Source organism: Cetorhinus maximus, chromosome 11, assembly GCF_964194155.1.
Source record: "Cetorhinus maximus chromosome 11, sCetMax3.hap1.1, whole genome shotgun sequence".
Taxonomy (NCBI): Eukaryota; Metazoa; Chordata; class Chondrichthyes; order Lamniformes; family Cetorhinidae; genus Cetorhinus; species Cetorhinus maximus.
The window spans coordinates 44,019,653-44,254,421 of record NC_135889.1 but is presented as its reverse complement, the minus strand read 5'-3'; the positions used below and the strand labels follow the sequence as shown (position 1 = coordinate 44,254,421).

General features: G+C 41.6%; 2 protein-coding genes and 1 long non-coding RNA gene across 5 annotated transcripts; 1 reads left to right on the top strand and 2 right to left on the bottom strand.

The window, feature by feature from the left end:
* Window positions 1-30,607: 30,607 nt before the first annotated feature.
* Window positions 30,608-72,128, bottom strand: LOC144686542 (uncharacterized). The gene is made up of 3 exons (XR_013577946.1): window positions 72,050-72,128; window positions 41,446-41,493; window positions 30,608-30,705 (listed from the first exon to the last, which is right to left on the bottom strand). It is a non-coding gene; the product is annotated as an uncharacterized LOC144686542 (long non-coding RNA).
* Window positions 71,888-178,055, top strand: LOC144686541 (glutaminase kidney isoform, mitochondrial-like). 2 transcript variants are annotated; one of them, XM_078551863.1, is made up of 18 exons: window positions 71,888-72,592; window positions 87,600-87,699; window positions 93,686-93,807; window positions 100,690-100,819; window positions 101,155-101,234; window positions 119,195-119,358; window positions 120,338-120,396; window positions 123,140-123,172; window positions 123,295-123,353; window positions 126,345-126,411; window positions 126,758-126,808; window positions 130,667-130,843; window positions 133,698-133,829; window positions 147,017-147,109; window positions 171,490-171,551; window positions 174,307-174,383; window positions 174,481-174,544; window positions 175,416-178,055. In XM_078551863.1, exons 1-18 carry the CDS (start codon window positions 72,318-72,320, stop codon window positions 175,567-175,569), a joined length of 1,899 nt encoding a protein of 632 aa, XP_078407989.1. In that variant the 5' UTR covers window positions 71,888-72,317; the 3' UTR covers window positions 175,570-178,055. The 2 variants fall into 2 exon arrangements, with proteins under 2 accessions (XP_078407989.1, XP_078407991.1); XM_078551865.1 differs by lacking the exons at window positions 171,490-171,551; window positions 174,307-174,383; window positions 174,481-174,544; window positions 175,416-178,055 and adding an exon at window positions 150,566-155,316.
* Window positions 178,056-181,328: 3,273 nt separating this feature from the next.
* Window positions 181,329-231,540, bottom strand: LOC144686539 (signal transducer and activator of transcription 1-alpha/beta-like). 2 transcript variants are annotated; one of them, XM_078551860.1, is made up of 24 exons: window positions 231,413-231,540; window positions 220,636-220,764; window positions 220,193-220,337; window positions 219,249-219,347; window positions 215,724-215,813; window positions 211,753-211,831; window positions 211,504-211,595; window positions 210,471-210,622; window positions 209,029-209,187; window positions 208,246-208,338; window positions 203,364-203,423; window positions 203,036-203,065; window positions 202,846-202,939; window positions 202,679-202,720; window positions 202,339-202,422; window positions 200,387-200,485; window positions 198,440-198,575; window positions 197,399-197,451; window positions 197,215-197,309; window positions 196,928-197,067; window positions 194,705-194,893; window positions 192,226-192,301; window positions 187,296-187,398; window positions 181,329-183,426 (listed from the first exon to the last, which is right to left on the bottom strand). In XM_078551860.1, exons 2-24 carry the CDS (start codon window positions 220,761-220,763, stop codon window positions 183,403-183,405), a joined length of 2,262 nt encoding a protein of 753 aa, XP_078407986.1. In that variant the 5' UTR covers window position 220,764; window positions 231,413-231,540; the 3' UTR covers window positions 181,329-183,402. The 2 variants fall into 2 exon arrangements, with proteins under 2 accessions (XP_078407986.1, XP_078407987.1); XM_078551861.1 differs by having other exon boundaries at window positions 202,339-202,425; window positions 231,413-231,502.
* Window positions 231,541-234,769: the final 3,229 nt, after the last annotated feature.

The window sequence follows — 234,769 nt, the reverse complement described above, 5'->3', positions numbered from 1 at the left end:
CGTAAGTTATTTCTCCTTCTTTCTCCTCAACCAGGGGCTGCTGGAATATGCCTCCTTCAGAAGTCCAATGGCTATTGCACATCAATGACTCTTTGACACTGAGTGTTGGCTAGCTATTCCACAGTGCAGGGTATCGTGGCCTAACCTTATCTGTATTTCTAGCAAGGGTTACTGGATACTGATCATGAATGGGAACCCTGAACAATTTTCAGCTCATTAACCATAGATTATCAAGATAAATTTCAATGCCCAACTTGAAATCAGCCAACTTGGTGAAGCCTGTTTGCTCCTTTTTGTTCAACTAACAAGAAACACTAGGCAACTTAAAGGACCATCCTGCTATTTCTCTCTACCTCTGATAAAGCTCTTAGGAGTGGGACAAGTCACCCCTTTTGGATTACAGGGGCAGCACACAATTAATTTAAATTGTTTTTGGATTTCTCTTGGCAGGCTTTGCATTTGTTTCTTTAACTGCTATTGAAGCAGATCCACCAACTGTTTTCACACACAAGCAATTCAAAAAGAAGCCCATTTGACAGGGGAGCAGCATTTTGAAATATTTTTACCTTCAATTTGAAGTAATTTCCTGACTGTTCAGGAATCTTGTCACGAAACATTTGTTTTTATTTTGTCATGAGATGTGGACATTGCTGACAAAGCCAGCATTAAAAAAAAATTCTTTCATGGGATGTGAGCCTCGCTGGCTTGGCCAGCATTTGTTGCTCATCTCTAATTGCCCTTGAGAAGGTGCTGGTGAGCTGCCTTCATAAACCCCTACAGTCCATCTGGTGTAAGTACACCTACAGTGCGGTTCGTGAGTGAGTTCCAGGATTTTGACCCAGCGACAGTGAACAAATGGTGATATAAATCCCAGTCAGCCTAGTGTGTTGCTTGGAGGGGAACTTGCAGGTGGTCATGTTCCCATGCGTTTGTTGCCCTTGTCCTTCCAGATGGTAGTGGTTGTGGATTGGGAAAATGTTGTTGAAGGAGCATTGATGAGTTGCTGCAGTGCATCTTGTAGATGGTACACACTGCTGCCACTGCGCATTGGTGTGGAGGGAGTGAATGTTGAAGGTGGTAGATTGGGTGCCAGTCAGGTGGGCTTTATTCTGACTGTAGTTGTTGTCACACTCATCCAGGCAAGTGGAGGGTGTTCCAATACACAAGAACACAAGAAGTAGGAGCAGGTGTAGACCATGTGGCCAGTTGAGCCTGCTCCGCCATTCAATATGAGCATGACTGATCTTGGGCTTCAACTCCACTTTCCTGCCCATTCCTGATATCCCTTGATTCCCGAAGAGACCAAAAATCTGTCTATTCCAGCTTTAAATATATTCAATGATGGAGCATCCACAACATTCTGGGACAGAGAATTCCAAAGATTCAAAACCTTCTGAGTGAAGTAATTTCTTCTCATCTCAGTCCTAAATGATGGGCTCTTATTTTGAGACTGTGCCCTCTTATGCTCCTTGATTGTGCCTTGTAGATGATGGACATGCTTGGAAAGTCAAGAGGTGAGTTACATGCCACAGAATTCCCAGACTCTGGCCTGCTCTTGAAGCCATAGTATTTATATGGCTGGTCCAGTTCAGTTTCTAGTCAATGGTAACCACCAGGTTGTTGATGGTGGAATGATAATGCTGTTGAATGCCAAGGGGAGATGGTTAGATTCTCTACTGTTAGTGATGGTCATTGCCTGCCACTTGTGTGGTGTGAATATTGCTTGCCACTTATCAGCCCAAGCCTGAATATTGCCCAGGTCTTGCTGCATGCGGGCACGGATTGCATCAGTATCTGAGGTGTTGCGAATGGTACTGAACACCATGCTAATTTGTCAGTTACATTCTGAGCATGTTCTCATTAACTGTTTAACAGAGTTATGTGACAAGCAAGTGAGAAGGAAATGTAAAAATCATACTGTGCCAAGGAAGATATTTGGATGTAGCAAATATCTAAGGAGTCAGATCTCAGAGTCTTTATATGTATTACACACATACAGACATTGAATTAGGAGCAAGAGTAGGCCATTCAGCCCCTTGAGCCTTCTCCACCATTCTATAAGAACATGGCTGATCTGATTGTGGCTTCAAATCCACATTCCTGCCTACCCCCGATAACATTTGACTCTCTTGCTCGTCAAGAATCTACCTACCTCTCCCTTAAAAATATTCAATGACCCTGTCTCTACTGCTCTCTGGGGAAGAGAGTTTCAAACACTCACGACCCTCTGACAGAAAAAATTTCTTCTCATCTCCGTCTTAATTGGGAGACGCCTTATTTTTAAACTGTGGCCCCTAGCTCTAGTCTCTCCCACAAGGAGAAACATCCTTTCAGCATCCACCCTTCAAGTCCCCTCAGGATCTTATGTTTCAATAAGATCACCTCTCATTCTTCTAAACTCCAAAGGATGCAGGCCCAGCCTGTCCAACATTTCAACTGCTTTCAACCATTCAACTGTTAGAACTAAAACAGGGAGGACCTGAATTTGTACATTGCCATCTCACAAAGCTTGAATAGCACATTTCTGTGAATTTTTGATTTAAATTGTTAATTTTGGATGTTGGTGGTTAGATCTACTGGTTAGAATAGTAGTCAAAAGGTTTGGGCAAATATTCTATTTTCATGCATTTAAAAATAAAGAACACCTCAATATAAAATGTTGATAAATATCATTATGTCTCTTATGAGGCACTGGCATAGTGGTCTTGTCACTGGACTAGTATTCCAGAGACCCAGGGTAATGCTCTGGGGATCTGGCTTTGAATCCCACCATGGCAGATGGTGAAATTTGAATTCAATAAAAGCCTGGAATTAAAAGTCTGATGATGACCACAAAACCATTGCCGATTGTCATAAAAACTCATCTGGTTCACGAATGTCCTTAAGGGAAGGAAATCTGCCGTCCTTACCTAGACTGGCCTACATGTGACTCCAGAATCACAGCAACATGGTTGACTCTTAAATGCCCACTGAATGAGGGCAATTAGGGATGGGCAATAAATGCTGGCCTAACCAATAATGCCCACACCCCATGAATGAATTTTTTTTAAATGATGACAAGAATGATGCACAACTTTTCAAAAAGCCAACAACTGATTTTCCACGAAACTAATGGCTCTTTAAGTTGTTTTAATAGTTGGGTTCTAAAATGATATTTTATTTATTTTCATTATACTTTACAAAAAATAATCTGGCATGGTTGTTTGATTATGGAGACGACCAAATATTTTTGAAAACATTTTGAATTTTTCTAATTTAAAAGAAATAACTTCCATGACCATACGACTCAGGATACATATAGACAAAGAAAGTCACTGTCAACATTTCTCTGTGTTCCAATAAATTAGGAACATATTTGGGTAATTCTGATTATGAGATTACACAGGAACTTTAAATTGTGAGGGAAATGTTTCCTAGGTTACTACCCCAGGCAGTGGATGGCGGTGGGGTGATTATTGGGAAATTTACAGATCAGTGTGTACAACTGCAAAGGAACTTGCTTAATTATCTATAATTAATTTAAATAGAAGAAATTTAGGCAAGTTATCTTATAGACTTGTGCTCCAGCCCACCTTTTTTTTTGGTATTCACTGCACCCAGGACACCTGTACACACTCAGGAAAATCTCCACTGTGATCTCCAAGCTCATCCACAGACACACCAAAATAGGTTAATACACTCAGACACTAATGAAGTCTTGCAAATGTCATTATTTTCCAAAATGATTCATGCTTTCCTCCCTTCAGGCTAACAGCTGTTGCTCTTGTCTTCTGCAGATATATACTAGTTTTAATTTTTAGGAAATACTTTCCCTGTTCCTCCTTTCTCTGAACACAACGCATTTCAGGCTGGGCAGTGCCTGCCACAATATGAATAGAATTGAGCTGAGCTACAGCAGGACTCTCTTTCGGTGGAATTTAAAATGGAGACACCCTGCAGCAATTTTTGATGAAAATGTTTAAAGGAAATGAACAATGAGTGAGGTTAAGTAGTGGTGGGGTTTCACCTACCCAAATAAATAAAACATTTGCCTACTCTGTCGCTCACTTATGAACTGAAATCCAAGTAAAAAAGTTACATTGCCATCGCTTGAAAACAATTTCACTTTTATTGATCAAGTGCCTTTCTTTTTTCAGATGTGCCTGTTAAAAGATGAAACAAGGTAAATATTAACATAAATGTTGACAGAAGATTGTTTCTGTTTTATTTTGTAATTTTGTGTTTCCTCAACATTCACTTTCAGAGCAGAATGATCACTTTCGGAACCAGCAATTTCTGTAGTGAACAAATGCCACTTTGCTCTAATGTATCCTCCTCAGGACCTCAAGTAGCTGCTTACTGCCTTTCCTGAATTGAAGAAGAGATTCTTGATAAGCAAGGGGCTGAAAGGTTATTGGGAGTTGGCAGAAATGTGGAGTTGAGGTTAGAATCAGATCAGCCATGATCTTATTGAATGGCAGTGCAGGCTCAAGGGAATCACAATCCAGAAATTTAGCTCCTACCAGTCATTATTTTGGATTACCCAAATAAATTAGCAGGCCTACCCATTCGTAAGCCTACTGAGTGATTTCCATCTTGACAATTTGGTTTGCAAAGCTAGTCCCATCAATTTTCTCTATCCCTGTCCTCCATTGACTCCACTCTTAAGAAACTGTCCGCAAGCTCACTCACAATCTAACTTGCCCAATTTCCTTACATATTTCTTTACATATTTTTGAAAACATTTTGAATTTTCAAAAATATGTAAAGAAATTGGGCAAGTTAGATTGTGAGTGAGCTTGTGTACGGCGACCTTATCAAAAACCTTAAGTTTTTGCTAAAGCAGAGTAAGTGAGGTTTAAATGTGGAAAAAAAGTACTCAGATGATCCAATAATTAATTAATGAATGGCTGTTCTTTTTAAATTCTGCCAACTTATTCTTGCCTACAGCAAATCAGAGTAAAGCATTAGAATTCAGTGTTTAAAATGTAACATCAAAATTGCATCAAATTTCAGTCGTCAACACCTCAAATACGGTTTTCCCTTTAACTATTTTGTTCAACATGTCGAATAGACTGCCCAAGCAGTGGTGCCCATCTCCTTCCCCAGCTCCAGATCTTGGACACATTCCCTTGAACTAATTCCCCACAAGCTCGCCCCTGTCTATAGAACTAAATTATGAACATGTAACCATATATTTAAGACAATTATTGTGCAGAACTTTACACTGCTACAAGTAAAAGTAACAGATTAAAAAGAAAATACATACCGATTAATCAATTTTCATTACACCTGTCGGTACAAATAGTGAAATAATTTCATCACTTGTACATGTGAACATATTAATTAGGAGCAGGAATAGGCCACTTGACCCCTTGAGCCTGCTCTGCCATTCAATAAGATCATGGCTGATCTGATTTTAACCTCAACTCCACATTTCTGCCGACCTCCGATAACCTTTCATCCTTTTGCTTATCAAGAATCTATCTACCTCTCTCTTAAAGATATTCAAAGACTCTGCTTCCACCGCCTTTTGAGGAAGAGAGTTCCAAAGACTCATGACCGTCTGAGAGAAAAAACATTTCCTCATCTCTGTCCTAAATGGCCGACTCCTCATTTTACAAACCCTAGTTCTAGATTTTCCCACAAGAGGAAACATCCTTTCCGAAAGTACCCTCTCAAGATCCCTCAGGATCTTATTTGTTTCAGTTAAGTAGTCTCTTTCTCTTCTAAAACTCCAGCGGATACAAGCCTGTCCAGCCTTTCTTCATAGGACAACCCGCTGATTCCAGGTATTAGTTTAGTAAACCTTCTCTGAACTGCTTCAAATGCATTTACATCCTTTCTTAAATAAGGAGAGCAATACTGAACACTGTACTCCAGATGGTCTGAACGATGCTCTGTATAGCTAAAGCATAACCTCTCTACTTTTGTATTCAATTAACCGAGCAATAAATGATAACATTCTATTAGCTTTCCTAATTATTTGTTGTACCTACATACTAACCTTTTGCGATTCATGCACTAGAACATCCAGATGACTCTCCATCTCAGCGCTTTGCAATCTGTCACCATTTAGATAATATGCTTCTTTTTTATTCTTCCTGCCAAAATGGATAATTTTACATTTTCCCACATTACACTCCATTTGCCAGATCTTTGCCCACTCACTGAACCTATCTGTATCCCATTGTAGCCTCCTTATGTCCTCTTCACAACTTATAAATTCTAAAAAGTTGAGGCCCCAGCATTGATCCCTGTGGCATACCATTTAGTACATCTTTCCAACTAGAAAAAGACCCATTTATGCCCACTTTCCATTTCCTGTTAGCTAGCCTATCTTCTATCCATGCTAATATTTTACCTCTACACCATGATCTTTTATTTTTCACAATAACCTTTGATGTGGCGCCTTATCAAATGCCTTCTAGAAATCTAAGTACAGTACATCCACTTTATCCACAGCATATGTTACTTCTTCAAAGAACTCCAATAAATTGGTTAATCATGATTTCCCTTTCACAAAACCATGTTGACTCTACCTGATAACCTTGAATTTATCTAAGTGCCCTGTTCTAACCTCTTTAATAATAGCTTCTAAAGTTTTCCCTATGACAGACGTTAAGCTAACTGGCCTGTAGTTTCCTGCTTTCTGTCTCCTTCCCTTTTTGAATAATGGAGTTACATTTACTATTTTCCAATCTAATGGAACTTTTCCTGAATCTGGTGAATTTTGGAAAATTAAAACCAACGCATCAACTAGCTTACTAGACACTTCTTCTAAGGCCCTAGGATGAAGTCCATCAGGGCCCGGGGACCTGTCAGCCCGCTGTTCCAATAATTTGCTCAGTACCACTTCCCTGGTGATTGTAATTTTCCTGAGTTCCTTCCTTCCATTTCCTGATATACAACTATTTCGGGGATATTACTTCAATCCTCTATAGTGAAGACCAATGCAAAATACCTGTTCAATTCATCTGCCATCTCCTTATTTTCCATTATCAATTCCCCAGACTCACTTTCTATAGGACCAACGCTTACTTTATTAACTTTTCTTTTTTAATTACCTATAGACGCTCTTACTATATGAATTTATGGGCAGAATATTGCCGTTGACATGCGGGGGTGGGCTCGACACGCCGACGCGTAAAATAACGTGCGACGACGTCGGGTGTGTGTCCCGACATCATCGCGCGTCATTCTGATATTTCGTTCAGCGGGCATGCGCAGGAGGCGGTTGCGTGCCCGCCGAACTGTCAGCGGCCTATTAAGGCCATTAAAAAAGTAATTAAATTTGTTAACAATGCTGCCCGTCCAACCTTAAGGTTGGTGGGCAGGCGAAAAGCCCAAGCGGCCTTCGCGTTTTTCAGGAAACCTCATCCACAGGCAGAATGAGATTTCCTGAAGGTTTTATAAAATAATTAAATAAAATTTGTGAAATGCACAAACATGTCCCAGCTCATGTGACACTGCCACGTGTTTAATTAATTTTTTACTTCATTTATTGAAAAGTTTTACTATCAACTTAATATCCCTGAGGCACGGAGCTGCGCTTTTTCATGCGCATGTGCGATAGAGCGCAGGCCCTGGCCCTATCTCCTCCTCCCACCTGCACAGGTAGCGCTGAGCGCTACTGGCCACATGTTATGGTGAGTGGGCCTTAATTGGCCTGCCTGTGTAAAATGGCGGCACATAGCCAATCACGGGCGGCAATCGGTTCCGCGCCTGCCCCCGCCCATTCCTGCCCAGCCCGCCCGCCATAGGCAAGATTCTACCCTATGGGCGGAATTTTGCCGTTGGCGAGCAGGGGGCGGGGCCCGCTCGCCGACGCGTGAAATGACACGGGATGACGTTGGGCGAAACCCCCAACGTCACCGCGCCCCATTTAAATTTTCAGGAAGGCGGGGGCTCAGCAGAATCAGCTGCAGGCCCACTGACCTGTCAATGGCCAATTGAGGCCATTGACAGGATCAATTAAGCAATTAAAGGACCTGCCCGTCCAACCTTAAGGTTGGCGGGTCAGCCAGGAGCCCTGGCGGCAAATAGAGAAAACATGAAACCTCATCCACCGGCGGGATGAGGTTTCATGCAGGGTTTTAAAAAATGTAATAAAGTTATAGTGTATTTTATGAACATGTCCCATCTCATGTGACATTGTCACATGAGGGGGACATGGTAGGGATTTTTTTCTTTTCTATTTTTAATCTTTTTCAAAGTGCAAGCAATCTCCCTGAGGCTGCACTTAGCCTCAGGGAGATGTGTGCTCATTCGTGCACATGCGTGAAAGAGCGCACTCTTCGCTTTTGGGGAATCCCCCCCCACCCGCACAGGAAGCGCATAGCGCTTCCCGGCGGACGTCACGCTGGGCTGGCCTTAATTGGCCCGCCCATGTAAAATGGCGGTGCGGCCCGCTTCTCTGGTGGGGATTGGCTCCCGCGCGCTGGAGATTGGGTCGGACCCGCTCACCCAACAGGCAGAAAATTCTATCCTACATTTCTAGCTGGCTTTCTCTCGTACTCTAATTTTTCTCTCCTTATTAATCGTTTACATTCTTTGCTGTTTTTCATATTCTGTCCAATCTTCTGACCTGCCACTCATCTTTGCGTAATTATATGCTTTTTCTTTAAGTCTGATATTATTTTTTAACTTTTTTAGCCAACCATGGATGGTGGGTCCTCCCCTTGGAATTTTTCTTTCTTGTTGGAATGTATCTATTCTGTGTTTTCTGAAATATTCCTTCAGATTGTGATTGATTCTAAAATGTCACTTTCACAGGGCAGAACCAATAGCTTTGGTAGCCATAAATAGACATGGTCAACCTGAAACTGTTTTTCAGAATATGGTTGATTGTGTGTTGTGCAACACTTGTTACCTCAATCAACTTCAAAATCAAATTCAGCACTATAGATTTAAACTCTGAAACTTTAGAGATAAATTTCAGTGATTTGCTAAGCTATAAACAATCCATCTTAAGAATGAAATATCAACTTTTGTTTCTTCTGCACCATCCTTATGGCCCCTTTTTGATGTTTTGGTGGTAAGATAGTCAATATATATATACTTTTATGAAGAACAACATATACTTCTTTGAAGGTGCTTAGCACTGGAGCAATCAAAGGGCTGAGGGTACAATAGTCACAACTGGCGGACATCAGACTCATGTGCGGCACCTTTACTGCATAGCAGAATGCTTGAGGTTAAGAAACCTATTCCTCTAAAGTTAAACAGCAAATGATCAGAGAAGCAATCATTCTGTTGCATCACAAGCATTCAACTGATTAAAAATACACTTCAATTTTAGTGGTCAAAATGTATCTGTCATTGGTATATCAACAACAAACCCATTGCGAAATTTATTTTGATTTCTGCTTCTATATGAAGTCTGGGTCTTTGATAACAAAATCATGAATTCCAAATTTTATGACTCCCTAGCACTTGTTATTACAAAGATTTTGAAGGCTATTGTTGGTATTAATGATGAGACCGGAAACAACCCCGAAATCATTACTGTTCCTTGTAAGGAAATTGTGACAGCAGCTAACAGTTTTTGCAGATTATTATTTTCATCTCTGAGAGATGAACTTGCAAGATCTTCATACCTTCCACCATTTCAAGATCTGTTCCATTCTCTTTGTGTCGTAATGGAAAAGGTTGATGAAGGAAACTCTGGGTGGAATTGTCCCAGATTTGATCTAAATGCGATAGCGAGGGGGAAAAATGATGCAATGGCAGCTTCTCATGCCGTATTGTCCCAAACCTGCTGCATTAATTATGCATTCCTAGAAAATATGCTGTTTTGATGTTGGACAGGCACTCATTTGCCCGCCTGCCATCACCTTACTGCTATATAATGCCGGGCGTCATATTTAAAATGCAGACGCGTGCACACCCCTCAATCCTTCCAGCCCACGACTGCTGCATGGAAGACATGGGCCTGAAAAGACTGCAGCCCCCAGGTTCAAAGACACATCTTTTGAGTGTTTTTTGGACACAGTGGAGGCTCGCCGTGATGTCCTCTACCCCAGCTCTGGCCGCTGGATGGGCAACAACATCACTAATCCATCTTGGTGGCAGTGGCAACAGCAGCACCAATGCCCTGCAAAAGTGGACAGCCACCCAATGCCACAAGAAGGTGAATGACCTCCTTCGTTCCGCCAGGGTAAGTCACTCTTCTCATCACTGTCAACTCACACACTCAAAAACCCATCACACATCCACAGGGCCCTCACTCACCGCCAGTTTCACAGGACATCACCATTTACTCTCTCACACACGCCTTCATTGTCCTCATCCCAGGCCAGGCATACTTGTCATCTGGCCTGGCAGGCATCCTGATACACTCTCCCCATCTCTATTCATGCAGGACAAGCTGGCACAATACAAGAGGGAGAGGTTGCAGACTGGTAGAGGAATGCCCAAAATGAAGGTCCTCATGGACTTTGAAAACAGAGCCATCCAGCTGGCCAGCGAGGATCTGGACCGTTCCTGCACTGACGGTGAGGTCAGCGCTGCTCTACCAAGTGAGGATCCAGTAGTGCAACATCCATCAGACAACCATGCTGTGACTGATGTTTCCTGTTTCACAGGCCACTGCCATGCATTAATTATCTCCCCTTGCTTTCTCAGGCACATCTGGGAAACATCTGACAGAGTCCATGACCCAGGGCCTCCAATCAAGCACCGAAGAAACATCTGAAGAGGAATCTAAAGCCCTGAAGTCCCGCCACAACGCTCACCCATACCCTTCACCAGCGCAGAGACACATACCTCGGTGGGACCTAGCTTTAGAGTAGCCTTGGGATCACAATCTGGTGAGCACATTGCACATTCTGATCCACAGCAGGCGGCGGGCGGTAGGGACTTCACAGAATCAGAGAATCACACAGTGCAGAAGAGGCCCTTCGACCCATCGAGTCTGCACCGACACGTGAGAAACACCTGACCTACCTACCTAATCCCATTTACCAGCACTTGGCCCATAGCCTTGAATGTTATGACTTCCCAGGTATCCGGCACTTGGAGGGCTGCAGGAGGCCAGGAATTTGCTGAGTCTGAGTTAGATGATGAGCCCCTGGACTCGGTCATGTCACAGTTGCTACAGTTGCAAAGGCAAGCTCGGGAACATCAGGAAGGGATGTCCGCTGCAATCCTCAGATTGCAAGGCACGATGGAGGAATCCGTCCACCTTCAGGCTGAGGTGATTGTGCCGACATGCCAAAGCACTGAGGTCAAGACAAGTAGGATGTCCAGGACATCCACTGCTGCACTGCTGTGTGGGCTGAATTCTATCACTGACGCAATAGTTGACCTCCAACAGTGTGTACGTGAGAGCAGTGTGGGGCAGCTCGATCTCACTCCAGATTCCCCTTCTCCTCAAAGAGTCAGCCAGGGGCCCTCGGGCACTCAAAGGGAGGAGGATCAGCAGGCGCACACCCCGAGGCCCATCCACCCAGGTGACTCTGGGAGTGTCTGGCCCATCAGAATTCCTTCTTCCTGTGACCCCAGCAGCTCCAGCCCCATAGGTGAAGGAGGGTACCACTGCCACACAGCAGGCCCCTGAAAGCAGGCCGGGACCCTCCAGGTCTCGGCCCTCCACAGGATGCCTGTCAAGGTCATCACAGTTGCAGTCAGCAGCCTGCCTCCACCTCTGCTATGAATGTCCAGGGAGCACCAAGATGTAGCAGCAGGGTTAGGAAGGTTAAGAAGATGTAGCTGCACAGTCTGGGCACGGGTGTTAATCACTTGTACATAATGTTCTCTATTGTAAATAAACTCCCAAAAATGTCTCACTGCCTATGGCTCCTTGTTCTGATCAGCAGTGTTCGTGTCACTCAAATGTGAAACCTTTCTGCACAAGATAAAGGCAGGTGACTCAGTCCAGGGCCTCTTTCCTGTGCTCTGTGCAGACTTCAGACCAAAGTGATGGTCCAGCTTCAAACTCCCTGGACACATTACTGATGCCAACACCTCGATGGTGCTTGTCATTGCTGCCAGAATATTGTGGGCTGGCGTCACAGAGTTCCGTCATTCTCTCTGTGTGCTCTCAGCACCTTTAATGTGGGGCTGACCCCCATCTCTTCAGCATCTGTGACCACTGACACTGTGCTGCTGAAGGGCTCACGTGCTGAAGGCTGACAAAGGATCAGGTGCATTTGAAGTTTCATGGCTGTGTCTCTATGATATAACCCTGCTCACACAGTGCAAGTGACCTGCCCTTGCCAGACAGGAGCCAGAAATTCTCAGAGGCTATGTGAAGATCTATGGAGTGTCCTCATTGCATGTCATCATCATTCATCTGGAATTGAGTGACTATTAGGGCCTCCACTGCGTCTCCATGACAGGAGCATTATCACAGAGGGTTTGCATGCTGCCAAAAGCCAAACTGGAGTCAAACGTTTACAGATGCAATGTGAGGATCTATGGTGTCTCCTCACCGAATATCGTCATCATCCTCCAAAAATCTAGCAGCTATGAGGGACTCCTAAGCACGCCTACCTTCTGGCCAGTGTGAAGGCCTCATCTCTGTCATCATCGCCTTCGAGGACCTCCTCACCCTCATCCCCGTTGACGTCCTCCTCATCGGAGGAGACCTCCAGCTCCTCCTCAACCAGTTCTTCTCCCTGTTGCAACGCCGGGTTGTAAAGGACACAGCAGGTGACGACGATGTATGACACCCTCTGTGGACTGTATTGCAGGGCTCCACCAGACTGATCCAGGCACTGGAACTTGATTTTCAGCATCCCGATGGTCTGCTCCATCAAGTTGCAGCATAAATTTCATTAGAACTATGCTCTGCTGCAGCCTGAGGCCATGCTGCATGGGTGTCATCAGCCACGGCCTCTGCAGGTAGCCCTTGTCCCCGAGGAGCCACCCCTGTAGCCTCTATAGACCTGGGAAGATGTCAGGGATCTGTGGCTAACTGAGAATGTAGGAGTTGTGAACACTTCCTGGGAACTATGCGCACACCTGCAGGATATGTTTGTGGTGGTTACACACCAGTTGCACATTCAGTGAGTGGAAGCCGTTGTGGTTGACATAGTTGACCACTTGCTGTGACGGAGACCTGAGCGCCATGTGAGTGCAGTCGATGACACCCTGCACCTGTGGGAAACCTGATATCTGGGCAAATCCAATCGCTTTTGCATCCTGGCTCTCCTGGTCTCAGGTGAAATGCACAAAGTTGTGTGCCCTCGCAAAGGTGGCATCCGTGACCTCATGGATGCATTTGTGGGTGGAGGCTTGAGAGATCCCACAGAGGTCACCTGTGGAGCCCTGAAAAGAGCCACTGGTGGAGAAATTGAGCACCGTGGTCACTTTTACAGCCACTGGCAGTGGATGCCCTGCATGTCCCCGTGGCGCCAAATCCTGCAGTAGCTGGCAGATGTGACCGACCAGTTCCCTAGACATATGCAGTCTTCAGCGACACTGGTTCTCAGTTATCTGCAGGAATGACAGGCGGCGTTTATAGTTCCCTGGGTCTAGCTAGGCGCTGATCAGTGACAGCTCACTGTGGCTTTTCAGCAGCTTGTGCGGGAGCCCCAGCCGCCCTTCTTCCTGAGGGTGCTGTTCCTCCCTCTGCGCATCCAGGCACCTCAGTCATTCTCTTCTCCATCATCTTTGCTCTCTGTATGCCATGAGGCACAGAGCTAGGTCACCAAGCTCCATGATCCTGCAGGGTGAAAAAGAGAGATGTGTGGGCTAGCTTGGGTGATCTAAGAACCTCTCTTGCTTAAGTCTGAAGGCCCCTTAATGCATCCCGGAGAGTGCTGGCCACCACTTGGATGGCCAGAGTTTAGTGCGCTGCATGGCTGCCCGAAACCCCACCCACCTCTGCCCCACTCCACCTGACCGATTGCCGGCAGCTTTGCCCATTGGACTGCATGTTGTGCACTCAGCTCAGGCACAGGCATTCTCCTAACCCGCACTGCAAGGCTGCGCTGTTAGCTTGAACCATGGGGGGAGACTGATCCAAACCAGGATGCTGACATTGCAAGAGGCTGTGAGTGCCTCCACCAGTGACTGCTCCATGGCCAGCTTTAGCAAGGATGTGCAGCCGTCCAACTGTTCTGCCGTCCACTAAAATGCTCATTAGTTTGCAGTCTATGCCTAAGGGGTGAAGAGCTCTGGAGGGTTTGGTGGCACTTTCATGCCTCTGCATTGCTTGAATTGACAGATAAGCTAGAGGCCCGACTCCACGCATGTCAATGTGGCTGCCTCTGAACTGTCTCAGCTGCAGAGGAAGGTCACTTTATACAAGGTTTCCGTAATGCATGGCCGCTTCCCTCCCCTGCACTCCGAACGTGCTTGTGCACTACCTTCAACCACAGGGCAGCCTTGCACCTGCCCCCCACCACACCCCCACTTCAACTTAACCTTGAAGTCCAACAGGACACCCTGGCGAGTGCTGTGCAACGTTACTGCGCACTCACCTCTGAGTTCCCCTCAAAGTGCAGCCCACCACCTGCACGTCATATATATGCTGTTGTGAAACATGTCAGCGTGCAATCACACCAACATAGAAGGATGATACAGCAGGCGGCGGGGAAGATTCCGGCAGGCTGGCCTTATAGTGATATGTAGATGTATTATAATGAGGTTCCCGATGTCTGATGAAGGGAAAGGCGGCCCACCATTGACGGCTGGGCGGACGATCGCAAGCTGGTTTCATGAGGTTGTAAAACTGATTTTTGGCCTTCTCGCCATATTGTTCGCTCACACCATCGAGCATGACCGATGCCAGCGGGCACGGAAAATTCCACCCTCTCTGTTAAACATTGCCTGGTGTGGCTCAGGAGCTCCACTCTAGCATGGCAGTCTCTGCCGCATTCATTGCAGCCGAAGACAGCGGGTTGAGAAGCTGAAGGATTCGCTGGTCTCTGTTTTCTCTGGGTCTTCCTCTTGGCCAGCTAAGCTTTCCATTCTTCTCACCTCTTTCAATTCCCCTCCAAACAGTCAACATCCACAGGGCACAACTGTTGGTGAGTGTCTCCCAGTTGTCTGTGTTGATGCCCACCACCTTCATATCTTGCATGCAAGTGTCCTTGTAGTGGAAGTATGGACATCTAGCAGGCCATGACCCAGAGGCCTGTTCACCATACAGAAGGTCTTTGGATACACATCTGTTATCACAGAGTTGACCACCAAGGTGTAAACATCATCTCATAAGATGGAAGGCTGCCAAAGGGAAATGACAATGAAGGCAGTATGATAGATGTTGTATATATGGGGCAGAATTTTACAGCTTCGTCATGGTGGGGACGAGGTTGTAAAATGTGGCGAGCCGCCCAAAAGTCCATTGACTTCAGCAGGACTGGAAACCCCGCCGGCAGAAGCGGCTGTAAAATTCCGCCCATAGACTTTCAAAAAGCACTTGTTAAAGTACAACATAACAGACTTATTCGGAAAATAGAAGCATGTAGGATTAAAGGGATGATGATAACTTTGGTATGTAATTTTCCAAGGGATGGGAGGTAGAGAGTAGTGGTGAATGGATGTTTTTCTTTGACTGGAGGGAAATAGATAGTATGGTTCCCCAGGGGTTGGTTTTTGAATCGTTGCTTTTCATGTTACATATAAATGACCTACACTTGGATATGGAGAGTACAATTTTGAAGTTTGTGGATGGTATAAAACTTGACAGTGTAGTAAATAGTGAGGAGAGTAAAAGTAGACCTCAGGAGGGCATAGACAAACTGGTGAAATGGGTAGGCACATGGAAGATGCAATTTAATGTGGATAAGTGTGAAATTTTGCACTTTTGGGGAACAACAACGAGTGACAATAAAATCTAAATGCTCACAATGTGGTCCCTTCTACTTTGGGGAGACCAAGTGCAGATTAGGTTATGGCTTTCTGGAATGTCTCCATTTACTCTACAAGCATGGCCCAGTGCTTCCGGTCGCCAGCCATTTTAATTCTTCCTCCCACTCCCACTCCCGCTCTGTTCCTGGCCTCCTACACTGTCCTAATGAAGCTCAACAGAAGCTCAAGGAACAGCAACTCAACATTTGATTAAGGACCTTATAGCTTTCCAGACCCAACATTTGAGTTGAACAATTTCAGATCATAACCACTGCTCCCACTTTTTCGGATGGCAGCTATTGATAATATAACAGATAATATTCTGCCAATGCCATTTACATCTCCTCCAGCCCATCTTTTGTGCCCTTACTTGTCCCATTACCATACTCTTTCAGCTTGCACCATCATCCATTTTGTCAGTTAATCTGCCATGCCTTCCACCCTATCAGAGACCTTCCTTTTTGTTCTTCACCCCACCACCTCCCCTCTTTCCTTGCCTCTGTCCTTGTTTAAAACCTGCTACATCTCTAACCTTTTCTAGTTTTGCTGAATGATCATCAACTTGAATCATTAACTTTATTTCTTTCTCCGTACATGCTGCTGGACAAGCTGATTTTTTCTAGCATTTTCTGTCTATCATCTAAATTGGACTATTTTGAGGGGGATACAAGAGTAAAGGGACCTGTGGATACGTTTTCAAAAATCTTCGAAGGAGGCAGTTAAGGAAGCATGTAGGATAATAGGCTTTGTAAATAGAATTGTAAATTGAGTACAAGAACAAGGAAGTCAAGACATGCCTCTACTATTCACTGGTCAGACCTCGGTCGGAGTATTGTGTATTAAAACTGTTAAGTAGTCTCGCTCATGGCAGAATTGCTCTTCCTTCTTTCCCTTTGAGGCACCAGTGTTCCCTAGGAGGCAGTGAGAGACAATGTGGAACAATTTAAGTGAGAATTGGACAGATATTAGTGGTGATTCAGGAGCATTTGTTTTTTAACTTTTCTGTGTTCCAATTTTCCCCTATTGTATGAGGGAAGATCACAACTCCACACAAATTTAACTATAAGACAAAACACAGAAGTTTATTAAAATCAATACAATGGAATCTTGTTATATGCAACAGGACGGAAGGGAGTAAGAAATTGTAAAGGAGTATCTGTAAGGAGCAAAACTGGAATGGTAATTAACAGTGTCAGGATATTTTGAGAACTTTGTTTAAATTAGGATTTATTTATGCAGATTTTGGCTTATTTCTATCCATACCATCCAGGATAAAAAGCCCACATTAAATTCTGGAGCAAAAACCATTTTACATTCAGGGTGTAATTGACACACCTAAGGAAATGATGTGTGCTCAGTGTGATGAAGTGCTCTGAAGTCAGGCCAGCATTTAAAACTCTGTTAATGCTTGAACATGTTTCTGGCATCTTCAAGTGAGTAATTAACAGTATGAGACATTGTTCATGGAATGTAGAATTATATTACAAGCAGTTTACTGAGTGCTAGAATACAGTCAAAAATAACCCAGGGGTGTAATCTTCCCCTCCCACCTTAAGTTCCATGGTGGGATGAAAAATTCAGTGATTCCCACAGCAGAGCCGGGAAGGCTTTTATGCAAAATCACGCACTCCCCACCTCATTAATTATGCATGCACATGTTCCATGTTGAGTCCTGTGGTGGGGAGGGGGGGGCAGGAAGTTGGACGGCCCACCATATTTAAAAGGCACCCGGACAGCCCTTCACCAATGGGAAGAAGGAAAGGATGAGTAGGAGAAGGCAGGAAGGTGTGGCTCTCCACTTCACTGACACATCCCTGGACCATCTCCCGGAGGCAGTTCAGCTAAGGCGAGGTCAGGGTCCCCCAACCATCTAGGAGGGAAGTGTGCACAATGCAGACAACCTCAGAAAATCAAGGTGATTGATAAGTGCCAAGTTTGAGCCAGCCTATGCAGTCATTTATTCTCTCCTCTCTCCATTCTAGGTGTCAACAGGAAGTGGGTGAGGCCAGCCCCCACACCTGAAGTCAGCCCCAGTGAGCAGGAGACCTTGGAAGAGGACGAGGATGACTTCACACCTGTACAGCCGTCAGAGCCTTCACCTGCACTCTCCACCAGCCCACAGACACATACCCCGGTTGGCCATAGATCAAATTTAGTCTCAGACTCACACTCTGGTGGTCACCGCACAGGAACCTTGACCTTCCTCTAGGTGCCCCTTCTCCTCAATGAGTCAGGGAGGGACTCTTGGTCAGCCAAAGGAAGGAGGACGGTCAAGCGGACAGCCTGGGGACATCCACCCAGGAATCTCCAAGGGTGTCCAGGCATTCCAAATCCCCTCTGCCTGTCACCCCATCAGTCTCAGCTGCTCAGACTAAGGAGGGTGCACCTGCCCCTGAGCATGAGACCTAAAGCAGTCTGGAGCCCTCCAAATCTTGGTTACGCAGAGGACGCCCTGCCGAAGTCATCACAGACAACAGGGCATGGTAGGCAGCAGGTTGTCTCCACCTCTGCTGCGGATGTGGGGCAAGCACCTAGACGTAACGGTAGAGTAAGGAAAATTAAAAGGTATTAAATGGACACAGGACAATCAATGATTGTAAATAGTTTTTGCACTCCCAAATGTATGTTATGTTACACTGTTTGGAAGTCTCCTCGATTCATTCTTGCTCCTTGTTGTTTTAATGGTCGTGTGCACTCCAACCCTTCCAGGGGTGGACCAAGCATGGGTCTTTGGCCCCCTAATACATGGCTACACATGGAGACATCACTCTTTGACAAGGGTGATGATTGCCATGTGCGAGAGGCCTCCCACCCACACAATTACACTTGCCTCCACTGCCTTCAAGACACTATGGAGTGACCTTGTCACAATGCAAAGACTAACCACAGGAGCCCTTGTCAGACTGGTCCATTCCCCCAGGAAGATAGAGGTTTGCAGTTGTGACTTGGCTGCCAGTCACTTGCATGCCCCTTGTAGGAACCCCCCTCTCTCCCTCCCTCCTTTCTTCCCTAACTCTTCCTGGTGCCGATGGCCAAGGGCTCAGAGTGAATGGCACCCCTATACCTTGCTGGGATCTCATTGACGTGAGAATACACTGAGCCAGGCCTGCTGCCATGTGGCCTTCACCAAATAGTGAGGAATAGCAAATGAGAAAGCTCTCATACATTCTCCATATGTTTATTTGGGTTTCCCTTTAGTCGTCCAGTTGTGCTGACCTTCAGCTCCACCCACCTGAGCAGACCCTGACCCTCTCACCCTACCACATGCCACTTTCCCCTCTCACAGTCACCATCCCCTCCTATCACCATTACCCCCAGCTCTCCCCTCAGGATCCCAACATTGACTTGACTAACCCCTCCCTCTGAAGCGCTCTGGCCCCATCCTATCTCCCTTCCCTCCCCCTTCCTCTGCATGCTTTCCTTCCCCCCTCACTCCATCCAGATTCCCCCCACTTGTTCTCAACCACCACCTTCCACCCTTACCACCACCTTTTCAAGGGCAATTAGGGATGGGCAATAAATGCAGGCCTTGCCAGTGACACTCACATCCCATGAATGAATAAAAATAATGACCATAAGATCATAAGACCATAAGACATATGGAGCAGAAATTAGGCCAATTGGCCCATCGAGTCTGCTCCGCCATTCAATCATGGCTGATAAGTTTCTCAACCCCATTCTCCCGCCTTCTCCCCGTAACCTTTGATCCTCTTACCAATCAAGAACCTATCTATCTCGGTCTTAAATACACTCAATGACCTGGCCTCCACAGCCTTCTGTGACATTGAATTCCATAGATTCACCACTCTCTGGCTAAAGAAGTTACTCCTCATCTCTGTTCTAAAAGGTCTTCCCTTTACTCTGAGGCTGTGCCCTCGGATCCTAGTCTCTCCTACTAATGGAAACATCTTCCCCACGTCCACTCTATCCAGGCCTTTCAGTATTTTGTAAGTTTCAATCAGATCCCCCCTCATCCTTCTAAACTCCATCGAGTATAGACCCAGAGTCCTCAAACGTTCCTCATATGTTAAGCCTTTCATTCCTGGGATCGTTCTCGTGAACCTCCTCTGGACCCTCTCCAGGGCCAGCACATCCTCCCTGAGATACGGGGCCCAAAATTGCTCACAATATTCTAAATGTGGTCTGACCAGAGCCTTATAAAGCCTCAGCAGCACATCCATGCTTTTATATTCTAGTCCTCTCGAAATAAATGCCAACATTGCATTTGCCTTCCTAACTACTGACTCAACCTGCAAGTTAACCTTAAGAGAATCCTGGACTAGGACTCCCAAGTCCCTTTGCACTCCAGATTTCTGAATTCTCTCCCCATTTAGAAAATAGTCTATGCCTCTATTCTTCCTACCAAAGTGCATGACCTCACACTTCCCCACGTTGTATTCCATCTGCCACTTGTTTGCCCATTCTCCTAACCTGTCCAAATCCTTCTGCAGCCTCCCCACCTCCTCAATACTACCTGTCCCTCCACCTATCTACTAGTCTTAAAGATAAATGCAGTTTTGTTTCTTTACATGGTTTTGCAAACTATTTCACTCTGGTAGATCAAAACCGCATCCCCACCCCCCCGCCCCCCCCCCACCACCCCCAGCTCCATCCCCCACCGTTTTCTCCAAACTTTCCTCTCCTCTATACCTCCCCTTTTCCTTGGGACCCCCACCTTTGTGCCTTGCACCCACCAGCATCCCCCCTTCATGTTTTCCACGAGCACCAAACCTGTGGCCAGTTCCAGCGATGCAGTCAGCTTCGACTCCAGGGAAGTGTTTTAGAATTCTCCCTTGCGGGATGCACACCACGAATGTCCGGTCAGGTTACAGAATGGCGTGAATTCCCGCTGACAGGGTGGGCGTTTTGACGGGGGCGCACAATTCCGGTCCGTTGCGCTTTTAATAAGCACACATGAGATGCAAAGCGGGTTCCCACCGAGCTTCAGTGGGAGATCCGACCCGCCAGGAACAGCAGGAGGGGACGACCTCAATTTGGTTTCTCAATTTTTCACTCCTGCCCTATCTTTCGCCCCCATCTGCCATGAATCCTGCTGATGGCGATCTCGGGGGAGGATTCCACCACAATTTATTGTTATATTCTGGGAACTTTATGACTCAACAGCTAAGCTGTCAGCATTTAGGAAATATTAAGAGTTACAACTGTGGTCTACCAGAGTGAAATAGTTTGCAAAACCATGTAAAGAAACAAAACTGCATTTATCTTTAAGACTAGTAGATTTCCTGTGGCATTGTTCACAAGTGCAGCTTTTGTAACAATGGGGAAGAAGAAGCGTTTTTACAATAATGTAAACAAGTAAATAAAACAATTGCACTTTAAACATAAAAAAAAAATAAGATGAGCCCCAAATGTCTCAAAATAAGGAAACAGCCGTTTTGAATTGAGATGAGGAGAAATTTCTTCACTCAAGACAGTCGTAAATCTTTGGAATTCTCTCCCGCAGGGGCCTGTGGATGCTCAGTCTTTGAGTATTCTCAAGGCTGAGGTTGATAGATTTTTGAGCCACAAGCGAATCAAGGGATGTGGGGATCAGGCAGAGGTCAAGTGGAGTTGAGGTTGCGAATCAGCCATGGTCTTTATAAATGGTGGAACAGGCTCAACGGCCTACTCTTTCTCCTATGTCTTATGTTTTCATGTGCTTAAATGATTGATAGTTGGCAGCTTTTCTACCCTATTTCATTCCTGCAACACCTACTTGTCTTGAAATTCTACCCAGGGCATAAAAATTAGTTAGGTATAAATTGTCATTTAGGATACATTACAGAATCTGGCAAGTGGAAATATGCAAAATTTATTGAATTTTGTATCTTAGTTTTTTAAACTCATTTAAATTTGAACCATCACCTCAAGTTTCCCCAGGCCATACATCCAGAATAATGAATGGGTAACCAGTTTTCAGAAAGTACATAGCAACAATCTGAAGTCATTGGCCATCTGACTATTTTTGTACCTTCATGGGGGAAACTACCTGAAGTTATAACTTTGTTCTTGTAAAGTTACATTTAGTTCCTATCCCTACTTGCCCCAAGGTGTGATGAGTCTTCGCCTTGATCTGCTGCAACCTTTATGCCGGTGGTACTCCCACAATGTTGTGAGGTGGAATTTTCAGGATTTTGACCTAGCAACTTTGAAGGAATGTTAGTACATGTCCCAGGATGTAGCTTGTAGGGAAACTAAGTTGATGGTGATCTCATTGATCTTGCTGCTCTGTTCATCTTGGTGGTAGAGGATGGAGCCTGGAAGGTGCCTTAGAGATAAGTTTGATGAGCTGCTTCAGCGCATCCTATAGATAACACATACTGCAGCCACTATATGTCAGTGAGAGAAAGGAAAAATATTGAGTTGAGTACCAGGCGCGCTGATCAAATGGATTATTTTCCAGATATTGTCAACCTGATGAGCCTTTCAGATGATGAAGTGGATTTGAGGAATCAGGAGGTGAACCTCTCATCACAGAATATCAGATCTCTACCTTACTCTTGTAGCCACATTGCTGATATACCCAATTCAGTTAAGTTTCTCGTCAATAGTAACCTTCCAGGATATTGTCAGTGGGGGACTCCATGATAGTGTTGTAATTGACAGCCAGGGGAAGCGGTAGAGCTTTTTTCATGTTCCCACCAAGCACATCTTCCCCTCACTCTCCTGTCAGCATTCCAAAGGGACCGTTCCTTCCATGACACCCTGGTCCACTCCTTTTGTTCTTCCCCTCTTCCCCTTTTGACAGCATAAAACCCATCAGATATCTACCTCCCTTCAGTTCTGAAGAAAGGTCACATTGGACTCGAAACATAAACTCTATTTCTCTTTTCACAGATGCTGCCAGACCTGCTGAGTTCTTCCAGCCCATTCTGTCTTTTTTCACTTTGGATATGGTCATTGTCTGAAAATTATATGATGTGAATATTACCTGCCACTTCTCAGCTCAAGACTGGAGATTGTCCAGGTCCTGATAGCAACTGGCATGGGCCACTTTATCATTGGAGGAGTTGAAAATGAAGATTAACACTGTAAATGAAGATCAACACTGTCATATGCAGAATTAAGTAGAATTGTCTGTGCACAGCTCCAACTTATGATGGAAGGATGGTCATTAGTTAATCACTAGGACTGAAGATGTTGGCCAGAGGAATTCCTGCAGGAATGTCCTAACGTTATAGTTACTGGGTTCCAACACTCACAGCCCACTTCCTTTGCATCATGCATGAAACCACTCACTGTGGGATATTTCCCTTGATTTTCATTAACCTCAGTTTTGCCATATGACGTACATATGAATATATGAATTAGGAGCAGGAGTAGGCCATTTGATCTCCCGAGCCTACTCCGCCATTCAGTAAGATCATGGCTGATTTGATTATGGCCTCAGCTTCACACTCCCGCCCCTACCCCAGTAACCTTTGACTCCCTTGTTAGTCAAGAATCTATCTACTTCTGCCTTAAAAATATTTAACTTTCCAAGGCTCCTTGTTGTCATACTTGGGCAAAAGCTGCCTTGACACCGAGGGAAGTTACTCTCACTTCTTCTCAGATTTCTGTACCCATACCTGTATTGAAACTGTGATGTGGGTTGGAGCTGAATAGTTCTGGCAGAACCCAAACTAAGGACAGAACCTTCCAGTCCCACCAGCAGCAGGAAGCTTGACGGCGAGAGGCCAAAAATTAGTTTCCCGATGGCGGTATGAACTTTAGCAATGAAGTTCTCGGGACTTTAAAGGCGGGTTAAAGTCAGGTTGAGCTTCCCAATGAATAATGTGGGGAAGCCATTTTGCATGCATTTAGCATCTCATGCGTGCTCATTAAAAGGCCAGCTCACCGGAATTAAGCTACCCTCCAAATTAAGTTTCCCACCAGCGAGAAATTAAAATGCTCACATTTGAGACTGCACATAAGTGGCGTGCACCTGGCAAGATAGACTTCTTCCATGGTTGGCGATGAGTTGCTACTGCGTTGTCCTCTTTGGGGAGTGTCTGTAAATGCCAGCCTATGCTTGAGACTGGGTGGTGGGACTGCAAGTTGTGTGGAGGATGACTAAGGATGGGAGGAAGGGCTAGTGGGGAAGGTTGAGCAGAGTCAGGGCAAAGGTGGAAAGGATAGTGCAGGCTGTCCGGGTGCCCTTTAAATATGGTGCCTGACCTTTTGACCCCACGAGTTAACGGCAGGGACGGTGACTTCTTGCCTATCCCTGCGGTGAGATTCAGTGAGCTCCTTGTAGATGCATATGTAATGAGCTGAACAGCGCAAGATCACACGTGATCAGCTGTCTTAAACCACAGCAGGAATTATTCCCACTTCTGCACCCGCCACTGAACTTAGACTCCAGAACGGAAGATTCAGGTCTAAGTATTATCAGGAACGATATTGTTGCTTGATGGCATTACTGATTACCGTACTCATGTTTTTTTTTAACTAATGATTGGATGGAGGTTAGGAAGACAGCAATCAGCCATGTTTGTTTCTCTTACTATTTGTGAGTAGGACATATCTGGGTAATTTCTCACATACCAATGTGATAACTCCACTGGAATAGCTAGCAGTAGCAGAGAGCTAGCAGTGGTCTTCAAGCACTACAGCCAAGATGGCTATCTTGTGGAGTCAGACATCTTTTAATATTACATGGATTGAACCAAATTGGTTGGGCATTGGTATTAATGTTGCTGTAACACGAAAGGGGGCAAAGTTGCATTACCACTTTTGGCTGCAGATGCTTGCAACACTTCAGCCTCATCTCTTGCAGTTATGCTATGTTCCACCAGAGCTCAGGGTGAGGATATTCATGGATCTTCCTTCTCCTATCAGCTGTCGCTGAGATCAAGAACCTGTCAGTTGGCATACAGTAGGAAAGTCTCATGATTTTTAGTAGAGTCAGGAAATTGTGGTCTTGTAAGTAATCCTTATTTGACTGATTTATTTGATAGTAATCAAGACATGGTTATGGTTAAAAAACCTTTTCTTGTGTGTGTGCTCACTAGAAAGAAAAGATTCCTGGACATTAATGCTTTTTGACTTACATTAAAATTTTCTAATAATACAAAAAGTTAACCTAAGTTTCTGTGTAAATACCAAAAGGTTCATAATGTTTAAATAGGTGTGTAAGATTCTGGGCTCAAGGAAAGAATCTAGGCTAGCTGTCAGGGTTTTTGCAATTTAATAAAAGCAAAACTGTTGTTTGTTATTTAACCAAGATTAATTGTTCAGACCATCATTCTCAGCTATGACTGCTTGCTGACATGGGCAAGGAAGCTGTTAATGGATCACATTAAGATTTGAATCACACTTACACAAACTGAAACTGAGGAATGACTCATCCATACACCAGTAAATTTTTTGCAGTTTACGATTTTTGTTTAACAGATAGAAAAGCACTATATGTACGCCTACATAAAAACCTAAACCAGAGCCTTTATGAGAAGCCTATTTTCAAGTGTGATAGATAGGTCAAATAACCACTGCTATGAAGATCTGCTTCAGAGTGGGCGTGTGGGATGTAACTCCTTGTGTGCAGATTCAGTTACATGTCCTGAGCTGAACAGAGCTGCCTGGACAGTGTGGCCAATATGGTCATGTGTTCATATTTTATTGATAATGCAGAATCACTTAAATTTACTGCACACTAGAGGGATATACTTAGATGTTTTGTTCTGCACATAAAATTTTATCTGTTACTTTGTTTGTTTTCATTTTATTTTGCAAACTGTTCATTACCACAGGTTCTTCTATACCCAGGATGGCAGAAGGTTTGGGTAGTAATTTCTCACCCTGTCATTGGCTGTCATTATGCCTAATTATGCAAATCGCAAGATCACAGTTTCTTCCTCATGGAGTTGGATGTACCACATTTTTCTGGGCTAAATGCAAGGAATGAATACTCGGCTTCCATGACAAAGAACCCAGTGGTGATATCCTGTGCTGTGCCATGGAAAGGTAGCAAGTTTATGATTCCAGCCTCTTTATTAAGAGTGCTGCACAGAGTGTTTGGAGCTACTTCAGAGAGAGGGTGAGAAAATCACAAAATAAAGCAACCTGGGCCACTTAGTGATTGATAATTCAGCTGAATTAGCGGCCATGTTGACAGGTGCCCTCCACATCTTCTCACTGTGAAAATACCTGAAGGAAAGAAAAGGAAAAAGTTGAGCATTAAATTCTGTTTAAGAAACTCTTTTATTGTTTTGGTACTCATCCGGCTTTTCTTGCATTTTTTCTTTAGTTTCCTTTATCACCCAACTCAAATTTTTGTCCTTGTTCTCCTTGTCTGAGAAAAATTGCTCCACAAGCTAGGATATTCTTTTACAATAGCCATTTTCTAAATGTCAATTATTTGTGTAAACATTTAGAATGGCTGTCAACAGGCTGATTATGGGACTATTACAATTGAGTCCAATGCTTTCTGCACTTCCAGGCAGTTGCACTAAGGGTTAAATTAGGAAGGTAGGTTGTGTGATCTAGGCTTGTATTACCTTGAATATAGAAGATTAAGAAGTGATCTAAATGAGGTGTTTGGGATATTAAAAGGACTTGATAAGGTGGATAGAAAGAAACCCTTCCCATGGGGCAGTCCAGAGCAAGGAACAGAACCTTAAAATGAGCTAGACCTTTCAGAACTGAAGTCAGAGAGCACTTCTTTCTTCAAAGTGTAGTGGAAATTTAACACTCACTCTCCTAAAAGCTGTTGAAACTAGGCCAATTGAAAATGCCAAAACTGAGATCAATATATTTTTGTTAGACAAGGTTATGAGGGTTACAAACTCAAGGCAGGTAGGTTAATTTAAAATACAGATTAACATGATCTATTTGAATAGTGGAACATATTCAAAAGGATAAATGAGCATCTCCTATTTTTCCTTTAGGTAATTCCTTAACAAACATCCCTGTTTGATCAAACTTTTGATCATCTGTACCAGTGGGGCTCAATGTCAAATTTTGTTTGATAAGGCTCTTGTTAAGCACCTTGAAATGTTTTACAGCATTAAATGTGCTATATAAATATAAGCTGTTTTTGATCTGGAGACCTGGATTATATATGAAATATCTAATTTCATGGAGGCATGATAATTGCATAGTTGGTGAAATGGCTTATATTTACATTGTGCACCATCTAGTGGCACATTTGAAAGATAAATGAATACACTCAAATAGGAAAGGCAAAAACTTGCAGCTATTATTGGAGAAAATTAACCTTTTTGTCTTATTAGTGGCTTTAATAGTCACTTGAATACAAATGGCTTTGTATGAGAGATGAATATTTGTGAATTATACATAGAAGAACAAAACAAAAGAGAAAGCAAATAGAGATATTCTAATTTTACAGATAAAATATGAATCCTAACTGCAAATTATTATTCAGATGAATAGGTGCTTTTTAAAATCTGGAAATGTATCTTAAAATATCAAGAAAATCAGAAAATTAAGAATTTGGAGGTGTGGTTAGTCAAACATCATGTGCTTTCAACAAATCTGAAGTGACTAATTTATTAACCCATATTTTTTCCAAATGACCACTAATTTTGACTCTGATTATTGCCTCAAAGTTTTCTCACCACTGATGTTAGGCTGACTGGGCTCTGATTACTGGGCTTATCACTCTCCCTTTTTTGAACAGGGGTGTACAATCCTCCAATCCTCTGGTACCTCTCCTATATCCAAAGAGGATTGGAAGAATATGCCTAGTGTCTCTGCTATCTCCACCCTTATTTCCCTTAGCAACTTGGGATGCATTCCATCCAGATTGGGTGATTTTTCTACTTTGAATGCTGCCAATGTTTTAAGTACCTCCTCGTTTTATCCTATTCAATTTTTCTAATACCTCCTCCTTTACTTTGACTTTGGTAACATCTTCTTTAGAGGAGACAGATGTGAATTTCTCATTTTGTGCCTCTGTCATCCCCTCTTCCTCAAGAAGATCTCCTTTTGGTCACTAATCAATCCTACCCTTCCTTTGAATAGTATGCTTGTGAGAGGGCATCTGCATTCCCGTTGTCAGGAGTTACTTGACTATGCACTTGTTTCTTTGTTTCTGTGACAGTACCACCACCCCAGGATGGCCAAGACTACAATTGATGTGGGAAATTGTCTCTAGACCATTATGTTGCCCATTTTCCTACTTCTTCAGCCAGGTGATACTTAATCTCCTTATGTAATTCGTTTGTAGCTGGTGGATATCTGTGCAACATTATGATCATTCCAAGAGCTTCCTAAGATTGCTCTTTCTTCCTGTTAGAATCTTGTTTTCTTCTTGTCAGAATCTTTACTGAAGAACTGAATAATTGGTCTTACTCTTCTTCTCTAGCTGATTGTTCGCATCTTCAGTCTTCATTGTGTCGTCGTCAATTACCATTTCCAGCATTATCTCTAATTTTATCATTGTCCAGTTGGGTGACTTTCGAAAGTCTATTAGGTTCTTTCTGTGCTCTGTTTTTCAGTGTGCCACTGTCAGTCCCTTATACAACAAACCAATTATAATGTTCAGATCATTTGACTTTTGTTTTTCACTTTTTAGTTTCATCTTCAGTTCATCCCTCCCACTGAGAAGAGTGGATCCCTTTTCTTCCATCTTCAGTACCAACATACGTAGGTTTTCCAGCTCAGTCTGGAGGTGGAATTCAGGCTGGAGTTGCCACACTACCCATGACTTCCATTATCCCACCGTTCCTGACATTCTTCTTCTTGGTACTTGGTAATCATCCATAGTCTTCTACGAGGGAATTTTCACCAGAGGTACACAATAAGTACAGTTGATAGTCACATTAATGAAAAGAAATTCAACAGATTTTCCTTAAATGTGTCCTTAGAGAGCATGGAGATTAAGGTTTGTGGGAGGTTGTTCCAGTCCTTAATTGTTCTTGGTAAAAAGGAGTTAACAAAGGAAGTGCATTGAGGTGTGCACACTTGGAGCTGTTGGTTGTGAACTCTTCTTGCTCGGTCACTTTTGGACTTGATGTACTGCACAGAAATACTTAATTGTCTATTCAAAGTTTTATAGAGGCATGTCAATCTGTGGGCCTTCCTTCAGTCCTAGAGACTGTGCCAGCCTAGCCATGTGACCAACTGGGATACATTGCTATCTTGTGAGTAATTGTTTGTAACAAAGTGAACTGCTAGCATTGAGCTTTCTCAAGGAGGGTAACATTTTCAGCAGTATATGGGCCCCGAGGGGCTACCCCATACTCAAGGTGTGGTCTGATTAGTGTTTGGTACAGCATTCCCCTCACTGTAATTATAGAGTGATAGAAGTTCTGTTTCATGAAATCAAGCACTTTAGATGCCTTGGACGATGCTTGTTGACTTTTTACTTCACTTTAAATTACTTTGGATGTGGATTCCTAAGTAACAGCATTTTTTACTAACTTCAAGGGGGCGAATTGTACATTGTGTAGTTGAGTATTGCTGATTCGCATGATGTTGCATTTCTCTACGTTGAATTTCATTCCCCATATATTGGTCCATTTGACAGGGTTATTTAGATCTTCCTGGGGGCTAACCTCATCTGCTGATTCAGTAATGTTTCTGTAGACTAGGCAGTCATCCACTAAGAATCTGATCTGGCTTGATATCCTAACCTGGATGTCATTTACAAAGAGAAGAAACAAATGTGGACCCAGGATGGCACCTTAGAGCAAGCTGCTTAAGGCTGGTTTCCAGCTTGAGGCTTCCCCATTCACTATGATTCTTTGTTGCTGTTTCGTAAGACATGTTCTTATCCTTTGCTTAGTATTTCCTTGGACTCAGTAATGATCTAGTTTGTTCAGTAGCTTTGCATGTGATACACAGTTGAAAGCCTTGGAAAAATCTAAATTCTGTGGTGATGCGATTGTCAAGGTTATAGGTCAGACCATTGATGATAAGAATAAATCGTGATTCTGTTGATCTGGCTTTACAAAAGGTAAACTGTTTGTCACTAAAGATATTCTGCCCTTTAAGATGTCTCATTAGCTAATTATAAATGATATGTTCTAGTAATTTACAGCAAATAGTATTAAGCAAAATGGGTTGGTGATTTGCTAAGGGGTCCCTTCCTATAAATTGGAGAGATGATGGCTTGTAGCCAGTCTGACAGGTATGTTCTCTTATGTTTATGTTTTGTTGAAAAATGTACTGTAACATTGGTGCAAACTCACTTGCTGCAGTTTTAAGTGCATGGTTTGGGATATCATCAGGACCACAAGCTTTAGATGGATCAAGTGTTATGGAGGAGTTTCTCAACACCTTTTGTTTTAATTATAACAAGCATATTTTTGTAAGGCTGCCCTCATACTACAGGTTCGTATTCAGGTGCTCTGATTCCTTCCTTGAAGATGCTCTGAAACTGCAAGCTTAGAACTTCAGCTTTTTCCTAGTAATCCAGCAGTAACTTATCCCCTTCATGCAGAATTGGTATCCAGTGGGTTTTTTTAAAATTTAATACACCTCCAAAATTTCCTGGGGTTTTCTGAGCTGGCCAATTCCGTTTTGTATTTACACTTGGCGTGTCGAATCTCCCCATTGACCACAGTTTGGTACTGTTCAAACTTAATCCACGCTTCCCCTTTCTTCAAAGGATTGTCATCCGCCAAGAATCTTTAGCATGGTTATATAGTTTCTCCATCTTTTTGAGATAGCCTGTAAACCATGGAGTACTCCTCTTCCCAGAGTAGATTTTGTGAGGAACATGAAGATTTTTAAGATGATTTACACGTTTGGCAAACACCTTCCAGTTCTTGTCCACTGAGTTGGTCTCAGGAGAGTTGTTGGAAACTGTTTTGTGATCTCTGCAGCTTGGCTCTTAAAGTCATCAATTTTGATATCCTGCCACTGTGGCATTTTCCTTGGGGCTAACTTATCCTGAAATGGAGCCTGACAGATCTTATCAAAGCAGGATGTGTAACAGGAAGAAGATCCAATGTATTCTCAGTTCCACTGGTGTGCCTCCTAGTAGCAAAGTTGACCATCTGTGTTAACAAATGAGCATTTACTATATTTATTACTTTAAATTAATTAAATTCATTGGGTACATTCGTTGCACATTGGGGAACATCTTGATTCCAAGGATGATCGGGGGCATTAAAATCCCCACTTAATGTGATGGAGGGTGATAATGTTGTATTATAAAGTGTTGTTTAGTGAATCCTTGGGCCTATTGGGTTTCTGATAGTAAACTCCAACAAAAACATCTTCCCGTGGAGGATCAATTGGTACCATATTAACTGTCTGGCCCAGATTTGCACCATGACAGAGCAGAAGTGGCTGAAAATCATAAGCCCCGACTCTGAAGATGGCAATTCCGATTTCTGGGGTGGGAATGGGGGCGTTTCATGTATGTGCATTTTATGGAGGCAATTTGTCATTTAAATCATCAGCTGCTTCCTCTCAAATGGGATTTTGGTAGCCTTGGAGTGTGAAATCCTAAGTGTGTAGATTAGACATGGTAAGAGCAAGTCTGAACTTTGTGAATCCATTTGGATAGCCAGGAGAGGCAAGATATCCCTTACATTTGTCTGCAATGCCTGAAGTGGCAGCCAAAGGCATGGCTCACAAAAAGAGGCCAAAGAAAGCAGCCACCAAGAAACATGCCAAAGGTGAGAAGAAGCGCAAGATAAGTGGAAAGAAGTGCTACAGCATCTACATCTACAAGGTGCCGAAGCAGGTCCACTTGGACACTGGCATCTCCTCTTCCACCACAAATGTCATCAGCTTGTTCGTCAACAGCGTCTTTGAGCACATTGCCTGCGAGGCTTCCCGCCTGATCCACTATAGCAAATGATAGACCATCTCCTCCAGGGAGATCTAGACCATGTCCATCTCCTGCTGCCAGGGGAACTGGCCAAACATGCCATCTCTGAGGGGACCAAGGCGGTCACTAAATATACCAGCTGCAAATAGAGCATCTCCATAGACCATGTTAAAATTCAACCCCTTTGGGTCTGGTCCCGGGACCATTTTGGGAGAGGTAAGGTGCCCTTTGGTGGCGGTCAGGTGTCCTTTGGGAGAAATAAGGTGCCCTTTGGAATTGTTAGAAGTAGGCATAAATGTGAGTAAAAAGTGCAGAAACTCATTATTGTCAAGCTCATTGGAACTGTCAAAATCAACATGTCAAAATCAACTATCAAAACTGACAGAAGCATCTGTCAAAGTGACTTGTCAAAACTGACAGGTCCTCTTGACAGGTCCTTTTGACAAAAGGTACTATCAAACATGTCAAAAGGACCTGTTAAGAGGAGCTGTCAAGAGGACCTGTCAAAAGCACCTGTCAAAAGGAACTGTCAAGCTGTCAAGGCATTTAAAAGTTGTGCCCTTTCAATCTTTGAAAAAAAATGTCGGGTATGTTAAAGATAATCATTGCTTGCTATTTCACTCTTTTGACATAGGCCTGAGAGTTTCCATGGCTGGATTAGTGCTGTATGACTGATTTCACAACCATCATTATCACAGTAGGGTGCCTGTCAGTTCACAGTTTGATTGACAGCTACAAGTGGTTAAGTTTGAAGTGGAACTATGAATTCCAATGCTTTTTGTTATAAGGCAGTGATCTTCACTATTTTTCAAGCAAGGGTCACTTTAGCAAAAAACTGCAATATGAGAGCCACATCAACTACTATAATGGAGGCCATTGCCTGATTCACTCCTGCTTCTGATAATACAAAGGAAGAAAGGACATTAATCGAAAAGCAGAATACCTTACTCTTTCTGGGGGAATGCAGGCTTGAAGTGGGCTGACTTGGCCATGCCTCAGTGCTAGGGTGAGGGATTTACCTGCAGAGTGTGCTTCTGTCTCCGATAAGCTGGTGGTGCACTCCTGTACGCCACATTCTACTACAATGGTGACTGCCCCTTGAACATTTCCAGTAGCCAACTGCATCAAAATGCCAGGTAGCACCTCCCCAGGTGGAGGCCGCTGTCAGGATTGGCTTACTCCTGAAGGAGCGGGCCCATTTCTTGGATAGAAATGGATCTCCCACACACATACACACACACATATACTCACTCAATCTCCTCACTCCCACACAAACACGCACTCATTCTCTCACTCCCACACACACACTCATTCTCATTCTCTCTCCCACACACATGCACTCACTCTCTCACTCCCACACACACTCACTCACTCCCACACACTCACGCACTCCCACGCACACACGCTCTCTCACTCCCACACACACTCACTCTCACTCCCACACACATGCACTCACTCTCTCAGTCCCACACACACTCACTCACTCCCACACACTCATTCTCACTCCCACACACACACACTCTCATGCACACACGCTCTCTCAGTCCCACACACCCACACTCTCTCACTTCTGTCATGAAAATATAATAACTTTCATAATGTTATTGGGATTTATTGTAAAGTAGGAATAGGGGGTTCTGGATAGTCTGTTTGTGTGTCTCAGGGCAGAATTTTACCCTTGGCGTGCAGGCATGTACCCAACATGCCCGTGCATGAAATAAAGCGCATTGACGTTGGACGAGCATCCCAACATCAACGCGTGCTCACTAGGCGGGCGCGCAATGAAGACGGCAGCACGCCCGCCATTCATTAAGTGGCCAGTTAAGGCCCTTGTGAGACCAATTGTCTCTGAGTTTACGTAGCCTGTACAATTTTCAGGCTGTCGCATGGTCAAAACGGGCAGGCCACAATTTGCAAAACCTCATCCACGGGTGGGATAAGAGGGGTCAGTGGGCTTGACAAAGCGAATAGTTAGTCGTTTTGGATATCACACACACACTGTTCTGTGAACAGGACAGCTTCGTTACATTTCAGTGCTGCATTCAGAGCATTTAGAGGCTTCAGTTCAGGTCTCAGTGTTGTCTGCCAGGAGGATTCACACCGCATGGGGCCTTCCAGGTATCAGACAGCCTTCCCTTACCTTGATAATGGGGATTGTGGTCTCTGCTGGAAGTACCTCCTCTGAGGAGGAAGAGAGGGCCAGAAGGGGGAGGAGGCCTGGTGCCCCTATTCAGCTTCCAGGGGAGCAACCTGTGGGAGGAGCGGCGCAGGCACAAGGGGCGTAGGGCCAGCAGGAAGGCCAAGGCGGAAGGGGCTGCAGAAGATGCCACTATCCTGCTGCCAGGGTTTACAGGCGGTGATGCAGCTCCCTCAGTATGTCTGGGGTGCAATGCCGAAGGAGGCTCCATCTCTCCAGGAAGACAGTGACCTCCATCTGTCAGATGATCGGCCCTGAGATCAGCTCTGGCTGTGTGGGTGGACACCCCATGCCAGTGTCTCTGAAGGTCACAGTGGCCCTCAACTTCTATGCCTCCGGCTCTTTCCGGGGTCAGTGGGTAATCTTTGTGGAGTCTCCCAATCAGCTGTCCACAGTTGTGTCAAGCTGGTGACAGACGCTCTGTTCAGGCGTGTATTGACTTTCATTCATTACTGTATGGACGAGGCCAGCCAGGCAGAGCGAGCCAGAGGCTTTGCAGCAATTGCGAGGTTCCCCCGTATCCAGGGTGCCATCGACTGCAAATATGTGGCCATACAGGCGCCAGCGGGTGAGCCGGGAGACTCCGTCAACAGGAAGGGAGTCCACTTCATGAACGTGCAGATAGTGTGTGAACACAGGATGCAGATTCTGCAGGTCTGTGCAAGGTACCCTGGCAGCTCCCATGACACTTACATTCTGAGACACTCCCAGGTGCCGAGGCTCTTCAGTGCTCTAGCCCAGCTGGATGGATGGCTGTTGGGTGACAAGGGCTATCCGCTCAAAAGGTGGCTCATGATGCCTCTCTGCCACCCAAGAACAGAATCTGAGCAGCGCTACAATAGGAGCCACATCTCCACAAGGGCTGTGATAGAGAGAACCATTGGTCTTCTCAAGATGCGCTTCCATGCCTGGACCGTTCATGGGGTGCACTCCAATACCCCCCCAGATCGTGTCTCACTGATAGTGGTTGTATGCTGTGCTCTCCACAATCTGGCGCTGGAAAGGGGAACACAGTGGAGGATGAAGATCTTGATGCAGCTGCACAGGCAACAGGCGATAAGTCCACAAGTGAGTCCAAGGACAAGCACGCTCAGGAGGCTGAGGGCATTGGTGCAGACCTGGGTAACCTCCAGGGAGGCAGGGACAGCTGGGAAGTTTTGATTTAATGATCCTTAAGCTAGCCTATGAAATAAGAACCACCACCACATGGCAGGGATGTAGGCTCCATACTTGATCCCTTATAGGACCAGCTCCTTGGTCAACAACATACACTATGTGCCAGTGCAATAAAGTTTAAGGAGTCATACGTCCATCATAACATCATGGCTTACCTTGCACCTACAGGGCAATTGAAGCATCCAGAGGCCAGTTGCAAAAAATACATCTCATTTACTGCTGAGTGACAAACATTGCAGAAATTTACATTGACCGGTGTTTTACATCACACCATTAAAAAAACAGCAGAAAAATGAGGGAAAAAATATTGCCTGTGATCAGGCCGTATTATGTTTAAGGTGCTTTAAGTTTTCGCTTGTGAGTGCTACACCCAGGTGCTCCCCCTTCGCTGGCACTGGCATTGGAGATAGCCTGCTCACTCTGCTGTCTTGTTGGCCTTGATGACCTTAGCAGGCATCCTCTGGCGCGTGGAGCCTGTGCTGGACCCACCTGGGGGGAGTGGCCAGTGCCACGGCTGGCATCTCTCTCATTGCCGCAGCCTCATCAGGTGCCATGGTCACTGACAGAGGGGCGGAGGAGCTGCTGCCGTCATCCAGAGTGTACTGAGCGGAGCCTGCAGAGGTGGCAAGCAGTTCGTGCGCCAATGTCAGGTCACTCTGGTCCTCCCTGCTCACCACTGATGGACAGGTGACTAGCTGGGATACTGGGTGCCCAATCTATCTCCCACACTGACACTGACCAGCTGAGGTAATTGCCAGTGTGAGGGCTTGTAGGCCCGAGTGCATCCCCAGGGACCCCTGATTGAGTCCCTGAAGGAGTCTCTCCATGAGAGTCACCATTCTCTCCATGGAGGAGGCATTGTGCTCGGCCATGAAGGTCAACGCAGTGCTTATGCTCCACATGGACTCCTCCACATCGGACACCATGGCGCGCATTCCCTCATGTATCTCCACCAGGTCCTCCTGCACAACCCGCTGGACATCCAGCAGCTGCTGCCTCTTGGACGACTCCAGAGGCCCATCATCAACCATCGACTGAGCATTGTCCTGGTCCCCGGCAGTCCTCCAACTACCAGAACCCTGGGCACTCTCTGCCTCTGCCTGCACCTCAGGCGAGTGTGAAGTGTCTCACCAATGTGTACTGAGATGCTAGACGTTGATCTTATGCCCACCGAGGTGCTGGTATCTGCCCTGATGCCTGCTTGACAGAGAGGGTGTGACGCTGGTGTGTGCTCAGCATGCTGGTCCTCAGGGGTCAGGGGTGGGTCTTCAGGCTCCTCACAACGAATGGCTGCTGGTGATCATAAAAGAGAGAAGAATGTCATGTCATTAATTTAAGTCATTAGACTGTCAGTGTGCATGCCTGGCACCCTGATGAGACAGAGATGTGCATCATGATTCCCTCGGCTTTCCATTATCAATGGGGACTCCAGGTTTGAGGCTCACATCAATATACAGACTACACTGGAATGGTTCCAAAAAGTCACATTCTCACCTCAGTGCACTGTGCTCTTACCTCCCTCTGGCACCCCAACCTCACCGTGGCCGCTTGACCAAGGTGCATGCTGCCTCTCCAGCTCCAGGGCCTCCTGCTCATATCTACTGAGGATGAGGAGGTGTGGGGTTTCCCTGCCAGTCCACGACCTCTCAGCAGTGTTATGGGATATTTTCTCCTGGAAGGATAGAGGAGCATTGATTAGTGTACCCTCTAGCTGCAGCGCCATTGCAGCCTGACCAATCCCACTTGAGGGACACCTTGCAGGGCTCAGCCCATTCTTGACCCTGGAGCCGCAAGGCACTCAGTCCAAGCAGCCAGGGCTCACGCTTTTTGCCAGATCCTGCCTCATTGACATTTGCCGCTCACACTGAAACACCTTTGAGGTCCACGGGGGGGGATTGGCAGCTCTTACCTGTTCTGCAAAGTGACCCATGCCAACACGGTACTCACCCTTTCCAATCGCAGGAGATTGTTAAAACGCTTCCAGCATTTGACCCGTGTGCACCTCACCACGCCGTGACTGCTGACCCTGGATGTCACCTCCTCCCTGGCCTTTTTGGTGAGGTGGGGGAGCCTCCTCCTCCCGTCCCTGGGGACAAGTGTTTCTCTCCTGGCTGTCACTTCCTCCAGGAGGGCAGTGAGGCACTCACCTGAGAAACGAAGGGCCGACTGTCCTGCCGACCTGTCCTCCCGTCTGCTGTATCCACCCGCTATGGTATCCATGCACAGGACTTCCACGTCCTTCGATGGCAGCCTTCCAGGGGCTGCCAAGGCCGCAGTTGAATCGTCCACCGTGTCGCCATTGGACCCAGTGGACATTAAGCCCCCACCCCAGCCTGCCCCTTCACGCTCATTCAAAGGCCGCATCTCATGCTGGGCAGGCCTTAATTGACCCACTCGCATAAAATCGCAGTGCACTGCCAATGGTGGGTGGCAGTCAGCTTCCCAACTGCCTCCACCGAGCACCCCTTGCCAAGGGTAAAATTATGCCCTGTGTGTGTGTGGGTGTGTGTGTTTGTGGGTGGAGGGGGGGGACTTAATTGAATTAAAGACAGCTGGTCTGAAGGCATTGATGTATCAGAAGATAAGCTAGGTGTGAAATGCTAAATAAGTAAACTTAGCTGAAGTTTTAGAATGTGAGGTGTAAAATGAAAATTTGCATTTTTAGAAAAACCAGAGTAGTTTGAATTTCAAAAGAGGTGAAATGTTACACTTAGCTGAAAGAAGCCAAACAGTGTATTTATTTATTAATTTTACTGATGAAATTGGTACTATGAAAGAATTTTATTATTAGGAAGGTAAAGCCCAAAGACATATTGGAACAATGGAGATGAGGTTATGTGTAAGGAGAAGGCATTCTAAGATCCAATAAGTGTGAAAAGCCTTCAGCCTCCTTGTACCAAGCTGCTGCCTATAGGATCCTAAACTAAGAGAATTCACTGTGAATATCCCTGTCCAGGGTATCGTGTGCTTTGCCTGGGTCCGTTTAAATCTATTTTGTTTTTACTGTTGCCTTAATGGGGGTGTAACTGGGAGTCAGATTAATTAGGGGAGCTAGGAGTTATCATAGTAGTAATTTGTAGACCTATGTATTTGCTTGAAATTATTTCTTTTATTAATAAATTTTAATTTAGTTTTGGAAAAAACGTCTAAGACTTAGTGGACTTATTACTACTGAATTCAAGGCACGCATCTTGAAATCAAAATACAATTTGCAAAACAGTTGTGGCAGTTGTTTCAAGTTTTCCTCAGGGATTTGAACAGCTGAGCATTTACCATCCGCTGTGCCATAACACTCCCATACACAAACTCAGCGGTCAGTTCCCGCCCCTATGACCTGGAGCTCCGCAGCAGCTCACTGTTGGACCTTGCAGTCAGCCTCTCCTTCCCAGGGCCCCGGACCTCACAGCCAGCCTCTCCTTTCTGAGGCCCTGGACCTTGCAGCCAGCCTCTTCTTCCTAGGGCCCTGGAACTTGCAGCAGTCTCTCATTCCCGAGGCTCTGGAACTTGCAGCCTGCCTCTCCTCCCCTGCACCCCGGCACTCCGCTCCGCCGCACTCTGCTCGCCAGGCCCTGGTTGGAGGTGCCAGAGCTCTGCTCCGGCAGCACTACACCATCAGTCGGGAAGCTGCACTTAACGTCGATGGGAACTGCCACTGGCTCGCGGGCCTTGCAATGAAGAATGTTATAAGGGATTGAGCGCTTGAATTAAAAGTTTGTTGTTATAAGGTTTTATTTAGTTGAGGAATGTAAATGTAGTAAATGATTTTTATGAATTAATGTTTTTTTTAATATAGTGATGTTATACTCATATATAACATGAGTTATATGACACAAGGCTGGATTTTACGGCCCTGTGTCCAGTATATTTTCCATGGGGAGGCACATAAAATATGATGGGTGGGTAGCCCACTACCTTCCCGCCCACCCCGAAGCTATCCTAACATGGTCAGTGGGCGGGCGCCAAAATCGGCAGCCTTCCTACCATTTTCACAGAGATAATTAATGGGCGATTGAGCTTGTTCACAAGCCAATTGATCCATATATTACGCTGCCCATGCCATAAAATGGTTGGTGTGGTCAGGCTGGTGGGAGTGGATGGGCTGTTTGTTTAACCCTACTGGTTAAAAGGTGGGAAGGAAGAGGGGCTACATCCTTTGGTGGGTGCCCTCACGGTGACCAACCATCTCAGATTTTACAGGACCATCCTTTAATATGCATATGCATATGTCCTGCATCATGGGACCTTTGCTGCCCTGGGATCTTTGATTTTTGTGCATGCGCAATATGCACCTACAGTCTTGTTCTCACCAGCAGTCTCCACCCCACTCCCATGCTGAAGTGTTAAACTGTCCCTTGTCTTTTCCCCAAGAGTTGGCCACCCTGGATGCCTTGTGCACATTGGGGGCACCCTCCCAACATGTTACCTCCCTCTTTGTTCCTTCCCACCTGGCCTCCAACACCGCACCCCTCCCCCACATCGCCCTCATCCCAATCACTAAGTTGCCTTATTCTTTCTTGCCCCAAAAGCCTAGGACCTACCATATTCTGGATGCCATCGCTCTCCCTTGTGGGCCTGCTTGCAGTCCCAGCAGCACACATTACTAAGCTCTAAGCTCTGGCACTGTTGGGACTGCTAGAGCTGATTGGCCAGCTGCTCTCGAGGGCAGGACTTCCTCCCACTGAGGGGTGGAAGTCCGACCCTCATCTGCTTAAGGCCGCAGGCAACATGTTACTGCTGTGAGGCAGGCTTGTTGACTATCGGTCAGTGTGGCACCGACTTCCCTTTCGGGGGTGGGGGGTTGGGGCGGGGGGGGGGGGGGGGAGGTGGGGTGGGGTGGAAAGCGATACACCCCCACCCATGTAAAATTCAGCTCATGGTTAAATTATACCTCCACTTCAACTGTGCTTAGTAAAATCCTGTACCATTTGTCTCAACATTGGAAGATAAAATCAATACGTTTGATTATATATTGCAGGTGGCAATGATACAGAGGAAAGTTTAACAGTTGAAATGTAAATCCCTATTTAATGTACATCTGCATGTAACTACATGGCCATTTATAGGTCCATCTAGAAGATGGGAGCATTGAGCATACTTTATTTTATCTGAGTCCCAGTTTGAAGTATTATTAACAATTGTCTCAATTTTTATTTCAAGTCCACGCCATCTGCAGTCAGGCAAGCTTATCAGCAAACATTTGTATAGGCCCTCATGTCCTTCCCAGAAAAATGAAAAGCCCAAAGTTTCTACACGCCATTGTTTCTTACCTGTTATATATCAGCATACACTTGTTCCAATATCTCTGCCTTGCCAATGTTCTGCCAACCAGAACTCTGTGTTGACTTACTCTTTAGTCTCCTCTGGAAGATGTAGGAATCAAATCCCCTCCAACTGGGAAATTTATGGAATATAATTTCAAACCCACGGACATGTTTTGACCTCATGATTAGAATTATAAATTTCAAAAAGATAAGCTGTAATCAGCAGTAAAGGGCTGGACAGCAAGGGGTTAATTTGGACATTTAGTGAAAACACAGTGACTCATTAAAAGGGTTTGGACATTGGCTAATACAATCAAGAAGTCAGGTTACGCAATACAATGGCACAAAGGACATATCATCAATACAATACACTCAAGGAATTAGTCAACCTCCACAGACAATAGTACTGGAACAGGGTCTTTCAAACCCTCATTAACTTTGGAGCCAGGTGCTGTTACTGTGCCACCTCAAACAGCAGGAGAATTGTTCATACAATGAGAACTGAGAATATTCGTCTGGATACATCTTCCATGGAAAACCCCACATTGTTTCAACCAGCAGGAGTTGATGACATTTGTCTGGACTTTGTGTGGAATTAACTAAATGAACATTGGAACAACAGGAAATATGTTTTGACATGTCTGACTTGAATTATTATAAAAGAAGAGCAGATCTGAGGTTTTGGGCTGCAGTTGGAAGAAGGGTCGGGTTTGGTTACCTTGGCTTAGGCCTACAATCAACACAGGACAGAACAGCCACGTTGGGGATTGTAAGTTTCATCCAATTTGTAGTGATATTGGTCTGAGGGTTTTGTGAAGGTTTGGGTCGAAAATCCTGTACCTTGTAACTTGTTTCAGTCATATCTTGGTGATATTGGTCTGAGGGTTTTGTTTGCTTAAGGTTTCAGGACAGGATGTGGTGTTTTGCCTGTGTTTTTGTAAGTTTTAACCAAGTCGTGGTGACTTTGTATCAGGTACTGGGAATAGGTTGTTCTAAATTTTGAGTTTTGTACTGTGGGGTTGTGGGTGATTCAGGAAAGCAATTGTGAATTATCAGAAGAAACTTGTCTCGTTAGTCACTCTGTTCAAGCCATACACTTGTGAATCTGGTGTCACGAACTTGCGTGTGGGGAGGGTCTCTGAGGGAAAAGGGGAACCCCTACAAGAAGTACAATTCCAAGTCCATCCGCATGTTATGCCTGGCAATGTTACATTCAGAGATTACTACGCTACCACTTGTCACATTATACCCTATTCTCCATCTCTGGCCTCTGAATCTGAGTGTTGGATGCCCCCCTACCTCACCCCATGGCTTATAGATGCCAACAGGCTTAACAGCATTTCCATGGATACCTGCAAAGACAAAATGAAAGAAAACAATTGGCAGTTCCAGGAGTCTCTGATGAATTTAGTTTAAGTTGCCTTTACATGCTTTCAACTGTTTATTGTGCCTGATTTGCCACTGTTTAATAACACTAACCAGAATTTTATGGCCTCCCAGGGATGGCAGGGGAAGCATCTGTAAAGTTGGGTGCCATCATGTGATGACTGCTTCCTGCCTACCTGACCTTACCCACTGCAATTTTATAGCAGTGGGGGAGGTGTTGGGCTACCTGTTTGCCCATGTGCGAAATGACGCTCTTTAAGTGGCTAATTAATGGCCACTTTGGGCCTCCTCCTGCCACTGCTGGGATTTTACCTGCAGCAGGGGAAGCCAGCAGCAAGTGCTCAGATTGCTAGGTGAAAGTGATATGGTGGCCAGACTAGATTCGGGTGCCTCTTTTTTGGGCCCCCTATGTCTATCGGAGGCTCTCCACAACCTCGGTATTCCCCCGGCCCCCACCCACTTCACCATGGCCTGGCAGCCTGTCCCTGGTGAGACTTCAGAATTTCTTTTGTCTAGGCTCTGTGATTCCTCTTCTTCAGGGGGTTGCCTGTAGTCCCAGCTCTGACCATCACTTCTGGTGGCACTGCTGGGACAAGGGAGCTGCCTGCCAGTTGATTAGCTGGCAGCTCACGGAGGCAGGTTCCTCTCCAATGGGGGCAGGGCCCACTTCAAGTCAATTAAAGGCCGGATGACTGTTGAATGGTTGAGGAGCAAGCTAGCCAATTGGAGGTGGGTTCATGCCCCTAATTTTTGTGCCCGGGGTGGGAACATTGGCCCCAGCATAAAATTCATCCACCTAGATTTTTAAAAAATTCCATCTGTACAACAAACAGAGCCTTCCCATGTGCAATCTGGAGAAGGTTTATTTTCACAAACCTTTTGCACTATCACCTGATCTCCACTTGATACTCAAGAAGTATTCCAACTCTGTTAAAGCACAATTGAATTTATTTCTGATTGTGAACACTTGGTGCCCCTACCTGTTTACATATTTCCTCCATGTGTTCAGCCAACTGTTATGCCCACTGTTCTGTGGCTACTGAATGTTTTTACAAACCTGTCATGGATTTACAGGAAATGTGTTCTGGTAGCCGCATTTAATGGCCAGTCATTGCCTCAAAGTGTGGTATTTCTGTAATTGAAGGGACATTTCCACAAATAGAATTTAATCCCCATCTTTTCCTGATTCTTCAACCATTTTTTTCAATATCTTTTTGATGGTATAAATTGATCTTTCTACCTGGCCTGATGCCTGAGGGTGATATGGAATAAGAAATTTTTGGTTTACTCCAAACTGTGAATTTTTTTACATTACCTGACATACAATTGTTGCACTGTTCTCATTGTTTATTACCAATGGCACACCTCCTCGAAAGACCTTTTCAAGAAGTTTTTCCACAGTTGCTAAAGCAGTACAGTGAAAAGTAGGAATAGCATCAGTCTTCAGTAATGTGCACACTGCTCAATATAGAATTTTGGATAATCCTACGTTTCACCATTCATACAGTCCAAAAAAATGATCATTTAAAATAAGAAACAGAAATCCACTGTGGCTTGAGAGCCTAGAAGTGGTTAATCTGTATAGCATACGTTAGTCAAATTTCTGATTTCTTTCTGTCACCATGGAGATTGCAATTAGTAAATATTCATTCAAATTTAATGCTGACTCTAAAAAAAGACTGCAAGGCAGCATGATGTCTTCACCTAGCATTGCAACTTAGTAAACAGAAGTAAGAGGTTAATTACTACTTGGGAATACCTTGGGAGTCAACTGTAACACAGATTCATTTCTAACAATGTTTTTAAAACTCTGATTATTTAACAATGGTATAACATCACTATTAATTTTCATATGTCAGTGAAACATAATTCTGATGTGGAAAGCACAATGTGGAATGCATCTCATTTAAAAATAAGGGCCTGAATTTCATGCACCCCTGCTAGCAGGTTTGTAGGTGGAGGGTGAGCATAAAATTCTTCGGACGGGTCTCCCGCTGGGTTCCTGCCCACCCCGACCTCTCTGCAATTTTACGCTGGGGTGAGTGAGGCTTCAGACAGTCCGGCTGCCCTTGTCCCAATTGAGGCCCTTAAATGGCCAATTATTGACCACTTAAGGGCCGTTTCCCGCCCAGCCTCAATTTTAGGCTGACTTAAGGAGTTCCCAGGTATGGGGGAAGCCCAGAAATAGTTGGGTTCAGGCCTCGGACGGGAAGGGGGTGGGCACCTCCATCAGCAGCCCTTTTTAGCTTTGGAAGCCCTCCCTTCCACTTAAGATCCAGTAACTGCAGGACCTCCCTCCTGTCATTAAAATATACTGTTTTTTATAAGGTTATTGGGATTTATTGTAATGTAGGAATAGTGGGGTTTGGGTAGTGTGTGTCTGTGTTTGTGTGTGTGTGTGAGTGTTTGTGGGTGGGGGGGGGGACTTAACTGAATTAAAGACAGCTGATCTGAAGGCTAAATAAATAAACATGGCTGAAGTTTTAGAATGTGAGGTGTAAAAAGGAAAATTTGCATTTTGAGATAAACCAGAGTAGTCCTGAATTTCAAAGAGAGGGTGAAATGTTACACTTAGCCAGGTGATGCCAAACAGTGTGTTTATTTTTCCCAAAGCTTACTGATAAAATTGGTGCTATGAAAGATTTTTATTATTAGAAAGATAAAGCCCAAAGACATATTGAAAAAATGGGATCTACATTAAAAAGGGAGAAACATGTATAATGGAGATGGGGTTATGTGTAAGGAAAGAAGGAATTCTAAGATCTAACAAGTGTGAAAAGCCTCCAACCTCTATGTACCAAGCTGCTGACTGTAGGAACCGAAGCTAAGCGAACTCACATGAATATCCCTATCCAGGGTATCGTGTGCTTTGCTTGGGTCTGTTAAAATCTATTTTGCTTTTACTGTTGCCTTAATGGAGGTATAACTGGGAGTTAGATTAATTAGGAGAGCTAGGAGTTACAAGCAGTAATTTGTAGATCAATGTATGTGCTTAAAGCTTTTTCTTTCATTGATAAATGTTTAATTTAGTTTTATAAAACCCTCTAATTCTTGGTCGACTCATTACTACTGAATTCAAGGCATACATCTCGAAATAAAAATACAAATTCCAGAACAGTGTGGCAGTTGTTTCAAGCTTCTGTCTGGGATTTGAGCAGCTCAGCATTTACCATGTGCTGTGCCATAACACTCCACACTGGCATCTCCCCCAACACCCCAATCCTCCACCCCAGGCCTCCCTGACCCACCCCTCCCTGAGACCCTCAAAACTTACCTCTTCCTGGAATCCCGGGACTTTGGCTCTGGGGACTGCCTGCAGTCCCAGTCCTGTCCACTGCAGCTCCTGGTGCTGCAGGAACTAGAGAGCTGCCAGACAATCAGGCTGGCTGGCGGCTCTCTAAGATGGTAATTCTTCCTGAGTGAGGGGCGGAAGTCCCGCCTGCAGCCAATTAATGCTAATTGGAGTGTGAAACTGCTGCGGGGCGGACAGTGTTGGCAGGGAACACTCTTCAGTTGGCAGAAAGGGAAACCCCGCCATCCTAAAAATCCTGGTCAAGGTATTTTTCCTCTGCCCATGTCATGTGCTCACATGGATATATACCTAAAAACATTTCAGATTAAACCCCAATTTTTGTTAAATCCTTGGTTTGTAGTTGAGAAGGTGTTCAGTATTCCCTACGTTATTAATTGTTTGCTAGTTGGTACTTGTCCTCAAATTGTTTTCATAGTTTTGGCAGAAGATCCACCAAAACGTTCTTGGACTCAAGTCCTTTTGTACCATAATAAATCATAGACATTCCAAAAACATTAACAAACTTAATCCACTACATCGAAACTGACGTAACAATTGTAATTTATTTAACAATAAATAAATGAGGACAAAACAAATGAGATAAATCCACAATATCTTAAATCTAACTTTCTTAATGTTAACTCAGCTAAGACTTACTTATAAAAGGAAGAACATTCAACAAGCTGGAAATGGGGTGGAGCCAGTGAAGGGCACTCACATTGGCTTTTAAAGAGTCAGCACACTGAAAATAAATCCTGTAACTTGTAACAGTAGAAAGGGGACTCAAATCTTTCCCTTTCCCCTTCTTTATTCCATCATAGACTAATCAATTCTTCTCTCAAAGCAATTTACAATTTCTGATGTTTGCCACTTATCCCCAGTTAGCACTGTTTCAATACCTCAAGCTTGTGTCTACACTAAAGTCTGGTTTAGCCTATAAATCATCTAATGTACCTTTTCCTTGGCATGCTTTGTCAGATCTCTTAAGTCAGTTTGCATCCTTAGTACCAGACTGATGTATTGAATAGAGTTCTATTCAGGCACTGAGTGATACTTAGCCCAAATGAACTGCTAAACCTCTGGGGCTTCATTCATCTTTTGCACTATTGCTCCCAATGTTGCAGGCTGGTCAGTGACTCCTAGTTCTATTTTTTTTTTCTTCTTTTTCGTTCACAGGATGTTGGCATTGCTGAAAAGACCAGCATTTATTGCTGATCTCTAATTGCCTTTGAGAATATGGTAGTGAGCTACCTTCTTTAACCACTGCAATCCCTATTGTATAGGTACACTAACAGTGCTGTTAGGGAGGAAGTTATAGGATTTTGATCCAGTGACAATGAAGGAATAGTGATGGATTTCAAGATCAGGATGGTGTATGAGTTGGAGGGGAATTTGCAAGCAGTGGTCCCAATGCTTGCTGCCCTTGTCCTCTGGGTAGAGGTAGAGGTCAAGGATTTGGAAAGTGCTATCAAAGGAGCCTTGGCAAGTGTTGCAGTGCATCTTTCTGATGGTACACATTGCTATTATCATGTGCTGGTAGTGGAGGGAGTGAATGTTTAAGGTGGTGAATAGGGTGCCAATCAAGGAGGCTACTTTGTCTTAGATGGTATTAAGCTTCTTGAGTGTAGTTGGAGTTCCATTCATCCAGGCAAGTGGAGAGTATTCCATCACACTCCTGACTTGTGCCTTTCAGATGGTGGAGTGGCTTTGGGTAGTCAGAAGGTGAGTTACTTGATGCAGAATTCCCAGACTCTGATATGGTCTTGTCATCACAGTGTTTAGGTAATTGGCCCTGTTATGTTTCTAGGCACTGGTAACCCCCCCAGGATGTTGATGGTGGGGGATCGGCATTGGTAAAGCCATTGAATGTCAAGAGATCGTTGGATTCTCTCTTGTTGGATAACATTCAAGCTTGGGCTGATAAGTAGTAAGTAGCACTTTTACCACACAAATGCCAGGCCATGACCATCTCCTGAGAGAGTCTAACCACTTCCCATTGACATTCAATGGTATTACCAATGCAAATCGCCCACCATCAACATGTTGGGATCACCATTTGCCAGAAACTTAACTGGATCATCTACTTTAATACTGTGACTATAAGAACAGATCAGAGGTTGGGAATTCTGCTGTGATTGTCTCACCTCTTGGCTCCCCAAAGCCTTTCCACCGTGAAGGCACAAGTCAGGAGTGTGATGGAATACTCTCCACTTTCCTGGATGAGTGCAGCTCAAACAACATGGAAGAAGCTCAACACCATCCAGGACAAAGCAGTTCTGTCGAAGAAGTCTTGGCGAGTTGCTGCAGTGCACCTTGTTGATGGCACACACTGCAGTCACGGTGTACTGATTGTGAAAGGAGAAAATGCTTTTAAGGTGGTTGATGGGGTGCCAATCAAGTGGGCTTTTTACAATCTCTCCCAGATCCCTGAACTCTGCCTACAGGACCTCATCCCTCCTTCTGCCCACGTCATTGATGCCAACATGGACAAGGACTTCTGGCTATTTACCTTTCCCGCTCAGAATGTCCTTCAATACTTAGTGGCATCCTTGACCATGCCACCATGCAGATAACATAGCATCTTGGAGCTACACCTGCGGTTGCAGAAGCACCTGTTTCGCTCACTATCAAATCCCCTGCCACGACTGCTTTGCTTCCCACCTTGTGAGCTGAGCTACCCATAATGCTGTGGAATTGACTGCACTTCCACACCCCACAGAAACTATCACTCTCACCAGTATTCAGAACTGAATATTGGCTGGAGAGTGAAATGCACTCATATGATCCCTGCCCTGACTGCTCCTCCCCGTCCTTCTGCTGGCAACGCATTCCCTCTCTGCCTGCACCTTTTTAAGTTGAGGGTGACCACCTCCAGAAATGTGCTATCCACAAAACTCTCAGCCTCACGGATGCCCATAGCGACTCCAAAACTCAGAGCTGGAGCTGCTCCAGCTGGTGACACTTGCTGCACATGTAGTTGTCCAGGACATGAGAAGTGTCAAGGATTTCCCACATGGCACAGGATGTATATTCTACAGGACTGAGTTTCCCTGCCATGTCTTTACTTTGTAGACTATTAGCTTGCAATTGCTTACCAGGTCTTGCTGTCTCCTGCTCCTTCACTTGGATTGCTCCTTGTTTTGTAAAAGGCTGGAACATCATGTCTTCCCTCACTGCACCAAATTTCCTCACTCAACAAGTACTCTGTTGAAGCAATACTCCATTGAGCTGGGGTTCATGCTACTTACTTGGCTGTTCACAGGTTCTCGTCTTACTTTGAACATCGCATCTTAGAACCTGCTTATATTGCACATTCTTAGTTTTACATGTGTAAATGTCCTCAATATTGATAATAAAGCTTTTCGAATTATTAGCATCTTCTCACCTGGCTTACCCATCTACATAACAACAGCTTGCATTTATATACAACTTCCACCTCTTATAGCAGCTGCGTTCTGCTGTAAAAGTTTTGTCAATCTCTCCTGTATGAATTCAGCATATACCTCTTGTACTATTATTTTAAATTGCATGGCATCAAAAATGAGAAAAAAATCTTATTTCCTAACTGATGCAGTTGCAATTCTATTTAAGTAAAATGGCATTACCTTTTCTTCCTCCTTCTTATGGTCCTTTCTGAAGGCGACAAGTCATGCAGGAGCACAAGTTGCAACTACCCTTTGGCACTTTACTCAAGTAGCCATTCATGTGTCATCCTTAGTAGTGAATTTCTGTAGGTTGTTCAACTCATGCTATGTTTAAATTATGAATGCTCCTGACTTGCCAATGAGACCAAGGAGAGTAGCTAGATTTACTCATCATTATTATTTCAACAGTGACAGTAATCTGAGTAATTTGAAATAGTTTACCACCAGCATTAAAATAGTGACAATTGGAAAACCTAGGCCAATATCTCTCACACAAAATAGTGGATCTCCCCTGACATTGTTCACAATAAATAGAATGATTCGCTGTTCTACAATGACTAGAGTACTATATTATGTAATAAAAAATGTATTATTTTGTAGCCATGGCAGAGCTGTGTTTCAGGCAGTCAGACCCTTTCAGGCCAAAAATGTAATTTCTAAAAGTAAGCAAAGCTTGAAGGCTGTTTAATTTTTATTTATTAGGGAACTTTGAGATTGGAATGCATTTGTCAGTTTTAGGCTCCAGCTCAGAAACATGTAACATTTTCAAACTGTTTTGTACTGGTAACACGGTGTAACATCTGTGAGTGTGGATTAACTGTTTATAGCATATTATTAACAGATCTCCTGTGGCATAGCTTATGTTGCATAAGAACACTTCCCCTTTATTATAGGAGCATTATGACGTAATGCAAAATGGCAGCATCAATATCACATTTAGTCTTTGTTATGAAACCCAATTTACCTTAAACTTGAGCGTGGAGATTGGGAACTCCAAGTTCCAACAATCCTCGGACCTCCTACGTGTGTGCAGGCCAGGAGTGGGCTGCACATGCGCAGATCAGCACTTTTACGTTCTTTGGACTGAGGACCTGCCCAGTGCGCTTGGGCAGAAGAAAAATGGTGCAAAACCCAGGTCAGGTGACCGGGTGCAGGCCGCCATGGCTAGTAAGTAGCCCAGACAAGGGAGGGGGACAGGGAGAGGCCCCAAGAAGTGTCCCAGACAGGGGACAAGGGAGGGGGACAGGGAAAGGTCCCATAGGGAGGTCCCAGGTAAGGGGCAAAGACAAGGGACAGAAACAGGTTCCAGTTAAGTTCAGCTGAAAGAGATGAGCAAAGAAATAGGCTCCAAATTACAGAAAGGACTGCGGGGAGCAGACTTTAAGTGAAATGGGCTCAGGAGAAGCCCTGGTAATTGAAGAGGGCCTTTCAGGCAAAGGTACCCCTTGGGAACAGTAGGGTTCTGCTCGGCATGGTCGAAAATCTGAAGTTGCCCCTGTAATTTGTTGCTTGAGTGTATACTCAGAAATCCAAGGGAATGGAATCTCAGAAGGCAAGATTGAAACCCTGCGGGGTGGGTCATGTTAACGCTGTCCGAGCTGGAGCGACTTTTGGCAAGGTCTTTGAAGGTGAAGATTGAGAGAGACAGAGTTTCAGTGAGATTGGTTGACTTATAGCATTATCAACGTCTGCGTGGGTTGTTGAGAAATCTATCGACTCTGTCTTGGTTGCATTTATTCTTGCTGTCATTTATTGTGCAGTTTGGTGCCTTCGACCACTGTTTGCTCGTTAATTCACATATACCTCATATTAACCCTGAATGTTAGAGTATAAGATAGATATTGTAAATTGTTTTACCTTTCTGACCTTGTATAGTAAAGTTTATTTTCGTTTGTTCAAAATCCATGGAATCTTGTGGCTTTCTTCATTGAACAAGTGTCTTAAATCTCAAACTTTGTCTACTTTAAACAAAATGTTATTGGTCCCTAACCGGATTCTACCAACAACTTGTGTTCTGACTGAGGATCATGAGATCTTCAAATGAGCAACTGCAACTAGAAATCAGACAAATTCTGGCTATTTGGAATCAATATCATATAAGATCTAACTTTTTTGCTTATTAATATAAATATTAACATTACTGAATTATTTTCCACATTTTTCTCTAAATGTTTCTAGTGAAGTATTTTCACATTTTCAATTCATCTCAAAATGATCTGAATTGTAGTACCATAAAACAACCCACTGATGGCACTACTAAGCTAATGTACATTCATAAAACTTTGTAAGTTATGCCCTGATATTATTAAATGTGAAATATAACCATCATTTGAATAACAGTTGCTACTGTCTTAAACACAAATGATCATTGTCAACACAAAGAGACAATTGGCATTATATAATTTCCATCTTTCCCTTCGTTAGATGAAAATATTAAAAATATCTCAACATCACAGGAAAAGGAATGTTTGGGTTTTTTCTGAAAACAAATAAGTTCATGGCATTTTTTCAAGGTGCTTATTTCTTCACTTATGATCCTTTATTGATCACTCAATATTCTTAATAAAAATAAAATAGATTTCTGATGATGTCATATTTTTCACACATTACCGGATGAATCAGACAGTCCTATCAGCCATCAAACTATGCCTGGTTATTAGCAAAAGCAAATACTTTTCACAAAAGTTTGATACAACCAAGGTTTTTTGCTTGGCACTTTCAGAAGGTAGCTAAGAGTCAATGAAATTGCTTTGGGTCTGAAGTCTCACATAGGCCAGACCGGGTAAGGACAGCAGATTTCCTAAAGGACATTAGTGACTCAGATCAGTTCTCACAACAATTGAATAGTTACATGGTCACCACTACTGATAACTAGAGCTGGTATTTTTCGGCCCCGGCGCGGCGGATTCAGCGAGCTATTAAAAAGTCCACTGACTTCGGTGAGGCTGGAAGATCCCGCCAGCAGGAGAGGCCTGAAAATTCAGGCCTGACTTTTGAATCCAGATTTAATTAATTAATCGAATATAAATTCTCCAGCTGTGGTGAGATTTGAACTCAGGTCTCCAGATTATTAGTCGACTAATATAACCACAATGCTATCATACACATCCTAGGCTCAACTAATTTCAGTTACTTTTCAGTTACCTTTCCTCCATCATAAGGTTAGAAGTGGGGTTGTTCACTGATGATTGCACAGTGTCAGTTTCATTTGCAATTTCTCAGATAATGAAGCAGTCTGTGACCACATGCAGCAGGACTTGGGCTGATAAGTGGCAGGTTACATTTGCACCACACAAATGCCAGGCAATGACCATCTCTGGAAAGAGTATAACCAACTCTCATTGATATTCAATGGCATTAACATCGCTTAACCAGGCTGTAAATAAAGCTTTAAGCTAAAAGAGGTGTAGAGGTCAGGTGAAGAGAAATTTAGAAATCTAAACAGAAAGTCAAGGCAATTGAGCACTGTGGTGATTTGGATAAAGACAAGCAGATTGATGGGAAGGGACAAAGAGCTTAATGGTAATAGTGCATCCGTGAAAAAGGATTTATACAAAGAATAGTGGTAACAAATTTTCATCCATTCTTTTGTGTTGAACCGCACTTGGTCAGTTCAGCTGTTGCGCTGGTCGGTGGCTGCTATCCTAACTCATTTCTTGTGGGGTAGATGAACATTGTGCTCATTTCCTTGTCGCTTTTTCCGCTTCTTCCGTCATCATGCGGGTCGTGGAGATGTCCTCTGTAGCAGAGGATAAGCATTCCTGAAACTAGGAATTCCTGTGACCTGTGTATGTTCTGCTTTAAGAGCTTTTTGAATTTCAAGATGGCGTTGCTGTTCACTCGGAGACAAAGGGATTTACTGTGCTTGCTGATTTTGGTGGGCTCCGCAGCAATGGCGATAACATTCAACTTGAAAAAAAAATTTTAACAATGGATGCCTGGATTGGCTGCCTGCAGGCTTCTTTTGTTCAACGTTTGACTTTTTTGATTTGCGAAACTGTCAACTTCTACCTACTGCTTGTCTTTTACAGAGTTGAACAGTCGCGATATTCCCAAAACATTTATTAACTCTTTTTCTTTTCTTTCATTTCTGACGAGCTCAGACACCATGGACAGAATTTTCCGTTTGATGTGTGGGGGGCGGGCCCCGCATATCCGCGCATAAAATGACGTCGGGCGAGTGTCCTGATGTCACCGCGCGCCATCGCGATCTTTCGTTGGGCGGGCACACGATGAAGCCCATCACGCGCCCACCATTAATTAACGGGCCACTTAAGGCCCTTTAGTGTTCAATCGACACCGAGTTTTCGGCGCCTGTGCAATCTTTGGGTCGGCACCAACAGCCATAGTAGTGCTGAATGTTAATTAATTTAATTTTGCAATATGGCTTGACCATTGCTAATGGAAGGCTGAGCGCATAATGATCCTGGGGACAGGGATGCACTTTGACATTGTCTCCACGTTAACTGATGCACTGTCCTTGTTCTTCCTTTCAGCATCATCAGAGCAGGGCCGGGAGGAGGAGCAGTGTCACGCCATTTCTCGGTGAGCATCCATGCTGACTCCTTCACCACGGAGAGCAAGCCAAGCATAGCCTCATGTATCACTCCCAGATGCTCCTGCACACCTGGTCACATTTCCTGCACCTGCTGCATCACGGACGACTCCAGAGGCACATCATCAGGCACCGACAGAGCATGTGCCTGGTCCCCTGCAGTCCTCTGACTGCTGGCGCCATGGGCACTCTCTGACTCTGTCAGCTCCTCCAGTGACTGTGAAGTTCCAACACCACTGTGTCCTGGGACACTAGCCGTTGTTCTAATTCCCACCGAGGTGCTAGTATCTGCGCTGGTGCCTGCCTCACCGAAATGGTGTGACACTGGTGAGACTTCAGACCCCTCAGGTGTGAGAGGGGGCCTCTGCTGCTCCTCCTCCCGGCCCTGCTCCGATGATGCGGAAAGGAAGAACAAAGACAGTAGATCAGTTAACGTGGAGACAATGACAAAGTGCATCTCTGTCCCCCGGATCATTATGCGCTCATCCTTCCATAAGCAATGGTCAAGCCATGTTGCAAAATTAAATCAATTAACATTCAGCACTGCTATGGCTGTTGGGAGAATAATGCTGACCTCACTGTTGGGCATAAATGCCTGGCCGACACCAGTAGACCTGGGTGCATGGCCCCTCTCCAGTTCAAGGGCCTCCTGCTCGAAGTGGCTTAGTATGGAGAGCTGTGCCTGGCCGCCTCCAGTCCTCACACGCTCAGCCGCGTTCTGCGCATTCCTCTCCTGAAAAAGAGAGAAGAGCATTGATTAGGGCAAATTGCACATGGACTCTGTTCGCGCATGGCCCACCCCAACCAGACTGGGACATATCAGGCCTCTGGTGCCTCCTCACCCTGCTGCAGCCGATCACTCAGACAAAGATGCTAGGCCTGCTCCCCACCCCCGCACCGCCCCCTTGGACACATGTTGCCTACATCACGTTAGGAACCACATGGTATTTCTTCCCATAGCAAGGAGGCGCAAGGAGGAGCTTAGAGGGCAGCAGATGGTTCGTTGCCACGTTACCTTGAAGCTCCCCTCCCAGCATGTCATCACCCTGACTAGGACATGTCCTGGAGTTCTGAGTCTGCACTTAGGTGCAGCTCCTCCAGGTTGCCCCTAAACCAGTCATATGGGACTCAGATCAACACATGCTGCGGGGGAAAACTCATCTCCCCATGACCCACTCAGGCTGACCTCAGCATGGGTAGTATCTGCTTGCCCACCCAGCAAAGGAAAAATGCCATCAATGATTCAATGCAGTCACGACACAGAGACTTGGCAGGGGCGGGGAGGGCGGGGGGAGGCTACCTGCTGGATTAAATGCCCAATACTAAAATGGTACTCACCCTGCCAGCGCGCAACAAATCGTTGAAGTGCTTGCGACACTGGATCCAGGTGCGCCACAGCACGTCGTGGGAGCTCACCACCTCCGCCACCTCCTCCCAGGCATGTTTGGTCATGTGGGGGGGCCTCCTCTTCCCATCCTGGGGAACCAACACCTCCCGCCGTGCTGCCACCTCCTCGAGGAGGGCAGCAAGGCAGACATTAGAAAAATGAGGGACGCACGACCTACCCTCCAGCCTGGCCTGCTCGCCTGAACCCCTCTGCTGCAGCCTGGCACTGGCCATTGTGAGCAGCCTACAAAAGGCTGCCAGTCCTTCTTTTAAACAGACCGCTGGGTCACCATTGGACCCGGCGGTCTGTGCACGCCTGCCACCGTCCGCACACTCCCGCTATCCTCAGGAGTTGGAAAAAACACTGGACGGGCCTTAATTGGCACATGTAAAATGGTGGCACAAACCCGATCGCGGGCAGCGATTGGGTCTGCCCCCGCTCCCGCTCTGCACCCGCTCCCCCTCCACCAAACAGAAAATTCTGCTCCATTTGTTCAGGTGTTGATCTGGGGATCAGGTTTTAGGAAGGGGTTTCTCTCAAACTGCACTTCTGACTCTGAATTACTTTAAAGATTTCTCAGGACTTGCTGCAGCCTGGAATTGTAAAAGATTTTGATTGCCCTTGCAAGTTCTGCTGACTCTGCACTCTGAAGCTAGACTTCCAAAGGAGATTCAATGGAGTCTTCTGCTGCAGTAAAGAGTTTTAAATTTCTGTCTTCAGCTTCCAAGCCTGTCTTTGGATCCTTTTCCTGGTGATTTTTCCTCTGTGCCTATGCTTTTGGAGCTTCTTTTCAGGTCAGAATGCTTTTTTGAATTTTTATTCAGTCTACCAGCCTTTCGGTTTGTCGCTGCATTTTAGAGGGGTTTTGGTTTTTTTCCACACGCTGCCACCATGTTGCAGGGTGTTGGTTACAGTTTGGTCAGTATGAAGAAATCTTCATAGTCATAGCTGTACATCTTTACTGACTCTAAGAAATATTTACAAATATACAGTAAAGGGTACAAACTAGGAGCCGTCTCCATGCTTGCTGGTACACACAGCTCTGTCCAATACTCAACTGATCCTGGGTGTGGGTTATGTGCTCTCTTACATCACTATGTGGGCGGTACTGTACTCAGTCTCACATTAATCCTTTATGTGCCTGACCCTTATAATTTACTAATCACCATTACAGAGACATGGGCTAAATTTTACGAGTGGGTATTGTTCACCCCCTCCGTAGAGGTTAGGTAATATGCAGCGAATAGTTAACCTCCTTGCTCTCCCAGCCTTTTCCCCATCTAAAAGGCACAAGTAAGGAGTGTGAATAAATACTCTCCACTTGCCTGTATGAGTGCAGCTCCAACAATACTCAAAATGTTTAACACCATCGAGAACCAAGGAGCTCACTTAATTGGCACCCTACTCACCACCTTAAACATTCACTCCCTCCCCCAAAAACTCACCAGGGTTCACTACCTACAAGATGCACTGCAGCAGCTCACCAATGTTTCTTTGACAGTGCCTCCCAAGCATGTGACGTCTACCAGCTAGAAGAAGGGCAGCAGGCACATGGGAATACCAGCACCTGAAAGTTCCTCTCAAAATTATACACCATAGTGACATGGAAATACATTGTTTTTCTGTCCTGGTCACTGGGGAGAAGTTCTGGAACACCCTCCCTAACAGCACTGGGTGTATCTTCACCGCAAGACTGCAGCAGTTAAAGAAGGTGTCTCACCATCACCTTCTCAAAGGCAATTGGGCATGAGTAATAGATGCTGGTCTTACCAGGGGCGCCCACATTCCATGAATGTTAAGAGGAACTGTGATAAATAACAAATAACTTTTCTTTAAGGCAGATGGAATATACAAAACAGCATAGCAAGTTTTGGGACATGTTAAAGACTTACTGCAAGCAAATGGTAAATCTATGATCCTTAGGTAAACTTTCCAATGTTATATTCTAAAATTAGTATAGTAATATGTGTCTTTTCCCATACTGAACAAAAGATAAAAATACAGTCATATAAGTCTCATTGGCCACCAAGTGGCAGTATGGTAAATAAAATCAAATAAATGGCCTTAAATTTCCATGGAGTAAATGCACAGAGCCAATGTTACACAACACTTCATTGTATAAAACATCCTGGCCCTCTACTCTGTGGTACAGTAAAGTAAACTCAAAGAGCTCAATGGCATGTAGGACATGCTGAAGATTTTCTATAAGAAAACAGTAAATTCGTGTTGAACGTGCAAAGTAAGATAGTTATTACAGGGTGTCTATTTCTTAAACTACAACTGAATTTCTCCTTTGCTGATCAATCGTAAAAAGTCACTTGCTTCGAAAATATGAATTAATTTGATCTAGTGTATTAATACACATTTATTTTCCTTTTGGGTGCTGAGAACACCCAGTTAGCTGATGACACTCTGGTCCTCATATTCAATGATGACCCACATATGAGGTAGAAAAGAATATTTTGCCAAGTACAGGATTGTACTATGGATTCATGTTCCTCGAGTACATTTTTTCAATATTACTTGTGAAATAAAAGGCTCCACTACTTGCAAGAGAGATTCACAAATTTTTATTTTAAATTTTGTGCTAATTAATGAAAATAAATTATGTCTACTGATATCCTCTGATACTCAGCTCGAAACCCATCTCATTTGTTTACTGAATTGACAAATAAATTCACTTTCATTTCTTTTGATTATCAAAATTATTTTTAACAATGTCAGTTTACCCATATTGCACAGATTTCGAGGCAGCTTTTTTACGTTGAACTGAATAATATTATTATTTCAGTTAGCAGAGATGATACCAAGATAGCAGTAGAAGCAATAGTTAAGTATATGAAATGATTCAAGGATTATAGAATTTATATACCTCAGAAAACCTAGTCCAGTTAAGTCACGTCTATTCTAAGTGTGAAATGTGCTATGTTAAATATGTTCAAGTAAATTATGTTACTTGAAAAAGTTAAGATTTAGTTTTAAGATGTTTGTTAATAGATCAACAGTGAAATATCTTAGCCTGTATTTTTGCTTCCTAGGCGGATGTGTAGTGATGTTAAATTTCCCAGTTTGCCACACCCACTTTGGGAAAAACTGCTGAAACGGCTCAATTTTCACTCTGGTGGGGTGTGGAGGTGGGATGGAGTTGGGGCTGTAGCCCCGGAAGTATAGAAATGCGGAGGTGGGCCCTGGGTGGGGAACACTTCTCAGGAACAGTATAAAAGGCCAACATATAGAGAGTTCCTACTGTGCTCCAGGAACTTGATGCAGCAGCTGCCGGTCCTGGGAGGAGATGTATATCCGGAGTCAGGTGAGCACTAACTGTAATGGTTGTCCAACTGATTGCTGACACTGGAAGAGATGGCACAACATGGGCCTTCCATAGGAAAATGTAGAGACTACTGCTGCCTGTTCACCTTGCAATGAAGGAGCACAGTCTAGAAAGCTAAGACTGGCAAAACTTCACAAGACATGTACAGCCATGGAGATGGCAGCAATTTGGCATCCTCAGCTGCTCACAACACTGCATTGGCTCAGATTAGCATAATGACTCAGAGGATGACTATTCGACCTACGTGCAGAACCTTTGCCTTTCCAACTACCCTAATTTCATCCATCTCTCAGAGTATGACCATGCAATTGAGACTTGACCCTCACAGCAGTACACTGTCATGGCAGACAAGCGTGACTCAGAGGGAGCTGGATAGCTTGTGTTCAGGAGGTCAACATGCCAACTGCATGTGACAGGAACAGATACCAGGCCACCCTTCATTCATGCAGTCCATTTCCCCCACTCTGCTATGAGGTGTAGGATCCCAGGGAGAAAGGCTGGCTGCGAGGCCCAGGAGTGAGACGCTATGGAGCAGAGCTCCAAGTCAGGAGGAGGGGTGTGGGAGGAAAAGACTGACTGCCGTGTGTGTGTGTGTGTGTGTGTGAGTGAGTGTGTGTAGGAATGAGAGGGTGAGTGAGTGTGTGTGGGAGTGAGTGTGCATGGAAGTGAGAGTGAGTGTGTGTGGGAGTGAGTTTTTGTCTGTGGGAGTGAGACAGTAAGTATGTGTGTGTGTGGGAGTGAGAAGTGAGTGTGTGGGTGTATGGGGGTGAGAGAGTGAGTATGAGTGGGAGTGAGGGAGTGAGTGTGAGTGAGAGAGTGAGTGAGTGTGTATGGGAGTGAGGGAGTGTGGGAGTGAGACAGTGAATGTGTGTGTGTGGGAGAGAGTGCGTGTATGTGTGGGAGTGAGAAAATGAAAGAATGTGTGGGAGTGAGAGAGTGAGTGTATGTGTGTGGGAGTGAGTGTGTGTGTAAGAGAGTGAATGTGTGTCTGTGAGTAGGGGTGACAGAGTGAGTGTGGGTGTGTGGGAATGACAGTGTGTGTGTGACAGTGTGTGTATGTGTGTGTGTGTGTGTGTGTGAGAGTGAGTTTGTGTGTGTGAGAGAGAGAGACCTGTTTGTATTCAGGAAATGACCCTGCTCCCTCAGGAGTGAGCCGATTCTGACAGTGGCCTCCAACTGGGGAGGAGCCACCTTGCATTGCGATGCAATTGGCTACAGGAAGTGTTCAAGGTGCAGCTGCCATCGCAGTAGGGTGTGGCGCACTGCAGCTCACTGGGCGAGAGAAACACATTCTGCAGGTAAGTCCCTCACTCTAGCACTGAGGCGAGGCCAAGTCAGTCCACTTCAAGTCCGCATCCCTCAGAAAGAACAATGTATTTTGCTTTTTGATTGACATCCTTTCTTCTTTGTGCTATAAGCAGGGGGAGGTGGTGGTGTAGTGGTAATGGACTAGTAATCCAGAGGCCCCAGGCTCATGTTTTGGGAACATGGGTTCAAATCCCACCTCAGCAGCTAGTGGAATATAAATCCCATTAATGAATCTGGAATACAAAAGCTAGTCTCAGTAATGGTGACCATGAAACTATCATTGATTGTTGTAAAAACCCATCTGGTTCACTAATGTCCTTTAGGGAAGGAATCCCTAAAATCCTTACCTGGTCTGGCCTACATGTGACTCCGCACCCACAGCAATGTGGTTGACTCTTAACTGCAAGCCACTCAGTTCAAGGGCAATTAGGGATGGGCAACAAATGCTGGCTTTGCCAATGACATCCATATCCCATGAAAGAATAAAGAGTGAATCAGGCAATGGCTTCTATAATAAAATCTCAGCACCAGGGCTGCAAACTCTTTAAGTATCCCAACCTGATAAATATTTTATAAGGATCAAGACTTGGGTCATGTAAAGCCAAATTCTCTAGGAATACAGAGGTTTCATTAGACTCCAGAAGTTTTGTCAATCACTTCATTTATCCTATTATTTGAAGCACAACCACAATATCGAAAACGAAAAGGCTGTTTTACGAAACAATGATAATTGGTCAGAAATTAAGTGTGTTACCTTATTCGATAGATAAGGTGGCAAAGAAAAGGTAGTTGTGGGTGCTGGCAAGAATTTCTTCCTTACTCAACATCTTTGGGAGTTATGGATTTAATCAGTAGCAGTACTCCTGAGATGATATCTGATTTATGTGGGAACCGTAGAATTTCACAGCACAGAAGGAAGTCATCATTGTAACTGCACAGCTCTCAGAAAGAACTGTCCACATTGTCCTATTCCCCATACTCCTCTATTTTTAAATTTCAGACAGGAAATGCATGAATTCCTGCCACTGTTTCCGGTGGGAACATTCCATGTCCTAGCAACCCCTCAATTCATATCAATAGTCATCGTATCACCAGATTTCATTTGGTTGTGAAAATTACTGCCTGAGATAACTTGGTACTGCTGTAAGAATGGATTCAATTTTCAGGTATAAAGAGAAGTTTCAGAAAGGAGGAAGAAAAATAAAGTTAGTTAAATATATATTCAGAAAATCTTGTTATGTCCTTTTCATAAATAGAGGCGTATACGCTAGGTTGAAATCTAAATGTCTCAATGAAGGTACATTGGGAAAGTAGACTCAAAAAACAAAATTTCACGAAGTATAAAACAATGGCAACATTGCATGAATGGACATCAGATACCGCTGAAGTTAACTAAAGCCACAATTGAATGCCAAAATGCCTTGGGAGAAAACAACTGATCAGGTGGCATTTCCATGGTAAAGCTTTACAAGTTCTGTTCGAGGCTGGAAAAGCCACATAGGTCCTTTCTGAAAGATTTAGCACAGTGCTAAGGATTGAGGAATAGGATATGGCTGAAATGCTAAATATATATTTTGCATTCATTTTCACTGTTGAAGATGATACAGTAGTAGGTACAAATGCTTTAGATGTCGACTCCTTAAATGTAAATGCATACATGGCCTTAGCTTGGTCTGAGGCACTGAGGATTGATCAGGTTAATGGACCTGATGATATTTAACTTTGAACGATGTAGAAAATTGGAGAGGTACTATGTGAGCCATTAATTTGGCTGACTAATAGTTTTTTGAGATCTGGACTAGTTTGAATTGACTAGAGAAAGAATTTGATGCATGAATGCTCGCACACATGTGCCAAGCCCCATTCACTGACATCTAGATAGGAACATAGGAACAAGGGTAGGCCATTCAGCCCCTTGAGCTTGTTCTGCCATTCAGTTAAATTAAGGTTGATCTGCATCTTAACTCTATTTACCCAGTTTTGTTCCATATCCTGTAAGTAAAGTTTTCTGTAATTCATGTGTTTAATAGCCTTGAATTAAATAATTAAACTGGAATTCTCTCTCTCTTTTTCCCTTTCCTGCCCTTCTGCCTGTACTCTTTGAAATGCCCTTTCTCTTTCCTTTTCTGCTGCCTCCAGCTCCATTTTTTTTCATTTACAACTGGATTTGAGCCCATTCCAATGACACGCCCCTTGGAGAACTTGGTCTCTCAGGTATTCCTTCCAATTTCAAATGCTGTGCTATATCTTCAATTATGTCTGATTTCCTGGCATTTGCAGGTAATCTTAATTGTAACTTATCTGCCAATTCCATTAACTTAGCTTTATTTACCTTTTGTAAACGAACCAAAGTTATAACCAACTCCCAGACAAGACTTAGCAATTGCCAAAGTCATTTTGCAGTGTCACCACTACAAAAAAACCTCACACAAACTCCTGAATTCAAACTACTTCTCGTACTCGTAACCTTAAGATTCACCAACTCCAAACCAATCAAGGAATGCCAAATATATCCCGCAAAGAGCCCCCAAATTTTGTTATGACACAGCAGATGGTAAATGCTGAGCCATTCAAATCCCAGAAGAAAACTTGAAACCACTGTCACAACTAATTTTCAATGTTTCGAGATGCAGACTTTGAGTTCAGTTATAATAAGACTGCTGAGTCTTAAGATGTTTTATAAAACTAAATTAAACATTTATTAATAAAAGAAAATATTGTAAGCACATACATATGTCTACAAATTACTGCTACAATAACTTTTAGATCCCCTAGTTCATCTGATTCCCAGCTACACCTCCGTTAAGGCAACAGTAAAACTCACAGATTTTAAAAGACCCAAGCAAAGTAAACAATACCCTGAGCAGTCGAATTCAAAGTGAGTTCTCTTAACTTCAGTTCCTGGAGGTAGCAGTTAGGTACATACAGGCTGAAGGCATTTCACACTTGTTGAATCTTAGACTGCCTTCCATTAAACACAGCCTTCTCTCCTTTATACAGGTTTTCCCTTTGAATGCAAATCCCCATTGTTTCATTATGTCTTTGGGCTTTACATCTCTAATCATAAAAAATTATCATAGTACCAATTTTACCAATAATCTTTGGGAAAAATAAACACACTGTTTCATAACTTTTGTTGGTTAGGTGTAATATTTCACTCCTGCTTTTGAATTCAAGCTAGTGTAGTTTATTTACAAATGCAAATGTCCCTTTACACCTTACATTCTAACCCTCCACTCATGTTTACCTATTTAGCATTTCAAACCTAACTTCTCTTCTGTTACATCAAAGCCTTCAGACCAGCTGTCTTTAACACACACACACACAATTTTATAATTAATTCCAATAACATTATGGAAATTATCGTCCTGACAGGATGAATATTCTAAGTGCATCTCAGCACTTCCATCTTCTAATTCCCCAGCCCCTCTGCCAGAGCCCACGTCGATAGTACATTTCCCAGTGACAACAGCTGAGCCTGCAGAAATGCAGAGGCCACAATCTGAGGTAGGACACAACAGGTCATACATGATAAGGCCAGCCTCCACCTCCTTCAAGGCAACATGGTGGGGGAGTTTGGTGGTGCCGGGTGGCATGACAAAGGACCATTTAAAGCACAGGGCACCACTGTGACATGATGGGTTCATCGTGGTTTTATTTAATAACACTTTGTCAAGATAACAATTGAAGACAGTCATCTGCACATGATTGTTACATAATGATTAAAATGGATGCACCACATTTTAAGATGCCATGTATGCTCCAGGGAAGCATGCTTGTGTGATATCTCCCTTACAACGGAAGCCTTTGCCTTCTAGGTGGTAAAGGTCGTGGGTTCACAGGCAGCCCAGGTGTTTGGCAGCACTGCATGTTGCAGATGTCACACACTGCTGACATAGGATGCTGGTGGCGAATGGATAATGTGGAAGGTAGTTGAAAATGTGGCAAACACACGTATGGCATCACTCTGCACAATGTGTAGTCGCTGCAGTACTACTGGCCCATACAATCATATCTGCAGGTCATGCATCTTAAATCATACTTCCTACTGGCACTCTTGGCATAGTGGGCATAGTTTGACTAGGCAACAAGGTGACTCTTTCGCCAAGTCTTTGACAGCCTCTAACATAAATGTGCATGGTCCAGGTTGTGAAGGACTTCTCAAGGTGTATCTGTAGATTAAGTTGAAGCCAAGGGTTATGATGGTCATAGTTCTAGCCACACTGATGGCACTAACTTTCACTATTTCTTGTTGTTTTTTTCTTTTTGGGAATGGGCATTTCCCTGAAGGTGTGTGGCTTCCATGTTAAAGTTTAATTATGTAGAAGCTGTCACCGAAGACTGGCTGATGGACTTGGTTACATATCACATTGCAAACCCGGGAGAGTCTGCTCTGTATTAAGAGGTTTCTTCAATTACTCCCTCCTGTAAGGAAAGGGCTTGCTCCTCTGGTAGCCTCTCACTGTTGCCCTCCTCCTCTTCCACCATGTCATCATAATGGACATTCACATTTCAACCCCTAGCTGCATGCACCTACAGGCGAAGCTTGGACAAACAAGCGTCCATGCTTTAGGAGAGGTGTGTGCCAAATCTACCACCATAGGTACAGCATTCAGCTGTCAATCATCACAGGGATCACTGTGTGCTTCTACTGAACAACTCACCTTGCCGGAACACATTAAGTCATGGAACCTCTTCCAGCACTGTACCCAAGATCTGGCATGGTCCCCTGCTGCATTCTGGAGGCTATCTCCTGCCATGCCGGCTTGGTCACTGTGGGTGTGTGCTGCCGGACACTCAGGTTAATTATTTGCTAGCGGCTTTGACCTCCCCAACCAGGATCTAGAGGTCCTGGTCATTGAAGCGCGGCACTGCCCCTCCTGCTACTTCGCCAATTGGCCTCCTCTATGACATTCTGGCATGACAGTTAAAAAAAAATTGGCACGTAAGGCTTCCTGCTTCATCAGCAATGCCTGATTTGGGGTGAGAAGGGAGACAGGGACTACATGAATGCTGGGTGGCCTGGCATCTGTTCCTGACATGCACAGGTGGATACGTTATGCTCCCGAACACAAACTACCCTACTGTCCTGCTCCCTCTGAATCACACTGGTTTACCATGACATTATGCAGCTGTAAGGGTCCTGGAAAAGGCTCAATTGTGTGACCAGATCCTAAGATGGGCAGAAAGAGGGTAGGTGGAACGGTAAACGTTCTGCATGTGGGCCTAGCAGTCATCCCCTAAGGCATTATGCAAAGCTGAGTTGATGCAGAGTGTCATGAGCAGCTGACGTGCTAAGATTCTGCCAGCTCCATAGCTGTGGCTTGTGAAACTGTGTCTGCCTTAGCTTTCTAGAATGTGCTCCTTCATTGCAAGGTGAATAGGCAGCAGCAGTCTCTACATTTTTCTATGGAAGGCCCATATAGGGCTACCTCTTCCAGTGTTAGCAACTATTTGGACAACTATTACAGTTAGTGCTCGCCTGACTCCTAATAGACATCTCCTCCCAGGACCAGCAGCTCTTCCATCAACTTCCTGGATCACAGCAGGAACTCTCTATAAATTGGCCTTTTACGCTGCGCCTGGAAGTTCCCCACCCTGGGGCAGCCGCTTCATCTCTACTGCTTCCGGGGTTGGTGGGCCCAACTCCACACTGCACCCGCCCGCTTGGGGCGAAAATCGAGCCATTCAGTTGTAGCTTTCCCAAGGCGGGTGTGGGAAGGTGGGAGATTTCACTTCCCTGTGCACCCACCTCAGGAGTGAAAATCCAGCCCTAGAGATCTGATCGTCATAAAGATACAATGATATTTGCAGCCTTTTGTAAACTATTTACCATACTGCCCACCTCCAACTCCAGTGCCATTCAAACCCTCAACCACATACCTCTCAATTCCAGACTAGAACTTCCCAGTTCTCTTTGCTGGTTTCTTAAGCTTCCTCCATATAAGCTCATTCATTCTGCAAGGTCACATTCTATTGTAAATTAAATTATAATTATTTATAACCAATTGTAGGAATCACTGTGTGCTTCTACTGAACAACTCACCTTGCTGGAACACATTAAGTCATGGAACCTCGTCCAGCACTGTACCCAAGATCTGGCATGGTCCCCTGCTGCATTCTGGAGGCTATCTCCTGCCATGCCGGCTTGGTCACTGTGGGTGTGTGCTACCGGACACTCAGGTTAATTATTTGCTGGCGGCTTTGACCTCCTCAACCGGGATCTAGAGGTCCTGGTCATTGAAGCGCGGCACTGCCCCTCCTGCTACTTAGCCAATTGGCCGCCTCTATGACATTCTGGCATGACATTTAAAAAAAAATTGGCACGTAAGGCTTCCTGCTTCATCAGCAATGCCTGATTTGGGGTGAGAAGGGGGACAGGGACTACATGATGCTGGGTGGCCTGGCATCTGTTCCTGTCATGCACAGGTGGATACGTTATGCTCCCGAACATAAACTACCCTACTGTCCTGCTCCCTCTGAATCACACTGGTTTACCATGACATTATGCAGCTGTAAGGGTCCTGGAAAAGGCTCAATTGTGTGACTAGATCCTAAGATGGGCAGAAAGAGGTTAACAACCTATCCCATAATGACACCTAAAACCTTCTCTGCCATTATAAATCCTTGGTGACTTTGCTCTGCCCTTCCTTTGTAAACTCTTGCAGTCCTATGTTCTAGTTTGCAGTTTTTAACTATTTAACTATTCATTTATTTTTACTGTACCTCCCTTCACTCCACCTTCAGTATCACAGTATTCAATCATTTTGGTCTGACACAGGAATTCAATCACTAAACACCTAGCTATATCCACTTTCAAAAACATCCTCAAAGCAGTCTCATTGACTAAGTTCTCAGTCATCACCTCTTAACTATTTTCCCAATTTCTCTTGCAAGGTGGATTGCCTTTCATTAGTAACCTTGCTTCAGTCTCATCAAATTGATAATCCAATTGAATTTATATGTAATGACCACATTACTTTGAAATCTAATTCCAAAGGTGAGGTTTTATAAGATGATTATGTTTTCGACTGTCCCCTTTAATTTAAAGTGAAACAGAATATCCTGGAAAAGAGGTGCGGTGTGAAGTTGTATTGGAGACTGCCTGGCAACAGGCCAGGTGTCATGTCAATAAGACATGAAAAGAAATCAAAACTGTGTACATCAAAACTTTAATTTTTTTTGCTTTTTTAAAATGGATTTTTGTTGAACCAAAAGATGGCTGCTACAGGTCACATGACTCACAAGATTGGCCATCTGTTCTGGAAGCTTCCAACAGAGATTATAAGAACAAAAGTGTTCCACTCTTCATCCTTGTGGAATCTCACACCCCATTGTAAGGCTACATTATAATCACAAAACTAGAAGGCTAACAGGTGAACTGGGGTTCCCCAGTTGGGGCAATAACAAAGACAGAGACATTGAAACTCGTTATACCTGAAAAATTATTAACAGCCACCATTTCACTCCTAAGGGAAAGTACGGATTTTGGCCAGAGGCACATAAACCACTTGTGAAGCTGAAATTAGCTCATTAATGGGCCACATCACATGACCCCATGCTTTTAGCCTCTTTGACAGTTTAAATATAAATTTCTAGCCTCACAAATCAGCCTGCTGATTACTTCCACCTAAAAAGAATAACAGCAGGGCTTCCAGCTGACCGAGCAGCTAGCCACCATCTCTCAATTGCTCGAAGCCTGTTTTATTTCAAAAGCATCCAACCATCGCCTGCCAAGCAGTCTAGATACGGAAACCATATGTGCAGCATCCTCATTTGTTTTCAGGACTTCCATGCTGCTGTCTCCAACTAGAGCTCATCTGAACTGAACTCCGCCACAAAGAAAACACCTTCTGGCCTTTAACTTTCTGGACTCTGGTCACTTAAACTAATATTAATTTCTGAAGTTTTTACTGTTGCTAGCCGTAGTTGTAGAAACTCCCTCTTTTCTATCCCCCTTACTGTACATTTGTGTGTGTGAGGTTGCGAACACCAGCCCCCCACCCCCACTGACAGTACACTGCCACTGTCCCGCCCAGGTTTGAATATGAAATATACTAGTCTTCTGAATTAATCATAGAGTTTGCTATACGTTACTTACAAATTGAAGCACACAAACCGAGGGTTTGAGGAAACATGCCTCACCCTACTTTAAAAACAATTAAAACACCTCTGCTTACTGACAGACGGTGAGAGGATAAGGAGTTTAGTTTGCCTCTCTCTCCTGTTTGTAACACTAGATGATTGTTACCATGGCGACAAGGGGCCCAGATCAAGACTTACTCAAACCCAGATGCCATATTTCTCACCTGAATGCAATGGGAGAGGCAACTATCCTTGTTTTGCAGTCTTACAGACTCCCAGGCAGTCACTTAAAAAAAATCTTGGAGAGAGAGAGAGAGAGACGGAGAGAGAGAGTTGGTGCTAGAGATAGAAATAGAGAGAGAGAGAGGGATAGGGACAGCAGGTGCTGCAGTCAGCAGGGGGAAAAAGGCTGTTTTTCTCTGTTAAGCCACCAGACAGAATGTAGGTATGAAAATGTTCTCTGGTCGAAGAGATGGAACTCATGGGAAATTAAAGACACTGGAAGATTTGTCCTGGTACGGACAGCGCAAGGAATCCCTGAGTGAGACTGGAGGTCGGCTTGGGATTTTTAGGAAGACTGAGAGAAAGGACCTTTGATGATCATGGGATGTTACAAATCAGCGAAACTGGGCAAAGTGATCCCATTGGAAGCTGGCAGTAACTTTGGACTGTTTCCTGCAAAGACTACAATTCTGCAGAGAGTGTGCTGTAAAGTATAAATGCGACACAGTGCTTTTGAAAGTGTTAAACGTGAATAAAGGATGTCTTTTCTATAGTTTAGAGTAATGGTTGCCGACTAAGTAATGTTTAATCGATATTGATTTGAGCTTGTTTGTTACAGTAAAAGTCTTCAAACTTGAAATCTTGTCGTGCGGTTCTCTTAAGTTGGGTCACTGGAAATTCAAATCTTTTTAAAAATGTTTTCAGTCCACATGGGGATTGTAACAATTTTAATGAAATATTGTATCTCAATTAAGTTAATAAAAGAAATAAAAAGTACACTAAAATACATTATATCAGATTAATCCAACTGCCCTCTGAAAAATTGATATTGTAAACATAGTGACAGATAATTGAACAGCCTTCAACTACTACAATATAGTAACATTATTTATCAAGCACACCGGTACCACATTTTAAAAACTGATGAGACCTACTTTTGAGCACAAAATAGGGGCACTAAAGGCCATCCAAAGCATCAGGCATAACAACTTGCATTTGTGTTATGGCGAGAGGGAGAAGTGACAAGACTTTCTAAAGCAGAAGGAAAGCAAGATGACCCAGCACTAGTAATAGGCTGATCTGTCAGAACCAGGCACAAGAATATATTTTCATACTTTCAGAACATCCAGCAGTCAATGAAAAACTGCTCCCAAACCCCTGCCCCCCCAACCCCCACCCTACACACACACAGAAAAAAATTGCTGGAAATACTCAGCAGGCGAGGCAGCATCTGTGGAGAGAGATGAACAGAGTTCATCTTTCAGGTCAATGAAGAAATTAATCTTTGGAGATGTTAAAAAAACAAAAATTGTTAGTTTACGAACCAAGTGACCAAGAGGCTGCATGTCCCTGTCCTGCTATCTTATCCATGCCTGGATGGCTCTGGAGAAGGAGCAGGTGATGTCAGCTTGAAGTCTTCCGTAACTGGTGGGTACTGCAGGGATAGGAGTGCATTGTAGACACGGGCAGAAACATTCTTATTTAATTTGATAAGTTCCAGTTGTTTTTTTAGAATTAAGTTTTCTATTAGTTGCGCCCTTTTAAAGGGGGAAGGTTTTGTTAGGGTATTTTTTATCTGGATTAACGATACTAGGGCACCTTATTGGTTCAATCAAACAAGGAGACAGCACTGGGAAGCGCATAGTGTGTGAGCCTCCAGTAAAAAAAAGATAAGCTCCAATGCAAAAGAACTCTGCTCGCTTACTGTACATCCCATTCTAAGGATTGAAAATACCTTTATAGCTATTTCTGATCATTAATAACCACAATGCCATTAAAAAGCTGGTAAGGAACAACCTATAGCATGTGTACAGGCCAACCATGCCCAACTTCATAATGAGCAGGCAGTGAATAAGTTGGCCTATTTCAATAAGAATAAAGAAATAACATTGCCCTCCTCTAGCGCAACATAAACATGACATTGCCAATAAAGAAGAAAACAATGGCACGTTCAGCACGTCTGGAGGGAGACAGAAGTAATGTTTTAGGTGAATGAACTTTCATCGGCATGAATTAATACCAAACTTTTCTTCCCTCCCTTTTTTGCTTAATTGCTCTACTTCCCTTTTCCACTTGACATCACAAGGTGAGTGAATGGACATTGATCTGAAACATTAAGTCTAACTGCCTTCTACCAGAGGTGCAGCTTAACCTGCTCAGCGTTTCTAGCACTTTCGGTTTATAAGGCACCAGGACCAGATGAGATGCATCCAAGAGTACTGAGGGAAATGAAAGTGGAAATTGCAGAGGCACTCGCCATCATTTTTCAGTTTTCCTTAGACTCAGGGGTGGTGCCAGAGGACTGGAGAATGGCAAATGTTGTAACCTTGTTCAAAAACGGGTGTGAAGATAAGCCCTGTAACTATAGACCAATCAGTTTAATATCGACGGTGAGGAAACTTCTAGAAACAGTAACTTGGTACAAAATTAGTAGTCACATGGACAAATATAGGTTAATTAAGGAAAACCAGCATGAACTTCTTAATGGAAAATTGTATTTAACTAACTTGCTGGAGTATTTTGGAGAGGTGGCAGAGAGGGTTGATGAGGGTACTGCTGTTGATGCGGTGTACAAGGACTTCAGAAGACATTTGATACAGTGCTGCACAACAGACTTTTGAGCTATAGATCACAAGTCATGGCCATGGAATAAAAGGGATAGTACTGTAGCAAGGTGGATACAAAATTGGCTGAGTGACAGGAAGCAGAGAGTAGTGGTTAATGGATGTTTTTCAGGCTGGAGGAAGGTTTGTAGTGGAGTTCCACTGTCGAGACCCTTGCTTTTCCTGATATAAATTAATGACCTAGACCTTGATGTACAGGGCACATTTTAAATATTTGCAGATGATACGAAACTTGGAAGCATTGTGAACTGTGAGAAGGATAATGTAGAACTTCAAATGGACATAGACAAGTTGGTGGAATGGGTGGACAGGTGGCAGATGAAGTTCAATGCTGAGAAATGTGAAATGATTCATTTTGGCAATATAAAAGAAAGAGTACAACTCTAAAGGGGTGCAGGAGCAGAGGGACCTGGGAATATGTGTGCATAAGTCTTTGAAGGTGGCAGGACAGGTTGACAAAGCATATGGTATCCTAGGCTTTATTAATAAGGGCACAGAGCACAAGAGCAAAGAGGTTATGTTGAACTTGTATAAGACACTAATTTGGCACCAGCTGGAATATTGAGTCCAGGTCTGGGTGCTGCACTTTAGGAAGGATGTGAAGGCATTAGAGAGAGTGCAGAAAAGATTGAGAATGGTTCCAGAGATGAGGAACTTCAGTTATGAAGATAGATTGGAGAAGTTAGGGCTGTTTTCCTTGGAGTAAAGAAGGCTGAGTAGATTTGATAGAGGTATTCAAAATTATGATGGATCTGCCTGGATAGATAGGGGGAAACTGTTCCCACTCGAAAATGAGAGGATGCAGATTTAAAGTAACACTGTGTCTCCTGCCAATGCAAGATGGCCACCGATACCTGCCTGCGCATGCACAGAAATCCAATGACGTCACTGCTGGAGCCTGCAGCCTGGAGCTCAGTGGCAGAAGGGGGAAGAATGAGGAGGGGCAATATAGACTCACACTCACAGCACCCAACAATCCATTTACATTACTGGGATAGTCAGACAGAGTTTGGAAACACTGGCCAACATGACTGCAGTAAAATATCCCACAAGGAAAAGATTTTACTTTCCCGTCTGCAAATCCTTATAACCCCCTGTAAAAGGAGTTTCCAAAATCCATCGCTGTCAGTCCAGAATAGGAATTCACAACATTGTCCCTTTTGCTGCCAGGGACAGTGACGGCCGAGAATGAGCCCTGCTGCCTATTGCCTCCAAAACGATGGAGGCAGCACTTGCGCCCTGTGGAACATTGCCCCCTTTAAAGAGGGCAGCTGCTAACCTGAGCCTATCATCGGCATACAACTGTGTATGCATGGCACTGGCAGCAAACATGGCCTTAAAGTAACTTGCAAAAGAAGCAAAAACGATATGAGAAAAACTTTTCATACAGCCGGTGGGTAAGATCTGGAATGCACTGTCTGAGAGTGTGGCTGAGGTGGGTTCATTTGAAGCATTCAAAAGGGATTTAGACTGTTATCTGAAAGGAAGAACGTGCAGGGTTATGGGGAGAAGGCAGGAGAATGGCACTAAGTGAATTGCTCATTAAGAGAGAGGTGCAGACACGATGGGCCGAATGGCCTCCTTCTGTGTTATAACAATTCTATGATTTTTTTTCAGTTTCAGTTTCACTACAGGTGGTTTATTTAAATGCAAACCAGCAGCTTGGACATGGTGGTATATGAGAACATATTGGCCATGTAGCTTTAAGAGGGTTTTCAGTTTGCTATGAATATTCAGATAACCTTTTCTCCCCCTCGCTCTGTTTCTAACTGATGCCCAGAATGTATTTTGGGCAAAGGACCAATCCTCCTACATGTCCCCTTGTGCCAATGTGTCCACGTGGCAATAGGTAAGGGATAGCTCATCATTTACGGCTGAAATTGTACCAAGATATAACATACCTATATACATAGTATATACATACACACCCTTTTTGAAATCAAACTAGGGACCTGTTCCCACAACACAAAACCCGCTGTGCAACATTTTCTTTCTCTTCAGCAAGCAGGAATCCAGCTATGACTCACCAGCTGGCACAGCAGGCAGGGGATATTTGATTGGTTACAGCGCCATGTCAATCACACAGCGATTGGAGGGATTGCAGAACTTCCGCTTTTGAGTTGAAGATCAAGGGTCTTAGTCCCGCCTCGCGCATTTCGCAGCGACCGCGTGCGAGGAACGATAGGCTGTGTCCGCGCGCCCATCGACCAGCGGCGTCAGTCCCCTCCCCCCCCCCCCCCCCCCAACTGACCAACCGGCATCACTTCCCCCACCACCTCGCGCGACCACTGACCTGCCAACGTCAGTCCCCCTCCCCGAAACCACCGACCAGGCAGCGTCAGTTCTCCCCTCGCGCCAACCGATCAGCCAGCGTCAGTTCTCCTCTCGCGCCAATCGATCAGCCAGCGTCAGTTCTCTCCCCTCTCTCGCGACCACCGACCAGCCGGTGTCAGTTCCCCCCTCTCTCGCGACCACCCAGCGTCAGTTCCCATCGCGGTCACCGATCGGCATCTCTCTCTCTCTCTCATTTGCCGTTTATTTTAACCTGCGTTAAAGCTGCCATGATGTTACGGGCGGTGACTCCTGCTCTCATCCTGCGGGAGCTGCTGGAGACCAGCTTGAAACCCCCGGGCAGGCTCTACCGCAACTCCTTTACTAGCGGCATTGCCGGGAGGTGGGAACCACGGCTACCCTTTTCTTTCCAGCAGCTGCTGCTCCACCGCCGCCAGCACCAAGGTCACCGGCAGCAGCTTCGAGCCACCTACTGCAGTAGTAGCAAATCCGAGGGAAATGCAGCCAAACCGCCAGCCTCCACTAATAACTTGGCTCCGGACAAGTAAGTATAACGGAAATAAGTAAGAAACGTAAATGGGAAATGAGGAATATCAGGGGGCGGTGGAAAAAAATGGATTTATTGCAGTATAAAAGTAGAGCAGTCGTACACTTCAGTAATCTCTTATGGTTTAAATTCCTGTAATCCTGATATATTTAATCCAGTGATTACATATAAAGTGCTTATAAAACTGCCTCATTTTTGCATGTATGTCACGAAATGTTAATTTAAATGTAGCAAACAGGCATGGCTGATGTGTACTTTCTATAATATTGCACACAGCTAATTGCCTTGTGCGTAGACTTTTTCTACAATATTAGCATAAGTACATTTTCATAAAGCTTCAACATCGTAACTCATGTTTTATCTCTGAATGATGCATGTTTATTGATAATTCTGCTCCCTTCAGTATATTTTTGGGAGCCTCTGATTTACAGTTTATATGCTGTCATCTCTCCTCACCCTTGCCTAACGGTCAGATTGAGGAACTTCAGTTACGTGGAGAGATTAGAGAAACTGGAATTGTTGTTAGAGCAGAGAATTTTAATAAATAATAATAAGGGGTTTGATTGAGTTGTTCAAATTCCATGAACAATTTTGATAAAGTAGCTAAGGAGAAACTATTTCCAGTGACAGAGGATGCAGATTTAAGATAAACAAAAGAACCAGAGGTGATTGGAGGCCATTCTTTTATGCGGTGAGTTGTGATCTGGAATGCACTGCCTGAATGGGTGGTGGAAACAGATCCAGTAGTAACTTTCAAAAGGGAATTGTATAAATACCTGAAAGGAAAAAAATGACAGGGCTTTGGGACAAGAGCAGGAGAGTGGCACTAATGAATAATTCTTTCAACGAGTTGGCAGAAATGCAATGGATAAATGGTCTCCAGTGCTGTATCATTCTATTATTGAATGCCTCAGAACTCTTTCTGTCACAACAGCAACTTGTATTTATGTAGTGCCATTTATGTAGTGCCTTTGATGTTTTAAAAAAAATGTTCCAAGGTGCTTCAGAGGCATTATAAAACAAAATATGCCACTGAGGCAGATAAGGAAGAATTGGGCAGACAATCGGAAGCTTGGTCAAAGAGGTAGTTTTTTAGGTGTGTCTTAAATGCGGAAAGTGAGGTGGAGTGGTTCAGGGAGGGAATTCCAGAGGTTGAAGCTGAAGGCATAGCCACTAATTATAGTGATAAGATTGGGGATGCTTAAGAGGCTGCAATTAGAGGGGTACAGACATCTGAGGGTTATGGGGGTGGAGGAGATTGCAGGAATAGGGTGGGGTCAAGCCATGATGGGATTTAAAAACAATGATGAGAATTTTAAAATTGAGGCATTGTTTAGCTGGAGTCCGTATTGGTGGGTGAGCACAGAGGTGGAAGGTATTTGGGCATGGGAATCAGAGTATTTTAGAAGACCTCCAGTTTATTGGGGTGGGTAGAAAGTAGGAGACTGGCTGGAAGTGTGTTAGACTAGTCAAGCCTGGAGGTAACAAAGACATGGATGGGGGTTTCAGCAGCAGATGAGCTGGAAAACGGCAATGTTATGGAAGTGGAAATAGACGCCTTAGTGATGTAGGGAGATGTTGTTGAAAGCTCATTCTGGAGTCAAATATGACAGGAGATTGCAAACGATCTTTAACCTCAAACAGTTGCTAGGGAGAGAGATGAAATCAGTGGCGAAGGAGCAGTGTTTGTGGTGAGGACCGAAGGCAATGACTTCAGTCTTCCCAGTATTTAGTGGAAATTTCTGAATGTCAGATAAGTAGTCTGGCAATTTAGAGACAGTGGAGGGATTGAGAGTGGCGTTAGTGAGGTCATTGTACATGGGGGAAAAGTGTTTTTGGATGATGTCGATATAGAAACATGTAGGTGAGAAAAGGAGGCGACCCAGGGTAGATCCAAAGGGGGCAGAAGGTAACGATGTGGGGATGGGAAGTGAAATCATTGTTGGCGACTCTCTTCACTACATTTAGATGAATAATAATGGAATCTGGCGAACACAGTCCCACCCAGCTCGATGATGTTGGAGAGGCATTGGAGTAGGGTGGCGTGGTCAACTGTGTCAAAGGCTGTAGATAGGTTGCGAAGAACAAAGAGGAACAGTTTGCCCTTCTCACAATCACCCTAGGATGTTATTTTTGATTTTGATAAGAGCTGTTTCAGTACAGAGGCAGAAACTGATTGGAGGGAGTTCCAGGAAAGACAGGCATGAACTTGGGAGAGGACAACGCTCATAGACTTTGAAGAGGAAAGGGAGATTGGAGATGGGCTGGTCGTTTGCAAGGACAGAGGGGTCAAGGATTGAGGAAAGGAGTGATGGCAGATTTGAAAGAGAGAGGGACAGCACCTGTTGGAGAGAACTATTAATAATGTCAGTTGACATGGGAGTCAAGAATGGAGATTGAGTGATGAGCAGTTTCGTGGGTATAGGGGCAATAGTACAGGTCTTATGCACAACATGAGCTTGAAGAGGCCATGAGGGATGATGGGAGAAAAACTGGAGAAGAAAACAAATTCAGGGCTAGGGCACGGGGAGCCTTAGAGGAGGTCTGGCCCAGTGGTCTCGGGTAAGGGAGGGAAATGACAGACTGCTGATCGGATAGCCTCAGTCATTGTGATAAAGAACACTTTACACAGATCAGATCTAAGCTTTGCAATCCTGCCACATCCAGTCGTGAATGGTGGTGGACAATTATACAACTGATTGGAGGAGGAGGCTTCACAAATATCCCCATCCTCCAATGGTGGGGGAACCCAGCACATCAGTGCAAAAGGTAAGGCTGAAGCATTTGCTACAATCTTCAGCCAGAAGTGCCATTTCGGCCTCTTGCTGAGGTTCCCAGCGTCACAGAAGTCAGTCTTCAGCCAATTCGATTCACCCCATGTGATATCCAGAAACGGTTGAAGGCATTGCATATTGCAAAGGCTATGGGCCCTGACAATATTCCGGCAATAGTACTGAAGACTTGTGTTCCAGAACTTGCCGCACCCCTAGCCAAGCTATTCCAGTACAGTTACAACACTGGCACCTACCCGGCAATGTGGAAAATTTCCCAGGTATGCCCTGTATACCCAAAACAAGGCAAATCCAACCCAGACAATTACCGCCCCATCAGTCTACTCTCGGTTATCAGTAAAGTGATGGAAGGGGCAATCAACAGTGCTATTTAGCGGCACTTGCTTAGCAATAACCTGCTCACTGACTCTCAGTTTGGGTTCTGCTAGGGCCACTCGGTTCCTGACCTTGATTCAAACATGGACAAAAGAGCTGAACTTCTGAGGTGAGGTGAGGGTGACAGCTCTTGACATCAAGGCAGCATTTGACCTAGTGTGGCATCAAGGAGCCCTAGCAAAACTGGAACCAATTGGGGAAAACTCTCCACTGGTTGGAGTCATACCTAGCACAAAGGAAAATGGTTGTGATTGTTAGAGGTCAATTGTCTCAGTTCCACAGCATCACTGCAGGAGTTCCTCAGGGTAGTGTCCTAGGCCCAACCATCTTCAGCTGCTTCATCAATGACCTTCCTTCCATCATAAGGTCAGAAGTGGGGATGTTCGCTGATGATTGTACCATTCATAACTCCTCAGATACTGAAGCAGTCCATGTCCAAATGCAGCAAGACCTGGACAGTATCCAGGCTTGGGCTGACAAGTGGCAAGTACATGATTAATGGATGACCTGATTGAGGTCTCCTAGATTGTGATGGGTTATAATACAAATAGTGGATGGTAGCACAAGAGCATATTTTGTGTTTAAGACAATCATTTAAAGGAGAGGTACAAAAAATGTTATTTTCATAGAGAATGGTTAGAATGTGGAATCCTCTACCACAACTTGTTAGATCATTAATTCTTAAAGGAAATTGGGTAGTTTTTTGAACAATTATTGAAGGATATGAGGAGCTGGAGAATGTGATTAGAAGCAGATAGTTGTGTGCAGAAAAATGTTGGTGGTAAGTTGAGTGAGTGGCCTATTTTCATGCTGCACCATTCTAAACCTATGGTGCATGAGTAGTGAATTACTAAGAATAAAACCTCTCAGGAAATCTCTAGGGCAATGAAAGTAGTGACTTTTATCCTGTATAAAAACAAAAAAAGATCAAGCACAAACTAATAAAAAGTGTTTTAATATTGATTCTTAAAAAATATTCATGCCAAGTACTCAAAAGATTGTTCATTTAAACATGCAGGAGGTTCTGAATAAAAGTCTTCAATTTAAATGTTTTCTATTGGAGCTCTGCTGTATGCTCAATGAAGCACAGTTGCAGAGATATTAAAGGAACAAATTTATTTATTTTTGGTCGCTGCTGTAAAAAGCCATGCACTGCACAGATTAGCAAATATAATCAGGTACTCTCCTGTGTTACATGTAGAGATGATATATCAAGTGTGACATATGTGTAAAAGAATGTTCTCTGCACTGCCAAATACGTTCTCTCTCTGATATCCAGGTCGAGCATTGTCTAATTTATTTTTACAGCTCTAGTTGAATGAAAACCTTCCTTTTTTTTAGGATGGTTATTCAAATCCAGCTCAAACCTACAATTAAAAGACCTGATATTCTCTTTTTGTTGTATGAGGGTATGACTCAGACTACTGAGTGAATGCTTTTTCCAGTGGACTGGCTTCTTTCATCTGAATCCTGCTGGTGCAGCACACCAGTACAAATATATTTGATGAAATGGAAATATATTGTTTTCACCACACTAAACCATAACCAAAGTCTGGTTGATCACACATGAGTAATGTAATTATAAAGGATAATCTCAGATGACTGCACCAGTGGCAGCACAAAAGTACAGCATTTTTACTTGATGTCATTTAAGGTAGTGGAAAAATCCCCTCCCACGAATGAAGCATGATGGGTGCTCGTGGTGTGATCTTAAAAGGGGAGGATTCTAGCTTAATTATTCATAGGTGTAGTAAGCAGTTGAATTATTGGTGTCGTTTCATGTTGCAGACTGAATGCACTCCTTGCTTCATTTCAGTATTATGACATTGTAGTGCTAGGTACCAGAATAAATTGGTTGTGATTCCTCTGACTAATAAGCTTTGAGATATCTTTGCAATCCTGACTCTGGTTTAGATATTAATCTTCAAAATAATTGTGCTCTGAGTGAACACATTTTTGGGATCTGTATTTTTTTCTCATTATCTTCAACGGTTGGTAGGGTGCAGCAAAGGGAGGTGGCCAGTTCTACAGTGGTTATCAAGCTGCATTAGGAGGAGATGAGCCACCTTGTAGAAAGTTTAATTGAATATTGAAATATTATGTAAATGGCTTCCATTTCAATTTTGCATAAAAGTGAAAATTAAACAGGACAATTTCTTACACATTACTAGGAATTGTAATTTATCATTTACTCAAGTGCGTGAAATATTTATAAGTTACTTGATATGCTGGACACTGGGGACAGGACTGTTTGGGGTTGGGTTGGATGTGAGCATGGTGTACATGGGAGGGTAAAATGGTTTGAAAAAAGTAGTGCAGATGTGTGCATGATTCATATTTTATTGACTTCATAAAATAGGACTTAACATTTTGTGAATACAGGCTTGTGTTTTTATTGTTGCAATCATCTTCATTATTAAAGTAACAACATTTGGGAAAAGGGACTTCTGAAATATGATTTTTTTTTTCTATTACAGCTATAGGGTTGAAAAGAAGAACTTTCAAGAGAGCAAAGCCATTTGTACAAAAGCTGATTCAAACAAATTATGACTTATTTATAGTATGTGTTGGAGCAGAGATGAGCAGGATTTATGCATTGATATTGAACTTTGTCAAGTGGACAAATATGCATGAGCTAAAGTTGATAACTAACTCAATGTGGACATTCTGAATGTATTGGTCATCCATATGGAAGTGGAGGGGTAGTACAGCACAGATTCAGCAGACTAAATAGGGCTGTGAAGAGTTACAATTTAAGCATAAATTGCATAAATTTGGTTTATGTTCCCTTGAGTTTAGAGGATTAAGGGGTGATCTAATTTGTGTCTTTAAACTGAGGAAGGAATTTGATTGGTTAAATACAGAAACAATTTCCACTGTGAGGGGAGGGGTGGAATCCAGAATAAAAGGGCATAATCTTAAAATGAGAGTCAGAACATTTAGATGCGAAATGAGGAAGCATATGTTCACAAGTAAGGCAGTAGAAATCTGGAACTCAGTCCTCCAAAAGGCTGTGGATGCTAAATTTTCAAGGCTGATTGAAATATATTTTTGTTGGGTCAGGCTATCAATGAATATAGAGCCAAGGTGGGTAAGTAGAATTAAGGTACATAACAGTCATGATATAACTGAATAACAACTGGCTGGTGGAGCAGAATGGCTAACTCATGTTCCTGTCTTCCTGTCTCTGGAGTGAATCTTGAGTGCACAACCCTCTTACCCAGTGAGCATTACTTGGTTACTATGTAAGGATTGTTTTGGCAGCTAAAGTTGTAAATACGTGAACGCATTGCTACTTGAGCCACTCTAAAATAACATAAACAGTTGCAAAGTGTTACATCATACCAGATGTACAAGTGCAAAATATCACTGCTTCGGGGTCTGAACACATTTATAGCACAGAGCATTTCTGAGTGTATCCTTTAAATTGACACTAGCCTGGTGAAGTATTTTTGTGCTTCCAGATCACAAGGGAAGATTCCCATAATGAACCTCCAGTACTTTAAATTCTCTCGACCTGAGCTGTAACTTTGCGTTGATCTAGTTGGCATTGTTCAGATGAATTCAAAACCAAGTATAGTGGGGGAGACAGTGGGGGACAATTGGCAAACAGTGGGCAAGCTTAATTCAATTTCCATTTTAGTCTCTCAGAAGTAGGAGCTGGATTCGATTGTTTGGCCCCTTGAGCCTGCTCTGCCATTCAATAAAATCATGGCTGATCTGATTGTGGCCTCAACTGCACTTTCCTTCCTACTCCCTATACCCTTTGACTCCCTTGTCAATGAAGAATCTATCTAACTCAGCCTTAAAAATATTCATTGACCCTGCTTCCACCATTCTCTGGGAAAGAGAGTTCCACAGACTCAAGACCCTCAGAAAATAATTCACCTCGTCTCCGCCTGAAATTGGAGACCCCTTATTTTTAAATTGTGGCCCCTAGTTCTACTACAAAGGGGAAACATCCTTTCAGTATCCACCCTGTCAATTCCCCTCAGGATCTTATGTTTCAATAAGATGGCCCCTCATTCTTCTAAAATCCATATGAATAAGGAGCAGGAGTAGGCCATTCAGCCCCTCGAGCCTGCTCTGCCATTTAATAAGATCATGGCTGATCTGATAGTAAGCTGAAGTCTATATCCCACTTACCACTGATAACCTATTACCCCCTTGCTTACCAAGAAGCTATCAACCTCTGCCTCAAAAATATTCAAAGACTCTGCTTCCACCACCTTTTCAGGAACAGAGTTCCAAAGACTCATGACTCACTGAGTGAAAAAATTTCACCTCATCTCTGTTTTAAATGGGCTACCCCTTATTTTTAAAGTGACCCCTAGTTCTAGATTCTCCCACAAGGGGAAACATCCTCTCCACATCCACCCTGTTAGGACCCCTCAGGATCTTATATGTTTCAATCAAGTCATCTCTTACTTTTCTAAACTCCAGCAGGTACAAGCCTAGTCTGTCCAACCTTTCCTCATAAGACAACCTACCCATTCCAAGTATTAGTCTGGTAAACCTTGTCTGAACTGCTTCCAACACACTTACATCCTTCCTTTAAATAAGGAGACCAATACTGTGCACAGTACCCCAAATGTGGCCTCACCAATGCTCTGTACAACTGAAGCATAACCTCTCTACTTTCGTATTCAATTCCCCTCGCAATAAATGATAGCATTCTATTAGCTTTCCTAATTACTTGCAGCATTTGCATACTAGCCTTTTGTGATTCATGCACTAGGACACCCAGATCCCTCTGCACCTCGGAGCTCTGCAATCTCTTACCATTTAGATAATATGCTTCTCTTTTATTCGTCCTGCCAAAATGGACAATTTCACATTTTCCCACATTATACTCCATCTGCCAGATCTTTGCCCACTCACTTAACCTATTTATATCTGTTTGTAACCTCCTTATGTCCTCGTCATGAATTACTTTCCTACCTATTTTTAATGTTAGCAGCAAATTTGGCAACCATTCCTTCAACCCCTTCATCCACGTCATTTATATAAATTGTAAACAGTTGAGGTCCCAGTACTGATCACTGAGTGGCATGCCACTTGTTACATCTTGCCAACCTGAAAAAGACCCATTTATGACTACTGTCTGCTCCCTGTTAGACAGCCAATCTTTATCCATGCCAGTATGTTACCCCCAATATCCATGAGCTTTTATTTTCCACAATAACCTTTGATGTGGCACTTTATCAGATGCCTTCTGGAAATCTAAGTACAGTACATCCACTGGTTTCTCTTTATCCAAGGCGCATGTTTCTTCCTCAAGGAACTCCAGTAAATTCGTTAAACTCGATTTCCCTTTCACAGAACCATGTTGAGTCTGCCTGAAGACCCCGAGCTTATTCAAGTGCTCTGCTATAACTTCTTTAATAACATCTTCTAACATTTTCCCTAAGACAGATGTTAAGCTAACTGACCTGTGGTTTCCCACTTTCTGTCTCCCTCCCTTTTTGAATAATGGAGTTATGTTTGCTACCTTCCAATCTATTGAGATCTTGCCCTAATCTAGGGAATTTTGGAAAATTAAAACCCAATTCATCAACCATCTCACGAGGCACTTTTAAGACCCAGGGATGAAATCCATCAGGACCCGGGCTCTTGTCAGCCCACAGCTCCAACAATTTATTCACTCCACTTCTCTGGTGAATGTAATTTTCCAGACTTCCTCCTCCACTCCCATTTCCTGGTTTATAGATGCTTCTGGGATGTTACTTGTATCCTCTATAGTGAAAACTAATGCAAAATACCTGTTCCAATTTATCTGCCATTTCCTTGGTTTCCAGACTCGCTCATTTTGTTATCTCTTTTCTTTTTGAAATATTAATAAAAACTCTTGCTATCTGTTTTTATATTTCTAGCTAACTTTCTCTCATGCTCTAATTTTTCCCTCCTTGTTAGTCTTTTAGTCATTCTTTGCTGTTCCTTATATTCTGTCCAATCTTCTGGCCTTCCACCTGTCTTTGCACAATTATGTGCTTTTTCTTTAAGTTTCATACTATCTTTAACCTTTCTAGTTAACCATGGATGGTGTGTCTGCCCCTTGGACTTTTTCTTACTCGTTGGAATATATCTATTCTGTGCATTCTGAAATATCCCCATAAATATTAGCCACTGCATTTCTGTTGACTTATGCCTTAACCTAATTTGCCAATCCACTTTCGCCAGCTCAGCTTTCATGCCCCCATAATTGTCCTTATTTAAGGTTAAAAACTTAGTCTCAGACCCACTCCTCTCTCCTTCAAACTGAATGTAAAATTCAATCATATTATGATTGCTGCTACCTAGGGGCACCTTTACTATGAGATCATTAATTACTTCGATCTCATTGCATAATACCAGGTCTAGTATAGCCTGCTCTCTGGTTGGCCCTAGAACATGCTGTTCCAAGGAACTATCCCAAAAACATTCAATGTACTCCTCATCAAGGCTACCTTTGCCCACCTGACTTTTCAGGCCTATATATAAATTAAAATCTCCCATGATTATTGCTGTGCCTTTTTGACAAGCTCCAATTATTTCTTCCTTTATGCTCAACCCTACCATGTGGTTACTGTTAGGGGGCCTGTTCACACTTCCACAAATGATTTCTTGCCTTTATCATTTCTCATCTCTACCCAAATCGTTTCCACATCCTGGTTTCCTGAACTTAGGTCATTGCTCTCTATTGTGCTAATACCATCATTAACTAACAGAGCCACCCCTCCACCTTTTCCTTGCTTCCTGTCCTTCTAATAAATATCCTGTACCCTTTAATATTCAGGTCCCAACCATGTCCTTCTGCTGCCATGTTTCCGTAATGGCTATCAAATCGTTATTATTTATTTCTATGTGCGGTTTCAGTTCATCTGTTTTGTTTCAAATTCTACATGCATGCAGATACAAAGCTTTCGTTTTATTTTTATAACCTCTAGTTTCATCTGTTGATTTACTGTTAGATTTGTACCCTCTGTCCCTTACTGTCACGGCCTGTTTTCCATTTCTTGTAATAACACCTTTCTCTTTTGCCTTGTCTCTACTCTTTGTTTTACCACATCTTCCCAAATTTGATCCCTTGCCCCCACTATTTAGTTTAAAACCCTCTCTACTTCCCTAGTTATGTGGCTCACAAGACCACCAGTCCCAGCATGATTTGGTGTAGATAGTCCCAAGGGTACAGATCCCACTTTCCCCAGTACTGGTGTCAGTACCCTATGAACTGGAACCCACTTCTCCCATACCAGTCTTTGAGCCACACATTTATCTCCCTAATCTGATTTGTCCTATGCCAATTTGCACATGGCTCAGGTAATAATCCAGAGATTATGACCTTTGAGGCTCTGCTTAATTTGGTGTCTAGGTCCTCAGACTAACTATGCAGAACCACCTCCTTTTGTCTTGCCTATGTCGTTGGTACTGACATGGACTACGATGATTGGGTCCTCCCCCTTCCACTGCAAGTACCCCTCCAGCCCCGAGCACTGGCACCTGGCAGGCAACACAGCTGTCTGGACTCACGCTCTTTGCTGCAGAGAACAGTGTCAATCCATCTGACTATACTACCCACTACTACCACTATATTCCTTTTTGCTGTCCCCTCTTGAATGGCTTCCGTGACCACGGTGCCATGGCCTGTTAGCTCATCCACCCTGCAGCCCCCACTCTCATCCAAACAAGCTGAAAATTCCTCAAACCTGTTGGACAATTGTAAAGGCTGAGGCTCACACTCCTGACCTCTGAGTCCCCTTACCTGCTTCACTTGCAGTCACACTCTCCTGTCCCTGACCACTGACCAAATCAGAAGACCCTGCCCTAAGAGATGTGATTGCCTCCTGGTACAAAGAATCTAGGTAACTTTCCCCCCCTCCCTGATGCGTCTCAGTGTCTGTAGTTCAGCCACTAGCTCATAAACTCTGAGCTGAAGCTGCTCAAACTTCAAACACTTACTGCAGACGTGTTTGTCCTGGATCAAACAGGCTTCCAGGAGCTCCCACATGCTGCAACCTGTCCTGATGCCATTAATGTGTTCTAATTAACTATTTAATTATTTTATTCAAATTTATTTTTGTTTTTACATATTTTAATAATCTTACCACCTATTTTGACTATTGAACCTTAGGAATAGAATAAACCTTAGTCACTTACCAGATACTCACCAAATAACTAGCTTCTTTTCCTGTAGCAGAGTGTGACCACTTCCTGAAGCCTGAGAAGGTTAAGCAAGAGCGCACCTCTTTCCCTTCCTTCCTTAACTCCGTTAATTACCCAACTCCCAGCACTCTATTCTAAGTCGCACTTCTTGCAGTAAACCTTACCTAAAGCACCTATTTCCCCGTAAATTCCCACTTGAACCAAATTCCCAAATATACTCACTCGGTTTCTGTCTCACTCGGGCCAAAGGGCAGGATTTTTCAGTCGGCGTGCAGGGCGAGCCCGACACGCCGACGTGTAAAATGACATGTGGTGACGTCGGGCGCGTATCCCGATGTCATCGCACTGCCTTGTGATGTTTTATTCGGTGGGTGCGCGCTGGAGTCAGTTGCACACCCGCTGATATTTAAACAGCCTATTAAGGAAGTGATTAATGTAATTGTTAATGCTGGCCGTCCAACCTTAAGGTTGGCAGGCAGGCAAAAAGGCCAAGCAGCCTTCACGTTTTTTAGGAAACCTCATCCACGAACAGGATGAGGTTTCCTAAAGCTCTTATTAGTTAAAGAAAAAATTTTCCCTAAATATAAAAACATGTCTCATCTCATGTGACACAGTCACATGAGGGGACATGTTTAATTAAATTTTAAATCCACTTATTTAATAATTTCAAAAGCCCTTCAATCTCCCTGATGTACAGAGCTGCCTCGGAAATTGAAGCACTCTTTCGCGTGCATGTGCGAAAGAGCGCTGGCCCTGACTCTTTCTCCTCTCCCTGCCCGCGCAGGTAGAGCTTGCGTCTTACGCTGGGTGGGCCTTAATTGGCTTGCCCTGGTAAAATGGCAGCGCGGAGCCGATCGCGGGCGGCAATTGGTTCCGTGACTGCCCGACGCTGCCTGAAAAAATAGGCCAAAGTCTCCACTCACTGACAGCACGCCTCTTACTGGATACAATGGATACAGGCCCAACTTGCCTAACATTTCCTCATAGGATCGCTCACTCATTCTAGGAATCAGTCGCGTGAACCTTCTCTGAACTGTTTCTGACGCAATCAAGTCCTTTCTTAAATAAAGAGACCAAAATTGCACATCATACACTAGATGTGGTCTCAACAATACCCTATACAACTGTAGGAAAACATCCTTACTTTTATATTCCATTCCCCTTGCAATAAACAGCACCATTCCATTTGCCTTGCTAATCATTGCTGTACCTGGATACTAACTTTCAGTGATTCATGTACCAGGGCACCCAGATATGTCTGTACCTTGAGTTCTGCCATCTCTCCCATTTAAATCATATGCTGCTTTTTTTTATTCTTCCTGGAAAAGTGGAGAAGTTTGTATTTTCCCACATTATACTCCATCTGCCACATATTTTGTCCTTATTTTTATAATGACCTCGTTTTTTGTGATCAGTTATGAAGAAAGGGTGCATGCTGGTTGCCTTGCTGACAGCTGCCCACTATGACTTGACCAGCATCAGAACAGAAACTTTCTGGTTATTACGCAAAATCGGATGCCTATGAGCAGAAAAAAAAACAGCAAGGTTTTTTAACTAACCAGATTAAAAAATCCTGACTGAACACAAAATATAAGGCAGGAAATTTAAATTAAATTTTGTGTAGAAAGCGAAATGCAGATTGGGAAATAGAGATGGAATTAAGGGAGAAGAAAAAATATTCTTGGAAAATGAGACTCCATTTTTGTTTTTAAAAGAAATTTTGGGACTGAAGTGGTTTTTAACAATTAATATTGCTAATAACATAGCTTTGAAAGTCCACTTGATCCTGAATGCACCAACCATAACTTTTTCAAGTGTTTTTGGTGCAGAACTCGTGGGTAGATTCAACAGGTTCACATTGTTCAGTCAATTCATTGCTAGGTCTATTGGCTAGGACTGCAACAGTGCACCGTATGGAGCAGCAGAGTATCTCTGACAGTGGTATCTGGCTTAAAGCATCTAACTGTACATTTGTGAACACCAGAAGTTCATGTTGAATTTACTCCATAATTTATTACTGAAAATCAGGGCCATAATTGCTTTTGAATTAAATAGCATGGCTTGTGCAATTTGGGAAGCAGAGAATTTGAGTTGGTTGGAGCTTGAGAATTTCTGTACAGTACAGGGAGATGCAAGTTGCCATTACTGATCAAATATTGTAATTCCAGACTGACCAAGTTTATATGAGTAATTTCCGTATGACCATGGGCATAAAAATTTATTAGGTACAATTGACACTGTTTTATATCTGTTAAGATTTGTCAAATTACTGATAATTTAAAATATATATAAATTGTAGAATTTACTGCATAAATGAAGCCATTTTGCAACTCGTGTTTATTCTAGCTATTTGCTTGAGCAATCCAAAACTAAACCTCATTGCCCCATTGTTTTTTCATTACCTGCCTATGTTCCTCTCCTTCAAATGTTTATCTGCTCTTCCCTTAAAAGATGCAATGATCTCTGCTTGCAGCAAATTTTTTTATTAACAGCTGTCTTGATGAGCTTTGTCCTACTCTTCTCACTCTATTGGTGACCCTTCACAACTGTTTCTCCAGGCATGATGGCCTTTCCCAATTTATCCTATCAAATTTCTTTCTAACTTTAAAAACCTTAAAATCTTTCTACTCGTGTGAAAATATCATGTCTTGTCATAACGTTTGTTCCTGATATATATTCCTGGTAAATCTAAAGATGTTTGGCTTACAAAGTAAAGCATTTTTGTACTTCAACATATGTTGGAAGAGTGCAATGTAGGCATAGATTTTGCACTGGTAATGATAGTGAACCTGTTAGTGTTCAGCACTGTTACTCTGAAACTGACACCAACTTTGCACATGCATGGTTAAACTGGAAATTCAGAAGTTGTGGTCAGTGATTCCCTGCTCCTCCACATGATGCACCGTTTAAGTCCTAGCAGCTGGAAACCTTAGTAATCACTTGATTTGATGTGAATTTTCTCTTCATTAGTTTTGCTGTATAAACCCTTGAAAAAGTTGCACCTTGTGAATGGTTGCAACTGGTTTTATAGCCTAGTACTTCATTACAGCTGAACAACTTTTCTGAGCCTGAAAAATCAACTTTATAATTGTGGAATGCCAGTTCCTCCATTATGATTATTAAGTTTTTGATATTCCAGCTTCCACCTCTTATCCAATTTGTATATCCCAATCTCTATTTTGCCACCTAATATGATTAAATAGTGAAGGATATTCAGTGCTTTTTATTTACTGGTTTGTTGTCTGAGAGAAATCTTCAACATGACTATCTGCTTAACTTGCTTGATGACATCACTGCTAGATAGTGGAGGTCCCCTATAGCTGACATCAGAATGAAATCAACATCGTGAAGGGTCAAATCCACACACCAGAGATTGCTAGATTTTTGTGGACAGCTTCCTTTGCAGTCAGTGGTGAGCACTGTCATTTTACTGCTGACTGCAAAATCCAGGCCATTCATATGTTGTAGTTTCATGGCTGAAATGTTTAGGTTTCTGCTAAAGTAAAACTCATTATGCTGGGAAATGTGCTGGTCAGGGTGTTGCATTTGGGTTGTGACATTCCAACTTTGTAACCAAGTATCAAAGCTAAGTTGATAGGTCGTTCTTAAAAGTGGATAATTGTTAACGGTTTAATTTTTTACCTAAACTTTTTTTGCAGTGTCTCAAAGTATTGTGCACTTTTTGTTTTCTTTAGGAAAAGACAAAAAGCAGGTCTTCTGCCCAGTCTGGAAGATCTACTTTTTTATACAATTGCTGAAGGGCAGGAGAGGATTCCAATACACAAGTTCATCACTGTAAGTTATGCTGGTGATTGAAATAACGTTTGGCCCATCAGATGGTTAAATATGTGACATAAAATCATCGGTGTAAAATTGTGATCTTGCTGTGACAAGCTAATTAAAAGTGAAGCTTATTAACCAATCACATGTCACCTTCTAAAAGCAGTGTTTGGGGATGTGAAAAATAGAACTTTTTTTTCCCTCCACTCTCTAAATGGGGAATCTAAGATGTTCTGTTTTCAGTGAAAGTTCAACCTGTTGCAGTCCTGCCCATTGGAATTTCAAGACCCCAGGAGACCTGCTGAGACAACGAATTAAGATACTGGCTATTGCCTAGCTTCTTTTAGCACTTTATTCAAGCTCAAGCTGAGTTTCAGATCCTGTATCTGTTTCATTACTGAAATCCACTACCTCCATGTTTTGGATTGGGGGAGAGTGGATTTTCGTAAAATAAGGCGGGATCTGGCCAAGGTAGACTGGGAACAGCTACTTGTGGGGAAATCTACAGAAGAGCAGTGAGGGGTGTTGGAAAAGGAAATGGGGTGGGTACAGGCTCAACATGTTCCTTGTTGGGCGATAGGAAGGAATAACAAGCCCAGAGAACCATAGATGACCAGAAATATTCAGGATACGACGAGAAGGAAAAGAGAGGCTTTTAGCAGGTACAAGGGGAGCAAATCGGTGGAGGCATTAGTGGAGTACAGAAAGTGCAGGGTGGAGCTTAAGAAAGCAATTCGGAGAGCAAAGAGGGGATATGAGAAAGCCCTGGCTGGTAAAAGTAGGGAAAAACCCAAGATATTCTATAAGTATATCAATGGGAAGAGGATAACCAGGGAAAGAGTAGGGACCAAGGGGGCAATCTATGGGTGGAGCCAGAGGACATCGGTAGAGTTTTGAACGAATACTTCACATCCGTCTTCACCCAAGCGAATGAGGATGAAGGTATGGAACTTGGGGAGAGAGACTGTGAGGTTCTTGAGCAAATTGATATAGGGAGTGACAAGGTATTGGAGGTGTTGGCAGGCTTAAAAGTGGACAAATCTCCAGGTCCGGATGATTTGTGTCCCAGACTGCTGAACGAGGCAAGGGAGGAGATCACAGGGGCTCTGACCCAAATTTTTAATTCCTCTCTGGCCACGGGGGAGGTGCCAGAGGACTGGAGAACAGCTAATGTGGTTCAGCTATTTAAGAAGGGTTGTAGAGATAAACCAGTGAACTACAGACCTGTGAGTCTCAGGTCAGTAGTAGGGAAACTATTGGAGAAAGTTCTGAAGGAGAGTCTGTCTCCACTTGGAGAGGCAAGGTTTGATCAGAGATAGTCAGCATGGCTTTGTCAGAGGGAGGTCATGCCTAACAAATTTGATTGAATTTTTTGAGGAGGTGGCCAGGTGTGTAGATGAGGGTAGTGCAGTTGATGTAGTTTATGTGAATTTCAGCAAAGCCTTTGACAAGGTTCTACATGGGAGACTTATAAAGAAGGCAAATGCACATGGGATACAGGGTAATTTGATAAGGTGGATTCAAAATTGGCTTACTTGTAGGAGACAGAGGGTGATGACAGAAGGCTGCTTTAGTGACTGGAAGCCCATGTGCAGTGGTGTACCACAGGGACCTGTGCTGGGTCCACTATTATTCGTCATTTATATAAACGACATAGATGACTATGTTGGGGTAGGATTAGTAAGTTTGTGGATGACACAAAGATTGGCCGGGTGGTTAACAGTGAGGTTGAGTGTCTTGGGCTACAAGAAGATATAGACGGGATGGTCAAATGGGCAGATATGTGGCAGATGGAATTTAACCCTGAAAAGTGTGAGGTGATATACTTTGGAAGGAGTAATTTGGCAAGGAAGTATTTAATGAACGGCATGACACTAGGAAGTTCTGAGGAACAAAGGGACCTTGGCGCGTGTGTCATAGATCTCTGAAGGCAGAGGGGCATGTTAGTGGAGTGGTGAAAAAGGCATATGGGACACATGCATTTATTAATAGAGGCATAGATTACAAAAGTTGGGAGGTCATGTTGGAGTTGCATAGAACCTTGGTGAGGCTACAGCTGGAGTACTGTGTGCAGTTCTGGTCGCCACATTATAGGAAGGATGTGATTGCACTGGAGTGGGTGCAGAGGAGATTCACCAGGATGTTGCCTGGGATGAAACATTTAAGTTATGAAGAGAGGTTGGATAGACTTGGGTTATTTTCATTGGAGCAGAGAAGACTGAGGGGTGACCTGTTCGAGGTGTACAAGATTGAGGGGCATGGACAGGGTTGATAGGGAGCAGCTGTTCCCCTTAGTTGAAGGGTCAGTCATGAGGGAACACAAATTCAAAGTGAGGGGCAGGAGGTTTGGGGGATGTGAGGAAAAACTTTTTTACCCAGAGGATGGTGACGGTCTAGAATGCGCTGCCTGGGAGGGTGGTGGAGGTGGGTTGTCTCACATCCTTTAAAAAGTGCCTGGATGAGCACTTGGCACATCATAATATTCAAGGCTATGGGCCAAGTGCTGGTAAGTGGGATTAGGTAGGTAGGTCAGGTGTTTCTCACATGTCGGTGCAGACTTGATGGGCCAAAGGGCCTCTTCTGCACTGTGATTTTGAATTTCCATTTCTAACATGACTATCTTCATTCCTACATCAGCCCTTCACTGCTAAAATCTTCATTTATTCCTTTGAAATTTAAGTTTGAAATTGACAATGATCTCCTGGTAGCCTCTCTGATTCTCCATTGTGTAAACTTCACAAAGCTTTGCTGTATCCTATTTTACATCAAGTTCCAGTCACCCATTACTCTTGTCCTAGTTGACCCACATTGGCTCAAATTTAAAATTCCCCTCTGTGTTTAAATTTCTTCATGGCTTTTGTCCCTGGATATCCCTATAACCAGCTCAAGTCTTACAAACCCTTCCACCATGTCCAAACTCTCCATTTCTGGAGTGTGGACTCTTCCCTGCCCCCTTCAACTCAGCATCAATGCTATACTGTTCCCACACTCTGGAATTCCCAGCCCTAGCCACTGCCTTGCCATCTGCCTCTTGTCAACAGTATTCACATGTATCCTTTCACCATGGTGTGATGAATAGTATTCAGGAGTAGGGATTTTGGTTTCCCACAGATCATTTTCCTGACTTCACCCCCATCACCGGACCTTCGAAAAGCTTGCTGTGCTTATAACAGTATCATTTCCACCACCAGTCTTTGCTAACTCAGTACATGCTGAGGAAACTTCCTGGACTATATGGCCTAGCTACCTACTCTGTCAATTGGAGGAGATGCTTGCCTTTAAGGGGAAAAACAGAATTAAGGATGATTTAAAATATTTACAGCACATGTATTCAGTGTCAGACTAGATTTCGTGCTCAGTCTCTGGAATGGAACTTGAACCCACATCTCCTGGCTTGGGGGTAAGAGTGCTACCCCTGAGCCATAGTTGGCACCTTTAAGAGTGCCCCTTGCTACACAAGTTTAATTTCATTTTTCTTCACCTTGCCTGGACCCCTTCATTTTCAAATTGACTAAGATCATAAAAAATAGGAGCAGGTCATTCAGTCCCTCAAGCCTACTCTGCCATTCCATAAGATCGTGGCTGATCTGATTGCAGCCTTAACTCCACTTTGTCTGCCCCCTATAACATTTGACTTCATTGTAGATCAAAAATCTGTCTAATTCAGCCTTGAATAAATTCAGTGACCAAGCCTCCACTTCTCTTTGGGGAAGAAAATTCCAAAGCCTAACGACCCTCTGAGAGAAGAAATTCCATCTGTCTTAAATGGGAGACCCCTTATGCCCCAAACCATGCCCCCTAGTTGTAGATTCCCCACAAGGCAAACATCCTCTCAGCATCTACCCTGTCAAGCTCCTCAGAATCTATGTTTCAATAAGATCACTTATAATTCTTCTAAACACCAATGAGTATAGACCCAACCCACTAAATCTTTCCTCGTTTTAAAAAAAACCCTTCGTCCCAGTAATCAGCCTAGTGAATCTTTTCTGAACTGCTTCCATTTAAGTATATATTTCTTTTAAATAAGGGGACCAAAACTGTATATAGTATTCTAGGAGTGGACTGACCAATGCCCTGTACAGTTGTAGCAAGACTTCCCCACTTTTATACTCCATCCCCCTTGCAATAAAGGCCAACATGGCATTTGCCTTCCTAATTTCTTGCTGTACCTGCATGCTAACTTTTTGTGATTCATGTGCAGGGACACCCAGATCTGCCTGTACTGCAGAATTCCTCATTCTTTCTCTATTTAAATAGCATTCTGCTTTTCATTCTTTTTGCTGAAGCGGATAACCTCATTTTCCCACATTATACTTCATCTTCCAAATTTTTGCCCACTCGTAACTAATCTTTATCCCTTTACAGACTCCTATCCTCCTCACAACCTGATTTCCTATTCATCTTTATATTGTCAGCAAATTTGACTACAGTACGATCAGTCCCTTCATCCCCAAGTCTTTAATGTAGATTGTAAATAGTTGAGGCTCCAGCCTGATCCCTGTGGCACTCCAGTAGTTACAGCTTGCCAAGTTATAAATGACCCATTTATCCCGATTTCATTTCCTATTAGTTGGCCAATCTTCTATCCGTGCTAATATATAACCCCCGTTCCCCATACCATGAGCTCTTGTGCAGTTAGTTTTTATGTGGCATTTTATCGAATGCTTTTTGGAAATCCAAATGCACTACATTTATTGATTCCGCTTTATTCGCTACTTGTTACATCCTCAAAGAACTCGAATAAATTTGTCAAATGTGATTTTTCCTTTCACAAAACCATGCTAACTCTACTTGACTGTATTATGATTTTCTAAATGTCCTCCTACTGCCTCCTTAATAATAGATTCCAGCATTTTCCCATTGACAGATTTTAGACAAACTGGTCCGTAGTTTCTTGCTTTCTGTCTCCCTTTCTTGAATAGAGGCATTATGTTTATGGTTTTTCAATCCACTGGGTCCTTTCCAGAATCTAGGGAATTCTGGAAGACTACAACCAATGCATCTACTTTCCCTGCAACCACTGCTTTTAAGAACCTCTGATTTAGGTCTTCAGGTCCAGGAGGCTTGTCAGCCATTAGTATTCCTATTACTTTTTCTCTAGTGATCATTGTTTTGAGTTCCTCCTTCCCTTTTGCCCCTTGATTTTCTCCTATTCTTAGGATGCTTTTGTGTCTTCTAGTGTGAAGACAGATACAATGTACTTGTTCAAAGTCTCTGCCATTTTTTTGTTTCCCATTATTAATTCCTGTATCCTGTAAGGGACCAAAGCTTACTTTAACTCCTCTCTCCTTTTTATATACCTGTAGAAGCTTTTACTGTCTGTTTTTATACTTTTTGCTAGTTTTCTCTCATACTCTGATTTCTCCCTCTTTGTTTTTTCAGTCATCCTTTGCTGGTTTCTGAAATTTTCCCAATCTTCTTGCCTACCACTAATTTTTACAGCATTGTATGCCTTTTCTTTCAATTTGATGCCATCTTTAACTTCCTTAGTCAACCACAAATGCTGAACCCATCTCAGAGTCTTTCTTCTTTCGCAATTGAATGTATTGCTGAAAAAAGAAACATGGTGTCAAAGCAAGACAAAAAGCATGTCTTTTTCTCAGCAATACTTGAGTTCTGTACTGCCAAACAACTAATTAATTGAATATATCTGAGAGTTATGAAATATTTCCTAAAGGTCTGTCACTGCTTCTCTACCATCTTACCTTTTAATATATTAGCCTGAGAGTAATATTGTCAATGTGCTAAAATATGCATTGTTTTATGTTGTAAATCATGCCCACTGGAAACAGAATTGCAACTGTCCGAATGGATTTCATGTAGGGCAGAGAGAATTAGATTTCTTGCTAGTCCAGTCAGGTTTTGAACTCTAATTATCAAATGATAAGACAGCTTGGTAACGTGATGTGCCATCTAAGCTTCCCATATCTCATCTCATTTTTATTCTGTACACAAGTTTTTCTAAAATGTATTTCAATTATACCTTTTTGTTTTCAAATAGGTTCTGAAATCCACAGGACTACGCACATCTGATCCTCGACTGAAGGAATGCATGGATATGCTTAGAACAAATGTGCAAGCAGCGTCTGACGGTGTTCTGCTGGACAAAGAACTTTTTAAAAAGTAAGTGTTTGTAAAACCTCTATTTTCCCAATCCAAAAAGCCAGGAGGCACTTCATTTTTGCTATATTTTGTTTTCTTTGGGCCACACTTTATTTTTAATTTAGTAGACTTAAATATTTTGTTCTAAGGGAAAGGGTGTGAAAAGGGAAGGAATGAGTGAGAGATAGAGTATTGATTGTTGTTCCAAATTTAGCAGAGAATTTTCGAAAGGAAAGGTGCTGTTTTGGAGGAAAGAAGAATTGTTGAATGAAATAATTTTGATGGTGGACGGGAGTTGGGAAGTACCAACATGATGGAATCATTATCTACTCGGATGAAGAGAACATAAAAAAAGAGTTGCAGTGGCTCTTGATCAAAAACATTGCGAGCCCCTTTTAAGATATTGGACTGTTTCCAAGAGAATTTTTGTCAGAGTAGCTGGTATACCTTTCAACTTAAACAAGTTGAAATTATGTAAGTATATGTCCCAACCCAAAGTTTGTCAGACGAGGACTTTGAAGTTTTCAATGAACAACTAGATCAATGGAGAAAATGATGTGGTTCTCAGATATCATCATTGTCATGGGAGATCTCAATGCAAAGGTTGGAACTTTTCATGAACGAGATATTGTTGACCCATATGGTCTTGGAGAAAGTAACAACAGAGGTAACAGATAAGTGGATTCGAGATATCAAAACAATCAAGTAATTACAAACACATGGTTTAACTATCACCTAGGCAAAGCTAGACATGGAAAAGTCAGGCAACCAAACAAGATGTCATATCAACTTTATGACAAATGTTTCAGAAACTCCATTAAACACTCCAAATCATATTGTGTAGCATACTGTGACAGCGATCACATACCAGTGGTTAGCGCAATGAATGTCAAGCCGAAACTCCTAATAAGGTAAAAGGAAAGCCAAGGAGACTGAATCTTGAACAACTGAAAGACCCTGTCATTAGTCATTACAGAAGCATTCCGAGTAGAGGTAAAGAACTGCTATGCAGCGCTGCAGGTATAACAAACAATGAACATAAGAGTTTAACATGTTCAAGGAGGTCTTAGCAGAAAGTGCGAAAGTTAAGGGTTCAACAAAAGTGAAAGAGTTTTGTGAAGTGGAACTTGAGAAGCTGAAGAATGAGAGAGCACCGGGACCAGATGAAATAACAGAAGAGATTATTGAAGCAACAGGAGAGCTAGGAACTGAAAAACTGACTCTTATTGCCAACAAGATCTACAACACTGGCATTATTCCTGAAGATCTAAGTCTGTTTTATTCACTTTGCCAGAGAAATTTGGTGCAATAGAATGTGAGACACATCGAGCAATCAGCCTAAAGTGTCATGCAGTAAATATCATCCTCCAAATCCTAATAGCTAGAGTAGAGAGAAAATTAAGTCAGAGATTTCAGACACTTCGGCCAGAATTTTTACCTTGATGGGTGGGCGGGTCTCACTGGCTCGGCGTTGGGCGGGCAGCCAAACTCCGCCACCGAAACGGGGCCCACTGCCATTTTGAGTGGACGGGCCAATTAAGGCCCGCCCAGTGGCCTGCCCGACAGGAAGTGCTATGCGCACGAAAGAGCGCACACCTCCCTGAGACTAAGTGCTGTCTCAGGGAGATTACTGCCAGTATAAAAATCTTTAAAAATAGAAAAATATTAAAATTATTAACATGTTCCCCTCTTGTGACAATGTCACACGAGATGGGACATCTTAATAAGCGCACAAACTTTATTGAAGTTTTTAAAAACGGACATGAAACCTCATCCCGCCAGTGGATGAGGTTTCATGTATTATCATAAGCCCGCTGGGGCTCCTGGCCTGCCTGCCAACCTTAAGGTTGGACGGGCAGGGCATTTAACAAGCTTAATTATCCTGTCAATGGCCTTAATTGGCCATTGACAGGTCAGCAGGCGGACAGCTGATTTCGCTATCAATATTTAAATGGACTGGAATGATGTCGGGGATTCCTCCTGATGTCATCCTGCGTCATTTTCCTGTCGGCGAGCGGGCCCCACCCCCAAATCACTGATGGAAAAATTCTGCGCTTTGTGTGGCTTTGTAGAAGATAACGGAATATGAAATGCAATCTATCTTTTAAAAACCTTGGTAGAAAGAGCCATTGAAATGCAAAACGGCCTCTACCTATGCTCTATTGATTTATACTAAAGCATTTGATAAAGTCCAACACAATCATTTCATGGAAGACACCAACATTGGGAAAATTCTTTGATTCATTTGCTGGAATCGGATAGTGACGATCAGCTGTGCGAACGAGCTCGGTGATTGGAAACCAATCAAAAGAGGGGTTAGACGAGGCTGAGTTCTCACTGGTCTGTTTCTCACAATACAGTGAATGCATTCTCAGAGGAATTGAAGGGATGGATGGTATAAAGGTAGGAGGGAGAGTTATCACCAACATTTGCTATGTCGACGATATTGTACTTATAGCCACGGATGATGAAGACTTGTTAAAAATTAATCAATACAGCCATAAAGGAAAGTGGTACAAATGGGCTTACATTCAACTGCAAGAAAACGTACATGCAACTGCGGAAAAATATACACTACGGTAATGTCACAGCTCACTGGGGATAGTGCACTGTAATATCAAGTCCCACTATTTCCCCGAGCTGCGACAAATGTGAAAAGTTTGACCAAACCATCAGATTGTTCCAATTCTAGCTGTTTAATTTGGGTTAACGGAATACAAGCACCAGGTTTGTAAACTTAATAAGTAAATAACTGTTTGTTGAACAAATTGTCTTTAACTAGTGGCAAAAGAAAGAAATATGAACATCTAACTACTAACACTATAACTTAAACTCCACCCCTTCTTAAATCCCTGCACGCACACACGACACACACAGTATGGATTTTAAGGATGGGATAAAACAGTTCAATAGCACCAATCCAGAATACAGGATTCCATGGGTTGATTTTGATTGTTGCCTTCTAAATTCCTTTCAGTTGATTACACGAGGTGGTCTTCTGGCACTTTCAGTTTTAGTTTACTGGTTAAGAACTTGCTTTTCAATGTCTCTAACAGTGATTTTCACCTTTTGGCTCTTGACAGAGGTTTTCAGAGAGAGCAGGTTATAGAGATATGAGGAGAAAAAACCAGCTAGCTATTATTGTGGAATTACTGGAATCTCCCACACAGGAGAAAAAGGTTTCAGGTCTTGTTCCTTTCTAGCTAGGAGCTATTGTGCTCTGCTCTCACACAAAAGCTGATCACCTGGTCAGGAGTGTTATCAGGCAGCTCCCTTGGTCCAGGACTCCATTTCAGCACCATCCTATCTTTCATGGCACACTCTGTTCCAGGACTGCAACATTGTGCATATATCTCATCCTGTTCCAGTCGACCTGTCATTCAACCTGAAGCCATTGTAATTTTAAAGTCCACATTCCAACAGAAAATAAAAAGATATGTTCCTTACAGTAATGACAAAAAGGACATTCCAGTAGGCAACATAATAGTAAATGGATTCAACTATCTAGGAAGCACAGTAACATCCGAAAAAGGATTGCACAAGCCAAAAGTGTTTTTACAAAATTAGACAACATTCTAAGAAATGTCAGCTTGTGTCTTGAAACAAGAATCCATGTATAAAATGTTATGTCTGGTCACACACTGACTGCAGTCACTGGTATTACTGCAGTCCACCTGCAGTGACTGGTCAGCAATGAATTATTGATGTGAATCTAGAAGCACTGGGGAAAAAGGAAGAAAAGAAAATCAACAGCTTTGAAATGTGGTGCTTAAGAAGAACTCTAAGGATAAGCTGGGTGGAGCAAAAAATTAACAGAAATACTGTATGCTGCCAGTAGAACATGAGAACTCTTAAACAATATCAAAAGAAGACAAATGGATTTCTTTGGACATTTTATCTGTGCAAAAGGGTCAGAGTGTTTAATTGCAATCGGAAGGATTAATGGAATAGGAGCAAAAGGCCGACAGTGAAGAAAGGTAGGTAATATAAGACTGGCTCAACGAGAACTTGAACAATGAGATTATCCACTGTTGCTATGATTGTAGAGTTTGGAAGACTTTGCACTTAGATGATGACGATGGGTCACCAGGCATTGTCCTAAGCACCAGAAATGACAAGTGAACAAAATTCACCGTGGTAACGTCTGCAGACTTCGCAAAAATTGGGAGAGCTGTGCTGCACATTAGTTGAGCAACAGCCTGACATAGTCATACCCATATCTTACAACCGCTGTCCTGGTTTCCTCTGTCGCCATTCCTAAGTATGTCCTGTCTCAAGGGCAGGGCAGAACCACTGGAGGTGGCAGCTTTGGTAGATAGTTGGGAGAGAGTGACTCTGGGAGGCCTCAACATTGACATTGGATCCCATGAAGTGTCATGGCAACAGGTCAAACTTGGGGAAGGAAACCTCTTGCCTTTATCCCCCTAGCTGATTAAATAACGCTCCTCCATGTTGAAGATGCACTTGAGGATAGGAAGGGCACAGAATATACTCTGGGTAGGAGACATCAATGTCCATCACCAAGAATGGTTTAAGGACAAATATTTGTTAAAAGCTTATTGACTCCCACAGCCATCTTGACTTCACCTTCCTCATACCCTGTACCCTGCAAGAACTCTATTCCATTCTCCCAATTTCTCTGACACGGCCACACCTGTTCTGATGATACAACTTTCCATACCGGCACTTGTGATGCATCTTCCCTTTTCCTCAACCGAGGACTTGCCCTGCCCACAGCACCCCCAACATAGTTGATCAGGCTCTTGACTGTGTCCGACCCATTTCCCACACTTCTGTTCTCATTTCTTCTCCTCCCTCTAAGAACCACAATGGAGGTTGCCTTGTCCTCACCTTCCACCACACCAGCCTCCATATTCAATGGATCATCCTTTGCCATTTGCATCACCTCCAGCCTGATGCCACCGCCAAACCCATCTGTTCTCCACCCCCCCCCCCCCCCCCAAAAAACCCCTTTAAGCATTCCGAAGGAACTGTTCCCTCCACGACACCTTGGTTCTCAATTACCCCCCAACACACCATCACCCCCCCACCTCGGCACCTTCCAAGTGAAGTAGTGAATTACGCGTACTTCCTTCAATTTAGTATACTGTATTCGCAGCTCACAAAGCAGTTTCCCCTACACTGGGGGAGGCCAAACACAGATTGGGTCCTGCTTTGTGGAGTACCTCTGTTCAGTCTGCAAGTATGATGCTGAGCTTCTGGTGGCCTGCCTTTTAATTCTCTGCTTTTTGTGCTAACATCTCTGCTCTTGGCCTACTGCAATATTCCAGCAAAGCTCAACACAAGCTTGAGCAACAGCACATCAACTTTTGATTAGGCACTTTTTAGCCTTCTGAACTCAACATTTGAGTTAAACAATTTCAACTCGAAGTAATCTTTGCCCCTCCCTTTATTTTTGTTACCTTTGCATGATTTGGTCTTGATCTTGGTTTTCTCATTTTTTGCCTTCGGTTGGCAGCTGCTTGTTATTCTGCCATTCACAACTCCTCTGAACCCTTCCTTGGTTTCTTTACTTGTCCCATTGCCACTCCCTTTTGGCTGTGCCCCACCAACTCTTAAATCATTTCATGTCTCCTGTCCTATCACAGATCTTCCCTTTTTGTTCTTTTTCTACCCTCCTCCATTTCACCTCCTTAAAAGCTATTATATTTCTAACTTTTCTCAGTTCTGATGAAAAGTCACAACCTGAAACGTTATCTCTCTATCTCTCCACAGATGCTGCTAGACTTACTGAATATTTCTAGCATTTTGATTTTTTATTTCAGATTTCCACCTTCTTTCATTTTTTTTTTAATATTTTGGACCAAGAGTGGCTCAGTAGTACTACTGCTGGCCAAATCCTGAAAGACATATGTCAGATTTGGGCCTGCATCAGGCGGTAAGGGAACCAACCAGTGGGGAAAAATCTACTTGATCTTGTGCTCACCAGCCTGCCTGTCACAGATGCATTTATCCATGTCAATATTGATTGGAGTAACAGCCACAGTCTTGTGGAGACATAGTCCTGTCTTCATATTGAGGGCACGCTGCCGTCATGCTAAATGGGATAGATTCCAAACTGATCTACCTGCTCAAAACTGGATATCCTCAAGGTGTGGACCATCTGTAGTAGCAGAATTGTATTCAACTACAATCTGTAAACTCCATGGCCCAATGTATTCTTCACTCTACCATTACCATCAAACCAGATGATCAACCCTGGTTCAATTCAAATGGTGAGTAACTCACCTCCTTGTTCCCCAGTGCCTGTACACTACCTACAGGGTGCAAGTCAGGAGTGCTTATCCACTTGTCTGGATGAGTGCAACTCCATGAATACTCAAAGCTCGACACCATCCAGGAAAAAGCAGCCCACTTGATCGCCACCCCATCAACCACCTTAAACATTCACTCCCTCCATCACTGGCGCACAGCAGTAGATTTGTGCATCATCTACAGGATGCACTGCAGCAACTTGCCAAAGCTCCTTTGCCAGCACCTTCCAAAACCACCAATTCTACCACCTAGAAGAACAAGGATAGCGGGTGCATGGGAACACTACCACTGTTATTTCACTCAGTCAAAATCCTGGAATCCCCTCCCTCACAGCACTGTGGGTATATCTACACCGCATGGACTGGTGAGGTTCTCAAGGGTAATTAGGGATGGGTAATAAATGCTGGCCTAGCCAGCAACGTTCACATCCCATCAACAAATAATTTTTTAAAAAAAGCTTGGTGTGGTATAATTTAGACAGGGTAATAAACCTTTTGTATTTTAAGATAAATATTTGTATGATTGGCATGAACTCATTCTGTGACACACAAAAACGTATATGGAAGCTTAATTTCTAGCATTAATTTTCAGTATTTCTGGGCCTATCATGTGTTTGTTTTGTTTCAGATGCGTTGGAAGCAATATTGTGCTTCTCACTCAAGCATTTAGGAGGAAGTTTGTCATTCCAGATTTTGAAATATTTGCATCCCATATAGATGGTCTTTATGAGAGTGCCAAAAAAATGACAGGAGGAAAGGTATAATTTGAATTTTAATTTTTTTTTTAAATGTAAAAAATTGAATGTATTTACCCACAAGAACTCAGTAATTTTTGTTTTTATTTTGCTGTTAAAATTAGTGATTAGGAAAGCAAATTTAATATGTACAGTTAAATTATGAAAACATTTTATATTGCCATCCAGTTTACATTGTGGGAGGCCATGAAAGTAATGCTTTTTCTTGGTACAATGCAATGTTGTCGTAGCCTTGAAGTGCTGTAAGTTATAAAACTAGACACCATGGGGAAAAGTTGTATGCAAGGCTGTTGTGCAAATACACTTCCCTCATACATCTTTTTTTCCTTTCTCAAAAGGTTGCTGATTATATTCCACAACTGGCTAAATTTAGCCCAGATTTGTGGGGTGTATCTTTGTGCACAGTAGATGGGCAAAGGTAAGAAACAGATAATATATGTTAAAAATAACTTTTAGCAGAACCTAGTAAGTGCATGCTATAAAATATGGTGACTGCTGGGTATATTTTGTTCATAGTTTATTTCTACATTAATGCCAACAGAAATGGCACTGAATCGCCAAGATTTACCTGTGTGCAAATTAGTTGTGGTTTTAAAAATAAGTTGAATTTTAAGTCCATTTTTGTAATGAATTGTTCCTACTTGAAAATATTCAGTTACCCACAAATCATGACTCAAATAATTGAGGAATTTTTCAAAACTAATTTGTTTTTACTAACCTTTTTTTTGAACAGACTCTCCTTATTAACTTGATTTGAGTTCTAAATGAGAAAATATCTGCTTACTATTAGAGACATAGGAATAAGAGCCCTTTGAGCCTGTTCCACCATTCAGTTAGATCATGGCTAATCTGTTTCTTAATTCCATTTACCCACTTTGGTTCCATGCCTTCTTAATACTCTTAACCAACAACATAGCTGCCAGCCTCAGTTTTAAAATTTTTTTTTCTCCCGATCTACCTTTCATATCCTTCAACCAACTTAAACACTTCAATTAGATCACCTCTTTATCTTTACTTGATGAAAACCAGTCTAGTCTGCAACCTGTCCTCATAATTTCACCCTTTTTTTAGTCTAATATCATTCTGGTGAACCTGCAATGCAGCCCTCCTAGGCCAGGATAGCTTCCTGAGGTGCAGTGTCCAGAATTGAGTGCATAACTCTAAATATGTTGTAACTAGAGCTTTCTATAACTAAAATAACTTCAATTCCTTTGTATTTCAGCCTCCGAGTTAAAGGCCAACATTCCATTAGCCTTTTAATTTTTTTTTGTACTTGTCTACTTGTATTTAATGATTTCTGTACATGAGGCCCTAAATCTCCCTGCTGCCATGCAATTCCTTGCTAACCATTTAGAAAACAATCTTTCTTCGGTCATGAATGAATGACTTCATACACCAAAATGAACTGTATAACTACCACAGGTTTGCCCATTCAATTAACTTATCGTGTTTCTTTGCAACCTTGTTTCCCATCCGCACTACTTGCGATGTTACCTAACTTAGTGTTGTCAGCAAACTTGGATATATAACATTCTATTCCTTTATCTAAGTTATTAATGAACATAGTGAAAGGCAAAGACCATAGTACAGATCCCTGGGGACACCACTATTCACATTGTGCCAATTGAAGTGCACATCCATTATCCATCTCTACCTTCTTGCTAATTTACTACCGATGTCAATAATTTGCCTTTCATTCTATGTGCTTTCGCCTTTGCCAACAATCTCCAATGTGGAACTTTATCCCAATATCTTGTAGAAGTCCATATAAGTAACATCCATACAGACACTCCTTTATTAACCATGTTAGTGACCTCCTCAAAACTTCAACTAGGTTAGACAGATATGCTGCTCTCTCTGATCAGTTCATATTTGTCCATGAACTCAGTCACTCTGCCTCTAATAACAGATTCTAGTAACATCCCCACAACAGACGCTAGATGCTTCCTGGGTTCTCTCCCACCCTTCTTAAATAATGGAGTGATATCGGTCATTTTCCAGTCCAAGGGGAAGATTCCTGAATCAAGAAAGTTTTCTAAGATAATGACTACTACTCCTTTTAACATATTGGGATGGAATCCATTTAGTCCTGAATTTTCTTTAACCTTTAGTCTTCCACATCTTTGTTTAAAAAGACTTGTGTTAAATCTAGTAAGCTCCCTCCTTGATTTATTTTTAGTCTTGGGAATTTCTAAATTGATTTTAAATCATACTGCACCTATTGAATGATTATCTAGTCATACTTTATTTGCAAATGCCCTTTTCCTCATTTACAGAACACTATAATTGCATTGTTCTGCTTCACTCAACCATCACAATGGCCACCAAAGATGAAAAATATCCATACATGTTTGGTACCCCAGTAATCTTGTAATATTTGCAGTTGATGGATCTTACACCCCAAACCAGAGATAAATAGTTTTTTTTCTGACATTAGTGGCCTTCCATGTGGTGCAGACACTTTCCTTTGCTTCTATGCAAAGATGGCTACTTTGTTTCAACTGCAAGTTTAACTACTCTATCTCCCAAAGCTTGAGTTTCAAGTTCTTAATCTTTGTGTTCATATGCTCTGTCAGAGTATCGGTAAGCCACGGCACTTAAGTGAGCCATTTATTCTTTCTTTGGTGCCACAATTTTCCCCTGCACTTCCCTTGGGTTCCAACTGAAAAGTCGTCATCATCTTTTATGTGATGAGGTACATTCACTTTATTTTTCTCTAGCCATTCATTTCATCCTTCTGGTCTTAGTTCATGTACGAAGGATAGACTGTCTTTTTAGAAATGGAATGCTGCAACCCATAAATTTGCCTCTACGTGTGTTGGCAATTACTTCATTTGCACTGCAACTTGTTCTGCTTCAGTGTATTTCATTTAGGCATGCTCTGCCCTGTTTAAATATTCAATTAGAGAAGAAAACTCTAGGGCATTTAACAGTCTCCTTGCTGAAGCAGTTCCTTCCCCCTCCCTATTTGTTCTCAAGACTTAGGCCCAGACTCTTGTCCCTGGGTCGGGCTCACTGAGTCAGGAGATTTCCCAGCTTGGTGAACCTGACCTTTTTAAAAAAAAAAAATGACCCCCTGAGTTGGGGGGGTGGTGGGCTGAAACAGGAGTCAAGCCAAGTGACACTGGGCTGGGTACAAGGCCTGCCTCTGTGCCCTGGTACTCTGTTTAAATAAATTAAAAATAATAAAACAACAAACATCCCTCCAGCCCTTACTTCTCACTCCCCACACACGCACTCTCTATGCACCATCCATGCCAACCCATGCCCTCTCCACCTCCAAGGTCCTTATGTTAACTTAATTACCCTCATTCCTGTATGCCAACTTAGTGCCCTCCCTCCACACCCCATGATCCCTCACACCCCTTTGCCAACTTAATGCTCCTCCATCCACCCCTATGGCCCATACCACCTGTGTCAACTCATGACAACCGATGCATGCCCCTTACCCCCCCCCCCCCCCCCCCTTCATGCCAACTCACCTAGTATCCTGGGACAGTTCCTTGACAGCTTTGACACTTCCTGGATAGCTTTGACAGCTGGGCAGCTCCTTAACACTTCCTTGAGAGCAGGATAGTTCCTGGTCAGCTCCTGGACATCTCTTTTACAGCTTGACAGTTCCAATGAGTTTGTGTGTAAAAAGTGTGTAATAATGTTCACTTTTAACAATCCCGAAGGCTGCCTTAGCTCTCCCGAAGATGTCCTGGAACCCTATCCAAAGGAGTACCTTACCTCTCCAAAGGGGTAGCCTGGCTGTCCATAAGAACCCATGAAGTTCAGACTACCTCTTACCTGTTCTAATCTGCATAGTCCAATTCCACACTCCTGTACTTCCAAAATCCCACTTCGTTGGAGGCAGCTGGTGATTTAAATGGTCAGTTGCCTCTGTGAATCGCGCATGCACGAACCCTGGCCCAACTACAGTCCCATCCCTGCTAAGATGGGAAATACCAGGTTCAGGGGTGGGCCTTGGGATTTTGGCCATTTCTGGGGGATTTTCATCATGATGGGGAGGCTCTCCGTCGTGGCAAAAATCCAAGGATTAGAGATTTGGGAAGTCGAACATTTCAGCATCAAACATTTCTAGGCCAGCTTTGGCCAGGTGTTAAATGTAAATCCTTCTGCTCTGCCTCAATAATGTGCTCAACTCCCAGTGTGAGCATCATCTGCTACACCTTCAGCCATCTTGGTCACTTGTAAAAGTTTGCCATCTGCTCTCAAATTAGGGTCAGTTTTATGTTTTAGACCCTTCCTTCCCAGGAGATGGATTGGAACTGTCCAAACTCTCTTCACATAGATCCTTACAGACTGAAGAAGAAACTTCTTGAAAAAGCTTTTCTTTACGTGGTAGGTAAAGTAAAATTGTTGATATGTTTATAAAGAATGTATTTGCATCTAGCACTTAGAAAATCTTTGCTCCGGAGGGTTAAGCTTTCCAACAATTAATTTAAGCAAGGAAAGATTGATTTTATAGCCATTAAATTTGAAAATTCTTAACCTCAAGTTTTGTGAACAGTGATTTCAAGTGCTAAGGCTATTCTCTGCCCCCCCCCCCACAACCACCACCACCACCACACCATCTATCCTCTGAATTAATTTGTTAACGTGACTTAAATGAGAATGCACAGCCCAAACTGTTTTTGTCTAAGGGCTTGAGATCCAATGGCATTTATATTTTCTCCTTTTCTTCTTTGACTTTTCCCTTCTCCTTCTCCCTTCTTTCTCCCCCCACTCCACCCTGAAAATGAGGCTTTTGGTTCATAGGACATGGGCATTGGTCGTCACTGGCAAGCTCAGTATTTAATGCCTGTCCCTAATTGCCCTTCAGAAGGCAGTAGTGAGCTGCTTTCTTAAACTACTGCATTCCATGTGCACAGGTGCTTAAAATCAGTTCCATGCAGGGATAAAGTTATTTTTATTTTCTACATTTCTAGTACTTGGGGAATTAAATTGTGACCATGTCCCAAATGTTCTGTTTCATGAACATCTGAGACATGAAACTTTGTTCCTGAGACTTACATCTGGAGTTTCACAGGCAGGTCTGTGCTTGAGCTCACAATCATCATAGATCAGCTTTCTTGAAAAACAGCCCTACTTTCTTGATCTCTGTGACATTGCAATGTCATACGAGGTGCTTCATGTTGATGTAATAAATGGATTGCTCTTTTACCCAAAATAGTATCAGAATTTCTTTCACCAATCCCAAAAAAGTCCCATTTTGACTGCATAGATGTAACCAAACAACTGGTCCAAGAATTACTTGAACTGAGTTATTTGATCCCATTTACAACACTGGAGGACATTCAATGATGTTCCTGCTATCTGGATGAACTTCAGATAATTACAGCTGCAGAATATTTGCAAAGTGGTCACTTGGAGTTGGAGATATACTATCAGTCTTTTGGACTTGTGTTGGTTCTGCATGTCCGAATTTTTAAAATTTGCTTTGTATTAAAAAAATTACAGAACTCTTAACACACTTGGGAAATTTGAACATGTAAAATAAATACAATCTTGCTAAAATGCACACAATCATTGCAGTTATACTCTGACTTCTTTCTACCTATCTACCTCCAGACCTTGCTTTGCATCACTACCTTTCAATGCAGAGCGGTTAACCATCTAGTGTGTTTGCATAATGTGAGGCTCATTGATTCTGAGGAGGAGAGTTTCCCCAGCACAGTGGAAGTGGGTTTGAAGGCAGGGCGGCTGGCATAATTGAAAAAAAAACACCTTTGGCATCCTGATATTCTCTTGTCTCCTTCTTTCTTACCCAGGGGCGAGTAGGGAACAAAGACAGGAACTGCCGTGTCTGAGGCAAGAAGGCAATTAAGTTGTTAAGCAGAGGGATTTTATGCATGAATTCCCCCTTAATCAACAGGGGATCAGTCCTACACTGTCTCCAACCTGATAGATTAGAGAAAGTGAGAGCATAGTGGGAGGGATTTCCTCATGTAACTGACGAGCTTTGGAGGTGTCATCAGTTACCACTGAAGAGCTCCAGACATGGCCAGGTGAGAGGCTGCTTTGCAAAGTACTCTTTCTGTCAAAGTTTGCCAGCTCCTTGGAAGGCACTTCACCCAATTCCAAATGCACTTGCCTGCTGCCAGCCTTCAGAGAAGCACAGGAGCAGCTTATGCAGCTCCAGCATCCACCTCTGCTCAGGGTCTATGGCCAGGGGACTAAGCACTTCTACATGTTCCAGCAGCAGTAGCAGTAACACCAACAGAAGCGCCAGCTACCTTCTCAGCCATACACCGTTCCACAAAGAAGAGGGGATGGCCACTAAGATGCAACTGTAAAGAGATGAAACCCCTAACAGTTTATATAGGCAGAAAACCAGCTACCTTGATATGTACCAGTGCCTCAGGAGGCTCGGGCTCTCATGGCAAGTGACAGCTAACATCCTCTTGGTGCTAGAACACCTTCCCAGTGGACCATGCGTGCACTCTTTTTCAGTGGCCAACAAGGTGCCTGTCCACTGGAGGCCAAACCACCACCCCAGCACCCCCAATTTCCCCCAACCATGCACCTACGCACCTCTGCCTCTCACCAAGTTGTGTGATCTCTTCTGCAAGGAGAGAAGGCAGTAGTGTGTATATGAGTGGTCATAATGGTTTGTGTACAGAGGAGAGAAGGCAACCATTTGTGGGGCATGACTGAGGCATTGGTCCAAGAAGGTAGTAGGTTGAGGATGAGTGCGAGTGTTGGCTCCTCAGATAGGGATGTGAGGTGACTGCAGAGAGAGGAATGAGTGGAGTAGTAAGGTGTGTTGACTTGAGGCTTGCTATGTGAGTCAGAATGGGACTTGGCACCTCATGGTGCTTTCCACTCACCTATTATACCCTCCTGATGTCCTAAGTCGTCTTGGTACATGGTCTCCAGCTTGGAGGGGGCACATTGTTGCTTCTCTCTTCATTGACCACTTCCATCCATTCCTGCCTGTCCTCTTTCCATCCTTGCTGCAGCCCCTCAGGTGGACCTTCAGTTAAGTGTGGGAGTCTTCCCAGGTGTCCATTCATGTGGCTGTTGTAGTCTTAAATAAAAAGCTGCTGGTGAGCTTTAAGCAGAACTCATTTCTCTGAAAAATAACCTGCCCTTCCTAATTAGTAGGGGAGCACTGAGGTGGGCTCTTAATTGGTCTTCCAGAAAGAACAACTTGGAAGGCCCAATGTTCTTGCTTCTCAGTGCTCCACCAAAAGCTATGCCAATAAGATTCCTCCCCAAATATTTTCCAGATTTCTCAGTTTCATAGTCCTGCATCTATTTATTATAGGATTCATAAAGCTCTTATCAAAACACTTAAGTGCTTCTCAAGATGGCCAGTGATCAGTAAATTTCTGCTGTATTAAGTATATAGATAATGCACTTATGACGGCACAAACCCTTACAGATAGAATACAAAAAATCTGCAGATGCTGGAAATGAAACTAAGAACAGCAATGCTGACAGAAATGAGCAAGTCAGGCAGCATCTATGAATAGCAGATAATCTTGCCTTACAAATGTACCCCCTTTGTCAGAACTGGGTTTTCACTATAATGTAGTTCTAGGGCTGCCACCAGCTCTCAGACGCAATACTCAAGTTAACATTTATCATATGTGAACCCATGCAGTGAATATTTCAACACTGGGTTGGGTGGGGGCATTGTAACCTCATCTTGTTCATACCAGGTATTTGCAGTGGACTTTCCAACAAGTTGATTCTCCCCATTTCTCCCACTGCCCAATGGAACTAAGTCTTTTTGTGTTTCTAATGCCACCCTTTTCTAGAATGGGGATTGATCCTGGAACCTTCATGGCTCACTACTGCACTAGGTGTTGCATTTACCTACTAATCTAATGGAGTTCAATTTTAAACATTTGGATAGGAATATGCTATGGATTTGGTTGGGTAAACAGGTAATTTGTGAGCTATAAGTTTCATGAGTTACAATGCTTCCTAATAATGGCTAATATTCATTTCTTTTAAAAGGGTAACTTGAAGATTATTGAATTCAAAAATGTTGTGACTTCCATAATAGAATAATTAGTAAATCTAGTTGGGAAAGATTGAAAGAGGCCAACTTTTAAGAGACTGCAAACATTTCTGTACTTGCTGCACATCTAAGGGTGTCATCAACATGTTTTACTGCACCCAAAATAGGAATCCATCCATCCTGAACAATATCTCTATAATAAGTGTAAAAATGCACATACCCAGAAGCTGCAGTATGCTTGTGGATCTCTTCATAATCTAAATGGCAATCAGATGGTGCTTAGTAGTCTCTTTTTTTTTCTTTGCCTTTACACTTGCATGAATAACAGAGTAGAACCAAAGGTTATCTTAAAATGAAACAGTTACTTAACTTGGAAACCAGTGAGCAACACAGAATGGTTGTCATCCCTTCATACATAGCTGAGGTAATGTGCCTTTACTAAAGCATTTACTAGTTAATTTTCTTTTTTGATTGAATTGTCTTATGATGTTTTGCTTTTTTGACTTCATTTATAGAAACTTTTTATTCTCAAAATGCTGTGAACATTTCTACAGAGTCTCCATATTGGCTAGAGTGACAACTGCTACAAGATTTACCACTTTGAGCATTTTAAATCAAATTTCTTGATTGGAAATGGTCCAGTGACACACCAATCTAAAGTAGCATTACATTGCTGAGGATCCTATTTTCATATATTTGTGGATTGCACTGTAGAAATTTAGCCAGGTCCAGCAAATAAGCATAGATTTAAATTAATTTTAAATGCTCATGCTGAAGTTACAAATATGCATTCAGTTATGTGGGAGGGTGGGGGAAGATACTTGCTACTGAAAGTATCTTTGCCTGCTTAATGAATAAAAAGAAATAATTTAAGATATTTTCTCTGCCAAAGGAAAATATAAATTATCTTTTATATTTTTGAATCTTATCTTTAGCCTATCTTTAGGAACTGTGTGGAGGCATTCCATCCTAGGTCGCTGATCCAGGAAAGATCCATTTTGTTGAGCTATTTGGATCTATTGCCTGCCTTTGGGATTAATTGGGAGCTCGAATGAAGCCCTTGCTTGTTCTTCGTGGTAGTTTAAAATATGAAAAACAGTTTGAATTTGAACCCAGGTGTTGACTCTTAATTTGGGGTTGTTGATTGCAGTAGGATGCAAGCCCTGCTTGCTTCTAATGTTAGATAAATCCTTCTGTGTTTAACTTGAGCATATCTTTCTTGCTCAGATGACTGAAATGGCAAGCCTTCACTCTGCTGCTATTTGATATTAAATGGAAATATTAGTTTGATAGTATCCTTCTGACCACTCCTGGGACCAAAATGATGCTATCCTTTGTAATGTATGAATTTGGAATAAAATTATCCTGGAATTTGCCTTTGAATAACAATCATTTGGCTTCAGATTAGCATAATTGCCTTTTTAAAAATATAACCTAAATTTGATTTGGAATTCTGTTGGTCTTGGACCTCAGCCAAGCATGTTTTAAATATAAATTTTTCAAATGAGTTAATTGCTTCAATAGTGGAAGTGCTTAATGAGTGGGGCAATATAACTTGTAATTGAATACAATTGTCTAAAATTAATGTTCAAAGAAAGGCTTCTTGCTTCTTAAATGGGGCAGAAAGCTGTATTGATCATACATTAGGAATTTGAAGAATGTGTTTGTTTGATACAGGATGTCGCTCCATTAGGTTTGAAAATCAAATTCATGCACAAATCCTGCAATGGAAATATTTTTCTGATGAAGTAAACCTTGAGAAATAAATTTGTTTAAAAAATAGGAAATCTTGCTCATTAATAACTCATGCTTCCTAAAATTGATTTTGTTTTATCAAGCTATTTCCTTTTTGGAAAGAATTTTAAAACAAAGTCTCTATTTGGGAACAAACAAGAGGCTGCAGGTTGGAAAATGTGGTCTTTATGCCATTATTCATGCTTTCATTATTGAAGCGTCTGAATAGAATTGACAATTTAAGTGATATTTTTCCAGAATGGTTTATATCCTAAATATACACATACAATAAAGTCCTCCAGTTAATACTGATTGTGTTCAAATTTTCGTAGCTAAATCTTTTTGTTAAGGTTCAAGATATTTAAAGTCTGGCCACAATTTTTTTTCAGGGGTTGGTTGGGATTGTGAAACTAAGGTATCACAGGCATTAACCCCTTCGTTTTCACCCTGCCAGCATAAATGGTTATTTTAAATGTGCCTTCCTGAAGGAGAGAGTTGTATAACAATGAAATTAATGTCTAAAATTTATTTTTCATTTTAATACATGTTTGTACTCTTGACTTCCTAACAAAAAACTTAAGATGCTAGTTTTGCACTTGAATTTAGTTATGCTATGGTGTGGCTAAAGCAGGAAATAAAATCATACTCTGTGAAAAACCTAGAATGTTCTAGTCACTAAGATAAACAGTTAACTTAGTTCCAAGTATTACAGAATCGCTACAGTGTAGAAGTAGGCCATTCGGCCCATCATGTCTGCACCGGCTCTCTGAGCGTTTTAACTTAGTGGCAATCTCCTGCCTTTTCCCTGTAACCCTGCACATTGTTTCTATTTAAATAATCATCCAATGCCCTCTTGAATGCCTCAATTGAACCTGGCTCCACCACACTTCCAGGCAGTGCATTCCAAACTCTTAACTACCTGCTGTGTGAAAGTTTTTTTTTCTCACCTTGCATTTGCAAAACACTTTAAAACTGTGCCCTCTGGTTTTCGATAAGTTTACGAGCAGGAACAGTTTCTCCCTATCTAATCTGTCCAGACCCCTCATGATTTTGAAAATTTCTATTAAGTCTCTTCTTAGCCTTCTCCTCTCCAAGAAAAACAGTCCCAACTTCTCCAGTCTTTCCTCACAACTGAAGTGTCTCATCCCTGGCACCATTCTCGTAAACCTTTTCTGCACTCTCTCCAAGTACACTATCTCAGACAGTAAGGTTCCACTTTAATTTAGCTGTATATTAATGTCAACAATTTTAGTTGAAGAAATGTGTGCTACTGTTAACAGCTTTTCTGCTATTGATATGCGCCCTTCTCAAGAAGGTGAATTAATTTTATTTTAATGTTCAAGATTGTGAACTGTTGCTGTGGATAACTAAAAAAGAACAATCTTATAGTTATATTTCTTCTTTGACGTTGCTTTGACTGGTATGGTGGCCTGATTTTCCTCTAGTATTGGTGACTAAAGAACAAGTACTTGGCCCTAACCACAAACAGACCTGCATTAGACAAGTTGCTTTACCCAATGGCTGAGAGTTTTTCTATTGAGTAGCTGAACTGTATAGCCTGGCAGACTCTGGGTTTGACTGAATTGTTGAATGTGGTCAGAAGGGAGTAGGAACACTACAGTTGACTTTAGTACACCAGGGTTAGTGGGGAGGAAAAATCAGCCAGTGTTCACGCTCTTGATTGCAATCCAGTGGTTCATGTTGAAGGTATGTGTATGGGGATCTCAAATGAGGGCAAAATCTGGCTCATTTGTGACTCCTTGAGATTGAATAGCTTGCCTGCCTTACTGTCAAGTCTTGCATATAACTAATGACCACTTGGTGAGGTACCGGAGGGTGACTTCTGCCTGTGGAACTTTACTCCAAAAACCTTTTGGAGAGAATCGTGGAAAATTGATGAGGAAAAAGGTTGTTCTTACACTTTTTTGAGACTTCGATTCTTTTACCTGTTTTTAAGTCGTCTTTATTTTTTATAGTCTTTCACCTCGGTGGAAATGAACTTCAGCCAGGAGAGCAAGTGGGTGGAACTGCATACTCCTTCACAACTTCAGTGTGCCAGTCTTCTGTAAATGGCCATAAAGGAGGTGTGTGTATACACAGACCAATTCCCAATGTTTGTTTTTGCCTTCATGGGATATTTTAGCAGAGACCACCTGAGATTCGACACAGCTCCTTTGACATGACTTAAAATTAAAGGTGCAGGATCAGTTGCTGGGAAGTCACTGGTCTGCAGCAAAAATGTTGGTCTGTCAATTGAAATTTGAAACTTGCTTCCATTTACACACCAGTGTGAAGGAATTTACCTTGCACAAACTGGTTACTGCACGTGTGCAGTGAGCATGAGCTGTTTAAACTTAGATATCTCCTGTGCTTTTCAGCAACTGAAGTGATCTGGAATTTCCACTTATCAGCCTGCTCAGGTGTATGGCTGAATTTCATTCATTGTTCATCTCCACTTTCACTGTCGACTGCCCCAGTTACACTTAAAACCTTGAGTCAGTGTGGAGCCATCGTTTGCGCCATTGTGGTGCAAGGTGTATAACTTGGGCTGTCTTTCTTCATTGTGTGGTTTGGCATTGCTTAAGATTATCTGGCTGTCCTGTAACACAAGTTGCTGTGCATTGGTTACAAGACAAATATCCTGTGAGCTCTTTTCATTCACTAAATGGTCACTGGGCTTCTGAGGCTAATGGCAGGATACTCTGTACATGTATGAATATGTATATACAGAGCGCTGCCTTTCTCCAAGCCAACACAATAGCTATGACTTTTAGCTCACCTTGCGGTTAAGTGCATCAGCCACTACACCAATTGGTGTGGTATAACAGGTGCCTGAGGTGCTCTTCACTGTTGGGATATACAGCTGTCTATTGGACCTGCTGCAGTGTGACAGGGCCCTTACAAAACTTTGAGCCTGATTTGGGGTGGTGCAACAGAACCTCAAATTGTTACTGCAGAGATGCAACACTAGTCTCATTAATTTTCCACTGTTGCTTGCTAGATCTGGTGCAACTTTTATGATGCATAATATTTAAACCACTTAAGGAAAACCATATTTTAATTAGTTTTATTTTCATAAAAATGTAATTATGATATTTGCACTGCAAACTTTTTTTAGTTTTAACTGAATCATTATAATGTGACTAATTTGTTTTTTAAATTATAAAATCTACTGTGAACCATGATATTTAAAAACAAGCATACTATGTATAGAGCCACCATATTTTGCTAAACTTAATAGGGTATTTTTTTTGTGCTTGGTGGTAAATTGTAGAGAGAAAAGTTGGGTTGGGAGTATGACATGTCCCTAATGGAATGTATGCAATTTCTTGTCCATTTAAATTAATGGACAGCAAATTGCACAGGCTCCATAACTAGCATACAATCCTTCTACCTGATTTTGCTTTCTACTTTACTCTGGTGATTACGTATGTTTTAACAGAAAATAAGAAGTAAATACCCCATTGATGTTCAAGCTTCTGGGTTGTGGATGTCTCTTAAATGTTCACTTTTAATTTTATGTACCTACCAATCCATGCACATCACTTACCAAGACACCAGACCATGCCATCTAGTGTGCTTATATATTGCTTTACATTAAAATTGACACATCTTTTACATGAATAAGCTGTAGATTGTCAGAAGCAGGTCTTCATAAAAGTTGCAAAATCTGCATGCCCATAATAAACTTACAGCACTGATAGCACATTAGACTGTTAAAACGCAATGCAAGCTTTGAACAACATGCATTCTGATGCCAGTCAAGCGAGATTGAAATTGCACCAGAAAATTGAAGTGGAGTGGTTCTGTTAGTTTCTTCTTAGTAATGCATCCTGTTCCAATGTATAAAATATGTATTGTCACCTTTGTCATTGAGAATTTTGTTAATAATATGGATGGTATTGCAAAAATCTAGTTGAATAGATTTCATTGATGAGAGTGCGTGGGTGGCAAAATTGAGTTCCGTAGCACCTGATTGGGCGCTATGGCTGTTGGTTGAGAGTAAAACGGTGTCCAATCCAATGTGTGTGTGCACACTTCCGCAAATTGTGGCATAAGGTGTACAACCTTGATTTGACGCCATGGAACACTTCCATTTTGGAGTCCTATGCTCTAGCTGACACCCTTTCTTAACCTCGTATGGCTGAACATGGGTTAAACATCAGGAAGAACTCCCCTACCAATGCTATTTAAAGGGACCATCAACTATTTGCAGGTTAGTTGTTGGCTGATTTCTTCTGCCTGTTGGTAGGATCCTACTATTGTTTGGTGCTTTGCATTGTGATTTCTGGTTGTAGAAGTCCAAACGGAGAGATGTGGCAAGCGCTGAAGGAGCTTTTGCTGACTTCAAGGCTTCTGCACAAACTAATTGTTCCCAGATATATGTACACTAGTAGGCTTTCCTGTTTTGAATAGACTATGACCGGGAGAATGAGTAGAGACCATGCAGAACAGATCAAGCTGCTAGAAGGAAGAGGAAAGGTCATAGAAACTAAACAGCCTTTTCTGGCCAAGCTGTGCATGGAAAAGCTAATTCTAGTGAGATACCAGTAACTGCACCTCCAATTTCCCATTCGCCAACAGCCTGAAACCTTACTTACCCTCTGTTACTGGGTGTCCTGCCATCCATTCTTAATTAGCACATTCTCTTAGATAATATCACCACCTTTAACATGTCTTTGTTCCTTTTGTCTGTGACATCTTTTGATTATCTGCTCCTACCACTGCTTGCTTGTCCCTACAACCACCACCCCCCAACTTCTCTCCTCCCCCACCTTAAACCAGCTTATATTTCACCCCTCTCCTAACTTTACTCAGTTCTGCGGAAGGGTCATGAGCACTCGAAACGTCAACTCTTTTCTTCTCCGCCGATGCTGCCAGACCTGCTGAGTTTTTCCAGGTAATTCTGTTTTTGTTTTGGATTTCCAGCATCTGCAGTAGTTTTTTGTTTTTTGTTTTTATCATAATGTCATCCTGGCCATGTTGCAAAGATAAAATCCACAACAAAACACAAATTCCAAACCAAATTAAAATTAAACCATGCCAATCCCTTAATAACTGTCTTCTGTTTGCCTTTGCCTGGTCTTGTTCTCCTATGCAGCGTTAGCCCAATGGCTGTAGCATGGCTGGTGGAAAGTTGTTGAATTTCAGTGAGAAGACTAGATGGCTTGAAGGGTGAACTAGCAGCTCTGGGCCTAGCAGGCCTGGCTTCAGACCTCACCATCTTGTCATTGTGGTGTTTGTGGGGAGGGGAACAGCAGTGTGGACTGGTTGAGTTCTGACGAAAAGTCAACCTGAGACATTAACTCTGTTTCTCGCCACATACTGCCAGACCTGAGAATTTCCAGCAATTTTTGTTTTTTACTTCAGATTTCCAACATCTGCAGTATTTTGCTTTTGGACTGGTTGGCTGATGGGAAACGGGAAGGATGCTAGCACTGTGGCTGGCAGGGATGGGAGAATGAATGTTGTCATTCCTCGAGCAGACAGCAGGTCCATGTTCCATGGGACCACTGTCTCCCTTAGAGGTGCCTCAGCTATCCTAGTAATCAGTTGGAGGGCAGATTGCAGGGCTAGATGACACTCTGGAAGTACCTTTGAACATGTATTTGTAGCTATGATGAGAGCAATCTAAGCTTCCACTGCAGTTCCCAGATGTTAGGCGGTTTCTGCTTGTGCTACAATGCTGATGTCTCAGCATCCAATCAGATGTTACATCATGGTTGGGTCCACAAGTGTGCTAATGGAGTTGGCCACTATTTCAATGCTGGAAAGGATGGCTCCAAACTCTGCACAAATCCCTATGCAAAGTTGGTGCTGATCTCCTCCATGCTCCTTGACTGCCAGACTTCCTAATGCACCAAGCCATTCACTGTGCATACACATCAGCCGCCTTCTGTAGCCTGCCCTACCAAGTTCTCATCTAAGTCAACTGTAGCAAAGTTTGTGTGCGACCTAGTCTTCTGGCTGGCACTGTCCTTCCCCTTGGCCTGTCTGTAGGTCAATCGCGTTTGGTGTCTCTCCGTGTGCTGATCCATTTCTATGTGGTTATCTAAATTATGCACACAACATCTGAGCTCATGGCAGTGTGTGTGATTTGAGTGTCAAGTGTTTTTGTCATCACTATCATCTTGGAAGTTGTTCTTCTGCTTGGCGAGTTTCCATTTTTTGTGTATATGAAAGGCACAAGTGTATGTGATGAAGGGAGAGGGTGGTGGCGGGGGGGAGGGGGGTGAATGCCTGCAGCTTGTAAATCTGAAAAGATTGTGGATGTGAGGAGGAGGATTTGGTGTGAGGGTACTGTCATCTTCAGTTGACTCAGTCCTTTTGCTAACCATGGGGCTCAATTGCTTTTCCAATAATGGCTTGCACTGTCTCCTCCATAGGCATTAGGACATGCAGGGGTGCTTGCCCCCCTCTAATTAGCTTCTGCCTTTAGTTATGCACCGCTTTGTCTTATAAGAGAGAGAAGTGTGTCAGTGAGTTGCAGTCTGTTCAGGTGATGTGGCTGTGTGCAAGCTATGAGGTATTAGGGTGAGGCTTCCAGCAGTATTAAGTATGTAAGGGCATGGTGGAGCATTTAAATGTTTAGCATGAATCTCTGATAAAAGATTGCTGCTGGGTGAGTGGGTGTGTGGCAAATTGAGCAGTAGCTGAAGCTAGTGGCTAGTAGGGTATGGCATTGAAGATGCAGCCTTTAACCACCTTCACTCATGTGAAGTCTTTAAATTTGTGGCACCACATCTGGGTCCTCAGGGTTAGACTATTGGCATTGACCTCCAGGGCTGCCTGTTCTCACTGTCCTTTGCGCACGGGTCTGGAGGTACACCTAGCCCCCCGAAGATTCAGGATATCTCTCAGACTTTTCACCAAGGTCTCCAGTGTAGCATTGGAAAACCTTTAAAGGAATTCATTTTCTTTCAGTTGCCATTCTTTGCTGCTTCCCAGGATAGATTTGCTACTGGCACAATTGCCAGCACCTGCTGTCAGTGTACTTCCTGTTTAGAGCTCTGTACCCTGGCTTTAAGGAGTGCTAAGAAGTTAATAATTTTGTGCCCCTAGCTCAGTCAATGAACAGTGAGGTTATAAACTGGCTGTGCACATCGATCATTCTAGTGGGCAGGCAACGGGAAAGTGGTGTGTTGCCTGTATTTAAGTCAACAGATCTGGGTTAATCATGCTTTGTATTCCTGCACCTGTTTTTGGGGACTATTCTATTTAGCCTGCCATATCTTAACAAAATAATATTCAAAGCTGTTCTTCCATATAATCCACTTAGTTTTTCAAATCTGCACATTTGCTTTATGGCATTTTTAAATAAGTTTGGTTATCAAATTAATTGGACAGAAGCATTTCTTACTTTGTCGTGTAAAAATGTTAATTGTTCCCCTACATTGATTTAGTGTTTTCAGTACAAAGTACAGTATAGCAAGGGCTTTTAATTATTTTTGCCATAGTTTTACCTAACTGGGTAGAATTTGGGTATTTGGTCTCAAAGTTAATAAAAGTCTCAATTCTATGAAATAAAAACATGACTTATTCAGCAATAACATACTTTTTAAACATCTTTTAAGTGTTAAGTGGCCCTGAACAGATAAAGAAGAAAGCATGATTGAGCAGGGTTTTGAGGCTTTTGCAGGAGAGCGAGAGTGGTAATGTAGAGTGAATTTAGGAGCAGAATTTGAATGCAGAGGCATGGTGGCTGAAGCCCCTGCCGTTGCTAAAAGAGGAGGTTACCCAAAGATCAGATTTCAAGAAGCAGCAGGTATGCTAGGATGTGGCTGAAGGGAGTTGGATTGGGAGGAGCAAGAGCATAGAGGGATTTGAAAATAACCAGGCTTTTGAAGATATGCTGGAGGGTGGAGTGCTAGTGGATGTGTGGTAGTGTAAGGATGGGCTAGCTGACGTTTGTGTAGAGCTCGGGAGGATGACTAGAAAAGTATTGATTAAATCAAGCCGACAGGGTGACAAAGGCACGGGTGAAGGTTGACAACAGAATAGGGGATGTGCTGTGATGCTGAAAAAATAAGTTAGGCTGTATTGAATGGAAGGTTTCAGGCCCTGAGTCAACCAGGACACCAAAGTTGCACAATGTTAGGCTTAGTTCAAGTTAGTGTCCAGGAAGGAAAATGAAATGGCTGTGGCATTTGTTTTTTTTAATAGAATGCCTTGAATCTTGCCAATATTGAACTGGAGAAAATATTGATACATCCAAAATGGCATTGGTAGTTGATAGACAACGACGGTAGTTGATAGACAACGACGGTTGTTGGGTCCAAGGTGATAGCAAAGCAAGATTGGATGTCATTGGTACCTATGGCAGCATAGTGGCCCTAATTGAAAGGAATCATATATTGTGACTAACAGTCATTTTGATTCCAAAGAGATTGCATATAATACAATGTTATGTCTAAAATACTGTGAAAATTGTAATTCATATACAGATTTGAAGAACTTTAAATGTTTTGACCTTGCTGTTTTAATGTTGGGTTGTCACAATACCTTTATAGATGGAAAGCTGGCCTACAGTAATTTATTTGAAAGTAGCAAACATTTAAAAGTATTCAGTATTTTAGTAATTGGAAATATGTATTGATAATGCTTGTATTTCTACTGTTTTGTAATGTTGAACTGTGTTGTAATTATATAAAACTTTCTTATTCTAGGCACTCAGTTGGAGATACCAAAGTTCCCTTTTGCCTTCAGTCCTGTGTGAAACCTTTAAAATATGCAATTTCTGTTCATGACCTTGGGACAGATTATGTTCACAGTTATGTTGGTAAAGAACCCAGTGGATTACGGTTCAACAAACTGTTCCTAAATGAAGAAGGTAGAGTTTGAGTTCTAATTGCAAAACTTAAGTTCCTTGATATAATTTTAAAATAGCTTAATTTGACTCTGACATTCGTAGCTTTAGCAGACATTCTAGCCAATTTTAAGTCTAGCCAATTTCGGAATTAAAATGAACATATTACTTGTAAGTCTCAGCTGTGTTCAATGAACAAATGCTACTGTGACAGGCTTTTTCATGTATTTCAGGTTTTCACCATTTAATTTCTAGCATGATTCAAGTGTAGAATTTATTATATTTAGATTGTTAATGTCATTGACATTTCTAGCTATTTATAACTATAGTCTGATGCAATGGCATATGTTGCATTTTTAGTTGTCAAGTGGTTGAATTTGAATTATAGCCTCTATTTTGAATCTAAGCATTTTGTCAGGAAAAGGTAATTCCAGCTTCATTATTTTTGAGTAAACAGCAATTTGTGAAGCACTGTCTACCTTTAGCAATTAACATTTCTATCAAAAACTCAAATATTCCCATTGGAAGTTTTGTATGCAGTGACGTATGAAAGTTCTGTAGGCTTTCAAAAGCTGTTGCCATGGTAATTCTCATAAAAATTTGATAACCAGTTCTCTTGTGTACACTGCAGGTATAAATAATCCAAATATGTAAAGAAATTATTTTGACCTCTGCTGCTTTTGATTGCTGACTTCTAGTTAAGCTTATATTTTTCAAATAATGCAAATTAGAATCTACAGTTTTGGTATTCTGTTGTAGCTAAAATTTTGCAGCATTTCATTCTTTTCTGCCCTCTCCATTCCCCTGCCCCCAGTACAACATCACAAAGGTGCACAATTTAGAATATGTCATTAAATGATGTTTAAATTCAGTAGTAAAAGCCAAACTAATATATTTTAGAAATTGATTAGTTCTGATACGTTGCAACTATTGTAACAGAGATAATTTTACCTATCACAGGATGAGTTCTGCATTTTCCTTGTGATACCCTTTTCTGTTTCAGATAAACCTCATAATCCGATGGTAAATGCTGGGGCTATTGTGGTAACATCCCTTATCAAGGTAGGGAGTTTGTCATCACTCCTTGTGAACGAGTTATTAGTGTTCAAATATGCAAAATATACTTTCAGGTACATGTTACTAGAAACTTGTCACTCCAGTGGAACTACTTGCTCCTTTACGAATGTACAAAATGATGGACAGGAAAAGAGCATCTGGACCACTGGTCTTGCTCCACACAGTTGTGTTGCCTTCAACATCATGCTTCCCAATACCCCACTCCCACCAGCAGCCATGTAATCTCCTGGAAGAGGCCAAAAAAAACAGATTTTAAAACCAATGCTAATTTAGGGATAGAATTTCTCAGACCTAGTCCAGGAGATCACAGAAGCCATGACTTCATGATACTTGGTATTTCACTCATTTGAGAATTCTGTGATATCTGCCTTCGCCAGGAACTGTTCCAGCTGTCTTTGTTCCCTGTGCACCACCACTGGAGATGAACTAAGAAGGAATTATGTTCACAGACTGTAAAGTTCTGTAGTAGAAATCTCGTGAATTTAAACCTCACCTTAATTTTCCATTTAATAGAAATTTGGAATCAGGACGAGTATTTGGATATGTTGTGGAATTGAAGTGCTAACTGCAAATCTTTGCTACAAGCCATTTTGTTCTTGTACAAGACTTTGTTTATGCCTCACTCCAAATAGCGAATGCACTTTTAAATAATATTTAACTGTGGCCTTGTACAAGAACAAAATTGGTGTCTTTTGTTTTACATGCTGTCATCCCATCAATGGAAGCTAATGCCTTATTTTTCATGGCATTGGTCATGAATTTTAATAAGAATTGCATACTACAACATAGCTCTATATTTTTCAACATCCTGCCATTTTGTACACTTCATGATTTTAGCATACTTGGTGTTAGCTCATGTGCCTAATGATTAATTTACCGTAAGATCGATACCATTTGCTAAACCTCGGTTCGTTCCCCCCATCGAATTCTCATAGTTTAGTTTCATTCATAGTCCTACCACTTTCTCTCATCTTATATCATTTACAAACTTTCACCAACACCTACATCCATAGGACCGTTGCTATTTCTAACACTGATCCCTGTTGGATATCACTTGCCTCCATGCAGATCCACAAAAATTAATAACCTTTTTCTGCTTGAAGGAATGCATTATTTCATTGTAACAAACTCACCAATTACACAAGATTCTATACCATAGATTAATAAATTGTGAGGAACCTTATCAAAGGCTTTCTGAAAATCCAAGTAGACGGTGTCTACCGGGTTAGATCAACCACCAATCTAGTTAATTCTTCAAAATGGTCTAATTAGTGAGTTGCAACCTTTTTTTTTCACCAAAAGCCATGCTTTGTGTCTGATAACTCCCTTCTTGATCCAGGTGATCATAGTCAACATCACTTATAGGCAAGATGCTGAAAGGGATCATGACTGAAGTCAAACTAATGGGTCAGTAGCGCCCTGGTTCTGTCTTATCACTTTTTTTTATTCATTCGTGGGATGTGGGTGTTGCTGGCTAGGCCAGCATTTATTGTCCATCCCTAATTGCCCTTGAGAAGGTGGTGGTGAGCCACCACCGTGAATTGCTGCAGTCCATGTGGTGTAGGTACACCCACAGTGCTATTAGGAAGGGAGTTCAAGGATCTTGACACAGCAAAGGAGCGATGATATAGTTCCAAGGCAGGATGGTGTGTGACTTGGAGGGGATCATATTGAAAATCAGAACCACATGACATTGTTCCAGTCCAACGGGAACAATGCGACTCTAGTGAGCCAAGTAAAGATCGGGCAAGGCACATGTTCCATTCTTTTTGAGCACCTTTGGGTGGATGTCACCTGGCCAAACAGCCCTATCTGTTTGAGGCTCTTAATTCTATTTAAGATATCCTCAGCTATTCTCATTTTTATAATTCATGTTAAATGTCTTTACAAAACAAAATACTAGAAAATCACCAACAACCTGAATTTAAATAGCGCATGTAATGTCAAAGAAACATCCCAAAGAATTTATATGGAGGAAAAAAGTAAAATGGATGGTGTAAGGGTCATGAAAGATGACTGAAGCTTTTTGAACTGAGCAGTTTTGAGGGTTTGAGATGGAAAAGTGAAGAATCTATGTAGCTTCTCCAAAAGCTAGAGAGCAGGGCAGAGGCAGCAGAAAGCTACCCTTAAAAGCATGAGGAGGGTGATGGAGGATGCACAAAATGGCCAAAATTAGAGAACCAAAGGCTGTGATAGGGCAAGGTGAAGCCATGAAGGGAAATCCTTTTTTCTGTTTGTGAAATCAGCCACTATACTGTATTATGGCTGATAGGTATCTCTTTTCTGGGTAAAACATAATTTGAATTGTTACAAATTGCATTCTCAATTGGGGAAATTTTGATTTCATTACAAAATTGTGTTCTGAAGTGTTACTTAGATTATGCAATCTTTTAAGCAATGAGCTAAAATAAACACAGCTCATTTGATCTAACGTTAATTGTATTATAATATTGAGCATAAATAATTCAGATTCTGCAGATATAACCATATTGACAATTTATCCATGGATCTCTTTTATAAATTTATGTGGTAGATTTTAATGCTAAATTTATATGCTAAATAGTATTAAATAGTAATTAATTGCATTTATTGCCAGCTTGATTCAGAAAAACTTGGATTTTTGTCTGAAGTGCATTCAACTAATTGTATGAAGCTAGCTATAGAAATATAGCACATATTTATGTAATTATCTCAAAAGATTATTTAATGTCTTTTCCTTTCCTTGTAGCAAGGAGTAAGCAATGCTGAGAAATTTGATTATGTAAGTAAATTCCCAGTTTAATTTTTTTTTTGCGTGAGGGGAAAGGGTTACCCCGAAAAGACAAAATTATGTCTGCATTTTCTAAAATAGAATGCTTTCTGAAAAGTAGTGCTGTTTCACAGGTCACACAGTTCTTGAATCGGATGGCTGGAAATGAATATGTTGGCTTTAATAATGCTACGTGAGTAACTTTTATTCCTCTTTTTGTTTTGTTTCTTCTCTTCACTCTCTCTTCTGATCCACTCAACTCTTCAAATACAAGAGTGGTTGGTTGCCCTCCCCAAGGTAGCATGCATTTATTTAAAAAAAAACCTAAAAGTACTCAAATACCACAAATTTATAAAAATATAGGTGTTTCAATTCATATCCTGTAAAGGGGAATGATATTAGCAACTCGAGCCACTTTCCTGTCATTCAGCAGATTGGATAAAACCTGTATTGAAACAACTGACTCTGGGCTGAATTTTAATTGCAGGAGTACTTGGGCTTGAGAGAGAGAGTTGGCTTTAAAACCTGAGAAATTGATGGCACTTTGGGAACCCAGTTGCAACTAGCCGACTTCCACATTTAACTGTAACCCATTAAGTTATGTTTAAGCAGCCCCCCTCAGCAGAGACATGTTGTCAATTTCTATGTTAATTGGTCAATCACAGTGATATTAACATGGTTATTGCAACTTAACTGTGGATCCATGGGTTTCACAGGCTGCCTGGAACTTGCCAGTGAAAGCAAGAGAACACAGACAATTGAGGAGGCTGAAGACATGATATAAATATGTCAAATAGTGCTGAAACCTCAGCTGCTTTCTTGCTTGCTGGTGTAAAAGGGTTTGTTCACAGTAATTGTATGGGAGGTTACTTTGACAACTTTGGAAGTTTGTACGTCTGATCTGCACTTTGGAACTTTGATCTATCAGATCAGCATGGGTACAGTTTATTCTGTTACTTTTGGATCTCAGATGAGGATCAAGATGAGCAGCAATCACCTTCTTACAGACCTGCAGCTCCACAGGAGAGGGGGAATCGGCAGAGAAGTGCAGGTTACAGGAGAGGGCACACAACAAACAGGATCTCCAGGCAGAGGATAAGCTTTCTTGACATATGAGAAACTGGGTCTCAGGAGGCTCAGGGTCTTGCATCAGGTGGTGGCAGACATTTTCAGCTTTCTGGAACAAGACTTGGTGCCAAGTGGCCCTTGTGGCCATGCTTTACCAATGTCTTCACCCTTGGCTGCATCCCAGGGCTCTCCCAGAGACATTTACAGGATCTCTGGCAGTCCACCAATGCATAAGAAGAGTGACTGATGGCTTGATGCTAGGGCAGGCAATGGTGTCAACTTTGCCTACAATACCCCCAGTCAGAAGGAGTGGTGGTTTGGGTTTATTGTTCAAACTGGCTTCAGTTTCAACCACAAACCCAAGCCACCACTCCTTGATTGCACACATTAAGGCAAATAAAACACCCCTAGATCATCCATCTAGTGTTCATCATCCACAAGGTTCATCAGTGTGCAGCTGGATGCAACCGCAATAAGATCTTAATGCAACTGTGCTGCCATGATGCTTTTGCCCTGCAGCAGCCCACCCTCCCTGATCTCTTCTTAACCTTGAAGCAGACTTAATTATTGGCTGCTCAGATATTAGGGATACTTAAAACATGGCTGAAGCACCCTGAGGAACCTAACCAATGAAGCCCCAGGACAATACAATGAAAACCATATGATAACTAGATATGTCATTGAGCAAGCCATCAGCATGGTGAAAATTCACTCCAGGAGATACCCTTAAGTACACACCAGCCAGGGTTTTCAGAATGATCGAGGCATGCTGCACTCTGCCTAACATTGCACAACCGTGATCTGCATGAGGATCAAGGCACTGGACAAACAGCCTGTTCAGATTATTCTGAAGAGAAGGAATGTAAAGTGGCCATGGCACCTTCGGTGGCCTTTTTTGCTGCTCAAAGTACCCCTCATTATTGCAAGGTTCACTTCAGCTTCATCAGTTCCACTTATCTGATAGCCACATGTACAAGCCACTTCCCTTCCACTCCCAGTCCCTGCCTTTCCCCCACCTCAAAACAGCTCTGCAATCGACCGGGTATCCCTTTCACAGCCCCCATTGCTTGGCATCAGCTCATGTCTTAGCATTCGTCATAAGTGAAAAGGCTGCTTTTCAGCTAGCAACCAAAAATGCCGGAAAGAAATAACATTTATATGACTTATCAATCTAGCATTATGTAACACATCCATGTGCAATTACACTAGATTACTTTTTCTGTTCCTAGCATTTCTACATGGTGCAACCTCTGGTTTCAGCAGGTGTAGAGGCCAGCTGCTCAGGTCCCAACTCTGACTGCTGAGTCCTTTGGGTTTTGGAGCCTCTTGAGGGCCCTGGAATGGAATCCTCCACCTGCACCTGTGTAGGGGCAAACTCGGCCATTATGACACAAGGCACTGTGTAGAGAACTGACTGGAGTGGCCTGTTCCATTTCCCCTTTCACCATCATTCCTCTCATGGCAGCACTAAAACAAGGCATAGCCTTTGAATATCTGCCATTTCCTTCTGTTGTGTTCCCAGCTCCACAAATCATTAATTTGCATGGTGGAGTGCCTCTCTCAATGCTGAAGTTGAAATAGACTCGTGCAGGCCATCACATCCACTTCAGCCCAATTGATAAGCAGCTGCAAGATTGTAAAATTTGTATTCTGCATTCTGCTGTTTATTGGGTCCAAAATATTGAGGAATTTATCTTTTTAAATGATACTGATGACAGGTAACTTTTTTCTTTCTGGAGGCTTATCATAGTGGTTGATATTGCAAAAGCATAGTTATTAGACTTCCCTACAAGTAACTAATTTCTGAAAATGAGACTACATGAAGCTTGTTTAGAGATAAGTACTTATCCAGAAAATTTTATGAATTGGTACTTTGTGTTAAAATATGTATTTGATCCAGTCACATTTAGCAATGGCTACACCATCTGATTAACATTAACATTAATTGAAATTGCACAATTTTGCTTCTCTGACAATGTAAGCCAATGTTTTTTAATGATCCGGTTATCAGCTTGTATGATGAAGTGTACTAAAGGGATACGGATGTTCTGGATTAATAAGGTTACGTTCTTAAGCTTTTAATTCACCACATCTTACTAAATGTTACTGTTTTTAGGTTTCAGTCTGAAAGAGAATCAGGAGACAGAAATTTTGCTATAGGATACTACCTAAAGGAGAAGAAGGTTTGTCTGATCTCTTGTGTATTTTAAACACTTAACTTATTTAACTATATGCACTGTTATTTCTCTTGAATGGTTCCATGCCTATTTTTAGGCTGCATTTGCTTGTCACTTCAGCTTCAGTTCATTTCTTCTTAGTTTATGGTTACTAAGATAGTATTACATTACTGCAACTCAGCATTGTTGTACTTGAGTTTTGTCTAATTTTGGAGAGCAGCATTGATTGAGAGTTGCCCACAAACAAGCGAACCCTACTATCTTGCTGCAGAAAAATGTGTTTGGATTAGTGCCCCTCAAAGGGAAGAACTCTTTTAAAGGCAAAAAGCTAATTGTTCTATAAATTTTCTAGTGTTTTCCAGAAGGAAGTGATATGACTGGCGTTCTAGATTTCTATTTCCAGGTGAGTAGCTTTATCAAGTACTAAGTACTCATTGAGTGCAAGAATAAGCAGGTCATGTTGAACTTATATAAGACACTGGTTGGTCTTATCTGGAATACAGCGTCCAGTTCTGTGTAAGTTGATAAAAAATATTCATACGAAGTACAGGTCAATGTTATTCTATAAGCAGCATTGACTTCAGAATGTGATCAATTATTCTGAAGAAAAAAACTTGCATTTATATATAGCCTTCATGACCTCAGGCCATCCCAAAGCACTTTATAAGTGAAGTATAGTCACTGCCAAAATGTAGGAAACATAGCAGTCAATTTGCACATGGCAAAGACCTCAAACAGCAATGTGGTAACAACGGTATTTTTTAGTAATATTGCTTGAGGGATAGATATTGGATATGGTACCATAATATTCCTCATCCACTTTAAGCCATGTTTGAATGGAGTTTGAAATGTGTATTGTAATTAGGACAGCTGTGAGAATGCTACATTGTGTCTCTGGCAGGGGAAGGAGGAAATACACCTTGGTTTGTTATCTCTTTTTTTCAGCCCTATGATCCCATTGGAAAGTGTGCATGTTTGCATATTCCATGAGGGTAGGATTGGACTTGATTCTCTCCTCCAATTGTTGTTTGGTCAATTGTTAGAATATGTGCAATAGCAACGTAGAAACGGTAGCCTGTGAATTAGACTGTTGACAGTTTCTAGATTTGCACATGGCAATTTGGCCATGATAGCTAACGCCCATGGTACCAAATTGGAAAACAAGGATCTGGCAACAAATACATTTTGGTGTATATTTTACACCGTTTAAGGGGAGAAAAGCATGGGGTGAATGGATTCATTACCAAGTACCTCTGCTCTAATTTCAAGAAGTATTTTCTAACCATGCATATTAAAGTACAACCCAAAGTAGTGATGGGGTGCAGATTAAATTTTTTTTTTTTAGTTTGTTTTGATTTTCTCTTTTCTGTTATGGATAACAGTAAGCAGATGCGATGGCATTTCTCTGCAGATGGAAGAAAATGAAATGGGATGTCATTTGAGTAGCTATTGCACATATCCTGGCCAAAGATCATTGATGGACATCTAGAAGCAGGTTGTTTCTCTTCCCTTTGGGGACATTAGATATTGTAACAGAAGGGAGAAAATATTGAGTGTGAGAGGTGGTAGGGTGTGGGAAAGGAGAGCCATGAGATTTTACAAAGTCCATTAAGATTTTCCCTCCCTCTGAATCTTAATATTTTCAGTCATTTCTTAAACTAGGGAATCATTGTTGGAGCTTTGAAGTGTTCTTAAAGTATGATTGTCTTTCTGGATTGAACAGGCATTGTTGAATAAAACTGCTATGGTTTCTGATCTAGCAGTATTTAAGCTAGAAGAGGCAAGTAGAATTCAGGTGCATAGCAATAAATAGTTGGTTCTAACTTTTCTAGTTTGAGTACCTCTAGATCAGCAGCTAGACAGCCAAGTGATGACGAAGCACTAAATGCTGAAAATAGCTGGTCTGTGGAGAGAAAAGGGAAGACGCTGGGTAGCAGTAATGTCACTGGACGAGTAATCTGGAGGTCCAGGCTAATGCTCTAGTGACGTGGGTTCAAATCCTGCTGCAGCAGCTGTTGGAATTTAAATTCAATTAATTTTTAAAAATTCATTGATGGGATGTGGGTGTCACTGGCTAGGCCAATATTTATTGCCCATTCATAATTGCCCTTGAAAAGGTATTTGTGAGCATCCTTCTTGAACAGCTGCAGTCTGTGGTGTAGGTGCATCTTGTAGATGATCCACACTGCTGCCACTGTGTGTGGAGAGAGTGAATATTTGTGCCAATGAAGCAGGCTGCTTTGTCCTGGATGGTGTCAAACTTCTTGTGTTGTTGGAGCTGCACTCATCCAGGCAAGAGGAGACTATTCCATCACACTCCTGACTTGTGCCTTATAGATGGTGGACAGACTTTGGGGAGTCAGGAAGTGAGTTACTCGCCGCAGGATTCTTAGTCTCTGACCTGCTCTAGTAGCCACAGTATTTATATGGCTAGTTCAGTTCCGTTTCTGGTCAATGATAACCCCCAGGATATTGATAGTGGGGAATTCAGAGATGGTAATGCCATTGAATGTCTAGGGGCGATGGTTAGATTTCCCCTTGTTGGAGATGGTCCTTGCCTGGCAGTCCTATGGTGTGAATGTTACCTGCCACTTGTCAGCTGAATTCTAGATATTGTCCAGGTCTTGCTACAGTTGGACATGGATTTCTTCAATATCTGAGGTGTCCCAAATGGCACTGAAACTTGTGCAATCATCAGTGAATATCCCCACTTCCTACCTTATGATGAATGGAATGTCATTGATGAAGCAGCTGAAGGTGGTTGGGCTACAACACTATCCTGAGGAACTCCTGCAGCGATGCCCTGGAACTGAGATAATTGACCTCAACAACCGCAACCATCTTCCTTTGTGTTAGGAATAATTCAGGAATATAAAGCTGGACATGGTAATGGTGACAAAGACAGACAGCTATTATCAATTATTGTAAAAACACACCTGGTTCACTAATGTCCTTTAGGGAAGGAAATCTACTATCCTTACCTACACGTGACTCCAGACCCGCAGCAATGTGGTTGACACTTAACTGCCGTCTGAAATGGCCCAGCAAACCGGTCAGTTCAAGGGCAGTTAGGGATGGACAACAAATGCAGGCTTTGCTAGCAATGCCTGAGCATCCCATGAAAGAATAAAGGAGAAATAACACAGTTGGCAATTCAGGATGATGACCTTTTGTCAAAAATGGGACAAGTTAGAGTAAACGAAGAGGGGGAAGGGTGGATAAAGAACAGAAGGGAAGATCTATCATCAACTTGAAATACGAGAACAGACAAGAAATAGGAGTAGACCACATGGCCCATCGAGCCTGCTCTGCCATTTAATGTGATCATGGCTGATCTTGGGCTTCAACTCAATTTTCCTGCCCAGTCCCCATATTCCTTAATTCCCTGAGACACCAAAAATCTCTCTCTCCCTGCCTTAAATGTGTTCAACATTGAAGCATCCACAACCCTCTGGGGCAGAAAATTCCAAAGATTCACAACCCTTTGAGTGAATTAATTTCTCCTCATCTCAGTCTTAAATGATCGGCCCCTTATCCTGAGACTGTTCCATGTTTTAGATTCCCCGACCAGTGGAAACAATCTCTCCACGTCGACCCTATTGACCCCTTCAGAATTTTATAGGTTTCAATGAGATCGCCTCTCATTCTTCTAAACTCCAGAGAATATAGGCTCAATTTAGTCAGCTGCTTATCATAGGACAGCCCCTTCATCCCAGGGACCAATTTAGTGAACCTTCACTGTACCGCCTCCAATGCAAGTATATCCTTTCTTAAATGTGGAGACCAAAGCTACACACAGTACTCCAGATGTGATCTCACCAAAACCCTGTACAACTGTAGCAAGACAACATCAACTCTGTTTTTCTGTCCACAGATGCTGCCTGACCTGCTGCGCATTTGCAGCATTTTCTGTTTGAATTTCAGATTTCCAGCATCTGCAGTATTTTGTCTTTGTAGCCAAATGACAATGTCTAGATTAGTCTGGTGGGGCATTTGTAATAGCATGTATCATCAGAACAATTGCTGGCTACAAGTGGATTTGGAGTTTGCCCTTTGGCGGGGGGAATTTAATTAACAACCCTCCATGGAAGCAGAAAAGGATGAAAAATGTTTTGTAAAAGTCTTCATTTTTTTCAAAATCTATATATTAGGAATTCTCTATGCTAAAATTATATCTATACTCATCTCCACATGTGCATGCTTAGTTCTGCTTTCATGTTAAAGATACATTTAAATGATTTCTTTTCTTAATTTCATAAAGCTGTGCTCCATTGAAGTAACATGTGAATCAGCCAGTGTAATGGCAGCAACACTGGCCAATGGTGGCATCTGTCCAATCACAGGCGAGAGAGTTCTGAGCCCTGAGGCTGTTAGGAACACATTAAGTTTGATGCACTCCTGTGGCATGTATGACTTCTCGGGACAGTTTGCCTTTCATGTAAGTATAATTAATAATTACCATTTCCACTAGAATTAGGACAGAATCTATCAATTTGGAGTATTTGTCAGATTGTAATTTTGGCAGAGAAAATCCCAGACTATTTGAGGAGGGCTGCCCTGAAAAAGACAATCCAGGATATTTAACTTTGATGATGACACTTGATTAAGACTATTCGCAAATATGCAATCTTAAATATTTCTGTTAAACTTGGAGAATAGCAAAACTAAAGTAAATTTAATGTCCATTATAGGAATAGGAGTCGGCCATTCAGCCACTCCAGTTGTCATGGCTGATCTGTGTTAACTTTTACAGAGATTTATGTTATCTGACTCAATAGATTCACTTTGGTTCTGACAAGACTTGAACCAACTAAGGCAAAAACAGATCTCTGCATTGTAAATTTTAAGAAAATTTATTTTTAAAAAGATAGAAGTATACTTATCAAATACATGACCAATTTTCACAACTTCAGTTGGGCAATTAAGCCAGGTAGAAGTGTGAACCTTCCTCGCATTCCCAAACCGACAGCGATTTCCCTGAAGTTCTGCCACAGGGAGCACTCAGTACCTTCACAACAATGGTCGAACTTGCAAGCAACAAGATGTTTCCCAAAATCCACTTTTAACCCTGGAATTAGTATCACCTCATCTTGAATCAGGCTTGTTGTAATTAGCCAATCAGCCATTTGTTGTTACTGAATTAATTTTATTGTATTTAACCAGTCATGTACATTGTTCTGCTCCATGGAGCAATGAGACTGTTCATGATCGTTCTTTATCTGTATTTGGACAAGTCTCCATTCGTTCTTCTGCACCTGCCCCAGGTGGCCAAGGACGGATGAGGCCCTTGTTCCCTGCGGTATCTAGGTGCTCTCTTTTCCTACGGTTAGTGCTTACAGCAGCAAATTAATATATTAAATTTCAGACATTTGTATATTATCCAGCCTTAGTAACTACTTGATTAATTACTTATTCTTCAATTATACATTGAGGCTCATTATTTAATCATCTCTTTCTGGCCAGTCACTGATACTGATTATACAGTAATTATTGATTAATTACATGTGAATGATTGATTATAAAGTACAGAATATAAAATGGCTCCTTTAGCCCACTGTTAGTACAAAGCGACGTCCTGTGGCGTCTTGACCTTGTTAGCTTACTACAGCAAATATAATGTGAAATCTTCCTAAATTTGGTCAAGTTAAACTAAAATCTACTGCCCAGGCCTACTTGTATCTGTAACTGAACTCAATTTACATACCTTGGTTCATTATCCCTAAATACCCTTGCCTAATAAAAATCCATCGGTCTTGAGATTTTATGATCTAGCCTTAGCAGCTTTTTGAAGGAGAGTTTCAGATTTCCATTACCCCGTGTGTGAAGAAATGCTTCCTGACATCACCCCGAACAGCTGAGTTCTAACTTTAAGATTGTCCCCCTTTTTTTCCTGGACTCGCTATTCGGAGGAAATTGGGTAGTGAGCAAAGCTATTAACTCCTTTAATCGTCTTAAACACGTCATGTAGATCATCCCTTAGCCTTTAATACGTGAAGGAGTACAGACCCAGTCTGTGCAATCTGTCCTTATAATTTAGTTCTTTTGGCCCTGGTACCATTCAGGTGAATCTGTGCTGCATCTCTCCAAGGCCAATATATCCTTCTGATGTGCAGTACTCAGAACTCAATGCTGTACTCCAGATGTAGTTCAACAACCAAAGCTTTTTGCACCCGTAACATAACCTGCACCTCTCTGTGTTGATAAAGGCCGATATTCCGTGAACCTCATCAACTAATTTTTTTGTGATTTCTGTACCTGGGCTCCCACAGCAATGTAGTTGACTCTTAAATGCCCTCTGAACTATGGATGGGTAATAAATGCTAGCCAGCGGCACCCACATCCCATAAACAAATAAAAAAAAGTTACAGAAGAAGGATAATTTTTTTATGCATGGCAACAATACACATAGAAGTAATACTAGATAATTAGTGCTAAAATTAATGATATAGCCAGTTTGTTACAAAATATTAAGTGCCTTGAAATTTCAGTATTGAGTAAGACCACCTTGTAACTTATAGGTGTTGGGTGCTCTTGTCATTAAATATTGGCACCTAACAGAAACAACCCTCTGTTTTGAATGGGAAATGGGACAAATCTCAATGTACTATTTAGGTAAATTCAAAATCCAATGGACAGATTTGCAGTTTAGACATTGAAGTTCTCTGATTTCCTTTGCTTCTCTGCTCTTTCCTGAACAATTACTATTTCTCAGAAGCAAAGCAATGGATAATGAGGTAAAATGTTTGTATTTTCATTTGTATTCTCTACAAATGTATTAGAGCAATTTTCTTGGCTGCAAAGTGGTTAGGTTAGGCACATAACTTTTTTCAGTGTTGTGTTTAAAATATATGTAGATACTAGCATTGAGAGAAAACAGGTTGTTTCCGCAACAATCATGCTGGTCCCTGTGTTAGCAGGGGTCTTCTGAGTCTTTCAGCTAAGAAGCCATGTTTTTAGATAGGGAGGGATGACAGATTATTTGGGAGCCTCACTGCTGAGCTGGAACCATATTCTTGTAGCAGGTGCCACTCAATGACTGGACAGGAACCCTAGCTACTACTGTATCATATTAGGTTGCCAATGCTAATTACATGGTTGGCATACAAACTGAATCAATTACTGGACTTCTCTAGTTTGCACTGCTTGACTCAGTGCCACATATTGCATTTACCTTGTTGAACCTTTAGGGGTTCTGTTTCATTAAAACAAATAAAAATGTTAACTATCAAAAGCTTTATTTGTTGGTGCCCATGAAGTCTGTTTTTATACATGCACATTGTTTTTTTTAATAGGTGGGCCTTCCAGCAAAATCTGGAGTTTCTGGTGGTATTTTGCTGGTAGTGCCAAATGTGATGGGTATTATGTGTTGGTCTCCACCTTTGGACAAACTTGGTAATAGTCTAAGGGGTATTCACTTCTGCCAGGTAAGTGCAATGACATTTTTATTTTGTTGTGTGATGTGAAAGAAACCCCCAGCTTCTTTTCTCTACTGCAAACTGTCATAAACAACATCCTATGTGACTGTGATAAATGCAACCAATCCCTTCTAAGCCTGTCTGTAACTTTTGGTAGTGTTGACGGCACCATCAACCCCCAGCAGCAGGGACTGCTCACTCTTCTGGTCCCATTCTAATCTATCCAGCCATAGCCAGAGGATCACCTGCAATGGCTTCTCTTCCCACTCTTGCACCATTGCCTCTAGTATCCTCGAAAGATCTTGGCCCCCCTCTCTTTCTCATCTACGTGCTGCCCCTTGGTGACATCATCCGAAAGCACAGTATCCGTTTCTACATCAAGCATGATAATACTCGGAGGTGGTGGTGGTGAGGTAGAGCTCTCAACCTCCTCCACTTTCTCTAATTTGTCAAACTGTTTGACCAAAATCTAGTACTGAATGAGCAGAATTCTCCACAACTAAATGTTGCAAAGACTGCGGCCATTGTCTTCAGTTCCCACCGCAGGCTCCATTCCCTAGCCACCAGCTCCAAACCTTTTCCTGGTGACTATCTGTGCTTAAACCAGACTATTTGCAGCCTTTGTTTGATTTTAATATTTGGTCGCAAGATGGGCTTCCAATTTCATCATTAAAGCCTCCTCTTTCTGCCTCTGCCCCAGTTTATCTGCTGCTGAAACATTCATTCATGGCTTTGTTACCTTTAGATTTGAGTATTGCAACAGACTCCTGGCCATCCTCCTATGTTCTGTCCTCTGTCACTCATCACCCCTTTGTCCACTGATCTACACTGACTCCTGACTGGAAGTCGCTGGCATTACACCAATCCTATGAAAGAAGGAAAAAACACTTAGCAACACCTCTTAAAATTCTCATCCTTGTTTTTAAATCCACCCATGGCCCATTTCTGAGATTTCGCCCAGGCTTACAACCCTTCAAAGGTGTCTGTGCTCCTCTAATTCTAGCTGCTTGAACATCCTGATTTTAATCACTCCACTATGGCAGCTGTGCCTTCAACTGCCAAGGCCCTCATCTGTGGAATTCACCCCCTTTAAATCTCTCAATTTCTTTATTGATGGAAAAAAGTCATACTATCGAAGCTTTTCATTTTACACTCCTAAATTCAAACCAGGCAGGTTGACTCTGAATGCTCAAGGCATTGCCCTGAGGGATAAACTAGGAAATGACTGTTCCCCAAGCTATTGTTTAGCTGAAAAGGGGGCAATGTGTGGACATGTTCTTCCTGTCTTCAAAGGACAGGCCCTGTTTGTAAATATGTGGTTTCTAGCATACATAAGTGAGCCTCACTGTGAACCCGACTAGCAATGTTAAATTGGTTTTTCTGTAATTCTTAGTTTAATCAGGATTATTCAGCAAGTGTTGTCCAATCGCGGAATCACGTAATGTTGGGCACTTTTGAGTTCTGCTAGCTGGGTACGGTCAGTACTTTGTCTGTTCCAAACAGCCGAAAGGACGTGCTCTTTGACACGACCTGCCAGTCGTTGTGATGTATGGCCTATATATCTGGCATCACATCGGCACTGAAATTCATACGCCACATTATTAATTTATGTGATGGGCAGAGCATCTTTTTGGCTTGATGACAGCCCTCTGTTAGTGGAGAGTGCCACTTGTGTTGCTACTGCATAGTAACAGCGTGAACGGCTAGCTTCACCTGTTACCCAAATATTTGAGATGCCTTACCCTTCCTGGGTAATCTGAGGTAAACTGGGCACTTGTTAAGGCCAAAAGTGGTGGCCTTAGGACTATTCATGAGTTTGTGTGATATACAGCAAGCGATGATCTGATCAGAGTAGCCATTATCCTGCACGGTGGCTTGTTGCGCCCTTTTTCAGCATCAAGTTTGCACACTGAGCAAATGGCTTGGGCCCTATTTGAGGTTGCTGATAAGGCCAATCTTACAGCGCATGGAACTGTAGGAATCCCAATGCATATGTTGACCAATGAAGAAAGGCTTGTGGTAGGGAACCCATTGGCAGTTTTCTCAACTAGCAAGTCGATGAAATGGAGCATGTTTGACTGCTCCATTTCAAAGTTGAATTCGAGCGCAGGGTGAAGTCCTTTCTTACATGCAGCTGTGGATTCATATATAGCAAACTTATCATCTATGTATCGGAAATACGCAAGGGCTAGGAGGTTAGGTGTCATTCCATCGAAGATGCGTTTCTTGTGGAAACCGACTTGGGCCTAGAGGGGACCCCATAACAATACCATCTAATCGGGCATACATGGTGTCGTTAAAACTGAACTCCATGTACGAGTTGCTAAATTCATTAGTTCAATGAATACAGATTCAAACATTGGCGGTGCATCTAGATCGCCATGGTATAGTGATGCGGTGCAAATGTCTATGACTTCCTTGATCAGTACATTAGTGAATAGGCCTGTAATGTTGAACGAGCACATGGGCATGGCATTGCTATCAGTATGCAAGTCCTGTATAGTCTTTGCAAAGGTGAAGGAATCCTTCATGTATGTGGGAAAACTTGCTCAGAACTGGTTGTAGCAACTCGCCCAACCATTTGGCCAATTCATGTGGTGCAGAACCATTCATGGATAAGATGGGGCATAAAGGGACATCATTTTTTTGTGTCTTGGACAGCCTATACATGAACAAAGGTAGGCAATTAACTGTTCCATGCAGCATTCTTCATGGCAACACCCCCACCAACCTGAGGCCACTTGCCAACCAATTGGCACTCTCTTATGCGGTATAAATTGTTGTTCCTCTTTCACTGTTGGTAATTTCTTACGAAATGTCCTGATGAGTGTAAGACGAAAAGCTTTGATAGTGTGTCTCTTTTTTTTTCAGCGATACTCAAGTTCTATGCAATCAACTCCTCCCTTCCTTTAAGACACTCTTTAAAACCTAAAATGAAAAACCGAACCTGCTGGAAATATCAGAAGGCTAGCAGGCCGCATCCGTGAAGAGAAAAAAGGTTAATGTTTCAGGCATATAACCTATGATCAGAACAGGGAAAATTAGAAATGTAATGGGTTTTAAGCAGGTAAAATGAAGGAGCAAGGAAAAAAGAACAAAAAGGAAGTTCTGTCATTGGTTAGAAGGCAAGAGAATAAATGACAGAGTTAGGGAGAGACTTTGGCGCAGTGCTAATGCTCTAGAGTCAAGGGTTCAAATCCCACCATGGCAGCTGGTGAAATTTAAATTCAGTTAATGGATCTGGAATTTAAAAATAGCTAGTCTTAGTAACAGTGACCAAGAAACTGTTGTTTGTCAAAAAAACCCATCTAGTACTCTAATGTCCTCCTGGCATCAGGTCAAACATGGGCAAGGAAACCTCCAGCAGATTACCACCTACTGTCCTCCCTCTGTTGATGAATCAGTACTCCTCCATGTCAAACACCACTTGGAGGAAGCACTGAGGGTGGCAAGGGCACAGAATGCACTCTGGGGTGGAGGACCTCAATGTCCATCACCAAGAGTGGTTCAGTAGCGCCACAACTGACCGAGCTGGCCGAGTCCTAAAGGACATAACTGTTAGATTGAGTCTGCAGCAGATGGTGAGGGAACCAATAAAAAGGGAAAAACCTACTTAGCCTCGTCCTCACCAGCCTACCTGTTCCAGATGCATCATGGCATTATTCGTAGGAGTGACCACCACACAGTCCTTGTGGAGACTAAGTTCAGCCTTCACATTGAGGATACCCTCCATCGTGTTGTGTGACACTACCACCGTGCTGACTGGGATAGATTTTGATCCAATCTAGCAGCTCAAAACTGGGCATCCATGAGGCGCTGTGGGCCATTAGCAACAGTGGAATTGTATATAACTACAATCTGTAACCTCATGGCCCAGCATATCCCCCATTCTACCATTACCATCAATTCAGGGGATCAACCCTATTCAAATTAAGAGTGCAAGAGGGAATGCCAGGGAAGCACCTGGCATACTTAAAAATTAGGTCATCAAGGCAGCATTTGACCATGTGTGGCATCAAAGAGCCCTTGCAAAACTGGAGTCAATGGGAATTGGTGGGGGGAAAACTCTCAGCTGGTTGGAGTCGTACCTAGCACAAAGGAAGATGCTTGTGGTTGTTGGAGGTCAATCATCTCAGTTCCAGGACATCACTGTAGGAATTCCTCATGGTAGTGTCCTAGGTCCAACCATCTTCAGCTGCTTCATTAATGACGTTCCTTCCATCATAAGGTGAGAAGTGGGGATGTTTGTTGACGATTGCACAATGTTCACCATTCATGTCTCCTCAGGTACTGAAGCAGTCCATGTCCAAATGCAGCAAGACCTGGACAATATCCAGGCTTGGGCTGACAAGTGGCAAGTAACATTTACGCCACACAAGTGCCACGCAAGGACCATTGCCCCTTGACATTCAATGGCATTATCATCACTGAATCCCCCACTATCAACATCCTGGGGGTTTTTTAAAAAAACATTGGTGCAGGGCCAAAGGGAAACAGTATTGGGACAAGTAAAGACGCAAAAGATATGATTAGGGGAGGTGTGAATGGTAGAATAATGAACAACTGCCACATGTGCAAAAACAAGCGTTAAGACTGAAACCTGCAAAGAAAGGGAATAAAATCAGTGTAGAGATTACAGCCTGAAATTGTGAACTCGATGTTGAGTAAAATGTCTTATTGAAAAACGAGGTGAAGTTCCTAGAGTTTGTATTTAACTTCATTGAAACACTACACTAGGCCAAGGACAGAGATGTCAGCGTGAGGTCAAGATGTCTGATTTTGACCTCTCTTTGACCAACATTTCCTCCAAAATCTCTCTGGCTTGGTGTCAAATTGTGCTCACCAGCAGTCCTGCAGAAGTGCCTTGGGATGTTTCACTATTCCAAAGGTACTATATAAATAGAAGCTACTTGGTCACTTCAGCAAACTTGATGTGGAATGCTAGAAAATATGAGAATCAATTTTGTAGTAAATTAGAATCAGCTATCATTTGGATACATTAGAATAAGGCCATTTTAAGTCCTTACCTGCAAGTATCTATTTAATGCTTTTACTTTAACATTCAAGCAAACTTGCATTAATATTGTGCCTTTTTAACCTTCAGAATGTCCCACGGCACTTTGCAGCCAGTGAGGAACTTTTGAAGTAAAATCACTCTTGTTTTATAGATAAATACAATCAATATGCACACAGCCAGCTTACAGAAAAAGAAATAAGAACACAACATAAGAAATAGGAACAGAAGTAGACCATTTGGCCCCTCGAGCCTGCTCCGCCATTCAATAAGATCATGGCTGATGATGTGTTTCGATTTCCACGTTCCCATCTAACTCCGATAACCTTTGATTCCCTTGCTTAACAAGAATCTATCTACCTCTACCTTAAAAATATTCAATGGCAGAAAGAACAAAAAAAAAGAGTATTACTTAAATGGAGAACGGCTGCAGAATTCTGAGGTGCAGAGAGATCTAGGTATTCTAGTATGAGTCACAGAAAGTTAGTATGCAGGTACAGCAAGTAATTAGGTGGCTAATGGAATGCTATCCTTTATTACAAGAGGGTTTCAACATTAAAGTAAGGATGTTATACATGACCCCACCTCCACCACCTTCTGAGGCAGAGAATTCCAAAGTTGTACAACCCTCAGAAAAAATTTCTCTTCATCTCTGTCCTAAAAGGGCAACCTCAACCACAAGAGGAAACATCCTTTCATCATCCACCTTGTCAAGGCCGTTCAGGGTCTTGTATACTTCAATCAAATCATCTCTCACTCTTCTAAACTCCAGTGGAAACAGGCCCAGTCTGTCCAACCTTTCTTCATAAGACAATCCACTTATTCCAGGTATCAATCTAGTAAACCTCCTTTGAACAGCCTCCAATGCATTTACATCCTTCCTTAAATAAGGAGACCAAAACTGCACACAGTATTCAAAGTGTGGTCTCGCCAATGTCCTGTATAACTGAAGTATTACATTCTTAATTTTATGTTGAATCCTTCTTGTAATAAAGGATAGCATTCCATTAGCTGCCTTAATTATTTGCTGTACCTGCATACTAACTTTTTGGGACTCGTACTAGAATACTTCAGTCTCTTTCCACCTCAGAATTATGCAGCTGTTCTCCATTTAAGTAATACCTTTTTTTTGTTCTTCCTGTCAAAGTGAACAACTTCACATTTTCCCGAATTAAACTCCATTTGCCAGATCTTTGCTCACTCACTCAACTTATCTATATCCATCTGCAACCTCCTCATGTCCTCTTCACAACGTACTTTCCTACCTATCTTTGTGTCATCTGCAAATTTAGCTACCATGCCTTCACTCCCCTCATCTAAGTCATTGATGTAAAGTATAAAAAGTTGAAGCCCCAGTATAGACCCCTGTGGGACTATACTCGTCACATCCTGCCAATCAGAAAAAGACCCATTTATGCAAACTCTGTTTTCTGCCAACCAGCCAATCTTCTATCCATGCTAATATGTTACCTTCTACACCATGTGCTTTTATTGCCCATAATCACCTTTGATGCGGCACCTTTATCATATGTCTTCTGGAAATCAAAGTACAGTATGTCTACAGGCTCCCCTTTATCCTCTGTGCATGTTACTCCTTCAAATAAAACTCCAATACATTTGTTAAACATGATTTTCCTTTCACAAAACCATGCTGACTCTTCCCTATTGCTTTGAGCTCTTCTAAGTGCCCAGCTATAATCTCCTTAATGATCGATTCTAATAACTTCCCCACAACAGGCATCAAGCTAACTGGCCTATAGTTTCCTGTTTTCTGCCTCCCTGTCATCTTGAACAGAGGGGTTATATTTGCTACTTTCCAATCTGATGGAACCTTTCCAGAATCTGGTGAATTTTGGAAAATTAACACCAGCGCATCAACTGCCTCATTAGCCACCTCTTTTAAAACCCTAGGATGTAGTCCATCGGGACCCAGAGACTTGCCAGTTTGCAGCTCCATCAATTTGCTCTGTATCGTTTCCCTAGAGATTTCAATTTCACCAAGTTCCTTTCTCCCGTTCACCTCCTGATTTGCAGCTATCACTGGAATGTTTTTTGTATCCTCTATAGTGAACACAGAAGCAAAATATATGTTCATTTCTTCCGCCATTTCCTTATTATCTACTATTAACTCCTCACTGTCACTCTAGAGGACCAACACTAACTTTACTTTTTTCCTTTCTAAGCACCTATAGAACCCCTTGCTATCTGTTTTAACATTTCTAGCTAGCTTCCTCTCATATTCTAATTTCTTTCTCTTAATTAACTTTTTAGTCATTCTCTGCCGTTCTTTATATTCTGTCCAATCAACTGTCCTGCCACTCATCTTTGTGGAGTTGTATGCTTTTAGAAGAATTAGAAATTATTTCTGCAGCTACTGATTGAAAGCTAACTGAGAACTCCCAGGTCTTCTTTCTGTAGTGCCATGGGGTCCTTTTATGTTCAAGTGAACAGATAGATGAACCCTGAGCCTAACGTTTCCTCTGAAAGATTGCTGACAATGCTGTACACCTCAGCTTGGGAGTGTGTTGGCCTAGATTAAGATGCTGCTTTTTCTGGCTTTGTATTTTTATTTCAGGTCTTCTCTGGTGAAGGTGTGTAGTGAAGTAACTTACTTTATATCTAACTTCTAGAGCTAGAATAGTTGGGGTAAATATATTGTTTAATAACAGGTAAATTATGTTGTAAAACCATAAAGTGATGAGTGACATTGGCCCTGAATTTCCTTGTACTTGAGACTGGCAACAGCAACTATTGGAGAAAGACTCAGGTTGGGTTTCTTCCCTGTTTGGGCTGTGCCTGTTACGGAATGAGTAGTAGGCACAGATCTTGCACATGCACTTTTCATGTAAGTCAGGAAAAGAGGTTGAGCTTGTATACGCTCCAGTCCATTAGTGTCAGCTGTAGCTCGGTTGGTAGCACTCCTCTCCCTTGAGTCACAAGGTTCCGGGTTCACGTCCCACTGCAGGACTTAAGCGCAAAAAATAAGGCTGATACCCAGTGCAGTAGTGAGGGAGGCATTTTCAGAAGTGCCATCTTTTGGATGAGATGATAAACCAAGACCTCATCTGCCCCCTCAGGTGGATGTGAAAGATACCATGGCACTATTTTGAAGAAGAGCAGATATTACCCCAGGTGTCAATATTTATCGCTCAATTAACATCACAAAAGCAGATTTGTTATTACTACATTATTATGTTGCTCTTCATGGGTGCTGCTGCTGCTTCTTGTAGCTACTCCTGCCGGAAGATCTGTTTTCATGGTATGCCATGCCCATCTATCTTGCACTGTCCTCACAAATCCACTGTGGCTTGTCTGCAATCACTTTGTGACACCCATCATCCAACTACGCCTAGGTTGACTCTTTTTGCTGTCTTCCATTTTGCTCTCTAGAAGAGATCTCTGCAGCTTTTCAGCTCTGATCAAATGGCTGAAATACTGACATTTTTCTTTTCTGGATATCATTTCTCAGAGTTCTTTTTGCTCTTGCAATTTCAAGTGCCTCCTGATTTGTATGGTTTGTATATGGAATTTTTAGCATGCATCTTAGCATCCATATTTCAAAGGCACCTCTTTTCTTCAATCTTTATTTATTGTCCAGACTTCTGAGGCGTACAGGAAAGTGGATAGAATGTAGCATCTTAAGTTATTCCTTGTTACAAGCTTGAGTTTTCTTGTTGATACATCCTTCGCCTTTGCAAAATTAATTATGGCTATCCCTATCCTCCTCCTAACTTCTGCATCACATCTGCCATCTTCAATTATCATTTGTCCTAAAAAAGTAAAGGGTGGATTTTCCAGTTCTGCCCACTATGGGACCGGAAATTCCTGCCCGAAGTCAACAGACCTTTTGCTGGTCTGTCGGATTTTCTGTCACACCCACGATGATTCCTGCGGTGCGTGGGACCGTAAAATCTCGCCCAAACTATCTACTTGTTCCAGTAGGACACCATCCACTTCAGTTTTCACTCTAGTTTCTTATAATGTATTCTACCATTGTTTTTGTCTTTGGTGTTCATACTAAATCCATATTCTAAACTTCTAAGATTTTAGGGCCTCTTCTGATTCCACAAGTGGTGCTGTTGTCAGTGTACTGCAAGTTTATGTTCTTGCCTCCAATTTTTACCCCTGGAAGTACATCTAATTCTCCAAATCTTTGTCCTGTGATTCAATAATTTTGGCGACAGTACACAGCCTTGTTGTACTCTCAAAACATATCTGAATGCCCTTCTTCTAGCCTGATGTTTGCTATTTGGTGCCAATATAGGCTCTGGATAAATTGCACATCTTCACTATCAATGTCACATTTCAGCAATACGTCTTATTAACTTTTGGTGATAAACACAATCGGATGCTTTTCATGACCTATGAAGCATATGTAAATGTTCTGGTTTACTTCTAGATATTTATCAAAGATTGGCCTTGCATAAATTCTTATTCATTTATGTGTCCTATCCATCTTTTTGCTGCTACAGCCCTTTCAAACAATATTTTGCCTTTTATGCATCCACTATCTGTTGTTATCCATTTTTCTTTCTGTCAAAGATTTCACCTGCTGTATAACTCTCATTTTGTGATTTTACTCATCTCACATCTTTATTCCATTCCTGTTTGGCCTGCCTACATGCATTCTTTCATTTCTTTTCAAATTCATCATACTCAGGTGCGTTTCTTTTCTTTCCTCTTTCTGTCGTCATTGCTAGTATCTCATCTGTCATCCACTCCTTGTCTCCTTTTTTTCTTCTCTGTTTTGATAACATTTCCTTTGCTGCATGTTGTATACCTTCTTATTTTTCCATTTGCTTTCTATTTCTTGTTCTGAGACTTTTGTCCTGATTCCTCAATCCTGAGACATTCATATTTGACCTTTACCTTTGAGTGAATTCCTCTCTGTTCTTGTCCTTCAACATGTCATGGTCTAAATGATCGCACATCTTATTCCTTTTTTTAGTATTTTCAGCTTCAACTTAATTTTTCCACAAGGAGACAATGATCTGAATTTACATCTGCACTGGGACACGTATGAATGTTTTTTTTAATGGTATTTCTGAAACATCGTTTCACCATCTTCACAATCTGTTTGATTTCTATGCATATTGCCTGGCCTTCTCCAAGTGTACTGTCATCCTTTTGGTTGCTTAAAGAAGGCATTAGTCACCATCAGATCATTTACTTGACAAAATTATATCAGTCTCTCTTTTTCATTTCTTGATCCAAGGCCACATTGACATGGTCCTGATGTTCCTTCACCGATATTAGCCATTTAAGTCGCCCTTTAACAATTACATCAGTTGACTTAGCTTAATCATAACACTTCAGATGTTATTATAAAATGCCTCTATTTCCTGCTCACTGTGGTCTTGTGTCAGGCATAAACTTGTATGACCAACCTGATCAAAAAGCTTTCCTTCGATCTTAATCATGATCACTCTTTCTGAGATTGGCCAGTAACCTTGAACTGATCTCTTGTATCTTATGTTTACTGGGATTCCTATTCAATTCCTATATTTCTTGTTCTGAGACTTTGTTTGTCTCAGGATTGAGGAATGAGAACATTCATACCTGTTTTTGACAGTGTTGCCCCTCAACCCAAATCTGTGCCCATCTTTTCTGGAATACCAGGTTTGAATACCTCTGATCAGGTTTACACCCCTGCCACAATGTGGAATGACTCCTATCAAAGTCACAAATGACATTCTATGTGACTGATAGGTAAACTACCCCTCCTCATCCTTCTCAACTTGTCTGCAGACATTGACACAGTTCACCACACCACCCTCCTCCAGTGCATCTCCACAGTTGTCCAGCAGGACTGTACTTGCTAGGTTCCATTCTTATCTAACTAATCAGAGCCAGAGTATCACCCACAATGGCTTCCTGCTCGTGCATTTGGTGTCTTCTAAGGATCAATCCATAGCCGCCTCCTGTATTTCATCATCTTCTGCTACTTGTCGACATCATCTGAAAACACAGCATCAGTTGTCACGTGTTCTGATGATACACCACAACTTCACGACCCCCTCTCTCTCGACCTTTACAATCAGAATGCTTGTCAGATGCTCAGTTCTGGATCAGCAGAAATTTCCTCAATAAATATTAGGAAGACTGAAACCATTGCCTTTGGTCCCCATTACAAATTCTGTTCCTTTTCTACTCACACCATTGCTTTCCCTGTTAACTGTCTGGGTCTAAACCAGACTATTTGCAACCTTGGCATAATGTTTGACCCCAAGATGAGCTTCTGACCATGTCATCATTAAGGTCGCCTACTTTAGCCTCTGTAACGTCAGCTGATTCCACTTGCCTTGGCTCATCTTCTGAAACCTCATCCATGCCTTTATTACCTCAGGACTTTACTATCCCAATACAATTTTTGCCAGACCCTCATGTTGTGCCCTCTGTAAACTTGAGGTCACCCAAAACTCTGCCCATAGCTCTACTGCACCATCATCCCTGTGTTCAGTGACCCCTGTGCTCAAACAGTGCCTTGATTTTTAAAAGTTCTTATCCTTGCTATCAAAGCTCCCTATGACCTTGCCTCTCCCCATTTCAGTTATCTTCTCCAATCCCACAATCCTCTGAGATATCTACACTTCACCAATTCTGACCTCTTGATCATCCATGATTTTAATTAATTTACTATTGGCAGCTGTGCTTTCAACTGCCTAGACGCAAAGGTCTGGAATTTGTTTTCCAAACTTTGCTTCTCTCCCTTACTTTTCTCCTATAAAATATGCCTTAAAACTTACCTCTTTGACTGAACTTTTGGCTATCTGTCCTATTATCACCTCATGTAGATCAGTATCACATTTTGTTTTATAATGCTCCTGTGAAAAGCCTTGGATACCTTGTTACATTAAAGGTGCTGTATAAATACAAGCTGTTCCAGTTTTACAACAGCAATAATTCGCTGTCATTACAAAATCATTCTTCTTTGAAAAGGTCCAGATTTTGCAGTTACCAATGTTCCCAGTTGGACTTGCAGGTAGTTGGCCCAACATGCTAACCAGGCTGTTGTTTCTTCCTCCCCCCACCCACCCAACTGGTGTCCCAGAATAGCAGAGTGTTATTTAAATTGAGATAGACCGAAGAATGCTGTTGTGCAGAGGGATCTGGGCATCCTTGAACGTGAATCACAAAAGGTTGTGATGTAGATCTAGCAATTAATTGGAAAACAAATGGAATGTCTTCCTTTATTGCAAGGGGAATGGAGTGTAAAAGTAGGTAAATATTGCTACAATTATCCATGACATTGACGAGACCCTACCTAGAGTGCTGCATACAGTTTTGGTTTCCTTGTTTAAGGAGGTATATACTTACATTGGAGGGGATTCAGAGAAAATTCACTAAGTTGCTTCCTGGGATGAAGGGGTTGATTTATGAGGAAAGACTAAACAGATTGGGAATACTCATTGGAATTTAGAAGAATGAGTAGGGATCTTATTGAAACATGTAAGTTTCTAAGGGGACTTGACAGGGTAGATGCTGAGAGGATGTTTCCCCTTATGTGGATATCCAGAACTAAGGGGAAGATTTTCAAAATATGTGGTCTCCTGAGATGAGCAGGAATTTCTTCTGAGGGTTGTTAATCTTTGGAATTCTCAACCTCAAGAGCAATGGAGGCTTGGGCCATTGAATATATTCAAGGTTAAGTTACAGATTTTTGATCTACAAGTGAATCGAGGGTTATGGGAGGCAGACAAGAAAGTGGAATTGAGGCCACAATCAGATCAGCCATGATTTTATTGAATGGCAGAGCAGGCTTAAGAGGTCACATGGCCTACCCCTGCTTTCATTTCTTAGGTTCATTTGTGCCTATTTTCTGTAAATAAAGGCTTTGGGCACCTGGGGCCAGTATCTGAAGGTACTGTTGTGATAACAGTGCTCTGCAGGCTCAAAGAAGTTTAGTGAAAGATTTTAAATTAAAATTAATTGAGCATGGACCTCTGGATGTTGAGTACAGTTTCCGGATTTTGTATTGCTTGATTTAAATGCAAATTGTTTAAACTTACAATTGTCCCCATTATAAACTGTTAAAGTCTCTCTGCCCTGCGAATGTTTATCTTGAAAATACTACCAAAGGACAATTTGCATGAATATTCTTGAGTTCTGATTTAATTGGTTTAAAAATGTTGTAATATTTGGGCTTATCGATTGATGATGCTTTTCCTAAATTTATTTTTAGGATCTTGTTTCGCTGTTTAACTTTCATAATTATGACAACCTGAGACACTTTGCAAAGAAACATGATCCTCGAAGAGAGGGTGGTGAAGTACGGGTAAGTTTAACTTTTTAAACAACATTAAAAAGGAATTTATTAGCATTCTTGGAAAAATTACATAATTGTTAACTACCAAAATATGTGCGCTTTGCATGAAATCCAAAAAGGGCCAAATCTATTGCAACTATGTTGTCATGAAACAGCAATTGCCTAGGGTTTTTCTCTGAAAACAGGAGAGAGCAGGTTTAGTTAAAATAATCTGGCAAATGCTGAGTTTCACAGATGGTAATATTTCCGGTGTTGGATTCAAGTTATGTTTTGTAGCTGCCTCTTCAGGTCATGAAATTTGCTCAGCACATCATTACATCTGTTAACAGTTGTGGATCTCTTTATTGTCTGTGTTGCTGGGAAGAGAGTTCAGCAAACAGCGTCATGCACCATTTTGTAGTTTATACAGAGATTACTTTGTTGCTTTTTAGATGCGTTCCATTTCTTTCAGCAGGTGGTTCTCTTCTAGTTGCCATCCATACTTCAAAATTTAGCTTTGTGATAACCTATACACCAATAATTCGTGTGCAATACAAATTAAACAATTTTAATGAGGGTGCAGAAACAAAGAGCTAGGATGTATGTACAAAAGAATCTTTGAAGCTATCAGAACAAAATGATAAGGCTTTGAAAAGCAGACTGGATCCTTGCTTTTCTAAATAGAAGCATAGAGAGCATAGAAGCAAGGAAGTAAAGCTAAACTTTTGTAAATCACTTGTTAGAATTATTGTATTTAATTCTGGGCACCACACTCAAGGAAGGATGTAAAAGCCTTGGGGAGGTTGAAGAGGGGATTTATTAGAATCGTAGCGGGGGGAGGGACTTCAGGTATGTCGAGAGCCTAGAAAAACTGGTATTGTTCTCAAAGCAGAGTTTAAGGGAAGATGTAATCAAGATGTCAAAAATTGTAAACGATTTTGATAGAGTAAATAAGGAGAAACTGGTTTCACTGGCAGGAGGGTTGATAACCGGAGGACACAGGTTTAAAGTACCTGGCAAAAGAAGCAGTGAGCAGATGAGAAATTTTTATATGCAGTGAGTTATGATTATGAATGCATTGCCTGAAAAAGTCATGGAAGCAAAATCAGTAGTAGCTATCAGAAGTGAATTGGAGGTATACTTGGAAAGAAATCTACAGAACTATGGGGAAAGAGCAGCGTTGAGACTAGCTCTTACAAAGAGTTGACACAAGTGTTCTGGTTCGAAATGCTTCATTCTGTGCAATATGCTTCTATGATTATCTGCTCCTGGACATGTTGTGTGAATGGCTGATTTGAATTTACATTTCTAATCAATTATTGCACCAATATGAAAAAGAGTGGCTCTTCTGAAGTTGACGTTAAACCACATAATTAACATTGGTTAGTGGCATTCAGCATCAAGCAGTTCCCAAGTATGCTTATTAAATATTAATTACTGTATGCCACTAATAGAAAGTTGCTCCATTCCCAGCGGTTGCATCTCTTGATCAAGAAACGTCCTCTTGCTTCATTAGAACTCGCAGTAACCCCCACCTGCCTGGTAGCTATTCCGATCACAATCTAGTATTCACTGATATGTACAAGAGCAAAATATCACAGATGCTAGAAATCTGAACTAAAACAAAATGCTGGAAATGCATACTAGGGCTGGCAGCATCAATCTAGGGAGAAACAGGGTTAACGTTTCAGGTCAATGACTTTTTTCTGATGATCAGATTTTGATGGAAGGTCATCAGCTTGAAATGTTAACTGTTTCTCTCCACACACATGCCGCCAGACCTGTGTATTGACTAACGTGTAGTTCAATCTTCACTCTTGTGCCCTTGCTTTAAAGCACTTCCTGAGCACTGCCCAGCTACATTCCATTCATTTTTTGCGATGTTTCTGCGTATCTGATCAGAAATGTTGAAACAATTCTCCACACGCAAATGTATACAATATAAAAATATATATAATGTCAGGGGTCTCTGCCTATATGAGGTGTGATTCAAGCCATGTTTGCTAATCATTGGTCTGTTGCTGTTGTGGATTGACACACAGCTTTTCGCATATAGCTGCCTATACACCATGCTGTTAATTTTTCATTTATTTAACTCTTTCATGATTTCTATAAATGTTCATACCCTGAAATGTGTTGCACCAAAACAAATTATTTGGTCCACTTCACTCAAAATAGCTTTTATTAATTAACCCTGTCTTTATCCTTGATATGGCTGAATTAAAACTGAGCCACTGTACTTCTGCTTGCAGTATCATGATCTGTTGATTTACAGATCTTAACAATGTCTGTTTTATGCTCATTGCTCTGAATCTGTAATAAGCTGCAATCATCCTTACTGTGGATAGGAGTTTTTTTTTAAACATGCTTTCGTGCAGTGCTCTGATCCCTTTTGGTTGTTAACAGCTTTCCACAGAGTCTTCCATTTCATCTAACCTGCCATTTTCCATTCATCCTTTTGTGTTGATTCTAGATTGCTAGTAAATAAATCTGTGGTTTTGCTCTAAAACTTTCAGGACAGGATTAATTTCCACTCTTATCAGGTTTAGATGGAGCCCTGTACAGCTAAATTAAGATAGAACAAGCTAGCAAGCAATATCTGAATGCAACAATAGTACTTAAATAAGGGCTAAGAACGAAAGGAAGTATATGGATCTTTTGAGGATTCGATAATGTTTTGTGTAGACTCTTCATTGGAACTGGAAATAAAAGGAGGTAGGGATAAGAGTTGAGAATGTTGTCGTCACAAGCGGCTTGCATTGCGTGTATGTGATACTGAGCAAAAGGAATGTGAGATGTTATTTTATAATGGTAAGATCAATTACTGCTGGAGTGTCTCTCTCAAAAGTGAAAATTGGAAGGATTTTGACTATTCAACCTTTTTTTCTCTCTTTAAAGTTTCATTTAAAACCCTGTATATTGTGCTGGTGTTTGTTTCTCTGCATTTAGAAGGCAAAAAGGAGATAATGTAAGCTTGATCTTATAGTGTCAGGTCACCTCTCATTTTACTGCATGATCTGCCGTGTCCACTGCTTGCTAATGCTGCTCAAATAAATTAGTATTCAGATTCTCCTTCAAAGACAAATTAGTTATATAAACAGGATAAACAAAATGGATCAGAAATAACTTGTTTCATTAGTCTGTATAATTACTCATGACTGTTTGCTAAGCATTGTTACAATACTTATTGTGTTAAATCTGCTTAGTATTTTTCAGGGCAGTTGAGGGAAGATGTTTTTGCAGCACCTTATTGCTGTAAGGTTGCATAGAATGGCAGGTTGTTAGTTCAAATGAATTGTGAAGTTTTTGATTTTGGGAACCTGAACATGTTATTGATGAGAAAAGTTATTGTATTTGGGTCAAAGTCCTGTAGCATTTACACAAGGGGGTGGAGAGATTTATCAAGTATTAGTGGAATAATTAGTTGTTTATCAGCAAAAGTCTTAAAATCAAGAATCTAATTATTCATGTTGCTTAAAATACCAGCCTTCCTACGGATCAATGGATTATGAAAATCTACAGAAAGAGCTTGCACTTAATGGGACTCTGTGGAAAAAAGTACCACGTGAACCAAATGAGGAAGACTCTTCCAGTACCATAGTGTATAGAATGTAAAGTTTTGGTTTAAGAAACAAAAGCAGTTGGACTTGATTCATGATCTCGCTGATCTGGAAGATCATTAGTTCTGAAACTACTTTGAAATGTTTGTTTGTACACAAACTTTTTTCATGTTAGCACTTTGAAATGACTTTAATTTGCCTCTTCTGCTTGCTTAATGTAATGTAATAGTTGCTCCAACAACCATGATCATTGTTAATGCATCAATCCCTAGCAGTATCTTGTGTGAAGGTTCTTTCTTTAATGCTGTAACACACCGTTCTTCAGTGAGTGCGACTACTCTAACCATTCAGTTGCAGCCAGAGAAGCTCCTATAATGTCTTCCTGTTGCACTTCTGCAACATTACCTCTGGAGCTCCACAAGGCTCCATTTTAGGTCACCACCTATTTTTTATTTACCTGCTGCCATTCAATGACATCATCTGAAGGCATGACATCTGGTTGCACATGTGCTTACAGCAACCTGGGTCTATCACACCATCACCCTTCCACTAGCTTGTTTTGAAGATCCCCAACAACACAGATATCAGTATTCAGCCAATTCAAGAAGTGGTTGAACACTGGATGCAGAAAAGGCTACGGGCTCTGACAACATCCTGGGTGTAGTACTGAAGACTTGTGCCCCAAAAGTGGCCCTGCCCCTTGTTACGCTGTTCCAGTCCAGTTACAATACTGGCATCTACCTAATATTGTGGAAAATTACCCAGGTGTGTCCTGTCCACAAAAAGCAGGACAAATTCAATTTGGTTAATTACTGTTATCCTCAGTCTACCCTCGCTCATCAGCAGAATGATGGAAGGTGTCATCGACAGCACTATCAAGCGGCACTTACTCCATAATAACCTGCTCACCAGTGCTCAGGTGGATTCCACCAGGGCTGTTTGGCTCCAGACTCTAGCCTTGGTCCAAATATGTTGGGGGGGGGGGACACAATAAGAGCTGAACTCAAGAAGTTATATGATTGTAACTGCCCTTAATGTCAAGGCAGTGTTTGATCAAGTTTGGCATCAAGGAGCCCTATCAAAACTGAAGTTGATTTGAATTAGAGGAAAACTCACCACTGGTGTCCTACCTAGCACAAAGAAAGATGCTTGTGGTTGTTGGAGGCCAATCATCTCAGCCCCTGGAGATTGCTGCAGGAGTCCCTCAGGGTAGTGTTCTCAGCCCAACCATCTTTAGCTGCTTTCCTCCATCATAAGGTCAGAAGTGGGGATATTTGCTGATGATTGCAGTGTTCAGCACCATTAGCAACCTCAGATGCTGAAGCAGTCCATGCCTGCATGCGGAAAGACCTGAGCAACATTCAGGCTTGGGCTGATAAGTGACAGGTAACATTTATGCCAACAAGTGCCAGATAATGGCCATCTCCAATGCCTGTATGAAACCATCAAAAAGCTTGATACCATTCAGGATAAAGCACCATGCTTGATTGGCACCCCATCCACCACTTCAAAAATTCACTCCCTCACTACCGGTGCACAGTGGCACCTGTGTACCATCTCCAAGGTGCACTGCAGCAACTCACCAAGGCTCCTTCAACAGCACCTTTCAAGCCCATGACCTCTACCACCTAGAAGATGCATGAGAACACTACTACCTGCAAGTTCCCCTCCCTATCATACACAATCCTGACTTGAAACTATATTGCAGATTCTTCACTGTTGCTCTTGCTATCCTTTTGCGAGCCTCCTTAAAACCTACATCTTCGACCAAGGATTCAGGTGCCCATTTCTAATCTCTTGTCTGATTGTGCTGCACCTTGGGATGTTTTCCTATGTGAAAGATGCTGGGTTCATGAAAGGTTTTAATGTTAACCATTGACCTGTTGGAACATGGGCCTGCAGTCTGACATAGATGATGTGTGGTGTTGAAAAGGAAATGCAAAGATACCTAAGGGGAGCATACACAATTGTCTTTCCTTCCTGAAGAGTCTCTTTGCTTTTGGAGTTTTTAGGTGGAGTTGTTTCCTTCAGTTGCCCCTCCTTTCCTCACCTATCTAAATGGTGGATGTTGCCAGTGGTTGGTGCTGTCAAGCAGCGGAAAAGAGGGCATCACTTAGGATTTGTGGCAGTCCTAATCTTCGGGAATCCAATGAAAAGACTGAAATAAGTTTGAATCCTGGAATCAGCAGCATTCTCTGACTGAGCAAATAAGATAGAGGGGCTGGGTGGAGTTTGAGAAGGCAAATTGCATTGACTCGGACAGGGCATTCTATCATAGTTGCTTCGAGTTCCTGCTGCTACACAGATAAGACTGAATTCTAGTACATACAGTGAAAAAGCTTACATTGGTAAACCAGTTCTATGGTAAGCTGTACTATTGTACTGTGTGGGAGATATGCTAGACATGAAGGAATGTGATAATATTAAAAATAGGCCTAGCTTAATATTGAAGCCTGGAGTTCATTTATAAGCTATAAATGACAAATCACTAAGATGAAAGTAAGAATTGACAGTTGGAATAATGAATAGTGTTTGATGCAAACAATGTATTTTGTTACTTTGTACGATATTAGACCTATCGAGGAGCATTTAGTGTAAAAAGATTTTCTACTAATGCCTGTCCCAAGGTAGCTTGTCTTGCTTTGAGTTTTAACTTCTGCGGCTGGCTTATAACATGAAGTAAATTAGTTGTATTTTATTTTGCAGACATTGATGTTTGCATTGGACATATATTACCAGATGTGTGGACAGCTTTAATATACTCTGTACATGTATGAGTTCAAAGAAAGCAGCAAATTGATATATTTCCAGAAAAATTTATAGTTGATGGCTGTGATAGTTAATATTTCAGTGACTGTATTCACATAACAGCACTGAGTGTAGAATTAGCCCAGAATGATATAGTTGTTTCCAGAAGTCACGCATTTTGTTGATTCTAATGTTAAGCTTCGAAATATTAGCATGATGTGAGCTGTTTTATAAATAGAAAATTTTCATTGCCAGCATTCCAGCCAAGCTGCCTGTCTTCAATGAGCTGCTACTAATGCTTTATTCTGGATTGAAGTGGATGGAGCTGAAGTATAGATCAATTATGCTCCATTAAAATGGTGAAACAGGCTTGAGGGGTTGAATGGTTTCCTCCTGCTCCAGTGCTCCTAGTTTCTGTTTCTCTTTGGCTGATTTGAATTATATTTTAGTAGATTCACCCAGTCTCAAGTGGAAAGTTGTCTTCTACAAAATTTTTAAGTAAAATTTGGTATTTGTTCAGTGTAGAGCTAAGTCGATTTTGGGTCATTTACCAGATGAAAAATTCAATAATACTGTGCATTTTGGTCAGTACTTGGATCGAGATTGAGGTAGTTTTGACAAAGCAGTGTTAATGGGCAACATTGTCACTTTATGGATTATGCCTCGATTAGCCGTACTATTGCCTTTAATTTCAAAATCAAAAATTGTATTTTTTTTTCATTCTCTGTTAATGAAAACCAAATAAAAAGACTTATGAATGTAATCACTGAGCATTGTGCTCCATTATGGCTAGAGTAGAAAATTAACAATTGCTTGGTTTGTTTTTTAACAAGAAACTGGATTAGGGAGATTTAAAATATTTGCTACCTGATGATTACAATTCTGATACCAGAGTTAAAGGGATTGGTATAAATAGCAATATTTAATGTTGATAATTTTAGTATACCAAAGACTGTATAACCTCCTTTCACGTTCTGACCAAATGCTTATAAATTAAAACCCTCACTTTTCAGCATGTATCTCGGTACACATTTGGAAACCAAAGCTCATTGGTCGGCATAGAAAATCAGTATTATCTCAATCCATTGGGAGAAAAAGGAGGAAAGTAGCGTATTACATAGCCCACCAAAATCAGAGTGCACTTGTGTTCCCTAGCAAATACTATGCCACTAGAAGGCTATGTTCCTTCAAGGTATTAGATGAACCTGAATTAAGTAGGTAATTGGTCAATTTTTTTCAATATGAGATTTATGTAATACAATAAATCCATATGTACACAATTATGCCTTTCTGTAATAAAGGGCTAAAGCCCCAATTATGCTACAAGTTAATTACCATTTCATTCCAACTTAAACCCTATGCAAGTCCCTTCAAAACATTGGGGTCGTGATCAATTTTTATATCAATGTTGATGGTGTAAACTTGCAGTGTAACATTCGATGTTTGTTCCATTAGTCTTTCTTGTTACCTGGAAGTGTGCACTTTTAAAATTCCAGAACAACCCAAGTATTTCCTAATACATTTGTAACATCAACTTGAGCTGCTGCCATTGCGCTGTAGAGCAGACGGGGTGATATTTATTATCATTCTAATACCTGATTAGCCAATATAAACAGGCTGCTTTAAAGATTTATTTAATACATTTCTTGATCAGTGGATCATCTTGTTATATCCAAGGGAAAAAAGTGTAGTTGCAGAATAGATGAACTTACTGTAGGATGTACAATTTTAAATGCTATATTTGTAAATAGTGTTTGGGTTTTAATGTTCTTGTTTTTTATAAGTTGCGTTTCCAGTACCTTGTTTGCATTTTTTCTGTTTTATTGCATGTATTTTATATTTCTCAGCAGTGACCAACATTTAGTTTACATTTGTTTATTTCTGTAACTGTTTTGCATCTTTTGTATTTAATAAAACTGTTACATCCCACATGCTATGGTGTATATATTTTTGCTATCAAAATAACTGAAGTTGTGAGTTTTAGATAAAAGAGGTATCACTGGAATCGCTTGCATTTATATTCTTTTTAATATTGCAAAACACCTCCAGGCACGTCTGAGATGAAAATAGACATTGCTTGATAGATGAGTTGGGATGGAGTTGACAAATAATATGGTCAGTGATATTGATATATGGAAGCTTTTGGAGGAGGAGAGATGGGGAAAGTAGCAAGGAAAAGGACGATACTAGTGTGGAACTGTGACGGCCAAGGGCTCTGCCACTGGGTAGAATGAAAGAAGTGGGGCAGTAAAGGGTTCCTAGAGCTGGATTTTCGTGTTGGGTTCGAGGAAATACGAGTCAGGTCATTTCCCAACTTCGGGAACCCGAGCCTCTCTCTCTGCCTGTACCCCCCATGTTTTCATCTGTTGGAGATGTGAACGGGCAGGGTTTGGGTTTCCTGACACCTTAGGGTCAGAGGAGTGGAGGTGCTGAGGTGGATTGGTTAGAAGATCAGCTTTGGTTCGATGGGGCATCAACCCAGCTATCCAACATTGTTCTTCTGCTCCCTACCCTCACACCTCACCAACTCCCATGCATCATCCCTCATGCTCCCACTTGTTTCCACGCCTACCTCCTCCTGTTCTCCATGCCTACCTCCAGAGCCACTCACCCAGTATCCACTATTTACAATCCTCTGGAGCCATGTAATAGCAATGGTCTTTGAAATGGACATGAAAAAGATGCACCTCTAACAATCTAATAGAGCTGTCACTCAAAAACACAACCATTCATCCTGGGGGGGGAAAAATTTCAGACTCAATGGAAAAAAGTTAAAAGCCCTCAAGTGATCATTTTTCCTAAGCTACACTAGATATCCGATCAATCAAGTCCAGGCGCAGGAGGTTGTTTTTTATTCTCAAAGTCAAAGCTGCAGACCAATCCTTTTCAAATTTAAGCTACTGTGGATGTTAAATCACTTCAGGTTGTCATGGCACTGGAGTTCCCAAGCACTGTCAGTTTCAAATGCATAATAGTTCTTTTCCCAAAAAGCACTCTCTGCAAGTGTTCAGATGCATTAATGTTGATCAATGTGGTCAATTTACCTTTTCAGAACAAAGCCCTATGATCAATCACTGCAGCAAAAACACCTCTAACTTGCAATCCAGCATTTAATAATGTCATCTGAAGTTGTCAAAATATTTCACACTTAGCTGTCAAAATGTTTCTGAATCTTCAGGCTTCCCCCAAGGTTCCTGAGTGCTCAAACAAGGTGGATTTTCAGAAAACTTCAAAACCTGCCCGTCCTGGGACTCTCAAATAACACATTTCTCCTAGGGCTGTCGATGGTGACGCCAACGTCAGAGGATATACGTGCAGGGTTGCAACCTGAACCTCTTCCCGACTTTGGGAAGATTGCATGAGCCCATTTTTATGAGAAATTTAAATTTGCGTTGAGGGAAAAAAGTTTTGGTAATTCTTGTCTCCTGGAGGACATGAAAATACAGCCCCTAGAGTCAAAATTGTTGAATAGCACCCTGACATTAGCATGTGGCAATAATAAACAAAAGTAGTTGCAACCATTAGTGGAATTTCAACATGTACAGATGCTTGATTATGCGGCAAGATGATTGAAATTGAGAATGATAAAGTCCTATTGGTTTAATTAGGGAGGAGTACCTTACAGAGAAGTGCCTGATCCTATGTTTGCTCCACACCATTTGTCACAACTAGGTATGGTCACACTTTAGAATAGTACCTGTTTTATTTAAAATAAAGGGCTGGTAACAAATGTGGGACTTGGCTGTCTGAGCAATTTAACATTGCCAACCTCGCAGTGCAAAATTCTTACATTTGAGTGAAATTTAATCGAGGCAGTATTTTTAATCATTCTCAACCCAGTGCAAACTGGCCATTACTTGAAAATTGCTATTTGCTTTGAAAGAAAAGTCACTATGGTGGATGTGAGAACTAGAAGAATCCAAACTGCTATGAGGAAGGGAACAATACTCTTGTAAAATTATGGGCAGTTGTGCAGGATAACATGCCTTTAATCTGTGTTCATACAATGCTTAACTTTGGAGTACTGATACTGTGTGACACAGGTGTAAAAACTTGAAGCACTGACTATCATTGTCTTTAGCGCAGAAATCTTGCCCTTTTAATTTTTTAAATTCTGATTAAGAAATTCCCTGGGATTATGGTAAAGTACGGAAGCTATTTTTCTAAAAACTTGCATTTATATAGCACCTCTGTGTAATCAGAACATTTCAAAGCAGTTGAGCCAATTAATTACTTCTGAAGTTTATTCATGGTTAAGTAGACAAACTCGGCAGATAATTTGCAGACAACAGAGTCCCAAGGACCACCAATGAAATGAATTATCGCATGTTTGTTTTGGTAGTGTTGGTTGATGGATGAATGTTGCTTAGAACACCAAGAGAACTTTGTGCCCTTTGAAAGAAGTGTTATGATAACTTTTTCCATCAAACAGGCAAATGATTTAACTTGGTTTAATGTATCTTAGAGAGCACTTGTGATAATGCAGCACTCCTTCAGTACTGTATGGAAGTATGGGCCTACATGTTGTTACGACCAGTCCCCAGACAAGGTCCCCCAAATTGTTATGATCCCAGACGAGATACCCCAAATTGTTATGTTCCCGAGTGAGGAGGGATGAACTGGCTCACCTTCTTTATTCAAACCCCTTGGTTGCAAAAAAGTTAATTTTAAAAATGATCCCATCCCTCATGGATACCTTTTCCCGGTCCAAATGTATTTATGTGTTAGAAGGAACCGTTTTAACCAAACTTTTTTAAGTCAAAGAAAGAGTAAGTTTATTAGTTACTAAAAACTTGAGAAAAGTAATAAAAATGCAACACACACACACACACACCGATTAGAAATGAGAAGTTGAGTCAAAAAATAAAAGTTTTTAAAAAGCATGAATCAGTCTTTGGCTTGTCGATCAGGAGTAGATGGTGAAACGTTGCGGCCGTGAAGTTGGGTGATTCTGCAAGTGCTGACTTTGGCAGTTGAGCAGTTGGTTTGGAGACACTTGGTTCTGCAGGTTAGCTGAAGGAGTTGTCCTGTTTCCTTTTTGACCGTGGCTTTGCTGACTTGTGACTTTGCCTCCAGCAACAGAAAGAGACTTTTTTTTAACCAGCAAGCTGCAGGGACGCCTAGTTGATGTTCTTCAGCTGTGACCTTCACATCACACCAGAACTAGCACACGTAGATCAAGTTTGCAGCTGGTTTTTTAACCCCTTTTCTTGTGTATTCCTGGAAGGGAAAAACATGTCCTTTCGCCCAGAATCTGCTTTCTTTCAACTCTGATCATTTCCACATTCTGAGATATAACTCATCAGGAGATGGTTTCTGCTGAATTGGTAATTGGTTTCCATTGTCTCTGCAACTACAGGAGGTTAGAGTTCAGCCTTTTGCATTGCTTCTCTCCCTTTTGAGTACCTCTGTTAAGTAGGCCTTGACATCTTTTTAGGCGTGACATTCTGCTCTCTCTGGATTAGTCAGTCAACTGTAATCCGCATAGGAATTTTACAGCAAGTGGTTACTTTAAATTTTCACCAGCTTTTGCTTGTATGTCTTTAAAAAAACACGTCGTCTTTTAAAAGGTTAATATGTCCGTAAGTAATTTGAGCTGTGATCTGCTGTCCTGGCAATGTATCCTTTAAGTCTGAAGTGGGATTTGAACTCAACCTTCCGACCCAAGTAAGAACTAAAGATTATCTTGTATAGATCTGAAATTTGTAGCTAGTGTATTCACATTGAACCAGCTTGGATCATCCACATTTACCTATAATTATGTACAGACCATATAACTGGAGAAGTAAATATTACTAATATTTACACTACTAGGTGGGACATTGAGCAAATTTCCACAGTTTTCAGTACTTAAATGACACTGGCAATTTTCCAGGGAGGGCAATTGCAGGGAAGCTGGTTTGGTATTTGTGCCTTTTTAAGGTATACCTGAGTTTCCTTGATTCTGGAACAGATATACTATTTGCCTGCTAGTGACCTGACCCCTCATATATGCCCCTCAAAGAGCTAGTGCCACTGTGGGTGGGCCTTTCCTGAACTGATGCCTCTAAGGTAAATTATACCTTTTAAAATGAGGTGTCAGAATCCAGAAGTGAGGAGTCCTAGATTCTTTTTTTTAATTGAAACCTTCTGAAGGTAAGAAACATTGTTCGATTTTATTTCCTTTCTACCAACAGACCTGTGCTTCCTTCTGACTGAGAAGGTTGGGCCAATGACAGACTTTTGGAACCCTCCCACGAGTCTCTTGCTGCCCAGCCAATGTCAGGAGGAGGTATTGCATTTCCAATGGGCACCTATAGTCTTGGTGCCACCTGAGCTACAGGATTTCAAGGAGTAGTTGGCTCTTCAAGCTGCACAGTATGTTCATGGGACTGAGATGGACCTTGTCCTAGGGCAGCTGGCTCTTGACATGGAACCCATTGCTGTCTGCAGGTTGCTTCAGAGAAGCTTTGCATTGCCTGCCACATTTCCCTATGCCACCGCACCCCCCCACCCCCAGCACCACCACCACCACCACACATTCTTCTGGCATATCCACAGGAACGGGGAGGGAAATATAAGGCAAAAATGGATGAGCATCACCACATTTACATTAAGAAGGAAGCCTGCCTGGTGCTTTACAGTGCGATAGTACAGGTGCTCGGTCACTGACCTGGAGCTGGCAAGATGCTACCATCCTCTGCATCGCCCATGACTAGAACTGAGTGTCACCTCATGATTCTCTAACTTTGTTCTCGAAGCGGGTGAGTGGTTTAATTGTATGGAAACCTATTCTGATGGCCTGCCTTTGGCCAGTTATGCATGCCAGTTTCAGTTGCAAGGATACAGGTAATTACGAGTAAGACTGGCAGTTAGCGTATGGTAAAGTAACAAATATAGGAGTGAAATGAAGGCGTTGAAGTGGAGGAATGGATTTTGGGGTTGTGCAAGGCAGCTGTGTGTTTGGAATTTGTGTGGCCGTAGTGCAGGATGGGGAGTTTTAGGTGCCCTTAATTAGAGAATGTTGTGAAGTATTAGTTTTAAAAGTGTTACTTTAAGTGGATGAAGAGTATACTAGTACATATTGCTGTTAGACAGGAGTCGTATGTTGGTCAGCCTGCCACTGTTTTTTTCCAAAATAGAGTTCAGTTGTCAGATTTCTAGCAACCTCAACGCTGAAAGGCCTCTTGCTTAATGAAACAAGAAAAATAGTCCACTGTTTGTTACCTTATCTGCCCCTTTTCTCTTTGGATGCTGATAAATGATGATACATTTAGATCTGCAGGACTGCTTTGTGCTGTGAAAATGGGGCCAACCTTTGGGACGACAGTGGTTTGATTGCTCTCAAAATTGAATCCGGTAACATGGGATGCTAACTGAAGAACTTGATTTTGTTTAGCTGGTAAATGGCAATTTTTGCATAACAGTTGAGCAATGTGAGTAATGGTCAGTGCTGCATAGCTGCCAATGAGGGGTGAAAATATGCAATTTTGGCAAGCTGGGGTGGTACAACAACATCCAGATATATTCAGCCTTAATGCTAATAGATATGTTGAAATGAGGATTGAATGGAATAGGTTGTTTTTGGTGTAAAAGGAAAGATTGCAGGAGGTTGACCATGAGCCAAATGTTCAGAGAGGGCAGGCTACAGAGTGTAAGTGAAGCACGAGTCAGAGTGCAGAAGCCAATGCAAAGAGATTTGTTAATTCTTTTCCATCACCGAGTCTCTAACATGTCAATTCTGATAAAATAGAGACAGTTAAATCTTTAAGAGATTTGTGTTTTTGAAATAAACTGGAGCACACTGTCAGAAATCGAACACTTTTAGTTGTCAAAATGCCATCACCTTTTGAGTGTGCATACAGCAGGTTTGCTTTGTGGAATAGTTGGATTGTAAAACCCTCTTTTAGCTGTTCACCTGACTCTGGCAGAGAGTACATTGGTCTTGATTGCTGATGGTTTAAAACCTCGAGCCTACTTTTTTAACCATGATGCATTTGTTTTATTAATATTGCAAATATTTTGTATCATTGGTGAATACGGTGATCTGATTGCCACAGGTTTGACAGTCGTCGAAATCCTATTGGACAACATTTTTTAAAAAATTCATTCAAGGGAAGTGGGCTTCGCTGGCTAGGCCAATATTTATTGCCCATTCCTAATTGCTCTTGAGAAGGTGGTGGTGAGCTGTGTCAAGGAGATATAATAATTCTCATAATGTTATTGGAATTTATTGTAAAATAGAGTAATAGTGAGGTGTGTGAGAGATTTAATTAAATTAGAGGCAGCTAGTCTGGGAGCTTTGATCTAAGAAGAGAGGTTAAGTTTGAAATGTTAACTAGATAAACATGGGGAAGTTTAGAAACATAGGTGTCAAGGGAACCTTTGCATTTTGAAATAAACCAGACTAGATTGTTTTCAAAGGAGGGGTGAAATGTGTCACCTAGCCAGGTGAAGTTTCAAAACTCTTTATTTTCCCAAAACTGGAACTGGTAAAACTTAGTGCTATGAGAGGGTTTTATTATTAGAGAGATAAAGTCCAAAGAAATAGTGAAACAATGGGTATTTGCACTCAAAGAGGAAGATATGTATAAAGAAGAGCAGATTGTTTTATAAGGGAAGGCATTTTGAAGATCTTACAAGTGTGTGAAAAAGCCTTCAACATTTGTACCTCAAGCTGCTGTATTCAAAGGACTGAAGTTAAGAAAACTCACTTGGAAAGCCACTTGTTCAAGGTATCATGTTTCTTTGCTTGGGCCTTATAAAACCTATGTGTCTTGGCTGTTGCCTTAACAAAAGAGGAACTGGGAGTTAGATTGAGATGGGGATTTAGAAGCTATCATAGTAGTAGTTTGTAAATCTATGTATGTATTTAAAATCATTATCTTATTAATGTTTAATCTAATTTTATAAAAACCCATAAGACTTGGTGGTCCTATTACTACTGAATTCAAAGCACGCATCTCGATATTTTTATACAAATTGAAAATTGGTTGTGACTTGTTTCAAGTTTCCTTCTGGGATTTGAACAGCTCAGCATTTACCATCAGCTGTATTGTAATAGCTGCCTTCTTAACCGCTGTGGTGTAGGTACACCCACAATGCTGTTAGGGAGGGATCTCCAGGATTTTGACCCAACGACAGTGAAGGAACAGTGATATATTTCCAAGCCAGGATGGTGAGTGGTTTTGAGGGAAACTTCCAGGTGATATCATTCCAGTGCTCAGGGTGGTCAAGGAAGAAAAGGGGGAGATGTACAGTCGTGTTACTATACCCGCCTTACTTAGTATGTGAAACTTGTTCCTGTGAGACATTGTTCTCTAGTCCTGAGGATGAGGGAATTGGTGCCAATGTTACCTCCTCCCAGGTGGAACAACTGTTGTTCATCCTGACTTCATCTCCTGATGAGGGGAGTGCTTGGAGGTCCTGAATGAGTGATACTGTACATGCTTCACATCCAGCTTGATGGCATACCTTGCTGCTCCCTAGGCACAGATGTATGTTAAGTATTCATAATACGCAATAAAAAAATATTTAGACATTCCAAAAAAGTAATTTGAGAGAGAAACGAATGTGTCTGCACTAGAAAGTGTAGAGAGGAGATTTAAGAGGTTGTTGCCTGGACTGGAGGATTTTAGTTATGGGGAAAGATTGTATAGGCTGGACTTGTTTTCTTTGGAACAGAGCATTGAGGAGTGACCTAAACTTAAATGTGTAAGAATGAGGGGTCTAGATAGAGTGGTTAGGAAGGCTGTTGTTGAGGGCCTTGTATTAGGGGAATAGCTTTAGGGTAAGAGGTTGGAGATTTGAGGGGAACGTTTTTCACTGAATGGTGGAAATCTAGAGGTCAGTGTCTGAAAGAATGGTGGAGGCTGAAACTCAACATTCTTTAAGCACTATAATCTCCAAGGCTACGGGCCAAGAGTTGGAAAGTGGATTTAGTGGCTGCTTGTTGGCAGGTGTGGACACTGGTCCAAATAGCTTCCTTCCATGCTGCAAATTTCAATTATTCTACAAACATCCAAGTTAGTAATTGATACCTAGAATATAATTGTATTTCATTTGGCTTTAAGTTCTCAATTTTTGCACTGAGTAATGCCCTGGTTGTGGAAACAATTTTGAAAAACTAAATACTGTGGTTGATAAAGTATAAACCCATTAAACATAATAGGGTACAATTTCTTCAGAGTTTCTCCTTTTTAATTTGGGTCATTTCTCTGTGGTTCCTGCTGAAATTGCAGCAGGAGATTGGCAGAACTTCCAGGTATTCCCCTGGTCTGTCAATGTGTTTTCCAGAAGGAAGTGATATGACTGGTGTTTTAGATCTCTATTTCCAGGTGAGTAACTTTATGAAGTACAAGTACTCATTGAGTACAAGAGTACGGAGGTCATGTTGAACTTGTATAAGACACTCATTAGGCATCACCTGGAGTACTGCATCCAGTTCTGGGTGCCATACTTGAAGAATATGAGGGCATTGGAGAGAGTGCAGAGGAGATTCAAAGAATGATTCCAGATATAAAAACTGTAGCTCTGAGGATAAATTGGAAAGTTTGGGACTGTTTTCCTTGGGAGAAAAAAGAAGGCTGAGAGGAGAGTTGATAGAGGTATTCAAGATCCTGAGAGGGCAGGGTAAATAGTGAGAAACTGCTCCCACTCGAGAGCAACAAGAACTAGAGGGCACAGATTCAAAGTACTTGGCAAAAGGATGTGAGGAAAAAAATTTTCACCCAGGGGGTGGTTGGAGCCTGGAATGAACTTCCTGAGAGGGTGATGGAGGCAGGTTCGATCGAGATATTCAAAAGGGAATTGGATTGCCGTCTAAAAAGAGAGAATGTGCAAGGTTACAGGCATAAGGCAGGGGAGTGTGACTAGGTAGAATGCTCTTTCGGAGAGCCAGTACAGACCCGATGGGCCAAATGGCCACCTTTTGCACTGCAAAGATTCTGTGAAGATGTGCTTTTGATACTTGGGCTTCACAAACGCTGCCGCACTTCCACTACTTTGCCCAGGCCTTTTTCAATTTGTATGACTCAGCAATTCATTCTTCACTGAGCCAGAATTTGTCTCACTTTCCATTTCCAGCATGAGTGAGAATCTCGGTTTCCCTTTCTCTATTTTCCTCCACCCTGTCATTGTAAATCTCAGTAATGCTGGGCTGAATTGTAGTACCTAACCATTACCTGGAGCTAACTTGGCATGGTACAGGGACAAAAATCAAGGACTCCCTCTCTATGTATGGCTCAGTGCCAGGCTTGGAAGGGCCTTAATGGGGTAGACAGGAAATGCTTGTTTCCCCTAGCTGAAGGGTCAATTAACAGGGGGCATAGATTTAAGGTGATTGGTAGAAGGATTAGAGGGGACATGAGGAAAAGCTTTTTCACCCAGAGGGTGATGGGCATCTGGAATTCACTGCCTAAGTTGGTGGTTCAGGCTGAAACGCTCAACTCATTTAAAAGGTACCTGGAAATGCATCTGAATTGCTGTAACCTGCAAGGCTACGGACCAGGTGCTGGAAAGTGGGATTAAAATGAGCAGCTGGTTTTTTTTTTCTCTTTTTGGCAGGCGCAATGGACTGAATTGCCTCTTTCTGCACCGTAACTTTTCTATGCTTCTATGGCTTTTTGCCCATTGAGCGATTAGGGAGAATAACATCTTTCCAACTAACTATTGATTGTGTTTAACTGTGTATAGCTCAAATCCCATGGGGATGGGGGTGTTATTGGTCAGGGCACTGAGGCATTTTTGAATAGTTCCAAAGGATCCTTTCATGTCCACTTTAACAGGCAGGCATGGCTTTGATTTAGCATGACATTGAAATATGGCATCTCCACCAATGAAATGTCAGCCTTGCTTATATATTTATGACCAGGAATGGGGCTTAAACCAAGGCAGACTTTTCACCAAATGAGCCAAGCTGTCATTATTATCATGGACAGATTTTGTATTCTCTTCCTGCTGTACTGAGTATGTTTTGTACAGAAAGGTGCGTGTGTTTTCTTACCCTTGGAAGTGTATGATCCAATTAAATAATTCAACAGCCAGCTTTTGAGAGTTTAAAAATAATGCTTATTTATTCTTGCATGCTTACCCCAAATTAAATGCAATGCCTTACTCATGCACACCTCTCTCTTCCCCCCCTGCCCCCCCCCCCCCCCCCCCCCCCCACCCCCCCAACATACGCACACAAAAAGATTGGACATGTATAAAGGCCATGCACTTTTTCAGATCATAGTTATCTCAGTCTCTGATTCACGACCTCTGGTTTCCCCATGTAGCAGGTCTGCAGTCTTTTGAATGGATTCGATGATTTAAAGTGAGAGTTTTGTAAAGCAAAGGATTCACAGCAGGTTGTGAGGTTTCTTGTAGTCGAATAGCTAGGAGGGTGGTTCTCAAGCGAACATTAAACTGAAACAGGTCACATATTCTGGCTGCCTAATGACTCAGCTTGTTTGAGTCTGGTTCACAGACTATCTGAACTGATGCTCCTGATGGCTTTGGTGGAACTGCTTGCACACAGCTTCCAGCTGGTGTTTTAAACAGACAAAGAAAACATTGCTGTCTCCATGTGGTTTATCACCAGTTCAAGGCCTTTTCCAAATAAGATGTAGTGTTTGTGTTGATTCCACATCCTGTGTTTTGTAATAAACTTATTGCTGCTCTTAGGCCCTGCCTGCTGAAGGAATCTGGTAATGGAACTCCATCGTTCAAGAGATTAACCCCTTGAGACTTGCTTATGTTCTTGAGTCTAATATATGCTAACTGAGCATCCATCAAATTTAAATATAAAATAGCTTTTTTTTTAATGGAGCATTCTTGTTATAGCTCAGTTTAGGCTTTTCTTCATGCTTGTAATTGGGAAAAAAAGATGCATGTGTTGAGTCAGGCATCTGCTTTGTAATGGGGGCCTGTCAGTTGGAAGCAAGTTGTTTTTCATCCAGGCATTTTTGTTAAGCTAACACGAAATGTTTGACATATTTGCATCAATATGTTTGTATCTAAGAAGTGAACTCATTAACTAACCGTTAATGACAGTTTTGCGTTAAGTGAGTCAAAACTAGCCCATTGAGCTGCTTATGATTATGGGATCCATTGTGCAGCAATAACGAGCCATCTTCTGAGGGGATAGCCCTTGTCACCCAGCAGCTATCCATCCAGCCAGGCTGGAGCACTGAAGAGCCCCGGCACCTAGGAGTGTGTGAGGATATAGGCGCCGTGGGAGTTGCCTGGGTACCTTGCACAGACTTGCAGAATCTACAGCTTGTGATCACACACTATCTGCACGTTCATGGAGAGGAAGCCCTTCCTGTTGAAGTAGGCACCGGGCTCACCCGCTGGCACCTTGATGGCCACGTGTGCAGTCTATTGCACCCTGGATGTGGGGGAAGCCAGCAATCGCTGCGAAGCCTCTGGCTCACTTTGGCTGGCTGGTCTGATCCCAGCAGTAGTGGATGAACGTTAATGCACGTCTGAATAGAGCGCCTGTCAGCTGCTTGACACAAGTGTGCACAGCTGATTGGGAGACACCGCAAAGATCACCCACCGAGCCCTGGAAAGAGCCGGAGGCAGAGAAGTTGAGGGCAGCTGTGACCTTCAAAGCCACTGGCATGGGGTGTCCACCCACACAGTGGCGATCTCAGGGCCTATCATCTGACAGGTGGAGTTGACCGTCTCCCTTGAGAGACAGAGTCTCCTTTGGCACTGCACCTCAGATATATTGAGGTAGCTGCTTCGCCGCCTGTGTACCCTGGCAGCAGGATAGTGGCGTCTTCTGCGGCCCCTTCTGCCTTGGACTTCCTGTTTGCCCTGCACCCCTTGTGCCTGCGCCTCTCCTCCCAAAGGTGGTTCCCCTGGAGGCTGAATGTGGACTCCTGGCCTCCTCCCCCTTCTGTTCCTCCCTTCCTCCTCAGAGGAGGTGCCTCCAGTGAAGAGCACAACTCCCATTCCCAAGCTGAGGTAAGGCTTCCAGAAACCTGCAGACCCCAAAAAGGATCTTCACTGACGAGTGCTGACCTGAAGGTTGAGAGTCCTGTCCCAGCAGCTGCTATGAGTTTTGAAGTATTTCTGCTTTCACAGGCAAGTATCAGTAACTTTCCAAATTAAATATCTGACTGAGCACATTCGTGACCCCACTGACCCCTCTTATCCCGCCCGTGGATGAGGTTTATACAAATGTGTCCTACCCGCCTGCCCACTGCGCCCGTGTGTCGACCTGAGGATCGCACAGGCCCCGAAAAATCAGCGTCAATTGGTGCCTCAAGGGCCTTAAGTGGCCCATTAATTAATCACGGCACACCGAAATATCACGATGGTGTGCCGTGATGTCGGGACACTTGCCCGATGTCACTGCGCATCATTTTACGCATTGGCGCTTGGGGCCTGCCCCTGAGGAATTTTGTGTGGTGCAGAAATCTATCACAATGGGGGATAGATGAGAACTGTAGGGGGAGTGATTAAGTAAGTATAGTTCTTTTGTGTTCTTTAAGTTTAAAAATAAATGGGCAATGGGAACTCCCCCCCCCGCCCCCGAAAATTGTACCTCCCCCTCCGGCCCCCCCTAACCTTTCTCCCCAATAGTGATATTGTCACTGGACTAGCATTCTAGAGACCCAGGGTAATGCTCTGGGGACCTAGGTTCAAATCCCACCACGGCAGATGGTGAAATTTGAATTCAATAAAAATCTGGAATTAAAAGTCTGATGATGACCACGAAATCATTGTCAATTGTCATAAAAACCCATTAGTTTTACTAATGTTCTTTAGGGAAGAAAATCTGCTGATCCTACCTGGTCTGGCTCCAGACCCACAGCAATGTGGTTGCCTCTTAAAAATGCCCTCTTAACGAGGGCAATTAGGGATGAGCAATTAATGCTGGCCTAGCCAGCGACGCCCACATCCCATGAACAAATAAAAATGTAAATGTATGGCTTCTGATGCTGTCTGACTGTCTGGTTAAAGTTTGTGCTATTGCTTTAACAATGGCTCAAATGTAGTAGCTGCACTCCAAGATGTATCTGTCGAGTGGCAAGTCTCAATTTGGTACTTCCAGAAGGTTTTCATTCCTGAGTCTGCACGTACAGAATGGCTTTCGGAGCTGGTTTTACTGGGGCGTAATTGTAAGTAATGTGGTTTGACATCCAAAGTGAGTGGCCAGGAGCTCAGAAAAACATGAGTATTTGTGTACCATATATATAAAATAAATAGAATAAGGTGATAATGGGAAGAGTAAAATATTTAAATCTTAGTAGTGAGTGTTAATCATCATAAATCTACTTGATAGGCTAATTAGCTTCTTTGTTCATTTAATACTAGAGTTTGTTTTAGCAGCCCAGTGCATGGCAGAAAACTTAATGATCGCAGGAGTCATCCAGAGCTCGAAGGTTAGTCATTGGATATGAGAAAAATGGAGAGAGCTTTAGAGCAGGAGTGAAAGGATGCTACTCTGTCTCCTACAAGTATAGAAGGTAAACAGATTGTAAAGTAGGGAAGGGAACAAACCATCAGTCATGAATCCAAGACAGAGAATACCATTGCGGCATTCACTTATTGTTTCACAGGATTCCACGTAGTGGTTGTTTTGCAATTGCAGGTACATTAGGTTACCTAACTTTCTTTTTGATACTCATAAGTTAAGTCGTTAGTGTTAATGTACCCAATACCATAAAATCGCTGGAAACACCACCACATTCTGATCCTGCAGTGGTTCAGCTTCTTTACATAAATGACTCTTTTTACAGTTTTTGGTTTCTTTATCCAGGTCTGAAGGACTGAAACATCAAAACATTAAAATTTCCTGCTGTGAAAATGCCCAGTTAAGGAAAATAAAAACCCTTTAAGCTGAAGGGTGGGCTTGTATGGTGTTTGATTGGTCTGACAACTAATTCTTCGTGAATTGTTTTAACTTTTTTTAACTTAACTGGTTAACCAATGGTTAGCATACTTGACGTACATAATGTAAGGGTGGAGCAGATGACAAGAATGGCATGTTGACCTTTATTGCAAGGGGATTGAAGCACAAGAACAAATAAATCTTCCTACAGGGCTTTGGTGAGATCACGACTGGAGTACTGTGCACAGTTTTGGTCTCCAGATCTAAGGAAGGACATATTTACATTGTAAGTGGTACAGCGAATGTTCACTATCTTGGATCTTGGGATAAGATGTTCAGCCTATCATGAGAGGCTGAGTAAATTGGGCCTAAACTCTCTGGAGATTAAACAATGTCAACAATCTCATTGAAACAGACAAGATTCTGAAGGGGCTTGACAGGGTAGAAGTTGTTTCCACTGAGAATCTAGAACTAGGGGGCATAGTCTCAGGATAAGGGGTCAATCATTTGGGACTGAGTTGAAGAGGAATGTCTTCACTCTAATAATGCTCCATCGTTGAGTATATGCAAAAGAAAGATTTTTGGTGTCTCGGAATGGAGGGATATGGAGAGCAGAAGGAAAGTGGAGTTGAGGCAGAAGATTAGGATTGATCATTTTGAATGATGGAGCAGGCTTGAGGGGCTCTTTTGTCTACTCCTACTATTTCTTATGTTTTTATGTATCAGCTTGATGTCAGCACAAAGCTATAATCATAAATTGACTGTTAATTTTGCTAGCATTGTTTCTTATTAAACCCAAAGCTGCAGCTGTTGCTGTCACAGAGCATCCATGATCTTTTGATGCCTATCAATACTATTGTGGTAGTATTCCACATATTTCTTGCTTCACGTTAATCCATTTCTCTGTCAGATCAAGTTTCACAGCAGGCTTTTAGCTTCCATCCTGGAGCTCAGTTCTGATTGAACTGATTGACTTTATTAAAGCTGCCCATTTGTTTTAGTTTCTTATGTTTATTAATTTTGTTATAATACAATGGTATTTGACAAAAAAAATGGCTGATAAGTCATAACTTAGAGTTTGGGAGAGAAAATCCACGCCCAAGTCAGAAAATGAGGAAAAAGACCAGGATAATATATGGGCAGTATGGGGACAGTTACAGATAAGAGATTTCTGTACATAAATCCATGTAGCATAAGAAATGAAAACAAGTGAATTAGATGGGCAAATTCAGCTTAAAGGGTATGATGCAATAGCTATTACTGACCGATGGCTACAACTTGACCATGAATGCATGCTAAATATTCCGAGCTGTAGGATTTATAAAAAGGACAAGGAAGTTGAGAAAGAAGAGGATGTAGCAATATTGATAAAAGCACAATTACCACAGTCGAAAGAAGGGATTTTAGCAAGACTGAGCAGGCAACAGAAACAGTATGGGTAGAATTAAGGATCAGCATTGGATACAAGGCAATTCTGTAGGAATTGCCTACAGATCCTCTGATAGAAATGGTCTATTGGGGATGTATAAATACAGAGATCCAAAAAACAATGTAGTTATTATGGGAAATTTTATTTTTCAGAGAGATTGGGAGAAGCTAAAGTAGTAAAGACGATAAACTTTTATAGCACGTTTTAAAACCAATATAGGAATAGGGCGTATTGGTTTAGTGTTGGGTAACAAAGCAGAATTAGTTAACGATCTGGCGATAAGGGAGCATCTTGCAAATAGTGATCATAATATGATTGAGTTTGATATTAGATTTGAGGGGGAGATTCACAAATCAAGGTTTTAAACTTAAGTAAGATAAACTTTGAAAGGATGAGAAACGAATTGATAGCAGTAAATGAAGTTGAAGTACGCATCAGTGGTGATACCGTTGAATGGTAGAACAGTCTTCAGGGGCTGAATGTTCTATTCCTGTTTCCATGTATCTAGATCCTCAAAGTAGCATAAGAAATAAAACAAGTGAAATAGATGGACAAATGCAGCTTAAAGGGTATGATGTAATAGCTATTACTGAGATGGCTATAACTTGAGCATGATCAGGTGCTAATGTAAATAGCTGTGGCCCTAGCAGTGATCCTTGCGGCACTCCACTAGTTATAGCCTGCCAACTTGAAAATGTTCCGTTTATCCTTACTCGCTCAAAAATATGTGGCAGAAACTGACGTGAGGCATTTTTGCTTACTCTTTTCCCCACAATCTTCAAAGTTTTTAATTGTCATATTTGCTTCCACAACTGGTTATACATATGAATAAAAACAGGATCTGCCTTTTCTTGTGTGTTTTTAGGTGAAGTCAGTAATCAATCTTCTTTTTGCTGCATATACTGGAGATGTGTCTGCACTCAGAAGGTAAGATTTTCTAAGGAATTTGTTGTCACAAGTGAGTCTACATGTGTTTAGTCAAGTAGAAATGGTACATGGATCTTTTGTGTATGCAAATATTTTCATAGAATAACCTGGGTATTGGTATGCTTTTGTCTGTTTGATACAGGCGCAGATCCTAGATGTTTTCACTACCAATAGTAGACAGGAAACTGCAGACAATGAAAAGCCCACAAGTTCCATCTGTAACTAGTGGATTCTGCTCCTGCCCAGCCTTCCCTGTGTGCATTGCTATTCTCGGCTGGGAATTTGTTGAGAGCAGAAAAGGGTTTTAAGAAATTGCTGACAGTTATTATTATCATTACCCAAGAGCTATTATAAAACCCAATCTTTTATGATAATCTTTGGGTCATTAAATGATACTGCTGAGCGGCAGAACCAGAACTGCATTAAGTCCACTGATTCGAGTAGATTAAAAGAATTTAGAGCAGACATTGAGTTTCATTTGCTATAACAATAAATGCTATCTGTAAATGGCTGCAGTACTGTCTGCCTATTGAGGTCACGAATTATGAGTGAAAATTTAAGCTGTGAATTGGATGCCATTTTGGATAATTGTGGTATTTGCTAGTGTTTGTGACAAAGCTATTTTCTTAAGCACTATATGAGTCTAATGAGCTATTAATGTACCAAAAGCAATGTAAACCCTGTCGTCTCCAGTGTTTTCTTTCCAAGTTAAATGCCATTAGTTGAAATCTTTGATTTATTGGTGTATCCATTTGTTTTTTAAATGGCTCATAACTGATAAAAGAAAATGTTCATTGTACGTCACATACTGACTTTTCAGCTCCTAACCTACTGCAGTGTCTTTTTTATCTCTTAATGTTGGATTATATTGTGTTGTATTTACAAAAGATGCTGACATCTAACAGTAATATAAAGGGACTGCAGCTCTTTTGGGTTTGGTGTATATTTTGTATATTGATATTTCAGTTGCTTTTAGGCTTCATTTAAACTCAATGTTTGTGTAGTAGTCCAGTAATTCTTAAATTATTTGAGATTTTTGAGATTCCAAACACAGGCATCAAGAAAGCAAATGGCAGGGCACTTGAAATACATCAGGGAGGAATATAATACAATGTCACCAGACCAAACTTTCTTAAAATTAAAGAAACTGAACAAATACAGACTGCAACTGGCCCCATATAAATTTACTTCTAATGCATGAGACTATTGACATCTTTTTGCTGTTTACACTGCTGATGTGGGCTGTGTCCTATTTCCTGTGGTTAAACAAGCAGTCTTGTCTCAAACACTGCTGCATAAGTTCATAGGAGGAAGTGGATCATGTGTGCAACTTTAAAATAAGCTTTGCTTCTCCTGAAACGTTCAATAGTATTTTGAAAACAAGCCTACTTTGCTGCAGTTCTTTGATTCAGTTGTATTTCCAAAAACGTTTAGACACACTAATGTAGTTGTGCAGCTTGAACTTTCCTTGTACTTTAATTTGCCAAGTATGGAGGGTACATGCAATACTTTGGGGCAGAATGTCTCTCTGACCAGTGGTAGTCAACATAAGCCTGAGGGGCAACTTGTGGCCAGTAGCACATCTGCCACTCCATGTCTGTGGGCTTGAATTAATAGACTGACCATTCTAGGTGGCATGTTTTTATAAAAAAAAAATCTGTAAAAAAAAACATTTTTAAATACGTACGTGGTGTTGCTTTTTTCTTTTGAAGATTAGGCTGTTAAAGACACAACCAAAAAAAAGTGGCCACCCCTATCTCACAAGGACACAGACATTAACTTGGTCTTATTAGCTCTTCCACACTGACCAAGTGTAAACAATTATATTAATGAATGGTCACTTGCAAAAGTGACTAACCTGGAAAACAAGTAGGGATTTAGGTTCCACAGATTTTAACACCTTGGGCTGAATTTTGCCGTCGGCCAGCAGGGGGCGGGGCCCGCTCATCGACGCGTAAAATGGAACGAGATGACATCGGGCGGAATCCCGACGTCATCCCGCCCCATTTAAATTTTCAGGAAGGCAGGCCCACAGCAAAATCAGCTGTGGGTCCGCCGACCTGTCAATGGCCAATTGAGGCCATTGACAGGATCATTTAAACAATTAAAGGACCTCCCCGTCCAACCTTAAGGTTGGCGGGCAGGCCAGGAGCCCTGGCGGCAAATAGATAAAACATGAAACCTCATCCGATGGGATGAGGTTTCATGCAGAGTTTCAAAAATTTTAATAGTTATTATGTAAATTATTAACATGTCCCATCTCATGTGACACTGTCACATGATGGGGACATGTTAGGGAATTTTTTTTTTCTATTAATATTTTTCAACGTGGAAGCGATCCCCCTGAGGCTGCACTTAGCCTCAGGGAGGTGTGCGCTTGCGCGAAAGAGTGCACTCTCGCTTTTGGGGAATCCCCCCCCCCCTGCACTGGAAGTGCATTCCCGCCGGACGTCACGCTGGGCGGGCCTTAATTGGCCCACCCACGTAAAATGGCGGCGGGGCCCGCTTCTCCGGCGGGGATTGGCTCCCTGCCCGCCAGAGATTGGGTCGGGCCCACCTGCCCGACAGGCAGAAAATTCTGCCCCTTGTATTTTTGCATCTAGTTGCACATAAAGTCTATATATAAAAAAAGGCTTAAAATTTTAAATAAGGTGATTTTAGTTGTGTATACATGGAAAAATAAGACCTTTTTTAATGTAACTATCTTGGTCCTCATAAGGAATTGTCAAAAACAGCTACCTACCTTTTGTTCCAGATTTGCTTTGTCTGCCATGGACATGGAGCAAAGGGACTATGACTCACGAACAGCACTGCATGTAGCAGCTGCAGAAGGTAAGATTTAACTTGTAGAGATAGCCTGGTTCTTTATTACAGTGAGGAAAGCACTTGTCATATGGTTCAGAAGTAACCGCTGTATTTTGATTTGTAGGGCACGTGGAAGTGGTTCATTTTTTGTTAGAAGCATGTAAAGTAAATCCATTCCCTAAAGACAGGTGAGTTGATTGTACTATAACAGTATTTAATTTCAAACAGCTTGCCTAAAAAGTTGCACAAAAATTGTGCAAAGACTGGCCTATAGATTATCACATCACTTATTTGATAATGTTCATGATGAAACACTTCTAGCAATAATGTCTGCATTAATTCTAGAGCTACATTAATGTATTTCCTGTAATTAAAACATGTATTTTCTTCAAAGCATGTAATTGTTTTTATTCTTTTATTTATTTTCTAAGTGCTTCTAAAGGCAACATGCAGCAAACGTCCTTATAGGGATTTTTAGAATAATCATTGAGAAATACAGCTCAACACTAAATGTTGTAAAATGTGAAGACAGATGATAAATGCTTTTAATTTTCAAAAGTGAACTTTTGAGGATGACCTAAATCTGGGACGTATATCGTAATGAAAAGGAAATTGTCATAATGATAGATGATTCTGCATATGAGTAATTTGTTCTTTCAGGTGTGTATTATGGGGCTCGACAGGATAGATGCAGGAAGAATGTTTCCCCTGGCTGGCGTTTCTAGAACCAGGGACACAGTCTCAGAAAAGGGCCAAGATGAGGAATTTCTTCACTCAGAGGGTGGTAAATCTTTGGAATTCTCTGCCCCAAAGGGCTGAGGAGGCTCATTCGTTGAGTATGTTCGGGACTGAGATTGATGGGTTTCTACATATTAAAAACATCAAGGAATATGGGGATAGTGCAGGAAAATGATGTTGAAGTAGATGATCAGCCATGATCTCATTGAATGGCGGAGCGGCCTCAATGGGCTGAATGGCCTACTCCTGCTCTTATTTTTATGTTCTTAGAACCAGTTAAACAATAAGAATCTGTTATTTGTTTTTCTTTAATGACTTTAGGTGGGGCAACACACCAGTGGATGAGGCAATTCACTTTGGTCACCATGATATTGTAACAATCCTTCAGGAATACCAGAGCAAATATATGCCCACAGAGGACTCAAACAATGGAAAAGAAAAACCCTCCAAAGAGAACCTAGACAGCATGGTATAGTCCTCCTATGTCAAACTGTAATTTTGTTCTGAACTACCAAAACTAAACTGAAGTTTGAGTGACATTTGTAAAAGTGTTGTATTTTTGGCAAGTAATTACTCTGGTGTTTTAGACTTGGAACTTTTTGATGTAGTCTTAGAAAATAATAGGCCTAGGCAAAATAAAAAGGTTTGCCAGTGTTCAGTTTAGGGCCCAAGGTCTGACTCTGGATCTTGATGATATGCACTGAGTTAAATGCCTATTTAAAAAAAGGCAGGATAATCTCAGCACAACTTGTGAATTTTAAGGTTCTGTATGGCCTTCTAATCGATATAAAATTGCCATGGAGTCCTGGATGATATGAATAGTGGTAATCGAGTTAAATCGGTCAGACACCTGGCCATAAACACTGGAAAATATTCAGCTTTAGAAAACCTGTAAGGAAATTATAGTTGTTGTGTTCTGTAAGTAACTGTTGGAAGCATCCCTGTAAAATGTGAATATTAATGTGGTCAGTATTCGAATTTTGTCCAAATGTTTTATGAATGGAGTCGTCTTTACTTGCCCCTTTGAATAGTCTACTGTTTCAATTGTGTAAAAGTGTTGCAGTGAATCAACAAATAATGGTTCATATTTGTTTACTAGTATTTGTTAAAACAAATCCAATATTAGTATCATGGCCAAGAAATATATATGTCCAGATTTTGGTAAGGGTTATTACATAAGTATTAGCCCTATTAACACAGTATTATAAGTGTTCCCTGAGGTAGATTGATTATTGCTTTGACATTTTCCTATTTATTATATTTTCATAATTTTAACTTTTAAAAATATTGTTTCATTTGGTACTGACATATTCTTTTACCTGCCTCTCATTAAGGTCCACTAAACTAAAGAGTCTTCATGTTTCATTACTGGTAAATGTTTGTAAGTAAAGGAATGCAAATGATTCAGTGACAAAAACATTGCCATCTATCAAGTTCAAACAATACTTTCTCAGAAATATGAATACGTTCCAGGTTTATCCTGAATTATTGGGAAGATTGGAATAAATATTCTTGAAAAAACCACTGACAGATACATAAATAACTATTATGAGGTATCAGGTTTATAATCAAAATCTTTTTTTATTCTTAGTTTTGTTTGAACCCACTTCAATTTAAGAGATTATTTATGCTGCTGACATTTAGTTTTTTTAAAAATTCATTAACAACACAAGATTTTGACTTTTTCTTGTGTTGGATTTGATCCATACTCCATATACCACAGGCTGGGATTTGAATATTTTCTACAATTTAATTCATTGGGTCATGTTAACGATCTCTGCACTACTTGAAAGCACAATGTTGTATCGGACTGCTACGTGTGATAAAGGCGTAAGCTAATTGGTCAGTTCACATCATAAGGATTTTCTGGAAATGCAGTTAACTGTTTTTTGCAAAAGTCTTTATTATGCAATAGTTTAAAATATAAAACAAACAGAAAAAAGGCATTTTTAACCCTCTAAGCCTGCTGTTTTCACAGACCATGTGCAATGATTTGTCCAACCCATTTAATTTCTGAAGCAACACCTTGATCTCTAAAGATAATAGAGCAAAACTAGAATGTTTCCCATCCTTACTTCTATTAGGAAATTTGGCCTGTTTTTTTTTCTACTGAAGAACTTGATAAAGTGTACGGCTAGTGATGCAGGATGCTGCTCGTGCTGTGGAACTGTATATTTGGACCTTGAAATTTCCAAAAGTGAAAATGCATTTGGCTTCCACATATTCTGAAATATTTCTGAATTACTAACCCATTTACAGGGTTCAAGAAAGCGTGTTTTGTATGAATCATTTGTATTTGTGTAGGATGCCAGTATAATACTAGCATTTGATGCATAGTGTTTGTGCTGAAAGACCTGAACTGCCTAAGCTTGCTTGGTGCACTTGTCTGTGTATGTGCATGCTTAGGATTTTAGAAAGATTGCAGCATTTCAGCATATTTTTGTTGGTTTGAATTTGTTTTAAGGTATAAATTTCTATCTATTGCTGTAATTGCAGTGTAGGCATTGCTGCACTGCAATAAGTATATTTCCAATAATTGTAGATGTCATTGATATAGCAGCCAAACCAGCCTGCTCATGCTTCAGTCTTGCTCAGTGTGGGGTAGGACTGCCCCCTGCTTATAGTTAAACCAATGTCCAGATTGTGACTGTAATTGTGTTTCTCAACATTGTAACATGACTGCCTGTCCAGGCATGGCAAATTGATGATGTTTAATGTACTTGCTAACAGCAATCTATTTTTCAGTGCGTTGCTCCATATTTCAATCTGAAATGTTATTTTTGAAGTGTTGCTGGCAATGCAATGGTATTTATCTAAAAGATAGAGGCAAATCAGGTGTGTTAAATACACAATAAATAAAATTTGGAAAGGCTTGTATTCCTATTTTTAATGTACACAAAATGTAGTAGTCATTTACAAAATAAATTGAAACTGCCAAGCTGAAGTTGTTCCAAAAGGAAATCGTTTTCCATAATTATTACTTTATCAGTTATTGTTAATGGCCTTACTGGGTAGTGTTGCCAGTTACAATCTGGAGTGCATGCTGTAGTAAAACCTGTAATGGAGATTTGTTTCAAAAACAGAGCACACATCCTTATCTTCCCTTCAAAATATCTCTGGGAGATGGCTCCACTGGTGCCTCCAATATAATTGTGCAAAAGTCATGCTTTTTTACATTTGTGAACCTAGGCAATGTCAGCAGATTATTCTGCCGTGAATAGTAATTTCAACTAGAGACCATAAGACGTAGGAGCAGAAGTAGGCCATTTGGCCCATCGCGTCTACTCCGCCATTCAATGAGATATTCGCTGATCTGATGATCCTCAACTCCACCTTCCTGCCTTTTCCCCATAACCCTTGATTCCCTTACTGATTAAAAATCTGTCTATCTCAGTCTTGAATATACTTAATGACCCAGCCTCTACAGCCCTCTGTGGTAAAGAATTCCACAGATTAACAACCCTCTGAGAGAAGAAATTCTCTCACTCTGAGATTATGGCCTCTGGTCCTAGACTCTCCCACAAGGGCAAACAACCAGTCAGAATCTACCCTGTCAAGCCCCCTAAAAATCTTATGTTTCAATAAGATCGCCTCCCATTCTTCTCAATTCCAATGAGTGCAGGCCCAACCTAGTCAACCTCTCCTCATAAGAAAATTCCTCCATACCCAGGATTGACCTAGTGAACCTTTTCTGAACTGTCTCCAATGTCAGTACATCTTTCCTTAGATAAGGGGACCAAAACTGTTCACAGTATTCTAGGTCTGGTCTAACTAGTGCCTTGTATAGTTTTAACAAGACTTCCCTGTTTTTATACTCCATTCCCTTTGAAATAAAGGCTAACATTTCATTTGCCTTTCTTATTACCTGCTGAACCTGTATGCTAGCTTTTTGGGATTCATGCACGAGGACCCCCAAATCCCTCTGTGCTGCAGCTTTCTTCAGTCTTTCTCCATTTAAGTAATATTCAGCTCCTCTATTCTCCCTGCCAAAGTGCATAACCTCACATTTTCCTACATTACATTCCATCTGCCAAGTTTTTGCCCACTCACCCGACTTGCTGTCTTTTTCTTGCTCTGTGTTGTATTTGTTTTAAAATGCTAGAATGTTGCTTTATTGCCTTTGAATATTGAAACGATAGGAACTTGTAAGCTCCCTGCTGTGAAATTTTGCACTAGTGTTTTTCCCTCAACACCAACATTTACACTCAATCCTGCATGAGACAGACAAAAACAAAAAAAAAACAGAAAATGCTGGAAATACTCACAGGTTGTGGCAGCTTCTGTGGAGGGAGCATAGTTAATGTTTCAAATCTATGACCTTTCATCAGAACTGGGAAAAATTAGAGGTGTAACAGGTTTTGAGCAAGGAGCGGCTGGGGCAAGGACAAAAACAAAGCTGGTGATAGTACGAAAGTCAGGAGACATTGATAGAACAGTTAGTCTTCCTGGGCCAAAGAGAATGGCAATGGGGCAAGAAAATAAGCAAAAAAACAGAAGACGTACCTATAGCGGGTGTACTGCTGACTGAAAGAAAGAAAGATGAAACAAGCTAAGAACAGGAAACAATATGGAGCAGAGATTATGGTCTGAAATTTTTGAACTCAATGTTGAGTCCAGAAGGCTGTGAAGTGCCTAATTGAAAGATGAGGTGCTAATCCTCAAGCCTGCGTTGAGCTTCATTGGAACACTGCAGCAGGCTGAGGACAGAGTTGTCAGTGTGAGAGCAAGGTGGAGAATTAAAATGCCAGGTCACTGGAAGCTTGATCGTGCTTGTGGACTCAACAGAGGTGTTCTGCAAAGCGGTCACCCAATCTCTGTCTGTTCTGCCCAGTGTAGAGACAACCATATTTTGAGCAGCAATTACATTACACTAGATTGAAAGAAATACATGTAAGTTACTACTTCACCCGGAAAGGAGTGTTTGGGGCCTTGGATGGTGAGGAGCTTAAAGGACAGGCGTGTTACATTTTCTGCATTTGCATGGAAAGATGCTGGGGGAAGGAAACGGGTATTGGGGGTAACTGAAGTGAACCAGGCTATCACGGAGGGAAGGGTCCCTTCGGAATGATGAAAGGAGAGGGGAAGATGTGTTTGATGATGGCATCACTCTGAAGACGGTGGAAAATGATGGAGGCTGGTGGGGTGAAGGTAGAGATTAGGGGGACCCTTATCTTGGTTCTGGGAAGGAGGGGAAGGGGTGAGAGCGGAAGTGTGGGAAATGTGAACACAGTTGAGGTCCCTGTCAATCCTCGGTTGACAAAGACATCTTTAAAGTACTATTGTGGAAGGTTGCATCATCAGAACAGATGTGATGGAAACTGAGGAACTGGGGGAATGGCATGGAATCCTTACAGAAAGTAGGGTATGAGTAAGTATAGTAAAGGTAGCTGTGGGTGTCAATGGGACCATGTGAAATAGTTTTTAAAAAACTGCTCAGTCGATTTCACCAATGATCATCTTTCACTTACGCAGACAAGATCTTCACTGAGGAGCCTGCTTTCACAGGCCTATGAATGGTAAAATTGAAGCATTCAGCTACATCGAAGCTAAAGACATTGCCCACGTGCATCAACAATATCTCTTTTTCTCCCTTCATGCTGTGGCTGGATAAGATGGATATTACACCATGCATTACAAAGCTGATCATCCGGCATAATGTTCTAAGTACTAACATTACAACCCCAGATGCTGGCAGTAACATGGTAATATGATCCGCGCTTTCTGCTGTTCCATCTACTATGGTGTCAGGCTGCATATATCTGGAATGCTGAAACCTTAGCGGCTGATTTTCCATCTAATACCAAACAACTGTTTGGAATTGTAATAATTCTTCATTTCACATTCCCCCCCCACATTTGGCTCAAGTAAACCCTAATTTGCATATTTCTTGGGAAAATAGTGTATCAAGTATGAAAATGTCACAGCTTTAGACTGTACCTCTTTTACTCCTATGCCCTCTAAAGGGCAGGAGCTGTTCCAGCTCATTCTTTCCCAGCTAAAGATTCATTGCTTTCTTGAATGATTGCAGGCCCTACTAGAGTTGGCTAGATTTGAAGAACACAAAATCTCCTGTTAATTTACCCAGTCAGTCTGGGGTTTGGTTTAATCAGTGTGCTTTGTCTAGTAGTTTAGTGTCAGTGCTGAACCAAAAGGATTATTTGAAATCACTTGGTTATAATGTTGGATTGGATTGAAAATGAATCCCTTAGACACTCTGTATGCTTTATTGATTAATGATTTATTGAGTATATGGATAATGAATGGCAGTAAACAAAATGACTCTTGTGGAAAAGGATAAAATGTCCTTTCACATTCAAACCAATAATAGTGACAGTTTATTTTAAACTATTCTCACCTGTTTGCTTGTGGCATAGGATTTTGTATCCATTATCACCTAGATAATTGAGAGCCAATCAGAGCTTTTTGAATTTGTCTCCTGGTGCCACCGAGCCTCAAAGTACTCCCCAGTATCATATGCCATGCTTTATTATCACTTTACAAACATAAATTTACATTACCAAGTCTTGGCAAAGTGCAGTAGGCAGCCAATGCAAGTCATCAATTTGCAGTAGAGTTTGAGCCTTTTCCGTACAAGTATTTTGGTGCTGCTTCAAATCTCTGAAGAAAAATATGGAATGAAGAGGAATTTTCTTGTCATTCCATTTATGTGGAACTTTTAATGTAGGGAAAGACACTTCACAAGAGCATAATCAGTCCAGGAGATATTCAGACAGGTGATGCAAAGCTTGGGTAAAAAGATGTGTTAAGGAGGGCTTTAAAGGAAAAGGGCAGGAGTAGGTGGGAAATTTAGAGCTAAGGACCTGGATGGCTAAGGGCACAAATCCAGCAGTTGAAATAGGGAATGCACAAGATTTCCGATTTGGAGGAAGCGAAGAGTGTTGAAGGTGGCTATAAAGAGGCAAAAGGGCATGAAAGATCAGAACACAAGGCTAAGAATTTTTAAATTGTGTTGGAGGACCAGGAACTAATCTAGATCAGCAAACACAAGGATGATGGATGTGTGACTTGGTGTGGGTTACAATATGAGTAGTAGAGTTTTGTATGAGCTTGAATTTATGGAGGTTGGGAGCTGGGAAGCTAGGCAGGAGAGCACTGGAAAAATTAAGTCTGGAAGTCACAAAAGTAAGAATGAGATTTTCAGTAGCAGACAAACAGGCAGGATGTCAATGAGTGATATTGCAGAGAAGTGCTATTTGGCGGTCTTGATGATGGAGACAATATGGGATCAGAAGCTCAGCTCAGGGTCAAATTAGGATGCTGGGGTTTTTAAACAGACTCGTTCACTCCAACAGTGGCAAGTGTGAGAGATGGAATCGGTGAAGGAATGGAGTTTGTAGCAGGAGCCAAAGACAATGAACTTAGTCTTCCTAATGTTTGATTGGAGGAAATTTAGCATATCCAAGACTGGATATATTAGCAGTAAAAGGTGGCATCAGCTTACACATGGAACCTGATTTCACTTTAGATGATAGAGTTGCAATGACTTGCTGAGAAATATGCTTGAGGGACTTTACATGTAATGGTGTGGAGTGAGAAAAACTTTTGCAGGATGTTCTCTGGAGAGAGTGAAGAAAAGATGGGCATTAATTTTAGAGGTGACAAGTTCAAGGACTTGAGAGGAAAGAGGTTGGGGCAATTGTTTGCAAGGATATAGGGATCAAGGTATTTTGAGGACAAGTTGATGGTTGATTTGAAAGGGAGGGAGATGGTAGTTGAGGAAGTGGAAAGGTTAGCATTCTCAACTAGCATGGGTGCCAGGACAATGGATTGGTAGTTGGCATAGGGAACTTTTAAACTTGCAGTTTGAATGTGTAATGGGTTAAAACGCACCTACTGTTAGAGCAGGGGATGTTCAACAATGAAACTGATGACCAGGAAGAGAGAGGGCAAAGGATGACAATGGGCAACCCAGGATAAAGCTATGGAGTGCAGGAGTTTATAAGGAGCTGCTAACCCAAGAGCCATCTTCAAGTCTTGAAAACAAGTGTAATTTGATATGTTTACTTTGGAAAACATTCACATCTAATTGAACAGCCAAATTTAATGGTTATGGTTAGTATTTCACAATTCAAGCAAATCATACGTTTGGAGAATACTTGCATTTTTGTAACTAAAACATTACAGACAGTAACTATTTTATTCTTGAAACATTTATACCAAAAATGTGTCACTATTTACAATGCAACAGGATCAGTTTTGGACTTTTAGCAATTTCCAAACTCCAAATGTCGTCCTAAAATTGCAGATGTTACAGCTTGTAGATCATAGGTATGAAGGGCATTCTTGGTTAAGTTGGATAGGCTGAGCACATCTTGTTTTAAAAGAAAAACACAAAAGGATGATTAGTGGAGATTCAAATATTAAAATGGCTCACTGATATCAAAAAAGAAGATTTTTTGAAACATTATTCCACAAAACAAATCCCTTTTAAAAGTATTTACAAAGATTCTCTATATGCCCTTCAATAGTAGATCCAGACTAGAACTAGCGCATCTATTAGAAATTCATGTATCAACTGTCTGAAGAAATAATTTTTTTTACATTCATTTACGGGATGTGGGCTTCACTGGCTTGGCCACTATTTATTGCCCATCCCTAATTGCCCTTGAAAAAGTGGTGGTGAGCTGCCTCCTTGAAGCACTGCAGTCCACGTGATGTAGGTACACCCACAGTGCTGTTAGGGAGGGAATTCCAAGATTTTGACCCAGTGACAGTGAAGGAACGGCGAACTATTTTCAAGTCAGGATGGTTAGTTGCTTGGAGGGGAACTTGCAAGTGGTGGTGTTTCCATGAGCCTGCTGCCCTTGTCCTTCTAGATGTAGTGGTCGTGGGTTTGGGAGGTGCTGTCTAAGAAACCTTGGTGAGTTCCTGCAGTGCATCTTGTAGATGGTACACACTGCTGCTACTTTATGTCGGTGGTGAAGGGAGTGAATGTTTGTGGATGGGGGTGCCAATCAAGTGGGCAGCATTGCCCTGCATGCTGTCAAACTTAGTGTTGTTGGAGCTGCACTCATCCAGGCAAATGGAGAGTATTCCATCACACTCCTGACTTGTGCCTTGTAGATGGTAAACAGACTTTGAGGAGTCAGGAGGTGAGTTACTCGCCACAGGATTTCTAGCCTGACCTGCTTTTGCAGCCACAGTATTTGTTTGGCTAATCTAGTTCAGTTTCTGGTCAGTGGTGGTGATGGTGGGGGGGGTTCAACGATGGTAATGCCAATGAATGTCAAGAGGTGGTTAGATTCTCTCTTGTTGGAGATGGTCATTGCCTGGCACTTGTGTAGCGTGAATGTTACTTGCCATTTGTCAGCCCAAGCCTGGATATTGTCCTGGTCTTGCTGCGTTTGGACGTGGACTGCTTCAGTACTTGAAGAGTCGTGAATGGTGCTGAACATTGTGCAATCATCAGCAAACATCCCCACTTTTGACCTTGTGACAGAAAGAAGGTCATTGAAGGTCACTGAAGATGAAGCTGAAGCAGCTGAAGATGGCTGGGCTGAGGACACTACTTTGAGGAACTCCTGCAGTGATGTCCTGGAACTGAGATGATTGACCTCCAACAACTATAACCATCTTCCTTTGTGCTAGGTATGACTCCAACCAGTGGAGAGTTTTTCCCCCGATTCTTATTGAGTCCAGTTTTGCTAGGGCTCCTTGCCATGTCACACTTGGTTGAATGCTACCTGGATGTTAAGGGCAGTCATTCTCGCCTCACCTCTGGAGTTCAGCTCTTTTGTCCATGTTTGAACCAAGGCTGTAATGAGGTCAGAAGCTGAGTGACCCTGGCGGAACCCAAGCTGAGTGTCAGTGAGCAAGTTATTGCTAAGCAACTGCTGCTTGAGAGCGCTGTTGATGACCCCTTCCATCACTTTACTGATGGGGCGGTAATCGACTGGGTTGGATTTGTCCTGTTTTTTTTCAACAGGGCATACCTGGACAATTTGCTGGGTAGATGCCAGTGTTGTAGCTGTACTGGAACAGCTTGGCTAAGGACGTGGCAAGTTCTGGAGCACAAGACTTCAGTCAGGGCCCATAGCCTTTTAAGTGTCCAGTGCCTTCAGCCATTTCTTGATATCACGTGGAGTGAATCGAATTGGCTGAAGACTGGCAACTGTGACGCTGGGGACCTCTGGAGGAGGCAGAGATGGATCATCCACTTGGCATTTCTAGCTGAAGATTATAGCAAGTGCTTCAGCCTCATCTTTTGTGCTGGGCCCCTCCATCATTGAGAATGGGGATATTTGTGGAACCTCCTCTACCAATGAGGTGCTTAATTGTCCACCACCATTCATGACTGGATATGGCAGGACTGCAAGAGCTTAGATCTGATCTGTTGGTGGTGGAATCACTTAGCTCTATCAGTTCCTGCTTATGCCATTTGGCACGCAAGTAGTCCTGTGTTATAACTGGACTGGAGTCCTCAGAACGGAGGTAAGCTCACAAGAGCTAGTAGGTCAGACACCAGGGTGCCTAATCAGGAGCCATGCCCACCCCCAGGAGCCCACGGAGATTACCAGGGTATACCTGACAGCCCACCCACATGGCCTGTCCCCACTTCCCCGCGGATTAGAATACCATCAGTAGCAGGCTGATGCCTTTAATTGGCTACTTAAAGACCTCAATGGACCTCCGCCAGGAAGGCCAGCCTTGACCTTGCTGACTCCAGATGTAAATCAGGAAGGCCGGGGGCGAGTGGGGCAAGGCGGCATTAAATTCCGCACATGGTGTTTACAGCATAGAAACAGGCCACTTAGCTCAACTGGTCTAGCTTGACATTTATACTCGACACAAACCTCTTCCCACCCCATTTCATTTAATTCTAGCAGCATATCCGTCTATTCCTTTCTTCCTCATGCTTATCTAGCTTCCTCTTAAATGTATCCATGCCACTTGCCTTAACTCCTCCTTGTCAGAGAGTTCCACATTCCAACCACTGTGTAAAGAAGTTTCTCCTGAATTCCCTATTTATCTTATATTTTTAGCTCCTAGATTTGGTCTTCCTACAAATGGAAACATCTCATCTATGTTTATCCAGTCAAACCCTTTCAATCTTAAAATGCCTATCAATCACCCCTCAAAGATAACAATGTCCTGATGTAGAGCATAGACTATGGGTAATTTGAATATTTCAACCATAAATATCAAAGCTTTGAGAGATCACAACACTTCTATTGATTAATATCAAACACTTTTAAAATTGGTAACGTCTGACAAAAGAAAAACTTTTTTATGCATTGCATTCCTCATTACAAGCCTCTTCAGTGTTAGTAATAGATCCATAAAGGAAAAGAATGGCAAGGTCTCAGGTGATTACCTGTCCTTCATGCAAGTACGTGGCCTCTGCTCAGAATGAGCAGAGCAGGTCAGAGATTCACTGGGGTGGGGTGGGGGGGAGGGGCGGGGGGAAAGAGAGGAATTATTCATCTGTCCCAACACCCTGTGCTGTTAACACCCTGCAACACCAACCCATTGCACACTCAGCTTCACAAATCAAGAGAGCGTTCGTATTTTATAAAGCTACAAAATAATCTGCAGAGGTCTTGCTTGACTAACTAACAAGACTATAAGGTCTCATGACAAAGTCCAAATAGAACATAAGTGTTAATTTTGATGTCACCCCATTTAGCTTTCACAAAAAAAAACTAAGTTGCAGAATATGAACTTAAAGCCACAAAAGACAAATAGCGATTTAGCTTCTTCAGTCACCTGAAACAGTGACCATGGTTTAAGATTGATTTTTTGTGGGAGGGGGGAACACGTTGGGGGAAGATGCACGGCAACTTTGATTTCTCAGGTTTTGCATCTTTTGTAGGTTAGCATGTATGTACACCATTTAATTAAAATTAGACTCCTAAAAAGAAGGCAAGTTTGTGGTAGTAAGAGCAGGAGAGAGGTAATGCTTCAATATTCATACAACACTTGAGGGGGAAAAATGTTAATTAGTCTGAATAGAATTAATTTTATCCTTGAGTCACTAACTGCTTAATTTCACTGGGGAAAAAAATCACTAAGTTTTTCTATTGATTCTTCATCCCATTGCCCTATTTTCCAACCTACAAGATAGATATAAAATGTTATACTTTCAAATTAACTTAATTTAACTTGATAATGGAGCAGATTCAATGGGTTTTATCCTGGCTTTTAACCAAAAATCTTAAGCACACAGATTCTAAAACTTACCACTGTGTCAATTTCTGATGGACTTAGGTGGCGCTCCAACTCACCAAAATCTTCCACAGACATAGGTAGAAGATTTTCTGTTGACTGCAGTCTAGAGGGGTGACTGAAAACAACAACACAGATAATGATTTATAATCAGTATTATTCAAAGGTGCATTTGAGAGGAAGGAAAGGAATAGGTTGCGTTTATATTGTGCCTTTCACAACCTCAAAGCATCCCAAAATACGTTACGGCCAAAAAAGTACTTAATTGAACTGTAGTTACAGTTGCAACATGGAGTAACGCAGCAGTCAATTTACATACAGCAAAGTCACAATAAAAGCAGTGAGATAAATGACTAGAAAATCTGTTTGTGATCTTAGAGGGATTAATATTGACCAAAAGAGCAGCAGAAACTCTCCTGCTATTTTTCAAAACGTGCCCAGAGATTTTTTTACCACCACATCTAATCTGAAAGATGGGTCCTCTGACAGTACAGCATGTTCTCAGTACTTCACTGCAATGCCAGCCTAGATTATATGCTCAAGGTCCTAGAGTTGGACATGAACCTATATCCTACTGAATTAGAGGCATGAATGCTACCATGGAGCTCCAGCTAAAGGTACGTTGAAGTTGTTGAGTTCAGAGTTTTTATTCTCAGGTGTGCTTTGCCGATGACTGCTGTAAATTTCACACTTTGAGTCTATTTTTAACTCAAATTATTAGTTTGTTAGGGGAATGGAAAAAGTGGATTACTTTACACTGCAGGAGTTGAACAGAGTTATAGAATGCCTACAGAAGAGGTGGCCATTTGGCCCATCATGTCTGTGCCAACTTTCTGCAATAGCAACTCACCTAGTCCCACTTCCCCACCTTATCCCCATTGCCCAAGATTTTTCTTTTCAAATAATTATTCAACTCTCTTGAAGGCCTTGATCAAATTTGCCTCTACCACACTCGCTAGCCGTGCATTTCAGATCCTAACCACTTGCTGTGTAACCAAGTTATTCCTCATGTCACTGTTGCTTTTTGCTAATCACCTTTGTTCACTGGTTCTCGATCCTTCCTCCCTATCTATTCTGTCCAGACCCCTCATGATTTTGAACAATTCTATCAAATCTCCTCTTATCCAGGAACAGGCTCAACCTCTCCAATCTTATCCATGCAGTTGAAGTTCCTCATCCCTGGAACCATTCTTGTGAATCTTCTCTCCAGTGTCTCTAATGCCTTCACATCCTTCTAAAATGTCGTGCCCAGAACAGGACAAAATACTCCAGCTGAGACTGAACCAACGTTTTATAAAGCTTTATCATAACTTCCTTGCTCTTGTACTCTATGCCCCTATTTATAAAGCCCAGAATCCTGTACGCTTCATTAAACACTTTCAATCTGCCCTGCGACCTTCAATGATTGTGCTTCAATCATGGTCTTTGAAAGTGCATACCACTTCATCTCTGTCAAATTAGTTTCTCCTGCTCTCTGTTCTAAATCTTTTTATATTTACGGGGTCAATTAGAAGAGTAAGTGATTGGTCAGCATATGAAAGCCACAGTGACTGACTGCAAAACGAAGAAAGAAAATCACCTTCATGAAGTAAACACTTAGAAAAAATACAACAGTATCTGTATGTATGAATGCATCATCCCATCTCCTCCTGTTCCTTTCTGGTTGTTGTCATTCAAAACAAGCATCAACTTCAGTATCTTTTTGCCAACTTTCTTACCTCAGTACCTGCTTCTCTCCTGGTACAGAATCCAATATGTTTACCTAACAGCAGAAATTCTTGCCACTGCACCACCCACCTCAACCCCCCAGCCTGCTCTCAATTCAATCCCAGGCCTTACAGCTACAAGATTAAATAGTCAGTAAATGCGAATGGCAAATGTCAACTAGAGCACGGGATCACCAGCTACAGACTTTTAATTCAAAATTTTTTTAAAATCAAATTTAAAATAAAATGGAACATCAAAATATGGTATAAACCAAAACAGTAGTAAACTCCTCTTTTCTAATGCTCCTGTGCTTTAGAAATTTGGTGAGGTGTTTTACTTAAATACCAAACTGCCTTTTTAATGAAATAATTTGGTAAATCTGTTCAAGGTCTCCATCCCAATTATTCTTCTGTTACAAGACCACCCACTTCTTCCTCTGACCTCGCCTAACTCTGCCGCTGCCTCAGGTCATCATCAGCTCAAACCCCCATCCACATTTTTATGACCTCTATATTGGACTGCTCCAATGCACTGCTGGCTGATCTCCCATATTCTACCCTCTGTAAACGTGAGGCCACCCAAAATTCTGCTGTGTCCGAACTTGCACCAAATCCCGTTCACCCATCACCCGTGTTGATGGGTGGCTTCCTACATTGGCTTCCGGTCAAACAAGGTCTTGATTTTAAAATTCTCATCCTCATTTTCAAATCCCTCCATGGACTTCACCCTCTCTATCTCTGTAATCTCCTCCAACACCACAACTGTCAAGAGACACCTGCATTCTTCTAATTCTGGCCATTAGAGCATTTGTGTTTTTAATCGTTGTACCATTCATGGCCGCACCTTCAGCTGCCTGGGTCCTAAGCTCTGGAATTGCCCCTCAAAACCCGTCCATCTTTCTACCTTGCTCTTTCTACTTTAAATCACTCTTTAAAACAAACCCACAATATCTCATGTGGCTCAGTGTCATTTTGTTTTATAATCTCCCGGTAAAGCAAGTTGGGCCATTTCTATTGCGTTAAAGGTTTTATATAAATAGTTGTTGTTTAACCAGCTGAGTCACTGAAAATCCTAATAATTATCAATCTCAATAATTGAGTTCAAATGCATGGAGGAAAAATATCAACTCTTTATACGAAAATATCACTGTTGCTGCAAACTTATTATTTCAACCAGATATACAAAAAATACTTTAGTTGTAACTGACTTTTAGCTGTAGCAGAACTAGTCCTGCCCCTGCTATATAGAACTTTATAAAAAGTTAAGAATATTCAGTCAGTTCATTGAGGATAGCACCACCTACAGTTGAAGGGTAGAATGGGTCAAGGCCTAAGTTTTGTTACTAGATTTTAATTGTAGGAAGTACAATGACTGAAAGAATGCAGGATCTTGCAGTACATATATTTCTAAACTTCCGCTCTGTCTTCCTCTTCCCTAAACCAAGGATTCCCCTCCACTGTCAATGACAGGCCCACGTACTGCAAGGTCCTGCATTCTTTCAGTCATTGTACTCCCGTTCTGTTGAAGAGTCATACGGACTCGAAACGTTGACTGTGTTCCTCTCTGCAGGTGCTGCCAGACCTGCTGAGTTTTTCCAGGTATTTTTATTTTTGTTTTGGATTTCCAGCATTCGCAGTTTTTTGCTTTTAACAAAACTTAGGCTTTGACCCATTCTAATCCTTCAACTGTAGGTGTTGCTATCTTCAAATGAACTGACTGACCACATCTGCTCCATTTCACCCACTTCTGCCTTTACACTCCCAGACCATGATAAGGCTCCCTTGTCCTCACTTTCCACACCACCTGCCTCTATGTTCAATGAATCGTCCTCCAGTGCAATGCCACTAGCAAACATACCTTCCCTTCCCATCCCAGCATTCCAAAGGGTCCATTCCCTCTCCAACACCCTGGTCTATTCTTCCATCACCTGCTCTCATTCCCACATAACCTTCTGTGAAAGCATAGAAGATGTGAAACCTGCCCTTTCACCTCCTGCCTTCCCACCGTCCAGGGCTGCAAACATTCCTAACAGATGAAAGTGATTTAATTGTACTTTTCAATTTAGTATACTGTATTCTCTGCTAACAAAGTGGTCTCCTCTACATTGAGGCAACCAAATGCTAAATGACTGATCGTTTTGCTAAACATCCCCGTTCAGTCCACAAGCTTGATCCGGAGCTTCCACGTACTTGCTATCTTAGTTCTCAACCCGTCTTCACCCTCCTACACTGTTCTAATGAAGCTTAAAAGCTTGGGGAACAGCATCTCATCTTATTGATTAGGTATTTGACAGCCTTCTGGATGCAACACTGATTTCAAGAACTTCAAGTCGCGTTATCGCTTCCATTTTATTTGGATTGATATTGTTGATAATTATTCTGCTATTGCCATTTACAGCTCCACACGACCCATTTTTTTTGCCCTATTAGCACCCTATCTTTCCCCGTCTCTAAACAGTTTTGAAATCTTCTAATCTCCAACTCTTCCAGTTCTGATAAAAAGTTACCGACTTGAAACTTTAATTCTGTAACTCTTTTCACAACTACTTTGTCTTTGAGCGTTTGCAGTATTTTCTGCTTTTTATTTCACTGATTTTACTCATGCTGGCAAAAGTGTGTAAAAAATACAAAACACCAAAAGGGGACTTAAAATGGTAGATCAGTAAAAATTATACAATGCACTGCTTATTTTTAGGTGTACTTTGAAAACATTCTGCACTGACATATAGTGACTCATTAGAACTAAACTACCATTAGTTAGTGTGCTTTAAAGTATTAATATCTATTGGAAAGCTAAATATTTAACTATATCCACTACTCACTGGTGGTAATGTACTTTCAACTACTGATTACTTCAGACAATTATGCTTTTTTTTTGCAAGGGTACCATCATACTTGGTAGAGTGCAACAAAGATAGATGCACAAGTTTTAAAGAATCTTGGTATGTATTGGGAAAAGATAATTTGCATCCATTCAATTAAAAACTTCACTTTCTTTGATATTCATTACTTCACTCTAAATTACCCACAAAGATCAAGCTTAAAAGTTAAACAACCACCATCTGATTTTTCTAAAAAAAAGTTTGCAGGTCCATCATTTCTAGTTCATTTTGTTTTGTTCCAAGGACTCTTAATTAGTATGATTTGTCTATAAAAAAGATAATGAACAAAATATACTCATTACCTGCATTAAAACAATTTAAGACGGAAAGGGAAAAGATTTACAAAAGGTAACTTACACCTCAGACACTGAGATTAGTTCAGTCTTTATATAACCACTGGTCTTGGAGTCATCTACATCCATAGGCTCTGCAGCTAAAAGAGAAAAGAACCAAGAATCTTAAGTTTACATTTGTTGGTGACGAGAGAGTGACAGTTTACATTGGCAGCCCAAGTGATGGGCAAGGAATCAGAAAATCCGAAGATCACTCAACCTATACCACTTAACATACAGCATGTCATAGGAATTGAACCATTCCAAATGGCCTACATCAGATCTGATGAAGCTCTCTGAACGGGCAGCAGCTCTGGGTAACGAACAACATTGCCAAAGGCCAAAGGGACACGTCTGCTGATAAGTATCGAATGTCAGAGACACAACTAAATAAAGCATCAAGATAGCAAATAACTTTGAAGGGTGATCATGGGACACATCTGCTGAAATCTTTTCTGAATGGATTAAATGAACCATATAAATCATTCCCATTCAGGGGCATTTTTTTAGCTTATAAATAAAAACAACGATTTCTTCCCTCCTCCTGCTCCTTAGGAGGAAATGGATGTCTTCAAGATCACCATTAAATATCAGGAGTCTTCTCAGAAATTGGTAAACCCATCTGGAAATAATTTAAAATATTTAGACAGTGAGGTTGCTGCTGCTCAACTCTATAAAAACATTTGGGGCAAGATATTTGTGTGCCCTGGCTTTTGGATGCAGGGGTCTGATTTGTGATCTGTCAGAACTGGTTTTGACCTAGGTATTATGGCCCATCCACCTCATCTGGCATCCAACATCACTGAGAATAGTAAAGATGATAGTATGCTCATCCTGTTATCTGGCATGGTGTGCAAGCTATAGAAGACGTGACCACGGACCTCTTGCCTTCCACTTCACCCTCACCCCAATCTGATTTTCAGATAACCAAGAACCGCTACCTGTCCAGACACAGAGGTCCCAGGATGAGGGAAGAGTAACACCACACCATTGAAGAACTTGATCTGGCAGCCACAGTCACCAGGTCAGATACTGGCATGGTGCATACCCAAAATGCTAGTAAAGAGATGGGATCTGCACATGGTGGGCACAAGTGGGATGCAGCCACATGCAGGCGAGAGAATAATTTGTGTTCCAGCTCACTGGAGGGAGAGGTCAAGATGAGTTCTGTTGCAGGAGACTCAGGACCTAAATGGGATGAGATACAGGAGAGTGCTGATGAACATGCAAACAAAGATGCTGGGTATATTGGCTGGTCTGCCTGACAGTTTTCTGTAATTGTCAAGGAACATGGAGGATTCAGCTCCAGCTGGCAAAGGCATCACGCAGAGCTTGACCTCTCCGTTCTCACTGCTCCAGTGTCAGATCCAGAGGCACTGCAACTGTAACCCCAGGCCTGCTGCAGCCTGTGTGTGTATACAGGTCATCAAATCCTCTGCCCTCCATTTAAGGATATGGCAACACTTGCTGCTAAATCCAGGATATCACCACAACTTGCCCAAAAACATTCCAATGTGCTTCCAGAGACTATGCAACAGCAGAAGTTATTCAAAATTACTCTGCATTAATGCTGGGCTTCTCTAGTAACTGTATGTTAGTTCTTTGTTGAATGGCAAAGAAATTCCTCAAACGGACCTACATTGTTGAAATTTGGCAATTGGGCATCACATCAGCCAGCAGAAACATCAGCACCACTTCACAGATTTCCAGTGCATGCAGGAGATGCCTGCAGGAGCACCCTTTCCAACATGCAGTGCTGCACTTGACTATGTCCCGAAACGACTGGAGGCAGTGTCCCCCAATCAAGTGTTCAGCTCTACAATGCTATCCCCAGCAGCACTACAGATCCAAATTTCACACAGACAGGGGGTTCTTCTGAAGGGCTGAACAGCTTTGTTCATCTATACTTATAAAAAAAAATGGCAGAAAAACTAGGAGCTGCTTATAAAACAGTTGCAAGCATGTCATACACAGACTGCAATGTGTTATGTTCATACCTGGGTTTTGTTTCACTGTTGTGAAATTAAGCATTCATAGCACTAAAAAGGAAGTGGGACATTTGGAAGGTGTTTTTTCCCCCCCCCAACACATTCCAGAATTTATCATCCACCCTGCACCCCATCCTCCAAAAAAGATCCTCATTAAAACCAAATGAACACCACAAACTCAAAAAGAAATTGACCTCCTTTGTGCCAAAGAATTTCTGTTAACAGTTAGCCTTTTTGGTGAAATCAGTTTGCCCACTTAACTGATAAAATACTGAGGATCTGATTTTCAAATCGGATGCAATGTTATGTTCTGCAATGTTAATCTTGTTTGTACAGTTCCATCACTGTTTGTACCTACAACTGCAACATTCAAGTGGATGCACAGTCACAACTGATTTAACTATATTGTATTAGTTAAATCTTCTTTTATTTTCAAGATGTCCAATGCTATTGCAGCGATTATTATTTAAACGCTCAAAAAATCCTACTTCATTACATGGGTCCATCTATACTTACGATCTTTTGGCCTGGAGTAATACTTCCCAAACGCCTGATCTTTGGGGACCTCAGGATACAAATACTTCAATGGATTTTCAGGAATATTTTCAGCTGCCATAACTTTGTAATTGCGAATGATGTCTGGGAAAGTTACCGCCGACAGTTGATGCTTTGTGTATGGCTCTACCGAGTGAAATTGAGACTCATCTAGGAAAAAAAAATTCAGACAGTTGCAAGTTTTGAAAAAAACCCACAAAATTGCTCCTAGATGTGCCCTACTTGTTGCAGGTGCCCGCAAGTGATATGCAACCTAAGGGACATTCCCAACTCTATGGATTGTGGCGCACATAAGCAAAATAAATAAATAAATCAGGATTCGGTTTTCATGTGTCCAATCTTAAACTTTTGAATTCAGTATACATTAATGTAAAATCTACTACAGCTTCCCACCCCACCCCGACTTGGAGTGAATTTTACGTCCCCCACTGGTGTATCTGAAGGTGTTGGGGGTGGGTGGTGGGGGACACAGAAAGCAGATGGCCAGCCCACCACCTTCCCACCCACCCTGGACCTGTCCCCATTATTACAGGGCTGCGGGTAAAGCTTCAGGCAGCCCACCCACACTTTAAATTGTCCACTCAAGGACCTTATTCCACCTCCACTGCAATATATGTGGCTGGTGAAGGCTGCAGGAAGGCAGGCAGCCTGGCAGGTTTGACAGTGCGGGATGCTATCAGGAAGAAAGGAGGGTTACCCACTTTGGGAGGGGAGGGAGGGGGGTTCCTGTGACAATGCCCCTCCACCAAAGATGAGAGCCTCCCTCTTTGTGCCTTCCCCCCCGGCCTCTAAAATCCAACCCCCTTTCCCTCACTGGGGTCTCCAATCCCTACCTGCCCTAAAAGCCCAGACTTACCCAAGTCCAGGAGACATCTTCTGGCCTGGGAGTTGCCTGTAGTCCCAGCAGTGGCCACTACTCTTCTGGCACTGCTGGGACTAGAGCTGCAAGCTAATCTGATTGTCCGGCAGCTATCTGGGGTAGGACTTCCTGTCCTGAGGGACGGCCGTCCCACTATCAAGAAATTAAAGCCACCTTTAAAATTCACCCCATAGTTTTTTTTTAAAACATATTCATTGGAAATCCAGACATTTGCATATTTGGAAATAATTAGATTGCTTCAGCTGTCAGCTTTGTCATATGGCACCATTTAGATAATAAAAAATTTCCCCATTCTTTTAGGTTACAGGCCACAATCCTAGTGAGGTTCGTATGCACCTAGGTATACCTATTTTCATGAGCAATATGACCACTGTGAATCACCAGGTTCCTCTGGAATACTGGAACATGGCAATTCCTGGTCTCGATATTCCCCAAACCCTCCTGCACTAAAGATTTAACAAAAGAGGGAGTGAAGGCTCTATCCCAAGACGACCCAGTAGAAATCTTGATATTCATGTACCTGGGTCCCAACACAATATGCAGCCTTTGAGGTACACTTCCACCAGATTTATGGCGGTATGAAAGAGTCACAATATGCAGTCCTATTGATCTTATGAATTATTATAGATCTGTGGTAGAGTTCATTTTTTAAATGAACTATTTTGTAAGATTGTATTTTTTAAACCTGCAAATTATTTTACTTCTTCACTCCTGCTCACAACTACTCCTACAAAGAGATCTGCTGTCATGTTATGTCACGCAATAAACTTGAAGCATTTTCAATTGAAGCACTATGTTATTTCAAGGAGGGAAATCAAAATATAGTCAGCTCATATTTCCAAGTGACTTCCAAGATCCCTTGACTGTGAAGTTGCTGACAGCTTCAAAGTTTGGTGTTCATAGGATCAATGATTCATAAATAGATACGTACCTTAAGAATGCTTCATGCTATTAATGTGTATATTATGTAAATTTATATATTCCGGTTTATTAATCACCTCTAGCTCCAAAAAAAAAATTTCCCTTCGAAAAAATGGTTGATGGAAATTTAAGTTCTGTTTAGCTGGATGTTTTTTTAAAAAATAATTATACCATCAAACCAATACCAACTTGTTAAGTGAAGCAGTGTTAATAATTTGCCATTTTAAAATCTGGAGTCCAACAGTAAAGCACAAACTACATTCGATTTGCTTCATTCCTCTTTTTTTAAAGAAAAGTATCTTCTTGAGGACTAACAAATCTAACCAATTTAAATTTCTGACCAACCAAGAGACTTGTACACCTATAGAATTCAATCCACTCACCACTCAATGATATTTCGACCCAGGTGAAAGTGATGGCACCTTCCCTACTGCTCTCGCTGAACCTCAGTAAAAATGTACCTGGCTGTTTGCCCTTCAGCAAAGCACGTTCTTTTTCCTTACTCACAAAACCCATGATCCACCTGAAATGATCAAAGGCAAGTTTAGATTCCTCACATTCATCATGTTTTATATATTAAAAAAAAACAGGTGACAGATAAAAATCTACTCCACTAACTTACATGGCTGTCATATAAGTTTTACGTTATGCTCAATGTTATTCTACTTACCCATCATTCCAGAGAGGCAGAAGGTGCTTTTTGATTAACTCTAAGATCCCTTCAATCCACAGCCAGAATGAGAAAGGCTTTTCATTCAGATTTTCCTGCAATATCATAGAGAGTAATCAAAGGGAATGTGCAATTTTAAAATTCAATTAGCAGCAATAACTTTGATTTAGAGTTAACTAGTTACCTTGCAGAATCGTGTCCATGGAATAGTACTGTCATTGAAGCAATTATTTGTACCTAATATACAGACAGACCAATTTTGTAAGTTGAACAATTTCACATTTTACTACAGTATTATGCCTTTAAATAACAGTTTAAAAATTGCATTCTTCTAAGGTGATGTGTTTGCAAGATTCCATGTTTTCTACTAGTTAGTCTTGTTTTTTGTACAGCATGAAGTGATGCTTTTAAAAGATACATTAGCAATCATTTAATTTGCACCACCTGACTTTTAAGTTTAAATTATAACAGAATTCTTTCAGGGGGAAATGCCTTCTTTTAAAAACACAGCCACAGCATCAAGAGTTAACAGCACTTAATATAATGAAGGAAGAACATGTAAACACAATTTACTCAGCTGCATACACACTCTTTGATCATCATTATGTTAAGAGAGAATAAACAATCTTCAATTAACTTTGCAGAATTCTAAATGCAAAATTACATATGCTTATCATGTCTATGTATTGACATGCAGTCAGTGAATAAAATGCTAAGCATCTCAAAATAACGAAGGCAAATACATATTGCCAACCTTGATAATAAATTTTGGATCAACTAGAAAATGGAATATGACAATATCTTTAATATATTACACAAAATATTGTTAAAAGTTCTTTAATGCATTCAGTGGGAGGGGTTGCAAATGCCCAACATTTGTATATTAAAATGTTTGCACTTTAAGTGGACCACATAAAGTCTGGGTTTCTATTCAGCAACTAATGTTGTGCCTCATTCATCCAAAGGAAAAATGACTCAACCAAACTGCATTATATATGGGGTCAATATGCGAGGGGAAACTCTTCAATTAAATATTTTCACCTTGGAAGCTTTCAAGGACAACCAGGGACTTCCTCTCCCTAGCACAACTCCAATGATAACATACAATGAGAGGAGTTACAGATAATTCTGTTCCTCCATGAACCTAGTATGCTTTGCTGTCCTTCCTAAGTCAGAGTAGAATGAAGTGCTTTTTCTTTTCTGATTTGATTATTGATTTTCTTACCTAGCAACTTCTCTCCCAGCATGCCGAGCTGTTCAGCGTTAAGACCTCGCTTGGTGACAGAGGAGAACTGCCAACTCAGTACCTCAGATAGCTGACTCCATGTGGCAGCTGGGGGGTTGGAGAAAAAAGCCAAGGTCTGAGAAAGAAGAAAAACAAATTAAAATAGACAACATACTTTAGGATGGCTCATATACACTTAGGGCTGCATCTTCTGGTTGGCGAGCAGGGGGCAGGCCCGCTCGCCAACGCCTAAAATGACGCAGGGTGACATCGGGCAGGCGTCCCGACATCACCCTGCGTCATTTAGATTTTCAGTTCGGCGGGCGCGCAGCCGACTGTCAAAGGCCTATTAAGGCCATTAAAAAAGTAATTAAACCGATTAATGGACCTGCCCGTCCAACCTTAAGGTTGGCGGGCAGGCGAAGAGCCCAGGCGGCCTTCAGAAAAAACATGAAACCTCATCCACCGGCAGGATGAGGTTTCTTGAGGGTAGTAAAATTTGTATGAAATGTCTAAATAAAAGAAATTAACATATCCCAGCTGATGTGTCGGTGTCACATGAGGGGATGTCAATAATTTTTTTTCTCATCTTTATTCAACGTTTGAAACCTGAGCCGATCTCTAGAGATCTGTGCGCTCTTTCGCATGCATGTGCAAAAGAGTGCACTCCCGGCTCAGGGAATTCCCACCGTGCCCGCTCAGGGAGCACATAGTGCTTCCTGGCGCACGTCACGCTGGACGGGCCTTAACTGGCTCACCCACGTAAAATGGCAGTGCGCCCCCAAACGGGGGCGCCAATCGGGAACCTGCCCATTCTATCCCCAACAGGAGATCCTGCCCTTAATTATTTCACAATTTTATCTGTCCCAAATCTTGCGCCAAATTATGTTTTTCCAAATTCACAATTATAATTAAGTTGAAAACCTATTATTTCAGTTACCATGTTTTTACTGGTACAGAGTTTGTATGTTAATGCACAAGAGGACCAACTTGGTCAGAGTGCTGGTGGGTGAAAAAGGAGTAAAGACCTCAAGTTTACACTGAATATTTTATTTAAAAAAATGACCATTCTGAAAACTATAAATCAAAGTCAATATTCAACATCCAATAGCTCCACCTTAGACATTTTCTTTAGTTCTAACGTGAAAAATAAATTCACTTGAACTTCAGCAATTTTAAAGGTTGATTTTTTTTTTGTTTTAATTTGCTCATGGGATGTGGGTGTCACTGGCAAGGCCAGCATTTATTGTCCATCCTTAATTGGCCTCAAGAAGCTCGTGGTGAGCCACCTTCCTGAAACGTTGCAATCCATATGTAGTGTAGGTACACCTACAGCAACAGTGAAGGAATGGTGATATTTCCAAGTCAGGATGGTGTGCGACTTGAAGAACAGTCAGGTGGTATGTTCCAATGTGTCCATTGCCCTTGTTCTTCCATGTGGAGGGGGTTGAGGTTTACAATGTGCTACTGAGCAAGCCTTGGAGAGTTGCTGCAGTGCATCTTGTAGATGGTATGTACTGATGCCATTTTGCACTGGGTGGTGAAGGGAGTTAATGTTTAAGGTGGTGGCTGGGAGAATTTAAATGATTTAATATTAATCCACTGGAAATAAGTATCTACATCCTAGTGTTAGAAAAATGGGGTTAGAATAGTACTTGTTTGACCGGCACAGACTCAATGGGCCAAAGGGCCTTTTTCTGTGCTGTAGACCTCTATGACTAACTTAAATGGATAATTTTCCATTCAGTGCTGCTGCCAAGAAGCATTGCCCACACTGAAAATCTGGACATACACAACACATCTAAACTTCTGGTGTGCACCCTTGTCAATACAAAGTCGGCAAGGTATCCCAATAATGTAAATGCAGCACAGCCTCAACCTATTAAAACAGGTGACCCTTTGCAGAGACACCTAACAATGCCAGCCGAAACATAACACACAGTGTACCTTAGCTTCGCTTACGAGCATGTTGTACCACAAAATAGAAGCCCAACCACTGGGGAGCTGGCTAACATTGGATATCACCACCAGTGGCAATGATGTAATCTGCAGCAGTGGAGAAAACAGTCTTATTATGAAATGCATCATTCAACAAGAAAGGAGTTAGCCAGTTATACTCTAACAGAAAGCATAGATATTGCAGCACTTAAATACCCATTTGACCTATAACAGCTATACATTGGTGCTAGCGTTTCAAATTGGAAGCATTTATTTTAATCCCATTCCTTCTACTGTCTCACATCCTCCTTCAAACTTTATTTGCAAAAGTCATACTCAGTCACTTGGATCATGCTTTAGTCTTCTACTCAATAGTAATTGCAGCAAGACATTCTGGGCTGAACTTCCTTGGAGTAGCAATTAGCATTAGGTTGCTACTCAGTGCCCAATTACTTGTGTGATTTTTTCTTTCGAGCCTGTCTCATCTGACCTACCCACTCAGGTCAGGAGAGATCCAGGCAGCGCAGCTCATCCTTAAGGCCCAGCCTCGAGGTCCAGCTCTGTTGAAGTGAAGGAGGATACACCCCTTTTTTTTTAAATGGCACTAGCTGCCATAACCCAGGTAAGTTAAGGGTCCCATTGAAACTTAAAGGCCCTGGACAGGCCAGGAAGAAGGTAGGTGACTAAGGTAAGTGGATAAGATTTTGGGAGAGGGAAATTGGAGGTCTGGGGAGGGCAGGGGTGGTGGTGGGGGGGATATTGTGGCAGGGTGGTTGGTCAGGGGATGAGGGGAGTCCTGTGGGTTGGTGGGGGGTGGTGTGGTGGTCACTCTGGGTCTTTACAATAGTTACCCAGAAGTTAGGAGAGATTTTAATTCTAACTTTTTTCTGGTGTAACCACGTCAGAACCATCCAAAATTTGAGATTAAAATCGCATTTTCGGATGGTTTCCAGTGCAGGGTAGTTGCCCAGAGAAAATTTGCGCTTCTGGGCAGCTGTTGTGCAAACCCTTACCTTGTGAAGTTCCTAGAGGAGTTCCCCAGTGCATCTTTTGTGTACTCCCCCAAAATCCGACACTGGGGAGCCTGAAGTTACGGCCCTTCGTGTTCCCATAACTTTCTTCTTTTATTCCTTGCATGATATCAGGGGCTGCGTTTTCGTCTGCCTATGCTAAGGAAGCCCACGTCGGAAAGACAAAACAGGTCGTGTGCGGGACATTTTTATACATTCCCTCTACCAATACCCGTGTAAAATGACATTGGGCTCACTATTTAAATGCCTGCTCCAAATTCAATTTTTCCTGTCATTGCTATTTCCCTCAAGGAGGATGAGTTCCTGAAGGCTGTGTGAACCATGCCATGCAAGTCAATTCATGAACCTTCAGGGAAGCCTGCTGTGGAGATAGGAACCTCTTGGCAAATAAGTTTAAAAGTTCTTGCCAACTTCAACTGTCATAATGTGTTTGATGACTTAACCATGTTTCAGTGCAGTGATTGATCATAGGGCTCTGTCCATAAAAGATTGCATTAAATTGACTAGCATTCTATAAGGGTTCAGATGCATTAGAGTACTTTCCCCAGTGGATAAGTTCCTCTTCTGCATTCTGCAGTGTGGAGAATTAGTTACAAATGTACATTGGGGATCCTGTGATTTGATTTTCACATTGATTTAAATGTCCTGACATCTGCTGAGTCTTTGAGGCACACTTTCAGTATGCACTAGGTACACAACCAAAGAACCATAAAACACCAGCAAGTCTTTGATTGAAATGGTCATGAAATTTAAAAAAAAAACAGCTATTTAAAAATCCCTTAATAAAAATGCCCCCTCTTAAAACTGTCAAGCACAGGCAGTGCAAAACCCATTGAAGAAGCCTATATTCCACTTAACATCTCCTAATTCTGTCCAAACCCCAAATTCACTTATAGAAGTGCTTCTTTTTTTGCCCTGAAAACATCTTACCTCTAGATCAATTATCAGATTCTGATGACAGAACTGAGTCTCAAAGTTGATGCAGTGAAGTTCCTCAGTCACAATAAGGGGGCCCTGCTTAGGGAGAATTGAAAAACTAGTTTTACCAAATGATTTTAAAAGCATAATACAAGTGGTTTGATAAAGTAATATCAAGATGAGGATTTTGCTTTCAATGCTTTGGAGGTCAAAGAAGAGACGACCAGCAAGAACTGAAATGATGGGCAGGTAGGAGTTGGTGTATTCAAGAAGCTGGATATTTTACAGGGTGAAACGTGAGAGGTGGGGGAGGAGATGTTAATCTTGGAAGTACCCTCAACGTAACACTTACTTCTGTTGTTCGGCTGCCTGCATTTTTCTGTTCCTTCAGTTGCTACAATTAGAAACAGACCATAACACATTAAAAATAGGGTTCTAGGTTTTAAAACATGCACTTTGATGTAAATATCATTATTGAACAAAGCTATCCAAATGTTTTATATTCATGGAGCTGCCTACCAGATGTCGGAATTCAGCAGCTAGGCTTCCATTCGTTGACTCTTCCATGTTCATCACTTTCGTGTTAGTTCCTAGTATATTAAATTTTCTAAATCTATGAGGAAGTAAATGAGAGTAAACACATATGCATGAAAAAAGACAAAATTGCAAAAAGGGAAAATCAACCTTGGAAATAGATGCCAGTACTTACCCCTTTACAGAACATTTTTCAGTGACATCCCTGAAAAGAAATTACACTGTTACATTCTATTCTTAAAATCTACTATTTTAAAGTTTTTGCATTAATGACAACATCCCAACAATCTTAAAAAAAACTGAGAAATGTTCTAGTTTGACATTACTTCAACTTGTTCTGAAAACAATATGCATCTCAACTGTTCATGTTAACTCATGGTCATGTGCCATACAAAGAATATTGACTGGTCTTTAAGTTTACATTTAAATTACTACTTTCCCCTGATAAGATGCCTCCTATAATTTGCAGCAAAACACATATGAAAATAAATAACATTACGTACTTGTCAAACGATGCTTTTACACGCAGTTGGTAATTTAGTTCTGGTAGCCTTACCAAGAGCCTGTAACAAAATCAGAAAAAAAAAGTAAGAGGTGCCCTACAACAGATTAAACAGAGAACCTCGGCCCTGTGTCTAAATTAAAGGCATTTCCTTAAGTTAGCGATTCCAAATCTTACTGTTTGCCACTTCCATTTTTAAAGTCCCTGGTCTTAAGTCTGTACTTCACTAAAGTGAAGCACGAGAGGTAGATGTCGGCTTTGCTATCAAGTCTGACATCACAAAAAGTCTGGATATTCATAAACAACTCATGACTCTATGCCTACCTCTTGTGAACAAGAAGTACATGACAATCATCTGTGCATATGCTCCAACAATGACTAGTGCTGAGGATATCAAAAATCAAATTATAGACAAACTATTGCAAATGCTCCACAGGAAGGCAAGCTCATTGTGATGGGGGACTTCAACATGCAAGGGTAGGAGCTTGGGATGGTATCCTAGGGAATCAAGATGTGAGGAAATGCAACAACAGTGGTGTGCTTCTCCTCAGTCTTTGCATCCGCTGGCATACGATAAACAACAAACTAGCTTTAAACAGAAGACAAGGTACAAAGACACTTGGATGCACCCAAGATCTAAACACTGGCATCAGATTGACTTTATTACCACCCGGTGGAGCAACATAGAAGATGTTATTATCGCCAGGGTTATGAGATTAGTGGAGTGCTCTACAGGCCACTCCAAGCTGAAGTTTACTATCTCATCGAAAAGGCAACCAACATGCACCAGACCCCCAAGAAAGCCAGATGTGTAGAAACTGGCATCAACAGGCCGCTGCGAACAAATCAGGCTCAGACAGAAGGAACAGCTGTCATCTAACATCATCACATGGGTTTTGTTCGAAGCGGCAAGGTCAACCTTCAACAATTCTGGAAGCTGTCAATTATATCCTTGGAACACAGAAAAGAAATCACTGAGATTGGTTTGATGAAAACGATGATCAAATTAAGGAAATGCTGCTGGAGAAAAATGCAGCATATGTAGCACAGCTGGGAAACAAAGACAAGCACACCACTGTTGTTGCATTTCCTCACATCTTGATTCCCCAGGATACTCCCAAGCTCCTACCCCTGCATGTTGAAGGCCCCCATCACAATGAGATTGCCCCCCTGTGCAATAGTTAATCTATAATTTGTCCTTCGATATCCTCAGCACGAATCATTGTTGGAGCATATGCACAGATGATTGTCATTTACTTCTTGTTCACAAGAGGTAGGCGTAGAGTCATGAATTGTTTATGAATATTCAGACATCTTGCGATGTCAGACTTAACAGCAAAGCCGACATCTGCCTCTCATGTTTCACTTTAGTGAAGTATGGACTTAAGACCAGGGATTTTAAAAGTGGAAGTGGCAAACAGTAAGATTCAGAATCACTAACATAAGGAAGTGCCTTAATTTAGACACAGGGCCTTGCTAAGAAATCACTCCAAGAGAGCAAAAGAAACCTGCAACAGAAGTTATGTAGGATGCAAGACGCGTGGCGGACCAAACAAGCCTTAAAGCCAATGTTGATCAGCATAACGTGAGGAATTTCTATAAATCTGAAGACTCTGCATGATCCTCCCTCATGCGGCTACTTAACCATTCACAAAACAGATGGAGAATCTCTCCTAATGGACAGGACAGTTATCAAACAGCACTGGGCTGAGCACCTCAGGTCTGTTCTTCACCACCCATCCACCATATGGAGCCGCTCTAGATAAGCTTCTAGACTGGCCAAAATGTGGACAGCAAACCTTCTGTTGGAGGTTGACAAAGTCATCAGATCCCTACACTTAAGGAAAGCTCCAGGCTCAGGCAGGATCCCAAGAGAAATTTACAAATCTTGGGGGCCTAGCTAGCTGTTAAACACTCAGAATTATAATCAAAGAACGTGGGATCAACAAACCATTCCTCAGAAGTTCAAGGATGCCACAATTGTTCACTTATACAAAAAAAAAGGACAAAAATCTGTGTGACACAACCATAGAGGAATCCCACTGCTTCTGATAGTTGATAAAATTATAGCAAGGGTCCTACTCAGACTGGGAAGCCACATAGCACAATGTGTACTTCCAGAAAATCAAAGTGGGTTCAGCAAAGGCAGAGACATTTGCAACGTGATTCTCAGTAAATACTGAGAAATGCCACAAACAACAGATAGGACTCTACTGTGCCTTCATTGACTTGAAGAAAGCCTGCGATACAAAGACCACAGATATTCCACCAATGTTACGGAAGTATAATCATTCTTATAATATTTTTCTGGTTTATTGTAAAAGTAGGTTTATAGGGATGAGTATAGATGGTCCTATCTATGTGATTTAAATTACTTTGGAATCAGGTAGACTACAAACTTGGAATTATCAAAAGAAGCTTAAGAAGCTAGGTGTAGATAAAAGCAAAATACTGCTGATGCTGAAAATCTGAAATAAAAACAGAAAATGCAAAAGCTAAGCAGGTCTGACAGCATCCATGGAGAGAGAAATAGATTTAACGTTTCGAGTCTGTATGTCAGCTCTGAAGGGTCATACAAACTCAAAACGTCAACTCCGTTCCCCTCTCCACAGATGCTTTCAGACCTGAGTTTTCCAGCATTTTGTTTTTATTTAAGCTAGAAATGTGTTCGAAATGCTAATGAATAAACATGGATGCTGGCTTGGCATGCAAAGTGTGAAGGGAATTTGCATATTTAGATAAGTGAAGGTATTGTTTGGATTTCAAAGGAATGTTAGTCTGTTTACAACTAGCCAGATAAGGCTAAGGAGTGTGTTTATTTTACCCCAAAGGTTACTGACAATACTGGCAACATGAAAGTTTTTATATTATGGGAAAAAGTACCATTCCAAATACATATGGAACAATAGAATTTACATATTAAAAAGAGAGAGAAACATATATAAAAGGAGAATGAAAGGCTATGTTGGGAGAGGGCCATGTAAGATCTAACCGGGGTGTGTGAAACAGCCTTGAAGAAGCCTCCAGCCATTTGTGCATAAGTCTTATATCCAGTAACTGAAGTTGGGGAAAAGCCATTTGGAATTCCACTGTCAAGCAGGTACTGTGTTAACTTGCTGGTTTTGTTTTTAAATCTAAAATCTATTTTGGACTGTTGCCTTAAAGGGGGTGTGTAACTGGGAGTCAGGTTAATTAGAAATTTTAGGAGTTGTTATAGTATTAAGTAATTGTAGTCTTATGTATGTGCTTGAAATCTTTTATTTTGTTAATAAATACTTTAATTTAATTTTTAAAAATCTTTAAAAAAGGTCTTAGTAGACTAATTACTTCTGAATTCAATGCACACGTCTTCTCGTAATAAATACCAATTTCAAAACCATTGTGATAGAGGGATCAAATTTCCCTTGTGGATTTGGTCTGCCTGACACACATCATCTGCCACGTCATAACACCAGCCATCACCAAATTCTGACTATAGGCTACCAACTATTAACTATCAATGACACAACCCTGAAGGCTGTTGATAACTTCACCTATCTTGGAAAGACAATCTCCAGAAATGTCTGCATTGATAGTGAGGTATCAAATAGAATTGCCAGAGCAAACTCAGCATTTGTCCATTTACACAAAAAAACTATGGAGGAAACTAGGTATTAAAAACTTACAACAAAACCTGCTGTGTACAAAACTCTAGTAATATCTACCCTCGCATATGCCTGCAAGATAAACTAACTACTTCAAACATATTGAACAGTTGGACAGATTCCATGAGATGCATTCGGAACATGGCTATCAAATGAGAGAATGAAGTGCCCAATGCTGAGGTACTTCAAAGAGCAGAAATATCTGGAAATGAAGCACTCAGAGCCCAGCTCAGGTGGAGTGGACATGTAGTTTGTATGACTGACGATAAAATTCCTAACGTAGTCATCTATTTACAACTTAACTTGGAGACCTTAGAGATTAATGTTTGAGGACTCCTTGAAGATGAGCCTCAGGAAATGGGGTATGTCCACCACAGACTGGGATAAAAATGCACAAGAACGAACTACTGGGGGAACAATCTCAAGTAGTATCAATGTTCCCTTTGAACTGCAAAAGAATATAGGAAAAGGACAAAAGGCAAGCTAGAAAGATTGTCTGATTTCTTTTGGACTGCCCAATTTATCCTTGCCTCACTGTAGAAAGCCACGCAGGTCTGCAAATTGGGCTCCAAAGCCATATTAGAATGCATAACAGTTTCTATGTATGCAAGAAATGGCAATCTTCAAATACAAAGGAAAACCCACAATGACAATAGACTTAAGATCACACTACCAAGAAACAGATTTCAGAGGATAGTCTGGCTTCCATCACATAATGCATAATGACCAAGAAAGGCAATGCTACAAATTCAGTCATACAAGGTAATGGACACAATATATTAAAGTACAGGCCTTATCTCTGCTTTTTGTGCACCTTAACACCAGTTTGCTATTTAAATGTTTTAAAACTTTGTCATATCAATAATACAATCAAAGCATCTGCAGAGTGATCATTAAAGGCTATGGGTAAAAATTATTCCTCTAAAGTGTCACACTTTTCAGCTACAGTCTACAGCTCCTTCTGCCTAGTTAATACTTTCAGTTCCTCAATACAGACTGTATGATCTATAGCTCATAATAACAAATATCGGGGCCTGTTCAGAGCCATCAAAATACTAACACATCAGAAAGCTTCCCAAAGGCTCATTCAAATCATTCCGGTGAGAAATTGAGGTTTAATTCCAGGATCAAGGTTAATTTAGCTCGAGATACAGATATGGAGCAAACAACCAATGATCACCTAATATTTATCTGAATGAAAGTTACTCATGATGGAACATTAAAAAAAAAATCACTAACCTTAACTTAACAGTAAATTGCACACCAGTTTTTAGGACCATTGGTCTCTGTGGGTGAGTTGGCATGCAAGGCTGACGCTCCACCACGAAGGAACTAAAGTAGAGTGGAACATAAATACATGCAGTTTCACTTAAACAGTTCACAAATAAAGTATTCTTTTTTTTAAAACGGTAATATGCTTAACTGTCTCTGGGTAGATGGTAATAAAAGTCAACAAGTGAATGATCGAAAAGGAACATCTATTATTCACAAGGAAAGAATGTTCACTAATCAGGGAAGGTGTTGGGAGAATTTAAGGTGCCTCTCAAACTGGAGGATGTAATAAATTTATTTGCACTTATACATTGATGCTCATTGAGTTCAGATACTGGGAGATTCTATGGGAGTACATAATATACAAGTGACTATTTCTGCAAAATCTCTACACTGCTGAAAAGATGGTTATTGGAGACAAGCAGCAATGGATATGTTTAATTTTGTTCAGGTTTTTTTTGGGTACGGTCACAGTTAAACAACCTACCAAAACCCATTGTCTAAGGAGATAAACTGAAGAATGATCACTTGGCAAAGGTCGATAGAGACAAATTAGTCTTTGCCAGTAGTACAAAATGGGCTCATAGCAAATCAGCAGCTTCTTTTACACCAGGCCCAATTTTCCTTTCTGTTTTGTGTTACTGTGTAGACAAGAGAAATCAGTCTTACAAGCTTAAAAACAGAGGGAATTTGGATGAAATGTTTGAAGAAGTCAGGTTTCCTCAAGCCTTCCTTCCTTGAAATTGTTACCTTTTAATAAGATTGCGAAACAAATTATTGTTCCGTTCCTCCAAAAATTGTTTGTTGTGAGTAATGGGGTCCCCATCATATGAATATTTCTGTTCAAGCTCTTCCAGTTTCTTTAACTGCTGCCGAACCTGCTGCAAGCTCTCAGCCAGCAATGTGAACCTGAAAGCACAACACAAAATATAATAAACTAATCAGTAAATACAATATCAACAGTCCATTCTCAGCCAGAGGCATGCAATCTAGCATCACACAATCAGGTGTCATGACTCTGAACATCATGTGATCAAACCTCCAGGAATGCCTCCAACCAGGTTTGGCAGCCCTATTCCACTGGTACGTCATGGAGTTAATAAGCTTCTAATAGTCCCCTACCCATCCTCTAGCACATTAAACAGTAGAAGCTGCAGCACACGGGAAGGAGGGGGTTCCAGGTCAGGGGTCTGTTGGATATTAATTTCACAAAATTTGGCTGGATTCTCCTAGGTACTCTAAACCTACAGCAACCACCTTATCCTGTGCAGGCTGGCAACATAGATTCAAGATAAGAACTTCCCATGCTCAAATGGAAAAGAACCCTGGGATGGCAATGAACTAAGAAATCCAACAAGTAGAAAATGAACTGAAATCACAAGCTCCTGGCAGGCTGCAGGATTAGGCACGATCCCAGCTGAGGGCAAAGACATGAACACTGCAAGCGATGCAGTCAATCCCAGAATATTTGGTTCATCCCATTTATAGTACATATAAAAAAAGGTTCATTTTGAAAATAAGGACACCCAATGCAAGTCGTTTTGGTTTCCCCAGTTTAAGTTTCAGCGAGTGTCTTAAATTGACGTTACATGTGAGCATTTCAAGTAATAGATTAGGTGTTATCACGAGACAAAATGTATTATTGCAGGCAGGATGGAAGATGGCTCAAGTAAGCTATTTAGAAGCACCCAGTAATGCCTGGAAAGGGGATTGAATAGAGAGGGGAGAAGGGAAGAAAAGGTGAATTTCCAGATGGTTCTTTGACACGGAGTTAAGGATTTGTTAGCTGCTCTTTAATTAACGTCCCTTTATTGGGGCATCAATATCAGGGTTTTACATAAAGAAAGCTTTGAAACAGCCATGTCGCCCAACTAGCTTCCTGGTAAAAGCAAAATACTGAGGATGTTGAAAATCTGAAACAAAAACAGAAAAGGCTGGAAAAACTCAGCAGGTCTAACAGCATTTGTGGAGAGAGAAACAAAGTTAACGTTTTGAGTCCGTATGACTCTTCTTCAGAGTCATAAGGACTCGAAACGTTAATTCTGTTTCTCCCTCCACAGATGCTGTTAGACCTGCTGAGTTTTCCCAGCATTTTCTGTTATTGTTTCTAACTTCCTGGTATGCTCTGGAAAGTTAAAAGCACAAACTATTGATTCCAACACAGTTAGCCAAGTACTGGTTGAAAAGCCCACCATTGCTGCAGCTGGTCAAGACAGGTGTTTGGTGGTCCGCCAATGCATGCAATCTGTTGTCTCCGTTTCCATTCTACCAATTCTTCACTGATCAAAATACCCTCAATTTGCTCCGTCTCATTCAGCAGAGAAGAAGTTTTATTTATTACATCCTACAAAGAACAGTATAGCACATTAGTTAGTGAACACCACATTTTAAAAAAAAGTGTATAAGAAAGCCATATAAATACTTCATTCTACCACACACACACACACAAAACTCTGGAAAATTCATCTTTAAAATATGTAAATGTCCATTAGAAGACAAATCTTCAATGAACTAAACATATAACATGGTTTTAGAAAGCCATCAAGTTTGAGTGTGTTTCAATAAAATTAAACAACCCCGCTTCTGATTTCAAGGTTCAATCGAAATATCACAAATTGCAGTTTGAGAGATTTGCCTAGCCACTTTCCAGTTTGATGCAAAAAGCATTTTTGCCTTCTCTCTCTTTATACAGAGAAATAGAATCAGTATGGTACATGATGCATGTTCTATCAGCTGAACAAAACTTCTCTAAGAGGAAAGCAGAGGGTGTTGTTAAAGATATACCTCAATTTGTTATTTATAATAATCTTATTTGTTCCACCTGGAATTGTTCTTGCTGATTAAGAGACCAAATTTTTCCAATTTTGAAACAAAAAAAAAGTAAAACACTATACTTATATAGTGCCTTTGATGTCTGCAGGACTCCTTAAAGTGTCTAACAGTCAATTAATTACTTTTGAAATGCAGCCACTGTTGTTTTAGAAGTAACTACTGCAATTTGCACAGCAAGGTCCCACAAACAGAAACAAGTTAAATGACTAGTTAATCTGACTTGGTGATGCTTGTTGAAAACACATTTACTTATAGTGAATTTCAATTTCTTTTCAAAATTTGAATTTGGAAAAATAAAAGCTGCAACTCAGGTGGTTACTTATAAGCTTAATATGATAACAATTAATAAAGCATTGGCAATAACCATAGCATGATACCAAAAACATGGCTTACCTTTCTTTTCGAATCCAACTTAAGCATCATATTGTGGAGATGGACTTTTTCTTGTTTAATTTCATTTTGAGCCAAACCATTCACTTCATGTTCTATGAAAGTAAAATGAAAATGAAACAAAACAAAACTACACAGAATTTTACTTTGTAACACAACAGAAATGCTTAAAATGAGTTGCAAAATAAAAAATTATAACTTACAATTTCTTTCACCAGCATCCTCAACATACGCATTAAATTTATTTCTTACCTCGACTTTGTAAAGTTTTAGATCTGAAATCAAATTCATCCTGAAGATCTTCAAGGGACTTTATTTCCTGTTCAATCACCTATAATCACAAGAACAAAAAGAAAACACTTACATTTATATATAGTGTTTTTCACATCCTCATGGCTCAAAATGCTTCACAGCCAAATTAATTACTATTTGAAATGCACTCACTGTTTTGTAGGATAAAGGTATTTAATTCACACACAGTATGATCCCACAAACAGGACAAAATGACCAGCTTTGCTTTGATGGTTTTGTTGGGGGATGTTATGCAAGAGTTCTTGTACTTGTACAAGTACCTGTTCTTGTACAAAATGGGACAGACAAATAGGGGGCAGTTTAATAACTCAACCAAAAGATGGCATTTCCAATAATGCAGTACTCCCCCGAACATCATTGATGTGTCAAGCCTAAGATTGCGTTCTCAAGTCACGGGAATGGAGCCTGAAGCAGTGACCACCTGACTCTCAGGCTACAGTGTGAATCCATCTTATCTAACACGTGGTATGGATGACAGAAGTGATTGAAAATTTTAATTTTTTTTATGTTGCATATTCACTATTTATCAAATTCTGTTGCAGTTCATATTTCCATCTAATTGTAAATAAATATAGGTTACTCTTAATGAATTGATGATTATACTGAGAAATTATACATCTTCTAGTTCTTTCAGTTTTCATTTAAAATAGAAATAAATCATGATGTCCACAATGTACCTTCCAAATTTCACAATTCAGAAGTGAACTGAAGAGATGCAGGAAGCTCCTTTGGAGAAAAAGAGCTCTTGGTCTATTAAGTGTAACATATTAATTTTAAAAACAAAAATACAAAATTGAAATAATTACTGTAACTATTTTACAAAGATGAAAAATAAGCAAATTCTTCACATTAATGTTCTGCATTTGTAAACAGAATATGTTTATGATGCTAAACTTCACTCATTAACAGCCTTAGCATTCTTCTCCTGGTGTAGCTCCCCTATCTATCCATTTTGTCTACTTAATTTCCTACAAGTCAAATTTCCAGGCAAACCCAAGGTGGTTGAGAAGGTGCTGGGTAAATAGGGTTGGAGCCCTATCAGGATAGCTCTGAACACATTCCTACCATCAGCAAAATTTCCAGGGATAGGCTGGGAATTAGATCTGTTTCCTGCTCCACAGAAACAGACAGTCAATTATGTTTGTTAAGGCACCAAATAGGGGCTATTTTGCAGCCTCGCCAGCATTTTACCTCCAGCGGAGCACCTGCCCCCTCCCCCAAACTGTGAGCAGAGGCTGCCAGCTCAATGAAGGAGACTTCCCTGCAGCAGGCTGAGGATTCATTGGAGCCAGAGGCTCCATGGCCCATTGACGGGAATGCAGTAATGAAAGGTCACAAACGTGATCGAAACTAATCCAACCGAGGAGTTCTCCTCCATCTCTTTGCACCTGCCGGTCTAGAAGTTGTTTATTTCTGCACCGCTGTGCAAGCTAACAAGGGCACCTCCATTTTGAGGCACCCTTGCAATCCCCGATTCGTCTCAGCAGCACCCACTTCTCCGGGTGGTGCTGCACAGACTCCAGTGCTGCGAGCCCTCGGCTTCCTTAATTGCCATTCTTAATAGGGTGGAAAACTCAGCGGCAGCTAATTAGGAACCTGCCTCCCTGAAGGTTGCTGAGCTAGTCTCACTGTCAGCAAGTCCATGCTCAGGATGCCCATTTGGTCCTGACATTGGGGTGCCGAAGCCTGTGGCAACCCGCAGCTCTAAAATTCAGATGAAAAAAAACACAACAGTCCACCCTTAAGACAAGTTACTAAAATGGAAGACTAGACTATGCACTATTATCATGACAGCTAAAACTAGCATTTAAAATGTAGAAAAGTGTCTCAAGGCACTTCAGAAGCACAATGATTAAATGGGACAGAAGCCAAAGGACGGAAAACAAAATGAGACCAAAAATTTGGCCGAGCAGATGGGTTTTAAAAAGGAGAGTGGATGAGAGAGAAATGCGAGGGCATGGAGCTGAAGTGAGCAAAAATGGCCAAAAATGATGGCGGTCAGGGCTTAAAAAGAGAAGATGCACAAGAGATCGAAGTTAGAGGAATATTAGGTAGGGAGCTGGGCCATGGAATTCGTTGTAGGAGTTGCAGAGAGAGCAAGGGTCCATGCCATGGAGGGATTTAAACAAAAGAGAATTTAGGGCATTGGGCAATCAGGAGTTAAATGTGGGTTTGGGAGAGAAGGGAGCCCAAAAATGTTTGTCATCAGGCCAGCTCTTGTCATGAGCGGTTGAAGACACTTGTGGTGCAGATTCTCTCAAGCACAAAGCACGCACACACTGAATTCTGAAGATAGGGACCCATTACATAGGACGACAGGTAGGTGAGATAATTAATGTTTTCTGGAGTCACAGGCATCAAAAGGCAATAATGTGGGTACTGAGAGAAAAAAAACCCAACAACTTCAGGAGGCATTATGGCATTTGGGCTCGGTGGGTGTGGGGAGGGTGGACAGGGGAGAGAAAGATAAAAAAGAAAAAAAAAAACAAGGTCTGTCCAAGGTTGCACATTTAGTGGGGCTAGAAGTGGGTAGGAGGTGGCTTTGTCAGTCATTAGAGAGACCAATGTTGACAGGAGTGACCATAAGAAAATTTATATGGGAGGAGAGATTTGAGGACAAATACCTACATAATCAAAAATGTACATCAATCTATTTTGATAAAAATTTGATTGTTAGGGCAAAATTCAGGATTGAGCTGTTCTAACAGTACAAAGTACAGAACATCGGTGTGTATGGATGCAGTAGGATTTTAAAATCCCACAGTAAAATCTACTAAATCACAGTATTTGGTAGAAACCAAATTCACAAGTCATCTGCAGAACAAAAATCATCTCATTGCTTGGATGGATGAGAATGCATGATTATATATTTACTGTATTATTATAGTAGATTAGGTATTATACAAGTAAATCAGCTCACACTAATAAAAATTAGTTTTTCCATTAACATATAAAACAACTAAATACAAGAATGGTCCAATTAAATCCTACCCATAATGCAGAAGCATCTAGCTAACAAAAGATGCACCAAATTGCTTACACTGGAATCAGCTTGAAAGCTGAGAAAGACACTGAAAGTTCAGACCTTGCTTCAAAAGGCCCAATCCTTTTATTTCTTTCTCACTTAGGACTATAAACAGCTGTGAAAACAAACGGAGCCTATATAACTAGCTAAGTATAAGGCAGGGAGTTTAAACAGCTTGGAATTTATAGAGTACAAGATTGGAGGCTGAAAGACAGTCAGTGGGCTATGTTCTCTATGTGAAGATGAAGACAGGCAATATTGTTTGCTTCTTTGTAATACTGTTGCTTTGAACATGGCATGCATTAAGGCTAGGTTAAATTCAATAAAGACACCAAGTGGTTTCAACTGATTCAAGTCCAAATCAATCTTGGGATAATAAAATTCAAAGCTTACTACTTGTAATTACATAGCATTCATTTTTAAATGCAAGAATTTCTGATGTTCATAAAATTTGGAGGAAAAATTACATACAGAAAACTATTTAAAATAATCCAAATTCCTATTTTGTTATCCATTGGAACAATGCACATGATGATCCCCATATTTGAACAGCCTATCAATCCAAATTCACCCAAAAATAATGTCCCAGCCACAGCTAGAAGGTCTCTTGAGGTGGTGGGGAAGGTAGGGTAGAAACAGATTTTGTTACAAGTTCAGTCCTGTAATCACTTAAAATAAAGCCCGCTTTACATGCAGCCCCAAGCTAATTACATAGACAATATGTAATATTGTCAATCTTCCTGTTCTCTAGCCAAGCTCAAACTCCAGAATCTCTTCGGAAGTGATTCAAAATTAGAAATACATTTCTACTTAACCTACATTCACATCATAAATGTGGACTCAAGAGGAAAGTAAGAATGCTGTTCTGTTGTGATCATATACATACCTGAACAGTGCTCTTTATGTTCTTCACTTTCTGATCCAGCTGTTTCTGCTTATCTTGAATTACAGCATTCTGGACAAGACCAATGTGATTCTACAAATTAAAGCAACAACAAAAAAAAATTTAATTCCGATAAACTCAAATATTCCAGCGATTTTCTTCCTTCCACAATTCTGATGAGAGGTCAGATTATATTTTCAATCCTGCATCAGTGCTGCACTTCCAATGGTGCAAAAGTAACACTGGAACTTTCGAGTCATAGAAACGACTACTAACAAGAAGTCATTTTGAAAATATTCAAAAATTGATTAGCTACTGCTCTACTGATGATTTACTTGAGATAGCCAGCCTCAGAGGGAGCTGCACAAACCAGATTCAACTCCTCCCCTATACTGAGTTAGAAAGTTAGAAAAGGCAACCTGTCTCTGAGAACAGAAGGTGGGGAGTAGGGGAAGAGGGGGGACGGAAGCAAAAAAATCCAATATACCTGCCCCTGAGCAGGATTTCTAACCTATTGGAAAGTCCACCACATCTTGTAGCACAGAATGAATCACAAGGCACAAACGTAATGGAATCCACCAGCAGGAAGGTATACATGGGGGCTATAACCATGGCTAGATATTCACCAATCCATTCCTGAACTCTTGTGATTTTATTTTTAGAAACAGGACAGATGTCATCCCAAGAAAGTGGCCAATCACAGGAAACCATCATGAACATTTATGCAAAGTACCCAGGTAGCTGCCTCAATGCATTTATCCCGAGACAGTCCATCATCCACCCTCTCCCCCGAAATTTCAACCCCATGAGGAATGGGACAGGGTGGCTGCTAGTGTCCAGGGACAAAAAGCTGCTTTATATTGCTCATAACACCCGTGCATAAACCCATAATACTTGAGCAGCACAAACATTGACAAAGCAGGGGATAATGGGTATCATTATAGAACACACCACAGGAATGTTGAAGGAGAGGTTCAGGTGCCTTGACTTTCAGGGCACTTCTTACAATTTGCCCCAGATAGAGTCTCTCATTGTTGTGGTGTGGCACATTCAGTATATGCAGATGCCCTGCATTATAAAGTGGCTTGTACCTGAAGGAGCTCGTGGAAGAGTGGGAGCTGCAGTCCGAATTGAACAAAGAGGACCGGGTGAAGGAAAAGAAGCAAAAGAGAAAAGGAGGATCACCTCCAAACTTCACAGTCAGAGAGGTCAAGGGTCAATTTACAACACAGCAATTCTGCTAAACTGCTTATACAAACAAAGAGGAGTAGGCCATTCAAGCCCCTCGAGCCTGCTCCGTCATTTAATAAGATCATGGCTGATCTGATTGAACCCGGAAATCTGCTTCCCACCTACCCCCAATAACCTTACGCCCTTGCTTACCAAGAATCTATCCACCTCTGCTTTAAAAATATTCAAAGGCTCTGCTTCCACCACCTTTTCAGGAAGAGTTCCAAAGACTCATGGCCCACTGAGTGAAAACATTTCACCTCATCTGTTTTAAATGGGCGACCCCTTATTTTTAAACAGTGACCCCTAGTTCTAGATTCTCCCTCAAGAGGAAACACCATCTCCACATCCACCCTGTCAAGATCCCTCAGCATCTTATCTGTTTCAATCAAGTTACCTCTTACTCTTCTAACCTGCTGCAGATGCAAGCCTAGTCTGTCCAACCTTTCCTCATAAGACAATCCACCTATTCCAGATATTAATCTGGTAAACCTTCTCTGAACTGCTTCTAGCATATTTACATCCTTCCTTAAATAAAGGTGACCAATACTATATACAGTACTCCAAATATGGTCTCATTAGTGCCCTGTACAACTGAAGTATAGCCTCCCCACTTTTGTATTCAATTTCCCTCGCAATAAATGACAACATTCTATTAGCTTTCCTAATTATTTGCTGTACTTGCATACTATCCTTTTGTGATTCATGCACTAGGACACCCAAGTCCCTCTGCAGCTCACACCATTTAGATAATATGCTTCTTTTTTATTCTTCCTTCCAAAATGCACCATTTCACATTTCCCCACATTAAACTCCATCTGCTCGATCTCTGCCCACTCACTTAACATATCTGTATCTTTTTGTAGCCTCCTTATGTCCTCTTCACAACTTACTTTTCCACTTATCTTTGTGTCATCAGCAAATTTGGCAACCATCCCTTCATCCAAGTCATTTACATAAATTGCAAACAGTTGAGGTCCCAGCACTGATCCCTGTCGCACACCACTCGTTATATCTTGCCAACCTGCCATTACCTCAACCCCAAGAACTTAAAGTCCCTTTGTTTAACAGTCCTTGTTAACAGTCCTTGTTACATGCTTCACCACTCCTTAAACCTAATGAAGAACAGTCCTTTAACAGATCTTAACATTTAAACCAGACAACTTTTGTCAATGACATATTGACAATGTAAACTCAGCTGCTATTAAACCACACTGTAAACCAAAGTACCAAATGTGATAAAGAAGAGTAACTTAATAGCAAACATTATCGCCTTCCAATCATCTCTCAGCCAAGTAGATAATCTTTTTTTTAAAGAAGGTTTCTGAATGCAACTATTTCTATTAATTGCTTCCCTTGCAGTCTCAGCAAAGCCGTTGGAAGGCTGTTGCTGTTTACATGGGGATTCTTGAACATAACACAACACCACCAAAATGAGATGATTGTAGCCAGTGTTTTTTTGGATGGTGGAGCTTATGAGACTGAGTTGCAGGACCTTGGCTGCTGGCAGGACTGTCTGACTCAGCTGGCACTAAGGTGGGTATTGGTCGAGCGGGTGTCAAAGGAGCAGATATGCTGACATCTAAGAGAGACAATCACATATTGCTCACTTCACATGGGCTGGGCCTCAGCATCTGCACTGATCTGCAAAAAGAGCAGTACGCTGAAGAGTGACTCCTTTAAAAGCTCCTATCTATTCGATTCACTAATCTCTCCACTCTGGAACACAGTGCCTCCAAGGCAGCCATTTGAGCTTCGAAGTGTGCAACATGAACTCCTGTTGTAAGATTCTACAGGAAAGACAGCAGAATGCTGATGCCATAGAAGATGGTATAGAAGCAAGTTCCTAAACACACTTGATCATAGTCAAAAAACTCCTCTGCATGGCTTCCAATAACTCATGACTGCTTTGATGAAGCCAGCGGGTTGGACCTCAATAAAAGTCGTCTTCTGTCCTTTCAGCAGAGCTGGGAGAGGGGCTCACCTCAATATTGTTTCTATTAACTTAAAATATAAATTTCCTGTAGAAATTCATACCATTCTGGTTTTATTTTGAGTTTCCAGCTTTCTTCCCCAATACTAACCTGACTGATTCATACACACAACTGTTTCCTTTTCTTTTGAACAGATAAAAGTGCACAATATAAGCAAACAAATGAAAAATGCATTTTCAATGCGAATCACTGCATTCATTACTAGCTTTACGTCATAAAAAGCAGGAACATTCACTTGGTGTAAAACATTAAATATGAAAAAAATGTTTCAGACTAAATTGAAATATGTCGAATTAAAAAGTACCTGTTCAGCTTTCAGTGCATTTTCCAGGATTTTCTTTTCTTCTTTCAGGCAGTTAGATATAGTCAGTGCCATTAGAATAGGTTCTTCCTGGAAGAAAACCTAAAAAATAGAAGATAGCTATAAGATGCAGAAATATACTGATAGATGCTTATATACTAAAAGTAAAATTTAATCAAACATACTGGAAGCAATTTACCTAAAATCTCAGATCAATCTTTAATCAAGTGAATCAATCACTATGTGCTTTATAAATGGAAACATACCACCATTATGGAAATAAATACCTGCTATGTACAATTTGGCCAGTATGTTTACTCAAGAAAAGCTTATAGCATTAAAATAGAGAGGTCTGAAATGCCCCCAAGAAGCATTTACTCCTAAAAGAAAATTCTCCTATATTATGCACTCACACTTGGGTTTTATGCCCATTATCCAAATTACAAATCTTAATTGTGTCAGTTTCCCTACAATATCCCCAGAATTTCATGTATATTGTACAAAGTAAAATTGGCTTATAGACCCAAAATGTTTCTTTTTTTAAAAATATCAAACGAATCCATTAAGTGGTATAAACAAACCAAAATTAGTGAGTTGCATTACATCTGGGTTTATTTAATTTGCTCAGCGTACATTTGATTTATTCTTCAGTAAATGTTACAGTGCAGGTTAGTATATAAATTGAAATGTTTATTCAATACTCTCATTATTTAGCCATTGAAGTATTTTAATAATGGCCGCCCTTACTATACTATACAAACAGCAGTACGATACTTGAAGTTAGAGGCTAATTCACAAACACTAGAAACTGAAATCAAGCCAATCAATTTGATGTTGGATATTAATTTGTCCTTGCTGCGGCCCTCTTGTGAGGCATATTTAAGCAGCTGGGTTAGGAAACTGGTTCTATCACTCAGGCACCCATGTTTGGAAGCTCCTATCCTTACCTGTAGGTTACGTTTGATTTTTCTGATGTTGTGCTGAAGCAGAAAATTATTCTCCAGGGAAAATCGACTGTACTGGTCATCTAACTGCATCAGCAGTTCGTGGAACAAGACTGTGGCCATCGAATCATTGGAGGCAGCATGTTCCCTAAACAATACAAACCATTAAATGAAAAAGCAAACAGCTCAGCCTGTGAGGGGTGCAACATCAGGGGTTTAAATTATTCTTCAGTGATAATGCAAAAACAGACAATAGCGATAAAAAGTAATGTTAGCAACTCTGGAGCCCACGTAAATGAAATATGTAAGTTGTGAATCAGGCAATTTGCTATCACCCATTTCGCACTGTTGCCAAAGACCGACTTCATTCCCCCTTCACAACCCCCCCCCAATATTAGTGCTAATCTTTAATTAGCTTTTTGAATTGGAATTGAAGGAATTCTTACCAGTCTTTAGTCTCCAACCACTGTCCAAGATACTGCCTGATCTCCATTGGAAAGTTGTCATCATAGAGCTGATCAACCTGCTCGAGGAATTTGGAGTCTAACTGTTGTAGCTGGTACCACTGTGACATTCTGCAGGGAAATTGCACATATAAGAGTCACCTACATCTATATTGAATTCAAGAAAATGTATGTGCAATATAGATCTGGAATATTTTATAACAGTGACGACACTTCAAAGAGAGAAATATTAGAAGTATCCCTACATGGTCTCACCCCTTCCTACCTCTCAACCCTTACCAGCCCTGCCACTAAGATTTAAGATTTTTTTTTAAAAAATTATTCATGGGATGTGGGTGTCAGTGGCTAGGCCAGTATTTATTGCCCATCCCTAATTGTCCTTGTTCAGAGTCAACCACATTGCTGTGGGTCTGGAGTCACATGTAGGCCAGACCCAGTAAGGACAGCAGATTTCCTTTCCTAAAAAGACATCAGTGAGCTAGATGGGTTTTTAATGACAATCGACGATGGCTTCTTGGGCATCATTAGACTTTTAATTCCATGGGTCCCCAGAGCATTACCCTGGGTCTCGGGATTACCAGTCCAGTGACAATACCACTACACCACCACCTCTCGGCATTCCTCCAATTCTGGCCTCAACCATTCCCTATTTTAATCACTACACCACTGACAGCTGTACTTTGTGGCGTTGGTCCTAAACTCTAGAATATTCTTCGTAAAGCTCTCTGCCTTTAAGATACCTCTTTGAGTAAGTTTTCAGTCATTTGCCTAAAATCTCATGTGAATCAGTGTCAAATTTTGTTCGCTGATATTCCTGTGAAATGCCTTGGGATGTTCTACAATGCTAAGGGTGCTATATAAAAATGCAAGTTGTTGTTACAACAAGTGAAACATTTTCCTGTTCCAGATTAGAAACAGCATTAAAGCTTGCTCAATTTTACCCCACTTTATATTGGAGCAAACATTTCAAAGCCTCCTCATTTTCATGTTACACTTCTATTTCCCATACAAAGTATCTTTGTGACATCTGAGTCAACTGAATTGTCAATCAGCAGTAAATATGGAACCATTTGTGCTGTGGGCTATACCTACTAGGAACTGGACTGAGATTGACCACCTCCATTTCACATTGAATGAAACCTTACCGAAAGAATATACCTTCATTTACGTCTACACTGAAAATGAAGCAGGGTAAAAGGACAATATGGGAACACACAGTCACCATCCAACTCCCCTCCCTGAAATACATATAAACACTTCCATTTTTCAGTCATGCACGTTAACAATAAATGCCAACAAGTCTCTATAAATCCCTGTATGAAGTCCCCAACTCTGATTACATCAATATTACTGCAAAATAGTTAATCTTCGACGGTTTCTCTGCAATAAACCGCTGCATTGCAGCGAAATCTGGAAATTGTCACCTACTAGGCTAGCAAACAACTCAACAGCAAATCAGACATTGAGTGGGCTTACAATTTTTGTAATAATTAATTAATTACACAACAGATATATAAAGACAACTTTGCCTGGATCTAAACAACATATGTATGAATCCTAAAAAAATTGACACGTCCGGTACTTTCATTAAAGCCGGCAGATGTCAGGGTCAGTTGGCAGGATGTCGTCTATAGCTTAGTAGGTTTTGGGTTCAAGTCTTGCTTCAGAACTCAGGGAAATAATCTAACATTTTAACGCATGGTCAAAGATACGGTCACGTTTTAGATTCGGCATTAAAATGCAGCACCACCTGCCAGCCATTAAATAAAAAGAAATCAATCCCATTTCTCTATTTAAAGAAGAGTAGGAAATTCCCCATGTGTCAGCAATGATTAGATGTACAGGGAGCATTCATCTCATTTACTATTTGTTGGATTAAAAAATAAGAGTTGCATGTATTTCAGGTATCCTTAAAAGCACAGGGTACAGAATTCAGCTCCGTGAAACTGACCCTTCTTGCTTCCCTTGGTTGCCTCCAGGAAAATGAGCACAGCAAGGTACAATTTCTACCTCTAAAATTCTTTTAAGAGATAAACATAGCTTCATTTCAGTTAATTCCAAAGAATGAACCAAAAGAAGCCAAGCTTTGAGGGGTCCATGCACTTTAAATTCAAGTAGCTGTGCCAGCCTGAATGGAGGATTAATCTCCCAGGCACTGCTGTGAGCAACACCAAAAGATCATGAAGTAGAGTTTACACTTCCGCCTTTGTGGTATAGGCTTGTGGACTTCCTTTTCCATACTGCTTATTCCATGGAGTCTTGCTGTTTTTAATATATCTTAATCACTTCCTTTTGACATTCAATTGAAATACCATCAACGAATTCCCACTACCAACATCCTGGTTGTCACTAAGATAAGAGCAAAATACTGTGGATGCTGGAAATCTGAAAGAAAAACAGAAAACGCTGGAAAAACTCAGCAGGTATGGCAGTATCTGTGGAGAGAGAAACAGAGTTAACATTTCGAGCCCATATGACTTCTTCAGAGCTCTGAAGAGTCAGAGTCAAAAAGTTAACTTTTGTTTCTCTCCCCACAGATGCTGCCAGGCCTGCTGAGTTTTTCCAGCATTTTGTTTTAATTTCTGGTTGTCACCATTGATCAGAAACCTAACTGGATTAGCCACATAAATATTGTGGCTCTAGAAGCAGGTCAGAAGCTGAATATTCTGTGGTATTCACTTCCTGACTCCTCAAAGCCTTTCCACCATGTACAAGGCACAAGTCAAGAAAGCAATGGCTTACTCTCCACTTGCCTGGATAAGTGCAGCTTCAACAACACAAGAAGCTCAACATTATCCAGCCTGCTCATTCAGCACCCCATCCATCAACTTCAACATGCACTCCTTCCATCATGGATACAATGTGACAACAGTGTGTACCATCCACAAAATACAGTACAGCAACTCGCCATGGCTTCTTTGGCAGCACCTTCCAAAACCTTCCAAACCTAGATGGACAAGGTAAACAGGCATATGGGAACTCCAGCTCCTCCAAGTTCCCCAGCAAGTCACACATATTCCTGACTTTACTTCATCACCGCTGTGCCAAAATCCTGGAACTCCTTCCATAATGGCATTGTGGTGTACCTACAGTTCAAGGAGGTAGGTCTCAACCACCCTCAAGGGTAATTGGGAATGGGCTGATCTTGCCAACAAAACCCATAGCTCATGAATGAATAAAAAGTGGGTCGTCATCACTTTCAAAAGGTGGATGTGCCTTTTCAAAGTGGAGGCATCCGACTCAAGTTTGTGGGACTGCACTGCCTAACAGTCCCAAAAGGCAATTCGAACTCTGATTGGCCATGTGGCAAGTGGAGTGTCTCACTTTGCAGGCTGCTGTTACTCCCACCCCAAGGTGTGCACACAGACCAGGGAAAGGACAGGCAAGGGGGGAAAAACAGGTTGCAGTTCCTGACCTACTCAGGGCAGAGAACATTGGCAAACAAGAATGTCTGACAACAGGAATGTTTTGTTTCAGAGTAAGTCAATTCTCCAGACATCATCTAGTTGTAACAGCATAAATAACATGCTCTCAATTCACACATTAGGAATTTCAGGCAGTTTATAGACATATATGTTCCTATAGGATTATTAAAATCAGAGCCACAATTCAACTTGAGTTCTTGTATAAAGCCACAATAATAATTAGACAAGTGTGATTTTTCTGGCTGGCTTGCTGGTATGCATGCCCAGGAGTCTGCTCCCACTGACTTCAATTTGTTCCAGGAGAGCATGGAAGTCGGTTAAGTTCCATGTTGTTCTTCTGCTTAGTGCAATGCTCTGCTGTCCTATCTAGCCACTTGATGCACTTCCTCCTGCTGCAGACAAAATTCTTCAAAAGCACGCTGAAAAGATTGACAAGATATGCAGTGGAGTTATGGACAACTCAAACAAGTAAGCCAAGCACTGTTCCTTCCTGAGCTTGTTGCCCAGTCTGCTGCTCGAAGGTACAAAATAAATAAACAAACAAAAATAATAAATAAATCGGTCCCAGTCTTCGTAAACCACAACTACACCCACTTTTGTCCAATTGGTATTTAAATTAGTTCTCTCTGGAGATCTCAAGTAATTACCTCTTCGGACCACCACTGGGCTGAAATCTTCTCTAAGTGGCCTAACAAATCACTGCGCAGTAATTCAGGGCTTTTAATGTCCAGTGAATAGATATAATGCTATTTTATGCTATCAAGATGGAATAAGAAAGATAGAAAGAATTGATCTTGGATCAGAAAATGTGGAATCCATATATGAGTGGAGGTAACAAATAACAAGGGAAAGACGACACAAGTGGGAGTAGTCTATAGGCCCCCTAACAGTAGCTATGCTGTCAGACAGAGAGTAAATCAGGAAATAATTAGGGCAAGTAAAAAAGGCAGTATATTAATCATGGGTGACTTTAACCTCCATGTAGATTGGGAAAATCAAATTGGCTGAGGTAGCCACGAGCAAGATTTCATACAGTGTATTTGGGACAGTTTCCTAGAACAATATGTTGTGGATCCAACCAGGGATCAGGCTATTTTGGATCTGGTAATGTGTAATGAGGCAGGTTTGATGAATGATTTCAGAATAAAAGATCCCCTAGGAAACAGTGATCATAACATGGTGGAAATTTTAGCATTCAGTTTGAAAGTGAGAAACTTAGCTCGGAAACATTTGTGCTAAACTTAAATAAGAGTAATTAAAAAGATTGGCTGGAGTGGACTGGGAAAGGGGTTTTGCAGAAAAGGTGGTTGATGAACAATAGCAGACGTTTAAGAAAATAGTTCACGACTCACAACAAGGAGTGAGGAAGGAAGTTTGTTGGAAGGGGATAAACCAACCACGGTTAACAAGGAAGTTAAGGATAGTATCAAAAGTGAAAGAAAAAACATACAATGTGTCAAAAATTAGTGGTATAATCCAGAGGATTGGGAAAGTTTTAAAAACCAAAAGATGACCCAAAAATAAAAGAAAATAAATTTTGAGGGTAAACTAGCAAGTAATATAAAAACGGAGAGTAAGAGCTTCTTAAATATATAAAAAGGTAGTGAGAGGCCAAAGTCAAAATAGATCCCTTAGAGAATGAATCTGGAGAAATAGCAATGGCAGAGGAGTTGAATAAATACTTTGCATTAGTCTTCATGGTAGAAGACACTAATAGCGTACCAAAAATACTAAATAGTTATGGGGCAAAGACCGGGGGCAGGGGGGGGCGGGTGGGAATAAATACAATAATACAATAAGTATTACTAGAGAAAAAGTACTAGGGAAACTAATGGGGCTAAAGGCCGATAAGTCACCTGGGCCTGATGGGTTGCAACCTAGGATATTAAAAGGAAATAGCTGCAGAGTTAGTGGATGCACTGGTAGTAATCTTCCTTAGATTCTGGAAAAGTCCCAGAGGATTGGAAAACAGCCAATGTAACACACATTCAAAAAGGGAGGGAGACAAAAACAGGTAACTATAGGCCAGTTAGCTTAACATCTGTCATTGGGAAAATGTTGGAGTCTATTATAGAGGATGTAATGGCAGAGCATTTAGAAATGCATAATCTAATCAGAGTCAGCATGGCTTCATGAAGAGGAAATCATGCCTGACAAATTTGTTAGAATTCTTCGAAGAGGTAACACAGGATAGATAAAGGGGAACCAGTAGATGTAATATGTTGGATTTCCAAAAGGCATTCGATAAGGTAGCACACATAAGGCTACTTAATAAGATAAAAGCCCATGGTGTTGGCGGTAGTATATTAGCATGGATAGATGACTGGCTAACTAATAGACGACAGAGAGCTGGGATAAGGGGGGGCATTTTCAGGATGGCAACATGTAACTAGTGGAGTGCCACAGGGATCAGTGCTGGGGCCACAATTATTTACAATGTATATTAATCACTTGGATGATGAAAATGAATGTACTATCGCCAAGTTTGCAGATTACACAAAAATAAGTGGGAAGGCAAGTGGTGAAGATGACACAAAGAGTCTACAGAGGGATATAGACAGGTTAAGTGAATGGGAAAAAAATGTGGCAGCTGGGATATAACGTGAGAAAGTGTGAGGTTATGCACTTTGGCAGGAAAAAGAGAGGAGCTGAATATTATTTAAATGGAGAAAGACTGAAGAAAGCTTCAGCACAGAGGGATTTGGGGGTCCTCGTGCATGAATCCCAAAAAGCTAACATACAAGTTCAACAGGTAATAGGTAAGGCAAATGGAATGTTGGCCTTTATTTCAAAGGGAATGAAGTATAAAAATAGGGAAGTCTTGCTAAAACTATACAAGGCACTAGTTAGACTACACCTAAAGTACTGTGAATAGTTTTGGTCTCCTTATCTAAGGAGAGATATACTGGCATTGGAGGCAGTACAGAGCAGGTTCACCAGGTTTATCCCAAGGATGGAGGGATTTCCTTATGAGGAGAGGTTGAGCCTGTACTCATTGGAGTTTAGAAGAATGAGGGGACCTTATCGAAGCATAACATTCTTAGGGGGCTTGACAGGGTAGATGCTGAGAGGTTGTTTCTCCTTGTGGGAGAGTCCAGGACCAGCGGGCATAATCTCAGAGTAAGGGGGCACCCATTCAAGACAGGTGAGGAGGAATTTCTTCTCTAAGAGGGCAGTCAATCTGTGTAATTCTTTACCACAGAGGGCTATAGAAGCTGGGTCATTAAGTATATTCAAGGCTGAGATAGGCAGATTTTGAATCAGTAAGGGAATCTAGGGTTATGGGGAAAAGGCAGGAAAGTGGAGTTGAGGATTATCAGATCAGCCACGATCTCATTGAGATCGAGCAGACTCGATGGTCCAAATGGCCCACTTCTGTTCCCACGTCTTATGGTAGAATAAGGATTGCCACCAAGTCAAAATATTTAATTTATGTCACACCACAGTCCAATAGTGTTTACTGCTTACTGTCCGGCCCTTTGAGCTCCAGGAAATTGAAAGGAGCCTATACAACAGAATTTCAACGATGAGGATTTTCTATTTAACCCATTGGTTTAAGATTTTGTACAGGGAAAATTACCTTAATTCATAGGGAGAGACGGTTCGCATATCGGAGCTAACACGACCAAAAGATTTGCATCTAGTGCTATTCATGATTACTGGACATCTCAAAGTGCTCTTCAGCCAATGAAATACTTTTGAAGTGTAATCAGTGTTGTAGTGTAGGAAAGCCAGCAGCCAATTTGTGCCCAACAAGCCTCCACAGTGATAAGAGCAAGATAATCTGATTTTGTGATGCAGATTGAGGGATAAATATTGACCAGGATATTCCCTGCTCTTCGGCAAAATAGTACCATGGGAACTTTTACATCCACCTTGAGAGAAGATTGAATGTCTGTACTGCCAACAGTGCAGCACTCCCTCAGTACTGCACTGGAGCGGCTGCCTTTACTTTTGTGCTCAAGTCCTGGCATGGGATTTGAACCCAGGACCTTGTGGCTCAAACACAAGAAGGCTACCAACTGAACCATGGCTGACACTAAACTTGATAAAATACTTTAATTTTTAAAAATCCCAACATAACAGATATATTGCTTGTGTAGGAAAAGATCATCTTCTGACTTGGGTAGGAGTTTGTGTTGCCTTGGTGCTAGCAGCATCCACCTGAATTACACAAGAAACTAAACACTCTCAGGTGATGGAATCATTTTCAGAATATTGCCTTGCAACCAACCACCCATAAATACTTGGATTTGTGAAAATATGCAATCGGTGCTGTTATACATCTATTCATACTACTAGATTTGCATTAATCTTTGCTAAGGTTCTTAACTAACAATAAAATTAAGTTCCGTGAACTCAGAATTTGCTTTTAAACTTCTAACCTTAACCTATTTGTGCACAGTCTGCCACAACATTTAGCAATTGCATTCCTAAGTCATGCTGTGGCTTTTGCATGGATGCAAGCTACTGTAAAACTGGCCATTACAGCCAAGATTCTTCCTGTCATCCCAGCATTGCAAATTGCAAAGAATAATAAAATGGGTCTTTTTTTTGAAGGCCAGATTATTGATTTTACATGTAAAAACAGTGCTTTGCCTGCTATAGTGAATTGAGTTATCACTCCTGCTGATCCACATGATCTGACTCTACAGAAATCCTCAATGTGAAATTTTAACAACTTCTCTGTTCTTCTCCAAGTTCTGTATAGGTTGCTCATTGAGGTCAACTCACTAAAGGAATATAAATTATGTCACATAGTATTTTATTTCCCAGCAGTATTTTCATTGAATAAATCGATACCTTATTTTTGCCAACTTTCAACACAATGTTAAAATTACTATGTCATAAACCAGTGTGTTGATAAAATACCAATGGAAACAGGACAAAAAGGTAAAACTCAAACTATTTAATATATCCAAACCTTACAAATAAATCTTTATAAAATCACACTTAGGATATATACCTGCAGTCCTGAAACTCACTTAAAATTTACTTCCGAAATTCATGCCAGCTTATACTTAACATCCCTCTGTTAAGCATAATATATTCTGTTCTTGGATCAAACCCTAACTTTTGGTTTTGAATAGACTTGCCACGTTCTACACAAATCCTCAAAACACTGTACTTTGCCATTTGAGCTACAGTAGGGAAGAGTTAAAGGAAAAGGGAAATAAGTTGAGATGAAGCTTCATATTTTAATTTAAACAACACATGACAGGGCCAGTATTCTTCATTGGAAAATGATCCAAGGATTTCCCAAAATACAATCTGGATGCCTTAACTATCCTTTTATGTCCAATAACAGGCCATGAGTGCATGATCCTTTTAAGAAAAAGAGTTTTTTCGTTTAAAAGCAAAATACTGCGGATGCTGGAAATCTAGAAAAAAAGAACAAAAATACCCGGGAAAAACTCAACAGGTCTGACAGCATCTGCGGAGAGGGACACAGGTTAACTGTGTCCCTCTCCGCAGATGCTGTCAGACCTGTTGAGTTTTTCCCGGGTATTTTTGTTCTTTTTTTCTAGATTTCCAGCATCCGCAGTATTTTGCTTTTAAACAACGAGTCCAAATTTTTTGTTTAAGTTGATTTGAAAAATCTCACTGGAGGTTGTAACAGTTCCAAATAAGTATGTACTTCTGGATAATCAGCACTTGCACTGCAAAAGGCACCCCAACCATGCAAGTTTGAAAAAAAATTAAAAAACTTAAGTATAATGTACATTTAGTGAGGGGGGTAGACAAAGAGGTACATTTTCCTTTATACAAATAACAGAACGAGACACAAGGACGCAAAGGCTATAGTAATTTGCCATATTCCACAAAGGGCTATAGGCATCTCTCTCCAGTAGAAATTGCAGAAAAGATTTACGAAAACAGTTCCAGGGATAAGGGGGGTTCAGTTACAAGAATAGACTGGAAAAGCTGGAACAAAAACAGAATTACCTGGAAAAACTCAGCAGGTCTGGCAGCATCGGCGGAGAAGAAATCAGTTAACGTTTCGAGCCTTCATGGCCCTTCGGCAAGCTGGGGTTATTCTCCTTACAGAAGGTTGAGAGGGGACTTGGTAGAGGTGGTCAAAACAATGAGGGGTCTAAACAGAGTAGATATAGAGAAACATTTCCTGTTGATAGAAGGCTGAGCACCAGAGGGTACAAATTTAAAGTGATCAGTAAAGGAAACAAAAGTAAAACAAGGGAAAACAACATCTGGCCACGAATAGTTATGATCTGGAATGCACTAGCCCCGAAGGGAAAAAAAATGAAGGGCTATAGGGAGTGGGCCAGGGACTGGGACCGACTAAACTGGTCCTGCAGAAAGCCTGCACAGGCTTGATTGCACAGAAGCAGACCATGCAGCCTGTAAATTTTCTTTGATTCTATGTATCACAAGAATCCCTCTTTTCCATCTCATGCAAGCTTGCTGATGATCAGAGCAACCCAGCATTCAATTTTGTTTGTGCGTACATTTATTTTGTTCCTCATATTGCCTGACTCAGTCATTACTCCAAAGCAGGTAAGCCAAATAGAAACCTATTCGAGCAGTCTCTACCCACAACATGAACCCATCTTTTATTTGTTCAGGTGCCGGCATACATTCTTGCATCTTTAAATGTTTCTGCTTTGATTTCAAATTCCCACGATTCGTGCATGGTCTCCACTTTCCGCAAAGATAAATGACCAGAACAAAAATTTCCATGCATCCCCACAAGTTGGTTCTGAAAATCTGGAACAGAAATAGAAAATGCTGGAAAAACTCAGCAGGTCTAACAGCATCTTGGAGAGAAAGACAGAGTTAACATTTCAACTCCGTATGACTCTTCTTCAGAGCTAAAAATCTGGTCCTGGAGGCCAAGCGACTTTCTAAATGACAACAAAAAACTACTGGGGTTGCTGGAAATCCAAAACAAAGGGTCATGTGGACTCGAAACTTCAACTCTTTTCTTCTCCACCGATGCTGCCAGACCTGCTGAGTTTTTCCAGGTAATTCTGTTTTTGTTTTCTAAATGACAAGTTCTCCTGAGCTGAACGACCTCAGTATTATAGAATTATAATGCATTGCAGAAGGAGGCTATTCAGCACATTGCTCTTTAAATCAATCCAGTTAGCCCCACTCCCTAATAAAAACAGAAAATGCAGGTCTGACAGCATCTGTGGAGAGAGAAACAGAGTGAACATTTCGAGTCCGTATGACTCTTCTTCAGAGCTGAAGTCCCACTCCCTGCTCTTTTTTCATGTCACTTCATTAGCGAACCGGCCATGATTACTACCCTGCCGGACTCCACAGCTAGACACACACACCTGTATTCAAAGGAGAAAGACACCAGCCCAAACCTGACTACTGAAGCTCCAGAGCCCAATGCTCCACCGCAGGCGTGTACCCTGTCCGGCTGTAACAACAAAACCACAGCTTCAAGCCGCCCGTTTGTAATAAATGCGGAAGAAGCGATGAGGGGGAAGCTAACCCCCGCCTCCAGGCGGCCCGCGTGATTGACATTCCACTCAGCCAACCGCCGACCGTCCTTCGAAGGACAGCCAATGGGCGCGCGGGGGGCGTGGGAGGGCGGGGCCTGCAGCTCTTCCCGGCTCTGACGCTCCCTCCCTCGGGCCGGGTAGAGCTGCGGAGAGGAGCGGAGCCGGAGGGAGGATGTGGGAAGGGCGGCACGTGGTTTCCGAGAAGTTACAAAATAAGAAGCATGGTGCAAATGGCAGGAAAGCGAGAATCGAAAGTAAAGCAGCGAAACATGCTGCAAGGGCGGGCAGGCATGACCAGTGTCAACATTTGCACCAATCACAACCCAGAAAATATACGAGGGGGGAGTCAACTACATATAGTTAATGCCTAAAAATAAATTGTCCATCAGCACCAACATTTAGTTTTTTTTTATCCAAATTTATTATTTTTGTCTGCGCATTTTTCTGAAAGATGGAATAACATTTTAAGGGATTGGGCTGTATATGCTGGCGCTGTGAAGTTTGTCCCTTGGTACCAGATGCGTATGTGCAGCTTGTTAATAAATGTCTTTTTTATTTGGCCTACAATTGACAGGAAAACAAATGTATAACTAATGTAATAATTCAAATATAAAACCTGGAAGCTAAATTACAGGGCAGAGTTTTCTCTTCGGCATGCTCCATGCCTCAGGGAGATTTCTGCGCTCTTTCACATGCATGCAGCAAGAGTGACTCTCCCTATTTCCTGTGCCCATCCTGATCATGTGAATGCTCATCTTTGCCAGGTCCAAAAGAGCCACTCACCGCCCCTTCTCCCGTTATCAGGTGACCAAAGATCAGGATGTAGAATGTCTACACATTCTCCCTCCTCCCCCTGTCCGCACAGATAGCGCAAAGTGCTACCGGGCATGCGTCACACTGGGCAGACCTTAATTGGCCCGCCCACATAAAATGGCAGCATGCAGCCGATTGCGGGCGGCAATCAGCTCCGTGCCCACCCACGCCCACTCCCAACCGGCCTGCCCGACAGGCAGAAGATTCTGCCCATAATATTAATGGTGTCTATCAGACACCCTACCCCTTGTAATATAAAACAGAAAATGCTGGAAATACTCAGCAGATCAGGCAGTCTCTGTGTAGAGAGAAACAGGGTTAAAGTTTCAACTCTATTCCTTGTGATGCCATCACTCCAGTCATGGAAGAAAGACCCAAAGCATGGAAACTACTTGCTCCCTCTTCAGAACAGCTGGGCATGGTTTAGACCACTATGAGAGGCATGCAGCGTGAGTGACTCTCCCCATTTCCTGTTTCCATCCTGATCATGTGAATGCTCAACTTTGCCAGATTCAAAAGAGCCACTCCCCGCCCCTTCTCCCGTTTTCAGGTGACCAAAGATCAGGATGTAAAATGTCTACACACTTGAGCCTCCTCAATACACCTGGTAGAGTCAGCGTTGAGCATGGTTTTTAGAGCCTGCATGGCTTTGTCCACAGTTTGGACTGGGTGCCAGAACATTCAGCCTGTCAACGCTACTGATGACATCCAGTCCACCAAAGTGCCATCCAGTACATCACTGACTCCTTCCTCTCTATCAGCCATACATCATCAAATCCAACCACATGGATTCTGAACTAGCTATTCCTTCAGGTTGGCTCTTTTCTCTGATGGGAGAAAGTTTCTGCTGGAAACAGTTCTCAGTGACTGAAATTTCCAATTAACCAAAATAAGTTATGTAATATAAGACATAAAAATACTACACATTCACTTTGACATGATAAAAATTATACAACATTGCCTTTGTACGAAGGTTATCAAAAACAGTTTTACTTCTAATTTAAATCCCATTTGGGTTTTACAGCTTTCACGTTAACATTGAAACTGAAAAAGAATTGGAACTCAAACACACAATAATTTAAAAGAAAATGAATAAAAACATTTAAAATCTATTTTGAATGTCATTGCAAAAATAAGTGCAAGGCTAAGATAAAGGTACAGATAAGCTGAATGACAGCCTATAAATATTTGCACAGTTAACCAACACTGAAAAATTTTTGGGAATTTATTGTTAGGGATGATAAAAAAAAATAAATTAGTTGTGCCCCAGCAACTTAGTAATTTTAAGATGCATCCTGCTTCAGCCTTGACTTTACTAAACTGTGAACCATATATAATGCTGATGTTCGTTTTACAAGCCACGCACATTGAATTCAAAATTAAATTACGTTCCTTGAGAGATTTCTGACAAAAACTCCTTAGAGAATATAAAGTATAAAAATGCATAATACCAAATATTAAGGTGCAGCCCAGTCAGAACTGTTTCAGGTGTTTGAGTTGGCCAGTCAAAGCACATTGCAGGTGTATACACCATGGTGTGTATTTCCAACTAAACTGCGAGCACTGCTATGGTAAGTTTGACAGTATCGAATCACATTTGATCTGCATTTTATGACAAAAATACTCACCATTGTTGGCCATTGTGTCCCTTGGTACTGATTAGTACACTGTTATTTATCAAATAAAAGCTTATTGACATCGGTATTAAAAACTTAACTTCATTCAAACTCCTGCGACGGCAGATTAGATTAAAATCCTAGCCCATTTGTACACTATTATTTAACAAGTGTTTCTGCGGCTTGCTACTTGAGCATACATTACTTACACACTGCAAGAAACTGATATTAAAAATCAAGTATCATAAAAGTTAAAGTATTTTGCATGTGTATTGTTAGTGAGAGCATCGCATATTGTTTGACATATGTGCTGCACAGTAATCCACATTTGTCATCACTCATGAATGTGCATCTTGGGATCTATAAGAATCAGAGAGAATTCTCAATTTTAAGGTCAAAACTGAGGATACTTTTTTCTAATTCACCCAACAATATTGTCCCATTAATCTTTCTTGTACTATTTGTTCTTTTCCACTTACTTTCCTCTCATTCTCCCTTTCCCCCCATCATTTTAGTGCCCGCATGTATAGTTCCCAATCCCTCTTACACTCCATCCTCTCTGCTGGTGTTTTTCTTCTCTGCTGTAGTATAAGGGAATCTGGCATAGCAAGGATTAATGTTGGACTGGGAAACAATACCACCCACAGTGTGATGTAAAGCGACCACATGACCTAAGACTAGAGTCAGTTGTGGACTGGACAGAGATCTGTGTAGAAGCAAGCATGGAGTTGGCTCATAGCTTGGGCTATACCCCATATATATGTACCTTGGAGATATGTACCTAGTT

What these genes read in the sequence shown, in the direction of transcription:
- LOC144686541 (XM_078551863.1), top strand. Translation starts at nt 72,318, where the DNA reads ATGATGTTACGGGCGGTGACTCCTGCTCTCATCCTGCGGGAGCTGCTG. An exon ending in ACTACCTAAAGGAGAAGAAG is followed by an intron (nt 126,412 to 126,757) that starts GTTTGTCTGATC and finishes TAAATTTTCTAG; the next exon opens with TGTTTTCCAGAAGGAAGTGA. An exon ending in GAGAGGGTGGTGAAGTACGG is followed by an intron (nt 147,110 to 171,489) that starts GTAAGTTTAACT and finishes GTGTGTTTTTAG; the next exon opens with GTGAAGTCAGTAATCAATCT.
- LOC144686539 (XM_078551861.1), bottom strand. Translation starts at nt 220,763, where the DNA reads ATGTCACAGTGGTACCAGCTACAACAGTTAGACTCCAAATTCCTCGAG. An exon ending in GCTGGGAGAGAAGTTGCTAG is followed by an intron (nt 197,452 to 198,439) that starts GTAAGAAAATCA and finishes TCTGTATATTAG; the next exon opens with GTACAAATAATTGCTTCAAT. An exon ending in CTAATCTCAGTGTCTGAGGT is followed by an intron (nt 187,399 to 192,225) that starts GTAAGTTACCTT and finishes TGTTGTTTTCAG; the next exon opens with TCACCCCTCTAGACTGCAGT.